This window comes from Sciurus carolinensis, chromosome 12 (genome assembly GCF_902686445.1).
Source record: "Sciurus carolinensis chromosome 12, mSciCar1.2, whole genome shotgun sequence".
Taxonomy (NCBI): Eukaryota; Metazoa; Chordata; class Mammalia; order Rodentia; family Sciuridae; genus Sciurus; species Sciurus carolinensis.
In genome coordinates, this window is record NC_062224.1 from 530779 (window position 1) to 775202 (window position 244424).

Sequence of the window (244424 nt, forward strand, 5' to 3'; positions counted from 1 at the left end):
CCCAAAGGGCCTGTTCTTCGCCTGCTTCTTCTCCTGCCCTGGGGTCCCAGTGTGTGCCACAGCTTCTCCCCTCCACGCCTCTCTTTGCTGCGACAGTCCTCAGGAACTTCGAGCACTGGGAGGCTCAGCCCTCTACTCCCTGGGATGTGTAGGGTGGCATTTGCCAAGTGCGCCCACACCCAGGTCTTGGGAAGCCAAGGCCAGGGTCCTGCTGATTGCAAGGACCCTGCAGGAAAGAGGGACCAGACAGACCGGAACCAGAAATGCTGGCTGGCATTTCGGAGCCTCTACTGAGTGGTGGCCTTTCCAAGGCCTGGTGCAGCCGGTCCTCACGGGGAAGGTGCTCCATTTCCCAGCCGCTCTCTAGCTCTGTGCTTTGGGCTCCTGCCCAGGCCCCTGCCCCAGGCACATGGACCCCACAGCAGGGACCCCGGGGAGATGGGCTGGGCACAGTGCTGCCCTCCCAGTGTGCGGTTGTGCCCGCCTCCCCTTCATCTGCCCAGGGAAGGGTGAGAGGCTGGGAAAGCACCGCGGCGGATCCACAGGGATTCTAAACAGCCCGCAAACGTTCGTCATCCAGGTCGAGACCCTTGGTGACCAGCCACTGGGCTCTAAAAGCCACACGGAAGGCTGGCTTCCTCAGCAGGCAGGTGCTGGGGCTCCGCCTGCGGATGTTTCTCAGGAGAGTGGGGGTCAGCAGGGTGGAAGAACCGGAAGTACACAGAGCTGGGCAGAGGGGCAACAGAGCTAGGTACTTAGGACAAAGAGATAGAGACTGAATCTTAAAGGAAACGGTAGCCATTGAGATACAGAAAGCACAGTTGTGAACCTTGGCCCATGACCTTGTGAAATGAGCCACACAGGCGCAGGGAAAACCAGGGACACTGTGCCACCCCTGCCTGGCTCCACCTCCAGTCTGCTCCCTGACACAGCCCTTCTCCCATACTGGACCCCAGCCCCCAAGTCAGGGCTGCTGCTCACTCCTGATGTGGCGGAGATACCAGACTGGATTATAAAATGAAATTATAAGGACACTATGATAAAGAATCAGTGCCTGGGGAAAGGTTAATTTCTCCCCCTCCCTGCTTCCAGCCTCCCTTCCGGGAACTTAATTAACCGAGGTCCCTATCTATTGGGCTGTAAATAGCCTGAGGAAGCCTGAGGACTCTCTCTTGACACAGAAACGTCTCTGTGACAGGCTTCAGGACCAGAGAGGCCACCCATGCCTGCAGTTTCTTCTTACTTTGTAAACCTGTTAGGAATGTAGCTACATCACTTAATTGCTAGTATAAATTTTAGGTCACCATGCCAATTAACTCCTGTCTAAACAATAACCTCGTAGGCTCAGTTCTTAGAGCTGTAGCCCTTGGGGAGATATGCTCTCGTCACCTTGAGTCCCTGCTGCCTGTGGAAAGGGCTTGACTGCCTTGTTCTGCGCCCGTGAGCCACTTATCATAAATTCTGTACGTGGTCCTTGAAGGTCAAGAATTCTAACCCACCAATGTTGTGATGGTTAAGAAATAGTGTCAAACGTCCTATAAAGCCCCCATGACTTCAGTCCAGGGCCCAGAACCTCAGAGCACTAGCACATCTGGGTCTGAGGATAAATAAACCTGAGTCCTCCAACCCTCCCAGGGGTGAGCATGATCTCCACCACGTTGACAGCCTGGTTCTCCCTTGAATGTGGATCTACTTCCTAAATAAACCTCTTCCTGTGCTGTGGCGGAATTCTTTCCCCTCAAGAATCCCGCTGTGCCGAGTGCTTCTCTGGAGACATCTCTTCTCCCACGACACACCAGGCTCCATTCCGGACTCAACCAACCCCAGGGCGTGTGCAGCTAGTGACCCTGCAGGCCGGCCACACCCCTCACGGTCCCCGCTGCCTGAGAAGGGGCGGAAGGCTTCCTGGGGCCTGCGCGACCCTGCAGGGGTCACCTACTGGTCACCCCGTGCCTGGGCAACACGGTTCCTGGAGCAGGGCCTGAGTCCTGCCCACCACGCCGGCGCTGGGAAGGCAGGTGCAGCCGTCAGGGGCACCGACGATGCCCTGAGTGCTATTTAACCAGACCTCCTCCCCTCCCAAGAGCAGGCCGCCTGTGCCACCACTCTGATCTGCTGGCCACGGCCTACCTGCCTCCAGGACTGCCCTTCCCTGTCCTACCAGGCCTACCTGCCTCCAGGACCCCCTTCCCATCCCTGCCAGGCCTACCTGCCTCCAGGACCCCCTCCCCATCCCTGCCAGTCCTACCTGCCTCCAGGACCCCCTTCCCATCCCTGCCCTGCCAGGCCTACCTACCTCCAGGACCCCCTCCCCATCCCTGCCAGGCATACCTGCCTCAGGAACCCCATCCCTGCCAGGCCTACCTGCCTCCAGGAACCCCTTCCCATCCCTGCCAGGCCGACCTGCCTCCAGGACCCCCTCCCCATCCCTGCCAGGCCTACCTGCCTCCAGGACCCCTTCCCATCCCTGCCAGGCCTACCTGCCTCCAGGACCCCTCCCCTGCCCTGCCAGGCCTACCTGCCTCCAGGACCCCCTCCCCATCCCTGCCAGGCATACCTGCCTCAGGAACCCCATCCCTGCCAGGCCTACCTGCCTCCAGGAACCCCTTCCCATCCCTGCCAGGCCGACCTGCCTCCAGGACCCCCTCCCCATCCCTGCCAGGCCTACCTGCCTCCAGGACCCCCTTCCCTGCCCTGCCAGGCCTACCTGCCTCCAGGACCCCCTTCCCTGCCCTGCCAGGCCTACCCGCCTCCAGGACCCCCTTCCCTTCCCTGCCAGGCCTACCCGCCTCCAGGACCCCCTTCCCATCCCTGCCAGTCCTACCTGCCTCCAGGACCCCCTCCCCTGCCCTGCCAGGCCTACCCGCCTCCAGGACCCCCTTCCCTGCCCTGCCAGGCCTACCCGCCTCCAGGACCCCCTTCCCTTCCCTGCCAGGCCTACCCGCCTCCAGGACCCCCTTCCCATCCCTGCCAGTCCTACCTGCCTCCAGGACCCCCTCCCCTGCCCTGCCAGGCCTACCTGCCTCCAGGACCCCCTTCCCTGCCCTGCCAGGCCTACCCGCCTCCAGGACCCCCTTCCCATCCCTGCCAGGCCTACCTGCCTCCAGGACCCCCTCCCCAGCCCTGCCAGGCCTACCTGCCTCCAGGACCCCCTCCCCATCCCTGCCAGTCCTACCTGCCTCCAGGACCCCCTCCCCATCCCTGCCAGTCCTACCTGCCTCCAGGACCCCCTCCCCAGCCCTGCCAGGCCTACCTGCCTCCAGGACCCCTTCCCAGCCCTGCCAGGCCTACCTGCCTCCAGGACCCCCTTCCCATCCCTGCCAGGCCTACCTGCCTCCAGGACCCCCTCCCCAGCCCTGCCAGGCCTACCTGCCTCCAGGACCCCTTCCCAGCCCTGCCAGGCCTACCTGCCTCCAGGACCCCCTCCCCATCCCTGCCAGTCCTACCTGCCTCCAGGACCCCCTCCCCATCCCTGCCAGGCCTACCTGCCTCCAGGACCCCTTCCCAGCCCTGCCAGGCCTACCTGCCTCCAGGACCCCCTCCCCATCCCTGCCAGTCCTATCTGCCTCCAGGACCCCCTCCCCAGCCCTGCCAGGCCTACCTGCCTCCAGGACCCCCTCCCCATCCCTGCCAGTCCTACCTGCCTCCAGGACCCCCTCCCCAGCCCTGCCAGGCCTACCTGCCTCCAGGACCCCTTCCCAGCCCTGCCAGGCCTACCTGCCTCCAGGACCCCCTTCCCATCCCTGCCAGGCCTACCTGCCTCCAGGACCCCCTCCCCAGCCCTGCCAGGCCTACCTGCCTCCAGGACCCCTTCCCAGCCCTGCCAGGCCTACCTGCCTCCAGGACCCCCTCCCCTGCCCTGCCAGGCCTACCTGCCTCCAGGACCCCCTTCCCATCCCTGCCAGTCCTACCTGCCTCCAGGACCCCCTCCCCTGCCCTGCCAGGCCTACCCGCCTCCAGGACCCCCTTCCCTGCCCTGCCAGGCCTACCCGCCTCCAGGACCCCCTTCCCAGCCCTGCCAGGCCTACCTGCCTCCAGGACCCCCTTCCCTGCCCTGCCAGGCCTACCCGCCTCCAGGACCCCCTTCCCAGCCCTGCCAGGCCTACCTGCCTCCAGGACCCCCTTCCCTGCCCTGCCAGGCCTACCTGCCTCCAGGACCCCTTCCCATCCCTGCCAGGCCTACCCGCCTCCTGGACCCCCTCCCCTGCCCTGCCAGGCCTACCCGCCTCCAGGACCCCCTTCCCTGCCCTGCCAGGCCTACCTGCCTCCAGGACCCCCTTCCCTGCCCTGCCAGGCCTACCTGCCTCCAGGACCCCTTCCCATCCCTGCCAGGCCTACCCGCCTCCAGGACCCCTCCCCTGCCCTGCCAGGCCTACCTGCCTCCAGGACCCCCTTCCCATCCCTGCCAGGCCTACCCGCCTCCAGGACCCCCTCCCCTGCCCTGCCAGGCCTACCTGCCTCCAGGACCCCCTTCCCATCCCTGCCAGGCCTACCTGCCTCCAGGACCCCTTCCCATCCCTGCCAGGCCTACCCGCCTCCAGGACCCCTCCCCTGCCCTGCCAGGCCTACCTGCCTCCAGGACCCCCTTCCCATCCCTGCCAGGCCTACCTGCCTCCAGGACCCCTTCCCATCCCTGCCAGGCCTACCCGCCTCCAGGACCCCCTCCCCTGCCCTGCCAGGCCTACCCGCCTCCAGGACCCCCTTCCCTGCCCTGCCAGTCCTACCTGCCTCCAGGACCCCCTTCCCATCCCTGCCAGGCCTACCCGCCTCCAGGACCCCCTTCCCTGCCCTGCCAGTCCTACCTGCCTCCAGGACCCCCTTCCCATCCCTGCCAGTCCTACCTGCCTCCAGGACCCCCTTCCCATCCCTGCCAGGCCTACCTGCCTCCAGGACCCCCTCCCCTGCCCTGCCAGGCCTACCCGCCTCCAGGACCCCCTTCCCTGCCCTGCCAGTCCTACCTGCCTCCAGGACCCCCTTCCCATCCCTGCCAGGCCTACCTGCCTCCAGGACCCCCTTCCCTGCCCTGCCAGGCCTACCTGCCTCCAGGACCCCCTTCCCATCCCTGCCAGTCCTACCTGCCTCCAGGACCCCCTTCCCCTCCCTGCCAGGCCTACCTGCCTCCAGGACCCCCTTCCCTGCCCTGCCAGGCCTACCTGCCTCCAGGACCCCCTTCCCATCCCTGCCAGTCCTACCTGCCTCCAGGACCCCCTTCCCATCCCTGCCAGGCCTACCTGCCTCCAGGACCCCCTTCCCTTCCCTGCCAGGCCTACCTGCCTCCAGGACCCCCTTCCCATCCCTGCCAGTCCTACCCGCCTCCAGGACCCCCTCCCCTGCCCTGCCAGGCCTACCTGCCTCCAGGACCCCCTTCCCTGCCCTGCCAGGCCTACCTGCCTCCAGGACCCCTTCCCATCCCTGCCAGGCCTACCTGCCTCCAGGACCCCCTTCCCATCCCTGCCCTGCCAGGCCTACCCGCCTCCAGGACCCCCTTCCCATCCCTGCCAGTCCTACCTGCCTCCAGGACCCCCTTCCCATCCCTGCCAGGCCTACCTGCCTCCAGGACCCCCTTCCCATCCCTGCCAGGCCTACTTGCCTCCAGGGCCCCCTTCCCATCCCTGCCAGGCCTACCCGCCTCCAGGACCCCCTTCCCTGCCCTTGGGCAGACAGGGAGAGGCACCCCTGGAGGGCTTCTTGCCCACCTTTGGCCCACCTTTCGGTCACTAGTCACTAGGCAAGACAAGTGGGGAGGAGGCGGGAGAACAGAGGAACTCTAAGATGTCTGAAAGGGACACCCCACTTCCTCGGACACCCGGCTCTGGGCCCCCTCTCTGCGGAGAATTCTGTCTCTTCTGTCCTTTAAATAAAACTTGCTTCTACGCCTGCCTCTGCCTCTGGGGTGCTCAGTCTTCACCTCCGGGGCCCCGGGAACGGGCCCTGGCTAATGCCCATCACCGGTGTCAGCGGTTCCCAGAGGAGGAGCGGGGGTCACGGGAGGTGCCAGTGCTATGCTGCGACGGCGTTCCACGGAGGCACTAGAGGTCCCGGGCGGAAGAGCGCGAGGGAGGACAGGCCCTGCCCTGTGGGCTCGGGCAACACCTGCTGCCGGCGCCAGGCGAGGGGCCCAAGGGCAGGGAGCTCCCCCTGAGGAAAGGAGGGCGAGGGCGGCGGGGAAAGCAGCAGAGCCTCTCCGCAGGCTGACCAGGAGGAGTGCTGACCGGGCCCAGCCACCACGCCAGTTGCCACTCCGACGGGGCCGCTCCCTCCTGGGCCTGGGAGGACCCCTCTCTGGAGGGCTGTCTGCTCTGTACTGTCCTGTGATGGCGAGCCCACTCCCAACGGCCGAGGCCACAACAGCCCGCCAGAGCCCCGTCCCAAGATCATCCGGCCAGCAGATCAGCGGGTCAGCGGCACTTGGCAGCACTGCCCTGGTGCCCTCCGGGCACTAAGCCAGTGCTGCTGCCCCTGTGGGCCCGTCCTTTGGGAGGCCTGGAAGAGCAAAGTCGCCAGCCCCGACCTCACTGCTGCCTCCTGCCCTTCTGGCTGAGGCTGCAGTCTCCCGTCTTCCTGACCCCATTTCGGCTCCTCCCCAGCCACCCCTCAGGCAGCAGGACGGAAGCGTCTAGTCTGTGCCGCCTGGAGCAGCAATGGTCAGCACGACCTTCAGGCTCAGGGGAGGAGCAGGGCTGCTTCAGCTCAGCCCTGGAGCTGCCTGCGGGGGGGAAGGGTCGACTGCCACCGGAGGCCGATAAAGACCCACCACCACTCACAGCCAAGGACAGAGCCAGGGGTCGGGGTCTAAGGCTAACGCAAGCTGAGGTGCACTCCAAAACTACAAAATACCTCGAGCTCGCAAAGTCTAGGGAACGTCCTGGCGTTGCCGGGGCTCTCCCTCAGCCGGGGAGGCAGCGCACTCCCGTGTCCCTAGCTTCATGGCCAACTCAGCTCCCTTTGCCCCTGCCAGCAGCGCCAGCCCTGCTCAGCAGGCTCAAGTTCAAGTTGCACAGACTGGCATCTGACGCCCTCTGCCTGGATGCCCACACCTGCCTGGCCAGGTTGCTCCCAGTGGGGCCAAGGCCTTCTTTCCTGGAGGTGGCCTCTGGCCGGCCTGCAGGCCCGTGTCCCGGAAGGCCTGGCGTCCCTCCTCCTGGGTGACAGTGCCGGTCAAGCTCCTCTGTCTCTCTTCTCCCCCAGCTCCAGGCAGACATGCTGTGTGCTCTGCATCCTCCCTCACGGCCACCTGGGGGGCCTCCGGGTGTACAGCAGCTGAGGCCGGCCGTGACCGCAGTGGACGCAAGCCTGGTGCTGGGCCCTTGTGGCGCCTGTGGCCTGTGCCTGCCGTGTCTCCCAGGCAGGCACGGCCCCCACGGGCAGTGACACCCGGGACCCGGTGCAGGTTCTTTCTGAGCAGCCTGGGCCCTGCAACAACGGTGGGCAAACGAGTCCCTGTGCCTGCCCGGTGCCGATGACCGAGGTGGGCAGTGTACCACCCAGCGGAGCACGCCGGCCGTCTTCCCACCTCCAAGCTGCTGCGGGAGAGAACTCACTTCCTGTCGCAGACTCCCAGCTCCGAGCTCCTCACACAGACCTTCCTGAAGGAAGCTGTCCCTCGCCCGAAGCCTGACCCTAGTGTGGTTGGGCTGTGAGAGCCCCGGCCTGGGCAGCTTCGCTCCTCCTCAGCCTGCAGGCGCAGGGCCGCAGTCTGTGGCCTGGCCTGGGAGACGCGCCCACAGGGAGGCCCAGCTTTAATGAAGCCCCTGGGGAAAGTGGCGTCAGTGCCCCAGGTGACAGGAACCTCGCCCCTGGCGGAGGCCCCTGTGCATGGAGAACCTGCGCAGGCCCCAGAGAGTGCCGTGGAGCCGCGGGAAGGAGCTCGACTGTAAGAGCGACGCATTCACTGCCCTCTTGATAGCGTAAGGCTGGGGAGAATATCCCTAAGCCAGGGTGTCATCCCCAGGGCCACCGCCTCCCGTCACAGGTCCAAGAACGGGAGCAGCCCCCCTGTCGAGAGGCAGGAAGGCCCATCTTCCTGCTCACAGGGAGGCACGCGTGCCTGAGGCCCTGACCCTGTCTCCTGCAGGCAGACCTGCAGGCTGAGGCTCCGTCCCCAGGACACCCTACCCGACCCCGCCTGATCTGGGGCACACAGTGTGGACTGTCCTCTGCTCAGGGCCTTCTGCAGAGCCCGCTGGAGCCAAAGTCTCCCCTGGATGCTGAGCTCCCCGGAAGGCCATGTGATCCTGACTCCCACTTCCCAAGGCCCTCAGAGAACTGCATCTCCTCCGGTGGCCAGCGGGTGTAGGGGCAAGTGCCACTGGACCTGCCTGGGTGACACATTGAGCCCTCGGCACAGAGCCGACCGAGTGCCCCGGTGCTGGCGGGCCCTCACAGCTGCCACAGCCATCCCCAGGTGCTGGCCCAGGGCCCACTCAGGCAGGCTTGTTCCTGTCCCATGCAGTGAAGCCCGCGTGAAGCCGGCGAGCGTCTGTGTGCACCCTGTGAGCACTCCTGAGCAGGGGTGCTCCTGACGGCACCCAGCACCCAGCTCCTGAGTCTAGTGAGGAGGCGCCCAGTCCCCTGGCAGACTCCCCGTGTGCTGTTTCATGTCCCATTCTAGAAGAGTGGGGTGCAAACATGGCGCAGGGCGCTGGCTCTGGAGCCATGCCTCCTGAGGTCAGCTCTTGGTGACGCAGCTCTTGGCACCTTTGCAAGCACATTCTGTTCCCCAACATGGCTGGAGCTGACCTCCAGGCCAGGAAGGCACTGTGCCTGCCCAAGGCCAGCCAGCCCCAGCCCCCAGAGGGCCTCCTCTGCTGACCTTGTTTTCCACGCAGGAGGGAGACTTGCTTCGAGGGCCTTGCTATGCTCAGCACACAGAACTGGTTCGGTTTTAGCCCTGGAGTCTCCCCAGGAAAAAGTAGCTGACCCTGAGTCAGGAAAGTCCAACTCCAGCAGCTGTGCACCCTTGGGGTGGGCAGTGGCTCGTTCTGTTCTGTTTCCACACAAGAAGGATCAGGCAAGATGAGCTGTTGCTCCCTGGACTTGCCTGCCATCTGCCACCTTCAGGACAGTGGCTTCCTGCACGTGCGGCCACTGAGCCCTGAGCTGTGGTATGTGGTTGGGACTGGGCTCCCAAATTAGCTGAATGTTAACTTCCTTGAATTTGGGGGTGGGCAGCTGCTCGTGGCTGGTGGTTCCCACATTCTCAGCAGGACGTCATCTTTAAGCATAGGAGGGACTGCGGCCCACAGGAAAGGGTCTGTGTGTCCCTGTTTTGAACTTTGAATCAGGAAACCATAAAGAAAGCTAAAGTAAAACATAGTCATTTTATTTGGGTACAACTTGGGAGCACAGGCAGGCACTCCCCAGGGGAGCAGGACCGGAGGCTTTTATTGTTCAAGGAGGATTCTCTGGGGATGAGCAGACCTGAAGCAAGTCCAGCAGTTAAAAACTGGCCCAAGCCAGGGTGGGTGTAAATTTCAACAGCCACTGGCACGTCCAGGTCAGGAGGCAAACTGGCCTGTTGGGCATTTCCCAAACCTTGCAAGGTATCGTTAGATTCCCAAAAACTGTGCCCTCTGGCAGATTCGGTTCCCAGTTCTGTGTGGCCATTTGTGCAGCTGTTTACCCATCAGTATGATCTCTAAGCTCAGAAAAGGGGTGTTGCCCTTTGACCATTCTGCAACCATTTTGATTTTTACAATATCAAAACTTGGTCTTTAGATCTTTGAAATAGAAACATCTGATCACTCTGAGCAGCCTCCGGGTCAGTGAGACTGGAAACCTCTGGACCCCAGGGGTGCAGGGTAGACCTTTAATGTGCTTCCTGCTGTGGCCTCTGCACAGGGGTCTCACCGCGGAGCCCAGGAGGCTCTTTCCAGAGTCTCTCCAGCACAGGGCTCCCCGCTACTTGGACCTCTTTTGCGCACAGTGTGGCTGTCACCAAGAGTCCACCTGAGCCAGCTTCTGTCTTGTTCTGTTAAGCCAGATAAGGAAGCAGGAGACACAGGGGCGATCTGGACAAGGGCACCCCGAAAGGCAGGTCCCAGGTGAAAATGGGTCAGGTGGAGCAACACAAGACGAAGCCTCTCCCACGGGGAAAGGAGCACTCCAGCAATCGGCGCCAGAGCCAGCGTGAGCCAGGGAGGCCCAGAAGCAGCTCCGAGGACCAGTGGCAGAGCCTCCAGCCCAGGCCTGATCCCCAGGAGGGAAACCCCTCCAAGGCAGGTCCAGCTACCGTGGACCGCTGGGGAGCCAGGCAAGGTGTGGCGTGCCCTCTCAGCTGTGCCTGGGAACACTGATCCTGGCTCTCAGTGGGCGGGGCCGGCACTTGGAGCTGTTCCCTACTAGCAGTGCAGACGCATGTGCAGTGGGCAGTGCCACCCCGCTCAGCCACTGAGGGTCACCCGCACGGCACAGCCCCACCCAGACTCGGGGCCTCGAGGCAACAGTCCCCCTCCACCTCCTCTGAGGGTGGGCTCAGGAGCTGCCAGCTGGGCTCCGGCTCAGGGGGTCTCCAGGGGGGCAGGAAGGCACCAGGGCTACCACAGGAAGGTCTGCAGAGGCACCACCGTGACTCCTTCCCACTCCAGTGTCCCCCCGACACGGCAGAGGCTCTGGTGGCTGGAAACCACGAGGCCTTTCTGACCTGGCCCTGGAAAGACTCACCCTGCTTTGCGGTCAGGCACCCAGCCAGTTCTGCCCCACGTGGGAGGGACACAGGGAGGCCAGGACATGGGCCACTCAAGGGAAAACATGCTTTTAGAATTAGAGTGTAACTGACAACAACTTGAAATGATGAGAGGCCCTTTGAAACTTTTCCAGGTGAGTGGACGATGGTCCTGCGGTGGCCTGCGGGGAGGAGGCTGCAGGGGTGGGGAGCAGCGTCCTCCCCAGCGGGCCGCATGCTTGGAGGACACCGTGGTGTAGAGCCGGATGTCCCCCACCCATCAGTTCTGTCCTGTGTGCCTCTGTCCCAGCTGCACCCCCTCGGGAAGACCAGGGGTCTCAGCAGGATCCAGAATGGGGAAGCAGGCTGCAGCTTGGGGGCACCAGGTGAGAGGGAGCCGGGGGCCTCTTCACGGGGCTGCTGAACACTGCGTCGCCGTGGCGGGCAGTCACCAGAGCCACCAGGAAGGCACGGTGGGATCCTGCACTCTGAGACTGCAGCTTCTGTGGCCCGGGCATCATGTCTCAGGCGACTGTGAGGCACACACGCCGCAACACTGGCGCATGACAGGAGGGCGTGTCCACAGCGCAGCCGCAGGGCTGCAGGACGGCAGGCTCTCCAGGGCTTTGTAAGGGAAGCGCAGCAGCTACTAGCAGGCAGCTCGGGGCAGGAGGGTCGGACCCGGTGTGTGCCTGGGTGCTCCTCTGCATGGGCAGGCCTGGAGGGACCCCGAACAGAAGCAGGGACAGGCAGACGGGGTGGGGAGGTGGACAGGCTGGCGTCCTCTGGTGTGTCTCCACTGTATCCTGGTTTTGAACTGTTTATTACCTCGTGAGAAACAGTGGCATGTCCAGACCATAGTGTTTGAACATGTCTGGCTCCGACTCCGTCCCGGCTCCACAGTGAGGACCGTCTTCTCGCTCTCTCGAGTCTGCCTCTCTTCTGTAACGTGCACTCGCTGCTCTGATCTCGTGGCCTTCAAAGTCACACGTGTGGACGTGCCTGTGTGCACACACACGTGCCTGCACATGCGCACACCCAGGTGCACCTCACACAGGAGGGAAGCAAGCCCTTAGGCTGACTGGCAGCCAGGCTGCTTAGCTGTACACACCTGGCCCCCCACATGCCCCAGGTACCTCGGTACAGCCCAGGGGTGGTTGGCACAGACGCCCAGGGAACCTGATCCACCACCACATGGGAGAGGTCAGGACGAGGAAGAAGAGCCATGTCGTCCTGGGGATGAAAAGAGCACAGTGACGGGGACGCGAGTGCCCAGCATGCGTGGGGGACGAGGCACAGAGCCGGTGGCTGGGCTAGGGCAGGAGGGGCAGGCCTGTGCCCCTCAGGCTCAGGAGGTGCGGGGCCCTCCTGCTCCAGACAGCCAGTGTGAGCTGTAGACGTTTTCAGCAGCAGATTCCCTGGGTCCAGCCCTCACCTCCTCCTCCAGGAGACCTGTGGCTCCCTGGGTCCAGCCCTCACCCCTCCTCCAGGAGGCCTGTGGCTCCCTGGGTCCTACCCTCACCCCTCCTCCAGGAGGCCTGTGGCTCCCTGGGTCCAGCCCTCACCCCTCCTCCAGGAGGCCTGTGGCTCCCTGGGTCCTACCCTCACCCCTCCTCCAGGAGGCCTGTGGCTCCCTGGGTCCTACCCTCACCCCTCCTCCAGGAGGCCTGTGGCTCCCTGGGTCCTACCCTCACCCCTCCTCCAGGAGGCCTGTGGCTCCCTGGGTCCAGCCCTCACCCCTCCTCCAGGAGGCCTGTGGCTCCCTGGGTCCTACCCTCACCCCTCCTCCAGGAGGCCTGTGGCTCCCTGGGTCCAGCCCTCACCCCTCCTCCAGGAGGCCTGTGGCTCCCTGGGTCCTACCCTCACCCCTCCTCCAGGAGGCCTGTGGCTCCCTGGGTCCAGCCCTCACCCCTCCTCCAGGAGGCCTGTGGCTCCCTGGGTCCTACCCTCACCCCTCCTCCAGGAGGCCTGTGACGCACACGCAGGTGGCCTGAGAGCAGGTGAGTGTCCTCCGTGTGATGCGAGTGTCCACCTGCAGGTGGCCTGCATTGGAGGAAGTGAGTCCTGGGTGGAAGGAAGCCAGGTTGCTCCCTGTGAGGGGCAGAAGGGAGGCGCTGGTCTCCAGGAGTATGCAGGACCTGCGGACACAGGTGGACAGGCCTCGAATGACAGGTGGTCACTAGCTCCCTCCCCAGGAGTGTGGGGACGGGTGGCCATAGAGGGGATGAGCGACTTGGGGGAAGAAACGGGACCTCCTGACATGTCCCTCCACCTCGTTGAGCAGCATGGACCACTGTCCTCTGCCCAGGATGCCACAGCAGTGTCCACGACCAGATGCAGAACCACCTGGAAATCAGTGACCAGCAGGTTGCCGGGCCCCACCACGGAGACTCTAGTAGGTCCCACGGCCCAGAACTCCAGCTCCTGACCAGCTGGGTCACAGCAGCACGAGGACATACGCCTGGGAGCCCCTGAAGAAGGACCTGACGTTCCTCTCACAGCTTTACTCCAGCTTGCCCTGTGCCAGGCGGGGCCGGCCATGATGACCCTGTCTCCTGAGGGAACAGGCCTCGGTTCCACAGCCCTGGGTGAAATTTCTGCTCAGTCTGTGTCCGTCACCCAGATCCTCAGACCTCAGAGGACGAGGCGACTCCCAATGCTACGGCAGGAGCATCGCCCCCCGGGGTCCTGCTGCTGCCAGTGCCAGAGCGCACAGAGCACCCAGGGGGGACGCCTGTCCTCCAAGGGGCCTGTTGGCACCTGGCTGCTGCAGATGGGATTGGTGGGCAGAGACGCTGTGACTGGTCGGGGCTCCGGTCCTTGGCGGCCTGACCCGGCTGCATCACCAGACTGCCCTGAGTCTCGCTTCCCATCTGCAAACTGTGGGCTGTGCTGGGTGAGTGTTCAGATGCATTAGAATGAGTTCTGAGGCCTTACCACCCGTCACGTGGGCTTCCTCCTCCGAGCCAGGCATGGAGCTTTCTGAACCACGCGTGTGCAGGTGCGAATGATGCACGTGTGAGAACGTGTGCACACACACACCTGTGCACACACTGCACGTGTGAATCTGCAGTAGATCCCACTGTCTCTGCTGTGCCCGCTGGGACGGTCTAGTTCCAGGCCCTCTAGGGTTTGGTGGGACCCTGTTCAGTGCAAGTGTGGTGCTCAGGACCTGTGCCCGTGCTCCCACTGGCCAGGTTCTCTCTGGGGTCCAGAGTCTGCCCACCACAGCCCCAGTACCGTCAGAACTGCAGGGCTGACTGACCTCCTGGTGATTCAGACCACTCTGGCCTCCCCGCATCTCTCCTGCCTCCAGCTGGAGACAGCTCTGGGCTTTTAAATGTCACCGACTGAAGAAAACACGGAGACGTGTGTCCCACACATAGACATGGAGCATGCCGCGGGCTCGCGTGAGTGTGAACGCGTGTGCTGTTTCTGTTGGGGTAACAGAGCACCACAACCTGGGGCAGGGCAGGGGTTTGGCCCCAGACAGCTCCATTCCAAAATCCAGCTGTGCCGAGGGGCCCTGGGCAGCCCTGCTGGTGAACATGGGTGCCACTCAGCTCAGGCTGAGACCAGGCCTGATCAACAGGCATTTGTTTTCTCACGTCTGAGGCTGGAGTGCAGGGTCAGGTCCTCCCAGGGCTGCTCCTGCCAAGGCGGCTCCTGGGCGAACAGACGCCACCTCCTCCCCGTGTCCTCCTGTGGTGTCCCCTGTGCGTTCCTGTGCCCTGCCTCCCCTTCTTCAAGGACCAGCCAGATTCGACTTCATTTGAACTTGACTTTTTCCGCAGAAGCCCTATCTCCACACAGCCACAGCCTGGGGTCGCGGGAGTTAGGGCTTCAGCATGTGAATTTTAGGGGGACTCGATTCGACCCATAGCATCCCATTTCTTAGTTGAGGAAATGGCGTGGAGCAACTCCATCACACATCCAGATGGAGGCAGGCAGTCCCAGCACCCGCGTCCACTGGCACCGTGGGTTCCTGGCTTCTTGTGCTGGGGCAGAGCGCCCGTTACCTCCCGAGGCAGGAGGCTGCGCCAGGAGCTGCTGATTCCTCAGAGAGAAGATACGGCGCCAGGACCTGGGAGGGTTGCGCCTTCCCGGCCCCAGGTATGACCCAGCCAGTGACCCTTCTCCCAGGTCCCTGCGGTGGGTGGCACTAGGCATGAATGTGGGTCATGGCTGAGCCCCAACCTCCCAGGGTCGGGGAGCCTGGAGCTCCATCCCCGCCTGCTCTCAGCCCAGCCCCACGGCCGCAGAACCCAGGACGTGGGGGCTCAAAGTTCCAGATTGATTTCTTCTCCAGTGGTTTGTGAAAGCTGAGTTTGGAAAGAAGGGAACGTAGTCATGGGAGGAAATGTCACGTTGGGCTAGACAGAGGCCACGGGACACCGGATGGCCTCTGCTGGGAGCCAGCTCACTGGGTTTCTGCTCTCTGGTCACCTCTTCAAGCCCGGTTCCAAATAAGGTTCCTCTGGGGAACTGGGGGTCCCGAACCAACATCAGATGGGGAGATGGGGCACACTCAGCCCAGGAACCCCTCCTCTCTCTCTCACTAACCCTGTCAAAGCCCCTCTCCCAGCAGGAAGGAGAGGTGCTCACAGCTGCAGCTTCCCCAGGGTTGCGGTGCAGAGGTGAGTGGAGCCCCGGAGGAAGCCAGGCGGAACCCAGGGCCTGTGTGGAGGAAGCCCTGGACGTGCTGGGCCTCTTGCTCAGCCCGTGGTGAGCCGTCCTGGAGAGGCAGGAGCCCTAGAAAGCTATCCTCACCCGGGGCTTCTTCGAGGAACTGGAGCAGAGCCTGGGCTCAGGGGCTGGCCTTCCCGCCACTTCAGACACCCAGAGGCAAAGCCTGTTCTGGGCTCCTGCTGTCCCTGGAAAGCAGCTCCTCCCTCGCCTCCGTCCAGTCAGCTTCAGAGCAAGCTCCACAGGCTGGGTGGCCTGGCCAGCAGGAGGCTGGAGTCCCGCGTGGAGGCGAGGCAGCACCAGCGTTAGGGAGGTCTGCGTCTGGGGGACGAGATCCTGCCTTCCCCAGTGAGGGTGTCGAGCTGCACCCCCCTTCCTCAAGGAACACACCTGTGCCTGAGGCCGCAGACAGCTTACAGGGCACACCTGCAATCCCAACAACCTGGGAGGCGGGGCAGGAGGACCCCAAGTTCAAGGCCAGCCTCAGCAACCTAGCGAGACCCTGTTCCAGGGATGACCAACCCTGGAAGACACACTGCGCTGGTGAGGACTCCAGCTGACACCCACCAGAGCATCCTCACACAGGGCCCTTCTGCTTCCTCAGACACAAGCAGGGGCGAAGCCCGTCGCGGCTGCGTGCCTGCAGTGGGATTTTGACGGTGACTGCTCCGTCCTGCAGCACGTGTTGCCAGTCCCCGCTGCCCCACGGGCACCCGGGGAAGGTCTCCTCCACCCTCGCACTCAGCTCCGGGCCTGGTTCCCGCGTGGCAGTGTTCCCCTGGCTGCTGGGTTTGCTCAGCATGCGTGGCCTGTATGTGCTCCAGGGTGGCTCATCCCTCCGTAGAGGTGTGGAGGAACCGATCAGGTTCTCAGGGCTGAACCGCCAGAGGGAGACTTTTTTGGCTTCTTTTTGTGTCTCCCTGGCCTGGCTTCCTGCCTGGATCATGGGGGAGGTTTACTAAAGTACATATTCCTGGGCCCCAACCCAGAATTCCTGACCCCCATGTCTGGTGGGGCCAAAATCTGCAGGCTTCTCCAAGCTCCCCAGCGGGCCGGCAGACCAGGCTGCGGAGGGCCGGCTCAGAGCAGCTGGGCCGCTGGCCCACACGGGGCGAGGAGAAGGGTGTGGCGTGCAGTCCCCCGTCTCCCCTTCCGCCCTCCGAGGACAGAGCGGGGAGGCCCACGTCTGGGCCAGGTGGAACCCCAACTCATTCGACCGGCCCTCCAAGGGAGATGCTGCTTAAGGAGCCGGGACCCACGTGGTCAGCTCAGGGTTCTCAGGTCCTGGCAGCCCGCTCCCTCCTAAAGGCAAAGAGCCAGGGCTTGCTCAGGACAGAGTGAGGGTGCTGCTCACCTCTGTTAGGCAGGGAGGACTCCGGGGCACCTGCTGGCCCTGGCCCTCAGTTCCTCCTGCGGCCCCAGGCTGATCCTGGCCTCCAGACACCTGGGCAGTGAGAGTAAAGCCTTCCCTGCAGGCAGCCAAAGCTTGCTTTCTGAGCTACGTCCTTGCCATCTCAGGTCCCTCTTCCTCTGTGGCGCAAGTTCCACAAATGGACGAAGGTGGGCTCCTTGACAGGAGTGTGCCCTCTCCCATGGACACCAGTCAGAGCGGAGGCTACCTGCCAGCATCCCTGTGAAAGTCCCCTTCGACCCAGAGCCCGGGAACAGGGCTGCACACGCTGCCACCCAGTTCAGCCACCACAGGGCAGAGAGGCAGGTAGTGCCCGGCAGGGCCTGAGGACAGGGCGGGCAACTCCCGTTCCAGGAAACTCTCTGTAAGCCCTGTTTACAAATCGGGCACCTGGAAGCCCTCAAGAGGGGCCTGTGGGTTGCACGATCCTTGTGCTCACAGACCAGGGAGGCAGGAGCTCAGCCCAATGCCAGGGAGCAGGAGGAAGACTGGATCAGACTTAAGTGTGCAAACAAACGAGGTATAGAGGGTAGATCCACTTCCTGAAGCCCTGGCGCTGGAGCGCACGTGTGACTGGCGCCGCCACAGAATCTGCGCCCACTTCCCCTGCAGGGACTCCTCAGCCCACTTCTTCCCATGTCCTTCCTCAGCCGGCAGAGGCCTTCCCGGGCCTCCACACTCACTGCCTTAGACCACGTGTTTCCCCAAACCCGTGAGCCGCCCTCCACCCTGTCCCCAGTGGATCCCCTCCCAGGGCCCAGCCCCCCGCATGTCTTCCCAGGTGCACCCCTCTGCAGGTTCGGCCATCACAGAGGTCGCTGGCCGTGCTGGGCCCTGCTGCTCACCACATTATACCCTGCTTCTGAAAAGTCACTTTAGGTCAGGAAAAAGGAAAATAAAAAAACAGCAGCGGCTGAGCCTCTGAGATGGCAAGGGACACAGAGTCGCCCCCTCAGACCCCTCTGGGCAGCCTGGAGCGAGCTCAGGCCTGAGCGGGAGCCTCTTCTCCCAACACCCTTGCCTGGCCTCTGCCCCCACACCCCTCTCTGGTACCAGGGATTGAACCCAGGCTGCTCCACCACGGAGCCTCATCCCAGCCCTGCTTATTTTTTATTTTAAGACGGAGTCTCCCAAAGTGGCTCAGGCTGGCCTCAGACCTCCATCCCCCTGCCTCAGCCCCCAAGCTGCGATTCCAGGCCGTGCGGCCGCCGGCTCCCACTCCTTCTCTGGGCCACGGTAGCCGGCAGCAGCTTGCAGTGCGCGTTCCCTGGCTCCCTGCCGTCTTCGCCAGGACAGGCACCGTGGCTCTTGTCGCCTCCACCTCCCCGCCTGCGAGCCTGCACCCAGGCGTCTGTTGAAGGAGTGCCACCCCCATGCCACACCGGGGAGGCTCCTGTGCTGTCCCTTCTGCACCCCCTTCCTCCTGGTCAATTTCCTGGCTCCTGGGACCACTTCTCCGGTCCTTCTCTGAACACAGCTTGCTTTCCTCTAGTTCTCAAATGGCCCAGGTTCCTGGGTCCTCTGCAGATTCCCGTGGTCAAAGGTGAGCGGGGTCCTCTGCAGACTCCCAAGGTCAGAGGTGAGCGAGGTCCGCAGCAGATGTACCTGGTGCCATGGCGTTTGAGCTTGGTGTGCAGGATCAGCTTCATGCCAGGGACTCCCTGGGCCCAGGGTCTGTGGCTAAGCCCGGCTGCGTGTGCTGCCTTGACGGGCTGCCCGGCAGGGCCAGCAGGTGTAAGCCACGAGCAGATGCTGTTGGAAGTGTCGGCAGGTGTCCTGCAGCCCATCTCCTGGGCCTTTGGAGCTCACCGTGCCTTGGTCACAGCCAGGGCCAGCTGGCCCCTCCTGGCCCTCGGGGCCGGCTCCTGAGGCTGCCAATCCCAGGCCCTGGGACTGCCAGGCTCTCTGCTTGCCTACCAGCAGCCCTGAGCAAGTCTCTTCTTCTGCTTCCAGCCTTTCCTTGAAAGGCCACCACACCAGTCTTTCCATCTTGCTTCCATGTGGTCAGAAAGTAGCCCAGAGTGTGAAGGACAGAGGGACGTGGCCTCTGATTTGGGGGCTGTGCCTGGACAGCTGACTGGGAACGGCCTATCCTGGGCTGCACCAGGGATCAAAAGCAGGGGCCTGCGAGTCTCCTGAGAGCCCAGGGAGGCACAGTGCAGAGCAGCATGTCACCGGTCTGGGGCCCCTCCCTCCCCTCTCAGGCCAACAGTGGCCTGGTCTCCTTGTCCTGCTGTTTCTCTAGGGAACAATACTTTCAAGATGCTAATTACAACTTTCAGTGACTCCTTTGAACAAGATCACAGGAAAGGCCTTTTCTGGGAGGCTTCTCTACCAGGGGCCATGGAGGCTGGGCCTTGGGAGGACAGGGCTCAGCACTGAGGTCAGAGGGCTCCCGTCTCAAAGCGCAGAGTGGACTCCCAGAGCCAGCATGCCGGAGAGGGGCAGATGGGAGGCGCCTGGTGCTGGGTCCTGCCCGGCGTGGGGCCTCCCTGGCCTGTCCCCACATCCACAGAGCCCCGCCCTGTTATGCAACTTCCTGCCTCTGCCACCAACCTCGTGGTCCCACCACCCCTCTCCACCCATCTCCAGGGCAAGTTCACCCAGACCCTCTGCCCTTGGTGCAGGGGGTGCGGAGCGCACACACACTCTGGGCCCTCACCATGGGGACAGATCCATCACGTTCCAGGACACAGAACCACAGTGGGAGAGCCTGGGGAGCCGGTGACCGGTGTGCGTCGAGAGCCGGCCTGCTCCCAGCCCCTGTCCTCGCGGACCCTCCGTGCGCCACGGGTCTCCTGCATTTGGTCCCTTGACCTTGCTTCTACCGCCTGGGCAGGGAGTGAAGAAATGGCCAGGCAGCCGCAGGCCTCCCCACTCTCCTCTGGGCCTGTGCAGGTTTCCCATTGCTGAGTTGGAATGTGCCCTCTCTGAACTGGAGCAGGAGATGTACAGTAGGGAGAGACTGGGCCGCACTGGATGGCTGAGGAGGATGGGCCTGTGGGGCTGGTTAGTGTGGGGAGCTGGGACAGGACAAGGCATTGGGGCCAAGGGAGGCCTAAGGAGCAGAGCGTGGCCGGAACCCACACTGTGTGGTCAGTGACCCGGAGAAGAGGGCATGGGAGGGATGGGGGACAGAGAGGTGCCTGCACACAGTGTGGACATGGAGGGAGAGTAGTCACCTGCCCCCAGGGAGGCCAGCCTCGAGGTGTCCCCTGCGGCCCTCATGTGCATTCGATGCTCCTGCCTCGCAGGTGCAGGAACGGTCAGCTTAGGACCAGGGTAACCAACACTTTTTCAGCTGCAACTTGGTGGAGAATCCCAAAATGTGGGGCCGAGGGGTTGTGTTCCAGCCTCCTCACGAGTAAAGATGCCGCTGGTCCCTGTCAAACCCACTGCTTCCCTAGTCCCTCCTGGAGGCACTGGGGATGACCAGGAGCAGACAGAGCGTCCCGCGGCTCAGCACGCCGGCCGTGGCTCTGAGGGCCTGGATGAGGTGGCCAGGCTCCTGGGCCCAGGCTCCCAGCCCTGGTGCACAGCAGGCATCTCCAGCAATGCCCTGGCCAGGGCAGCGTGCTCCAGGCTCCTGGGCGGGGTCCTCCAGGCCGCTAGAAAAGCACCATAGACTTATTTCTCACAGGTCTGGAGGCTGGAAGGCCCAGATCGGTGGCAGATTTGGTGTCTGGCAAGGGCCACCTCCAGGTTCAGAGATGGCACCCTCTCTCTGTGTCTTCACGTGCTGGAGGGGAGGAGGGAGCCTCTCTGACACCCATTGACGAGGGCTCCACACTCGTCACCTGGGCCCCAAAGGGCCCATCTCCTGGTCGACATGTGTGGAGCAAATCATCTTTAAAACGAAGGATGGACGGCTGAATGGACGGCTGAATGGACGGCTGAAGGGTGGCTGGCTGGGTGGGTGCCTCCTGTGGTTCTGCTGCTGAGAAGCTCCCTCCTTATCTCGCTGGTCAGTGGCTCCACTCTGCAGATTCTACCTCAGTCTTCTCGGGATTGGTCAGCCTCTCTCCACCGTGCAGGGCCACCTCGGAGCCTGCCCCCGTTCCCCGTGCTACGCCAGCATGGGGTTTCCAGCACACACGGTTGATCGGTTTGTCCCACTGTTTTCCATGGCTATTTGCTGCAAAACTGACCTCGTATTATAAAAACAGCAAATTCCGTGCGGTGCTGCGGAGCTCACAGAGGGCACAGCCGTCCCTCACCCCCGGAGGTCCCGACAGCAACCAGGCGCCTCAGGGTCCAGCTCCCACTGGCCAGAGAAGAAAGCCACGCCCCAACAGGAGCTGGTGATGGGACAGACTTCCGAGGGTCTCTCACCACCCCCAGGGCCCAGGCGGCCTGTCAGGAACAGAGGGGTGCGTGGTCAATTGTGTGTCACCTGGCCTGAGCCTGAGGAGGCTGGGTGGCCGGCGAGCCACCGCTCGCGGGAGCGTCTCTCAGGCCTTCAGAGAAGAGACCACCTGAAACGCTGGGCTGGGTGCGGGTCGCCTCGCTGACGTTGGCACGCGGCTCTCCCCGGGAGGCCGGGTTCTGCCCAGAAGCTCGCACCCAGGGTGGTCGTAGGGTCAGCAAGTCCAGGCTGGGCAGTGTCACGCCTGGTGTCTGGTGCCCCTCACCAGCACCCTCGCTGACACTGACACAGCAGGACTCTGGCTGAGCTGTGTGCCGTCACTGACCAGAGCCCGCCGTCCTTTCCCACGTCCCTCTAACCCAGTCTTCTTGCCTTCAGCCAGGGGCCCGCTGCCTTGGCCTCAGTTCCTCTCGAGGGCGTCCCTGCTTTTGAAGACCTCGACCATTTGAGGTGCCCTGGTGAGATGTGCCCACAGAGGTGTGCAGGACATTCCCTCGGGTCATCCTGGCATGATGGGAGTTGAGCGCAACAGAGGGGGAAGGGCCACGAGGGTCCAACGGCCTGGCCTGGGGCCTCGGCGCGCAGCTGGAGGTGGCATTGCTAGGTGTCTCCACAGGGGCTGCTGGCTTCCTGCTGAGGGAGTCCCAAACAGGGACTGCCCTGGGCTGGTGGAGACGGGCCCTCGGTAGCCCTCTCAAGCGAGGCCTTCTCTCCAGGAGGTTGTCTGTCCTGTGCAGCTGCCCTCTGCCCTCCTCCTCCGTGGCCCCTGCCCTCATTCAACCATAGCCCCTGTCCCTGATTTCATGTTCGTCTCCTGTGGCCTGTTGCTCACCTGGCCAGGCCTGGTACACGATGTGGCCTTTGACGGAGGCAGCCCTGGTGTCCTTTCCAGCCTGTGCGTGAGCCCTGCCACGGCCTCAGGGCCGCCTGCCACGGGAGGCGCCCCACGCCGAGGACCCTGGCCAGGGGGCCCTGCTACAGCCTCAGGGCCGCCTGCCACAGGAGGTGCCCCACGCCGAGGACCCTGGCGAGGGGCTTTGCTGTCTTCTCTGCAGGCGTCCCCAGCCCACCTCCTCCCCGAAACCTTCTAGTTTTTGTTGCATTTATTTACGGAGAAACTATTTCACTGCTCATTACTTCCAAGCTCTTCTGATTTCCTTCGTGAGTTCTTCTTTAACCCATGGGTGAATTAGAAGGTTGTCGTTCCATTTCCAAATATCTGGAATATCTGGGGTAGTTTTCCAGGTATCTTTGGTCGTGACTCCAGTCTAGCCCTTTCCAGTCGGAGCAGCTCTGCTGTCTGCCTTAAGTCCGCTTGGGAAGTGATCCACAGACACCTGGGCACAGTGTCTACTCTGCAGGCTGAGGCTTGAACGTGGCCTGCCTCTGAAAGCGGCGGTTCCTGCGGAGCCGTGAGTGCCAAGACGAGGCGAGAAGAGGCCGCCCTGCGGGACCCGGGATGTGCGGTGGGGCCCAGGGGCCAGGCTGGCGTGCCGTCCCCGGCAGGTCCGCTCTGAGTGGGCTTGGCAGGTCCCTGCAGGCTTGCGCTCTCCCTGTGGTGGTCCCTGTCCCACCTGCGCCACCTCAGGACCCTGGCAGCAAGCAGGCGTCACCACAGGCGGCACCGGGACCTTGGGCCGGGATCGTGAACAGGACGGACCTCTTCTCCCTGCCTCTGCAGGCTCTAGACTGCTATCAGCACAGCGCACTCGGCCAAGGGCCACGAGGACCGAGGCGGGTGGCTCAGACCTGGTTTCCCGGGCTGTTTCTTCTGGTCCTGTTGGTCACCAGAGGAAGAGCGCTCGGACCTTTCAGCATAGCTGTGGGCCGCCCCTGTTCCTCCCACCCTGCGGGGCTCGGGGCTCCTTGTCCAGCCTCCTTGGCGCCAGGCGAGACCCCCACGTAATGGCTTAGGTGCCCTCATTTCTGACGTGCCTCTGGAATCTCTGCAAGTTCCAGTCCCGCCTCCCTGCGAGTCTGCGGCCCGGGCCTGGAGCAGGTCCGGAGCAGCTGCCTTGTGTCCCCTGCGCTCATGACCTCACCTCTTTCATTTCTGGTCTCCCCTGGTCCTTTCCTCTCCTGACAGAGGCTCACATTCTCCCACTAGTTCTGGGTGGACGCTGGACATTGTGAAATGCACCAGCAGGTGCTGCATGTTTCGCTGTCCCTTGGTAAAGTACTGGACTCGCTCTGGCTGGCAGTTCGGTCCCTTGGGATCCCATCCCAGGCTTACTGGGCGAGTCGGGAGCAGCCCTGGCCATGGGCTGACGTGCCCGCGCTCAGGTGGCATAGCTCGGGGGTTGAGTCCCGTGCTGTGAGGTCTGGACTCCTCAGTGGGACGGGGCGAGGGCCACCCACAGTGTGGACCGCGGGGGCCATTTCCAGACACGGTGGTCTCCTAGCGCAGGAGGCAGCACACGATGACAAGGCCTGGCGCTCTCGCCTTGTCTCCTCAGTATCCTGCCCGTAAACTCCTGCCCCACCCCGGTTTGGACCCTTCTCCTGAGTGGGGCCCTCTGACTGTGGGGACAAGCGCGATACCTGGAGCACCTCAGGTGCCACACGGGCAGCCGCAGGGCCTGGGCAGAGGGTGGAAGCACTGCTTCCTACACTGTGGTGCAGTGACCCTGTCGTCCCCTAGGGAGGGGGATACCCCGGGGTCTGCTGGGGCAGAGTGGAGTTTAATGAGTTTTTTTTTTTTTTTTTTTTTGGTGATGGTGGATCTGAGGACAGAACACAAGGCCCTGCAATGAGTGATGGACCAGAGAGAGGAGGGAGGGCTCACCGTGGCCCAAGTCAGCGATGTGCAGGGAGGAGGGAGGACTCACCGTGGCCTAAGTCCGTGATACCGTGGAGATGCCGCGATGCCCCTTCTCGAGGTGCGTGAGATGTGTGCCAGGGCTCCTAGTGCAGAGGTGGAATGCAGCTCGGACCCCTGTTCACAGCTTCCTCTGTGCCCTGGACCCCCTTGGCTCTCTCCCAGGTAGCAGGTTAGAGGAGCTTTGCCCCCAGGCAGGGCCTGGCCTCCTAATTCGCATCCTGGTTGTTCATCGGGTAGCCCAGTCCCCAGGATCTGGGACGAGGCTGCCAACGCTGTGCGCCATCTGCAGTCCTGAGCCAGAGCAGGTGTGGCGGCCACTGTCAGGTGAAACTTCCTCTCCACAGAGGCCCGGCTCCTGAGCGAGCTGGGTTCTCTGCCTGCAAGAGCAGATCTGGGGCTCCCTGACCTGCCTCCCGGTGCTGAGTCCAGAGGCCCAGCAGACCTCCTGTCCTCCAGCTCCTGATGGCCTTCGCCTCTGCCAAAGAGCTAGGCCAACCTTGCGGTGCGGGTGGCCTGCAGCCTCGCTCCAGCCCCTCGGTGCCTCCTCCTCCCCGCGGAGCCAGCAGGGCCTTCATGCAGGTGGGGTCTGTGTGCTGCTGGAAGCCCCCTGGCTGTGGCTGCCCAGCGTGGGACCTCGGCTCTGCTCCTGGGGTATGGGCAGCATCACACAGGGAACCAGGAAGGCCCAGTGTGAAACTTTGTGATGGTTCTCCCAGAAAGTCTTGGTAGAAGGGCCTGAAACCCAGGGTCTCCGTGAAGCCTGCAAACAGGTCAGCTATCTCCCCAGTCACGCACCGGGAGTCCTGTTCCACAGGAAGCTTGATGGGCAAACATGTCGGCCAAGCGTGTCTGAGAGTTCTGGAGTTGGAGGAGATGAAGCAGGTTCCTTTCTGCAGGGCTTCTCAGGGCGTCCAATCTGCCAACGTCCAGCAAGGTGCCGGCCAGGGGTTTTGAGTTCGAAGACTTTCCCAGAGGCATCTGATGCCAGAGCGTGTCTCCACAGTGCTCCAGAAGGTGCCCTGGGAGAAGCTGACACGTGCCACGTCTTCCTGGTTCCCTGAGCTGCCCTCCAGTTGCAAGGAGAGCTGTGGGCACCCCTCCCTCCGGGCTCGGCTGTCCCTGCTCAGGTGCGGAGGGTCGCCTGGGCCCTCTGCCCCCTGTCAGCTGCACATGAGAAAGTCCAGGAAAGCACCTGCCGATGGTGGCTCTGGAATGTGCCCTCTGACCTGGGCCTGACCGTCTGCCTATGTGCAGCTCTGGCTTCTCCAGCTCCTGCATCTCAAGGCTGCTTAGCAATACTGTTCTTGAACTGTGCTAATTAATAGTTCCGTTTGAAACAACAGGCCTGTTCACTTCAAAGTGACAGCTTCCTCCTTCAGTCCTTCAGTGCTGGGGATGGAACCCAGGGACTCACCCATGCGAGGCAAATGCTCTACCACAAGCTATACTTCCCACCCTTTTCAGTTTTTACTGGGAGACAGGGTCTCACCAAGTTGCTGAGGCTGGCCTTGAACTTGCAATCCTCCTGCCTCAGCCTCCCGAGCGGCTGGGATCATAAGTGTGCGCCGTAGCACCTGGCAAGCTAAGGTTTTCAGTAGCCTCCGCTTCTGCTTTGAACTGCACGCTCGGCTGATGGGAGGGAGAGCCTCTGTCCCCCAGAGCCAGGCCTCAGGCTCCTGCACGGCCACGAAGCTCAGGCATCTGCTTCCCAGAATCACAGTGCTGGTGGGCACTGAACCCTGGCAGAAGGACCAGGGCCAGAAGCTGACACAGGATGATGATTATTTGGAGAAAGTAGAGGCTTGGGTCCTCGGCACTATGTAACTAAGTTGCGAGTTCCCACCGATCCGCAATCAGCATTCCTGAGTAGGCCAGGCCAGGACACCTGGCGGTAATGAGCTCAGGGACTCTGAGTGGCAAGGCCTTCGTCTGAAGTCTGCTGAAGGACACTGACGTGGACCGGGTGGGGCCGGAGCCTCGCGTGAGCCCAGGAGCCGGAGGGGCAGCCAGGCTGGGGATCAGTGGCCATGTGATGAGACACCACCACGTGGGCACCATGCCCTCCGTGAGCAGGGCAGCCCAGCTGGAGCCTGAGCCCGTGGCTCCGCCAGCAGAGGCGATGGGGACCGGGGGCTGGCTGCCACGCCCCAGTGTCTGCTCACTCCGGCTTCTCTGCCTCATAGCAACTGGCTCCCTCCTGCCAGGGCTTGTGCTGTGGGAAACCTGGACTCTCGGGAGGCCAGTCCCCTGCTGCCCAAGCCCTGGCCACACGACTCCTGTGAGAATACTGTTAGCTCTGTCTTCTCGTTTTCTCTAGGCGTGGTGCTCAGACCCCTGGGCCTCACTGACTGCAGAGAGGTGGCCCCTGCCAGGACCAGCCAACTCAGGAGCCGAGGCTTGCCCAGGGGCTGGCCTTTCCTGAGCAAATGATGAATCCGGCACTCACTGAGCCACCTGCTTGGGCAATATCGCCTGCCCTGGTCACCCAGGCCAGTGCAGACAACCAGGGAAGCCCATCCCCACAGCTCAGAACCACCGGCACTGGCCAGCACGAGGCCTCCTGGCCTGTCAGCCTCCTGGGGGGCACCGAGGCTTTATGCCTCTGCTGGAGACAGCCCGAGCTCCTTGTGCTGCCGTGGTGTGGCGCCTCCTTGCCTGGAGGGCTGTGGGTGAGGGGTGCCTTTCCCCACAGTCATCTTGTGATCTGTGCCCAGCCCCCAATAGCCACCAAACCTGCACTTTACACACTGGACCGACGTCAGGTATCCGACCAGGGAGCTCCTGGGGTCCTGCTTGGAATCGCGGGCGGCGCCCCCTCTCCCCTGCGACCCAGGGAGGAAGGTCTGCGACCCTTACTGCCGACCTGTCCTTGTCAGCAGCACGCCCTCCAGCCAGGCTAAGGAAGTGACAGGCCTGGAACCGTCTCTGGGGCAGCACAGAGTGAACGTGGGCCCAGCCTGCTGCTCACACAGGGGATCTGAACTGAATGGGCATCTCGGCTCAGGTCACTCAGGACCTGGCCAAGTCTCACATGCCAAGACCCACCCAGGCCCACAATCTGGGTTCTTCATCCTACGTGGGCAGCTGGGTGTCAGAACCCGTGGCCCTGGCAGCAGGAGGGACTGGGCCTCTGCACTGACCATGCGGGCTTAGAAGGCAGCAGAGGAGCCGTTGGGAGAGACCGCCAAGGAGCGTCCACATACCAACGCCAGCACCACCCTGGTGGGCGCCCCTGTCCACCAGCAGTGTGAGCCACTGTTACCCAGGCTGCAACCAGCCTCTACGCCAGAGCCAGAGCTGGATGAGGAGCGAGCACCTGCGGTCACTCCCAGGAGTGTCCAGCCCACTCTCTCAGGACCTAGCTGCCACAATCCACTTTGTGGGCCTTGGACACAGGCTCCACTCCGCGACGCACTCGCAGCCACGACTCCAAATCCGCTCCAGGGGCCGACAGCAGGCGGGCGGCTGGAGGGATTCCCCTGCTTCAGGGGCCGCAGGCCTCCCTCCTAACCTGCCGTGAGAATGGCTGCCATTTTTCTGTGAGAACAGAGTTCTGACTCTGGCACCACAGTTAGACAGCAAAGTGGGCAGCAGAGCAGACGGAGTCCACTGAGCTCATTAACCAGCCAGCGGTCAGGGGTGGGGGCTGCGCCAGCCCAGTGCCCATTGGCCCCACGAGGACATCTGGAGCAGTCCACCTGCGTCTCTCGGCTGCTGCTGGCCTCGTGAGGCAGATCAGGACCAGCAGCCAGCTGCCCGTGCTGCCATCTGCCAGGGCTTAGCCCGAAGAACAGTAGGACCTCCCTGCCCCTCGCCCACTCCATGGCTGTCAGTGGCCACAGAACAGCCCTGCTCCTTCCCCCACACAAGTTGGCTCCGGTGAGCTCCCGGACGCAGCCTGTCAAGTGGGCAGGGCGGGCCCGTAAGGTCCACTTCAGAGAAAAGGAACCCAGGTTCCAAGAGGGTGACTCATCCCTGGAGCCCCAAGGCTTATCTGTGGTCCTCTGTGCCATCAAGGTCAGCAAGGCAGAGAGGGTGGCCAACCAGACTCCTTTGCCACGTTTTGTCCATCAAAACAGAAGCTGACACATGAGAAATGTGCGGCTGTCCCCGCCCCACTCCCTGGACGTGGGCAGAACCACCTCACGGCGGAGCTCGGCTCTGAGCTCGGTTGAACTTGGCATGACTACAACTCTGAGGCCGTGCTGCCCTTCTGCCCTGCCTCTGCTGGCACCCACCTGCCTGCCTCGGGTCCTGGGCAGAGCGCTGGGGCTGTTTCCACGGGTTTCGAACCCTCGCACCCCTGCACCTTCCTGAGCCTGGCTTTGCCTCGTCCCCAGTTCCCTGCGGACCCACAGGCTGTTTCTGGCTCTCTTCAAGCTCCAGCCTCCGACTCCTTCCTCCCACCCCAGCTCTCCCCTTCCAGTGATGCACCCAAGAGCTCTCTCTGCAGGGGCCTCGGAGGGGCCTTCAGCGTCCCTGTGGTCTGCAGAGCCCCAGCCTGCTCCAGTCTTAGCCTCGGAGAGGCCAAGGCATTTTACTAATGTGGACAAGCAGCTCCTCAGTCCCAGGAACTCAGGATTGAACTCCAGGGTCCCTGTGGGTGATTAGGTGGTAGGAGCCACAGGCTCAGAACCTGGGGGCAGGGGCAGGGTGATCCACACGTCAGCCCCAGGGTGGAAAAGGATGGTCATTCTGAGAGAGGCCTGAGGCGGGGCCGGAGGGCCGCAGGCTGGGGGGTCTGCACCCGCTCTGGCCTGTGTGGCCTGCTTCCCCCACGCCTGGCTGTCGCTGCCCCCAAGTGCACTTTGATTTGGTGGGAAGTGTTAGCAGCCAGCCTCTGCCCGTCTTTCCCAGGAGGAAAGCTGGTGCCCTCTACCTCTCTGCAGTGTGGGCTGAACATAACCCTCAAGTTCACAGGCCGAAGCCTCAGGACCTCGGGATGTGACTGTGTGTGCAGATAGGGCCTTTGCAGAGGTGACCGAGTTAAAGTGAGGTCACTGGGTAAGCCCTAGTCCAGGACGAATGGAGTCTTTAGGAAAAGGAAGCGATGTGGACACACAAGCGCACACCCAGGCTGGGCAGGCACGGAGTCAGGCCAGTGAGGACAGGTGTCTGTAAGCCAAGGAGAGGGCTCAGGGGACCCTCCTGCTGCAGCTTGATCTTGGACTCCAGCCTCCAGAACTGGGAGAAGACCACTGACGGCAGCCTACCGCCAGCTGCCCAGGGGACACTCCTGGGACCAACCTCAGCTCTTTCTCCCGGGGCCCCACCATCAGGAAATCCCAGTGATTCCACCTCCAGGTGCCCAGAGGCTGGCCCTCTGTCCTGCAGCTCCCTCCCTGGTCCAGCTCTGGTGGCTCCAAGGCTTCCTGAAAGACCCTCTGCTTCTGGAACTCCACCAGCAGCAGCATGGGCGGCCTCCTCCTCATGCCCTCGGGGCGGCTCTCAGGACCCTGCACTCTCCAACTGTCCCAGGCCCTCTGACCCACCTCCGACGGTTTCCCTGCAACACTGGCCACCTGTGTCTCCTCGCAGGCCCCAGGCCTCTTGCAGTCCTGCCCTGGTGACCAGTGCTGCTTCCTCGGGTGTTGAGAAGTGTGACATCGGAGAAGCAGCCGAGACAAGCACACTGAGCAGGTTTTATTTAAAGGTAATAATACAGACTTCTCGGGGGCGGGGGGGCGGGGGGGAGAAGGGGCCATGGCTGATGCTCTAGAGTCCCAAGAAGTGAGCGCACCCTACATTTTTTATAGGTTAAGGTCTCTTTTGTTCTCTTCTCTCCCCCCTTATCTCTCCTTCCTACCTACGTGACTAGGCCTAGGCCGGGTTTTGCAGGTGAGAGGGGCAGGGCGAGGGCCCAAGTGATTCACCAGGCAAGGGCCCAGGGGGCATTAATTAGCAGCTCCTTGCTTGCAGACCTTGATAAGGGCAGGTAAATTTCATAACCAATGGGCTCCGGAGGTCCTTGACATTCCATTCTCCCAGGGGCAGTCTCCAACTTCCAGGAGCAGATGGCTTTCATAGCCTCCATTTCCTCGATGTGACCCGGTCCCCTACTTCCACACTAACTGCCTGTCCCCAGTTCTGGCTTCACTGGTGCCTGTGCAGGGCAGCTCTCTCCTGCTCCGAACCCCTCCTGCCGGGGCCCTGCTCACCTACTGCTCTCACCACCCCCATGCTGAGCTCCGAGGCACCTCTCGCTGTGGGCCTCTGCCTCCACCCTCACTCGCCCACCTCCCTTCCCTGACTGCTGGTCTACCCAGCGCAGTTTAACCACAAACTGCACTTCTCTGTTCTTACTTGTTCTGCTTAAAGCTCCCCTTCCCATCCCTCCCCATCCCTCGTGCTGGGATGAAACCCCACAGGACAGACACCAGGTATGTCTCCTGCCAGCGGAGCCCAAGGCCCAAGAGCACAAAGTGAGTGCCTGGGAGACACTGGCTGGACACAGGGCATGTCTCGTCATGGACGTCACCGTGCCACGTCCCAGCTGCCGGAGTCTGTGACTCTGCAGGCGTCTTAACCGGGAGTCTCCTCACGTCATCTGACTGCAGGTGCGGCTTCCTCGCTCTCCCAGGATCCCACAGAAGTTCAGCCCTGCTGCAACACCATCTGTCGCTGACTGCTCAGGGCTGGGGCGTCCCAGCCTGAGAGCCGGCTCCATCTGCACAAGCCCTGGCCTAGGCTCCCCTACGGGCTGTCTGCACCCACTCCCTCCCAGAGTCCTATGGTTGGGTCTGACCAAGACACATGCTCCAGGACCTGCTCAGTCCCTGCCTTGGCCCTTCCCAGGCACTCCAGCCGCACCACCATGTCCCTTCTCTGCACCCCGAAGGGATCTGACTTAAAAGCCCTGATACTGCAGGGGACTGGGACAGGGGGCTTTTCTTCACTTGGAAATCCAAAAGGTACCTGGATGCCACCTGACCTGCTCTCCATCCTTGAAACCTCATTTTAAATGTCCTGTTGGCTTCACGCTTGCCCGCCCGGCTTCTGCCTCTGTGTGTTGCCTGAACGTACTTCACGTGCATGTGCTCTGGCTATCACAGGCCGTCAGCCCTGGAAAGGTTGCTTATAAGGTGACACCTTGAAGAACGTTCCTCAGGAGCAAGGCTCATCTCCCCAAAGTCAACACAACATCTCAGAAGTCACTCTGCGGCACTGCCCGCTCGCGGCTGCTTCCAGAGTGCTTTAGCAGGCGGCTCCTCTCTGCCCAGCTGAGACTGACGGGCCTCCTAGGTTCCACTGCAGCTCCTGAGCCTCCTCATGCTGTCTCTGGCCCGTCACGGCCCTGTGCGTCCTCTTGAAGGGCACCATCTCCAGCTACCTTCTGCTCCTGCAGATGGGGGGTCTGGGGGACTGTCCTTTCTCTTCCCTGACAAGTCACAATGCTCCCTTGCGCTGTCAGCACCAGGTTGAAGGCAGAGTCTGCCTTCGCTCTTGGCTGAGGCATGGCCCAAAGCTGGCGTGGTGCTTGGCACAGGGGGCACTGGGTAACTGCTTGTGGAGTGGGTGACTCACCTCCACACTGAGATCTTGATCCTGCAGGGCGGGGTGGCTGGCACCTGAAGTCCTGGGTCTGGGGAGGTTGATGGACCCCATCTAAAAGACCGCTTTCCCTCAGTTCCTGGGTGAAACACTCCGCCAACAGGAGACATGCCCTGGCCTTTTAAATCCCTCCCTGTGGTGCTGGGCGGGAACCCCAGCCAGGCAAGGCTCCACCGAGGAGCTACCCCCAATCCTTCCAGGCAGACATGCCCAGAATCCCTGCGAGGCTCTGAAGGCTGACCTCATAGGGCCTCCCAGGCCCAGGTCTCCCCAGGACCTCCTGAGGGCCTTGCTCACTGCCTGTCTCGAAGGGGCACAGCAGAGGCAGCCCACCTCCCAGCTCCAGCTCTCGCTCTCGCTCACCAAGCCCTGCCCGCTCCCAGACGCTCCCGTTACTCTGTGCCCTGACACTGTCCTGCCCAGCCTAGGAGCCTCGCCCACTGTCTCATGCTGGCCCTGCTGGCATCTGATGCAGGACGTTTCTCCATAAAAGCCCTCTCTTCTGGCCTCCTGGGACATCCTGGATTGCTTCTCCTCCTGCCTAAGCAGTTTCTTCTTGGGAATGAAGCCCATTTGGTGATATAGGTACAACTTTGGTGCTTTTCTGGACTCTCCCAGGAAACCACATCCAGAGCACAAAGATCTCAGGGATCCGAGTCAGCAGGCGTGGTTCAGAACAGGCAGCCCACGGCGCACCTCAGCTTCCTTCTGCTGTCGGCAGAAGTTGTGTGCTCAGTGCAGACCTGTAATACCTGTTGAATAATTGACTGATGGGCAAACAGTGGATGCGGATGTTTAGTCCGGCTAGTGTCTGGATTTTTTTGCACTGAATTTTTTTCATCAGAGTTTCTTCATTTGTTCTTTTCGTCCCAAATATTCATTTGGAAATGTTTAGCAATAGACAAACGTCAAAAGAGTAGGACAAAGATAACCCAGTGCGTACTCCCCTGGCCTCAGCAATAGTGTTTTTTACATTTGTTTTATCTCTTTCTGTATCTTGTCTAAAGTATTTATAACATTCTCTATGAATATTGCTGGGTCATTTGAAAGTAAGATGCAGACATTCAACATCTCACCCATAAATACCCCAGCACACAGCTCCTAAGAATGAGGACATTCCCTTGCAACCACAGCAGCTCCAGAATTGATAACTGTTTCAGAATGTAACCAAATAGCTTTCCCTTCATTTCTTCAGCCTTTTGATTGGACAGGAAATTTCCTTCCCTAAATTGGACTCCAGTTCGGGGCCTACAAATCCATTGGGATTTGTGAGTGAAGTCGACTACAGTTCAGGTAAGGCGGTTGCTCTCTGCTCAGGGGTGACGCTGGGTCTTCCAGGCCCCACAGGTGGGTTGCTTCCAGAACAGATCATGCCGGTCCTCGAACAAGCCCAAGGAGATGCTGTTTGGAGGCTGCAGTGGGCGGGTGGCCCCTGGGGGCCCTCCCAGCAATCAGACTCAGCAGGTCTGGGATGGGATCTCAGAAACTTACATTTTTATAAAAGCTCTCCAGGATTTGAAATTGGGCGGGGGTCAGTGTGGGACCTCCTGGTGGGCTACAGGGCCGCAGTGTTGCTTGTGGCCCTTCAGCCTGTGGTCCATGGGACACTATGTGCCGCCTCCAACCACCTATGGAAGTGAGTGGAGCAGTCTGTAGGACGGAGGCTTCCTCAGGGGTCTGTGTGCTGTGGCCACCAGGGGCTCTTGTGCAGAGGGGCTGTGGGCTGGTGGGGCTGTGGGACCCCTGCTCCATGCTGGGATTGCTGACTGCACTGGCTTCTCTGACCCTCAGCTCCTCATCCTCCAAGAGGGCCAGCGATGCCTCCTCCGGGGGACTCTGGGAGGGCCTGGCAATGAAGGCGCCTTGTGCCCCGAGCCAGGCATGTAGGCAAGCCAGGGTCTGTTCACCCGGGGCTGGAGCCACCTGGGGAAGCAGGGCAGGCTAGCTTCAGGTACTCCTGGGAAGAAGCTCTTCCTGCTTGCGGGAGGCACCTGTGTGCAGGAGGAAGGGGTTGGCTGAGGGTGGGGACCCGGGAGAGGAGACTACAGTGTAGGAGTGTCCACAGCCAAAGCACTGGTCAGTATTCATCTCTGTGGAGCGTGGCCCTGGCAAGCGGCCTGCACCCATCGGTACTCCTGAGGCAGGTTCCTCACTGACTCCCAGCCCAGCACCCAGCTGCACTCCAGCCGACCACGGGCAGCCCAGGCCTCAGAGCCCCAGCAGCTGGCAAGTCAAGGCTGAAGATGGACCCGGCAAGGACTCCAGGAGCCTTGGGACAGGGTGGGTGTGGCAGCAGAGGTGAGGGCAGTCACAGCCAGCATTTCTCTGGGGAGGCCAGTAGTCCTCAGTGAGGACCTGGGGGGGCCACTGTCCTCCTCAAAGAAAACGGTACCCCCAAATGTGGTGCTTTGGACTTCGAGCTGAAGGACACGGAAGAACCTGGAAGCAAGGCCTCTGGCCATCTCCTGTCCTGCTCTGCTCTCTCTCCTTTCTCCACAGGGTTGTCAGAGAAACCTGGATTCCTCTCCCTCCCTGGGTCCTAAAGACAATCCCTCCCACAGTCAGCCATGCAATCTGGAAGCAGGAGCCCAGCCCCAGGCCTTCCGTGCGGGCGCTGGAGATGAGCAGCCCTCCGCCCCGCCTGGCCTGGGGGTAGATCATGAGACCCTCCTCCAGGGGGGCCTGACACACTCCGGAAGGAAGGAGTGCTGAGCAGCGGCCAGGCAGAGTCCAAGCACTCCGGCCTTGCCAGGTCCCCCGGGCCTGTGTCCACCGGGTCAGACCTTTTCTGTGCAGCCCCGTCTACAGGACTGCTGCGCGTTATCCAAGCTGAGCGTAAAACCCGCCTTCCCCGGGCCTTTGGGGCTTCATTCTGAAGGCTCCTGTGCCCCGTGGAGCTCTGGTGAGATGGATCTGTGCCCTCCTCCTGCCAACCTGACTTTGTTTAGAAGGTCAGCCGTGCCCTCATGATGGGTGAGGAGGGGTCTCTCCTTCCTCCCCACCTCAGCAAAGAGCACTCCTTCCAATGGCTAGTGTGACGCTGTGCTTGTTCCAGGACTGTGTGGCCTGTGGCTCAGAATTTCAGTGGAAAAACAACTCTGCGGAATGAGAGGATTGAGGTATGGCCTGTCCAGCTCCCACAGAGCTGTCCCTCAGCTCTGGTCACAGCTCCCGAAAGGCCACAGGCAGAGTGATCCGGAAGACGAAAGCCTGTGGTCACCCTCACAGCCCGACAAGCCCCTCGGGTGGGGCGGCAGCTGCTTCCACACACAGAGGATGCAGGGTCCCTGCCAGCGAGGACATTTCTGGCCATCTAGGTCCAGTCATAGGGCAGCTGCCCCAGGGCACATGCAGCCAGGGACAGGAGGTACCACTGCAGTGGCAGTGTCCCACAGGTGGATGCAGTGACTTTCCTGGAAGCCCTGAAGTCAAAGGGCCCTGACGACCTCCAGAATGCTCACTAGCAGGACTTCACGTGGAAAGTGTGCGTGCTGCGGCTGCACAGCATGTGCGCACCCTGCACCCAGGCCCAGAGGCAGAACGTCTGTCCCCAGCAGCCACACGCCCCTGGCACCAAGTTCCCGCTCCTCGTGGCAGCTCCTCCAAGGAGGCCCCGCGGGAGGTTGAGAGCTCACGAGCAGCTCTTGTTCCCTAGCTCCTCCATCCACGGAGCTGCCTTGGCAATGACTCCGCGTCCCACGCCTTTCTGTAAAACCAGAACAGCGCTCGCTCCGTCTGACCGTCGCAAAACTTCCATCGATGACTGCAGAGAAGTCCGGGGACGCATGCCTGGCCCGTGGTATGCTCCTCAGCAACGCTGACACAGGCAGGGTGGCCGCGTCCTTCCACCCGGCTCCCACGGACAAGCCACTTCCCAGGCACAACTCAAGTGAGGATGTTCCTGGGAAGGTCGTGGTGGGGTCAGCACTACCCACTGGCACCAGAGTTTGTGAGCCAAGGCACTCACAGGGCTCGCTGTTGTGTCTCAAAGTGTCCCCTCCCAGGAGAGCAGCCCACAGCGTCCCGGAGAAGGGCAGAACCCAGCAGGACTTTTCCAGATCTCTGTGCAGCCTCTGTACAAAAGTGCTTCAAGTTCTAGGGGAGTTCTCATCATCCAGCTCTGGTGTTTAATATTTTGGCTCTATTTAAAAGCTTTAACTCTGTTATTTGTTATCCTGCCTGGGTACTTTCTCCCACTAAGATATTTTAGGAAAAGGAAACTCAGACAGCCAGCCTGTGGAAAGAGGTTCTGCTGTGGGGACGTGATGTCTCTTTAGACTCTGTGGGGCCTCCGGCCTCTTGGCCTCCTCGGAGGCTGCATTCCTGTGTTGCCACGAGCGGGCTCCTGGCACGGCCACCTGCTGTTGGTGAACACCAGCAGCAGTGCTGAGCGGAACCCTGGGCTGACAAGGCCAAGGGGACGGGGCTGGGAGTGTACTCGGCCCCTCGCCTCGGAAAACCACAGGGACTGTGCCTGAAGCAAACAGAGACAAGAGACTGCAGAGGAGGAGCGGGCACGTGCCAGCTGCCGGGGAGGCAGGCCCAGTCTAGAGGCCTGGGCCGCGCAGCCTTAGCAGGCGATTTCAGCTCCTGCCTCTTTTGTGCTCTACAAGACGAAATCAGAACCTACCACACTGCAAGCAAAATCGCCTTTTCAATGTCAAACTTAGGAAGCTGCACCAGTCAACATGGAGGACTCACCTTTCACCCCATGCACCGATTTTTAATGTCTTGCCACACCCACTTGATCACCTGTCTACATTCTGAGTCAAGAGGCTGGCTATCTGCTGGCTATCCTTGTTCTGTGGACACTCAAGCTCATGTTTCTGGGGAACAAGCACATGGTCCTATGCAGGCTCAGGAGGGTCAGCACATGGGGAGTCTCACTCTGCTGTGCTGTGGGGTGGAATACTTCCTCCTCCAATCCACACTGCCATGGCGGAGTACCGCAGACTGGGAACCTCATGGAGAACCAGCTCTGGAGGCTGGGTGTCCAAGATCCCAACTAAGATGACACCTCAAAGCTGTTTCCCACTCAGGAGGAGGCTATATCCTCCCGTGACAGGAGGATGAGGGGGGAGCTGACCCCGCAAACCCTTGTGGCTGCACCAACCCACCCTGTGGGCAGAGCCTCACAACCCAAGCAGGTCTCTTTGGGCTCACCTCCCAGTGCTGGACCACCACATATTGAGTTCCAGCACAGGTTTGGGTACACACTGAACTGTGGCAACAGCACACTGTCCCCTGATCTTGCAGTGTCCCCAGGCCCTGCTCACACCCTCCATGGCGTTTTTACCCCTGGTATGGGAGCGTGCACTGCATTCATCCAGGTGCCTCTGGAGGGCCCCTTGTTCGAGACAGCTGCTCTTCACTGTCTTCTGCAGTAGCAACACTTCTGAGGAATACACGCCAGTTATTGTACAAAACGTTCTTGGCTTTTTTTCTCCCATACATATTCATGACTAGATTCAGGTTGACACCAAGTCATGATGTCACATCCTTCTTGGGGTTTTTGTAGATGCAGGATTTCCGTCACCCTTCACCAGCAACGTTGGCTTTGGACATCTGGCCAAGCTGTGGCCATTTTCCCACTAGTTCCGAACCTCCCCCTGCAGCTGGTAAGGATCCTGTTGCAAGACCCTTGAAGACTCTGCAAATCCCCTCCTTCTCATCCAGCCCTCCACTAGTGTCACTGTCATGGCCTCTCCAACCTCTGCTGTGGCTTTCGGCAGTTACCCACGCTGCAACCAGCTGGCCTTAATGGGAAGAAAGACAGGTGCCCTCTTCAGCACCTGTACTCTGTCAGAATGGACTCAGGTTCCTATTGTATTTGGGTTTGTTTTGAGCTGCATGTTGTCCGAGATTTTGTGGGTGGGGTGGTGAGCTTCATGCAGGTTGCCTGAGCTGCACGGGCTCACTCTCTTTCTCTTTTTCTGTCTTTCTTTACTTTCTATCATAACATGATGTGGGCTTATCTAGTACCTTCTAGGCCCAGTGATGGAATCACTGATTCCTTCAGGAAACGTTCTTAGGGTGGAATCGGAGTGGTCTTCAGCAAGCAAGCTCTGGGTGCAAGGGTGAGCTCAGGGTTGCAGGGTGTCAGGGTGCTGGCCTCCACTGGCCAGATCTAGGAAATATCCGCACGTGGTCTGGACCCTGGGTTGTGTGTGCACAAGTACATGAGCACAGGTGTGTGTGTGAAATGAGCTCCAGGCCTGGTCTGCAGGGATCTCACCGGCCTTTCTCAGTCCATGTTGAGTCTGCCTCCTTCCACGGCAGAAATCTCAGTTCCCCAACATCCTGAAGGGCACAGGATGCGTTGAGTAGTTTAATGGCTACATCTTTAACACTATTAAAAAATCCCTGAGAATTAAAAATCCCTGGGGATGAATGGGCCACGTACCTTGTTTGAAAGTCACAAGCATTACTTTCTTGTACCCCTGTCCCTTATGTTATTCATTGGCAACATAGTTGGGTTCAGGTATTTTGGTTTGGCTTTTTTTTTTTTTTTTTTTTAATTCTCCTCCCTCATCTGTTGTTTTAATTTTGCTTTTTGAACATGTAGAACATTATCATGTTTGCAAAACCTAAACCTAGAAAAAAAGGTTACTTTTCCTCATATCCCTACTCCCAACTCCACTGGTCACCAATTGTATTGTTTTCTGGTCTACCAGTACTCTGTGTGGCTCTGTGTGCATTTTGCCAAAAGAAGCAAACATGCCCAGTGTGCAGACCACATGTGCACACTGTTTCTCTAACATAAGAAGTCGCTTAGGCTCTCTGCCATGGCACTTTGCTCCTTTAACTTATTTTTCTTTCAACTCAGGGCACATCCTGGAACACTCCTGCCCGCCCACAGAAGCCGGCCTGGTCTTCGGTCTTGTATGTAGTGCTTGTCAAGCATTTTGACTTTGGGTCCATTTGGGTGGGATGATCATTCTTTGTAGTTTTGGTTTGAAATGGAGTGAAGTCTGACATAGTTCCATGTCTGTGGACTCTGTTGAGGTCTTCATTGTCCACTTACAGTCTCACCCATTTCACAGGTTCATGCTTTTACCCTCAGGGTCCGACCTCCTTGCACGTCAGGATATCCCTCCTCTCTCCAGGGGTGTGGACACCACCTCTTCCACTTTGCCGCTTGTGCTTCATTGTGGTGAAACACACAGGAACCCACCATCACCATCATCCCACGTGTGCAGCTCGGGGGCACCAGGAGCACTGTTAGAAATACCCAGGAGCCACAGGAAGTCAAACGCTGCTTCTGGGAAGTGGGTGGGCGAGGCAGACCTTCACTCCTAACAGCGGGGTGCGCGGCCCTTGCCCTGACCAGAGGAGCGTGGTTGCGCAATCCGTGTGACTAGCTAATTTTAAAATTGGGGCAGGCAGGGGCTGGGGCTGTGGCTCAGTGGTGGAGGGCGTGCCTAGCACGTGTGAGGCACTGGGTTCCATCCTCAGCACCACATATAAATTAAAAAATAAGATAAAGGTATTGTGTCCATCCACAACTAAAAAAATTTTTTTAAAAATTGGGTCAGACAAATGGAAAGATCGAATTAAAATGGCTACAATGCATCCAATTAAGATGGAATAGTAAATCCTGAAGATGGACCATGCCACCTCCTCTTTCTCACCACGCTCACCATCCACCTCCAGAGCCTTGGCTCCTTCCACCCAAAACTCTGTCCCCACACACAGACGCCCCCTCCAGACCTTGGCGCCCACTCTGCTTTCTGCCTGCAAGGGGCCGCTCAGTGCACCTCACGACATCGTGAAGGGACACTGTGGCGTGCGTTCCTGCACGTGGGCCTCCTTTTGCTGGACATGGGAGCGTGGGGTGCAGCCAAGCTGCAGTGCATGTGCACTTCCCTTCCTTTCCAGGGCAGGGGGACTCCACTTGGCCAACGCCTTTGTTGTTTGCCCATCTTCAGGGATTGCAAATGCCACCATGTATCTGTTCAGGTTCCTGTTTCCAATTCTTTCAGCTCAAGCTCAGTAGTGGGGTTGCTGCGTCTTATGGTAATTCTGCCTTTGTGAGGAGCTGCTGCTGGGCCTTGGTCCACGAGCACAGGAGCTCTCCCCAACCTGCTTGGCTGGTTCCCCCCAGTGGCTCCCTGAGAGTCCTTGAAAAGCCCCTGGGCGTGGTCACGCTGGATCCTGCACCAGGCTCGCGCGGCTTGGCCTGGCCTCGGGGCTTGGAGGATGGGATGGCCACCTGGGCCAGAGCTCTGGCCCTGCTGTCTCCTTTCCAGACTGCTCTTGGGAACTCCGATGCCAGCCTCATTTATTATCTTCAAGAGTAGTTTGATCTTTCTTGCCTTTAGAGTTTAAAAGTTTCATTAAGATATGTTTTGGAGTTGATTATTCCTGACCAGTTTTCCACCAGCCAGGAAGGCACTTTGGGTTTGAATATTTGAATGTTCCCTGTTCCTGCAGTTTCCCCAGATGGTGGCTCCAGTACCGACTCCAAGACTCGTGCCTATGTTAGGGACTCCAGTGATGGTATCTTGGTCCTTCTTTCCCAACTTTCATTTCAGCAACTTCCCCCTGAATCTTTTCACTTTTAAATCTTATTTCCGATTTCTTGATTTTCTTGCCATTCTTCAAGGTCCCTTTACCTATTTTCATATAAATAAGTTTTCTCCTAGCTGCCTTGTAGCTATCCTTTCTTCCTGGTATAGATTCTGCCTTTACTTCCAATTTCTTTTCTGAATTGGGTCAACCTTCGCTGTTTCTTCCTGGTTTGTGTCTAGTCTGTTCCTGGTGTTTGAACTCCTGTTCCGAGCTGTGTGTGCATACAGACACCTGGCCCTTTATTCAGTTTGGTGGGTAGAAGAACCACTGCTTCCACTTTGTGGTTCTTCTGGGGGAATTTTTGCCAGGCCACTCTCATGGTTCCTTTTGTCGTCATTAGGAATGGAACAAATTTTTTTTTTTTTTTTTTTTTTTTTTTTTTTTTTTTTTTTGCAGTAGCTTTTGCCCTTGATTTGAGTTTTCTTACTCCTAGGCATCTGGGCAGGTTTCCAGGCTGGGAGTTTTCTCTCCCACCTGTGTACTGAAGCGCAGAATTTCATACATGATGCCCGAGGCTGAGGAGGGACCAGCTGTCTTATTTCTGCAGGATCTTCTGACTTCCTTCTTTTCCTTCACCCCCAGGCCTCCAAAGGGCATTACCTTTTCCCTATTTATATGACTTGTCCTAAGAAGCAAGGTTTTTCTCATGGCTGCCACTTCTTTTCCCATTTTTTTCCTACAAAGTCTCTTTTCCTGATCAATTTTTAGTTCTTGGTGTTGAACTTTCTCTTTACATAAGGAGGAGGCATTGTTTCCCCTAAGTCCTTGGCTATAGTGGAGGAGCTCTGTTGGAACTTATGTCTTTTCTTCCTTCTTCCGTAATCTGAAGCTTTCTGCTTTTGTAGAGGCCATGGGTAGATACCATCAGCAACTGCCATTATCCTGGGACTCTGAGGCTCTTGAAAAACTGATAATGTGTCAAGTGCTGGTAACATTTCTTCCTTTTTCAGGAGCACTGGCAACTTTGACGCTACGAGGGCATGCCAAGGTCACATCGACGTTGTGACAAGACAGCTGTTTCTTCCACGTTTGGAGATGCTCCCTGTGCAGACTGAGCTCTTCTTTCAAGAAAATATCCCATGAAAAGGAAACGATTTAAGGATAAAATTTGCCTTCCTCCCCATTTCATATTTGTTTAACATGATCACTTCCTTGATATTAGACTGTTCAATCCAGAAAGGCGTGCCTTTGAAAGTCACCTTCCCAGGTTCTATCTTAACGCCCCACCTCTGCGTAAATAAAACGGTGAACCCGACACTGGAGATCGGGGGCGTTTTGCTGCAAGCTGAGAACGGAAGCTGCAGCGAGCGGCCGCGCAGTCGGGCCCAGGGCCGGGCCTCGCGCTCCGCCTCCGCCACAGCCACCTGCCAGTCACGCCGCGCGGCGCTCGGGGCGGGGCATCTTAGCCCAGCAGACGCGGCCCCGCCCCGGCCCCGCCCCCGCGCGCCGATTGGTCGCCCTTTGCTCCCTGACCCCGCCGCCGGGCCGCGCTTCCTGCCGGGCGCCGAGCGCCGCCCGCCCGCGTCCCCGCGTCCCCGCGTCCCTCGCGCCGGGTCCCGCCCCGCGCCCGGTCCCGCCCCGGCCCGCCCGCGCCCTCCGCCGCCGCCGGCCAGGCTGCAGTCGGCGCCGCGCCGAGTGGGAGGATGCGGCGGCGCTCGCGGATGCTGCTGTGCTTCGCCCTGCTGTGGGTGCTGGGCATCGCCTACTACATGTACTCGGGGGGCGGCTCCGCGCTGGCCGCGGGCGGCGCGGGCAGGAAGGTGAGTGGCCCGGGGCCCGCGGGTGCCAGGCCCCTGTGCACCTGGCCTCCACCCCGGCCCCTATGCACCCGGCCCCCACCCCGACCCCTGTCCACCTGGCTTTCCCACTGGCCCCCGCCCACCTTGTCCCCCGACTGGCTTCTGCCTACCTGGTCTCTCCGGACCCCTGTCCTTCTGCACCATCCCCGACCTCTGTCCGTTTGGTTCCCCCACTGGCCCCTGTCCACTTCATCTCCCTCCGCACCCCCTGTCCACATGACTGGAGTCCTGTCCCCGCGCAGCTTGCCCTGCGCGGAGTGTAGGGGAGGGTGCGGGGAGCACAAAGGGGTGGGCAGCGAGCAGAAGGAGCGACTGCTCTTCCTGCTCGGTGTGCACACTAGGAGTCAGGAGTCCAAGTTTCTTCTCGACCCCTCGGTACAGGCGGCAGCAAACCCTCGCGCCTACCTCCGGCCACCCTGCAGGCTGTGATCGCTTGTCTGGCCCCATCTGCCCTTTGCCGCGCAGGGCGCGGACACCCGGAGCCACACACGCACACCCAGCCCCGCCCCGGATGGCCGCCGCGCCCGACCCCGAGCGGGCGCCAGAGCCCCGCGGCCTGGCCCCGGGTCCTTTCTGCCCAGCGCGGTCCCTGGCCTCCCGCGAGGACGCGGCCTCCTGCGCTTGCGTTTCCCAGCCCCACTTCCCGGTCCCCAGTCCCCCTGGATGGGTGTTTCCCACGGGCGCCAAGGGCCGAGCCATGAAGCTGTGGGGGAACATGGGACTGCTGTGTGGTCCTGCTGCGTGGCTGGCGGGTTTGGGAACCGGGAGGACTCGGAGCACCGGGCCATCGTGTGCCAGCCCCTGTGCTGTCGAGCTACCCTGCTAGTCGGAGGGGTTTCTGGGGTTTTATTGTCTTATAGGCTTTGAAAGCAGCCTTCTCTTTTCCAAAGTCCTTAAGCCTCATTAGTGACACCAGGAACCCAGAAAGTCAGTTAATGGAGTTGGAACTTGTCTGGGCAAGGAGTGAGGAGATGAACTTGCAGCCGTCCCAGACATCTGGGAGAAGCCTGACCTTCCATGTCACACTGGGCTTGGCTGCCTCTAAGACAGCTGCTGGCTTGCCCCTGTCCATCCATTCCCAGCCCTGGCTCTAGACTGAGGTAGGTAGAGGTGTCTGGGTTAGCTCTTGGTGAGTCCATGGTGGCTCTTTTCAGAGTGGCATTGTGGGGAGAATGTCTCCATGTGCAGATGGTCTGGCTTGGTGGAACTGACCTGGGCTCTCAGCTCTGCTTTTAGGCTGAATCCTTGAATTCTTGAATCAAGAGCAGGCGACTTAGGAAGCAGTTTGGTTCTAAACTGGAATGATATTTACAAGCTTGTCTTCCCAGTAAACTGCCCTGGCCCCTGGCCTAGCCTGGCCTGCTGGTGAGACCCCTTATCCTTACCACTGCAGTAGCACAGGGGACTAGGGCAGGTGTGTGGGGTCAGCTTCCCAGGGCTTGGTCCTCAGCTGGGAGCTGCAGCTGGTGGACAGTTGGCAGGGGCTTCTTGTTCAAGCCTCGAGACACACCCTCACCTGCACCCCCACCTGTGACCTTTAGCTTAGAGGGAAAGTTCGAGGAATCCTCATGGCCAGGTGAAGACCAGGTGGAAGAACTGGGAGGTGACTGTGTGTGGGTTGGGGTGCTTTGGGGTGCTGGTCTACCAGCCACAAGACTCACTCCCAGCCCCCAGAGGAGGAGGGAGTGTATAAAGGCCAGAGCTTTTGACATTGCCGAAGACTCAGCCCAATGGGGTGGACCCTGACATAAGGAAGGGAGGACCTGAGATGCTTTCTGGAGGGCCACCAGTACCTGCTCTCTTGAATTCCTGACCTATAGGAGAACTGCCTCCCGCAGACTGTTTCCCAGGGTTTAGACATCTTCATGATAAAAGAAAACATGTGATTTGTTCAGCTTGTTAAGTATGGACATAAAAAAGATAGTGGTATATGCATGAAATAGCAGAATTTAAATACTATACTTTTTTATTTTAAAGAGATAAATGGGCTTATATTTTTTCTTTGTTTTCTACTATTCATGTCAGGGCTTTGATTCCACATTCAGCCAATTTCTCCACGTTCTGAGGTTTTTCATGGGGCATCAGTCTTCAGGATTAGACTTCGGGGCTTGTCTGAGGGAGCGTACTAGGTTTTCTGCTATTTCAGCAGCACGGCCTGGGCTCTTCATTGTGTGCCCTGCCTGTTAAATAACTCATTGCAGAACTGTTATTCTCCATTTGGAAACGCAGAAAGTCAGCTCACTTCAGATTGCAGATTTAATAAACCAAACAGGAGTAAGAGCTGAAAACTGACCCCCCACCCGCACTTGCTGCAAAACTCAGGACTCCGTGCTGATGCTCAGGATGTGTGTTAAAGCAATCTGTGCACAGTTTCATTTGGCATTTCTTGTACATTTGTAGTGGCCTCCCCCTCCCCATATTTAGCTCTTCCTCCTGAATTGATGAGTTGCTCTCAAGGAGGCCCCTACCTTGAGCATCTCAAATGCTTTAAAATTATAATCGTGTTAAATCTCCCCAGGGTCCTGGGCTGTTTGGCACAGTGGAGGTGCAGAAGAGAGGAAGGCATTGCTGTTTAAATGAAGTGGCCTCTGGGTGAAGTGTGGCTACCTTGGTGGAAAGGACAGGGCTTCCAGTGGGGGAACCATGTGCTCTGCTGGGAGAGGGCAAGACATGTGCCCCTCATCTCTGCATCCCCCATCCTTGGGGAGCCCAGGGCCTGCAGCACTGCCCCTCCTGGGAGCTGGTGTGGGTGCTCTGCCTTTGCTCTGGGAGGAGCAAAGCAGCCCCTAGGTGAGGACTGAGCAACAGGTGGTGTTGGGGGAGGGGCTCCTGGCATGGGACCAGGGGCTTCCAGGGACTGGAGTGTCATACTAATTAGGGGAACCTTAGGTGTGCAATTGGAGAAGGACTTTGGGACTAAGTTGTGGAGGGCTTCAGATGCCAGGTTGGCATTTTGGCTCTTGACTTAGCTGGTTTAGGGAACCAGCAACGTTTTTGAGAGGGGAGTAGACACCCCTGAGAAGGGAAAGGGCACAGTTCACTTGTTGGCACTAGTGAGACTTACTTTCTGCCTCTTTCTACTTAGTGACCTTCACTAATTTACTGAAGCTCTCTGATCCTCATCTTTACAGTAGGGATAAGCATTCATATCCTGTGACCTTTTTGAGGATTACATGCTATTCATAGTTTCTGGCAAATAGTGGGTGCTGAATAACTGATATGTAAAAAAGGAGAAGAGAAAAAGGAAACCCTTCAAAACACCTGGAAATGGAGTGAGCCAGGTTTGTAAGTGTTGTCTTGGATTCTGTGTAACTGGGTCTTTTTATCCCTTGTCTGTGTCTCTGAGACTAATTGGGTTGGTTCCTTTGGGGCTGTGCTGTGAACCTTGACTGCCATTAATGATGGACTCCTGGAAAGTTGTCTGCCCCTGCCAGCTCCCCACCCATCTGTGGTGTCACAGTGGGTTCCCATTGGTGGGCAGCCAGCAAGACAGTGGACCCAGGTGCAGCTTGCCTTGGGGCTTGCTACTATTGCAGGCGACTGGTGGGTGTGCTCCAGTGGGGAGCGCTGGGTCGCAGGCTGGCGGGCTCCCCAGGCTCCCTGCCCTGTCCCTCCTGTTGGGAGGTGACTGTGGGCTCAGAAGCATGCTTGGTTTGCATGTGAGGCTTGCCATTTCACGCGTGTTCGCTCTCTCTGGTCAGTGTGCAGTTCAGATGCCATTCGACAGTATTGCAGTTGGGATAGCAGCAGGGAAGCACTGGGGACAGTCTGCAGATGGCCCTGGACGATGAACTGCTCAAGGAGAGCAAAGGTCCCAGCTGGGAAGTTCCGTTGTGGCCGCCTCTGGGCGTTCAAGCACAATGGAAACAGACTGACTGATAAAGAGCGCAGGTGCCGAGCCCTGCCCTGGGCCCTGCAGCAAGAGGGGCGCACAGTGGGGTCAGCTTGCTCAGGCTGCAGGTTGCTGTCAGGCTCTGCAGTCTGACTCCTGCTGGGTGGGCTCTTCTGCATTCTGCACCTGGAAGAGGGGACGAGAGGTGGTCAGAACAGTGGGCAGTCTGTGCCTCCTTGCTGCTGCTGGTCTTGGGCCTTCTGGCACAGGGAGTCACTTGGGGAAGGTGCAGATCCAGTGACTGAGTGGTGAGCTGCTGCTGTGCCTGCCCAGAGGTGAGGTGGCAGGGACTGAGGCCTGGACAGCATTGGGAGCCACTGGTGGATATCTGGACAGGTGGCAGGATGTTCTGAGAAGAGCCCTGGAGGCTCCTGATGGACCAGCAGTCTGCACATGGAACCCATGGACTTGGCCAAGCCCACTCCCCTGTGGATCTTGGTCCTTGTTCCTGGTGAAGCCTGTTTGGGAAGCTGCATGTGCAGAGGTGACCTGAGCCATGCAGGTCAGGTGGAGACTCACGTTCAGCCACGCCACACAGATTGTGAGAACAAGGTCCTTCTGTGGGGCATAAATGTGCCACTCAGTGGGCTGCCTTCCCTATTCAACAGGAGTGACCCCCACCACCGTGAGGGCTGCAGTGCCCAGGTGCCTGTGGTGATGGCGCACTGAGTGCCTTCCTGCACAGGCCTGCTGGTGGCCTCGGGGTCACCTCCTTCCCGTGGGGCTTTGCTTCTGTGTTGCTGCTGTTGCTCTTGGGCTCCTGAGTGGTCCTGGGACGGGCTGGGCCCAGGCAGTCGCTCTGCATGTGTGAGTGTGAGCTCACCAGGACAGTCTGTCTTCAGAGTGTGGCTTTTCCTCTTATGGTACCAAGACTCCCTGACCTCTGACCCCCATGTGACTTCGGGGTTAACTCAGTGTGCAGGTGCCAGTGATGTGTAACTCAGCCAAGACAGCCTCGCCCGCTTTCTCCCTGTAGACCATGTGCCCTCTCCCAGGGGTGCAGACCAGGCCCTGGCACTGAGAAGTCCTTCCCGTGGGCATGCCCCTCAGCCACCGTGCTCCTCCCTGGCCCCCTCCTCCTGTGGCACAGGAGGATGGAGACACTGGCTTTGCGCTTTCCCACGTCCAGTGTGGGCCTGGGGAGTGTGTCATTCGTACAGATGGGTTTCTTAGTATGCCACAGCGCAGACAGCAGTGATTCATCAGGGCTGGATCCAGAAAACCAACCCTGCTGCAGGGAACCTCGCTCGCAGGCCTATGCTGAAAGAGCCCAGACCTGCAGCGCTGGGAGCCCCTGTGTCCAGCAGGCTGGCCCTGCCTGGGGCTGGGCAGTGGCTGATCACTCCTGGCCCTGCAGGCTGCCTGCCCTGGTGAACTGCCCATCCCACTTCTGCTCCCAGGAGTGCCCCACAGGGCAGGCCGTCCCATCCAGGTCCTCCTCCCGGCCACCTGGTCCTGTCCGAGGCAGCAGTTTCCTGTCCTTAACCCTCAAGGAGGCAGAGTGGCCAGGAAAGATGGGGGGAGTCCTTGGGCTTCTTGAGTCCAAACTGGGCTACATGTTTTGGTCAGGACCAGGGGGCAGTGGCCACCTTGGTTCAGGGTTTCTCACCAGGTACAGTTGGTGTTTGGGCTGGATGACGCTTTGTAGTGGGGGCTGCCCTCTGTGTTACAGAACACTGGCAGCGTCCCAACCCCTGCCCATGTTGTGCCAGAGCCCCCTCCCCACTGGCTGTGGGTGCTGGTGCCAAGCACGTGTGTGTCCAGGGGCAGAAGTGACCTCTGTGAAGGCTACAGTGGTAGATGTTGGCCTCCTCTCCACCTGTTCCTGTGCTTGGCCCTCCGGGGAGTCTCTAGTGTGGTCTGGGCGGCACCCCTGCCCGCCAGGAAGAAGCACATGAGTCTTAATTTTAAACTCAGTGCCCACATCGACGCGCCCCTGTGCACAGCGCGGTCCAGGAGTCCTGCAGCTGGAGCTGTCCTCAGAACAGCCCTTTGGTTTCTCCCTTTGTGCTGATGGAGGAACTGAGTGGGGAGAGGGCGGGGGCTTTCCTAGGTCTCAGCTGGTGGGAGCTCCTGGCTCCCACCCCTCCCTGGCTGTGGCAGTGCCAGTCCTGGTGCACCCAGTGCGTCTGCCCGCTGAGGGCCTCCTGGGCGGTGCACCCTGGCACCCTGCACGCAGGCAGCGTCGGCTCCTTGGCCTTTTCTTTGTTTCTCTCGTTTGCTCCACTAACTCTGCATTCCCGCCCTTGGTGCCTGCCCTCACCGCCTGTACCTTTGCAGTCCCCGTACCTTTCATTCTCTTACCCAGAGTCTTTGGAGACCTATTGTGTGCAGGCATGGCTTGATGCTGGGGATCTGTGAGGAGCACAGTGGGTGCAGGGTCCCTGTGCTTGGAGCCTCCACTCCAGGAGGCCTGAGGGACGAGTACCACCGGGTCACCTACCTTGTGGACACGCTGGGTGCAGTGGGCTCAGAGCAGCACAAGGGGCCTGGGTGTCGTGCTCATGGGTTCACGGACAGGTGGCCCTGGTCTCGGCTGTACCCAGCCGCTTTCTGGGGTCTCTCTGTTCTTTGGCTTCTTGTGCTCAGTGACAGAGCCAGTTCCCCAGGATGTGTCTCCCCCTCGTGTGACATGTGGGGCTTTTTGCTCTTGTTGCGCTGGGTCTGGAGATGGTGTGTGCCTGGCTGCCACACTGCCCTTGTGGCCTGTGCTTTGTGCTTCTTGACCCCTAAGCTGACCTCCGCGCAGTGCCAGGTGAGATGGGGTGGTGACCCAGGGTCATGCAGGCCCGTTTGCAGACTCTGCACATCAGCCTTTCGTGAGCAATCTTGCTGCAGCCCAGGATCTCCACTGCCACGTGGTTGCCGGGTGTGGGTAGGTCGTCCATACACGTTAGCAGGAAGCAGAGGCCAGTCCTGCCCAGCGTGCCCAGCTTTGGGGAGGCTGTGGCAGTGTGAGTAACGTCTAGGTCCTGGGATCTGTGGTATTTTGAGGAGAATAAAGTGGAACTGTGACTTGTTGCCCATAGCCACTCAGGGAGCGGCCCCCGTGGGAGCTTGCAGCTGCAGTTCCCAGAGGCTGTCGGCCTGCTCAAGGAGCCGTCATAGGCTCTGTGGGGCAGAACATGCCACCAGTGTGCTTCTGGAGGTGGTGGCCAGGAGGGTCCCCGCCTCCGCCTCCTCGAAGGTGCTGCTCTGTGAAATCGACACGCTTCGGAGGAAGGGGCTCTCAGCTGAATGTCCTGAGGAGCTGTGCAAATTGAAGGCCTGGTTCTGGGGCTGCCCACTGTTATCAGGACTCAGTCAGTGTGGGTGAGTGGTGGGCCTCGAGCCCCCCCGGGGTGCCTCCTGCCTCCTGCGATCCCTTCGCTCTGGGCTCCCCCAGGGCCGTCCCCCGCTCTGGTCTGGCCTACCCTCCAGGAGCTCCCCAGCTGCTCGCTCGCCCTGGCTGCCTTTTCTCCCCGCTGGTTTCTGGAATGCTCCCTTTTGCTTTTCCCTGTTGGCGGACTCCGAGATGCCATTATGTGTAAGCCCGCTGTTCCTCCACATGCCCCTGGAAGGGGAAACCGCCCACTGAGCCGTGTCTTGGAGTTTCCTCGGCAGCTACGTTTATCTCCTACTTGTTGGGAGAGCCCTGTCTGACGTCATTAGACATCGATTTCCCAGGTCTCGCTCTCACGCCTGGACTCAGGGAAATGTGAGTGGAAGAAGTTGGGAATGGTGTTCCTGATCTTGGATCCAGCCTGTCCCAGCCCCCCTTTTTGCCACTTCTCTTGGTCACCTGCTGTGCCACCAAGAGTGTGGGTCTCATAGCTCTTCCCAGAGGGGCCTGTGAAGCACTGAGTGCCCCCAGCTCCAGCCTGAAGGTCTCATGGCAGTTGTGCAAGGCTGGCCAGCCTTCGGCTCTCTGGGAGCTTTGCTGGACTCCAGCTTGCTGTCCACACTGACCCACACTGACTTGGCTTCTAGGAATATTGTTCCTGGGTTTCCTTCTAAGCCATTGACATGTTCATCTGTTTTGAGGTTTGAGCTCGTAATGATGAGACTTGACCCCTTCTTGGTCTACAGTGTCTCCAGATGTCACCCATGGGGACAGGCATCCCAGCTTCAGGTGCTGAACTGGGGAGGGCCTCTGGCATTGCCCAGGTATGACCTTTCTGCTCACCCTCAGGAGAACTTGGCTGCCTGGTGGCCTGTCTGAATGTGTACCTCTGCCTCCATCCACTCCCATTCCCAGCTCACATAGACAGAAGCACTCCTGCGTTTTATTTCTGAGAGCAGTTGGTGAGCATGTGCCCACTGAGAAAGAGTTCTGGGCATAGCCTGGTACCTGCAGGTCTACGTCTGGAGTTCTGGATCAGCAGGGGCCTGTCTTCCTTCAGGGGTTTCACAATCACTGAAGACGACAACACTGTTTGAGAAACAAAAGATAGAGGGTAGGTTGAATAATGACTGGAAAACAGATCCAGGCCAGGCCTGCCTGGGTGTGTCCAGGGGTAATGGTTCTGGGACCCAGGTCTGGCTATGATGTGTCCAGTGGCAGCAGCACTGGAATTATGGTTTTAAAATATCCATATCTTCTGGAAATATAAATTCAGATGTTTGTGGACACAGTGATGTCCTACCTGGGAGAAATTTTGGGGACAATTAGATTAGCCAGACATGTTGTGGAAGTTGACCACTGGATGTGGTGTTCATTATATTATTTCAGTTTTGTGTACTTTTGAATTTACTCAAAAAATTAGAAGAGATGTTCATGGATGTGTGTAGCCTTGGTTGGCACAGGCAGAGGGTGCAGCTGCCGGGGCTCGTGTTCAGGCCTCCCTTCGACCTCCTGGACCTCTGGTGTGGTGGTCAGGGTCCTTGAAGGACTCTGGAGGACCCCACAGGGAAACCTTCCTTCATGGTTTCCATTGTTCTGTGGGGAGGACTCTGCTTTGGAAATCGTCCCCAGGTGAGCGATCGGAGGCTGTGGCGAGCCGAGGTGGCCCTGTGGTCGCTGACTCCTCATCAGACTGCTGGCTACCTGGAGACCCTCGCCCTCCTGGGCTGGTGGCTGTCTGGCACCCTGATGGCACCCTTCCCGCGGGTCAGGTGCGTGTCCTTGGTCACACCAGGTTTTTGGTGTCCTAGGCAGCTCTGCTTGCTATTACCCACTGCCCAGTGGGAGCTGCAGGTGGTTGGGAGGTGCAGGTGGAAGGTGTTCAGTAAGCGTGTGTTGGTCTCTCTGTTCCCCAGCAGATATGCAGGATGCAGGGAAGCCCTGACTCTACACTGCATTCTGAACCGGAGGCTTTGGCAATAGTGAGGGTGCGTGTTTTCTGTAAGGTGAGGCTCCTGGTACCTCGCGTTTATCTGAGCCTTGTGGCTGCGAGTCTCCAACTGTTGTGCTCCCTGCTAGACTGGGCGTGAGCCCAGACAGGAGCTCTGTGTTCACAGTGCAGTTTTGGGCTCCCCTCAGGTGGTGTGTGGCAAAGCTGGGTGGAGTTGAGTGTTCATCCAGACTGCCTAATGGGCTTTGGCCAGCACCAGTGCCAGCCGTCCTGGTCTTGGGGCCATGTCCCTGAAACATCCAGGAGCAGAGAGCAGGTTCCCCTCCTGTGTTGCAGAGCGCAACCCCAGGTGGAAGGTGCTGATCAGAGGCAGGTGATCACCTGCCCAGCCTCCTGGAAACTGCTGATGAGAAGCCAGAAGCCCGGAGCTGGAAGAGGCAGTCTGCATCCTTGGGTGGTCTGAGCTCCAGGCCTGAGTGTCACTGTGGCCACCCAGGCAAGTTGGGCTCTGGGGGCGTGTCCCTGCACAGAGGGGACACGTGTTTGTGCTTGGTGGCTTAGGAGCTTACATGTCAGTGTGCTTCAAACAGAAATGCTGGCTACCAGGCGTTTGCCAAGGGAAACATGAATTAGGGGCTGTCCTGAGGTTGAATCTGACTTAGGTTTTTATTTTTTTTTTGTCGCTGGGGATTGAACCCATGGGCATTTATCACTGAGCTGCAACCCTAGGCCCCACCCCCTTTTTTTTTTTTTAAGTTTTGTTTTGAGACAGGGCCTCACTAAGTTGCTTAGGGCCCTGCTAAATTGCCCAAGCTGACCTTGAACTTGTGGTCCTCCTGCCTCAACCTCCCCAGTTACCTGGTTAAAGGCTTGTCCCACATGCCCTGCATGACTCACCTGATCTTGAGTGGTGCTGTCCTACTTCAAAGGGTTTTCTTCCTAATTGGTGATGGAGAGCACATGGCATTGTGTGCCTGGCTGGCCCTAAACAGGTGATACGATCAGCCTGTTTTTCTGCCTAGCGTTGGAAAACGCCTGCATCCCCACCAGGTGCACCATAGCTGTTGGAAGTCTGTTCCCTGCAGGGAGGAGCTGGCTGGCCTGGGGCTGCTCTGTGGGCAGAGGCTGAACGGTCAGGCCCTCAGGTCCACAGCTGCAGCTGTCCAACAGCATCACTCTGACCACTTGGACACCAAGTCCTGGTGCCGTGGGGAAGGCCAGGTGTCCGAGGCCAGGCAGCTCCATGAGGCCACTGTGGGGATTTGGAATGACTATGCCTGTCTGATAGCAAGAGCCCCAAGCACATCGGCATGGGAGCTCCTGGTGCCGTGCTGGCTTGGGTGTCTCTCTGGCATGGTGTGACCTGGCAGAGAGGATGTCGTGCACAGGGCCTGTGGCCTGGAGCGGAGTGCTGGGCATGAATTCTGGCTTTCTGGAGCCCTGGGCCTTGGGCAGCGCTGACCCCTTCAAGCTGTGCTTCCCCTTTCTGCCTCCCCAGAGGCTAGGTGAGGAGTAAAGGGCACATTGGTGCACTCAGGATGGGCCCTGCCTGCACCTGAGGAGCTTGGTGTTGACCTCGGTGTGATGCCCTGGGGCTGACGTGCCTGCAGGCCTCCGAGCCCTGTGCAGCCACCGCCACCCCCTCCCATCCCACATAGAAGGTTTGCATTGGAAGGAGCTGGGGACAGGACTCCTGAAGCGCTCACTCCTCCTGCAGCTGAGGAAGCCAGGCCCGAGGGGTGGGTTCCAGAGGACCTCCCTCCAGGCTGGGCTGCAGGAGGTCATTTCCCAGGTGCTTCACTGCTTGTCGCTCTCTTTGAAAAATTATACTGGGATGTGGTTTTTAAATATGTGGCTGTATAATTTTTAAACTGATTGGAAATTGTTTTTTTTTTTTTTTTTCATCATTTGAGCTGTTATCTGAACAATGAGCTATCTGAAAACTTTCCTCCAAGTTTTTTTTGGTAAATATTCTTTTATGTCATTAGTTCTCTTTCTGGCTTGCTTTTGAAACTTGGTGAGAAGTTGAAGACGAGTCCACATGACATGTACACAGAGCCCCCTGTGCAGGCCGAGGGTGGGGCCTGTCCGCCAGTCCGTGTGCGAGTGGTTTCTGATTCCTCCAGTTAAGACAGCTGACACCTGGCTGCGGACTCTCAGACTGCCACCTGGCTGTGATGGGACTCTCCTGAGGAGGGGTGGTGTGGTGGACAGGGCCTGGGCTGTCCCGGGCCTTCTGTCACTCCTGGCAGCTTGAGCTGGTGAGGAGGGCCTGGGTGGGGCTGAGTAGGGAGAGGGCTCCTTTTATCTGTGTGCTCGCACTTCCTTCCTGGAGACCTTGGGCCAGCTGCAGCCAGGCTCCTTTGGTCTGGAGGAGGCACACAGGCAGGTGTGAGTTTCTGGGCTGAGGATGTAGGGCGGGTGCAGAGGCCCCAGGAAGGCTACCTCCTCCTGTCCCCTGCCCACTCTCCGGCTCCCTGGCATCACCGTGCACCTGGGAAGGCCCCATCCTTGTTGGAGCAGAACCCAAGAAACACTGAGGCCAGAGGGTCATGTGGTTTCCTTCTGAGGTCCTCTAATGGTCAGAGCAGTGGACATTCCCGGCACTGCAGGGCGGAGTGGCCTATGGACGAACTGCAGCTTGGCTGGAGCGAGTTGGGGAATGGGTGCTGCGTGGGTGCCAGCCTTGCCGTTCTGGTCCCCCACAGGTCAGGGGTTCATGCCCTTGGGTGGGTTCTGCCCCCCGGGGACCTCCCTGTGGGTGCTGAGTGCCTCTGTTATTTGACGTTGGCTTCTGCATGCTGAGTCTGTGAGGTGGCCCCCCACCTACTGCCCATCAGGGTAGAGTCGGCTTCATTTCTGGGGTGAATCCGGCTTTTTCTGAATGTGGATGTGGAATGTGGGGAGACTGGAGTGCTGCCTTTTGTCCAGAAGCACGTAGTACCTGTTGAGCTTAGACCCCTGGCCTGCCCCGTTGGGGCTGCCATTCTGCTCCTGAGCAGCAGGGATTGCGCAGCTGCTGGCGAGGACTAGGAGTAGACTCCTGGGCTGTTGGGCGGTCAGTCCTTGCAGCTCTCGGAAGAGTTTTCCTGCTGACCCTCCTGCCAGCTTCTCTCCATGGAGCGGCAGTCCAGCACCAGCCCCGCTGCCTTCAGGGGGGCACTGGTTGTAGGTTGGGCCTGACGGTCATTCCTTCGCCACTCGTGGGGACTGCTGGAGTCCTCTGGTTATTTGAGTGCTGTGTCTCAGCTCGTGGCTTAGAGAGCTCTGTTGAAACACTGTTGACTCCTGGCTTAGATCTGCAGGGCCTTCAGACACGGTGGAGATCGGCTATGTGGACTGCTGGGGACACCGAGGCACACTTGGACCCCACAGGGGTCGCCCTGCATCAGTGCCTTGCTGTGGGAGCTGTGCCAGCAGTCTGCAAACGTGTCGCAGCTGACCCGCCACGTTGAGGTACGGGAGTGTGCCAAAGCTTCTGAGGACTTGAATTGGGGCCCTAGTGCTCTTAGGATGCTGGAGGAAGAACCGAGAAAATCCTGTCCTTAGTGACCCAGTGGGTTTGCAGGCATACAGCAGCATGTGCCCTAGGGAGGGTGGACGAGGTGCTGCGTCCTGGCTGTGAGGGGCTGGCTCATATGGGACAGGGCAGGGAGGGAGGGCGCGGGGTGGAGATGCTGGAGTTTGGGCAGAGGCAGGCCCACGCAAGGACTTGCTGCGGCAAGGTCAGCCTGGCATTGGGGCCGTCGCCATCACTGGGGCTCTTTTTGGCGCAGGGTGCCAAGCTGGAAAGGAGCACCTTCCCTTCTCGCTCTTTGTCGCTCCTTGGATACGCCCTTCAGGATGTCCCTTTTGCATAAGTGAGGATTCTGTGCAGATTGACTCCTGGGCAGGGTCTCCTGGAGCAGTCCATGGCTTATGACAAGAGTCAGGCCCTGCACTGCTGCTGAGCAGTGTGACCACTGTCTGCTGTTGGGAGTGCCTGGGGAGGTGGGTGGACTGTCTGGAGCTGTGGAGCTGCCTGGCTCTGGTCTCAACCCTGCCACCCCCTGTGTGTCCTGGAGAGGTACCTGTCTGGGTCTCAGCTGGCTGGTAAAATGCGGGTCGTCTGGGGTTACTACCTGGAGCTGTTGAAGGATTCGCAAGATCAGCTGGTGAGCACCTGCCCTGTGCCCAGACTCCTAGGGAGAAATGCCCAGTAAGCACGTGTGGTCCCCGCCCTCCGGGGGTGAGGTGTTTCACCTGGAAGGTGCCTGCAGGGGAGACGAAGGTCCTGGCTGGAGCTGACTCCTGCCCCTTCTCCCATGCAGCTGGCAGCAACATAGCGTCCACCCTACTTGCCCAGACGAGTGTACTTCCCCAGAGGGAGTGGGTGGCCCGCTGGGGCATGCCTAGTTTGTGTGTTTGAAGAGCTGCCTCATCTGATGCCCAGTACTAATTCAGGTTTCACAAGTGAAATCCATGCAGGGTAAGGCTGCTGCATTGAATCTAACCCTCAGGCCCGCGGGAGCCTGGGACCCTCTGGGACCCACCTGGTCTGAGCTGGTTTCCTTGCATTTGTGTCTCTGCTCTTCACCCTCTGCTGCCAGCCCCGCGTGGTCATCAGCCTGACTGGGAACACTGGGCAGATTTACACTATAGAAGCCAGGACCCACCCATCCAGTTCAGGGCAGGCCACAGGACCCACGTGTGGGCTTCTCATGCAGCCGGGTAGGGGGATGGCCGGTGGGAGGCACTGTCGAGGTTCCATCTTCTGGTGTCAGGATCATGGACCTGGGGTGTAGTCACTTGCCATCTCTTTGGCCTGCAGCTCGGGCTTGTCTCTGCTTTGGAAGACTCGGGCGTTGGCTTTTACAGTCGGGAATGTGGACGGGCCCTTGGCGCAGTCCCTGCTGGCTTACTGCTGAGGACGCAGTGGCTCTGGAGCCCTCAGGCCTGCTGTCAGAGCTCAGGCTAGTGCGTGCGAGCGGGTGGTTCCGGCATCGGCGACCCTCGTTCTGTGATTCTGCCTCGCTGTGTCTGCTGCTTGCAGATGGGCTTTCACTGTACTTGGCTCTGGCGAGAACACAGTAGTGTCTCCTAACCCACTGGTGGCTGTGCGGCCCTGGGGCCGAGCGTGTCTACCTGCTCTGACGTCTGACGCTCCTCAACTCCGTGCACCCGTCTGTGGCGCAGAGCTGCAACCCTCGAGCAGCCTGCCCGCCGTGATCCTGCTCTCGACTCTGAGCTCGCCACCCCAGGCCCTTGTGGACGTGGGCTCGCGGTCTCCCCTCTGACCCATGTGTCTCCCAGCAGTGTCCTCCTGGTCCATGCATGTGGTTGGCGGGACCCTCCTCTTGAGGCTGAAGGCCATACCATGCTCTGCTGGCTCCTGTGCCTCTAGAGGGGTGCCGTGGTGTGGCAGGGTGGCACGTGGAACCCGCGGCACCTGTCTCTTGGGATGCTACGCTCTGTTCTTAGCTCTGTCCCCAGTGGGTGCCGACTCTGATGCCTGTGTCTGCCCCCCCGAGGAACCACCCACTGTCCCCACAGAGGCTGCTGTGGCCGAGCAGGCCTGGCTCCTCCACCTCCTGGCCAGCACTGGCTGCTACCCGAGTTTCCTAGCAGCCGTCCTTCCTGTGCGGAGCCGTGGCTCACTGTGGTGTCCACAGCTTTCCTTTGGATGTTTGCTGGCAGGGCTTGGTCCCACGTGCTGGGGTCTGTCGTCAGGGTGTGTGGCTGTAGTTGCCTCCCGAGCCTCCAGCTGAGTGGAGGAGCAGGAGCCTTCTTCTGATCCGGACACACGCTGGGGTCGCCTGCTGAGTGGCCTGTCTTCAGTGCCACATGCGGAGCGTGGGCCTGCAAGGAGACCCTGGCAGAGCTGGTGCCTGAGGCCCCTGATGTTCCCAGGCCTGTGGTGCCCACTGACTGGGACCTGGCCGGAGCTTAGGAGGTGGTGCGGAGCCGCTCTGAAGGAGCTTAGGCTTGTGTCTGTTTTCCTCTCCACTGTGGGCATGTGGCGGTTTGCAGAGCTAGTGGAGGCACACAGGATCTTTGGCTTCAGGGATCTGGTGTTCCTTCAGTGCATTTGCCACGTGTGCCCAGGTGTGCAGTCTGACTGGGTGACCATTGCTGCCTCAGCCTGAGACTGGAGAATTGCCGAGTCTCGGGTCTTGGACGCACAGGCTTGGAGACTAGCCTGTCCCTTCTCCTTGCAGTTGCAGGCCAGGGACCGGGTTTGTGTGTCGGTATCTGAGGTGGGTGAGAGTGCACCTGGGGGCTGCTGGTGCGTGTCCTCAGCTGGCCGAGCAGCTGCCTTTCCTGAAGGCTTATTTCCTGCTGTCTCTGGAGGTCCCCTGAACCAGCACCACAGCCTGGGAGCTCTGTGTGTGTGGAACCAGCACCTGCTCCCTGGGGCAGTGACGGAGACCACGTTCACAGCTCAGCGTGCAGTGCCCACCAGCACCTTGGCCCTCGCCTGTCCTCCCCTGCGGGGCGTGGAATGGGGACTGCAGTTTCCTGTGGCGTCCTTCCAGGCTCCGTAGGCAGGATGCAGGCTTGTCCTCCGCCAGCCCCCGTGGAGCAGGGCATCCAGGCTGCACTTGCCCCGTCTCCTGGCCTTGGAGGTGCCAGCACCAGCCCAGCAGTGCCCACCTCAGGGCCCGCCCTGGGCTGCAGAGGCACCATGAGTCCAGCCACCTCCTTTCATTCCCCAGATCCAGGGGCGGCTCCTCCTGCAGCTGCTGCTCCCCAAATCCTTACCCGGCTACCAAGGCTGCCCAGCTAACCAGCTGAGCCACAGCCCTCTGCTGGACGGCAGCAAGACTGTGTGGTCCCAGGGTTCTCGCTGGATCCCTCGTGTTCACCTGCTGCTGTCGGCCGTGTGCTCGGGCTCCTGCTGGGTCTCCGCTGCTTTCCCTCTGGGGCAGCCTCCACAGCCATATCCCCAAGGGTGAGCAAGGCTCAGCACTTCCCATGAGGCCCTGCATGTGGCTGCTGCCTTTGGTTCTGTTGGTTCTTTGACTTTGTTTTTAGGGGTGAGATTTCTAGCCTCCCTGAGTCCCTGAGTGGAACTCTGAAACCACCCTCTGTGGACGGTGCTGTGTTGAAGTTGCATTTCTGAGGCTGCTCACCGCTCACTAGAAAATGTGCGTAGCTTAGTGTGAACCAGGTTCCACAGATGGGAGCCTGAAGACCTGGGGCCACCTCAGTGTGGGGGTCAGGCAGGGAGAATAGGGTGGGGAAGCAGAGTGGAGGAGCGGGGCGCCTCCTGGCCGACCCCGCTTAGGGCCTTGACCTGCGAGTCAGTCCCCACGTGTCTGTCAGGAGCCTGGGGTCTGGGCCCCTGCTTTTGCATGTCAGCTGATGCCTGCCGAGGAAGCTCCTTCAGAGAGCACGGTGGGTCCTGGGAGCTGTGGCAGGTAAGCGATCGTGTTGGTTGCTGTGGTTCTCATTTTCAGAGAAGAGATTGTCAGCCTCCAGGCTGATGAGAGGCTGGTGGCTGCCAAATTGAAGGTCACGGAGCACAGTGACAACCAGCACTGGGGTAACCTCGCTGAGCAGGGGCCACGGGGCGTCTGTTGGAGCTTTTGGGTGGAATGCACCCTGCAGGCCTGGCTGACTGGGGTGGAGCGCGGGAGCTGAGGGCTATCTCCTGGGCTCCGTGCTCTGCGCTCGCGGCCACAGAGAGGGCTGGGTTGCAGGCGTTGCCGATGGGCGTGAGCCTGTCCCAGACTCTGCCAACCTGTCATCTCGGGCAAGCTGCCGCATGTCTCCAAGCCTCAAAGTTGTGGGTTATGAATGAGGTAATGACGTTTGGTGGTTCTGCATTTAGATGCGTATGCTCACCTGACCCACCGGGGCGACTGATGTTGGAAGGCCTGTTGCAGCAGAGTATTGAAGGAGAACAGATGGGTGATGGACGGGCAGCCTTGGGAAGGGGAGGGAGTTTAGGTGGGCGGGGCCGGTGGTGGGTTGCCCAGACTCCGCTGGTTCTTTGCTCTAATCTCCCGGCAGGTCTGCGGGGCCAGTGTCTCCCCTCCACAGACGGGTGCACCGCTAGTCTGCACCCGCACCTGCTGTGTTAGGAGTGCTTGCTGTTCTTCGTCAGGTGGCGGGATCAGGAGGGCATCACAGGTAGATCCACATGGCCACAACGTGCGGAGCTCGTGGCCTTGATGCCCGTGGCTCTGCAGGTGGCTCTTCTGCCCAGAGCACCCAGCCTCGCACTGTTCCCACCATCTCCTGCCACGCAGGCTGAGCCGCAGGAGCTGTCAGAGGTCAGGGAGCCCAGAGACTAGCATCCTTCATGCACTGCGTCCTCCTGGAACCCAGCTGCCCTACCGTGGAGTGTCCAGGCTGCCCTGCTGGAGAAGGAAGTCCTGTGGAGGTCCCTCGAGGCAGCACGGAGGGAGGGAGAGGCCACATGCTGAAGGCCATGGCCTCAGGGCCAGACACCTGTGCTCTCCTGAGGGTCCTGCCTGATGAAACCTAGAGTTTAGACTCGTGTTTACTCTGGCCAGTGCTGTGGGCCAGGTTGCGGGGCGAGCAGCTTGCCTGGCCACCTGTCTGCAGGGATGGACCATGAGTCCTTCCCACCCAGCTGGCCAGCCAGCCTTGCCTGGGGCTTTTGGCTTTAAGGACGGCTGTAAACCCAGGGTCTGTGTCTTGTCTTTCTAGCACCTAGTAGGTTGAGTTGAGCCTCGAGAGAAACTTTTCCCTTTTAAGAAGACCCGAAGTACTGAGCTGAAACACAGATGTGAGTCTGTCATTCGCTTGGGTGACTAGACGTGGCATGGATCCTGAGGCAGAGCAGAGGCTGCCTCTGCCTGCGTCTGAAGGCTGGAGGGGTCTGCGGCCCCCCGCCAGCACCTCTTGGGTGCATTAGCAGCACCAGTGTCTGGTGCAGGGGCTTCTCCTGGGTCCATCAGGCTGGCTCCTCGGTTCGTGATCAGTTCGGGTTTTCAGCCCTCCCATCCTTGGCAGCTGGGCCCCAGTGGGGACTGCTGACCTCGTGGAATGGCCTTGATGTCTTTCCATCTGTCTCTCTCAAAGGCAGAACAAGTCCAGTGTTTGAAGTGGTCGACTTTCATACCACCCAGGATCCCAGACCTGCAACCCAGAGGTCACACTTTCTTTTCGGGCTTAATTTGTGCTGAGGCCCCAGCCCAGCTCACACCCCCACAGATGGGAATGCGTCTCTGGAGCTCGCGGGAAGCGGGGGTGGCAGGAGGGGAAGGAGCGTGTTTGCTGTGCAGAATTCCAGGCCTGGACCCTCCCCTGTCCCCAACTGTCTGTCCCCATAGCAGGGACCCTTCCCTGTCCCCAGCTGGCTGTCCCACAGCAGGGACCCCCCCCTGTCCCCAGCTGGCTGTCCCCGCAGCAGTGACTCCCTGGTGGCCTCTGCTCTGCTGTTGTGCTCAGCTTGCGGTGTGGGAGCCTCTGTAGGTGGAGCTGTGCAGCGCAGGCCCTGGAGACCGTCCTCGGGACTGGTGTGTGGCAGGGGCCCCAGTGCTCTTCCTCCTCCGGCTGGGCGGGCTCTGTCGTTGACAATGGCGTCGTTTGGTCCCAGCCCAGGTGGGCGCCTGGGTCTGGCTGCACCTCGTGTGTGTGCTTCTTTACATCGAACAACCAAGGGAAGCTTGCAGTCCATCCTGGACGACGGGGAAGCAAGTGCCCTCTCGTGGTGGAGAGTCGTGGGACCTGCCCGGGCTGTGCTCTGGGTCCTCGCACCTGCTGGTTTTTGGAAGCACGCCATGTCTTCAGGGTGCCCTCTGTCAGCTCCACAGCTGGTTCTGCTTCCATTTCAGGGACCGAAAGAGTCAGTGTGTAAGAGCACACTCTGTATAAAGGGGTGTGTAAGTGTTTCTAGCTGAAACCAGTTAATTCTGAGAGTTGATACCAGATGATGAACCTACAGTAGTGACTTGGCATGACTCGATTCTAGAAGCTTCAGAGACATCCTCGCCCTTGTCAGCCAGGCTTGAACTAGATGGGGCTGTGTGTGGCCTTTTGGCAGTCCCAGGCTGGTCTTTGACCTGGTTGGCTGGCCCAGGTGGAGGAGCTGAGCCGTGGCTCTGCTCTCTTGGGCACTGCCACCACCTCCCTGTGAAGTATGAGGTCCACCTTGAGGGACAGCATTGCTCTTAGGCCACATGCCCCTGAATCACAGCTTGTGGACCTGGATGTCCGTTTCCAGGGTGCTCTTGCTGAGGCCGGATGGTATGTCTGGGGTTCACCAAGAGGTATGCCAGGCTCACCCAAGGTGGACCTGGGATGTCGGCTGGAAATTGCTCTGATGGGCGTACAGACTCCGTCCAGCCTGAGTGGACCAGACCATGTCTGGTGGAGATGCCTGAGCTCAAGTCCCTGCAGAGGAGAACAAGGCCAGCGCGACAGCAGCCTCCTGCAGCCTGGCCTTCACCCTCTGTCTGAGCAGAGGCCTTCAGCCTCCAGTAGCGCCTGCTTGCCTCTGGACCCGAGCCCTGTGCTTGCACGTCTGCTCGCTGACCAAGGCCGTGGTCCGCCTGTCCAGGCCTCCTCGCGGGCCCATCCCAGCACAGGCCACTCTGCCTCTTCCTCCACAGTGTGTGGGACTCCAGAGCCCGGCAGGAGGGTGAGGGCCGCAGGAGCACCTGGGCTGAGAGCTGGTGGGGCCTGGAGCCGCCAGAGCGGGACATGCTGTGCTGCAGGCGTCTGAGGCCTGCCGCGTGCTGGCGAAGCGCTTTCCCAGACCCCACCGGCCACAGCCCCACCCTGCCAGCAGGTCGCTGCCCACGGAGCCCCTCACACATCCCAAGCTGGTTCCTGAGAAACGCCCTCGGGATCTGGCTTCTCAGTTCTGCCTGAGAGGGTCCACTGTGCAGGTCAGCCATGACCACGTCAGTGCCTGGAAGGGGACTCCAGGCACGTGGTCAGTCCCATTGTGGGCTGATGTGGACGGTGTCTCTCTTGCAACAGCCTGTTGAACCCAGAGGTTCAGTCCTCTTTGGGGCTGGAGCCCTCAGAAGGGTCAGCCTCTTCCCGTGACAGCTTGTGGGTGTCCTGGGGCCTGGCGTTGGGTCTGCCCAGGCACCCTGCACACGTGCTCGCAGATCGTCCAGGAGTGAGTGAGCACGAAGCGTCGGCCCCACCCCAGTGTTCATTTGCTAGTCTCCAGGGAACATGCCCAGCACTGTTTTCTGAATTCGAAGGCATAGTAAGGTATTTCCCAAATGGCCCTAAAGGCCGTGGGTGGCTGCACTGGCTGTGGGCCTGGCTCTGAGGGTGTGGGGACACCGGTGTGGCACTCCCTCCTCTCAGCAGTCCTGAGTGTGGTCTCTTTCAGCTGACCCTGTGGACAAGCGGGTCGAGAGCAGAGTCCATGCAGTCACAGCGACTTCCGGTCAGAGCAGCCTCCTGGGGTGCAGGCGTGGCCCAGAGCCTGCGTGTGTGCATGTGTGTGCCAGCGTGCAGGCATACGGGCATGTGTAGGCATACATGGCATCCCGTGTCATTCCCACTCCTGAGGTGGGTTGTGCCGGGTGTGCTGATGCAGGCAGCCCCTGAGAGGCGCTGGTCTTGGTGCCAGTTGACTTTAAAGATTGAGAAGATTCAAAACTTCCTTCTCTACAAGAAGCATTATCTCCCTGAACAACAGGCGGACTCCTCCTCCTAAAGTTGGGGGAAGGGGACCCTGGATGAAGCCCCTGAGGGCAGTAGGCCTGCTTGCTGTGGGGTCTCCAGCGCCACCTGGCTGCCCAGGATGCCCAGGCTGGGGTGCTGGAGAGGAGCAGCCCAGTGAGCGCCTGCCTGACCGGAGCTGCTTCCAACCAGTCAGTGATTTGGCCTCTGGAGTGAAGCGGTGTCTTGGAGACGACTTGCCTCCCAAGCCTAGCACGGGGCTCTGCTCCTGGGAGAGTGCTCAGTGGGACCATTGCTCCTCAGGGTTGAAGGGTCATTGCTTGCCAAGGTAGGTGAAGTGGTGCCTGCGCCTCCCAGGCTGCTTGCAGGCTGGCGACCACCCCTCCTGCAGCTCCAGGGAGTGTGCGACATGGTACGTCGGGACCCCCGGGGCTTTGTGCTGAGAGGGAGCCAGCAGGCACATCCCCCGGGGCGTTCATAGCTGTCAGTAGATGCAGACTGGGGAGTGCCGGTGTTGATGGTGCATGGAGCGGCTGCCCAGGGCCAGTGAGAGGGTGGGCCGGGGAAGGAGTGGGCATCCTCAGAAGGTAACCTGGGAAGGCATGGCGACCTCCTGGAGGAGGAGTGATGTCCCGCCTGCGTGGAGGTGACACAGCGGGTGGTGGTTCTCCTGAGACTGTTTAGGGCAGGGCTTCCCCATCTGTGGGGCTTGCACCTGGAGGCCCGCGCCTCTCCTTCCCCGGCAAGGCTGTCCAGGGGAACCGCAGCCGAGAGGGGCTGTTTGCAGAGGGAGCCAGCTGTGGAGGACTTTGTGCCTTCCCGTCCCAGAGTGCCCCTGTGCTGTGGGGACAGTGACTGGCTGCCCGTCCAGGAGAATCAGCTGTGGGCTGCAGCTTCCTGCCTTCCCTTCCTGCAACACCCCTTCCCTTCCTGGGAAGGGTGGCCCCAAGCTGGTGTCCCTCTTCAGGCTCAGACTGGGAACAAAAGCCAGTCACCTGCCTGGTTGGCTCTGGGCAGGTGTGGGTGGCTGCAGAGCAGCTGCAGAGGCGCTGTGGGTGGGGGTCTCCCGGAACCAGCTCCTGCGGGGTTGTGTGTGTGGCTCCAGGGATGCTGCTGGTGTCCTGCAGAAGGTCAGGCAGGAGCAGCCCTGGTGTGAAGGTGGAGAAGGCCGTCTGACCCTGCTGAATTGTCCGGAATCGAGGCTACCTGCACCTGTGCCTGATGATGATTGTGGGCTGTTTTTTTAACGCCATCTACTGGTCTTCACCCAAAGTCCTGCAGGAGCTGCTTCCCTCCCGGCTGCCATGGCGGGTGAGCTGCTCTTGGAGGTCACGTCACAGGGTGGACCTGGCCTCCCTCTGCTCAGGCCTGCCTGCACCTGTGTGGCTGTGGGAGGTCTGGGTCCCCTTGTGTGTGCCGGTGCAGACAAAGACCGACCGGCGTGACTCCATGCTGCCTGAACGGTGTGCTGGCCTGGGAAGCACAGGAGGAGCTGGGGCTGCCACCAGGAGCACCTGCCCCGTGGAGCCGGCTGGTGCGCCAGGAGTCGGCCGGGCCTGCACAGCCAGCCTGAGAGGAAGATGTGGGAGGAAGGTGGTGAGCGTCTGAGTCCCGGCCCTGTGTCTTGGTGGTGGGGCGTGAGAGGACAGGGCCCAGTCTGCACATCCTGGCTGCAGAACCGAGACGTGGGGCGAGCCCCTGGCTCTGCCGCTCCAGGCCCCATGTCCTCGGGTGTTCACTGCTTGTTCTCCATCCTGGCCATCCGTGAGGTGAGGACAGCTCCTCTTTCTTCAGTGAATCAGTGGTAGTGGGCGTTTGAAGGAGCAGCCTCTGCTGGACGGGCTGCAGGCCCACACACTCTGCCCAGGCCCATGCCCTCTCTGGCTCCTCCCCATCTGAGTTCTGGGCAGGGAGAATGCCCCCTGGATTCTCCCTGGTGGGTGCACGTAAACCTCTTGTTTCATATTCTTGTCCACAGCTGGGGCCCATCTGGACAATCTGACGGGCCCCACAACTCGGTAAGCGGGACCACTTTCTTGCCATGTGGACTGGCAGCGCGCTTCCCTCAGCCTTCCTCTGCGGGCAGTGGGTGGACTTGGAGTCTGACCTGCCTGGCATCAAGGCACCCTGTCTGAACCTCAGTCTCCTTTGGAAGAGGTGACAGGTGTGCCACATGGCTGCCCCTGAGGCTTCGCCAAGTGCCCTTGCTCATCACGCAAAGGTCTTCTTTGTCGCCCACATTGACCTCCAGCCCCTGTAGGGAGACTGGGGGAGGAGTTCCAAGGTGGGGCCAGGCAGTGGTGTGAGCCTGTGCCCCTCAGCTCGCTCAGCCCCTCAGCCCGTGGCTGTCTTGCTGTCTGTGGACCTCAGAAATCCTATTTTATCTGTAAATATTTTTGTGTGTATCTCTGATAACAGCTTGACCCATAGTACCATAAATCACGGTTTAAAAGCAATCAACAAGGACTTTAATATTATGAAATGTTCAAATTTCTATTTAATTTCATTTTTTAATACTGGCCTCAAACTTGGGATCCTCCTGCCTTAGCTCCCAAGTTGTTGGGGGGCAGATGTGGCCACTGTGCTCCCTGGTCCTCTCGAAGGTGGTTGATCGTTCCTCTGCATGCATCCGTCTGTTCCCCTGTCCCTTGGAGCAGGTCAGGCTATCATCCCAGGCACCGTACCGACCTTCCACGTCAGTGCTCGGTCCTCAGAGCAGCCCTGAGAGGCAAGCTCCTTCTGCGTGGATCTTGAGGTAGAGGTGTGCGGAGGAGCAGTGAGCCGCTGCGGCCCTCCAGCAGGCGCGAGGACTGGGGGCGGCGTGAGCGCGGAGGTCCTGATCCCAGGGTGGCCTCAGCTCCTGGGGGCTGGAGTTGGAGAGCAGCACAGTGCACAGACCGGGAGGTGGTTCCCTGGGGGGCTCTTCCTCCTTGGAGTGAGGTTAAGGACTGACCCCAAGGCTGGTCCTGGCTGGTCTCTCTGGGACACGCAGGCAGGGACGAGTTGTGGGCAGTGTGGTGCTTTTCCTGGTTCTTAGCTGTGCCTTTTCAACAGCCCTCCTGCCCAGGTAGGGACACCCCAGGCACCTGTCAGCATGCGGGAGTCTGAGGATGCCCGGGTGTCCCTGCAGAGCGTTCTGAAGGCCTCAGTGATATGGAATCTGTCCTGGACTAGGGGCTTGGGGAGCAGCTGTAAATTTGGTTCATGTGTTTGCACACACACGCACACACGCACGCACGCACGCACACACGCAAGCAAGCACGCACACTCATGCACGCACGTGCACGCGCGCGCGCTCACACACACGTGTGGTCCTGCGGGTGTCTGCATGTACCCCAGGCATTGGCAGGTACGTGGCCGGCAGATGTCTTGGTGAGGGTTGTAGCTCATTGTCCTCTCAGCTGGCTGTGGAGACACCTGTGTCCCTTCATGGGTGGTTCCCTGGGCTCACATCGAGGTGGCTGTGTAGAGATGGCATGTCTGCAGAGGTGCGCTCTCCATGGCCTTTGTTCTTGGCCGAAGCTCAGGGCATGCAGGGTCGCCACAGCCCTGCTTCTGGCCCTGCCCTCAGCTGCTGCTTAGGTTCACAGCAAACCTGTCCCTGCTGCTTGGAGCCTCTGAGTTTCTGACCAAGAGCGAAGTTACCAAGCTCAGCCGCCCGCTCTGTCCGTGCTCCTGGCTGAGGTTGATTGCTAGCCGTTTCCAGAAACAAGTGCACCTTGTGATGTGCCCAAGGGCGTGGGGCTGCCGTGGGGGCTCCCTCAGCGTTTGGCAGATGGCTTCACCGAGGACTGCTCCCAGGACCGTGTGGCAGTGGCACCAGCTGATCACTTGTGTCTTTGTGAGAGTCTGGGTTTCCGAGGCACTGACCTGTACCACTGTGCTGCGTGTGCATGTGTGTCCACACAGCGCAGTCATCCACCAACCCCAGGCCCCAAGAGCGGCCTTGTGGTCACCCCCTAGTTCTGCCTTTGCTGTCTTGCCGAGCCCACGTTGAGGCAGCCTCGGGCGCTCCTAGAGGCCTGTTTTACCTGTTGACTTCCTGCTTGTTAACCAAGGCCCCACTGGACCTGGCTGGGGTTGGTGTCTAGGCTCGCTTGTGGTAAAGAAGAAGTGGTCCCGAGCTAGAGAAAGGCCTTGCCCAAGGACCTGGGGGATGTCCCTTCTCCCCAGTGTGTGCCGTGAGCTGTCAGAGGAGCCCGAGCCGTGATGGGTGGAAGCCCTTTCCTCCTGGTCCTTTGTCCCCAGTCTCCCTACTCTGGAAGTCCCTCTTTCCTTGGGATGACCTTCCTGAGCCGTGGTCCTGCACACCTGGACCAGCACCCCGAGCCTCAGTAGGGAGCACACAGGCCTTGGTGTTGGTCAGAGCTGCCGGGCCTGCTCTGGACATGGGGCAGCAGAGGGCCTGGCATGAGCAGTGCTCCTCAGCTCCTCCCATGGGTGCTGCTCTCAGCTGGGTTTCCTGTCACCTGTGCTGGCTGCATGTGACAAGTTGTGACACTTCTGCTATGTTTCCACCAGACTTATTTTAAGAGGGGAATGTGAGCTCAGGTGGTCAGATCTCACTGGGTTCCTGAGCTTTCCATCACCTCCCGACTAGGAGAGCCAGCCCCACGTGGAGGTCAGTGGCAGTACGTGCTCGCGTGTCCTGTGGACTTGATGGCTTGCCCTTCATCCTTCTGAATTTGGCATTTGGAGTGGAGATCTTGATTGTCCCCGCTCCGTGCAGGTCAGTTGTCCAGGCGTGATGGCCTTTGCAGACTGCGTCTGTCTTGGAAGTGGTGTCTGGCCCTCCTCCTGGCCCTCCCTGTTGGGGAGTGGGGACGGGGATGAGCTACTTCTGAGCTGGGATGGCTCTTTCTGACCCCTTCTGTGTGGCACTCAGGATCTCACCGCCCATCCCTGTCCTCTCTGCCCTGTGACAGAGGCAGCTGGGCGCCCTGCTGGTCTCCCGCACTTCAGTACTGGGCCCTTCCCACGGGCACTGCCAGAGGGTCCAGGCCTGGCCCAGACTCCTGGACGCGTGCTGGCCCTGCTTGCGTTGGAGTGGGAGTTGGAGCTGCCTGCCTGTGCTGGATGTCTCGTGGGTGCCGTGGGTCCTCCTGAGGCTGCCCCCATGCACCCAGGTCCTTAGAGCTGGAAGGCGAGCCGCTGTTACCTCCGGGAGGGAGCAGTGCCAACCTGTCCCGCGCTGAGGGTGGGGTGCCCCTCTCCGAGGAGTCGGGCCAGGCTGGCGTCCTGGCTCACTGGCGTTGGTGTCTGGATGTGCGGTAGGGTCCCTGACACCCACGTTCTGTTGTCTGAGGTTCCACGCCTTCGGAACGCGGGTGCTGCAGCCCCTCGAGGTGTGTGTGGGCAGATCGTGGCCCGTGTCCTCCACAGCAAGGTGAGCGGCACGCTCTGGACCAGGGCTGTTGGCGTCATTTTGCGTGGATTGCTGAGCTTCGGTTTGTCTTTGTGACTGCTTTGTTGCAGGTGCTCCACCCCCACCCGTCCCCACTGTGCTGGTGCAGGACCTGTAGACTCTGCTGAGTGGGTTCTTGGGTCAGAGCCATAGAAGTTGCCAGACCTGGTTTCCCAGTAGAGGTTGTACCAGGAGCCTGGAGGCTCAAACCCCATGGTCAATGCCTCTGCCCCCTGTGGCAGGCTTGGCTTTATCGCTTGGGACTTGAGCCTCGGGCTGTCCTGAGCCTCCGTAATCTTTTGTGTCAGATGAGGGTGTGAGGGTGAGAAGATGCCCTGTGGCTGTGTGTTCGCCTCCTCCCTGCCCTCGGCAAGCCCAGCTGGCATCTGACTGGACGGCTGATCCAGGCAGGGAGCCAAGGCGTGTGGCTGAGCCTGGACGGGAGGTGGACTCGTGCTCCTCAGCACGGATCCTGGCATTTCAGAATTCCCGGGTCCAAAGTCGTGTCTGCAACTGACTCCCGACGGGAGCTCCACCAGGCATGTGACCTCTGCCTCCCGAGCCTGCAGCCTCGGCCTGAGGGGTCGTGCTGCTCCTCCTCACGAGGTGTGTTTTGGTGCTTCAGAGCTCGGGTGCCGCAGCCCCTCGAGGCAAGCATGGGCACGATTGCTGCCCGTGTCCTCCATGGCAAAGTGCGTGGCACTCGCTGGACCAAGGCTGTTGGCAAGAGCAGCGAGCTACTTCTCACACCAACAGAAGGCAGACCGCCCGCCACCCCCCTCACACCCATCTCCGTGGGGAGCCAGATGGCGCTCACTGAGCACGAGAGCACCAGCAGGCCTTGGCCCTGGACTCCATCGTGGGGCCTCAGGAAGGCCGGTCTGTTCTGCATGGCCAGAAGCTGCCAGAGGGCAGATGCACTTGCTGTGGGCAGGCCCAGAGAAGGGTGCGGCTGGGGGTTGTTGGCTGGGCAGTCATGAGAGAAGAGCACCTCTCTCAGTGGCGCAGGAGCCGTGCTTTTCACTTGGATCCTCCTGACTCCCTCCCCACAGGGCAGCAAGACCCACCTGGACAGACCCCGGGTGTCTCTTCTGAGCTTGGGCATGGGCATGGGCTGGATCTGCATCGCAGCGGATCAGCTGCATGTGCTGAGAGGAAGGAAAAAGAGGAGAGGAGGGAATTGGGCTTGGGAGTGATGTCTGTGTGGCCTTGTCCTGATCCCTCCGAGTCCTTTCCCTTCCTCTGCTGGCTGGTTTGTGACGTGCAGTAGGGCCACACCCCACCTGAGTGGGCCGTGCTCTGCTCGCAGGCCTCGCCCTGCTGGGGATGCCGGCACAGAGCTCAGTGGCTTGTCTGCTCTGAGACCCTGGCAGCACTCCCCTGGCCGAGCCTGTCTCCCTGTGGGCGTGGCGGGGTCAGAGCCGCAGGTCTGCGTCGGGAAGGCCACGCCGAGGCGGTGCCGTGTGGCTTGGACGTGTGGGTCCTGACCTCCCTGTTGACAGCCGTGAGCCATGCTGCCCTCGGCCTGGATGCGGAGACAGGTCTGGAGAGCTTCCTTTCCAAGTGGGGGAAGCCGGAGCTCATCAGAATCGCACAACCCAGATCCCAGTGCCCAGGGTCCCCTCTCGTCGAGCCCAGGGCCTGAGTGACGGCAGCTGCAGGTGGAAAGAGGGTGGATGTGGAGTGGCCGCCCTGAGTGCCCATGGACGAGACCCAGGTGCACAGGCAGCTCTTCCTCCTGAGGTTCCTTGGAACGGTGCAGTGCCAGCACCTCGCCAGGTGGTCCTGAGACGGGCTACACGCTCTCTGGGCTGCTGTCCGAGCCTTTCTTCCTACTCCCGTGCTGCCCGTGTCTCCAGGCTGGTGCCCCTTCCACCAAGAGTGAAGTGGTGGGAACGTGGCCCTGCTGCAGAGGGCAGTGAAGAGTAGGCTTTTCCCGTTTGTTCTGTTTTGTTGTTTTATTTTTTGTGGAATTCCAGGGGACGTGCCTGCAAAGTGTGAATCTCATGGCTTCAGAGTGGGGCCTGCCTTCTAAGGGAAGCGTGGTCTTCATCTTCTCTGCCTGTGACCTGGGGACCTCAGTCTTCTAAGGGAAGCATGGTCTTCATCTTCTCTGCCTGTGACCTGGGGACCTTAGTCTTCTAAGGGGAGCGTGGTCTTCGTCTTCTCTGCCTGTGACCTGAGGCCTCAGCCTTCTAAGGGGAGCGTGGTCTTCATCTTCTCTGCCTGTGACCTGAGGCCTCAGCCTTCTAAGGGAAGCGTGGTCTTCATCTTCTCTGCCTGTGACCTGAGGCCTCAGTCTTCTAAGGGAAGCATGGTCTTCGTCTTCTCTGCCTGTGACCTGAGGCCTCAGTCTTCTAAGGGAAGCATGGTCTTCGTCTTCTCTGCCTGTGACCTGAGACCTCAGCCTTCTAAGGGAAGCGTGGTCTTCATCTTCTCTGCCTGTGACCTGGGGACCTTAGTCTTCTAAGGGGAGCGTGGTCTTCGTCTTCTCTGCCTGTGACCTGAGACCTCAGCCTTCTAAGGGGAGCGTGGTCTTCGTCTTCTCTGCCTGTGACCTGGGGACCTTAGTCTTCTAAGGGGAGCGTGGTCTTCGTCTTCTCTGCCTGTGACCTGGGGACCTTAGTCTTCTAAGGGAAGCGTGGTCTTCGTCTTCTCTGCCTGTGACCTGGGGACCTTAGTCTTCTAAGGGGAGCGTGGTCTTCGTCTTCTCTGCCTGTGACCTGAGACCTCAGCCTTCTAAGGGAATCTTGGTCTTCGTCTTCTCTGCCTGTGACCTGAGACCTCAGCCTTCTAAGGGGAGCGTGGTCTTCATCTTCTCTGCCTGTGACCTGAGGCCTCAGCCTTCTAAGGGAATCTTGGTCTTCGTCTTCTCTGCCTGTGACCTGAGACCTCAGCCTTCTAAGGGAAGCATGGTCTTCGTCTTCTCTGCCTGTGACCTGAGACCTCAGTCTTCTAAGGGAAGCATGGTCTTCATCTTCTCTGCCTGTGACCTGAGGCCTCAGTCTTCTAAGGGAAGCATGGTCTTCGTCTTCTCTGCCTGTGACCTGAGACCTCAGCCTTCTAAGGGAAGCGTGGTCTTCATCTTCTCTGCCTGTGACCTGGGGACCTTAGTCTTCTAAGGGGAGCGTGGTCTTCGTCTTCTCTGCCTGTGACCTGGGGACCTTAGTCTTCTAAGGGGAGCGTGGTCTTCGTCTTCTCTGCCTGTGACCTGGGGACCTTAGTCTTCTAAGGGGAGCGTGGTCTTCGTCTTCTCTGCCTGTGACCTGGGGACCTTAGTCTTCTAAGGGGAGCGTGGTCTTCGTCTTCTCTGCCTGTGACCTGAGGCCTCAGCCTTCTAAGGGAAGCTTGGTCGTCTTCTTCTCTGCCTGTGACCTGGGGACCTCAGCATTCTAAGGGAAGCTTGGTCGTCTTCTTCTCTGCCTGTGACCTGAGGCCTCAGCCTTCTGGACATGTGGTTGTTTTGTGTTGTGGAAGTAACCTGCTGTCAGAGGTTCAGTGAGTTTCAGTCGCGGCTCACAGACTTGCAGAGTGGTGCAGTGCCCAGAAGGATGAATTGGTCCAGCTGAAGTTAGGCACTGGACAGCCACCCAGGCCAGAGTGGCTGGCTGCTATGCCTCCACATAGCCAGACAAGAATCTTCTGCTGGCCACGCTGCCCCAGCCCCGCCGCAGCGTCTCTGCTCCCCAGCCTCCCTTTCCTCACCCTGGGGTCAGCTTCCTAACTGCCAGCTCATCTCTGCCCCCAAGCAGCGGGGCTGGCCTCTGGTCTGCAGGAGGCAGGGGCAGCATGAAGGGACGGGCTTGGGCTTAGGGGACAGGTCACCCTGCTGTCTGTGCTCTGTAGCTGGATGGGCTCTGCCTGAGTGTGTGTGTACGTGAACAGCAGTGTGCCGGGAGAGCTGCTGGGGACTTGCGTTTGCTCTCGACTCTGCCCACCGTACACCGCCTCTTGGCCTCTGGGCAGGGTGCCCATCTGGCCGTGACTGCCCCCTGAGGGGATGGACCCGAGTGGCTGTGACCTCCCGCGTGAAGCTGAAGTTCGGCAAGGGAGTGTGTGGGCATGCTTGGAGAGCACCTGCCCCTGGGCCGGGGTTCCTGGCTGGCCCGCTTCTGTGGCTGTGCCAGGCGCTCCTCCCCCTGCTTCCCGCTGCCCCCTGCCTGACCTGCGCTGCTCAGTGGCAGCGAGCGCTGCAAGCGCAGCAGGAAAGCGATTCCAGCGTGGCGCCTCTCCACGCCAGTCACCGGGCCAGTGTGTGTGCAGGTCCCATCCTCATCTCCCAGGAATGCAGTTGGAAGCAGACGCGGCTTTCCCGGCCCTTCGTGGTGGCTCTGAAGAGCTCGTCCTTTCTCCTCTGGCTCAGGGCCGTCACTGGGATCGTCCCGCACTGTGGTGAACGCACGTGCTGGAGCAGAGCACGCCGACCAGAGCGTGCCGAGTGTGCGGGCCTCCCGAGGACTCCCAGGGCCTGCGCAGCCTGCCTGTCCCTTCTTTGTTGACTTTTGAAAGTTGTGCTGTGAGGTGCACGGATGGTGACGTTTGCCACCTCGCGCGTGTTTTGGTGTGCCGCTGTTGGCTCTGAGCACGTGCGCTGTGTCCACCCACAGCACTCTGCAGGCTCTCTGAGCACTGCTGCAGCTTGCGTAGCCCGGGTCAGCGTCCACATGCGGGGCGGGCCCTGTGCCTTCAGCTCCTTCCTGAGATGCTCTTCATGATTCTGCTGCTCGCTTGTGTCCTTGCTGGCCAGCTGCTGCTTGTCCTCCTGCCTGACCTGGGGGCGTACTGGGGAGGGCCGTTTCCCTGACCACCCGTGAGTCGTGCAGTTTGTGTTCATCTTAACACCGCGTCCTCTTCAAGTGACTGCACCAGGAAGTGCCACTCCCGTGGAGCTGCGGCGGCCGGCTAGGAGGCCCCGTGCCTTGCCAGTGACTGCTCAGAGCGGCAGCCTGCAGCTGGGTAGGCCCCTGTTGAAGTGCCGTGGAGTGGCTGGTGGGGAGCACACTTCCGGCTGGGCTGGGCTTGGCCTCCGGGGCCTCAGGAGCCTGCTTGTCCCTTCCTGACAGAGCCCTCCGAGTGCGGGGACCAGGTGCTGTGTCCCCATCACTGATGAGCAGAGCAGGGGCCTGCCTTTCTCTGGCTTGGACCTTGTGTCTGAACAGTGAGAGTAGAGAGACCGCGGGTTCCCTGGACAGGCGTCCTCACCTGGAGGTGCTGGTGTCTGAACAATGAGAGTAGAGAGACCGCGGGTTCCCTGGACAGGCGTCCTCACCTGGAGGTGCTGGTGTCTGAACAATGAGAGTAGAGAGACTGCGGGTTCCCTGGACAGGCGTCCTCACCTGGAGGTGCTGGCTGTGGGGCTGCAGGCAGCAGGCAGGGCAGGATGGCCATCGGCCTCGGCGGCAGCAGCGCACATGCTGCCTGCAGGTGCCCCATTCCGCACAGCCCGTGCCTGGTGTCCCTGGAGCCACGGTTGCTCTGTGGGGCTGCGTTGGGCACCGAGGGATGTGGAGAAGGGCGTTGGTCCCCAGCGCTCGGTCCTGTGGCTTAGCATGTTGTTCTCACCACCTGGTGAGCGTCAGGCCCACACACTGTCGATGTGGCCCCCAGGCCCCAGGTGCTCTGCTCACCCCCAGGATCTGTGCTGCACACAGGGTGGTGTCCTGGGATGTCCTGCTGAGCCCAGGGCCTCTGCCGTCTCCGGGGGCGTCTCGGAGCTCGCCTGTGGTGGCTCATCTTTGACCCCACGAGTCGAACCTGGCTCTGCAAGACCTCAGCTGCCAGCCAGATCCTACTCCTCAGAACAGCCCCTTCCAGGAGGCTGTGCTGCGCCTCAGCGCCTGGAGCTGCTTGTCCGCTGGTGCAGGGGTGTGGCTGGGGCGTGGACGGCGCTCTTCCGCCTTGATGCTGCTGGAATGAGTTGGGAGGCGCTGCCTTCTTGCCGGTTCCAGAGACCTGACCTGACGGCTGCTTCCTGGTACCTAGAGTGACTGCGACGAACGGTCCAGGCCAGGCTGCTTTTGAGAGCAAGCAGGGTAAACCGACGGTCCACGGGGATCCTCCTAGTTGACTAGGAGGACAAGCTGTGTCCTCCTTGTCCCTGTGAACAGAGCTGGCCGGCTCAGCTCCTCACCAGACCTCCACAGACGCAGGGTCACCCAGTGTGCTTGTGGCCGAAGCTCAGGACGGTCGGCCTCTGAGTGGGGGGCTCAGGTCCTCACCACAGCGGGGTTGTTGTGCCGCAGAGGCTGCCTCTGCCACCAGCTGCTGCGTGTCCGTTCCCCAGCGTGCTTCTCTGGGAGGAGGCAGGCGTGTTTTCAAGCAAACCCCGGGTGTTGTTTTCTTCTCGCTTTGCCTCAGAGAGAGCGCCACTAGCCTGTGTGGGTGTCCCCTCGCATGGCAGTGGGACGGCAGTGGTGAGAGACTGGGGTTTGAGACACTGTCCCCAGGATGGGGCGAGCTCCTGAGGAGGCAGCTGACATGGGGTGTGGCATGGGGGCAAGGGGTTGCTGAAGGAGGAGGGTCCTGGGGCCGTTCCCCAGGGTGGCCTCTGAGCCTGCTGTTGGTACTGGCCTAGGAGCCTGTCCTCGGCAACCCTCACATCTCCCCAGGCCTCCGGGAGAGGGCCTCCTGCGTCGCGCCCCTGCGTGTGTGGCCACGCCCAGGCTGGAGGCCCTGCAGGCAGAGGCCGAGGGGGCGCCTGTGCTGCTGCTGCAGGCCCTCCTGTTGGCTCGGGCACTCCCCACCTCCCCCCGGGCCCCGGGATGTTTTGAGGACAGCACCGTGGCCCTGTCTTAGGTCCCTGGGGCAGAGGCCCACGTCCCGCCTGGTCTAGGCTGCGAGCGGCCTTTGCTGGCCTGGGGTCCGGTGGCTCTCGCTCTCTGCAGTGGCTCTGTCTCTCTGTATGAGCTTTCATGTTCTGTCTGGGCTGGAAATGGTATTTTCCCGTCTTCCTGACCAGGAATCAAAAGGGTCTTTGTGTGAGTGCCCTTTGGAGCTGGACTGAAGGCTGCGGGTTGCTTCCCCATCACAAGTGCCGGGAGCGGGCGTCCAGGGACCTGCTGCCCTGTGGGTGGAGCATGTGTCTCCCCTCTCCAGGCCTTCCTGTCGCTACCCTCACATCCCCTTAGTGCACCCACAGGTCCTTTTTGGGGGGTGGGCTCCCTGCTGTCAGGGGCTGCCAGGTTTCAGAAGAGAGAGCTTGGAATATGCATTGTGTGATGAGTGATCAGGATCAGACCCCAGGGGTCCGTGTTCCCTGGTGGTGACATGTGGCCCATGTTGGAGGTGACCCCCGACTTGTCCATGTGAAGCAGCACTGTCTCCTTAAGCAGCAGGAAGTCCCTGTACCCTCTGCTCCCCAGGTGGCTTCTCCCAGAACTGCCTTCCCTGTGCTCCCGAGTGGTCTCTGGAAGAGATGGGGAGCCCTTCCTGTGGGGGTCTCTGAGACCTTCAGCGCTCAGGCTTTGCTTCTCTAACAAGCACAGACACCAGAGCCAGGCTGGGTGAAGTTCTTCCAGCTCTGAGCATGTGGGAGGTTGGGTCAGTATTCCAAACACCGTGCTCCAGCGCGCAGCACACGTGTCTAGGCCTTGTGAACTTGCTGTGTGCATGGGGGTCACGTGCACGTGTCTGCATCAGACTCCCTTTCACTGTGGGTTTGGCAAAACATCTGGAAGCTGTTGGGTCTCGCACATGGCTGGGAGGAGGCCAGGGAGACAGGCCGCTGGAGGCCAGTGCTCGTGTTAATGAGCAGTGAGGGTGGTGTGAGCCCGCTGCCCCTTGTGGGCAGCTCCCTCTCCGCGGCCGTCTGCCTGGGCAGGCCGCCCGTGCTTGTCCCTGGCTCTGGCTCCAAGCACACGCGTGTGGTGGTGATGGCAGTGTGTAGGCACCCTGCTCCTCCCTCGTGGGGTGTGCTGGAGAGTGAACCTGGCTGCGACACTGCATGCGAGAGGCAGGCCCTGGGGACTCGGGCATGTGGCCAGGGACCTTTTGGGCCACCATTTCGTCTGAGGACATAGTCTGAAGCTCCCGGCCTCTCAGCCCCACTTGCTCTCAGACTCCAGCCCGAGGCCTCTACTGTGGGTTTCCTTTGTCAGTCGCAGTGAGCCGAGTCCCTGGGGCCCACCCCATGGCAGCAAGAGGCAGAGGGCTCGTAATCCCGGCCTTGGGCACACTGACTGCGGTGAGGCCGGCTCCAGGAGCCTCACATTCATCCCTGGCCTGGAGTCTGGAACTGACACATTGATAAGAGCTGCTGGTGCCCAGCCCCTCCGAAACACTGCGATGTGCAGATGTGTCACGTGGCACTGTCCGCCTGGGTGGCTCTAAAATGGTTTCTCTTCCAACCATTGTTTGGGGAGAATAACAGGCCTCTGTGAGAGAGCTCCTGGGAGCTCTGAGGCCAGAATTCCACCCCTTCCTGCCACTGTGGGTGCTCTGTGGGGTTCAGTCCTTGGCTTGGTTTTGTTTGGTGTTAGGGATTGAACCCAGGGGCATTTTGTCCCTGAGCTATGTCCCCAGTTACGCAGTCTTGTCAGAACAAGCCGGGTATGCCCAAGGTGTGGAATGGAGACTTCACTCACCACAGTCCTCCACGTGGGGCCTTCTGACCTCCACACCGACTTCCTGAGGCTGCCTCAGAGCTCGGCTGCCAGCCTCTAGGACAAACAAACAGCAGTGGGAGGGACATGGAGTCTGCGGGGAGGCCCTGCACCCTTCTCCTGGTGGACACTGGCCCTTATGAGACAGCTGTGGGGAGGCACGAGCAAAGCGTCCCCGCAGGTGAGCAGATGCGACCAGCGGCAGCCCCAGCCCAGCGCCTGTTTGGGGGTGGAGTCTGCAGAGGCAGCCTAGCTAAGAGGAGGTCACTAGGGTGGGCTGTAGTCCACTGTCATTGGAGCCCTTGTAGAAAGGGGCTCAGACACACGGGAGTCAAGAAGAGACTGGGAGCTATGGCCACCTGCAGAAGAGCCTGTAGCAGGTTCTCTCATGACCTCTGAGGGGACGGCCCTGGACCTCACACCTCCAGAACCCAGACAGCAGGCCTCTGTTGTGTGGGCCCCAGTGGGTGGTCCTTTCACAGCAGCCCTGGCGGACATATGCCTCTGTCGGGCTGGACGTCACCATGTGGTAAGACTGGCCGAGGGCCTTCAGGGTTGGTGTTCGTGCTTGTGTCTGTGAACAGACCCTTTGGACACTGCAGGGCCTCTCCTGGTGGGCTTGGTCTGGGGCTGCTCCGCATGCACCAGGACCCACCCAGGTGGTGGGGTCCCTCACCAGTGTGGGCTGCAGCCTCACGGGCTACGCTCCTGGGTGCTTTGGCCCCTCCTGTGAGAGCATTGCCCCCATCCTCTGTTGAGCAGAAGTCCCAGGTTGGTTGTCACGAGCTCAGCCAGGCCTGTGGGTCCACTCCTCAGTGCTGGCTCTCCTGGGGCTCTGTCCAGCTTTCTGCAGTGGGCTTGGTCCTTGTCCTCTGCTGCTGACTCCCAGGAGTTGAGCTCTCCCGAGTCTTGTCTCTTACTCAGTCATGGCTTCGACTGGACTGTCCATGAATTGAAAACTGGAGTCCCCACTGCCAGAGCCCAGGACAGCAGAGGCAGGGCTGCCGTACTCAGTGATCAGGCTGAACGAGACCCGTGAGGCCTGAGGCTTTTGCTATTTGAAGACTGTTTCTAAGAGAGTGATTATAAGCCCTTCCCTGGGTTCCCCGTGAGCAGGGCAGACGCAGGAGCCTGTCGGTGATCAGGATGGACATCCTGATGTTGAGGGGGTGGTCACATGACTGAGCACCACCCACAGAGGGAGGGCAGCAGGGCCCGTGCACACCTGGACAGCTTCTAAGGCTCACGAGGCCAGGAGCAGGGCCAGGAGGACACATGCCTTGTGGTTCTGCTTGTGTGACATTCTGGGAAAGGCAGAACCATGGGAAAGGTGATCAGGTGCCACCAGGCCCGGGGCAGGGATATTGGGGGCTCTTGGTGCCTGTGGACTTGGTCCTCTTCTCACTTGGAGTGACAGGACAGTGTGCCGTTGTCCAAGCTCACAGCTGTGTGCCGAGGAGGGTGCACGTCCCTGGAAGTGATCAGACCTTGAACGTGGGGAAGAGAAGCAGAGCCCAGTCCAGGGGTGCGGACAGTGTGGTGCAACGAGCTGGCCACGGCAGCAGGTGGTGTGGAAGTCCAGTTCTGACTCTGGGAGGACTTCCAGGCAGCAACTGTGCAGGACTCCACAGCACCAGGCCTGCAGAGCCCAGACGGGAGGGGCAGCCTGGACAGTTCTGCTGAAGGATTCGAGGTGGACTCCAGCCCGGGCCAACATGCGTGGTCTTTTCTTAGAGATGGAGAGACTAAGGCATGGAGTAGGGTGAGACTGGGCCTTCTGCGGCCTCTGCCAAGCTGGGTGGGGAGGGCCTGTGCTCTGCAAAACACTCTCACTTGGGGAACCCTCTTTTCACCCGAGGTTCCACTTGGAGCCCGTCTTCATCAGGCACCCAGTGGCTGACTGGTGCCGTGGAGCTAGGACCCTGTGGGACCCAAGGCTTGGGCCTGTTCCTGTGTCCCAGTCATTTCTCCCTGTGGACCATCGAGGGGTATGCAGGGCGGCAGCCTCCTGGCCCTGTGTCCTCTCCCTCGGGAGCACTTGGGTTTGCCCTGCGGGGTAGCCTGGGAGCCAGCGGAGGAGGCTGAGAGAGAGGGCAGAGTGGATGAGCCAAGCAGCACCCAAGACCTGGGCCTCACCATGGCCCGTGTAGCCTGCAGATGTTCGCATAGGGCAGGGGCAGCTCTAGGGTCAGGCGAGGTTTCCACCCTGTGTTTGGATGAGGTGGAGCATGGTGGCTGACGGTGTCCAGGAGGGCACCTGCTGCACCTGGCTGCCAGCGCTCCTCTGCCCCTGCCTGGGGGCTGCCTGGGGGTGGCTGTGGCCCCTGCTCTTCACGTGGGGTGTCCTCTGCCTCTGGCCGAGCCTTTCTCTGGGATGCTTAAGGCCACAGGCTTGCTGTATAAGCACAGGCTGGCCCTGCCCCTCCACGTCCACCATTGCCTCGAATTTCTTCGAGGATGGAAGGAGATGCCCCTCGTGGGACCAGGGGTGGAGGGGAACTTTGCCTAGGTTTCCTGGTCCTCGTTTGGATTCTGCTTTGCATTTCCATGGTCTGAAGATGCCCAAGACTGAGGTCTGACCGAGGTCCAGGAAGCCTGGCTCTTTCCAGGGGATCAGGTTGCTGTGCTCCATGAGTGGCCACTGAAGACTGCACCCAGCATCTGGGACTCGGGGCAGTCCGTGCCCTCAGGGTGCCACGCTGCTCAGTGCCTTTGTGGTTCCTGCACAAGATGGGACCAGGAAGTACCGGTGTCTCTAGGCAGCCCGGTCCTCAGCCCTCAGGGCTGCACAGCCTCGACCTGGCCTTGGGTGGAGGGGGCCCAGCCTGGCACATGTCCCCTCACCTGGTGCCCTTCTCCCTGGGGCCCATCCCTGGGCAGCGTGGGGAAGGCGGCTCTTCCCCCCTGACTTCTGTGCTCACCCCATTGCCCAGTGTCCGCCTCTTCTCCTCTGAAGAGAGGGTGATGTGCTGTTGGGACCTCGAGGTTGGGGAAGGTCCTGTCCCTGTGCGGGGGACCACGAGGAGTGAAAGGTCCTGTGGCTGAGGCCAAGTCCCTCCCACTCACTGGCTGGTGGCCCCAGCCTGGTCCTGGGGAGCAGGGCGGAGTGTTAATCGGGAGTTTTCACCTAGTTCCAGGTTCTGGCCCTTGAGAGTGCCTCCTGGGTTCCTTGGGGCCTATCCTTCCTCTCGCAGGTGGTCTGCAGGTCAGGGTCAGTTTCTGCAGCCAGTTCTGACCTGGTGCAGAGGTGGTGAGTGAGAAACCTCCTATGGTATGGATGTGGCTGGACACGTGGCCCCCTGCCCTGAGCTCTGCATGTCTTCCTTGGCTCCACCCTCAGGTGCCCCCTGGGTCATCCTGTGTGTCCTCCTTGGCTGCACCCTCAGGTGCCCCTGGGTCATCCTGTGTGTCCTCCTTGGCTGCACCCTCAGGTGCCCCTGGGTCATCCTGTGTGTCCTCCTTGGCTGCACCCTCAGGTGCCCCCTGGGTCATCCTGTGTGTCCTCCTTGGTTCTGCCCTCAGGTGCCCTGGGTCATCCTGTGTGTCCTTCTTGGCTGCACCCTCAGGTGCCCTGGGTCATCCTGTGTGTCCTCCTTGATTCCGCCCTCAGGTGCCCTGGGTCATCCTGTGTGTCCTCCTTGGCTGCACCCTCAGGTGCCCTGGGTCATCCTGTGTGTCCTCCTTGGCTCCACCCTCAGGTGCCCTGGGTCATCCTGTGTGTCCTTCTTGGCTGCACCCTCAGGTGCCCTGGGTCATCCTGTGTGTCCTCCTTGGTTCCGCCCTCAGGTGCCCCTGGGCCATCCTGTGTGTCCTCCTTGGCTCCACCCTCAGGTGCCCTGGGTCATCCTGTGTGTCCTCCTTGGTTCCGCCCTCAGGTGCCCTGGGTCATCCTGTGTGTCCTCCTTGGCTGCACCCTCAGGTGCCCTGGGTCATCCTGTGTGTCCTCCTTGGCTGCACCCTCAGGTGCCCTGGGTCATCCTGTGTGTCCTTCTTGGCTCCGCCCTCAGGTGCCCTGGGTCATCCTGTGTGTCCTCCTTGGCTGCACCCTCAGGTGCCCTGGGTCATCCTGTGTGTCCTCCTTGGCTCCACCCTCAGGTGCCCTGGGTCATCCTGTGTGTCCTTCTTGGCTGCACCCTCAGGTGCCCTGGGTCATCCTGTGTGTCCTCCTTGGTTCCGCCCTCAGGTGCCCCTGGGCCATCCTGTGTGTCCTCCTTGGCTGCACCCTCAGGTGCCCTGGGTCATCCTGTGTGTCCTCCTTGGTTCCGCCCTCAGGTGCCCTGGGTCATCCTGTGTGTCCTCCTTGGCTGCACCCTCAGGTGCCCTGGGTCATCCTGTGTGTCCTCCTTGGCTGCACCCTCAGGTGCCCTGGGTCATCCTGTGTGTCCTTCTTGGCTCCGCCCTCAGGTGCCCTGGGTCATCCTGTGTGTCCTTCTTGGCTCCGCCCTCAGGTGCCCTGGGTCATCCTGTGTGTCCTCCTTGGCTGCACCCTCAGGTGCCCTGGGTCATCCTGTGTGTCCTTCTTGGCTGCACCCTCAGGTGCCCTGGGTCATCCTGTGTGTCCTCCTTGGTTCCGCCCTCAGGTGCCCTGGGTCATCCTGTGTGTCCTTCTTGGCTGCACCCTCAGGTGCCCTGTGTCATCCTGTGTGTCCTTCTTGGCTGCACCCTCAGGTGCCCCTGGGCCATCCTGTGTGTCCTTCTTGGCTCCCCCCTCAGGTGCCCTGGGTCATCCTGTGTGTCCTCCTTGGCTGCACCCTCAGGTGCCCTGTGTCATCCTGTGTGTCCTTCTTGGCTGCACCCTCAGGTGCCCTGGGTCATCCTGTGTGTCCTTCTTGGCTGCACCCTCAGGTGCCCTGGGTCATCCTGTGTGTCCTCCTTGACTGCATCTCAGGTGCCCTGGGTCATCCTGTGTGTCCTTCTTGGCTGCACCCTCAGGTGCCCTGGGTCATCCTGTGTGTCCTTCTTGGCTGCACCCTCAGGTGCCCTGGGTCATCCTGTGTGTCCTTCTTGGCTGCACCCTCAGGTGCCCTGGGTCATCCTGTGTGTCCTCCTTGATTCCGCCCTCAGGTGCCCTGGGTCATCCTGTGTGTCCTCCTTGGCTCCACCCTCAGGTGCCCTGGGTCATCCTGTGTGTCCTTCTTGGCTGCACCCTCAGGTGCCCTGGGTCATCCTGTGTGTCCTCCTTGGTTCCGCCCTCAGGTGCCCCTGGGCCATCCTGTGTGTCCTCCTTGGCTGCACCCTCAGGTGCCCTGGGTCATCCTGTGTGTCCTCCTTGGTTCCGCCCTCAGGTGCCCTGGGTCATCCTGTGTGTCCTCCTTGGCTGCACCCTCAGGTGCCCTGGGTCATCCTGTGTGTCCTCCTTGGCTGCACCCTCAGGTGCCCTGGGTCATCCTGTGTGTCCTTCTTGGCTCCGCCCTCAGGTGCCCTGGGTCATCCTGTGTGTCCTTCTTGGCTCCGCCCTCAGGTGCCCTGGGTCATCCTGTGTGTCCTTCTTGGCTGCACCCTCAGGTGCCCTGGGTCATCCTGTGTGTCCTCCTTGGTTCCGCCCTCAGGTGCCCTGGGTCATCCTGTGTGTCCTTCTTGGCTGCACCCTCAGGTGCCCTGTGTCATCCTGTGTGTCCTTCTTGGCTGCACCCTCAGGTGCCCCTGGGCCATCCTGTGTGTCCTCCTTGGCTGCACCCTCAGGTGCCCTGGGTCATCCTGTGTGTCCTCCTTGGCTGCACCCTCAGGTGCCCTGTGTCATCCTGTGTGTCCTTCTTGGCTGCACCCTCAGGTGCCCTGGGTCATCCTGTGTGTCCTTCTTGGCTCCGCCCTCAGATGCCCTGGGTCATCCTGTGTGTCCTCCTTGACTGCATCTCAGGTGCCCTGGGTCATCCTGTGTGTCCTTCTTGGCTGCACCCTCAGGTGCCCTGGGTCATCCTGTGTGTCCTTCTTGGCTGCACCCTCAGGTGCCCTGGGCCATCCTGTGTGTCCTTCTTGGCTCCGCCCTCAGGTGCCCTGGGTCATCCTGTGTGTCCTCCTTGGCTGCACCCTCAGGTGCCCTGGGTCATCCTGTGTGTCCTTCTTGGCTGCACCCTCAGGTGCCCTGGGTCATCCTGTGTGTCCTCCTTGGTTCCGCCCTCAGGTGCCCCTGGGCCATCCTGTGTGTCCTCCTTGGCTGCACCCTCAGGTGCCCTGGGTCATCCTGTGTGTCCTTCTTGGCTGCACCCTCAGGTGCCCTGGGTCATCCTGTGTGTCCTCCTTGGTTCCGCCCTCAGGTGCCCTGGGTCATCCTGTGTGTCCTCCTTGGTTCCGCCCTCAGGTGCCCTGGGTCATCCTGTGTGTCCTCCTTGGTTCCGCCCTCAGGTGCCCTGGGTCATCCTGTGTGTCCTCCTTGGCTCCACCCTCAGGTGCCCTTGTCATCCTGTGTGTCCTCCTTGGCTGCCCCCTCAGGTGCCCCTGGGCCATCCTGTGTGTCCTTCTTGGCTCCGCCCTCAGGTGCCCCTGGGTCATCCTGTATGTCCTCCTTGGCTCCACCCTCAGGTGCCCCTGGGTCATCCTGTGTTTCCTCCTTGGCTCCACCCTCAGGTGCCCCCTGGGTCATCCTGTGTGTCCTCCTTGGTTCTGCCCTCAGGTGCCCCCTGGGTCATCCTGTGTGTCCTTCTTGGCTGCACCCTCAGGTGCCCTGGGTCATCCTGTGTGTCCTCCTTGATTCCGCCCTCAGGTGCCCTGGGTCATCCTGTGTGTCCTTCTTGGCTGCACCCTCAGGTGCCCTGGGTCATCCTGTGTGTCCTCCTTGGCTCCACCCTCAGGTGCCCTGGGTCATCCTGTGTGTCCTTCTTGGCTCCGCCCTCAGGTGCCCTGGGTCATCCTGTGTGTCCTCCTTGGCTGCACCCTCAGGTGCCCTGGGTCATCCTGTGTGTCCTCCTTGACTGCACCTCAGTGCCCTGGGTCATCCTGTGTGTCCTCCTTGGTTCCGCCCTCTGGTGCCCCTGGGTCATCCTGTGTGTCCTCCTTGGCTGCACCCTCAGGTGCCCTGGGTCATCCTGTGTGTCCTTCTTGGCTGCACCCTCAGGTGCCCCTGGGTCATCCTGTGTGTCCTTCTTGGCTCCGCCCTCAGGTGCCCTGGGTCATCCTGTGTGTCCTTCTTGGCTGCACCCTCAGGTGCCCTGGGTCATCCTGTGTGTCCTCCTTGGTTCCACCCTCAGGTGCCCTGGGTCATCCTGTGTGTCCTCCTTGGTTCCACCCTCAGGTGCCCTGGGTCATCCTGTGTGTCCTTCTTGGTTCCACCCTCAGGTGCCCTGGGTCATCCTGTGTGTCCTCCTTGGCTCCACCCTCAGGTGCCCTGGGTCATCCTGTGTGTCCTTCTTGGCTCCGCCCTCAGGTGCCCTGGGTCATCCTGTGTGTCCTCCTTGGCTGCACCCTCAGGTGCCCTGGGTCATCCTGTGTGTCCTTCTTGGCTGCACCCTCAGGTGCCCTGGGTCATCCTGTGTGTCCTCCTTGGTTCCACCCTCAGGTGCCCTGGGTCATCCTGTGTGTCCTTCTTGGTTCCACCCTCAGGTGCCCTGGGTCATCCTGTGTGTCCTCCTTGGCTCCACCCTCAGGTGCCCTGGGTCATCCTGTGTGTCCTCCTTGGCTGCCCCCTCAGGTGCCCCTGGGTCATCCTGTGTGTCCTCCTTGGCTCCGCCCTCAGGTGCCCCTGGGTCATCCTGTGTGTCCTCCTTGGCTCCACCCTCAGGTGCCCTGGGTCATCCTGTGTGTCCTTCTTGGCTGCCCCCTCAGGTGCCCTGGGTCATCCTGTGTGTCCTTCTTGGCTCTGCCCTCAGGTGCCCCTGGGTCATCCTGTGTGTCCTCCTTGGTTCTGCCCTCAGGTGCCCCTGGGTCATCCTGTGTGTCCTCCTTGGTTCTGCCCTCAGGTGCCCCTGGGTCATCCTGTGTGTCCTTCTTGGCTTCGCCCTCAGGTGCCCTGGGTCATCCTGTGTGTCCTCCTTGGTTCCGCCCTCAGGTGCCCTGGGTCATCCTGTGTGTCCTCCTTGGCTGCACCCTCAGGTGCCCTGGGTCATCCTGTGTGTCCCCCTTTGCTGCACCCTCAGGTGCCCTGGGTCATCTATGTGTCCTTCTTGGCTCCGCCCTCAGGTGCCCCTGGGTCATCCTGTGTGTCCTTCTTGGCTGCACCCTCAGGTGCCCTGAGTCATCCTGTGTGTCCTTCTTGGCTCCGCCCTCAGGTGCCCTGGGTCATCCTGTGTGTCCTCCTTGGCTGCACCCTCAGGTTCCCTGAGTCATCCTGTGTGTCCTTCTTGGCTCCGCCCTCAGGTGCCCCTGGGTCATCCTGTGTGTCCTCCTTGGCTCCGCCCTCAGGTGCCCCTGGGTCATCCTGCTGTCCTGCTTGGCTCCGCCCTCAGGTGCCCCCTGCTGGTTCAGCCTCTCCCACCACTTTCATCTGCTTGGGGTCGTTATTTATTTATTAATTTTTTACTTTTTAAACATATTTTTTAGTTCATGGATCTGTATTCTGTTTATTTACATGTGGTGCTGAGACTCAAACCCAGTGCCTCACACATGCTACGCAAGCGCTCTACCACGGAGCCACACCCAGCCCCATGGTCTTCATTTTTAAGTATGAGCTTTTTGCGTGAACCTCGGGGAGCTCTTTTGCTGAGATACCTTAATTTTATGAAAACGCCCTGCTTTGTCAAGCTTGGTGATATGCACCCTTCCTGAAGGGACAGGATGTGCTGCAGCTGAAAGGAGGGTCGTGGTGGGAGGGGAAGACCCCCAGCCCCCAAGTCCCTCCTGAGGCTGACCAGCTGCCCCCGCGGTGGGGGCTCGGGAGTGGGCTGTCAGGAGCCGTCTTACTTGGACGCCTGGAGGGGACAGGTTGGGAGGCTGAGCTGCCACTGGAGGGGCACAGGCTCCCCAAAGCCCGCGGACAGTGGCGGCCCAAGAGTCAAGGGGTGCCGCCTTTTATGGGGGCAGCCTTTGCACCCTGTGCTTGTTCTTAGAGCTCCAGGTGACAGACCAGCTCTGTGCCTGGGCTGGGGGAGCAGAGGTGGCATGAGAGCCCACAGAAGAGTGGGACGACCCCGCCAGCCACACCAGCCACGCCACACCCTGCACCTTCATGCAGCCCTCCCACCATGTCGCAGTGCTGGGTTTGGCCCAGGTGGGCCACAGATGGGAACCCGTCCATCTCGAGGGACCCTTTTTCAGAGTTAGTCACACGTGTTGGTTGTTTGGTTGCTGGCTGCATACCCTGTTAAAAAGAGAAGGGGAAGATGGTGACCATGTGCCAGTGTGCACCCGGTCCCCCTGAGGTACCCCAGAGCCCCTCTGAAGGCCCTGGGCGAGCACCTGCCCAAAGAGCTGGAGGCGCCCGCATCCTTGGCCCTCTGGTCACTGGATCTTAGGAGCATCTTAGGAGGAGGCCGATTCACTCCTGCGACCTGCCCTTGAGTGAGCAGCACTCAGGAGGGTAGGGTCTTTGCTGCAGCTGGCGTCCACCTCTGGAGATGGGCTGGACACGTTACCTCTTTTTACAAGTCTATCAACCTGACCTTTTAAACACCTCGAGTGTCGTTGCACAGATTGGCTGTGCGTGTGCGTTGGCGTCCCCCGCAGTGGCGGAACCCGAGAAGAGCAGCGTGGAGGAGGAAGGTGCCGTGGCCACCGTGTCAGAGCTGCAGTCGGGGTCAGTGGGCTCCACGGCTTTGGCCCGCGTGGGCAGAGCCTTGTGGCAGAGAGTGGGGCCGGAGCAGAGCTCCTCGCCTCAGGGCAGCTGGAGGCAGGGAGGGCCTAGGGCTGGACAGAGCTGCCTGGCCGCCCACAGCCTCTCAGGAGGCCCCACCTCCCAGGAACTCCACCTCCTGGGACTGAGCCTTCTGCACAGGAGCCTTGGGGTGTCCCCGGTCCCCCAGGATTGTCATAGGAGCAGTCGGGGGTGGCAGTGGATGGACGGCCTGCCCGGGGTGTTTGTGGGCTCTGGCCTGTGAGCACACGGGCTGGTTGCTGAAGTGGTTCAACAGTGACACGCATTCAGCGGAGGGTCCAGGGCGGCCTGCTCCCTTGTCTCTAGCAGAGCTGGGGTGGCCCTCGAGCTGCACGCAGGGGCCCTGCAGCGGCTCGGTGCCCAGTGCTGATCTTGGTCACCGTCTGGCTCGTGTGCAGCAAGTCTCGCTGATGAGGGTCTGGGGCTGAGAACTCACCGTGGTGCTGGCGGTCTTCACACTGGTGGGCTCAGTCCAGTGGGTGTGCCCTGGACTTGCCCCGTGCCACTCAGCCCTGCCTGGCCCCGGCAGTGTGCTGCCTGCCTTGGGAGGCCTGGCCTCGCCTCTGCCTCAAGTGAGCTGCGTGGCGAGGACGTGCAGAGTGGCTCAGGAACATTCTAACATCCACCAGTGCCTGGACTCCCTGCCCCTGTGTGGGCTGCACCGGGCTGTGCGCTGGCTCCCCCGGACTTGCTATTTCTGAAAATAATGCCACTCAGCTGCCACTGCCATTTTATCTGCTCAGGAGGGTGCATCGGCTCCTGTGCCATGTGGTCATGGTGGTAGAGAAGCAGCTTGGGGGTGCCCCGTCTCTGTGGGACTTGGCTCTGCTGCGCTGACTTCCACTGGGTGCGCTGTAAGAGGGACGTGGGCAGGATGTGCACTTGAGCTGTGCAGAGGAGCCAGACGTGTGTCAGAGCTGCGCTAGCCCCCGCACGCGCGGGAAGGGGGAGGCCCCGTGCTTCTCTGCAGTGCCGCTTGCTCGGCAGCCCAGGGTCTTGGTCTTTCCACGGGTAGTGAGTGGATGTGTCCAGTGCTCCAGTCCTTGTGGCATGGTCATGCAGCCAACTGGAGCACCCCTGGCACCTTGTGCTCCTTGCCTGCCCCTCCCACAGCTCCTACTTGCAGGAGCTTATGTGACCATGCCTGGGCCCCTGGACAGGTGGTCATCAGTCACTTCCTCTTGGCCTGGCTCCTCAACTGGGGAGAGGGAGCTCCTAGGCACGAAGAGGTGGCTGAATTCCAACTCACACGGCATGTGGTACCCAGGGCCTCGGCGGCCTCCTCTGTGAAGTGGGGTGGCAGATGATGGTGGAGCGATGCGGGAAGAGGAGAGTTTGAGCCGTGCTTGGATGGAGCTTCCATGTGGGTGTGCGGCAGCCCCGCGTGGTCCTCCTGCTCCAGAGGGGTTGACTGACAGGCACAGTTCTGACCACGAGGCAGGACCAGATAGTCCTTTGGGAATGCTCCCTTAGAAATGTATGCTTAGGTTTTTGTTTTTGTATTTTGGTACCAGGGGATTGAACCCAGGGATGCTTAACCACTGAGCCATATCCCTAATACCTTTTATTTTTTATTTTGAGACAAAGTCTTCCTAAGTTGCTTAGGGCCTTGCTAAGTTGCTGAGGCTGGCTTTGAACTTGCAGGCCTCCTGCCTCAGCCTCCCAGGTTGCTGGGATTACAGTTGTGCACCGCTGTGCCCAGCTATTCTTGGGTTTTTGTGACATGCCCAGAATCTATGTCCTGTGACTTGGCTTCACTCGAGCACTGGCCTCCATCCCATCCTGACTTAGAAGGGGCCAGCTTCAGCTTATCACCAACTGTGCAACCTGGACAGATCGCCTGACCTCTCTGGTTCAGGAATCCTCCTGCAGGACAGGAACTGTGTGACACGGGTCTGTCATGGTGAGGATAGGCTGGCACACAGTGGGTATTTGCAAGTGGCCTTGTTGCTCCTGCTGGGTACTGTGTGCACCCTGTGTGCGTTAGGGTTCCGATGGGCATGGGGCAGGAGAAGGGAGGCTCCCATCCAGGGAGGAAGAAAATGTTTACTTTTTAAGAAAACAGGGATGGTTGAAGTAAAAATGTTGGTTTTGGGACTGCCACAGATGGTGACTTGATTCTAGAGTCACCAGCCCCAGGGGCAACCTTGACTTTCGATTTTTTAAATTTTATTTATTTTTATTTTTATAGACTGCATTTTGACTCATCGTACACAAATGGGGCACATCTTTTCCTTTCTATGGTTGTGCACGATGTAGTCACACCATTCATGGAATCGTACGTGTACACAGGGTGATGATGTTCGTCTTATTCCACTGCCTTCCTGTCCTCCGCCTTTAGATTTTATTCCATAGAAGGTTACATGGTTTGATCCGGTAGCCAATGTTATAGGAGGCTAGATGCCTGTGGGGGGAAATCACAAGATGCTACGAGCAAGCAGGAAATAAAAAGTGGTGCCTGCTCAAAGTCTGGGCCGGCCCTCTGGCAGGCCACACCCGGCAGGCGGGTTAGTGTTTGCTGCTCCCATTCACCTACATTGTTGCAAAATCATCATTGCCAGCATTCAGTTTCAAGTGTAAACAAATAATTTCACCAGTATCTTTTCGGAATCTTTGCAGCAAGAAAAATATTTTAAGTTGGAATGCAGACACCTTTTAATGCGTTTGTTACCATGTGGCCTAACTTAGGCAGGGCACTTGGAGCCTGAGAGGCCCTGTGCGTGCAGGGAGGGGTCGGGACCCCCGTGGGGAATGGTTCCTGTCCTGTGTCCTTTGCCCGCCCGACTTTGTGCAGAGGTGATGGGCCCGCTGTAGCACTCAGCTGCAGAAACCAGGGGAGGAAGGGCTGCCTGAGGAGGGTCCTGGGCGGCTTCCCTCTAGTGCCCCTGGAGCAGGAAGCAGGTCGTCCGCAGAGCAAGCTGCGTGTGGAGACAGTCTGCTGCCCATCTCACCGCACACTGAGACGCCAGCAGAGCTGTGCTGGCCTGGGAGTGTGGCGTACGTGCAGCAGGAAAGGACCGGCTGGGCTGTGGGACAGGTCCTGCCACGTTGCTTCCCGTGTGTGGACAGCAAGGGCCCAGGGGCTTCTGCCTGGGTGGTGGAGGCCCTCCTTGATGCACAGAAATCGGGTTGAAGAGGGTGGGTGCTGCGCTCGGTCTGTGGCTGTGGAACCCCCTTGGCTCCACTTAGCGCTGACAAATGAGAGCACGTTGTAGGCCCAGGTGGGTGAAGGAATGTGCAGAGCCGAGTCCACTCCGGCTGCACACTTGGGTTGAAGCCGCAGCACTGATCCTGGCCGTCTCCGCCAGCCCCAGGCCCCCTCCACGCCACCCCCAGCCAGCCCTGGGGCCCTGCCCACGCATCAGTCAGTGGGGTCAGCATGCTTCATGTAACTCCTGGCAGGGCTCCTGGCCCCTCAAGGAGGTGTCCACAAGTCACTGGGACGTTGAGCCACCATCTTCTCGTGACTCTGACCAACGTGGAGCTGATTATCCAATGCGCTTTGCCGGTCTCCCACGCCCTCGGAGCTCTGGGGTTCCAGCGCATCCTCCCACGGGTGTGTGGCCCAAGTGCAGGCACTCCCTGGGAGGGCTTCTCCTCCCCTTGGCCTCTCGGCAACCTGCGGGCTCTGAGGAGGGGGCCTCAGAGTGGGAGCCCTCCCTTGCTCACTGTCGGGACCCGGGGCATCACCAGGCATGCAGTGTGGAACTGATGGTTGAAGGCGTGCTCACTTGGTGTCTTTGTTCCCCCAGGAGGACTGGAACGAAATTGACCCCGTTAGAAAGAAAGACCTTCACCACAGCAACGGAGACGAGAAAGCACAGAGCGCGGAGACCCTCCCTCCAGGTATTGCACCAGGCCAGGCTGCTTCCTGCTTGGCCCCTGGGGGGGGAAAGGCAGCTCACGAGCCTGCTGGACCCTGTCCAGAGCACCAGCTTGCTGCTCCGGCCAGGCCACCAGCAGGGGGTATGATTAAAAGTTTATGAGGGGAAACTGAAATTTCTGAAAGAGAAACTAGAATAAAATAGAAAATACAGAATGATATGTCTTCATGAAACTTTAAAAAGTAGACTTTTCAGAGTATATTTAGGTTCATAGCAAAACTGGGGGGACAGTGCAGAGCTCCCACGTGCCCCACCCCCAGCTCCTCCATGTGCCGCCCTGCCCCAGAGTGGGCTTTTGCACCCCCTGGGACCCACGGGGACCTCTCTTGGCCAGTCCATGCTCTTGCTGGCTCCACCTGTGTTGTGCGTCGGTGGGTTTTGGCAAATGCATAGTGTTAAGCTGCCATCACTGTGGTGTCGCAGACCAGGTTCACTGCGTGTTCACCCCTCCTGCCCTGCCCTGGCACTTCGGATCCTGCTGCCCTCTCCCAGCCCTGCCTGTCCGGAGGTGACACAGCTGGGGGCCACAGGCTGCAGCCTCCTTGGGGGCTTCCTGCCCGGGGTGCTGTGCCTGTGAGGTGTCCCCGTGCCTTTCCCTGCTCCGCGCCTCTTTTAGCAGTAGATGCTGTCCCCTTGTCAGGGTGGACCGCAGCTGTCCACTCACCTGCTGAAGGACATCTTGGTGGCCTGCACAATTTGTCTGCTGTAGACATCCTGGTGCAGGTTTGGTGCAGGTATCGGCTTTTAGCTCATTTTAGCACCCCTGTGCAGACATGTGGTAGGAGTATGTTCCGATTTGTAGCAAGGGCCAGACTGTCCCATGGTAGCTGAGGAAGGACGGCTGTTGCCGCATGCCAGGCCCTCCCAGCATGCCCATCGCTGTTCAGGACTCTGGCCTCCGACAGGTGTGCAGTGGTGACCCCGTCCTGAGCTGTACTTCCCAATGACACTTTTGTCCTCTGTGTGCCTTCTGTGGGAAGGTGTTCCCATCTTGTGCTCAGGAGCAATTGGGCTTTTCATTTTCTTCTTAAGTTTTAAGAGTGCTTTGTGTGTTCTTTATCATGTTTTCCATAACTGTTATTCTCCCTGCCTGTGGCTTGCCTTCTCATCCTCTTGACGGTCTTTCCCAGAGCACACGTTGAGGAAGTCTCTCCTCTCCACTGGGTTCCCTTTGCTCCTTGGTCAAAGATCTGTTGACTCTTTGCCTGTGCGTTTCCTGGCTTCCTGTGCAGTGGAGCTGATGTGCTCTCCATTCTCTTGCCAGTACCACCCTGTCTTGGTTACGTGACTTTAGATTGAGTCTCCAGTTTGAGTCTGTCTTCTGACTTTTTCTTCTTGGATTTTTTGTTGTTTCATGTGGACTTTAGAATCTGTTTATTGGTATTCACAAAACAACTTGCTGAAATCTTGATTGAGACTGTGTTGAATCTGCAGATGAAGTTGGGAAAACTGAAATTTGATAATATCACATCTTGAATCCATGAGCATGGGAGCATTTCCGCATTTATTTATTCTATCTTTCCTCATAGTTTTATAGTTTTCTTCTTGTAGATCTCCTACATATTTCATTAGACTTAAGCCTAAGTATTTAATTTCCTGAGGTGCGAATATGAATGGTATTGTTTTTAATTTCAAAGTCTACTTGTTCATTGCTGATATAAAGGAAAGTGAGTGGCTTTGATTTTTAACTTTGTATCTTATACAATTTTGGTATAATTACTTACAGAAGGTTTTTGTTTTGTTTTGTTTTGTTTTTGTGGTGCTGGGGATTGAACCCAGGGCCTTGTGCTTGCAAGACAAGCACTCTACCAACTGAGCTACATCCCCAACCCCGGAAGTTTTTTTGATTCTTTAAGGTTTTCTAGATGGACAACCATGTCATCTGTGGGCAAAGGTAGTTTTACTTCTTCCTTCTCAGTCTCCATGCCTTTTATCTCTCTTGCTTCCGTATAGCTAGGACTTCAGTGCTGTGTTGAAAAAGAGCAGTCGAGGCAGACACGCCCTCGCTGGCCCTGCTCGCCCTCGCATGCTGTCGCTTGTGGGTTGTTGTGGGTGCTCTTTGTCAACTTGAGGAAGTGCTCCATTCTCAGTTTGCTGAGAGTCTATCATGAAGGCATGTTGAGTTTTGTCAAATGTTTTTTTGTATCTACTGATGTGATCATGCGATTGTGTTTTTAGCCATTTGATATGGATTACATTAATCCATTTCATTTGTCCAATGAAACTTGCTAGGTAACCAGGTAAATGCCACCTGATAGTGGTACACAATTCTTTCCATACCTTGTTGAATTTGATTCAGTAGGATTTTGTGGAGGATTTTTGAGTTTGTTTGTGAAAGCTATTATTCTGTAGTTTTCTTGTTATGTCTTCATCTGTTTTTTGCATTAGGCAAATTTTAGTCTCACAGGATGAGTTAGGACATATTGTCTCTGCTTCCATCTTCTGGAGACAATCATAGAGAACTACTAGAATTTCTTCATTGAGTGTTTGGTGGAACACATCAGTGAAAATGTCTGGAGCTGTTCTGGAAAGTCATTAATGATTGATCCAATTTCTGTTACAGATGCAGGCCTCTTCAGATTGTCTGTTTCTTGTCTGAATTTTGACAGCTTGTCTTTCAGAAAATTGGTCCATTTCATGTGGGTTATGAGATTTGTAGGGCACGAAATTATTTGGACTCTTCCTTTCATCATCTGTGGGGTCTGTGATGATGTCCCACTTCCATTTCTGTTGTTGACCATGTGTCTTCTATCTTTTTCACTTAGCCTGGCTAGATCTTGTTAATTCATTGATTTTTCTCTGTTGATTTCTTCTTCTCACTTGACTGATTTCTGTACTAGTTCTGTGTTTTGGTTTTTTGCTTTGTTTTGTTTCTCTTTTGGCACTCAGGGGCATTTGACCACTGAGCCACATCCCCAGCACTATTTTGTATTTTATTTAGAGACAGGGTCTGAGTTGCTTAGTGCCTCGCTTTTGCCGAGGCTGGCTTTGAACTTGTGATCCTCTTGCCTCAACCTCCCAAGCTGCTGGGATTACAGGTGTACTAATTCTTATTATTTCTTTTTTCCTCTTATTTTGGGCTCACACATCATCTCTTTGCAGTTTTTCAGGGCAAAAGCCTGAACCTTGGCTGTTTCTTCTCTGATATGATCCACGCTGCAGCTTTTGCAAGCTTTGTTTCATTGCACCCTACAAATTCAGATGAGTGGAAGTTTCATTTTCATTTGATTAAAAACTCTTTAATTTTTTCTTGATCTTCTTTGATATTTGTGTTACTTAGCTTTGTTGTTTAGTCCTGTGTTTGGGAATTTCCCATCTGTCTTTTTGCTATTGATTTCTCAGTTAGCTCCTGTTAGGGTTCTCTAGAGGAACAGAATCAACAGGAAGTATGATTATAAAAAGGGGATTTATTAGATTGAATTACATGATCAGAAGCTGGTTAGTCCACAGTGGCCGTCTGTAACTGCAGAGCTGGAAGAACCAGCAGCTGCACCGTCCAAGAGGCGGATGCCCCAGAACAAGAGGGATCAACTGTGCTACCCTAGTCCGATTCTCCCTGGAGAATCACTGGCAGGGTCTGCTCTGGAAGAGTGAAGAAGTGAGAGTCCAATATCCTCAGACGATGGAAGCAGCGATCAAGAACCTGTTCTGGAAGAGCCGAGCTGCGTCTGCACCTTCTTCCTTGTTCTTCCAGCTTTTGTTCCATCCTACTGGGTGGTGCTGCCCACGCTTAGGGAGGGGCTCCACCTCAGTTCCTATACCACATTCCAAGATTCCTGGACAGGCCCCGATGGACACACCCAGAGCCTCTTAATCATCGACATCTCTTGATCCAATCATGTTGACAGTTCACATTGACTGTTTCGGCTGCTCTGCCATCTGACTGATGTTTATGGTTTCTGTTCTCAATCTGTCAAGGTGTGTTCTATGTCCCAGAACGTCCCGTTTTGAGAACTTTGCACGTGAACCTAAGAAGTGTGCTGTGTGGTGCTGCATGAAGTAGGCTCAGCGTCAGCTCTACCCTGTGGTGTCACTGCTGTTCTCAGCTGCTGGGCCTGCTCCTGCTGGAGGTCATTCAGGTCCCCAGCTGTCACGTGGACTCCTCCTCCTCTGCTTCCGGGTTGGAGGTCTTGCCTCACTTCTGATGCTTAGTTACTGGGACTGCTGTGTCCTGGCGCATTGGCCCCTTTATTGTGTGAGTCCTCCTTTGTCCCTGACCTCTCCTGGCTCTGAGATCTGCGTGTCAGATCAGTGCAGCAGATCACACCCTCTTCAGTGGCGACGTGGCAGATTTTGCTCCATCCTGTTATTCTCCATCTCGGATGTCTTCATACTTAAAGTGGCTTTCTCTTCGCTTCAGATAGGTTTGACTGAAACCCCAGCAGCCTGCCTCTGGTCACTTTCTCCTGAGCAGCGTGTTAAGGACAATGCTCTAGCACGTCACAGTGGCTCCTTCTCCTTCCCCTGCCTCCTCACTGTCAGGACCTGTGAGGGGTTCCCAGGGCTCCCTGGCTGGGTCCCCTGAGATTCCCAAGTCTCCAGATGATTCACACTGAGCTTCCAAGAACTAGTCAAGTGTGGTTGAGTTTTTGTGCCCTGGGGCAGGTTCCTGCTAATGGGTGTCTGCTCCTGTAAGTTGCTGGTCTCTGTATTCACCCCTCTCGTCACTCCAGCTTTGGGATCTCGCTTCCCTAGTTCTGTGCTTGTTACAATGGAACCTGACCTTCCAGTTGCTTCTGTGCCATCCCAGAAACCCAGCATCTTCAGGGGGAGTTTGTGTGGTGAATTCTATTCCGTCCTGTGGTGGGAGAAGCACCACCCCAAGAGCACAGGCCCTTCCTTTGTCTGCCCTCCCCATTCATTGTCCTGGCCATGCCAAACATAGGGCTGTCACCATCTCCTTCCAGGCCCAGGTGCACCTGCACACCTGACACAGGTGTGTCCCCATCTCCTTCCAGGCCCGGGTGCACCTGCACACCTGACACAGGTGTGTCCCCATCTCCTTCCAGGCCCGGGTGCACCTGCACACCTGACATAGGTGTGTCCCCATCTCCTTCCAGGCCTGGGTGCACCTGCACACCTGACATAGGTGTGTCCCCATCTCCTTCCAGGCCTGGGAGCACCTGCACACCTGACATAGGTGTGTCCCCATCTCCTTCCAGGCCCGGGAGCACCTGCACACCTGACATAGGTGTGTCCCCATCTCCTTCCAGGCCCGGGTGCACCTGCACACCTGACATAGGTGTGTCCCCATCTCCTTCCAGGCCTGGGTGCACCTGCACACCTGACATAGCTGTGTCCCCATCTCCTTCCAGGCCCGGGTGCACCTGCACACCTGACATAGGTGTGTCCCCATCCCCTTCCAGGCCCGGGAGCACCTGCACACCTGACACAGGTGTGTCACCATCTCCTTCCAGGTCTGAGTGCACCTGCGCACCACACAGATGCACCTCCTCCTTCGGTGTGTGAGTACTGGTGCTCACGTCAGGTCTCCCTGCCCTCTTGCACCTACAGTGTCAGGAGGCCTGTGCCAGAGCTCCTGCACAGGTAACTCAGGTGTCGCCCACGCAGGAAGCACTGGGTGCAATAGTGAGCCGTGAGAACTTTGGTTTCAGTGCGAGGCTGTGCTGTGCTTCTGTGGGCGTGGCGAGAGGTTCGGGGTTACCCTCCACTGAGAAAACCCTGCTCCCACGGGCCCTGGGGTAGATGGGGAGGAGAGAAGCCCGCAGGCACATGCCAGCTATGGCACCGCATCCTGCTCTGTGACCTGCGCTTTGACCTGGTTCAGTTCCAACGGCTGTTCCTGTTGGTGTCCTGAGAGACAAGAAGGTACTGGTCTGCGTCTTTTGAGCCCCTGTTGTTAGTAATTGTTGATGAATGCACTCTGTCCTGTTTTGCCAAAGGGTTTTCTTTTCCCTTGTTTGTTGAAACATTTTTCTTACTGAATCACAATTTTTTCCTTAAAAGGTATGTTATGATTAAGAAATACATTTTCCCCAGTATGGTGGATGTGGTTGGGATCCTGTGATCTGCAGGAATCACTGTCCGTGTGGTTTAGGTATGGAGGCGGCTGCTCAGGAAGCTCAGGGGCCTCCTGCATCCTGTGTGTTTGGGACATAGCACTGAATGTGTGTGTGGCCACAGAACCCACCAACAGTCTGGGAGCCAGGTCGAAGAGAGCATGGTGTCGCAGGATGGGGCCTTCAGCTTCCTGTGCACCCGGCGGGCAGATGGGCTCCGGACCCCACCCCATGCGTTCGCACTCCTCTGGGAATGTCTCGTGCACTGCCGACATGTTCTAAGGCAGTTGGACGTAAACTGTTGAAAGGACGAGGAAGGCCCTCGAGCACGTGCCCTCCTCTCTGTGTGCCCCGTGAGACGGATGTGGCCCCAGTTTGGAAACTGTACCCCCAGGGCTTCCATGGCTGCATCCTGGGTTATTATTCTCTATTTCTTGTCCCTGCTTACCCAGTTTCGGGGTAGAATCTGGAATCGGGAACCAGTATGCCACCGATTGGCAGTCTCTGCGGGGAGTTGGGAGTTCCCAGGGCCGAGGGTGATGGTCTGGAAGCCAGGAGCTGGGGCCTGGGGCCAGGCATAGTCCTGCTTCGGGCCCACTGCCCACAGGTCCTGGTCCTCCCCCTCATTCGGAGTTCAGGCTTGCCATGAATTCCTGCCAGATCTGTCATTTCTGAAGGTCTTGGGGTCAGCAGGGGTGGCCCCTGACCCCCCAGGCAACCTCAGTGCTCTGGCTCCCTGGGGAGGGGCTCCCTCTGCCCTTCCTGGCAGGAGTCAGCAGCCCCCACCAGCTATTGGGCTTCCAGATTCACCTGCAGTGTCCTGCGTCCGCCCAGCTGATAGGCCTCAGGGCCTCTCGGTGGCCACAGATGTCTCCCATGCTGACACACATCTGGTGGTAGCAGGCAGCACCAGCCCGTCCGGCTGCTCCTGTGTTTGGGATATGGGGTTCCGGCCAGGGTCCTTTGGGATGCATCTCTGTGCATACTTACTTACTTGAAGTGGATTCCTCAGAGAAATTGCAGGGTCAGTCACTATGTGCATGTGTGTTTGTTTTAGTGATTTTTTTTCCATTACTGACATTTTTGTCTTCCTGGGGGCCTGCTTCTTTGCACCCTGCCAGCATTTGGAAGAACAGATCTCCATTGTCCTACCCCAGCCAGCAGGTCAGACGGCCTCGACCAAGGGCTCAGACCAGCAGCCAGAGTGGGCTGGAGCAGTTCAAGGGCCAAGCTTGTTTTTAATGGTGGATGCAGGGTGCTCTCTGCAGGGAGGTCCTTTCCTGAGGGGCAGCTGATGCCTGAAGTGTCCGTTCTGACAAGTTTGTGTTGGTCCCAGTGGAGGGCCGGGAGCAGAGTCTAGGCGGGGCTTTTGTGTAATGGGATCATGGCATCCAGATGGCAAAAGGCCATGGTACCCAAGCAATGGGATGCTTCTTCCCAGACCCCAGAACAGGAAGTGGTGGGGAGCAGCCGTGCTGGCCAGGCGGCATCTGGGAAGGGCTCCGGAGACAGAGCCTTGGCTGGGCTGCACCCCAGCAGGTGCAGGAGGTTTCCAGCGGTGGAGATGTGTGCCCAGATCTTCTGCCTCGAACACAAGCGGGGAAGGCATGCTCTCAGAGGCTCAGGGCAGGGGAGGCCAGGCCAGGAAGGGTGCTGGGCACTGCCCCGCCAGGCACGGTGCCCCTGGTGCTTCACTTCAGTTTTGCTCAAGGTGAGGTGGGCAGGGCTGAAGGAGCAGCAGGCCTGGGTGTGAAGTGGGTCCGCCTCCCTCCTGTCCTCTGTCCCCGGCGTCTTACGGACCAGAGTCGCTGGCCAGTTTTCTCACTTTATCACGCTCCCCACGGGCCTTACACGTCTCTGCAAACCTATCCTAACCTGACCCGTTCCTCCTGTGCCGGACCCGGGGCACGCTCACCTCGCCGCGTCTCAGTCCAGGGGCTGTACTCGGCCCCTGCGCAGCTCTCCTCCGCCGTGATGGGGCTGCAGGGGAGCGCGCGTCTGCCGTCCCCTCTGATGTCCAGCTCTGCTCCCTTCTGCTCCCACAAAGGCTTTGGGGTTCAGCGCAGTTTGTGAGCTCTGGCTGTGGGTGTCCACCCACAGCCACCCCTCTGGTGTGTCGGATGAGCTGGGCAGAGCCCCGGCTTGCCCCTTCAGCCACACCCGGGCACCCACGGTGTCCAGCACAGGAGCAGATGGACGTGTGCTCTGGTCCCCACCAGTGGCCTGACGCTGTCTCTGAGCCGCTCACCAGTTCTCCACCCTAGGCTCTGCTTGGTCACACCTGCATCCACCAGTGAATGTTCTCAGGGGCTGTTGCCCCCAGCGCTGCTCCTGCCCCGGGCTCCCGTAAAACCTGTCCAGTGCCGTGTCCACAGAGAACCTGTGCTCGCTCCTGACACACAGCGTGCAGGCCGTTTTGGCGTCCTCTGGAGGAAGGCTGTGTGGGAATGGCGGGTCCCCGCGGTGCTCGTGGGCATCTGAGGCTGCACCCTGCACTGTTTCCACGGGGCCAGGCAGGCGACAGCTGCGTGGGGTCCCTGAGGAGTTCTGGGCTGCTGAGTCCAGCTCTTGGGGTGTGCTACTTCTGTATCACAGGGACAGAGGGAGCGTCTCCCTCCTGGCGTTTGGTCATGGAGTCTTCTGAAGCTAGCCGGAGTAGCCTGTGAGTGGGAGGAAAGCTTAGAGGTGTGCCATGGCCCCTGGAGGGGGCAGGGAATACCCTCAGGACTGGAGCTGGGCACAGGCAGTGTGGAGGAAGCAGCTTCCCAGGAGGCAAAGGGCCCACCCAGGAGAGTGGCCAGGGCCCATCTTCCCGAGACCCGCAGCACCGCCTCTGGTTAGCCTGGGCACAGGACCCACGGTGGTGACTCCTGGAGGACCGCTGCCGTGGTGGGCCTTCTGAGCCCACTCACCCTCCAGAGCACAGGCGTTGGTGCTGTCCCCAGCCTGCCCGCAGCATCAGCGTGCGTGTGTGTGTTGCCTGGTGCCCCGTGGGAGACCCGGAGGTTGACCCGGAGGTTGACCCGGGTTCAGCCTTTCTGGTGGGCCTGGAAAGGTGGACAAGCAGTGAGTCTCCGCCTCTGGACCAGGTGCCACGCTGACACTCTGTCCTGGCCCCGTGGCTTCCCTCTGCCCTCTGAGGGCTCCTGAGCTGCAGGCCTTGCTGTCCCCCTGCAGACGGCAGGCGGGCACTCTCCTGCTGCCCCAGCTCTTGGGTGTCCGGGCATCCTGGCGCTGGCCCCGCTGTGGGCCCATGCAGAGTGCCACCCTGGGGCCGGCGCTGTTCTGGAGCCAGCCGCTGCACGGGGTCTGAGGAGCTTTCCCCACACTCTGCTCTGCTCTTTCCAGGGAAGGTGCGGTGGCCGGACTTCAACCAGGAGGCGTACGTGGGCGGGACGATGGTGCGCTCTGGGCAGGACCCCTATGCCCGCAACAAGTTCAACCAGGTGGAGAGCGACCGGCTGCGCATGGACAGAGCTGTCCCGGACACTCGGCACGACCAGTGAGTCCCCCGCCCTGCCCAGGGCTCACCCCAGCATGCCTTGGGGTCTCCCATCCCACGAGTTCTGCTTGGTGGTGTCCAGCCAGGAGAAGTGGCCAGGAACTTCCCGCAGGAAGCAGGACTGTGCCCTGTGGCAGTGTGCAAGGTAGAGGCAGAGGGAAGTGGTGAGACTGGCCCTGTGGTGCTACGCGCTCCTCATCCTGAAAATCCAGTCGCAAAGTAGATCTTCCACTGTTGACAACCTCGGAAGGAGGAAAATCTAGATCCTCGCTTATTGGAACAGCTTAAGTTGAAAATGTTCGGGAGACTTGAAAGAGGAAATCAGCTTCCCAGCAGGGTCTGTGCTAACTGGAGCAGAACACGGGCATGGGAGGGGCATGTCACCCTGTGGCCCAAAGCTTGGTCCTTGTCCCTGATGCCAATCCAGTAACAAGGACACAGTTTTGAGAAAAAGGCAAAAGGAGGTTCACTACTTTGCTAGCAAAGGAGAAGCATAGGGACTCCCATCCAGAGGCTGTGGTTCTGCCCGTCAGCAGCGACAGGGGAGGTTAAGGAGTGACTCAGGCTGCATTCAGGTGTTCTCCTTGAGTTGTGATTCACCTGCTAATTTGGGAGATGCCATTCCTGAGATCTTCTCTGCCATCCCCGAGTCTGGATGACCTCCTTTCTGTGGTGGGTGTGTACTCAGGGGCAGACAGCTCTGTCTAGGATGGGGAAGAAAGGTGGTCCTGCTTCCCCTGAGATGGGGGGGATTGGAGAGGAGCAGGGAGAGAGGAAGAGGAGGAAACGTCCATTTCAAAACTAAGTTGCAATGGCTGAGCAGCTAGGTCTGCTTCACATATTAAAGTGGACCAGGTCACAGCCCCACTCTGCGCTGAGGCGGAGGCTCCCGCCTGATCCTGGCTCTGCTTCCCCAGGGGCCAGAGCAGAATACAGGCATCCTCTGGCAGGTGGGGCTGTTGCCACCCCCTCAGGAAGCCACTCTGCTAAGCTTTGCTGGAGAACTCCATGGGCAAGTGCCCCCTGGTGTTCCCAGGGCACTGGTCTTGGTTCAGATCACCAAGAAACTGGAACCACACCCCAAGGCCACCTGCTTTCCTGGGTACCGGTGGGCCTCCCTGCCCTTGTTGCATTTAGAGTTCTGGGTTATGTCGGGCAGCCTGGGGAGGGTCACACGTGGACCACGTTGGGCTCTGCGTGGGGACCTAGAGGTGCCTGTCGGAAGTCTGCCCCATCTGCTGGGTATGTCCGCAAGCCCAGCAGCTCGGGCTGCAGCCTGGGGCTGCATGGTCTTCTCGTCAGTGCCCGAGTACCGGGATGTACGAGAGGAAGGAGAGCATAGAAACTGGGCCCGGCTGCAGAGAGCCAGCCAGGCCAGGACTCAGGACCGCAAGGGAGAGCAGCGGCCCTCCCTGCCCCCAGGGCCTTCTGGTGGTGGAGTTGGTCACCTCAGGCTCCCTCTCACTTAGTGTGTAGTTAGGAAACATGAGCGTTATGGCCCTCTGGACCAGAGGGACGCGAGTTGTGACGTGGGACCCGTGTGATCATGTCCAACACGCCGTGCGTCCAGCCAGGACCTTGCACCCACATGCACTCGAGTGCCTGCATTTGGGTCCCTGTCCCCACAGGTCCCTCCCAAGGCCTGCACTCAGCCCCGGTGCTGTGCCTCGCCTGTTCGTAGCAGGGCCTGGCCTGGGGTCAGGTCTCAGGTGCCACATGGGGCTGTGGGACCTGAGTCCAGAGTGTGTGCTGTCACGGGCATGGACGTGTGTCTCTGGGGTTCCTTAGTGCCTTCCAGAGGGCCCCAAGGTCTGTCCCACAGCCCCGGCCGCAGACTTCCTCAGGCCCACTCAGGAGCCTCGTGTGCTGTGACAGATGTGGGGGAGCTCCTGTCACGGGAGGAGGCCACGGCCCAGGTTGCGGGGACCTGCCAGCGATCTAGAGCTCTAAAGAGGCCTCGGCCTGAGCCTAGGACTCCGCAGAACCTCCTGCAAAGCTTTTCCTGGGGCTTCAGGCCAAGGCCTGGGTGCCCTCTGCTCAGGAGGTATGGGCCTCAGGCCACTAGTGACCTCAGAGCTGCTTTTCCCCAAGACTGGCCACCTGCCATTCCCTTGGGCTGAATGGGCAGGTTCTTCCCAGTGCCCCTCAGGAGGTGGGCAGAGCTCCTCCCCGCCACCCCACCGTGGTCCTCCGGGGCCCCGTCTAGGTGCGTCTGAGGCCTCAGTGTTTCTGGGATGGGATGCAGGTTTCACCTTGGTGGGCTGTCTCGGGTCGATTTTAGTTCCAGCGGCTGGGCAGTGGTCATTTGTGGGTTTGAGCAGCAGCCGGGAGGCCTTCCAGTCACTGGACTGGCTAAATTAACTTCTGTTCAGAGTCAACTGGGAGCCTGAAGTGGAGCCAGCTTGACATCCTCAAGTGTGAGCGTCACCTGGGAGGTTGGGCCACTCCTCTGGACATGCAGTGGAGCGTGTGAGAGGAGCTAACCTCCCGTATAAACCCGTGCCTGGCTCTGCGGCTCGTCTTGTGCCTGCACAGCAGTGTGGCCCTGGGCTGTGGCAGATCCGGAGCAGTGCAGGGGAGGACCTGGCCTGAGTCCCAGACCTCCCATTCTTCCGTGGCCTTTGTCCTTCCTCCTTGAGAGCCAGGGCTCCCTGCCCTGGACAAGGCCCTAGCAGGGCCCAGGAAGCGATGCCCAGTGCAGCTGCCTGGCCTGCGCCTGGCGCTCTGCCTTCCTCCAGGCTCCCTGCACAAGAGCCACATTCCGGTGGCCCCTGGCGTGAGTCTGGGCGCAGCGCTGGAGAGCCTCTGTGGCTGGAGCTGGCGCCTCTGTCCGTGGCACTTCTACGCCTGGGCCGAGTGCTGCGGGGGTCAGCTCTCACTGTCTGGAAGTCCGCTTCTGTTCTTGTTTGTTTTTGTTTTTAAACTCGGTGCTCTTTCAGGGTTTGAGTTGTGCAGCGCTGACTCCGTGTCCATTAGCCGTGCGCTGCTGGAGTCTCCCGCTGTCTCTGCGTGGGAGCTTTCCTCTTGGCATCTGCGGGTGTCTTACTTGTGGCTGATGCTGTGACGCTGGCATCCTTGCTGCTGCGGAGCACGTCACGTGTTTCTCCCTTGCGGGGGTGTGCGGCGCATGGCACTGAGCCTGGTCACCCGAGGCCTGCCTTCCATTCCCTGCACGGGAGCCCTGGTTTCCCGTGTGCGTGCCGACTGGCTTCTCTCTGTTACCGAGCCTGAAGCCATCCTGTGCTGTTTGCCCCTTGCGTCCATTAGGACCGCTCCATGGCTGCACAGAGGGCCTGGGGCGGCCGCCTCCCTGCCTCCCTGGCTGGGCGCTCTGTCTGACTTCCCTCGGACTCGAGCACTTTGGTCTCCAGCCTCATCCAGGCTGCCTGGTGTGATAACAAGAAGGCTGCCATAGCTCCATCACTACGGCCACTCTCAAGGCTGGAAGCAGAAGGGCAGAAGTGGCCCTTTCTTCAGTGGCTCCTGCCTTCGCCCACATAGGATCTCTCTCTGGGAGTCCCCACAGCCCCAGCTGCTCTGTGTGGGAGATGCAGGGGCTGGGTTCATCCTGACGGGTCAGTCGGGGCTCACCCTGGGGCCATCCACCACAGCAGTGCCTGTGAAGAAACCGTGTGGACGTGACCACTGCTGAAGGAGGTGTGCCTTCCCTGGGGCGCAGGCACCCTCCTGGTGTCCAGGGCTGGAGGGCTGGCCGTAGGTGGGAAGCCCGTAAGCCCTGGAGTCGAGGCTGAATGTGGGTGTCCATGACACGCCGCCCTGTCGTCCATGAGGAGCTGACTTCCTCCCCGAGGTGCCAGGAGGATGCTGTGACATGCAGTAGGGCAGAGGCAGCTGGAGGGACTCAGCGGAGTGGCCTGCACTCCCAGGCTGTGCCACCTGCTGGCCTCTGCTCTGGGAGGGTGGCTGCATGTAAGGCGGGTTCAGTGAGCAGCTGACTGCCCTCCCACAGCCCAGCACAGAGTGGCACGGGCACCTGGCGAGATGGCTGAGCCTCCTGCCAGATGGGCCTCAGGCTTTCCTTGCCCAGGCAGAACTGCTGTGGCTCGCGACTCTGTCTCGGGTCCTGCTCCTGGGCCTGTCTCAGAAACTCTGGGTTTTAACTCTGGCTGCACCCAGGGCCCCCTTGGCCGCCTCTCTTGGCCTGCGGGCACAGGCTGAGCTTGCAGGCACAGGGGCTGGTCGCTGGGGCAGCAGAGGTCGGGCCGAGAGGCTCTGGGGCCGGCTGTGGAGTGTTTCGGGCCTCGGGAGGCATCACTGCTTGTGATGGGCAGAGGGAACGGCGCAGACAGGGCAGGGGGCATAGCGGCCCGCGTGAGTGTGTGTGAAGCTGGGTGGGCGGGGTGGCCCCCACGCGGTCCTGGCTGCTCTCCACCTGCTGTTCCCTAAGCGCACTGGGTGCCTTCTCTGTCCATGTCCTGCCGTGACTTCATCTCCCGCAGACCAGTGGTTCCCCGGCTGACCGTTGCGGCTGCTCATCCCTTGGGAGCCAGCTCCACAGCGCGCTCTGCTGCACAGGATGGTCCTTCTCTCCCCTCAGGTGTCAGCGGAAGCAGTGGCGTGTGGACCTGCCAGCCACCAGCGTGGTGATCACGTTCCACAACGAAGCCAGGTCGGCCCTGCTGAGGACCGTGGTCAGGTGAGACGAGGACGCAGCCGGGCCAGTGGGGCCACGGATGAGCCACTTGGCAGCTCAGCCCCTGGCAGCTGATGGCCCCTCCAGCCCGGGTGGGGCCAAAAGGACGCCCCACCCGGTGGCCGGCGCCTGGCTCAGCCCTGTCCATTTCTCCCCAGCGTGCTCAAGAGAAGCCCCCCGCACCTCATAAAGGAGATCATCCTGGTGGACGACTACAGCAGCGACCGTGAGTGCCAGGCCCCAGCCGGGCCGCGGGTGAGACCGCCGGGCAGGCCCGCCAAAGGAAAGGGGCATCTCCCCCGCCCAGGGGCAGCGCCCACCGAGCCCTGTGGGGACTCACCTCCCTCTCCTCTGTCCCCAGCTGAGGACGGGGCCTTCTTGGGGAAAATCGAAAAAGTGCGCGTCCTCAGGAACGATCGGCGAGAAGGTAAGGCTCCATCCCGAGTCCCACGGGCCGGCTTGGTGCACGCGCCCTGAGCCTGGTGGTGGCTAGGAGGCGCCTGGGCTGGGAGACCCCTCAGGCTGGGCCTCTCTCCGCGCCCTGTCCTGTCCCAGCACACACGGGAGGACGCCAAATGCCTAGCCCGCCAAAGCCGTGTGCCTTGGGTCTGTTCACGCACTGAGAAGACGGGCTTTGATCGTGGCCTAGGAACCCTGACCAGTCCCCGAGAGCTTCCGCCCGAGCTGTCGAGTGGCTCCAGGCCCCAGGTCAGAGAGCAGGTCCGCACTTGGCAGTTGCACTGGTGCTCACGCCCTCTGCTGGTCTCACGGTTTTGGTCACGGTGGTTCGCTTCACGGGACTCTGGGATGTTGTAAGGTGGTGTTTTCCACCCAACTAGGAAATCATTGTCCGTTTCCGTCTCCAGCATTGTCCTACCTTGTTGGTAGATTCTGGTTGCATGTTGTGCCATGGGCCTTGCCCCAGAGGCCACTTGGGTCTTTCCCTCGATGTCTTTCCTCTCCATTTGCTGGGAAGACCTGTGTCCCTGGCCTGTCTTCAAGTGCACTGATCCCTCTGCCACCTCCGTCTTGCGGTTGAGACCAGTTGGGGAACTGTTCTTCCGTACAGCTTCTCTTGTTAGTTCTGGACTACGCAGCTGTGTCTGTCTTAGGCTCTCTGCTGGGTCCCTACCTGTTCACTCCCTGCCTATAACTGCTGTCTCCTGTAAGTTCCTGAACATAGTCATAAAAGCCATTTCTAGATCCTCACCTGTTGATCCCAACCTCTGAGTCTCCTGGGGTGCTCCCGTTGATCCCAGCATCTGAGTCACCTGGGGTGCTCCCGTTGATCCCAACCTCTGAGTCACCTGGGGTGGTCCCGTTGATCCCAACCTCTGAGTCACCTGGGGTGCTCCCATTGATCCCAGCCTCTGAGTCACCTGGGGTGCTCCCGTTGATCCCAGCATCTGAGTCACCTGGGCTGCTCCCGTTGATCCCAGCGTCTGAGTCACCTGGGGTGCTCCTGTTGGGTTTTTCTCTAGATATGGACCATACTGTCCAGTGTCTTCTCGCGTCTTATTCTTTGTTTTACGATGGATGTTGTAGATAGTGTGTTGGAGAGACTGGGTCACATTCTCCCTCTGAGGGGTCTTGATCTCTGTTAAGTGGGACAGTTAAGTTACTGGTGGTGACCCTGCTCTTGCGTGTTGACAGGTCCCCGTCTTTGTACTTGGTGAAGATGAGTGTGCCCTGGTGAATCTTTCGTTTCTGAGATGTTAGTCTGCATTTCTAAATGTGACCCTTCTGGATTTCTACAGAACTGAAGTACTTTCCAGACTTCTCTCACTTGGCAAGACTCAAACTCAAAACTCTATGTCCACTGGGATCAATAGCAGCTGAAATGTCAGCTGCGTCCACTACGATAGGGGCAGCTGAGCTCGGTTCTCTGCCGTTTTCTTTGTGGACCTCTTGGGGTCCAGGCCAGGTAGTTCAGGAATCCACGTAGGGTCCTCTGACGTTTGGGCCTTCCTCCTTTCTAGGGTCTCTTCCTCTAGTGCTGGCTGCTGTACAAATCCTGGGCTGTGTCCCCTGACACCTCAAGCCAGAAGGGTGGCATTGTGGGGGTGGGGTGTGCCCTTGGGAAGGAAGTGCCCCCGGATGTGGCCTCAGGCCAGGCAGGTCAGCTTTCCGGAGTTGAATCCACTCTGGTTCCTGTCTTCTGGTGTCCCTCCAGCTCTGCAACATGATTCGCTTTGTGTCTTGCTCTGGGTCCAGGCCAGGCTTTGCCCGGTCTGAGCCACTCTGCAGTCACACAACTGTACCCTCCGTCCTTGCCCCAGGCACATGTAGCCGCATGGGGTCACTGTGGCTCCCCTTGGACTGCGTTGAAAAGAACTTGGAACCCTCGTCCTCCCTGGGTGTGTATGTCATGTCCACTCCAGACACAAGCCACCTGTGACCGCAGCAACCGGACAATCAGACTTTGTGTCATGAAGAACAAGTGTGTGTTACTGACAGGTCCCTATGTGTGACACTGGCCCCAGACTACCGCTGATTCTCTGTTCGCCCCAGACTTTGGCGTTGCTGGCTGTGAGGTCTTCTCTCAGAAGACGGAGGTCTCTGCAGCCTGGTCGCGTGGCGGCGCCCCAGCTGGGACGTGCTGTGGCTCTGCTGGAGGTGCTGCTCCGAGTCCACACGTCCGGCTCAGGAGGCTTGGTTACACGGAGGTCTTCCTAGGAGGTGGCCTTCCCAGGCCCCAGGCAGCTGCTGAGAGGTCCCGGCAGGACCTGCCCTGGCGTGGGCGGTTCTCACGGGGTTCCCTCCCGACGTGTTTGGACTTGCCTTGCAGGCCTGATGCGCTCCCGGGTCCGGGGTGCGGATGCCGCCCAAGCCAAGGTGCTCACCTTCCTGGACAGCCACTGCGAGTGTAACGAGCACTGGCTGGAGCCGCTGCTGGAGCGGGTGGCCGAGGTGAGCCGGGGCCGGAGGGCCGAGGCAGGGGACGCGGGCCGTGTGCTCTGAGGTGAGCCGGGGCTGGAGGGCCGAGGCAGGGGACGCGGGCGGTGTGCTCTCAGGCTGGCTGGGCTCCGCGATGCTGGAGGTAGACGGTCCTCTGCAGCGTTGCTCCCCAGGGTTTGGGCCTTGCGGATCCTGGGCGTGGGGAGCAGCTGCTGAACGGGAGGCAGCGGGCCCGGCAGATGTACACCCGGCAGCTGAAGGCAGCCCGGGCTCGCTCAGCTGCTTCCTTGCCTCGGCTGCCCCTCTGGGAGCTCAAGGGACCTGGGACTGCACTGGGGCTGCGGCCTCGGCTCTCACTGGGTGCCCACCCAGCCCATCGTGCCAGGCTCTCCGGAGAAGCAGGTGCTGGTCGTCACTCAGTGCCTGGTGGGGCCGCGCAGGGCGGCCTGTGGCCCCCTCGGGCGCCTCCTCCCGCCTGGAGCAGCGTCTCAGAGCGGGTTGGGCCTCGTCCGTCCTTGTCTGCCTTTCTCGCTGACGCGCCTTCCTGCCATGACACTCTTCCTTGGGCGGATGGCAGAGGTGACCAGAGGGGTGGGGAAATGCGCTGGACTGCGGCGCAGCAGGCAGCTGGGCCCGAGGAAGGGCAGACTCTGGCTGTGGTGCCCGCCCAGGCCTCTTCCGAGAGCGTGTCGGGGGCATGAGGAAGGACGCAGCAGGAGCCTTGCTGTGGGGCAGAGGCGGGCAGCACGGCCCATCGCCTTCTGCTGGAGGGACCTGGACAGGCCCCCTCACCCCCACCGCCCACGCCATCCAGAGAAGCCTGCCCTGGCCTGAGGTCTCCTGCCCCTCAGGACGCAGGGCCACCTTGCTGCACACCCAGGCTGGGACTGACCAGATCTCCTGTGGTGGGACTGTGAGACTGACCAGCCACTGACCTGGTCCTCACCTTAGCCGGGTGAACAGATGGTCAGAGTGTCCCAGGCCCCCCGACCCCTCTCACCCAGGGGCCCCTCTGCCCACTCTGCTGCCATTGGGTTCTGAGTGGGGAGGAGGTCTTGGGGACGCAGGTGGGGCTGCGGGCAGTTGGGGCTGCCTGGTGGCCCGACGTGGGGTCCTGGGAGCTGTGTGCTAGGTTCTTCTTCGTTGCAGGACAGGACGCGGGTTGTCTCACCCATCATCGATGTCATCAACATGGACAATTTCCAGTACGTGGGGGCCTCTGCGGACCTGAAGGGCGGTAGGTGTCCATCCTTGCCCGCCTGCCCTGCTCATCCTGTGCCCCAGGTGTCTGAGCGTCCTCTGCTGCCATCAGGAGTGACAGTGACAGTTCACCCTGCCATGTGTGCCTCAGGAAGCCCTCTTGTGCTAGCAGGGTGTCGGGAAGCGGCCGTGGCCTGGCTTCTCGCCCCTCCTCCCCTCCTCTCCCAAACACCCAGCCACATGGCTCAGTGCCGCTGTTTTCCTTTCTGATCAGAGGCGACAGGCCTCCCCACTGACCTGCAGGGCTAGAGCTCCTCAGACCTGAGGTTCTGTGGAGCCAGGGCTGTGGCCTTCTGCATCGCCCATGCCCAAGGGTCACCACGTCCTGCTGATCCTGCCCCTTGCACATGTCTCAGTCACTGAGCCCTCTGTCCCAGCCCAGCCACCTTTGTCCTGCCTGGCAGCATTTGTCTGGGGGACCATACTGGTTCCTGTAGGCCTGACAGCATGAGTGACCCTCAAGTCCCCTCCCCAGGCACCAGCCACAGCGTGTGTAGGACCCCTTTCCTCTTAAGCATGATGAAGGTGCAGAGCTTCCATGGCCGTGGCCGTGTCGGACCTTGGAGCCAGGGTGTCGCTACACGTGGTGAAATAGGAACATAGACCCCGTCATCCACCAGCCTGTGGCTGTTGAACTCCACCTTCACTTCTGAGGCCCGAGATCAAAGGAGCACAGTCCCCACACTTGCAGGACCCTGGGCCCCACAGAGGAGCCCTCCTGCTGCCTCAGGCCGTGTCCGTGGATGCCACCCCTCACCACCGATGAGGGGTCGTCAGCTCTGACGCACGCCCGCCCGCAGGACTCGCAGGGACCCAGAGGCTGGAAGGAGTCAGGCCACCTGCGCTCTTCCAATGTGCCTGTCAGGAAGCCTCCAGTGCAGCCCTGTCCTGGGGTCAGCTCAGACCCCGCATTCTCATGAGGAACAGGACGTCTGTCCACCTCCTAAGGTTTTTAGCCAGTTGGAAAGTGGCCTGTTCCAGGCGACCCACGGGTCACAAGTCTACTGCCGCCTGATGCAGAGTGCGGACGGGGAGCAGACCCGGGCACAGCCTCAGACGGCCACGCCGGGAGCCCCAGTGCAGCGGCCCTCCTTCAGGGCCTTTCCTGGGCCCCTACCCCGTGGGCCCTGCTGCCGTCCTCATCAAAGACACCCTGGTCACTGTAGGTAGAGGTCTTATGTCCCACCCTGTCCCCACTGCTGGGTGGACTCAGATGTGATTAGAGACATGAGGAAGCCCAGTTTGCAGGCCCAGGAGCTGGTGGAACACATTCCTGCCCCAGGGTGTGGGCAGTGGCCAGTCTACTTGGCCTCCTTCCTCGCTTCTTATGGCCCAAGGACCTGCAGACTCAGTGCCCTTCACCTCCATGTTGATCCTCACCAGCTCCCCTCTCTGTGCTGGAGACGGAAGCTGGGGCCTCACAGCAAGGCCAGGGCTCCCCACTGGGCCACACTGCCCTCCTGCACCACACAGCATTGAAGGACTGGCTGCAGCGGCTTCCTGGGTCAGGGCGCCCACAGCTGGTGTGCTCTCTCCTCTGCCCAGTTGCACTCCTCCACATCAGTTTAGTTTCTCGTGGGTCCGGTGCCCTGTGCCGTCTCGGTGCCATGAGGGCTGGGAGTCTGGAGCCAAGGGCCCGTCTCCTCAGCACTGTCTGCTTTGCTGCTGGCAGGTTTCGACTGGAACTTGGTGTTCAAGTGGGATTACATGACACCTGAGCAGAGAAGGTCCCGGCAGGGGAACCCAGTCGCCCCCATAAAGTAAGTGCCAGCACGCCCCAGCAGGCCGCAGCCCAGCCCAGCCCCGCCCTGCCTCATGAGCCGTAAGGCAGACCCGCCAGCCCTGGGCTGCCCGTCTGCAGCCTGGGACCACAGGCATGTCTCTGTCACCTTGTGAACCTCGCAACTCTGTGAGGAGAGCAGGCCCAGAAAGGCCGAGGGCCTCACCAGGACAGCTTGCCAGCGAGCGTCCACCTGCAGTCGGTCCTCACAGGGAGGCTCAGTGCAGCCCAGGCAGGGGCTGGGGAGGCGTCTGGAGACAGTGGTGGGGTGCAAGATCAGCAGGACCATGCTACTTGAAGGCCAGTGTGTGGTCAGGGAGCCTAGGCCAGGTGTGACAGGCAGTGCTGGCAGCTCGCCGTGACCTGGGCCTCTCTTCCTCTCCAGAACCCCCATGATTGCTGGTGGGCTGTTCGTGATGGACAAGCTGTACTTCGAGGAGCTGGGGAAGTACGATATGATGATGGATGTGTGGGGCGGAGAGAACCTGGGTACGTATGAGGCTCTCCTTCCTGGACAGGTGCCCACATTGCACGACCCCTGCCAGGGGTCGCAGGAAGGACATCCCATCACAGAGGAGAAGGGCAGAATCCGGGGGGTTCTTGAGGGGAAGCACAAACTCCACCTGATCTTTGGCCTGGGGGTTTGGAAGGCACTGACCAACATGGGGAAGCAACCCCTTCCCAACCACGCGGTGGGTTCCCCGCACTGAGCGGAAGCCATAGGGCGGGCCCTCCAGTCCCTCTGACTGCCAGGCGTGGGTCTGCTCTGACCTGATGATGTCGAGTGGCCTGTGACCTGTGTGCTCAGACGGGTGGCCAGGCTCCGGGTGCTTGCCGGGCTTTGGTGCTCTCCCTCACTTGCCTCGCCACACCTGTCCTGGCACTTGGGTCCTGAACTGCAGGGCTGCTGCATGTGGAGTCCCGCCAGTGCGTGGGTAGGTGTGCCCAGGAAGATGGCCAGGCCGTGGTGCTGCTCTGCCGAGGGTCTTACCCTGGACAGACTCGGGTTGTTCCCGCCAGTGCAAATGCCCATCATCTCACGGTGACGTGTAGCTGGTGGGAACCTTTCAACTCTGAGGCCCCTGCGGGTTTGATGTTGAAAGCTGCTCTGTCTCAGCCTGTGCTGTGGGGACAGAGGGACAGAGGGGCCTCAGGCTGGTCTCCATTCCTAAAATCTTCAGGGTACCCTGACCTGAGGCAGGGCTTGGGTGGAGGTGCAGGGTCAGCCAACCTGGGGAGGATCCAGAGCCCACTGGCTCCCCAGGTTCCCGTGGCTGAGCGGAGCAGTGCAGGTGCAGGGGGTGCTTGGGGCGTGTGTGGGCGAGTGCACAGGCGGCCCGTGAACAAGATGGGTGGCAGCTGTGCTCCCACCTGAGGAGGCCACTGTGCAGGAGCTGGTGCTCCATCTAGGAAGCAGGGCTCCATGTAGGAGCTGAGCTCCATCTGGAGGTGCTCCATCTGGGAAGGGGTGCTCTGCCTGGGAGGAGGGGCTCCATCTGGAGGAGGCGGTCTGTCTGGAGGAGGTGCTCCATCTGGGAAGCGGTGCACCATCTGGGGGGAGATGCTCTGTCTGGGAGGAGGAGCTCTGTCTGAGTGGGAGGAGCTCCGCCTGGGAGGAGGAGCTCCGCCTGGGAGGAGGAGCTCTGTCTGGGGGAAGGTGCTCCATTTGGGGGGAGGTGCTCCGTCTGGGGAGAGGAGCTCCCTCTGGGAGGGGGAGCTCCATCTAGGAGCCAGTGCTGTGGCTCTCAGGCTTCTACCTAACGTCTGGGGAGGGCCCTGGGGCTCCGCTGGGCTCGAGGCCTGGGCATCTTCTCCTCCCTGGCTGACTCTGCGAGGACCTTGGCGGCAGTGTGTGGGGGAGCTGCCCTGAGCGCGGCTCTGACCCCTGGTTCTGGGCGCCCAGACCCTGCAGCAGTCCTCAGGTGGGGGTCAGGAGGCAGGGTGCGGCGCTCCCAAGGAAACCCAGTCGGCCTCCGACACGCTGCCCAGGAGCTGGAGTGGTGCCCCCTGTTCCTGGTCAGTGGTGAGTCCTGTGCGGTCAGGCGCCTGCTGGGGAGGACAGGGATCCTGGAGGCCAGATGAGATGAGGACCCATCCTGAAGGAAAGAGGAGGAGAGAGCACTGTGAGGCTGTGCTGGCCCAGGGCAGACCCCAGGGCAGACCCCAGGGCCTACTGAAAAGCCAGGTGCCACCCAGCATCCCCACCTGCAGTCAGTGAGAGGCCACTGTTGGGCTCAGCCTGAACCGGCCCCGGGCCTCCCAGCGGGCCTCCCTGGCTCAGCACGCCCTAGTTAAAGGCGTGAGTTTAGATCTTACTCCTTGAGATGCTGGGACCTTCCTCCTGGGGGTCTCATGGGAAAGCGTTCACTGCGGTGCTGACACGGGCGAGCCCAGGGCCTGGCACCTGCCGGCCAGCGCTTTCCCCAGCCCTGTGTCTTCACTGCTGCAGGGAGTCGCCCTGGCTCACCAGGCCCCATTGGGCTTGGGCTGTCCAGTGCTGTGGCACTCCTGCCCGCTGTGCTGCCCAGCTGGTCACTGACCAGAGGACCTATCTCCTGTGCACAAAGCAGTGCTGGCTCTAGGTTCCCTCACCACCTATGTTCTCGGGTGCTGGCTCCAGGTTCCCTCGCCACCTGTGTTCTCGGGTGCTGGCTCCAGGTTCCCTCGCCACCTGTGTTCTCGGGTGCTGGCTCCAGGTTCCCTCGCCACCTGTGTTCTCGGGTGCTGGCTCCAGGTTCCCTCGCCACCTGTGTTCTCGGGTGCTGGCTCCAGGTTCCCTCGCCCCCAGTGTTCTTGGGTGCTGGCTCCAGGTTCCCTCGCCACCTGTGTTCTCGGGTGCTGGCTCTAGGTTCCCTCACCCCGGTGTTCTGGGGTGCTGGCTGTAGGTTCCCTCGCCCCCGGTGTTCTTGGGTGCTGGCTCCAGGTTCCCTCGCCACCTGTGTTCTCAGGTGCTGGCTCCAGGTTCCCTCACCCCGGTGTTCTCGGGTGCTGGCGCTAGGTTCCCTCGCCACCTGTGTTCTCAGGTGCTGGCTCTAGGTTCTCTCACCACCTGTGTTCTCGGGTGCTGGCACTAGGTTCCCTTACCCCCTCGTTCTCGGTCGGGTGCTGGCTGAATCCCCTTGTCAGGAAAGCCACACCCCTGCCAGCATGGGTGCCCAGGCCCCAGGTCACGTCTGCCTCTGCCGTGTTACTCACGGGTGACCGTCAGTGTGGCCTTCGTGGGGGCCATCCTGCCTGGGCAGTGGGTGCTGAGGGTCTCTCCGCTGTCCCAGCCACTGTCGTGGTCTGAGGCGCCGTGAGCTCTGCAGGCCTGCAGCCTGAGCAGCGTGGTGTCTGTTGTAGGGAGGGCCTCTTCCTGGGGCCCAGTGGCCTTCAGAGCCTCTGATGTCCGGCAGTGAAGCCCGACGTGCACCTGAGCTGGCCCCGGTGCTGGCGGCCCTGGCGAGTACAGGCGAGGCCTGAGAGGCCACCTGCCCGGCAGGCCTCCGTCCATCAGCAGCTGCGGTGTCCGGGCACGCTCGGTCAGAGCCCCATCTCACGATGGCTGGGCCAGATCCGGAGCCCCCATGTGCTTTCTGGATGGTGCTGTGGAGTCTGCCCTCCAGCCTGTCACACTTGTGCACTTAGAAAGTTCCGGACGGCCCTGGAGGAAGGGCTGCTCCTCGGGCTCCTCCAGCAGGGAGAGCAGGCGAGGTGGGTGCAGGCGAGCCTCCCACCCTGGCATGGCTCTGTTGGTCACCCTGTCTCCTCCTCATCTCAGAGATCTCCTTCCGCGTGTGGCAGTGTGGTGGCAGCCTGGAGATCATCCCCTGCAGCCGCGTGGGACACGTGTTCCGGAAGCAGCACCCCTACACGTTCCCGGGCGGCAGTGGCACCGTCTTTGCCCGGTAAGTACTGGGAGACCAAGGCTGAGGGGCCGGACCCTGCTGACCACTCTGCAGATGGGCGTGGCCCCGGGGCCCTGGGTCAGTGGTCTTCAGGTGGCACGATTCCGGGGACCTCTCGGGGGCCCGCCTGAGAGACCCACGCGGAGCCTCGTCATCGCAGCGCCAGGTCCTGGGCTTCCTGTGGTGGCACTAAACTGGCACTTCCATCCGAGTGTGCAGCAGGGCAGGGCGGGCGAGAGCACCTCCCTGCTGCCCGGATCACGGGTGTGGCAGGTCCCAGAGGGGCGTCCAAGCAGACGGGCGACGGCAGGGCTGGCCCCGTGGCAGCAAGGCTCCTGCTGTGCTCCTGGGCGTCCGCCAGGTGGGCCGAGAGGGCAGCTTTGCTTTTAGGAACTGAGGGACTTAGTCTCCTAGGAACGCGAGGGACTTGAACAGCCTTGGAGCGCCGGGGCTGGCAGGGCCGGGGCACCCCAAACCTGATCCCGTCATCCTCCTGGTGGGGAAGCTCAGCTGCCAGAGGGCCGCCACTCAGGACCACCAGCAAGGCCGTGGGCAGGGCCCCGTCCTACCCGGAGAGCCACTGCTTGTGACCCGGTGGCCCAGCACTGGAGCACGTGCTGCATCGATGGTGCCCTTGCGGGGAAGCGGGGCCTCCTGCTCTTCCCGCCCACCAGCCCCGCTGCGCTCTCCCTGCTGGGGCCTTCACGGGCCTGCCCCTGCCGCACCCTCCTCCCTTCACACAGCCCTGTGCCCGCCCGCAGCCCCTGCCCGCTGGAGGTGTGCCGTCTCGGGGGCCTCAGTCCTGCTGGGTGGAAGGACCAGGCCCAGGACCTTCTCGGCTGGGTCCCGGGTGGGGGCCCCTTGTCCCTGCACTCAGGACAGATGACGCAAGTGCACTCTGCAGGAGGATGGAGGCCTCGCACGGGGACCGTGACTGTGGTCACAGGCTCACCACAGGGGCCTTTCTGAAGAGCAGGGGAATTACCCTAAAGGGCCACTGTGGCCTCCCTGCCGAGCTTGTTCTGGAAGAGCAGGAACCTGTGCACGGTGGCTAAGGAAGGTTGCCTGTCCCTGAGGCCTCTGTGGGAGAGTCCAGGGTGTGGGGGCCAGTGGGGCTAGGCCGCCCCTGGGAGTGGACGTGCTGCCGGGCTGCACTCAGGTGGCCTTGGCAGAGCACACCTCCCAGAGCAACTTTCCACGGGCTGTCTCCGCGGTGGGTCCAGCGTGCAGCTTCTCCTCCCAGGGAACCTGGGAGCCTGAGCAGGCCAGCAGGGACCCTGGCCTGCCTCTCCCGTGTCAGCCCTCCCAGTCCACGTGACGGTTCCTCCACCTGGCCTTGGCTTTCCTCAGAGCCCATGTGACAGGGTCCCTTCCCTGCCCTCGTTGCAGGGTCTGTAGGGTGCTCGGGAGTCATGCTGCTGTGTCCTTGGTGCAGCAAGGCCCTTCTTTAAGACAGCGCCTGCTCTGGTTCCAGCGCTGCCTTAGCTCTTTGCTCCACATGCTGCAAGGCCAGAAGGCAGCTCCATGGGCCTGGCCAGTCGCGGTTGCCACACACCAGGGGCGCTCTCAGCCACTCGCCTGACGGACAGGCGAGTGGTGGGATGCCGGTAGACCACCCTCAGGAGGCTCTGTTTTGTTTCTAGTAACACCCGCCGGGCCGCGGAGGTCTGGATGGATGAGTACAAGAACTTCTACTACGCAGCAGTGCCTTCTGCCAGGAACGTTCCTTATGGCAAGTGAGTGTCCTTCCACCTCCTCCTGTCCACAGGAGCCTCTGCTTAAGGCCCGCAGGCCTGGTGGAGGCAGGTGGGGTCGCAGTCCAGAGCCCAGGCAGCCACTCTCTCCTGCGGTGTTTGTGTTGTGTGCAAACCCCTCTCCGTTCTTACAGTGTGTGAAGGAGTCTTGTTTCTCTCTTCTCCAGCATTCAGAGCAGACTGGAGCTCAGGAGGAAACTGAGCTGCAGACCCTTCAAGTGGTACCTTGAAAACGTCTACCCAGAGCTGAGGTGAGTGCCCAGGGACCTGCAGTTGAGGTCTTAGCAGCAAAGGTGCTCAGAGAGGCTGTGTGGAGGTGGCAGACACTGCAGGCCAGAGATCAGGGGTGGGGACTCCTTGCCCCGGCCACCCCCCCCCCTACAAATGAGCTGCCGTGGCCTCTCACTCTCTCCTGCATGGTGTCTCCCCTCTGCATAGCCCTGGAGCAGCCCATCACCTCATTCTGGGAGGTTGCCCGAGGGTAACAGACGGGTTAGTGATGCAGAGGGACCTGCATCTTCAGGGGCCACTGGCCTGCACCGTGCCTGCTGGCCCCTTCCTCTTGTGGCTTCTCTCGCCCTCGACCCTGCTGACTGGAGGGGTGAAGGGAAGCCAGCTAGCAAGTGACGGCCTCGCAGTGATGCAGAGCAGGGCCCTGCCTCCCGCATCCTGCCAGAGGGCCAGTGATGGCAGAGTACTCTTCCGAGCTGTTTCCACATCTGGCCTCTGTGCTGTGATGAGCTCCAGAAATGAGTGGCTCTTCCAGGTTTCAGGAGCCACTGGACTTGAGGGTGAAGGGCTCAGACAGGTCGTGGCACTGTGGACTCGCCTGTCTTCCTGGTCCCAGGCCACAGCCCACAGGTCGCTGGCGCCACCCTGTGTGACTGGGACAGCCTCTCCAGAGCCTCCTGCTGTAGGAGAGGGAGCCGCTCTGCATTAGGTGGCACTGGCCCTGGCAGGTGCAGGAGGGCGAGGCCTGGGCCCCACCAAGGACCACGCTCGCTGAGCTCACAGGCCATGCCCGCGGGGCCCCAGACCCATCTCTCACGTCACCAAGGGCCTTCACAGCAGGGAGTTTTGCCCACAGTGGCACCTGCTGCCTTTACTCTCCTGTGGCCTGTGATGTGTGGGTCACGTGAGATGCTGTATATCGCTAGGGTCACCGTGGCTCGGGGCACACGGGCCCTGTGTGCTCTGCAGACCACGTCTCAGGCGTCAGACGCCTTATCAGCTGGTGAGCCTGCTTCCCCTCCCTGCAGGCCAGGGAGGCAGCAGCGCCCTGTTGGGGTGCTCTCTGACATTGCCACCACTTACTGCTTCTGTGGGCAGGCACTGGGCTGAGGCCTTGAGTGAGCTCTCCGTGCCACGCTGGTTCTAGACAGGGTGGTGAGCTGAGGCTTGGAGAGCATGCTCTTCATCCAACAGTCCCACAGCCAGTGCATGCAGTGAGTCTGGGGTCCAGTTGCATTCCAGAGCTGCCCTGCCATGCTGTGGGGGCTGGTCTCTGGCAGATCCCAGCACAGGTCCCAGCCTCTGGAAGGTCCAAGCAGCTGACTGGTTGTGTGGCATTCAGCAGGCCAACCTGTGTGTCAGGAGGACTTCCCAGTACAGAAGGAAAAAGAAAGCTTCTCCTGCTCACCAGCTGATGGCGTCAGGAGCCCAGCCGGCCTGGCCGTGTGGGCAGGAGGACCTGGCCTGCGGCCTCACTCCTCTTCCCGCTGCTGTGCCGAGGCCACTGGTGGTCTGCGGGGCTGAGCAGGTTCTCATGTTGCAATTGCAGGGTTCCAGACCACCAGGACATAGCTTTTGGGGCCTTGCAGCAGGGAACCAACTGCCTTGACACCTTGGGACATTTTGCTGATGGTGTTGTTGGGATCTATGAATGTCACAATGCTGGAGGAAACCAGGTAGGTGGGGGAGCTTGGCTGGTCACAGGCCTAGCTGCCACCTCCCCGTGTGGGTGCCCCTGTTCTGCAGGGCACAGCCTCTGTGGCTGCGGATCAGGGTTAGGTGGCTGCCGCAGCCTTGGAGGACCTCTAGGTGCCTCCACATGTGCAGCCGTGGCTACTCCCACCGCTGTCCACTAGGAGTTGTAGTGTAAGATGCAGAACACGAATCACCACCTGCTTGGGTTTGAGGCCCTCATACCTTCCCTTGGCAGCATGGAACCCTCCGCCTCTCCCCGCCATTGCAAAGCAGAGATGGCTGGGCCCAGCGCCTCCCAGGGCCCCGGCTCTGGCCCTGCGGCTGGAGCGGTGTGTGTACTCTTACCTCCTGGACTGCCCACCCGGCTCCACTCTGCCTGAGCACCAAAGAGGGCAGTCAGCTCGTTGCACGGGTGTGACGTGTCCATCTTAGGCCCTCAGGCTCTCCTCAGATGCAGCGCTCAGAGGGTGGGTGGGGCTTTGTGTGCCTCCCGCTTTCTGTCCTCACTTGGGCTGCAGTCTCGGAGGCCACTTGACATGGACTGGACATCCTAAAAAGGGTGGGTGCGGCACAGGGGACTCTGCTGGGTCAGGGCAGTCCCCGTCAACCTGGGCTGGCCAGCCTTGCCCTGGCACACGCAGGCCATTCCCAGGCCTCTGGGCCCTGAGGGTGCTCCGGGGCCAGCTTCAGGCTTCGGGCCTGGCTGTGTCCCTCAGTTTCAGGTTCTGGTCCTGTGCAGGAGTCTTCGGTTCTTCTAGTATCTGGAGGGCCTGGAAGGAGGCCCTCCTGGAGGGAGGATGGGTGGGGGAGGGGAGGAGCAGTCCTGTTCTTGGGCAGGGCGGAGGAAGGCGCCCCACTCACGCAGGCGGTGTCCTGGTGGCTCTGCAGCCCTGGTGCTGATGTGTGACTCCAGGCTGGTGCCGCCTGCAGAGTCTCTTGTGGCTGGCAAAGCTGGGCCCAGCATGGCTTTGTTGCCATGACAGCCCTGCTCCCTCCCTGCTAATCATGAGCGTTTCTTCCCCCATTTGGGCCTCAGTGTTGACGGGGAGGCAGCAACGCAGGTGTTGGTGTTTCCGCAAGGCACAGTGAGCATGTGGAACACCCTCGGGAAAGCTAGCACTCACGGCGGGAGCCGGCCGTCGAGTCGGAGAGGCCTGGCCTCCAGGTCTGGTAGCACAGCAGTCGCTCAGATCTTTCCAGCCTGCAGTGGGGCTGGTGAGTCTCCCCTGTGGCCTGTGGCTTCCCGAGGCTGAGCTGCCCCCAGCTGATGAAGGGCCGGTCCTTGGCATCTCGGAGGCCCTCTGGGAGGCGGTACGTGACGGGGCTGCCCAGTCGGCGTCCCCCCAGGCAGCAGGCTTAAGGCCTTTCTTGTTCTATGTTGCCTGCAACTACCCTCACGTGCCCCGGGGAGCAAGGCCAGGTCCTCGGCTCCCAGGCCCACAGGGTGTGGCTCCCTGGGCAGCAGCATCCCTCCTTCCCAGTTCCTCATCAGCACAGAGCCGTCACCAGGCATTTCTGATTTTAAATGCTCCCCCTCGGTCCCAAAGCCTCTGACTTGGGCAGTACACTGCCGTCACCGTGCCAGCGCATGGAACCCACTGGTGACTGGCTGGGCGGCACCTATCCATGGTCAGAGCACTTGGAGCCTCAGGCTCCTGGTTGGTGGTACATTGGTGGCATGGCAGGAGGACCTGCCGCAGACGCACACTGGGGCGGCACCACTAGGACTGCATGGGCACATGCAGGGGCAGCACCAGGACCCAGCACACGAGCCCCCCTTGGCTGCCTGCTCCATGGGCCATCTGCCTGTCAGTGCCGTCCCGTGGTCCCTGTGCTGGGCCTGGATGTCCTAGGTCTGTTTTGACACCGTGGCCACTGCCAGCTGCCTGTGGACGCAGACTTCACGCACGGTTCAGTATTTATCTTACTAAACTGAAATCCAGGTGCAGTGTTAGGGCCTGGAAGCCCGAGGGGCGCTGCCACCGCCCAGGTGCCCCCCTTGTAGAGCCACTGCCACGAGCTGTCTCTGAACCGACGGGCAGAGTGCCACACGCAGGAGGAAGGAGAGGCAGAGGGGCTTCCCCGGGGAGGTACGGCAGGCGTCGAGCCTCAGCAGCACACAGGAAATGGGGGCTTGTGTGTGCTTTTCAAGAGTGGCCGCTCAGAAGGCACTTCCTAAACGTTCTGACCGTCCAGGGGCAGCCGCACGGAGGTGCCAGCGCTGTGCACACCAGGTTGGCTTGCTGGAGCCATTGGGACCTTATGGAGGACGAGGGCTCCCCACTGGCTGGCTATAAACCTGAGCCCCCAGGCGCCTGCTGGCAGGACAGTCTGGGCCTGGCAGGCCCTGATCACTCCCGGAGGTTGAGGCACAGGAACCGCCATGAGTGCCTCCAGGGCTGTCAGCAGACTCCAGGGCTTTTTGGAGCCCACAGGGCCGTTTGGGAAGTTTCTACAGAAAAATGTGGCATAGGCTCCATTTCCAAATCTATTTGACCTAGAGTTGGGTTTTCATAGAATTCCCGACAGCAAAATTGAAGAAACACTAATCAGAAGCAGACAGGATGGAGGCCCAGGGATGCAGGCCACTGGCCCGGTCTCACACCCTGCAGAGGCCCAGGTGTCCATGTTCCCTGGCTGCCCCCCACCAACCCTCCCCAGAGGACAGGGGAGAGGGCACCGGTGTGAGCCTCCTGTGGTCCTGGCCGTGCCTCCGGTCCTCCTGACAGCATGCTTGCGCCTTGTCCATCTTCCCCCCGCAGGGAGCCCTCCTGGCACTGCCAGAGCTCTGTGTCCTGTTGGTGCAGGGGACGTGGGACCATCCTGTGGGTGTGGGGACTGAGTGCAGGGAGGAGGTTGCGGCAGCAGCCTCTGGGCTCACATAGGAGCTGCCAGAGGCCTCGCCACTCTGATCCCAGAGGATCCCCTCCACTGGATCAAGCCCCAGTGACTTGCGAAGGTCCACCTCCCACCCAGCGTGGCCCTGCCTGGGTGACGTACCGCTCCTAGTGGCGGGTCCCTCGGCCATCCCAGCCTTGACTTGTGGGGAGCGTTCTGAAGCACAGGCAAGGCCGTTCAGATGCCCCAGGCTCCGTTCCTGGTCTGTAAATGAGAGGAGTGACAGCCCCACGGGACTCTGGTGCAGAGGGCGCACCGCTGGGGCACCAGCTGCGCCTGGGGGCGGAGCAGGGCGGCCCTGCGCACACGCGGCGCACAGACCATCCGTCGGTGTCCGAGGACTCCGCGAGCTGCGGTGGGTCTGGGTGGCCTTCGTCGTGAGGTCTGAATCTGCCATTTCCTCCTTCGGGTGGTCTCCCAGCTGTTTCCAGACCAACCTGCGTGGGCAGCGTGTGGGCGGGACCCTGGGCGAGCACTCGCCAGACCCAGGCCCGAGGTGCTGCAGCAGCGTCCACAGGCACCCTGGCTAATGCTGTCAGCTGTGGCCACCGGGTGCCCGAGCAGTGTTCACCCAGCCGCAGGCCGAACGCAGCACTGCCCAGCCGCGGGCTGGCCTGGGCCTCCCAGCATGCGCTGGGCCCGCCGGTCTCACCAGGACACCCGCCTCTGACTTGGCCTTGTGTTCCAGGAGTGGGCCTTGACCAAGGAGAAGTCGGTGAAGCACATGGACCTCTGCCTCACCGTGGTGGACCGGGCGCCGGGCTCGCTCATCAAGCTGCAGGGCTGCCGGGAGAACGACAGCAGACAGGTGGGCTCTGGGCACCGCGCACCCCCCAGCTCTGCGGTTGGGTGGCACGTGTGCTCGCAGGTGACTGCCACCACATGATGTCACCTGGCTGCTGGAGCTCGGAGCCGTGACCTGGCAGGGCGCTTTAAGACTCGTCGTCCTTCCTGTTGAAACGCGCACCGTGCCAGGTGGCTCACGTGCGCAGGGGGACCGGACGTGGGTCCACACTGGGCCGTGGACGAGAGCCGTGAGGGCATCTGCTCACAGTGGCCACGGCCGACCACACTTACGGTGCGACTGGCTCTCCCTGGGCTGGCTGGCGGGGACTGGCGGGACCAGCATTCTTGGGACCTGTGACGGGGGCAGCGAGCGACACTCTGGGTGCTACTGCCGGGCTCAGGGCTTGTGGTGGGCGAGGCAGCTGTGCCCCTCACTGTGGCTCCTCGGGGCGTGGCCACCGGCTCCCTGTGCAGTGCACCTTGGGACCTGGGCTTGTCTGATGTGCTCCCTGGCGGAAGCCTGGGAAGCCTGGGTGAGGGTCGGTGACCAACAGATATGCAGCCTGGAGGACCGTCCAGCGTGTGCCTGTGGGGTGCTGCCCCTCCTCCCGAGCCCCTCTGCAGAGGGAGGTGAGGTGCAGAGAAAGGGGCACGGCCAGCTGGGCCGAGGCACCACCTGGGAGGAATGGGCCAGGACAGGTCCCTGCTGCACCCCCGGTGTCAGCAGGTGCTCGCAGGTCTCCTCTCGGCCCCGGACCCCCGTCCTGGCAGCGGGCCGTCCTCGGGGCTCAGCCTTGTGCCCGGGCTGCCTGTCGATGCTGTTCAGGACCGCACGGCACCCGGAGAGGGGAGTGGCTGTGGAGCGAGGGCAGGCCACCGTGGCCACCCAGCCACAGCACTTGGTCCCCGAGCAGGCCACAGTGCGTTTCCCCTGGAGCTGGGGGACAGGGACGTCTGATGTAAAGTGTGTTGCGCGAGGCCTAGGGCAGCCCTCAGTAGAAGGTGCTGGGCGCCCCTCTCCAGCCCTGGCCAGCCGTACCTGACGCCCTGGAAGGCTCTGGGCCCTCCGCCTGCCCCTGAGGCGAGTGGGGTCTGAGGTGCAGCCGAGTCCTGCTGTGGGGAGGAGGTGGCCCCGGCCACCATGGCCATCAGATGGGCGTAGACCGCTGGTGGACCGGCCACCTCCTGGGGCAGAACCAGTGTCTGCCACTTGCTTAAGGAGCGGCTCCCCCAGGACCCCACGCCAGTGCCGGGGTCCACAACCTCCTGTGTTCCCATGTGTGTGCACCACAGAGGGGAGAAGGCCGAGTCAGGGCTACAGACACGCACACAGGAGCAGCTCGGGGGCAGAGCCTGAGGGGCAGAGGTGCCCGGAGGGCTGTGGTGCCCAGCGTGAGGGGTGGTGAGGCCTGGCCTCTGCTGAGGGAAGAGCCCTGGGAGGGAGACGCCATGGCCCGTGTGGTACTAATGGGCTGTTCTGGCTGTGGCTCAGCTGCGGGGCCAGGCCAGTCCTCAGGTCCTGCAGACTCTCAGGGGCCCTGCTCTCTGCTGTGGGGTCTGGGTGAGCGTGAGCTCAGTTGCTCCCTGTGCCCCAGGCCCACCCAGAGCTTCCCCGAGGGTGGAGCAGGCACAGGGAGGGAGCAGCCCCGGCACCAGCCCCTCCTTGCCGCATCTGCCTCTGCCTAACCCAGCCTCAAGCAGGGGCTCCACAGCCAGGTGCTGTGGCCTCCTGGACCCTGGCTGTCCCCGTGTGCAGTGCTGGCTGGGTGCCGGGGCCTCAGGCAGGTGGGGGAGGCCGAGGGGAGGACAGGGCCACGCCCAGGCTGCGGGTTGCGGAGGCGGGTTCCCCGCATCCCTCCGGGTGCTGGCCCGTGGCCCGTGGGTGCTACGGCGGGCTTACTGGCGCCTTCTCCTCTCTTGCAGCGGTGGGAGCAGATCGAGGGCAACTCCAAGCTGAGGCACGTGGGCAGCAACCTGTGCCTGGACAGTCGCACGGCCAAGAGCGGGGGTCTGAGCGTGGAGGTGTGCGGGCCAGCCCTGTCGCAGCAGTGGAAGTTCTCGCTCAACCTGCAGCCGTAGCTGCGCCCACGCCCCGCTGCGCACCGTCGGGCTGGCCGTCACCTTATCGATCATGTTTCCTAAACTTTCTGCGAAACTATATACCTCAGTATTCCATCACGGTCTGAAAGCCAGAGGACCCGGAGACGCGGGCCGTGCCCACGTGGCAAGCAGGGAGGAGAGCCGGGCCCACCAGGCGCCCCCGCCCCTCCGCCTTCGCTTCTCATGTGCTGGGCAGCTGAGGACGGGCCGTGGCGAGGCCAGGAGGAGTACTGGAGCGTGTAGAGGAGGAGGGGCAGGGCCCGGCTTGGGAGGACTCTGCGCCTGCCCCTGGTCCCACCGGCCCTGCTGTCCCCATGGTGACCGGGTGGCAGGCTCACCCTCCTCACTGATGGCTTGCTGTGTCTGAACTCACTTCCCCGTGGGACGCTAAATACAACATGTGCGCGAAAGCTGCGGCCAGTTCCCTGTGGTCTCCTAGGTCGCCATCTTGTCACCTGTGGGAGGGCCACTCTGCTGGAAGGCCAGGTGGCCACCTTTGTCCCCTGGAACTTCATTGGCCTGTAGGTGCTCTGGTGGCCAGCGGGGCCCCCAGGGCCCCTCTGGTGGCCTCCAGCTTGGGACTCGCTGCGTGTTGGGAATCTGCTCTTCATCTGTCAGTGTCTGTGAACCTGGACAGGTTGCTTATTTTGGCAAGTATGTTTTGGGTTTTTTTCATTAATGTTTTTTTTTCTCTGAGGGGAGAAACAGTCCAGCTGCACATCCCCCAGTGTGAGCCAGCAGGACCCCGCCACCCGTGGCAGGCGGGTCAGACACGCTGCACTGGGACACACACCAGCACTGGGTGCATGCTGGCCCCAGACCTGGACACCAGGCCTTCGGGGCTCCCTGAGCTGCGCCCTCAGCCTGCAGGTGGACCTGGAGCCCTGGCGTGCCAGCCGCACCCAGCGTCCCCTTGTTCCATGCAGCATGGCTGCCTCAGGCCCTTGGGTAGAGCTGGGTGGACACGAAACCAAGCAATGCCGCATACCTTGGAGACTCGGGTGGGAGGCAGGGGCCTGTGGTCCTGTGCAGTCTCCAAGGCCGGCACTGGAGCAGGACGGGAAAAACCTCTCACTCAGAACGCTGCCCGGAGCCCACTGTCTCTCGAGCCCCCATCCTGAGAGCCCAGCCCCTGCTGGCGTGGCCACTGCCTGTCCCCCTGCCCTCCCACACAAGCACCCGGGCACCTGGCGCCTCTGACGTGCACATCAGGCCCCTTCAGGCCTCAGAGGCCAGGAGTCGAGGTGCTGGAGTCTGCCGGTGCTCCCATGCTGCTTGGAGAGGGAGTCCTGCTGGCCTCCACCTCAGGAGCCCACAGTGCGCACACTGTGACCAGGCCCTCGTGAGGCCTGGCCAGGGGGCTGCCTGCGTCTCTTTCCCCGCCAGGCAGACAGTGTCCACGTGCCAGGTGACGTCCACACCTCTCCATCCTTCAGTGCAGGGCTGAGGAAAGCCACTCCCAGTGCAGGTGTGAGGCTGCCAGCAGACCCAGAGTGAGGGCCAGGACCAGCCTGTGCGGGCACTGCCCGCAGCACTGGGTTCTGCTCTTGCCCCTGCTGCCTGAGGACAGGCCTCGGACGTGGGGCAGATCGGGCCTGCCGGGCACGCCTGTACCCACTGGGCTGGTCGCCCGTGCACTGCGTGTGCTGTCTGAACCCCGGGCGCCTCTGGCCGAGTCCTGGACAGCTGGTAGCAGAGGCGGCTAAGCGGGCCCTCCAGAGCAGCCCTGTTTACGCGACAGTGTGCCAAAGCGACTTCCTGTGTGTGCGGTCCTTCTCGGTCATCAGGCTGTCCACCCTCCCCGAGCCTGGGGAGCGGCAAGGTGGCATCTCCTCTGTGGTGTCCTGTGCCGGTGCAAGCGGAAGCAATGGTGTCTGTGAGTACGTTTTGCAAATTCAGAATATAGTTTGGTAATTTTTTTCCAGTTGATTTTTAAAAAGAACTGCTGTACAGAGCTTGTACTTTGTCCATTTTATAGATGGAAACCATCCTTGAGATTGTTTAACTTAAATAAAGAGAAGATACTTTATAGATACTCTGTCTGGTGGCGACGCCGTCTGGTCTTGCCAGGTGTGTGTGGTGTGAGGGCCAGGCTGTGGCCATTGCTGTTGCTCTGTGGCGCACACCAGCACTGGCTGCTGCTGCTGTCCAGGCCACCTGCTGGTGTGCTCGGGCCTGTGCTATGTGCCCACGGCGTGGACAGCCAGCTGGGGCCCTGCCCAGGGTCTTCAGGTGCCTTTACACTGCCCCTGCGTGAGCGCACCCCACAGGCTTGTTGGGGAGACCTGATGCTGGCCAGTCATCTAGTGACTGGCCCGAAGTGTGTGGGTGACTTGGAGGAATGCCAGAGCGTGCCACACCCCGCTCGTCGCTGAGACCTAAAGATTGGCCCTGCTGCCGTCCAAGGGACAGAAGCCCCCCTGTTGCTGGTGGTGTGTGCTGGGTCCCCCAGGGCTGTGTGTGCACTTCCTGCGTGGGCAGCCAGAGAGCTTGATCCACTCTTGTGATCAGAGACCAGGAGGCCGTGGGGCCCAGAGCCAAGCAGAGTGGACGGCAGTGCTGTGCTCAGTGGGCATCTGCTGCGGGGTGAGTTTGCCAGGCTGTGAAGACTCTGTGGAACTTGGTCACGTGGGGAGGTCATCCCAGGTGGGGTCCACCCTTGGGACACAGAGAAAGCCACCTGATGGGACAGGTGAGGCACTGCAGGGGGCATTGGATGTGGCACTGCGGAGCCGGGAAGGGGCGGGTCTGGGTCTGTGCAGGGAGCAGGAGAAGGCAGTGGCTGGACCAAGGGCCAGAGCCACAAGCCTTTTGTGAAACTTCTAACCAAACTCAGCTGTTTGATTTTGTAATGACTTCACATTTCAGAAAATATTCAACCAGAAAAACAAATCTCAGTGTCTCCTGTCCATGGACTTGCCTTAAAAAAAAAAAGGTTTTCCTGAGAGTTATGTATGTCACAGCAAGGACACAGAGGTCCCCAAGGCACTGTCGAAGGTTGATCCCCAGCAGGTGGCACTGTTGGGAGGTGACGGGGTCTCCAGGTGCTTTGTCACAGCGACACAAAGGTGTCACCCGGCTGCCTGCAGTCAACTGCCCACTCAGCGTCTGTCCAACTTTATTGTACGTGTCCTGCAAATCATCTGTGCCATGTTTCCCAAAGACCTTGTGTCCCTCGGGTCCAGAAGGAGAGAGGAATCTGCCACCTGAGCATCCAGGCCAGGGTGCTGGGGTTGGGGGCTACACCTGGTCCTTGCCCACCCAGGAGGGCCCCGCAGGGGGTGGGTGTGGAGCCGACTTGACTGCAGTTATGGTCAGCTGTGTGCAGCGTGGTCACTGCAAGTCCCACTCAGAGTAAAGACGTTCCAGAAAGACACTGGCTTCCGGGAGGTCGTGTCAAGACCCTGGGGGTCTCTGTTGGCCACGCAGGGCACAGGCCAGGAATGGCGGACGTGGACTCCCATGAGTTGGCCCTCAGAGCTGGAGCCTGTTGGAGCCTCTTGGTTCTGCAAGCCAAGAAGTTCCCAGTGGAGCTCAAGTGAAACGTCCGAACGACAGGACGCAGGGGCAGGACGCCTGAACAGGCCCCACCGACCTGCGCCCCTCCACCTTGGCACAGGCAGGCGCTCCCAGACACGCGCAGTCCGCGAGCTCTCCCAGTGCCGATCACACGCCTCGCGAGCACCTCAGGCCCAGCTCAGGTGCTCGGGAAGCCTCACCTCCCTGTGGACCCTGCCAGGGGCTGGGCTCTGCTGGCCAGGAGGACAGGGCAGGGTGGCCGCTCATCAAGCATGTGGACGGACTCTGGCGGTGCCGATGAGCAGCCAGCAGTGCTCCCAGAGGCGCCAGCTGCGGAGCCCCCGCCTGCTGTGGCCGTCCCCGTGGCCTGCCCTCAGGGAGGCCACTCACAAACAGGGAGCTGCCGGCGTCAGGACGGATACCGACCCGCAGGTGTGCTGCCGGCCTGCCTCCTCCTATAGTAATTCACATGGCAAAAGTGCCGGTGCTGGTGTCATCAAAGTTCCCAATTCGTTGGCCACGTTCGTGCTAGTGGGGACGCCAGGCGTCAGGGCCACTGTGGAGGGTCACCACTGCCCAGAAGGGTCTGGACCTGAGTGTGCTCCCCGTGGGTGAGCGTGGCTCCTTGGAGATTCAGTGATGTGCCTGTTAGTTTTGGGTGTCACTGGGGGACCCAGGGTCGCCTAGAACAGTGTCTGAGGTGCATCCAGAGGAGGCTGGCCTGTTGGGTGTGGGCCAAGTGGGGTGGGTGGCCCTCAATGTGGGCAGCACCCTCCAGGCCACAGGGACCCCGGGAGGACCAAAAGACCGTTCCCCTCCTGGAGCGGAGGGCCATCTCCCTCCTGCCGTGAACCCCAGAGCTCCAGGGCCCTCGGATGCCAGGACTGCACACGCAGCCCAGCTCTTGGGCCTCTGGACAGAGCCGCAGCCAGCACCCCAGGGCTCGGGGCAGCTGGGTCCCGCCCCGCCGTGTGTGCCGTCGGTCGGTCTCTGCCGAACCCCGCTTGACATGGAGGGTTTGTCCCCCGCTGTGATGTCAAACCGGGAGGGCCAGGACAGTGCTGGAGACAGGTGTCCTTTGGGCATGCCCAGGAGACTGCCCAGGGTCCAGCGATGCTGTGCTGGGCTCTGACCCTGACTCTGAGGTAGAAGAGGATCAGATCGCCCTTGAGACGGGAGCAGGCACTTGATTGGCGTCCCTGAGAAGGAGCAGCTGGCGGGGCCCTGGGCAGGCTGGGCTGGGCCAAGGGGCTTCCGGGAGGCCCCTGCATCGAGCACCAGTGAGCCGTGAGGTCTGGGCTCTGGGCCCTAGGATGTGGCTGGCCACCTCCCCTCCATGCTGAGCAGCCTGGGAGGTGAAGTGGGCAGATAGCTGGGCCCCAGAATAAAGGCCAGGGCCTCCAGACGCACCTTCCACCCAGAGGGATGGGAGCATGCCTGCTGGGAGCAGGCCTTGTCCACAGAGCCAGCATCTTGGAGTCTCGGCCTGGACTCCAGCTCTGGACATGCAGGGCACACGTTGCCCGCTGCCTCTAAGCTCCCCCTGGGCCTGCCTGGTCTGTGCAAAGCCTCTGAGGGGCTGCAGACAGGGAAGGCCCTGGTCTCGGGCAGAACCAGCAAACTAGGGCCCACCTCTAGGAGTGCCCCACGGGAGCAGGGAGGAACCCTGAAGGGAAGGGGCAGTGGAGGGACTCCTAGGGGAGGGTGGCATGGGAGGCTGCCGCTGCCACCTGTGGACAGAGGGAGCTTGGGGGCAGGTGCTGGTTTTGGAGATTTGGGACTTCAGCAGATGCTGTGGGACTGAGACTGTGATTGTGGGACAGACGTGAATCTGGGGGCACTCTGGCAGGCCAGGGGCAGCTGCCCAGAGGTGCTTGTGCCAGGCCTGGAGTGCCCAAGTGTTGTGGTCAGCACAGGGTCCCGGGACGGGCATCTGGAATGGCCTGAAGAAGCCTCGGGAGCCCCCTCTGCCCCACGCTCGGCCTGGAGAACACCGCTACAGGTCGGCAACCTCTGAAGAAGCGGGCCTTCCTCTCGGAGACCAGGGTGCCCTGGTGGCTGGAGGTCCTAGCAGACATCAGGACTCGGCTAGGGTTCAAGAGCTGACCCAGCCAGAGCCTTGGGCACGGCACTTCCTGGGTTTGCCCTCCTCCACGTGCAGGAGAGTGTACTGCCATCCTCCGAGGGCTTCCTTGAACCCCTGACACAAAAATAGGTTACTTAAATGCTGTATTTTGGGAAGATCAATTGTGGGGTTGCCTGCACGCCCATTCTAGAGCTCAGCCAAGACCCATCCTGGACTCCCTGGCATCTCTGGTTGGAAGCAGAGGCTCCATGTGGGGAAGGCTCATGTGGCAGACTGTTCCGCTGCCCTTGGAGGTCCAGTACCAGCAGGCGGATGTGGGGAGCTCTCTGGGGTCAGACCCAGCCCCTTGCCCTCCAGGCCACCTTCTGCCACGTGACCACGGATGCGGGGTGGTGGCAGCAGGAGCATCGTGTGGCGGGGTGGTTTTCCAGGGTAGGGAAGGGCTGCCAGCCTGGCCGGCTCCCGTCTGAGCAGCTCTGGCGGCTCACCAGTCACTTGTCCAACACCACCCCCTTGAGCGGAGGGTGGGGTGGGCGCCCACAAGCCTGGCTGCAGACCCTGGGTCCCGGCCTGGGCCCGGGAGCACTGTGTTGCCCATGACTGGCAGCAGGCCTGACCAGCCTTGCTGTGTCCGGGCTGCTGCCCGGGGCTGACCCCGCCACTCCACCACCCGCTTCCCAGTGGCCAAGCCTGCCCTGCTTGCTGGGCATGTTCCTTCACTGCCAGATGTGTGCTTCTGGGGCAGCAACCCCTGGGGAATGTCCCCAGAAGCCCCAGGAGGTAGTGGCTGGAGGACGAACCGGGGCCCTGCAGCCCTCTCCACAGTCCTGCCACTGGACCCCAGCCCAGATGGCTTGCCTGCGGACACCTCATCCTGGCTCTGCCTGCCTCCCGGGCCTCCTCCTGAGGGCAGCTGGGCATGCATGGCCGCCCTCTGCTGCCCAGACTGCAAAAGGCTGCATCTCAGAGGAGGCGCCGGCATTGGCTGGGAGGTGATTGACAGCGGAGGCGAACTCTGCCGTGGCTGGATGCTGCCCGTCCCGCCTCCACCCCTGCAGCCCCTCGCACTTGGGAAGCATGCCCTCCTGTTTCTCCAGGAGCATGCTGACCTGTGTGGCTCCTGGTGTGGGGGTCACACCACCTCCTGGTCTCCCCGAGGCAACCAGGGAGGAGTCCTGGAGACAGAACGCCCTCCTCACCAGTTTCTCTGGTGGCTGGGATGGGCAGGTGGAGAGACATGGCCCGGCAGCCTGTTGGTTACCTCTGTGGGCCAGAACCTCAGCCCAGACTCGCCTTTAGGCAGAAGTTCTAACCGGGGTGGACCCTGCCCCCTCCCTGTGGCCTCTGGACAGGGTCGGGCTCCTGGCCACGAGGTGTCCTGCTGGCAGATCTCCATCCGGCGGGTTCCTCGGCACCTGGCCTTTCCCAGGAGACCCCAGACCCACCCTCCGGGTCACACGGGTCCCTTGTGCCCTGAAATGCCCGGCCCAGCCCTCCCCTCGAGCAGCTCTGCCGAGGGTGCTCTGACCACGTGAGGCTCTGGGTCGTGTCTCCCCTGCTTGGCCGTCCTTGATGGCAAAGCAGCGCTGGCCGCTCTTAGTGACCAAGAGCCCCTTGCCCTGGAGTCCGCCCCAGACCGTGTGGCTGTTTGACTTCCTGAGTGTTCCTGGACCCTGCAGGGCTCGGACTTGGGGCCCCAAGCTTCAGAGGCTGACCTCTGACCCCGTGTGAGGCGCTGGGGTGGTGCTGCCACGCGAGCAGGATGGGCAGGGACAGCCTCCAGCCCGTGGTGGGGTCCGCCATGCGCTCCGCTCTGCCCCGAGCCTGGACTGGAGCTGCGAGCCCAACAGCGTGTTCTTCGTAGTCACCCAGCCTCGAGGATGGCACTGCAGCCACACAGCAAGGGCTGGCAGCCCAGAGGCCTGGGCCACGGGAGATGTGGCCAGCTCAGCAGGCGAGGCCTGGAAGGGGCCCGCCTCCTGCTCCCCTGCTGGTGGTCGTCCCCTCCTGTGGAAGCGGCTCTTTCCTGGTGCCTCGGTCCTCAGCAAGGCTTCCACGCAGGCCACATCCCACCCTGCTGCGTGGAGGGGAGGGTCCCGGCCCCGAGGACCTGCCCATGGTGTACGGGAGGGAGGGTGCCCAGGCCAGGGCTCTGCACCCAGAGGGAAGGTCTGGGTCCCGGGAGGTGGAGGACGGTACAGGGCTGCAAGCGCTGCAGAGTGGAGAGCTGAACGCTGGTCCAGGCTCAGGAAATCCAGGCGCCTGTGCCCTGTCGTCAAACGCCTCCCTTCCTGTTCGGGCCGAGCAGCACGCGTCTGTCTCTGTCCCCCCGGAGGAGGTGCCAGCCCTGGAAGGGGTCAGCCTCCTCATTTTACAGGGATCCTTGGTCGTGACGGCTCCCACGCCGTCTCCTCTGAGGACTTGTCCCGGCCCAAGGATGCCGGCTGTGCCATGGGGGCCCCAGCGAGGCCTCCGCTCCCATCTGGCCCTCGCCCCTCGCCTGCCCTGCCCCTTCCTTCGCCAAGAGCCCCAAGGATCCCCAGGCGTGGCTGCCCCAGACCCCACCCTTCCCCACGTCACCCCTGCGAGGGACCACGAAAGCCCCAAGCAGCGTCCCAACTGCACTGGGAAGTGTGGCCAGCCAGCCTGGCTGGAGAGACGGCACGCAGCCAGCCGCCCGCTGGCCAGGGCTGGAGGAGCGCTCGGCTCAGGACCGACGCTCAGCTCAGGCGCTCCACCTGGGTAGAGGCCTGCTGCAGGTTGTGGCCCCGCCTCAGGGCCCAGGTCCTGGCAGCACCCTGGGCTTCGAGTCCCCAAGGGCCACGTACAGAGCTTGCTGCCCCGAGGTCTCAACTGGGTGCTGGAGGGCAGCCAGGGGCAAGGAGGCCCCAGAGCCAGGTGCTGCCCGATCCCTTGCCTCAGGCCCCCAGGTGAGTGGGGTCCTGCACTGAGGAGGGCAGAGGGGACTCGGGTGGGGCCCCTGGGGGTCTTTGTGGCCCTGGCGTGGGCATCTGCCCAGCAGCTGGACAAGGGCTCCACTTCCTGGCTCTGCTGCTTCTTAGGTAGGACTAGTGCTTCCCTCGGGGCTGTCCTGCCAAAGCCCACAGATGGGCTGGGCCACCTCCCGCCTCCGAGGACACGTCCCAGGCTGGATAGTGCCAAGCCCTATATGCCCAGCTTCCCCCGGGGTGCGTACCTGTCGCTCCCCACATGGCCCAGGTCCGACTACAGCCAGAGGGACCAGGACAGCCAGAGGCGAGTGGCCAGTACCCTCCTGGGCCAGTGCCCCCCATGCACATCACCCTGGTCTTTTCAGCTGCCCCTCCCTTTGTTTTCTATGTGGACACCTAACTGGTCATTGCCTCTTGTAGGGTAGAGTCAGGCCTGGACACTGCTTGAGCACAGCGATCAGGCTTGTCTGTGTGATGCGGACGAGCCACTCTGGCTGGGAACCAGGCTCTGGCCCATGGCCTGCGCTGAACCCCAGGCTTCTCTCCCACTAGAGGTGCACGCGCTCCCTCTGCGGCCCCGGGGAGATGCTGGAGAGTGGGAGAGCAGGTCTGGAGAACTGAAAGGAGAAACCCACCTCTGAGTCTGGAGGAACAGACTCGGGGACCTGCCCAGGGCCTGCCCCGCCAGACCTGCACAGCAGGACGTGGCCACTGGCCCCTCATCTGGGGCCACACTCTAAGACCCAGTGGGGGCCTGGAAGCACCTGGCCCTCCGTGTGGTAAGTGCGGCTCCTGCTGGGCACCGTGACCGACTGGCAAGGGGAGCAGGACCTGCTGTCAGGCTGGCAGCTTAAAACTCTGAGACTTCCCTTCCTGGAGTCTTCCGGTTAGTACTTCCAGGTCGCAGTTTATCTCAGGTAACGGGAACGCCAGGTGAGGGGCCCTGCACTCAGACTGCCATCACAGGGGAGACCATACAGGAGGACAGCGGTGCGGTCCCTCGAAACAAATCCACATGTTTACAATTGATCAACATCTAAATAGACTTTTATTTTTTTTTTTTACTTGTTTGGACAGAAAAGAAATTCATCGGCTTTCATTCGTCTCCCTAAGTGTTGGAAACACGTTAACTCGAAAGAGTGGACCTGGTAGAAAAGCATCACAAATTAAAAATATATTTCTCCACGTGGTAAAAGTGCTTTCGGTCCAACCCAAGGGCGGCAGAGGTGCTGGAGATGGTCTAGGATTTGGCCTATGGCCCGTGGCATCGAATCTGAACCACAGGGTGAGGGTGGCCACCGTGGCAGGGTGCTAGGTGACGTGGGCTGGGAGCATGCGGCACGTCGGCCCACCGGGGTGCACGCGGTGGCGCCTCCCCTCGCCTGCTCCTGCTGCCTCCTGCCCTGGGCGGAGGCCTCCGTGGAGAAGCCCCCGGCCTTGGGCATGGCCAGGAAGGCAGCCCGTGTCCATCACGCCCCACCGGGTTGTCCCCGTCAGGGCTCAGGCAGAGCAGTGACGGTCACACCACCAGGAAAGGACAACAGGCACGGGCCCTCAGCAGCCACGTGTTTCCAGAACAAGTGATTCTGCAGTGAGGGGTTGTGACAGCCAGAGCAGAGGCTCCGGCCCTCGGTGGCCTGCGCGGGGTCCTGGAGCCAGCAGCCCTCCCGCCACAGGCACGGACACACTGATCATGCAAGGGGTGTGGCGGGAAGAGTGGCCCCTCCCTCTACAGTAGACCTTAAGCAACAGTAAGAAAATAACCTGAAGAGATCTAAAAACAAAACAGCCACCTCGGCTGCCACGGGGTCCCTGGCCCAGCCCACAGCACAGGCAGCAGCGCCTGCCCCACTGTGTCTCGTGGCACCAAGCCGCCCACGGAAGGCCGAGGCTGGGACACCCGCCTCCCCAGGCCTCCCCAGGCCTCCGTCGTCCTCCTGCTCGGCCGTCTCCCTGCTCGCCATGATGAAGGGCCCAGCGTCAGCTCTTCTCCGCCTGCCAGGCTCCCGATCGGCCTTGGTCGGCAGGCACAGTGCCGCAGCCTCGCGGGCTCCAGGGCCTCGGGCGGACGGACAGCTGGGCTCATCGGGGCTGCCCGTGGGAGGACGCCCGCCTCTGAACGCAAACCTCACCACAGGCCCCTGACGGGCGGCTCCCCTCCGCCCGCCGCCTGGGCGGGCCTCAGGGGGCGGGCGACGGGTGCTCCAGGCCCAGCAGCTCCCTCACCAGTCTCTCTCCGAACTGCGCCCGGCTGTACCTCTTCACGTGGTAAGCGTCCGACATCTTGTAGAGGATGTAGGCGTTGTTGATGGCGATGCTGACTGCGAACCAGAACACCTGCTGCCAGGTCTTGCTCGGCTTGTGGGAGATGAAGTACCTGGGGGCAGGGCAGGGCGGCTGAGCAGGCCCGGGGCCGCCCTCCTGCAGGGCCAGCTCCAGCCTGGGGCCTCATCCCCGGGCTCTGCGCACAGACAGATCGCCCACTGTGCGGTGCCGAGGACGGAGCCCGCCGCGCCTCCTGCTGCCCAGGACCCTCTCTGGGCTCCTCCGCAGCCCCTCGGCTCCGAGGCAGTGGGGTTACTGCCTCTCAGGCAATCCGCTGGCCCTGGGGCTCACCCTGGGGACGCCCGCCGCGCCTCCGCACCCGCCTGCGGGCGCCACCTGCTGTCTGCAAGGTTGCCTCTGCGCCCTGGTTCTGAGGCATCTGAGCCTGGCACAGGCAGGCAGCCAAGCTGGACGGACGCCAACCTCTCCCCACTGCTGGAGCGCGGCCCGGTGCCAGGCCCCGAGCGGGTCCCACGGACTTGTCTGAGGCCGGCAGGGAACAGGTGGACGTTCCCGACACCCCGGGCCATGCCTCATCTTCCCGCCAAGCAAAGGCCAGAAGACGTTACCCTGACAGGGCCCAGCAGATGTCCACCAGCCTGGCCACCAGGTGCTGAAGGTCACACACGTGCCCAGGACATTCAGGGAGTCACATGCTCCAGTGTCCTGGCTGCAGCACTTATGCCCAGGCTAGCCCTCCCCGGGACTAGCCTCCTGCGCCTGGAGGAGGCCCTGGCCTTGACCGCCCCCCGCTGCCACACGCACCTGCTGTACTTGTCATCGTATCTGCAGATGTAGCTGAGGTGGGCGGCGAAGGCCTCCACGGCCAGCGGGCAGGGCACCTCTCCGCTCCTCCTCTTGATGATGACCCCTGCGGGAACACACTCTCAGTGCCGTCCACACGCCTCCTGGGCTGGTGCTCGGCTCGCTCCAGCCCAGGCCCAACCACTGCACCGCCCAGGACGCCGGGCCCTGGGGAAGGACGGAGCCCACTGCAGCTGCTGGTCAGCCGTGGCCACCCCTTCCTGTGGACAGCAGAACACACCCAGGGCACCCACAGGAACAGAGGGGCTCATGGCAGCGGAACACACCGGGGCACCCCCGGGCATGGCGGGGCTTAGACGCCATTGGTGAGGCTGAGACCCACCGAGGCCCGTGTGTCCTTCCGCATCTGCTGCACAGATGCTGCCAGACTCCCCGTGTGCCCGCTCTGCTGGCAGTGAGCCACCCCTGCAGCCTCCGGGCGTCGCTCGCCGTGAGGTGAGGTCCTAGCTCGGGCCTCTGTGGCGTGTCTTCGAGGAATGAGTTCAGAGGATTGTGAAGCCCCAGCGGGTCAGGCAGACGAAGGTCACCTGAAGGCGGCACATCCCGTGGCTGGCAGGACTGTGGGGCGTGGCTCCTTCCAGGCAAGGAGAAGAGGCGGCCCAGGCTGGGCTGGCGCCTACCCCAGCAAGGCCGCTGTGTCCTGGACGGAGGCCTTGAGAAGGGTCCATGGCCTGCCGCCCCTCCGCACGCCTGTCTCCGCAGGTCCACGGCCCTGCAGGAGCCCCTGTCCTCACCCCAGGGATGACAGACTGGCCTTGAGAAAGCTTGGTCTCAAGTGGACACAGATGCCCGCTTGGGTGGGGAGACGGGAAACTCAGAAAGCCAGAGGCTGGGACGGTCCCTGGCTCCTAGAAAGACTGACCCTGGGCCGCGCAGACCTGGCCGTGTCTTCTGTGGCCAGAAACCCACTCACGAGGGGCCAGAGTAAGACAGCTGAGCAGCGGCCTCCACGCCCGTGAGGCTCCAGACCCCATCCGGGCGGCAGAGGGACAGGAGAGGCGCCTTCTGCCGTGCTCGAGGGGCACAGAGCGGGCGCCTGGCCACGTGACCCCACAGAGGCCGCCCAGAATGCCCAGGTGAAGAGTGCAGCCGCCTCGGTGGCAGGACGGGGCAGCAGGTCTGCCCTTGTGGAACAACGAGACCTTCAAAGTGCGGGTCACAAACCAAAGGGAAACGCACGGAGAGAATCTGCTCTCGGGTTTCATGAGAAAAAGACACGTCCTCAGAAAAGCTGCGCGGGAGTGAAGGGGCTTTAAGACGGCCCCAGCGCCCTGGCACCGGCCCGGGTCACAGGCTTTACAAAGAAGAAGGGGTGTCAGTGCAGCTGGAGGAATGTGGGTCCCCGTGGCCGTGCCCCGAGCAGGTCCCACCTGTGGCCACACGTCACCAGGGCCTGGTGGCACTGCAGTCCCCGCAGCGAAGGCCCCGCACAAGCATTAAGAGTCACCAGGGACGTGACCCCAGAGAATCTCATGTCCTGCCCGAAGTCACGATGACCACAATGGGCAGCCTGAGCAGCTCAGGAAGCGGGCAGAGGCGGGTGCGGGGCACACAGGCCGGGTGTCTTTGACCCCAGTATTGGGGACACCAGGAAGAAAACTTCCCGTTCCGTAGGAGGAACGGCCCTCAGTGTGGACGGGAAAGCCCTTCCAGGGCAGGACTGTCAGGGACCAAGAAGAAGTTCTCATTCTGAGGACGTTCTGACCTTTATGATAAGCAGCAGCCCAGGGAGCATTTTGCGGTTGCCTCCCCTGCACAAACACCCTGCAGCTGACTCAGGCACCCTGATTCCCGGAGTGCACCCCCTCCCCACTCCCGGCTGATAGTTTTGCCTATGGCCCGCCCCCGCTTCTCTTCCGGGATTTCACCTTCCCGCCGGCGTGAACTTGCACCTTATCAGGAGCCCAAAAGAAAAACACAGCCAACCAGCCTGTGTCTCATCATGTCCCTCATTCCCTCAGCATAAATACCCGTGAGAACAATAAAAATTTGCAGCTTGATCAGAATTCCTGTCTTGCTGTCACTCCCTGTGTCTCTTGTCCCTTCATTCCTTCTCTCTTAGGTTTGCCGTCCTGCGTTGATGTCCCGCGGGTCGGGACACAGGACCGGCCCCAGCCCACCAGCCCCGCATCGGGGCCCTCCAGGGCCCAGAGCCCCGACCGAGTGGCTGTGGCCTGCTCCTTGGGATGCTTGAGGGAGTCGAGGCTTCGGACTTCGGGCCATCTGAACTGGACGCTGCGGCCAGGCTGAGCAAGCACTGTGCCTGGGCTGCGCAGGGTCCCCACCAGCTTCCTCGTCTTCACATCCGGGTGCTCCTTGCCTGAGCCAGGTCTGACGGGAGGCCACCCTCGGCTCCTCATCCTACGTCCCACCCAGGCTGCTCAGGCCCTCGGGGACAGTGGACACAGCTGCCACTCCCCACACCGGGCAGTGTGGCCTCAGGGTCAGGCCCAGCGCCTCTCTCCCTCCAAGATGGACGCAGCCCTGGGGCAGCTTTGGATGCCCTGACACCAGCTGGCACAAAGCCCCAGCCCCTGCGCTGAGTCCCCAGACCACAGTCCCTCCCCGGGGCACAGCAGAGGGCAGGGACACTAACAGCACCCGTGAACACACAGTGCCCCAGTGCAGGGCAGGCACACGCAGACACAGCCGTGCCCCAGCGCAGGGCGGGCACACGCAGACACACCCGTGCCCCAGCGCGGGGCGGGCACACGCAGACACACCCGTGCCCCAGCGCGGGGCGGGCACACGCAGACACACCCGTGCCCCAGCGCGGGGCGGGCACACGCAGACACACCCGTGCCCCAGCGCAGGGCGGGCACACGCAGACACACGCCCATGCCCCAGTGCAGGGCGGGCACATGCAGACACACGCCCATGCCCCAGCGCAGGGCGGGCACATGCAGACACACGCCCATGCCCCAGCGCAGGGCGGGCACACGCAGACACACCCATGCCCCAGCGCAGGGCGCGCACATGCCAACACACGCCCGTGCCCCAGCACGGGGCGGGCTCACGCCACCTCACACAGACCACGTGAGGAATGCCACATGGGTGCCCAGTCCCGGGCTCCCGTATGGCCCCTCTTCCCAGGAGTTTAGCAGAGCTTTTCCTGGGCAGCGTCCAGGACAGCCTCCTGGCTAGTGGAGGCCCTTGCTAGAGGTAGACCGATTAGCAAGCAGGCACCTGGAAAGGCTGAGCTCTCCAGGGTTTGTCACAGACGCCAATGACACAGTGATCCTGTCGATGCCACTCGGATGTGGCCAGCCACCACGCCGTGTGCACAGCTGGGTGATGGACTGCTCAAGTCACCTGCGACCCCATGTCCCAGCTGGCCAGACTGAGCTGCTCAGGAAGCTCCCTCCCATGCTGCCTCCTGACAGCTGCAGCGCAGCTGAGGGCGACCTGGATGCACCCCATGCACCACCAATGCAACCCAGGTACCCCGTCACAGGGACCAACCATGATCAAGCTTCTCCAAGGATCCCCACCACGGTCAAGCCTGTCCAGGACCCTCCACAACCAAGCCTGTCCAGGGACCCTCCACGACCAAGCCTGTCCAGGGACCCTCCACGACCAAGCCTGTCCAGGGACCCTCCACGACCAAGCCTGTCCAGGGACCCTCCACGACCAAGCCTGTCCAGGACCCTCCACACCAAGCCTCTCCAGGGGCCCATCACAGTCAAGCTTGACCAGGGACCCACCATAATCAAGCTTCTTGTCAGCGAGATTTTACAAAGAGCGTCACAAGATCTCGCAGGAGCTCTGCAGAGCGGTCAGTGTGGGCTGAAGCTTCCTCTTTCTTGCAGATACCCTGTGGTGGACTCTGTCTGGGGAGAGCTTGCTGTGAAAAGCTACTGCTTGTTTTCTTGGTGAAAACCTGTGAACCTCTGCCTGACCTGGGAACATGGGACACAGCCTAAGTGCTGTGGCACTGGCTGGCTGCAGCCCCACGGAGTATGGATGTGAACAAACTTCCAGACCCGGCGTTCAGAGGTTCTCAGGCATGAGCCCCTGGGGACCGCTGCAGCTTAAAAAACCTGCTTCCTGAGAGTCCTCAGGTGTCCAGCCTCATCTGTCCTACTTCCCCGTGACCCGGGGCCAGCTGAGCCCTCGCCCCACCCCGCTGTGCCCTCCCAGCGGCTCACCTTGCTGCATGGGGGAGTAGGCGTTGGTCAGGAAGCGGAAGTGCCCTTTGTTGTACCAGCAGATCAGGGACATGTTCCCCTTCATCTTGATCTGGTGCTGGCCACGGGCCGGCGGTGTGGCTGGGTTGGTCAGCATGGACGGCGGAAGTCCCGTGCAGTCGCTCTTCCGGGAGCTGAGCAGGCCGCAGCAGTAGATCTCTGGTGGGAGAGAGGCACACTCGCGCAGGTGCCCCCTGCAGGACCAGCTGGGGCCTGGCCTCTGCCGCCTGCCTCCCGGGGCCTTTGTGAGGACATCTGCTGAGACCGCAGGGCAGGCCGCAACACGCAACCCGTTGGCCCACAGCAGCGCCCTGTCCGTGGAGTCCCCGCGGGCCTGGTGCAGTGCTGAGCCTGCGCCCCATCTGCCTCCAGCAGCCTCTGCACTTGGGTTACCCCAGCACGTCAGAAGGAAAGGAGGCTCGCCAGGCCTCCAGGTCAAGGCCGTCACCCTGGGAGGACGAGCACGGCCAGGCCAGGCGGAGGGGCGTCTGCCCCGACCACCGCAGTCAGCTCTGGGGCTGGCACAGCCACCAGCGACCCCAGTGTGCCCCCTGCTGCAGAGGAAGTGCACGCAGCCCTGTGAGGAGCTTCCAAAGGTGGTGTGAGGTCTGGAGGTCCCGGAGGTTCTAAGCCCACCCTGGCGTCCCTACTGGGGAGCGCCCCCTCCAGCTCCCGGAAGCAGCCCGGCGGCCAGGCCCACGCTCTGCGCCCCTGCCACCCGCAGGAGCCTGTTTCTGCCCAGCACGGGTCCCACCCAGACCTTCACCCGAGCGCCCTGAGCCGCCCCACTCCGCGCAGCAGGCGGAGGCAAGCCAGGCAGCGGCCCTCTGTGCCGGGCGCTCGGAGCTCAGGCCGGGCAGCCCAGCTGCCACCCTCCGGGATCAGCAGCAGCACGCTCCTCCACAGTGGCTGCCCCGCAGGGCCGGGTCTCCTGCCCCTCTCCCTCCGCCCTACCAGAGCCCAGCAGGGCCCAGGCAGCTGCTGCACCTCCCTGGCAGCAGAAGCACAGGGTGCAAGTCGTCTGCCCACCCGACTCAAGAGGGCCCAGTTTTAAGGCCAGACATCTGTGCTGCGGCTGAACAACATGATTCTAGGGGCGCTGTGCCCCAGTGGGCCCCCTGTGTGCCTCCCCTGAGCTGCCTGAACCTGAAGCCTAAACACAGGCCAGGCCAAGGCCAGTGCAGCCGTCCACGGGGCTCCCTGGCCTGGCGCAGACCTCCTCCCGCAGCCCCACCTCTGCCTGAGCCAGGGAGGCTGGCCCAGTCTGCGCCCGAACAAACCAAGCGTCCTGCACCCGGGGTCTAAGTCGCGGAGGCCCGAGATCGTCCCTGTCCACGGTGCTCATCCGCCAGCTGGGAGGGCAGGTGGGAGGTGGTGGGTGTGCTCAGAGCCTTCCAGGCTCTGCACCTGGCACTCACGCCTGCACCTGGAGGTCATCAGTGCCCCATAGGGGCCAGGCCCAGGGAGGTTCAGAGAGGAGCCTGTTCCCCTCGCCTGGCAGCCTGTGGCGACCCCTGGAGGGGAGGTGGGGCTGGCTGGGACCACCGCTGGACGAACCTTGCTTCTCAAACTCTTCAAAGAGGGTCAGGCTGGTGATGCTGGGCCCCGTGAAGATGATGTAGTTCTTGCCGGCCGCACTGCGGCACAGGCTCCTGGCCACCATGCTGTGCAGCTGAGGCTTGTTCTTCAGTGCATCCAGGCCGTCTGGGCCCCCGCCTTCCTTCAGGTGGACGTAAATCTGTAACGACACCAGAGGTCCATGCATGCAGGGCGACAGCAGGCCAGAGCCCAAAGCTGCAGGGACTCCAGGTCTCTGGGCTGGGGCTGAGGCAACCCCCACCCCAAGTGTCCCTGTGGCCCTGGGTCACCGAAGGCCACCTGCAGCCCCAGGAGCTGGTGACTCAGCCTAACACTTTGGTGTAGGGGTCAGGGTGGGGAAGCCCAGCAGCTAAGCTCTGAACCCGAGGCTGATGTGGACACAGGCACTGTTCCCGTTCTGAGGGGACGGGAGGGGTCAGAGGGCCAGCAGAGGCTCAGGAGCAGCGGGAGGGATGGGCAGGCTGGGGACCACCGACCGTCTCCACGCTCCTTCCAGGCTCAGCCCAAGGGTCCCCAACAGCAGCTCTGGGAACGGCCCGTCCTGCCGGTGGCGCGGCCAGAAGAGCTCCCTGGTGTGGGACTGATGGCAGCCTCCGCCAGGGGCACAGCCTCCTCTGGAGCATCTCCAGGGCCTCTGGACCGCCACTCACGGTCCCCACTGCTGCCCTTTGCCTGCCCACCTCAGGGGCATGCTGACCGCCAAGGGCAGCAGTGACCTCGACTGGGACACAGAATCACTGAGTGGCTGAGCCAGGCAGAATGCCACCATGCCCACCCAGAAACAGGGCCCAGGCAGAGAACCCAGCGCCATCAGGACCCACCCTCCCAGAGGCTCTGGGGCGTCTCTTGCAAACGCACGGGCCTGAGGTCCTAACAGAGGGGGTCAAGGACCCTCCTGGGACGGGACGCAGGGACGCGGCTTAGCGAGGCTGTTCCAGAGATGCCAACACCGGGACGAGGAACGTGGGCTGGATGGCCTGGCCCCCAGGATGGCCACGCGGCTCGGGGTCTTCCCCGGCAGGTGACCCCTGCCTTAACCCCAGCTCGGGCGCTGTTCATCTGCACTCGGCTTTGAAGGTGCTCGGGCCTGGGGTCGCTCCCTGACTGCCGGCTCAGTGGCTGAAGGTGCTGTTCCGTTGCGGCGGCTCCCCAGACAAAGTCTGCGCACAGCCCGGCTGCCTTTCCTGCTCCGGGTCACCCGAGGCCGAAGTCAGAGTGCCTCTGGCGTGTCCCATCTGGGGCTGACGGCGTCTTTCGGGGCATTTCTGTTTCTGGCGGCAGCAGGATGGAGGGACCTGGCTGTTCCCTACCACACGGTCCCTCTGCCCTCACGGCCAGCGGCAGAGCTACTTCCTCAGGCCAAGGCCTCTCGCGCTAACCAGCCTCTGCCAGGAAGAACGGCCGCTGGCTCTGGCCCCGCGTACCCGGGCTTCCTGGACTTCTGCCTTGAACTAGGTTAAAACCTGAACGCGTTTAACCTCAAACCCTCCACAGCGCTCCTGGAGGGCACCCCCGCAGCCAGCGGAGCTCCGGAGACCACGGCAGGAGGCCGAGGGGCCCCTGAAGCAGAGTGGGGTGGCGTCCACGCTGCTCACTGGAGACACGGGCACAAAGCACTTCCATGAAACATGGGCCAACCCTCCTGACCCGGCACCCCACGTGGCGAGGCCTGGCCTCGGGGGGGCCTCAGGGCAGCCACCAGGGAGAGCGGCACGGAGGCGCCTCAGGTCAGCACAGGCGTGAGCAGGTGACCAGGCCGCGTGCAGGTGGACAGGGCTCAGTCACTGTGGAGGGTGCCACACCCACAGCACCGTGTCCCCGGAGAGCGGTGGCGAGCCCGGAGATGGCGCCAGCAGGGTGCTCAGCTGCGCTGGCCTGGCCTCGGCCGCTCCGTGTGGCCATGTGTCTGTTGTGATCACAGACGTGCCGGGACTTCTGCTTTTGGTCTCAACCGCCAATCCACTTAACCAGGAAAGGACACACTGAATACGACGGCAGAAGCAGCTGCCTGTCGCGTTAGCCACGGTGTGCTTGGCACCAGCAGGATCTGCAGGGCCGAGCCCGTGACCATGGCGACTGCACACCCACAGGGCTGGGGTCAACGAGCGGCAGAGTCAGGCCGGCCTCCTGCTCCATGCACCCAGGGCCTCGAGCCGGGGGCAGGCGGGGCGGGTGTCCAGCAGCAGCAGGCAGATGGAGCCCCAGCCGCAGCCCTTCTCTGCCCACGGGTGTGGCTGCAGGGGCGGCGGCACAGCAGGGGCCGCCTGTCTCACCAGGAAGCAGCCTTTGGCCAGAGGCGACACGGCAAGAGCCCGGGACACCTGCCAGTGCTGTGGTGCGCTCCGGGGTGAACGGAGCAGGGTCTGCGCGTAAGCAGTGGGCAGGATTCCGCAAGTCGCCTGGGTGGTGCTGGGAAGTCTGGCTGCTCTGAGCCCCTGGTGACCTCTGGGCCCACCTCCCCACGGTTTCAACTGAGGACCTCATAGTCCCCTGGGCGGGGAGCCGCTCCAGGTGTCATCCCCAGGACCCGGTGCGCGGTCCTGTCCATACTGAAGTCTCCTGAAGAACTGGTCAGGCGGAGACCACAGCCTCCCGGAGGCACGCAGCTCCTTCCTGGTGTGCCCTCTACGACCGCATCTGACCCAGCAACAAAGCACGCCCATCTGCTTCTAAAGAAGTGGGATCTTGCTGCGCACACCTGTGATCCCAGAACTGGGGAGGCTGAGGTAGGAGGATGGCAAGTTGAAGGCTGGTCAAGTAATCGCCAATCAGTCTGCAAGGACGTTTGACTGCCCGTGCAGAGTGGCCAGCAAGCCTCTTCAGGGCAGGACACGTCCCTTTTGGATGTCAAGCTGTTCGCTTTTCCTGGACGAGTTTCTCTTGCTCCTGTGTCTTCCCACGTGTGTGCACGCGGTACTGGGGATGAACCCAGGGCGCTCTCACAGTGAGCCTCGTCCTGGTCCTTTTTGTTTTTTTGAGGCGGGGCTTTGCTAAGTTGCTGAGGCTGGCCTCGAACTTGTCATCCTGCGGCCTCCGCCTCCAGAGCTGCTAGGATCACAGCATGGCCGCCGCGTGTTTGCTTTTGAAAACGTGGATTTCAAGGTGGGAAGGCTGTTATTGCTACGCCGTGCCGGGTGCTGCCGCCAGTGCTGCCCATTCTACACTGACCCTGCGACCGAAGAACTCCAAGGGCGAAGGCCGCGTGGCAGCGCTTCAGGAACCGCTTACTGCATGGCATTCGGCGGGCCCTACTTCCAGCGCGCCCCAGACCTGGGAGGCAGGGCTGAGTCCTCTCCCCGGTGGCTGCCGAGAGCACTGGGTCTGACTGCAGCAGCCGCCGGACCCAGGTCCAGGCGTCTTGGCCAACACTCTGCTCTGCTGTTGCTGGGCAGAGCCCGGGCACCACTGGGAGGGCCAGGGAACCCCGCCTGCTCTCCTCTTCAGAACGGCACAGGGTCAGGTCCCCCCGCTGCCAGCACACGGCACGTCTGGGGACGTGAACCTGGTGCCTTTCACACCCACAGTGCCAGGAGCTGGCGGAGGGCCAGGGAACGCAGCCAGCGCACGCACCTGTGCCCCTGAAGGGCGAGGCAGAGGGGCCAGGCCACCAGGGTCGCCCTCGGGAAAACCACGTGAGTCAGACCTATCTGCTCCGGAGGGGAGTGGAGACGGAGGCGGGACGGTGGCAGGCGGGCGGGCTGTCACTGGCTCTTGTGATTGACGCGCTAGACCCTTGGCTGCTTGGGCCCTGCTCTCCTGGTGTGTGGGGACAAAGCCCTGCACGCACCTCAGCCGGCATGCGGAAGGGATGCTGCGCACAGGCGCCCCTCACGCACAGGTTGCTCCAAGGCCCCAGCACGTGCCTGGAGCCATGGGTGGTACTGGACCTGTATCTGGCCACACGCGGTGGCCATGATTTTTGCAGTTTGAGGCACAACAGCAAAAGGGGAGAGCATCTGTTTCCTTCCTCGCAACCCCACAGGTATGCTTGTTCCTACCGAAGATCTCGAGTTTCATTTCTTACCACGTCGAGAACTTTCCTCCTTTGTTTAGGAGAAGCAGCCTGCAGCTTCTCTGGGCGACCCTGAGCCGCCAGCATGGCCAGCTCACCACAATGAGGTGATCAAGGGTCACTCTGGACACAAGTGCTCCAACAGGCCACCTGGAGGCGGAGACGGCTCCCAGGTCGCACACACAGGGTGGAAACGCTGGGAAAGGTGCCAGCCTTGGGCACGGAGACCGGGCTTCCTCCACCAGGCGCAGAGCAACGCACCTTCAGAAACGCACCTTGTCCATTTCTGGGACTTCCTGACTGGTAAGACTGACCCCTCGGAGAGCGAGACAGCGCATGGGGGCCGCTGGGCGGGGCTCCACGGGGATGCTGCTCGGCCCCGGGCTCTGGACACACACTGACAGCTGGACCGTCCCAAGCCCGTGTCTGTACGCGCCGGCACCGCACCACGTGCCGTGGATCAGTAGCGTCCCTGGCTAGGCCCAGGGCACAGCTCATATCCGGGCTCAGGGAGAGCACAGTGCCAACCAGAGGTGGGTGTGGGCAGGACCCACAGGCTGCAGACTCCCTGAGGGAGTGAGCCCTGTCCACGCGGAACGCACCCAGTGCCCCACACAGAACAGGGTGTCACTGCAGGGGCCCCTCGGGGGGCCGAGGGCACAAGGCCCAGCTGCCTGCTGCAGGTGAGTGAAGCCTGCCCTGGGACAGGTCCACTCTGGTCACTGCCGGACACCTGTGCATACGTAGAGCCCATTGAGACCCAGGCCTGGCCACCTGTGGGCCCCAGACCTACAGAAGAAAGACAGCACCCACCCTGTGCTGGAGGACGTCCCCAGGAGCTGTGCCCTTCCTGGGCGTGGCTCTGGAGTGGGGGTGGTGTGGACACGCCCAGCTAACTCTTCCTACCAGTCCTTGCTCGGGACAGAGGGACAGGCGGACACTGCAGCTGGGCCCTGGGTCTGCAGCCATGCGGGGCAGCAAATGTGGGGTCAGCTACCAGGGGCCAGCAGCCTGACGGGAGCTCACAGGAGGAACCAGCCCTGTCACTAGGGCTCAACCTCAGAGCTGCCCTGGTCTCCAGCCTGCGGCCCCCTGCATGCCCCTGGCTCCCCGCCGCTGGCCTCTGACGCCACCTCCTCTGGAACACATGCCACATCGCCATCAGGCCCAAAGGGCCAGTGACACGTGCACGCGCCCAGAAAGGCCAGTTTCGCCAGCGGGTTGTTGGCGGCCTGTGCAGAAGGCCTCCTCGGGACCGGCAGGGGCCTTTGGAGGAGCCAGCCCTGGGCAGCAGGGGCGCACCCAGCACGGCCCACCTGGACGATGAAGCCGGTGGACGAGCACTGCCGGACCCAGAGGCTGAATTTCCGCTTTTTCCTCTTTCGCAGCTCGCGCTCCGTGCACGTGGCGATGAACACAGGGTCCTCGTCGATCAGGGGTTCGTGTAGCACCTGCCAGGGAGAACAGAAGTTCCCAGGGCAGCAGCGTGAGCTCGGCTCCCGCCTACCCCGGCGGGCTGCGCAGCTCAGCCAAGTCGCCTGACTTCTCTGATGCAGTCTCCATATCCCAAACTGCGTCAAGGGGAGACGCAGCAGCAAGCTGGGCCCCAAGCACAAACCCGAGAGGCAGACGCCTGTCCGCAGGGTAGTTACTGCAGGTCCTCCGGCCCCTGGCTGGACACGTCCAGTGCAGGGTGCCTGCCTCCTTGCCAGGATGCCCTGTCACAACAGGCAGCTCCGTGGCTGAGGACTTCTCTCTCGCAGTCAAATGCACAAACATTATCTTATGCCCATGGATCCAACTTCCACCCCGGGAGGAACAAAGAAAAATCACAGGATTTCTTTGGCTTCTTTGGGTGCTGAGGCTGGACGTGGGGTCTCGTGCCACCACCCTCAGTAGGGTCTCAGGACAGCTCTCCCGTCACCCACGGCCTCCCCCGCCCAGGCCGACCCACCCCTTTCAAGGTGTGCCTCAGAGGGCCTGGTTCCCTGCCACCCTGATACAAGGCATGGCCCCTGGTCACATGCCAGGGCTGTGTCCTGCAGAGCATCCCTGGGCAGTTAGGCTGAATTCACGTGAGCTATGTCAGCTGCTTCATGACACGGTTAAGGGCTTTTTCAATAAGAGGTACAATGAAGTCGCCCCAAGTGGTGTGGAGTGTTGCTTCTTCGAGCTACAGCGTCTTGCAGGCTGTCGGGCAGATTCTGGGGTGAGCTGTACTTTTCTCCCTGGTGCTATTTCAGAACTGATTGTGAATCAGAACTCGTGTCTGTGCTGAACTAAAATAAAGGGTGCAGGCACCGACGGGGCTGCAGGAGCACTCTGAGGAGCACTCTGCAATACCGTGGGTCCAGGTCAGCAAGCTACAGCCCACTCTGGCCCACCTTCTGCTTTTGTAAATAAAGTTTTATTGGAACCCAGCCATGTTTGTTCTTTTGCCTGTCATCTATGGCTGTGTCTGGGCCACAACAGCAGAATTGACAAGATCTACAGAGAACACAGCAGTCTAAAATACGACTTGGTCATTACAGCAACACTTTCAACACAACAGTCACCCAGGGACTTGCCGAAGTGTGGGTTCTGACCCAGGAGGTCTGAGGCAGCACCGGACACCATGCGTTTCCCGAGTCTCCGGTGCCATCAGAGCACCACCTGACCAGGAATGGAGGTGCTCACCACTGGGAACCGCACGGTGCCCTTCCTCTCTCCCGTGACCTGGAATTCCACTTAAAACGGGGCAACCCTGTCTGCGGGTCTGAGCAGGCACGCAGCCCCCGCTGGCTGTGCTGTGGGAAGCACAGGGATGGACATCCAGCCTGGTCCCGGCCCCTGCTCATGGTCCCATGCCTGGCTGCAGCCTCCCTGGCCCTCACATGACTGGCTCTTCACGACTCATGAAAGGTCCAAAGCCGTTTGGAAGGAAACACATGGGCAACGTGGTGGGAGGCAGGCGGGAGGGAGGCACAGAGGCCTGCAGCCTGCGCTCCTGTCCCGGTGCTCAGCGCTCTGGCCTGGACACAGAACCGCCCTCCTGCTCAGCAAGCAGGCAGGCACCCGCGGCACAATGTGTGCGACACCCTGCGCCCGAGCCTCGTGACCCTGTTTCTGTCCACGAGGGAACCCAGGTGTGGCGCAGTATGAAGTCCAGCGCGGGCACAGTGCCCGAAGTGGGAAGTACGCATGCCACGAGTCCCCTCTCCCCCAGGGGAGGCTGCGGCCTTCGTGTGGGTGCGACCTCCAGGACCTCCACGTGCAAAGGCACACTCGGTGTGCTGGATGGCGTGCATGGTGCGGAAGGACAGTCCATTTACCTATGTGCACAACCCTGGGGATCTCTGACTACTGGCTCTGGTTTTGAGAAAACGTAGCATGTTTTCGTATTTGCGTCTGGATGCCACAGGCAGGGCACACACTGCTCCGGTCACGATGGTTCCCCCGGGGCTCTGCAAACCTTTCAAAGGCCGTGCTTGGGCTGGGCCTGTGGTGCTTAGGGTGGGGTCAGGGAGGCGGCAGGAGGGAGCAGTCAGGACCACCTGGGAACCTGCAGCAAATCAGTCCTCACTGCTGACCAGAGGTCAGAAGTGTTCCCTTCCAGCTGGTCACAACACGGGCCCCGAGGCAGGCAGGAAGCCGCCAGGACGCGCTCGCGTCAGTGCTTCTCCATGGGCCTTCCAGAGCCCAGGGGCACAGGCTGGGACTGCACGCTGAAGCCTCTGGCCTCCCCAGCCACGGTGGGGGGTCTCAGGCCTCCCCAGCCACAGTGGGGGGTCTCAGGCCTCCCCAGCCACGGTGGGGGGTCTCAGGCCTCCCCAGCCACGGTGGGGGGTCTCAGGACCACAAATGCAGGAGCCAAGCAGGACCCGGCCTGGGCTGGTGGTTGAGGCAGAAGCACCCTAGGGCACCCTGTGTGCTCCGCTGGGGGACAGGAGGGGCCTGGTGACTCTAGGAAGCCCCCCAGGACACCAAGGGCCAGCCACGCTCCTCGTCCAACACGTCATTGCTGGACTGCGCCTCCTGGGACGGGGCCGGCCCCTGCCTACGACCGGGGCCCACTCAGCAGGCCTCCCTGACGCGGGCAGAGCCCTGACCAGCCTCGCCTCGTGCCCAGCATCAGGAAGTGCCCAGTACCCTTGTCTGGCCCATGTCTTCTGCTGCGCTGGGGCCTGGGGCCAAGCTCTTACGAAAACGCGGCTCCTCCAGGCCCCCCCCTGCTGCCAGTGCCCAGCCCCCGGGGGTGGCCCAGGCTCCCGACCACGAGCAGGCAGGCTTCCCGACGCGACTCCAGGTCTGTCACCACGGTCCCTCTGACTCCAACCCTATCACCCATGGTCCCTCTGACTCCCGGGGCCTGTCACCCACGGTCCCTCTGACTCCAGGTCTGTCACCCACGTGGTCTCTCTGACTCCAGGTCTGTCACCTACGTGGTCTCTCTGACTCCAGGTCTGTCACCCACGGTCCCTCTGACTCCAGGTCTGTCACCCACGGTCCCTCTGACTCCAGGTCTGTCACCCACGGTCCCTCCGACTCCCAGGGCCTGTCACCCACGTGGTCCCTCTGACTCCAGGTCTGTCACCCACGGTCCCTCCGACTCCCAGGGCCTGTCACCCACGTGGTCCCTCTGACTCCAGGTCTGTCACCCACGGTCCCTCCGACTCCCAGGGCCTGTCACCCACGTGGTCCCTCTGACTCCAGGTCTGTCACCCACGGTCCCTCCGACTCCCAGGGCCTGTCACCCACGTGGTCCCTCTGACTCCAGGTCTGTCACCCACGGTCCCTCCGACTCCCAGGGCCTGTCACCCACGTGGTCCCTCCGACTCCAGGTCTGTCACCCACGGTCCCTCCAACTCCCAGGGCCTGTCACCCACGTGGTCCCTCCGACTCCAGGGCCTGTCACCCACGTGGTCCCTCTGACTCCCAGGGCCTGTCACCCACGTGGTCTCTCTGACTCCAGGGCCTGTCACCCACGTGGTCCCTCCGACTCCAGGGCCTGTCACCCACGTGGTCCCTCCGACTCCCAGGGCCTGTCACCCACGTGGTCTCTCCGACTCCAGGGCCTGTCACCCACGTGGTCCCTCCGACTCCCAGGGCCTGTCACCCACGTGGTCCCTCCGACTCCCAGGGCCTGTCACCCACGTGGTCCCTCCGACTCCCAGGGCCTGTCACCCACGTGGTCCCTCTGACTCCAGGTCTGTCACCCACGGTCCCTCTGACTCCAGGTCTGTCACCCACGTGGTCCCTCTGACTCCAGGTCTGTCACCCACGTGGTCCCTCTGACTCCAGGTCTGTCACCCACGGTCCCTCTGACTCCAGGTCTGTCACCCACGGTCCCTCTGACTCCAACCCTATCACCCATGGTCCCTCTGGCTCCGGGACCTGTCACCCACGGTCCCTCTGACTCCAGGTCTGTCACCCACGTGGTCCCTCTGACTCCCAGGGCCTGTCACCCACGTGGTCCCTCTGACTCCCAGGGCCTGTCACCCACGTGGTCCCTCTGACTCCAGGTCTGTCACCCACGGTCCCTCTGACTCCAGGTCTGTCACCCACGGTCCCTCTGACTCCAGGTCTGTCACCCACGGTCCCTCTGACTCCAGGTCTGTCACCCACGGTCCCTCTGACTCCAGGTCTGTCACCCACGGTCCCTCTGACTCCAGGTCTGTCACCCACGGTCCCTCTGACTCCAGGTCTGTCACCCACGGTCCCTCTGACTCCACGGTCCCTGGGCTCTGGGCTCTTCAACTCTTCCACACATGCCCCGTCCCCTGCTGGGATTCTGACCAACAAACAGGGATACTGAGCTCGACAGTGGAAAGGAAGCCTGACTCCACAGAAATAGAGGCCAAAAAGTCACACAAAGGAAAAAAGAAAAAAAGAAAAACAAAGTAACGTGACTGACAGGCTTCCACCCAGAAGCAGCAGAGACGTGAGCGCAGAACGGGGCAGCCTCTCGGTGCCCGGCCCTGGTGCCCAGGCCTGTCCGCAGCTGTAGGCTACGGGGCGAGCTGCTTCCGGGGACACCCGTTTGGTGGCTGCAGTCCCGCCGCTGCCTGCTCGGGGCTCCCAAAGCCTACGGGGCCTCCCTCGGGCTGCCAGGCCCAGGGCTGCCCCTCCATGATCCCAGGTTCCCTCAGGGCCCTGCCGCGTCCGGGGGCGTGGTGATCACCATGCAGGTGAGCCTGCAGTTCCGGGACGCGTGGGGTCGCAGGATTGGCACGCAGTAGGCAGGCAACAGACGTGAGCACCACCATGCATGAGGCTCCCTGGACTGGAGCCAGAGGGTCCCTGGCAACTCTGCCCTCAGGCTGCCACGCGTCAGCCACCCAAGGGGCTGGATGCTGGATTCCTGAGCGCTGTGGGGACCTGGTAGGTCCACAGCCGTCCCCAGGAGTTCCTGAGACACATCCAGCCCAGGACGGTCAGAACGGGGCTTCTGTTCCCTTGTGTGCAGCTAACACGTCTCTCGCCTGGTTCAGCCAAGCAAGTGTTCAGTGGCATAAGAAACCGTGTGCCGGGCCCTGCAGGCTGAGGACAAGACCGTGCTCTGTCCCGAAAGGCCTGCACTTACTGTCAGGCAGGTGGGTGATTTGGGTGCCTGGCCAGTTGTGGGAGGGGCTTAGCAACAGGATCTGGGGAGTGCTGGCCTGGTGGGAACGGAGGAATCTATGAAGCAGAGGACCAAAAACCATGCCCAAACACCTGGCCATCTCCAGGTATCCAGCAGCTCCAGAAGAGCAGGGGAGCTATTCAGGTCCTTTTCAGGTCCCCACAGACCTGAAAGATGGCAACGTCACTCCCACAAAGCCCCACGGCCTCCACCAGGGGCAGCATGGGTCACAGAGCTGGGGAGGGGCTTCAGAAGAGACCTTCAGGAGTAGGGTTGTTGGAGGCCCTTCAAGGAAGGCACAGAATACAGTCAGTGAGCCTCTGGACCAGAAGGGAAGAGGCACCGCTTTCCACACAAAACAGCCCAGGCAAGGGGCTCAGGTGGGCAAGCCACTTTCAACGTCCAGCCACACTCTAAGCTAGACTGCACCTCTGTGATGGACGCTGACCCCGCATACCTGACCACCTCAATCTCATGGACCAGGAAAGCAATTCCAAGAAAGATCCCGAGCTGTCTCACTCTAGGTGTGATGGGCACAGGCACAGGTGCACACCAGGAGGGAGGACCTGGGGTCACAGGCACAGGTGCACACCAGGAGGGAGGACCTGGGGTCACAGGCACAGGTGCACACCAGGAGGGAGGGCCTGGGGTCACAGGCACACGTGCACACCAGGAGGGAGGCCCTGGGGTCACAGGCACACGTGCACACCAGGAGGGAGGCCCTTGGGTCACAGGCACAGGCGCACACCAGGAGGGAGGCCCTGGGGTCACAGGCACAGGCACACACCAGGAGGGAGGCCCTGGGGTCTCAGGCACAGGTGCACACCAGGAGGGAGGACCTGGGGTCTCAGGCACACGTGCACACCAGGAGGGAGGCCCTGGGGTCTCAGGCACACGTGCACACCAGGAGGGGAGGCTCAGGAGCTAAGGGTAGCCACATGTACCCCCTCCTGGGAATGTGGAATGGTGACAGGGAGCCACACCAGAGGGGTCCTGGGTTCTAAAAAAACTGTCCAGAACCTTTGGCCTTGGAATGGCCCTGAGGCCCTGGGCACCTCTGTGCCCTGGGATCTGAGAACTGCTGCGGGCCCGCTCACCCTGTGCCCTGGGATCTGAGAACTGCTGCGGGCCCGCTCACTCTGTGCCCTGGGATCTGAGAACTGCTGCGGGCCCGCTCACTCTGTGCTACCCTGTGCGCAGCGCTCTGCAGCACCAGCAGGCGGTGTTCAGAGCGGGAGGAGAGGACGCTGGCCCTGCAGAGCGCACTGCTAGAGGAAGGGCGAGAGGGACAACTGACCCTGGAGCAAGGAGCGAGCTCCAACTGGCCCCTGTCCTCCCACCAATGGATGCTGGTGGCAGGGTCAACGGATCAGAGGAAAGCAGAGAGGACCAGAGGACCTTGGGGGGGCAGGAAAGAACCCAAGTGCCGCCACCAGCCAGGCACAGACGGGTGCTAGGGCGGCCGGCTGAGGCCCGCCAGCCTCACCTGGGTTTGGGACGGCCTGAAGGCTGCGTCGAAGCCACTCTGCAGGGAGTCGAGGAAGGGCTGGACCTTGTAGAGCCCGTGCGTGGTCTGGCTGGAGCGGAAGGCCACCACGTGGAAGTACTTGAGGATCTTCTCGAAGCGGGCCTGGCTCATGGCCAGGGCCAGGCTGCGGTTGCTGTAGAAGCCGCCGCTCCAGATGCTGAGGACGGACTCGCAGTGGGAGACGCTGGTGGAGATCACGTAGCCCAGGAAGGCCTTCATCTCGGCCAGCGTCACCTCGGCCCAGGCGCCATCGCTGCCGAAGCGCTCCTGGAACTTCTTGGCGTACATGTTGGTCTGCACCACCATGTTCTTGAGCACGTTGTCGGGGACGAAGAGCTGGAAGAAGTCCATGGCACTGGCGCTCGGGGGCATCTTCCGGGTGGGACCTGAAATCCAAAGACAGGCCACGTGTTCGCTCCTGTGACCCCATGGCCCCGGAGCAGGAAGGACAGCTGTGGGCCAGCCCTGGCCCTCTCCCTCCAGGAGGAGCCGGACGCTGTGCCCCAGGAGGCCACGGCCCTGCTGCCCCTCCTCCCGGCCTCCAACCTCATGGCAGGATGTCCACGCAGCTCCTTCCTCGAACGTGGCAGCACCCCAGTACCCACGGGCCCACAACCCGCAGAGGACGCACACGAGGGGCGTGGGAGGGAGCCGTGACGGCCCAGGTGTGGTCAAGTGGCTTTCCGGCTTCAAGCCTGGTGAGTCAGGTAGCTCTGTGGATGAGCCATTTCCACCAAGGACAAGCGCCCTCCAGGAAAGGGCACCTCACCAGGCATGCCCAGCACAGCCCACGAGCTCACCAGTGAGCCACCTGAAGAGGCCAGTCGGCCAGATTTCGCCAGTGTGATGTTGAAAAGCCTCCAACCTGGTCAGCGTCACACACACCGACTCCCTAGCTCACCGTCCTGAGAGGCCCTCAGGAAACACAGACCGACCTGCGCCCTGAAGACAGCCACACTGTGGGTGTGGCTGCCACGTCACCTGGGTCACGGAGCCACAGTCTGTGGGCTGCCACGACACCCAGGCCACGGAGCGCAGTCTGTGGGCCGCCTCCACACCCAGGCCCATGGGATTGTGGCCTGTGGGCTGCCATGTCACCCAGGCCACGGAGCACGGTCTGTGGGCTGCCTCCACACCAGGCCCACGGGATTGTGGTCTGTGGGCTGCCATGTCACCCAGGCCACGGAGCACAGTCTGTGGGCCACCTCCACACCGAGGCCACGGAGCCATAGTCTGTGGGCCACCTCCACACCCAGGCCACGGAGCACAGTCTCTGGGCCGCCTCCACACCCAGGCCACGGAGCGCAGTCTGTGGGCCACCTCCACACCCAGGCCACGGAGCACAGTCTGTGGGTCACCTCCACACCCAGGCCACGGAGCCATAGTCTGTGGGCCACCTCCACACCCAGGCCACGGAGCGCAGTCTGTGGGCCACCTCCACACCCAGGCCACGGAGCACAGTCTGTGGGACACCTCCACACCCAGGCCACGGAGCACAGTCTGTGGGACACCTCCACACCCAGGCCACGGAGCGCAGTCTGTGGGCCACCTCCACACCCAGGCCCATGGAGTTGCAGTCTGTGGGCCACCTCCACACCGAGGCCACGGAGCACAGTCTGTGGGCCACCTCCACACCGAGGCCACGGAGCACAGTCTGTGGGCCGCCTCCACACCCAGGCCACGGAGCACAGTCTGTGGGCCACCTCCACACCCAGGCCACGGAGCGCAGTCTGTGGGCCACCTCCACACCCAGGCCACGGAGCGCAGTCTGTGGGCCGCCTCCACACCCAGGCCACGGAGCGCAGTCTGTGGGCCACCTCCACACCCAGGCCACGGAGCGCAGTCTGTGGGCCGCCTCCACACCCAGGCCACGGAGCCATAGTCTGTGGGACACCTCCACACCCAGGCCACGGAGCGCAGTCTGTGGGCCACCTCCACACCCAGGTCACGGAGCCATAGTCTGTGGGCCACCTCCACAACCAGGTCACGGAGCCATAGTCTGTGGGCCACCTCCACACCCAGGCCACGGAGCACAGTCTGTGGGCCACCTCCACACCCAGGCCACGGAGCACAGTCTGTGGGCCGCCTCCACACCCAGGCCACGGAGCACAGTCTGTGGGCCACCTCCACACCCAGGCCACGGAGCAGAGTCTGTGGGTCACCTCCACACCCAGGCCACGGAGCACAGTCTGTGGGCCACCTCCACACCCAGGTCACGGAGCCATAGTCTGTGGGTCACCTCCACACCCAGGCCACGGAGCACAGTCTGTGGGCCACCTCCACACCCAGGCCACGGAGCCATAGTCTGTGGGCCACCTCCACACCCAGGCCACGGAGCACAGTCTGTGGGCCACCTCCACACCCAGGCCACGGAGCACAGTCTGTGGGCCGCCTCCACACCCAGGCCACGGAGCACAATCTGTGGGCCACCTCCACACCCAGGCCACGGAGCACAGTCTGTGGGCCACCTCCACACCCAGGTCACGGAGCCATAGTCTGTGGGTCACCTCCACACCCAGGCCACGGAGCGCAGTCTGTGGGCCACCTCCACACCCAGGCCACGGAGCACAGTCTGTGGGCCACCTCCACACCCAGGCCACGGAGCAGAGTCTGTGGGTCACCTCCACACCCAGGCCACGGAGCACAGTCTGTGGGCCATCTCCACACCCAGGCCACGGAGCACAGTCTGTGGGCCACCTCCACACCCAGGCCACGGAGCACAGTCTGTGGGCCACCTCCACACCCAGGCCACGGAGCACAGTCTGTGGGCCGCCTCCACACCCAGGTCACGCAGCCATAGTCTGTGGGCCGCCTCCACACCGAGGCCACGGAGCACAGTCTGAGGGCCGCCTCCACACCCAGGCCACGGAGCACAGTCTGTGGGCCGCCTCCACACCCAGGTCACGCAGCCATAGTCTGTGGGCCACCTCCACACCGAGGCCACGGAGCACAGTCTGTGGGCCACCTCCACACCGAGGCCACGGAGCACAGTCTGTGGGCCGCCTCCACACCCAGGCCACGGAGCACAGTCTGTGGGCCACCTCCACACCCAGGCCACGGAGCGCAGTCTGTGGGCCACCTCCACACCCAGGCCACGGAGCGCAGTCTGTGGGCCGCCTCCACACCCAGGCCACGGAGCGCAGTCTGTGGGCCACCTCCACACCCAGGCCACGGAGCGCAGTCTGTGGGCCGCCTCCACACCCAGGCCACGGAGCCATAGTCTGTGGGACACCTCCACACCCAGGCCACGGAGCGCAGTCTGTGGGCCACCTCCACACCCAGGTCACGGAGCCATAGTCTGTGGGCCACCTCCACAACCAGGTCACGGAGCCATAGTCTGTGGGCCACCTCCACACCCAGGCCACGGAGCACAGTCTGTGGGCCACCTCCACACCCAGGCCACGGAGCACAGTCTGTGGGCCGCCTCCACACCCAGGCCACGGAGCACAGTCTGTGGGCCACCTCCACACCCAGGCCACGGAGCAGAGTCTGTGGGTCACCTCCACACCCAGGCCACGGAGCACAGTCTGTGGGCCACCTCCACACCCAGGTCACGGAGCCATAGTCTGTGGGTCACCTCCACACCCAGGCCACGGAGCACAGTCTGTGGGCCACCTCCACACCCAGGCCACGGAGCCATAGTCTGTGGGCCACCTCCACACCCAGGCCACGGAGCACAGTCTGTGGGCCACCTCCACACCCAGGCCACGGAGCACAGTCTGTGGGCCGCCTCCACACCCAGGCCACGGAGCACAATCTGTGGGCCACCTCCACACCCAGGCCACGGAGCACAGTCTGTGGGCCACCTCCACACCCAGGTCACGGAGCCATAGTCTGTGGGTCACCTCCACACCCAGGCCACGGAGCGCAGTCTGTGGGCCACCTCCACACCCAGGCCACGGAGCACAGTCTGTGGGCCACCTCCACACCCAGGCCACGGAGCAGAGTCTGTGGGTCACCTCCACACCCAGGCCACGGAGCACAGTCTGTGGGCCATCTCCACACCCAGGCCACGGAGCACAGTCTGTGGGCCACCTCCACACCCAGGCCACGGAGCACAGTCTGTGGGCCACCTCCACACCCAGGCCACGGAGCACAGTCTGTGGGCCGCCTCCACACCCAGGTCACGCAGCCATAGTCTGTGGGCCGCCTCCACACCGAGGCCACGGAGCACAGTCTGAGGGCCGCCTCCACACCCAGGCCACGGAGCACAGTCTGTGGGCCGCCTCCACACCGAGGCCACGGAGCACAGTCTGTGGGCCACCTCCACACCCAGGCCACGGAGCACAGTCTGTGGGCCACCTCCACACCCAGGCCATGGAGCACAGTCTGTGGGCCGCCTCCACACCCAGGTCACGCAGCCATAGTCTGTGGGCCGCCTCCACACCGAGGCCACGGAGCACAGTCTGTGGGCCGCCTCCACACCCAGGTCACGCAGCCATAGTCTGTGGGCCGCCTCCACACCGAGGCCACGGAGCACAGTCTGAGGGCCGCCTCCACACCCAGGCCACGGAGCACAGTCTGTGGGCCGCCTCCACACCGAGGCCACGGAGCACAGTCTGTGGGCCACCTCCACACCCAGGCCACGGAGCACAGTCTGTGGGCCACCTCCACACCCAGGCCATGGAGCACAGTCTGTGGGCCGCCTCCACACCCAGGCCACGCAGCCATAGTCTGTGGGCCGCCTCCACACCGAGGCCACGGAGCACAGTCTGAGGGCCGCCTCCACACCCAGGCCACGGAGCACAGTCTGTGGGCCGCCTCCACACCGAGGCCACGGAGCACAGTCTGTGGGCCACCTCCACACCCAGGCCACGGAGCACAGTCTGTGGGACACCTCCACACCGAGGCCACGGAGCGCAGTCTGTGGGCCACCTCCACACCCAGGCCCATGGAGTTGCAGTCTCTGGGCCACCTCCACACCCAGGCCCATGGAGTTGCAGTCTCTGGGCCACCTCCACACCCAGGCCCATGGAGTTGCAGTCTGTGGGCCTCAAGAGGACAGAACCACAACTCGCCGGTCCTGGACGGGAGCAGAGTTTAAAGTCTGGCTTCCACTGAAAGACATGAGCAGTGTTGCTCCACTGTACGTGGAAGACCCACACGTGGAAGTGTCTTTAGTGGGGCCACACGTGTGCACGTGGCATGCATGTGCGAGGAGCGGGCGTGCAGTTCTCCTCACAGAGGGCCAGCGGTGAGCAGAGACTGGGGGCAGCCCAAGCGGCGCCTGCCTGCTCCTGCGCGGGCGGTTTCTAGTGGCAGCCCGATCTCCATGCGCCCGCCCTCTTCACCTCCAGTTTATACAGCCTCCGAGAAACAAGTTCCCTGCAGCCAAACTAGGAGTGCAGGCGTCAGTCCAGGCCTGCGGTGGGTGGGCAGGGAGCCCACAGCGTGTCCTCCCGAACACCCACATGGTGGTGGGACCTCCACCTCTCCCTGCCCCAGCTTTGCCTGCAGAACCTGCTGCAAAGGCTGTCATGCGAGACCACGAAGGGCCGCCCGTGACGCCCAGCACAGCACCACGCTGCCTGAGGGCAGGTGCTGCCGGGGACTCTGGGTGGCCCCTGTGCAGGCCCAGCGACGGCCAGGCCCGGTGCCCTCATGCAGACTGCTGTCCTTGCTACAGAGGAGCCGACAGCCACAGAGCCACACCACCCCCACGCTGGCTCCACCCACCACGGCGTGGACAGGTGGCCACAGACCCTGTGCCCAGTAGCACACGGCCAGCGGTGGCCAGGGCAGAGGCGGGCCGCGGGAGCCTCAGGAGCCAGCGCCCTCCCGCGGGAGCCACGGGGCACTCAGCAGCAGTGGAGGAGGAGGAAGGCCGGCGCCGGGAGAGCCGCGTCAGGCTGAGGCGCAGCGAGTCCTCTCCCTACGCCCCTTCCAAGGGCTCGTGCCTCTCAGCCGCGTCCTGAGGTCACAACACAGTCCCGGCCCCACGGCGCACGGAGACCAGAGGCGGCTCTCCATCCGGTCCTGGTTCACGAGCAGCCCCCACGGCCCGAGACGCTGGGCTCCTGGCATCTGAAACACATTGGCACAGCCAACCTGAGGCGTGGACACTGCCCGCGCCACCTCGGGACTTGCCCTGGGCCGTCCACAGGGCTCCCCAGGTCCCTGAGGGCCATCACCCACCTGGCAGGAAACGGCTCAGGCAAGCCCAAGGCCGAGGCCTAAGAGACCTCAGCCCCCGGGGCCAGGCCAGCGCCGGCCACCCCACCTCTGCACTGCAGGGTCGCGAGGAACAAGGCAGGATGGGAACCGCGGCCAGGGACTCTAGGGAAAGGGCAGCGTCTGTCAGGAGCCACAGGGGGACCTGGAGGCGGCAGGACCAGGAGCCCGGGCCCTGGCTGAGGGTGAGCGCCCGGCAGAAACGCTCGCGCTGGGCGCCACCCGCTCCCGCGGCCAGGATGCTTCCCACCAGGGCTGCTTCCTCACGCTCCTGGCAGAGGACAGGCCCCTCTCTTCACAGGGCGGGGTGGCTCTGCTCAGAGGGGGCTTAACGCAGGGCAGTGGGGGAGCCACCACCCCGTGGTCTCTGAGTGGGACTGATGTGGGACCAATGCTGAGAACAGGAAGGAGGAAGACCAGGTCCTCTCCCTGGGGCGGACTGCATGGTAGGAGGAGGAGGCAGCAAATGAGGACTTGGACTCTGAGGAGGACTGTGCCCACAAGAGGGACCAGAACCCACACCTCGGGGGAAGCAGGATCTGGGAGGCTCCAGGGAAGGCTGTCTGAGATGGGCTCTGGAGGGGAGCTGAGAAAGGTGTCTGTCCTGGGGAGCTGAGGTATTTCAGAAAGAACATCACGTGCAAAGGCCCTGGGGCAGAGACCACACAGTCTTTACTGCATCTGCGAAAGGGAGAGGGGCTTTGGGGAGGATGGGAGTCTGGACACTGCCATGGGACGTGGACCTACCCAAGCATGTGAGAACACAGAGGAGGATGTGGATGAGTCATCTGCACACAGGTGCAGGGAGGACCTGGCTGATGCTGAAGTCAGGTGAGACCGGAAGGGACTTGGCCAGCTCCTCGGCTGGTCCCCCAGGTGTATGGCTCAGAGTGCCTAAGGGTGAGCCTGGCGGGCCAGCAGCTGCACCCCGCCTCACATCTCCATCTGAGCAGGACAGGAGAAAGGCCGATGTCTCACTCCAGAGACGTCCAGCACGGCACTCCAGACCCCCATGTCCCTGGCCTCTGCTCCCACAGCCGCCCGTCAGCTCCCCTGCCACCTCTCCCAGCGAACCACACCCCCCCCAAAGCCTCAGCCTCTGGCTGCGCAGTGCCAGCTGCCCCGAGGGCGTCCCACTGACCACCCGCGGCTCACGGCAAGAACGACGGTCACAGCTCGCCAGGCACGCTGGACCCCAGCACCCGTGCTTCCCACGGCCCACAGCACACGTCACACGCCTCAGAGGCCATCAGGGCCAGCGTGGCCTGGGCCTGCCCCCCGGCCACTCCCTGCAGACCCGCAGGAAGCACTGTTGGGCTGGCCTGAGCCACGGGGAGGAAGGAAGCCCCCTGGGCTCTGGTCCCTTTGGCCCTGCCCTTTGGCTCTCCTGACCCTCAGCCATGACTGGACTCCCATGCTGGTCTCCTGCCTCACCGCCCCTGGTGTCCTCCTGGTCCTGGTCCCAGTCCGTACCCAGTTTGGGGTTTTCTGTGCTTGGGACGGAACCAGGGCCTCACCCACACGAGGCAGGTGCTCCATCACCAAGACGCACTCCAGCCCTTTTATTTACGTATGTTTTGAGACAGGGTCTCGCCAAGTTGCCCAGACTGGCCTTCAAACTGTGATCCTCCTGCCTCAGCCTCCTGAGTCACTGGGATTACAGATTACAGGTGGACACCCTGCACCTGGCTTTGGTGCACACTGTGTAGTAGACACAGTTTGCTTTTGGTGGGTCTCTGTTGCCGCACTCTGACCCCAGCCGGCGTGACGGCAGAGGCAAGGATGTGGGGCCATGTCTGTCCTCAGAGCCCGCAGAAGCCATGCTCCACACTCATGCCTGTTAACAGGATGGACAAAGGTCACTGAAGGGAGGGCAGCGCCATACCCAGGGCGCAGGTCCTTCCTCTGAGTTCAGCAGGAAGGGTTAGGTCTCTGCCTGCTGATGGGTCAGGGCGGCCATGAGCCTGTGCAGAGGATGGGAGAGGGCGGACAGCTCAGGACCTGTCCTGCTATCCTGACAGGTGCAGGGAGGCCTCCTGTGACTCTGGGCCACTTCTGGTGGCTGGACCGACGTGCAGCCAGCCTAGGAGCAGGGCTGGGTCCTGCTGCTCTCTCCGCCCGCCCCTCCCCTCCCAGCTGGGGAACCACCCTGGCCCTTCTCCCCTCCCCACTCCATCCCCGCGCTCCAAGCTGCCGGCCCTGTGAACTTGGGTGGGCTGCCCAGCATCTCTGTGCCTGTCTCCTTATCTACCAACGGGAACAGGCAGCACCAGGGCACAGGGCACGAGCCCTCACACAGGGACACTGCTGGGCCTGGCCAGGGAGGCTGCAGGACACTGGGCCTCCCTCAGAGTGCTCGCCCAACCTCAGCCCTGGAGGCCAGTGGGCATCCGAGGGGCCCACCTTCACTGTGGGAGGTGGGGCTGTTGGCACACCTCTAAGCAGAAGCCTCCGGAAGCTCTAGTACTCATTTGGGCCAAGAATGGCTTCTGGTGCTCTTGCTAGAAGCTTCTGCAGGTTTGGGATACAGGAAAGCATCAATATTTAAAATCGAGGGATTAGGAGAACAGAATCATCATCTCCAGGCTAAGTCAGGCCAGTCCAAAGCAGCCGCACCTGCGTCATGGCCTCTGCTCTGCAGCCCTGACCAACACGCGCCAGAAAGGCAGCAGCAGGACCAGCGGACACCCGTGCCCTCCCTGCTGGCAGCAGGTCCCCATCTGCAGCTAAGGTGACCCATTCCTCCTGCACGCTTGTGCCCGCCCCTGTGTGGCAGGTCTGCAGGACAAGCCTGGTCTGTTTGGAAGCACCTGGGTACCAGGCTGACCACTGGCCACCAAGTGCCAGACTTCCCTCCTAGTTTGACCTCTGCATATCCAACTCAGCGACCAGTACAAACCTGACCTTGAGCTGGCCCAGGTTCTGCAGGGCCGGGGGCAGCTGAGGAGTGTGGAGGCGTCCTCTTCCTGCGTGGTCTGACCGGGGTGTGTACCCGGCACCAAAGTCAGTTCAGATTAGTGTTGGTCCCCCAAGCGGTGTCCTCCATGGGAGGCCACAGGACTCCGCTGGCCCTAGAAGACACACAGGAGTCTCCCAGAAAGCCGCATGTGAAGCAGCGGCAGGGCCGTCCTGTTGGGAACACACGGTCACTGTGCACAGCACCTGGAGGAGGGAGGTAGGCAATCGTCCGCCGACACGCTGACCCCTAGCAGAACCAGGCTTCCTGCAATGGGTGCTGGTGCAGAGGAGGGGACGTGCCCAGAGCCCAGGTCGAGCGTTTCCAGTCTCGCTGGGAACCTTCCGACACGAAGCCAGCGTGTGCACATAGGGGTCTGATTTGGGGCGATGGCCAACTCGGGCCCCTGCCCCCCCCAGGTGACCTGCTGGAAAGCATTTCCCAAGAGCGCTCTGCAGGGCAGGGGCCCTGACCACCTCAAGGGCACCAGGCTGAGGGGGAACAGCTGGAAGCAAAGGCCATGTGGTCCACTCCAGGCTGGGCACCGTGAGGCACACCTGGGCCTCCCCTGCCGCAGGCCCGCCGTCTGCACCACTGCATCCCGTGCTCCGGGGCACGTGCACAAACAGTTCTCTGGACTTGATCAGGGGACAGGACCGGGCCCTGTGTGACTGCGGCCTTCTGAGCGGAGCTGGGCCTCTGTGTAACCGCGGGATAACAACACAGAGGGTCACCAGCCTTGGCAAGCCCTCCAATGCCACTCAGGTGGGTGGAGGAGCCGGCGGGCACCAGGCCTTGCTGGGACCAGCTCCGCCAGCAGGTGCCCACAGGCAGGCAGGGCTGCTGCGCAGCAGGCTGAGTTCCCGTGCCAGGCGGGCTGCCCAGGGAGAGCGCCCCTCCCCTGCCCTGCCCTGGACCAGGCCCCAGAGGCAGAGGCTCAGCCATGAAGCCGCAGGTGACAGTGGGCACAGCGTCCAGGAGAAACCAGCAGGGCCAGCTGCTGGGGGCAGAGCCACCTGGGAGCCAGGGAAGGCAGGAGTCCACGGCCCTTGGCGTGGCCAGGTGCCCCTTACTAGGTCACCAGTCAGCCCATGGGGCACCTGGCTCATCACACCTGACCCCTGTCCCCACTCTGCAGTTGATGCCACTGGTCTTCCCTTTACCAGGCAGGGGACTAAGACTCAGAGGGCAAAGGGCAGCAGAGTATTGGCCACTTCCCTGGAACCCAGTGGGGAGGACACACCTGGCCCTCACAGAGGCCCCTCCCACACAGTGCCCAGGGGGACAGGCCACCAGACACTGGCCATGTCCTCCTAGACATCATGGCTTCCCTCTTGCTCCTGTGGCACCCGAGCAGGGCCCACCCTGCTACCCACTCACCAGGAGCTGCCTCTGCCTCAGGCTCCTTCCCGCTCTCCACCTCCTGTGATGGGTCGCCGCTGTCCCCAGCTCACCTAATCACGTACCCCAGCCGGCAACCCAGACCACCCTGGTCTCCCCACCAAGGGACGCAGCAACAGAGGGAGCTGCGGACACCATCGCTGGGCATCAGGCAGGGCGCTCTGCTGGGCCCGACTGGGCCACCGGCCTCACGGTGCAGGTCCCTGGGGCCGGGCTCAGGGCCACACAGGCTGGAGAGAGCCTGGGGTCCCACTGCCCACTCCTCCCAGCCCACGGCTCTGGGGTCACCTCTGAGTTTCCATACACGCATCCAAGTTCCGGCCACAAGGACGGACATGAGGTGGCAGCCGCGGAGACGCACAGGAGACGGGCCTGGGAGAGGCGAGGGAAGCTGCAGCTGACCACGGCCTGTGCCAACGTGGGGCCGTTCTCATGACCACTATGAATTCCTAGGAAGAAACGAGCTCCTCCCTAGAAGTGGCCAGCACAGAGCAGGGCCAGCCGAGCGCCTGGGGGTCTGGCAGAAGCACGCACAGAAAATCACGGGCACTTTCAGAGGAGGCCACTAACGGTGGCTCTCCCGGGCATGCCCCGGGTGCCCGGGCCCCAGGCAGGGCTGCCCCGGCATGCTCCTGGCAAATCTGCAGGCCTGGGCCAGCGGCCCTCGGATGCCAGGGTGAGCACGTGAACTAACGGACCTGAAGGGACAACGGCAACACCCGCGGATCTGGAGGAGGTCAGTACATCCCTGTTGACCACAGAGGTCGGAAGTGCCACGGGGCTTACTGGGAAATGAGGGAGGCAAGGGGACAGGCCACCACACCTGGTGAGGCCAGGGCTGGGGGCAGCTCTGGGCAGTCGCGGCTCAGGCAGGACCCTCGGGGCGGGGAGCGTGCCACACGCGGTGCAAGACAGCCTGTGCACGTGGCCCCGCTCACAGTCCCCAGGGCTGGCTTCGACCCTCACGCTCACCGCGTGCAGCCGCGGGCCGGGCCCAGGGAGCGAGCTGCTGCGACCCAGCTCAGCTTCCGGAACCGACTCCGGGAGCCCCAGCAGCCAACAGGCAGGTCCGTGGCAGCGCGGAGCCCACTGGAAGGGCAGAGCTGAAGAGCTGCATGCAGGGCCACAGCCGCCAGCGGCCGCCCCTCCACAGCAAGGTCTAGGCTGGGTGCTGACGTGGCGGCCCTGAGGACAAAGGCCAGGGGAGGTGGACAAGAAGCAGGTCCTCTGTGCACCCTGCACAATCGGGGACGACCAGGATCCCTCCCCAGCACAGGGGCTGGCTCTGCCCGGCCGCGCTCATGGAGGGGCCAGTACCTGACCTCTCCCCAGAGGGGCAGCCGCCGCCACTCGCAGCCTGCTCTGCTGGCCCCAGGCCCGCCCTTCCCTCCCCTCAGTGCCTCCTGACCACTCCACATGTCAGCGTGCGCTGGGGACAGAAGAGGTGGCAGTACAGCGGTGTTGAGGCAGATGGGAGGACACAGCCCCTCCACACCTGTGCCGCCCAGACAGGCCACAGCACAGCTGGCCCAGGACAACAGGGCAGGCGGCAGCGGCTCCCTCCCAAGGCCAACTGCGTCCCCACAGTCCCCTGGTGGTGCCCACAGCCTGCTGGGCAGAGAGGAAGGAAAGGAAGAGGGGAGAGGAGTGGAGCTTCCTCCTAGGAGGGAGACCTCCACACAGCACCTGTGTCCAACAAAGGCCCGGCCACAGCACAGTGACCTGTCCCCTGTGTGCCAAGTGTAAGTGACGGGGTCCTCTCAGTCCAGGACCCACAGGCAGATGCAACCCAGTGCTGTGAGCCACAGAGAGAAAGCCGAGCTTGGTGGTGCAGGGCAAACGGAGGACCCTGCTTCTGCCCAACATCTGGGCCTGCTGGAATGACCAGCCCAGTCCTGCACCTGCAGAGGTAGGAAAGGTACGGGTCTCCTGAGAAAGAGCCACACTAAATGTCCAGGAGCTGTGGCGTACCCAGGATGCAACCAGAGGCGCACACGCACTCCACAACAGAACAGAGCTGGCAGGCGAAGTCCTCAAGCAGGACTCCGTGGGATGCAGCCCGCGGCAGCCAAGGCGTGATCCTGGGGAGCCGCACCTACAGGCTGGGGCTGCGGCTCAGTGCAGCACCCCCCGCGGGGCTGGCCTTCCAACCATCCTTCAGAGCCAGGGTGGGACTGGGGATCTCGAGGTTCTGGGCCTCCCGGCTCCCTGAACAGGAGCCCCCAGCAACTCACTGTCTTGCTGGGCTGCTGTCTCCTCAAGGCTCCCAAAGGCTTCCAGAGCCTTCCTCCTCGCACCCTCCCCCTCCCCGGCTGAAGGAATCCGAGCAGACACACAAAACTCCCGGAGACTGAAAGCAGCAGAGACTCGGGAGAGGCATTTCTAATGAACCTGGAAAAACATAAGAATCCTAAAAATGTTGATGTGGTGGTTATAAATAGTCCCATTGTCTGTCAAGACTCTGGGAAGGACCCGCAGCCGATAGATGCTGTGAAAGGCAAGCAGGGCCCACAGGGCATGTGGTGACCGGCAGATGTCGGGAGGGGCAGCAAATGCCGGAGCCACCCGCAGGCCCGTGTGCCAGCTAGCTTGCTTGCTCCAGGGCCCAGAACGGGCTCCCTCACGATGCGTCCAACAAACAGAAGAACAAGTTACTACGTCCTCCCAGTCCCCGCTGCAGGCAGAGGGTCGGGAGGCCCCGGGTTTTCCAAGGGAGGCCCCCAGCAGGGCTTCTCTCCTCCCGAGTCCACCCAAGGTCAGCAGCTATACGGACACTTCCACAGGCCATTTCCTTTCAATCGGCCATCCTCCCCACAGCAGAGCAGCTGGAAATCAGATCTGGCACCAGTGGCCCAGTGTGACTCCCCACTGGTCAGCTGCATGAGGCTGGGCGTTGGCCCCCGTCCACCTCCCTGCAGAGCGGAGGTGGAGCGGGAGAGGACCTGTCGGGCACCCTCAGGACCTGCTGGCTGCTCCTGCTGCTGTCAGGATGTTCCTGTCCTCCCAGGGCCAACAGAGTGCGGAGCGTGGGCGCCACACAGGGATGCACTGGTGCCAGCTCTGAGAAGGTCATCTCCAAGGGCAGCTTGAGAGGACAGACACCACCCTGCGAGAGGATTCAGGCTGGCGGGAGGCCAGAGCGGATCTAAAGGGCTTCAGGGGGCACCTGTCTTTCAGGCCAGTCCACCTCCCTGGTCTGTTCATGGCCCAGGATCCCACACAGAGGTCCACGTGGCCACCACAGGTAGAATCGTCCACTCAGCAGCCTCGTCTCATGTGGGCTCTGGACTCTTGTGGGATGGTCTGCCCTCACGGTGCTGGCCCAGGGGCTGCCATGGTCACCACTAAGTGGTCTGCTCAGATCATGTAGAAGCCTCGCTCTGATCCAAGGGTCCCTGTGCACACCCTGTGCCAGGGCGGATCTGAGCACTGTGCCCAAGCCTGGGGGCTGGGCGGGAGCAGATGGCAGGCCTCGGAGACAGGACAGATGGGCTCCAGCCACGTCACTGCTGAAGAGCCACAAGACACCAGGCAAATGACTGTTTCCACCTCTACAGAATAAAAGGGTTGAGCTAAGAACGTGGAAGCCTCTTCCTGGGTTTCAGACAGACCTAACTGCTTTCTGCAGTCCAGCATCAGACCCCTCGCTGCCAGGACAGGATCTGCAGAGTGCTCAGCACTGAGGACACAGACCAAGCAAACTGCAGCTGCGTTAGGGACAGGACCAGGGTCACCTGTGCCAGGAGCTCTCATGATGGCACAGCTGCAGTTAGGGAAGGACCAGGGCCACCTGAGCCAGGAGCTCTCACCAAGGACACAGCTGCAGTTAGGGAAGGACCAGGGCCACCTGAGCCAGGAGCTCTCACCATGACACAGCTGCAGTTAGGGAAGGACCAGGGCCACCTGAGCCAGGAGCTCTCACCAAGGACACAGCTGCAGTTGGGGAAGGACCAGGGCCACCTGTCCCAGGAGCTCTCACCATGACACAGCTGCAGTTAGGGAAGGACCAGGGCCACCTGTGCCAGGAACTCTCACCAAGGACACAGCTGCAGTTAGGGAAGGACCAGGGCCACCTGAGCCAGGAGCTCTCACCATGACACAGCTGCAGTTAGGAAAGGACCAGGGCCACCTGTCCCAGGAGCTCTCACCATGACACAGCAGCAGTTAGGGAAGGACCAGGGCCACCTGTCCCAGGAGCTCTCACCATGACACAGCTGCAGTTAGGGAAGGACCAGGGCCACCTGTCCCAGGAACTCTCACCAAGGACACAGCTGCAGTTAGGGAAGGACCAGGGCCACCTGAGCCAGGAGCTCTCACCATGACACAGCTGCAGTTAGGAAAGGACCAGGGCCACCTGTCCCAGGAGCTCTCACCATGACACAGCTGCAGTTAGGGAAGGACCAGGGCCACCTGTCCCAGGAGCTCTCACCATGACACAGCTGCAGTTAGGGAAGGACCAGGGCCACCTGTCCCAGGAGCTCTCACCAAGGACACAGCTGCAGTTAGGGAAGGACCAGGGCCACCTGAGCCAGGAGCTCTCACCAAGGACACAGCTACAGTTAGGGAAGGACCAGGGCCACCTGTGCCAGGAGCTCTCACCACGGCACAGCTGCAGTTAGGGAAGGACCAGGGCCACCTGAGCCAGGAGCTCTCACCAAGGACACAGCTACAGTTAGGGAAGGACCAGGGCCACCTGTCCCAGGAGCTCTCACCATGACACAGCTGCAGTAAGGGAAGGACCAGGGCCACCTGAGCCAGGAGCTCTCACCAAGGACACAGCTGCAGTTAGGGAAGGACCAGGGCCACCTGTCCCAGGAACTCTCACCATGACACAGCTGCAGTTAGGAAAGGACCAGGGCCACCTGAGCCAGGAGCTCTCACCAAGGACACAGCTGCAGTTAGGGAAGGACCAGGGCCACCTGTCCCAGGAACTCTCACTATGGCACAGCTGCAGTTAGGAAAGGACCAGGGCCACCTGTCCCAGGAACTCTCACCATGACACAGCTGCAATTAGGGAAGGACCAGGGCCACCTGTGCCAGGAACTCTCACCATGACACAGCTGCAGTTAGGGAAGAACCAGGGCCACCTGTGCCAGGAGCTCTCACCATGGCACAGCTGCAGTTAGGGAAGGACCAGGGCCACCTGTCCCAGGAGCTCTCACCAAGGACATAGCTACAGTTAGGGAAGGACCAGGGCCACCTGTCCCAGGAGCTCTCACCATGACACAGCTGCAGTAAGGGAAGGACCAGGGCCACCTGAGCCAGGAGCTCTCACCAAGGACACAGCTGCAGTTAGGGAAGGACCAGGGCCACCTGTCCCAGGAACTCTCACCATGACACAGCTGCAGTTAGGAAAGGACCAGGGCCACCTGTCCCAGGAGCTCTCACCATGACACAGCTGCAGTTAGGGAAGGACCAGGGCCACCTGTCCCAGGAGCTCTCACCAAGGACACAGCTGCAGTTAGGGAAGGACCAGGGCCACCTGAGCCAGGAGCTCTCACCAAGGACATAGCTACAGTTAGGGAAGGACCAGGGCCACCTGTGCCAGGAGCTCTCACCATGGCACAGCTGCAGTTAGGGAAGGACCAGGGCCACCTGTCCCAGGAACTCTCACCATGACACAGCTGCAGTTAGGGAAGGACCAGGGCCACCTGAGCCAGGAGCTCTCACCAAGGACACAGCTGCAGTTAGGGAAGGACCAGGGCCACCTGTGCCAGGAGCTCTCACCATGACACAGCTGCAGTTAGGAAAGGACCAGGGCCACCTGAGCCAGGAGCTCTCACCAAGGACACAGCTGCAGTTAGGGAAGGACCAGGGCCACCTGTCCCAGGAACTCTCACCATGACACAGCTGCAGTTAGGAAAGGACCAGGGCCACCTGAGCCAGGAGCTCTCACCAAGGACACAGCTGCAGTTGGGGAAGGACCAGGGCCACCTGTCCCAGGAGCTCTCACCATGACACAGCTGCAGTTAGGGAAGGACCAGGGCCACCTGTCCCAGGAACTCTCACCAAGGACACAGCTGCAGTTAGGGAAGGACCAGGGCCACCTGAGCCAGGAGCTCTCACCATGACACAGCTGCAGTTAGGGAAGGACCAGGGCCACCTGTCCCAGGAGCTCTCACCATGACACAGCTGCAGTTAGGGAAGGACCAGGGCCACCTGTGCCAGGAACTCTCACCATGACACAGCTGCAGTTAGGGAAGAACCAGGGCCACCTGTGCCAGGAGCTCTCACCATGGCACAGCTGCAGTTAGGGAAGGACCAGGGCCACCTGTCCCAGGAGCTCTCACCAAGGACATAGCTACAGTTAGGGAAGGACCAGGGCCACCTGAGCCAGGAGCTCTCACCATGACACAGCTGCAGTTAGGGAAGGACCAGGGCCACCTGAGCCAGGAGCTCTCACCATGGACACAGCTGCAGTTAGGGAAGGACCAGGGCCACCTGTCCCAGGAACTCTCACCATGACACAGCTGCAGTTAGGAAAGGACCAGGGCCACCTGAGCCAGGAGCTCTCACCAAGGACACAGCTGCAGTTAGGGAAGGACCAGGGCCACCTGTGCCAGGAGCTCTCACCATGGCACAGCTGCAGTTAGGGAAGGACCAGGGCCACCTGTCCCAGGAGCTCTCACCATGACACAGCTGCAATTAGGGAAGGACCAGGGCCACCTGTGCCAGGAACTCTCACCATGACACAGCTGCAGTTAGGGAAGGACCAGGGCCACCTGAGCCAGGAACTCTCACCTTGGCACAGCTGCAGTTAGGGAAGGACCAGGGCCACCTGTCCCAGGAGCTCTCACCATGACACAGCTGCAATTAGGGAAGGACCAGGGCCACCTGTCCCAGGAGCCCTCACCATGACACAGCTGCAATTAGGGAAGGACCAGGGCCACCTGTGCCAGGAACTCTCACCATGACACAGCTGCAATTAGGGAAGGACCAGGGCCACCTGTGCCAGGAACTCTCACCATGACACAGCTGCAGTTAGGGAAGGACCAGGGCCACCTGAGCCAGGAACTCTCACCTTGGCACAGCTGCAGTTAGCTACAGGAGCAGGGCCCACCTGTGGGTGGACAGAGCCTGGGGCCTCTGTGCAGTGCACACAGCCATCCCTGCTGGGTGCTGAGAGGCCCTTCCTGACTCCCGTTCCCCCAGTTCTTGAGAAGGCTGGGGTCCTGCACACATAGGGCAAGGGGCTGGGTTTGGCTCCCTGGAAGCAAATCCTCAAAACAGAGGGATGGTACCTTGGGCCCAGTCAAGACCCCACCCCAATTCCAACGCCCTGTGGGTTTGCAGAGCTCAAGAGTCATGAAGAATAAATAAGGTGAGAGGGCACTTCCCGGGGTGCCAGAACCTGAGGACCTGACAGGCAGGGCCATCTTGAGGCCTGGACCCCAGAGCCACAGGGACTCACCCGGAGCCCTGCCTGGGAGGACCTGGCTGAGCACAGGCTGAGCAACAGGCTCGGCCCTGCAGAGCCTCCACGGAGAGGGCAGGGTTCTGAGGCTGACAGACTCCCACGCGGGGCTTCAGGCTAGGCCCTGCTTCCCACCTGTAAAGCAAGAGTGCCGCCTCAGAGAGCAGTCACCAGACAAAAGCAGACACCTCACGGCAGAGCCCAGCCCTGATTCACACTCACCCGGAACAAGCCCCATCTGACAAACGCTGGCACCAAGGGCCCTGCCTCCCTGGAGACCAGAGAGGCTGGTCAAGAACACACTCAGACCTAATGGAGGCTGAGAAGTGACAGAACGTGTACAGACCAGCACTAAGACCTCTGCTCCCTGAGGCCTCTTCCTGCTACCCGGAGTCCCCGTGCGGGGCCCAGCCTGACGGCACCAGCACTCTCACTGAAATGCAGAGCAGCAGGGGGCTCGGGGGACATCGTTCAGGGGGCTCCGGCCTCTGATTATGAGTCTCAGTCTGTTGAGAGATAGCAGTTGGCCACCTACGCCCCACCTCCCTCTACCTCTGCTGCAGGGTCCAGCACAGCTCGGAGGAACCGCAGCGTGGCCTTTGTGGGGTCATGATGAAAGGTCACCAGCTGGCCCCTGCATCAACAGGGTCTGCTGTCTCAAGTTGATGACCATCTTGTTCATTCACGTCTCCGGGTACCTGAGCCAGGTGGCTACCGCCCTAAGTCACCTACATGGCCCTGGCACCCATGCCCTGGGGCCCTGTGGAGGGGCCAGCGTGCTCCAGGACGGGGAGCTGGGCAGCCCCACACGGGTGGTCCCCTAGGACCCACGCTCCCTTGTGCCCCACGTGACCCTATAAGGGCAGGGCCCTACAGAGCTCTCAGCCTGAGCCACACACAGCCTAGCAGGGGCACCCCAAACTCCGCACACAAGACGGGAGCCGCCCCCCAAGCCTTCTGTCTGCCCACTTCCCACGTCATTATCCTCCTTCATGAGAGCCAACCCAACAGCCGCACCCACGGTCCCAGGTGGCGCGCACAAGGTTGGGATGCACCAGGCCAGGGGACTTTTCTCCAGCCACAAAGCCTGCCCAAGGACCAGCAGCCTGGAAGGACCCATCGCCCAGCCTGCCTGCCCTCCTGGGACTCTGACGTCCACACCGGTCCAGTGCTATACTGAGCCTAAATGCCCAGAGGAGCGGGAGGGACCTCACTCCTCACCCAGCCCACCCTCCCGCCTGCCCGTGACTCGCTCCTGGCTCTCAAGCCTCCCCTCTACAACACCTGCCATCCGTCATCCCCACGGGGACACAGCATGGGGAGATCTACCTCCTGTCCCAAATACCGACCCTGTTCCGCTACCCCGCCGGCCCTCGCCACCCAGGCACGGTGGCAAAGGCGTGTCGCTTGGGCACTGCAGGGCTGTTCTGCCGCTCGGACAGCCTCAGCCCCGGTCCACACCCGCCATTCCACGGTCCTCCAAGAGCCTCCCCCCGGGCTGGCCCTTCTTGGCAGAAACAGCCGCCCACCGTCTCCACCTGGGGCAGAAGTCCACGCAGCAGAGCTCCCGTCACCGTGACGGGAAGGAGCTGCCACGTTCTCCTGCCAAGCGGCCAAGGCTTCCAGCTTCAAAAAAAATCCTTGCAAAAAAATCCACACCCGGCCAAGAGGGGGGCCGGCCACCCAGACCACTCCCACACCCGGCACCCAGGGGAGCAGCCTCTGCTTCTGAAGACCCACGTCCGAGCACGATCGCAGGCACACAGGGCTCCACCAGGGCCTGAGCATGAAGGGGAGGGTCCTGGCAGGGCCGGCGGGTGCCGGGGAGGGAAGGCCCCCTCGCACACGGAGCTCGGCCCTCTGCAAACAGCCATCACGGCCCGCACCATTCTGACCTCCCGCTCTGACACACCGGTCACCCTGGCCACACTGCTAATGTCACGGAGGCCGAGGGGGCAGAGGGGTCGTCGGCACCAGCTCATTTTCTGCCTCCAAGCTCAGGACCCCTGTTTCCTCCACCTCCCGAGGCCACAGGCTTACCCCACACGGTGGGATCCTGCCAGCAGATGCCACAAGGTTGGCAGGGTCTGGGCAGGGCATGCACTGCTGCTACCTGGATCCTGGGTCCCTCTGCGGCGTGCTGGACAGCCCACCAGGGGGTGGCCCTTCTCACACAGCCTCTGCATCTGGGTGGGGGTGGTACTGCGGCACCCCCACCCCGAGCAGTGGCCTGACCGGACTCCCTCTTGCCCACGGCCTGAGCAGCTCCCTCGCCAGCATGGACAGTCTGCAGAGGAGGAGACCACCACCCAGTCTGCACCCTGGGGTCTCTGCTACAGGGCAGGGGTGTCTGGGCACCCAGCCCAGCCCCGCACCCCTGGCACCTCCTGGGCACCCAGGGTGCAGCAGGGCATTCCACCCTTCCTTTGACCCTGCGGCTGCACTGAGCCTCAGGCGGAGCGCCCCGTCCCCAGGCCACACGCCCAACCCCTGCAGACGCGTGCCTGTGGGGCTTCCTCACCACCCTCTCCTCGTCGCCTGCTTCCCACCGCTCCCTCCTTGGCTCTCGGCAGCCGCCTCGGTCTCAGTCTGCTTCCGACAGTGACCTGGCCTGCGCACGCCGACAGCGAGCCACCGGCCGCCCATGCGCACGCTGGCCTGCCCACTGCAGCAGGGCCCACACGCCACGAGACAGCCGTTCTGCGGGGGATCGCCTGGCTTCAGAGGTGCCGGCCAGTGACATTCTACCTGGAGCATCCTGAAGCACTTCACTTTGACCAGGACACAGGAGCCCTGAAGCCAGGGAAAGAGGCCCTAATGGAGGATTCAGGACCGTCCAGCGACGGGCACTTGCATGGCCAGTAAGAGGAGTCCAGTGAGTGTGAGTGCCAGGCCTTGTCCTGACAGGCACGGAGGCTGCACTGGTGGCCGGCAGGGGCTGCAGCGTCCCCACTGTGCTCAGCCTGGTCACAGAACAGCTTTAGTGGACTGCCAAGAGTCAGAGTGACCGACGTCCAGCTTTGCACAGGACTGAGGGAGTTCCTGGGCACTAGGGCCCCTCAGCTCTGAGACCAGGGCGGTCCAGGGTAACTGGGGTGCTGGTCACAGCACGAGGGGAGTCGGCCTGAACCGTGTGCCAGGGCTCGGTCCCATTCAGCTCCAGATGTCACGCTTCCCGGTGTGGACACCACCTCCCACGCGAGCCAATGGCAGTGCTGTCCCTCCAGACTTGCTCTGCCTGCACCTGAGCACGTGGGCACCGGGGAGCCCCGCTTCTGCAGTGCCCAGCCTGGCCTCCAGCCCGCATCGGCTGGCTTCGTGTGGTAATGTGCTCCACTTCCAGCTTCCCAGGAGGGACCTGTGGACACAAGGCCACACGAACAAGCCAGCAGAGCCGGCACAGGAGGGGACAGAGGCCCGGCAGGAAACCAAGGCGAGCACGGACAGAGGAGGCTCAGCTGCCTGTGACTTCAAGGTGACCCCGGGTTGTGAGGACCTCAGACAGAGAGCAGGGCAGTCAGCTGCTCTGGGGACCCAGCCGGAAGCTTCGGACGTGACGCCGCCTGGTGAACAGAATGACAGGCTTGATTTCTTTGGGATACTCTTTGGAAAGAGGGGTCAAGGAAACTGGAGAATTACTGGGTCGCAAACATCAACCATTAGGATTCAACTAAAAATCATTACCAAGGATGCTGGGTTGGGCCACTCACACCTGTGATTCCAGCCACTCAGGAGACCAAGGCAGGAGGATCCCAAGTTCAAGGCCAGCCTCAGCAACTTAGCTAGGCCTATCTCAAACTGTTTAGGTTTGGACGAGTGTCCCCCAAAAGCTCATGTGTGGGACAGTGCAGGAAGGTGCAGAGGAGAAACAACTGGGTTGTAAGAGTTCTAACCCAGTCAGTGAGTTAATCCCTGATGGAATTAATCCAAGTGGTGGGTGTGGCTGGAGGAGGTGGGAGTTGGGTATGGCTTTGGGGTATATATATTTTGTATCTGGAGGGTGGAGTTTCTCTCTCTCTGCTTGCTGATCCCCATGATGCGAGCTGCTTCCCTCCACCGCCCTCTCCCACCATGATGTTCAGCCTCACCTTGAGCCCTGAGGAATGGAGCCAGCCTTCTGTGGACTAAGACCTCTGAAACCATGAGCCCTCAGATAAACCTTTTCTCTTCTACGATTGTGCTGGTCAGATCATTTGGTCATAGAAGTGAAATAGCTGACTAAAGCAAACAAGTAAAAAGGGCTGGGGGTGTAGCTCAGTGACCGAGCACCTGCCCAGCACATGTGAGGCTGGGGTTTGACCCCCAGTAACACACACACAATTACAAGTTGAGAAACACCAGCTTCCAGCAGAGGAAAGAGGGAACTCACTTGTACTTCTGGGGCCTGGATTCTGATCCCGGAGAGGGAGGGCTTCCGAGGCACCTGCTTGGAAACTCAGCCAGGGACACAGTGTGGGGACTGAGGGACCAGCCAGGTTCAAGTCCTGCCCTGGCATGCAGGCCCGGCGTCCCCGGCAGACGCCCTCCCCACGGCTTCCATCTGCTGACGCCCGCTCTGCCGCGCCCGCCCCCAGCTGCCTAAGTATGCATGGTGGCTTTCCAGCCTGTGTCTCAGTGAGCGGGGGCTCATCCAGGGCCACTCGGAAGCCAGGCTGTTCGGGTGTCCAGGACCCACACTGCCCCTTGTCCAGCGTCTGCACCCGTGGGGCAGCCAGCCGGCCCTGCTCCCTGGCTCCCTCCGCTCCTGCCCCCTCGGGCTTGCCCACGCTCCTCAGGTGGCCCAGAGATACGGGTGTCGGCCCCAGGCTGCAGCAAGGCCCCTGGCTAGAGGACTGTCACCAAGCTGATGTTTGCAGGCACTGAGGTCAACTCTGCCTTGCAGAGGTGACAGGTGACAGTTCACAGTGCTGCTTTGAATTCTGCCCGCCACCTGGCGTGCCGGCCGCAGCCCTTTCCTCTCACGCCAGGCGTTGGTGCCCAGCCCGGGGCTGGTGTCTCAGCCCCACACCCACCCACGGTTCTCCAGGACCTGGAGGAGAAGCTCGGACCTCTGTCGACCCTGTGCTGAGTCACGGTCTCGGGGCTGTAGGGCCTTGACCGGAGCTGAAAGGCAGGCGCTGGGGATCGGAGCCTCCCTCCCTGCAGCAGGGCGCTGGCCAGTAAATGGAAGCAGCGTTTCAAAGAGCCGGGTGCACAGCCTCCAGGAGACAGGACAGGGAAACCTCCAATGCAGAGGCACCAGAGGAAGGAATGGGGACTGCGGCCCCTCGGGAGCTCTGTGGGATAGACGGCCTGGCAGGCACTGAACAGGCCGCAGGGAGCCTCCCACTGAGAGCCGCGTCCGACTCGCCTGGCCCCGCACAGGCCCAAGCCCACGCTCACTGGCCTGGCCCTCGGTCTCCCCTGCTGGCTCTGCCCGGGAGGTGACCGCCATTGTGCTTCTTGATTTGGGTAAGGAATCCTTACACATGCGGGCTTCGTGTCTTTGAGATGTGATCCACACGGTCCCAACCTCAAACCTGGGGCTTTACCCAGCAACTGGACAATCCCGAGGTAGGAAGGGACTTGGAAAGGCAGGCTGGGTGTGAGGACAGGTTCGCCTGCGCTCCACAGCCTCACCTGAGACCCAGGCTCGGTGGGAGCCCAAGGCGCAGACCCCATGGCCCCACCCCCTTGGCCCGGGAGGCCACACTACTGAAGGAGCCCGTCCCCGAGTCCCGTCCCCTTCCACCTGCGGCGCTGTTGTCAGGGCATGCAGCTGAGAGCACTTCTTTTTTTGTGTGGTGCCGGGGACTGAGCCCAAGGCCTTGTGCGTGCAGGCAAGCGCTCTACCCACTGAGCTACCCCCCCAGGCCTGAGCACTTACTTCCCTTGCAGCCTGGCAGACAGACAGCAGTAACGTGGCGTCATTCAGACACCATTTCAAGCTCTCTAAACGGCAAGCAGAAACAGACAGAGGCCCTGCCAAGCCGCGGTGTCCACACAGCCTGACTCACACCGTTGCCTCCAAGGCATCTCTAAGCCCACAGTCAGCGAGGTTTCCCGAGAGTGCCTTTCCCTGTGGACCCTGACTCAATTCCTTAGAAAGGGGTAGCGGTGGTTTGGATTTACAGTTAGAATAAAGGACAGGGTGGCTGGAATAAGACAGCCCTCCACCCAAACTCCTCCCTGTGTGCTCACCTGGCTGCGCTGGGCCTTCAAGGAGGCCTTAGGTCAGGAGGCTGGACCAGGGCTGGAGGGAGGAGGCCCCCTGCTTCCCGCAGGCACCTGGCCAGAGTCTGCCCTTAGCAGCGTTCTCTGCTGGCTGGGGAACTGTCGGGAAGCTGAAGCCTACAGGCCAGGTAGGTCCACAGCCTGGACCAGGGAGGGCCAAGGCCCTGAGAGAGGTGGACATTACGGGGTGCTCGCTGTGGCACCTGTGGGTCGGGCTGTCTGGCAACCTCACTCTGAAAGTGCAGTTAAGGTCCCAGGCGGGCGCCAGCCTGCAACTGCAGGGGCAAAGAGGTGAGGCCACGCAGATCAGAGGGCAGAGCGCTTTCAGGACGCAGCAGCACGCTGGAACCCTGGGAGAGAGGCTGTGCCCAGGGGCCCAGCACCAGGAGGCGACCAGGTCCCCTGACTTTATCCCACAGGCCAGAGAGAAGTGACCACCGAGGCCACGGCTCCCTGTGCCCACCAGCAGGATGCGATGTGGCGTGGCACTCCTGCAGAGCCCGCAGCCCTGCCCACCAGTGTGCACCAGCAACGGGCCCTGCATCCCGCCTGACCTCAGGGGACAGCCTCCAGAGGGCCGTGAGGAGGGTTGCGCAGGAGGACACATCTGGGTATGGAGGTCATGGAGGCTGGAGGCCACAGCACAGAAGCTACCTTGGCCTGGACGCCCACAGCACAGCTCTGCCACACTGCACATGGGACAAAGTGCTATTCCAGAGAAGTTGGTCTCTGTCACGTCTGACAGCCCACAAACATCAGAGGCTTTGCAACCGTCTCGCCTTTGGGCCCACAGGCCTCTCTTCCATGCTCAGCAGCACCCAGGAGGCTGTGCAAAGCTGCCCGGCCAGAAGTGCCTTCCCTTTGGTCTCCTGTACCCACACACCCCGTTCTGAAGCAGGGGTGCAGGGAGCCAGGATCACCTGGCTGCCACAGGCTGGACCCCAGGCCGCCCTCGAGCCTGCTCCACAGAGGCACTGAATGCCACTGAGTTCCAGCAGCTCCATTCCCTCCACAGGTCAGATAAAAGCCTCCAGAGCGCGGTCCTCTACTTCCGGCCATGAACCCGAGGGCAGCAGCCTCTGCAACCTGGGGCCTGCTCCAGCCTTCACGCCTCGCCCTGCCTCCAGGGGCAGCTCCCTGGAACCCTGTCCTCTGGCAGAGTGCCCTCCACATCTCCTGCGTCTGCAGTCCAAAGCCATTACTCCCCCGGTCTGCAGGTCCACACTTCCACCCGTGGATCCTGTGCCCAGCTTCTGCCCCTCCCTGGGCTCCTGCTGAGTCCAGAAGCTGAACCATGGAAATGTCCCAGCCTGAGGCCCAGTCCCCAGGCCCAGCTCTGCAGCACCATCTGGGAAGCAGGGCAGAGCTGCAGAGAAGTGGGGCTCAGCCCCTGCGCCTGGCGAGGGAGGGCTGTGTGCACCAGGAGACCCGGAATAGGAAGGGGGCCGTGGGAGGAGCCCATCTGGGTGGCCTGCCTCCGACCTCTCCAAAGGCTGCCACCCTGGAACATGGTTGCTGCTCCCAGAAGCTACAACCCACCAGGCATCTGCCACCAGGCCTTCCGTGCCAGCTCAGGGAAGAGGAGCTGGTCCTGAGGCCACCCAAGCGCTTCCAGGCTCTCCGCCGACTCTGCCCTGCATGCAGGGGCTTCTGCCTCCCTCCACTCTCTGTTGGGAAGCTGGCTTCTCCTGTCCTCGCCTCAGGAAGGCCATCCTGCACTGCTCACCCCGGGCCTCAACAGGACGGGGTTGCAACCTGTCCACCTCCGCTGCCCCAAGCCTTGATCAGGTTATCTCCACAGATGGGAGGGAGGGCTCTGCCCGGCTGCCTCCAGGGCCCTACCAGCCCCCGCGTAACTGATGTGATGCTCCAGGCTGGTGTGAGGCCCGGAGTGGGCCCTGCCGGCAGAGTCCACTTTTCTGGGTTAACACCAGGGGCGCCGTGGGGAGACACCTACCCAGGAGGGTAACAGACCTGTTCGCAATCACGCCGAAGACCAGAAGGGCTGCGATCCTGAGGCGCCTGAGGACCCTGTCCAGGGGTCAGAAGCCACATGCTGGGGTCTCTAAGGACAGCTGGGGACAGATTTCCACTCTGGTTTATGCCAAATCCTCAGCTGTCTGCTCTGTCCTGGGGATCACACTCCACTGAGGCCACCAGCCTGCCTGCACACACACTCGCCTGCACACACGTGTGCACGTGAGCACACACAAACATGCTCACCCTGCCTCCAGCTGGCCACTGTGGTCAAAGCCCCTTCCTGCTGTCCAGCCCAGGAATTGGGGGCACCCGCCTGGCCAGCTGCAGCATCGGCAGACCACCACTCGGCTCTGCCAGACTCCCTGTCTGCACCCCACCTGAAGCCCGCCTGGTGATGGGGAGCAGGACTTCTCAGCATCCGGCCTCGGCGAGGAAAGCAACCGCGTGGCCTCGAGTCCCTGGGCCGGCACACTGGCAGTCCAGAATCCAGCCTCGCTCGGTCCTCCCAACCAGCCTGTCCTCCAGGGGCTCGTGTTTGAGGGTGATGGACGCTTTTACGAAGGACACAGTTTTAAACAGCAAGCTAAATCCTAGCAACGGGGGGAGGGGTGAGAAGAGTTGTCAAGTTCATTCCTCAAAACAATGATATAAAAATAATTTTAATTACTCCAAGATGTCGCTGCCACAAAAATAGCTCTAGGATAATATCGTCTCCCAAACGCGAGGGTCACGTGGCGCTCACGTGGGCCGATGGGGGCTGGGCCAGGCGCACAGCCCCCGGAGCAGCAGCCTCAGCCTCCGCGCAGGGCGGCACATCCTCGGAGCTCGAGTGCAGGTGCTGCAGGAGGACCCGGCCTCCTCCAGGGCCGGGAACAAGCAGGGGCACAGCAGCGTCGTGGCCCTCAGACCACACGGCTAGCAGCGCCCGCAGGCCAGCTGCAGTGCACTCCCTGCGAGGCCCAGGGGCAGGCACATCTGGTCCCAGCACTTCCACAGGCCCTGGAAACTGCCCAGCGGGCAGAAGGCCGAGACCTGCCATCTGAACCCCAAGTGCACAGCAAAGAGCCGGTGCCCGGCTCACCCGTGGGGCGTCCACAAAGCACCACAGGCTCAGAGGCCTCAACAACTGAAGGTTACATCTGCCTATTCAGGCTGAGTCCAGGGTGGAGGTGTCACGGGGCCAGTTCCTCCTGAGCCCTCTTCTTGGTCTGCAGATACCGTCTTCTCCCTGCGTCCTCACGTGGTGGCCCCTGAGGGTGTCTGTGTCCTGATGGCCTCTTCCTAGAAGGACCCCAGCCAGACTGCACCAGAGCCCACTGTAAGGACCTCAGCTGACCTGAATCACCTCTCCAAGGACCTGTCTCCGAATCGGGCAAGCTCTGAGGAAGGTTAGGACTCCACCTGTACTCTGGGACACTCAGGTCAGCCCGTGGCAGGCAGGAGGCGGCATTTGGCACAGAGCATGCTGGGTTCAGAACCAGGAACACAGCCTCAGGCAAGCCCTCTCCTCTGCAGAACCCACCCAGGTCTCTGCGCTCCCAGCATGGCCCACCCCACCCACCAGGACTGTGTGTCCAGGGCTGAGGACCTCGGGCCTCAGTGTACGTCCCCTGTCCTCAGCAACAGCTCCTCAGGCCACATCGAGTAGGACGAGAACCCAGCCCAGGACCAGCGCACCAGCCCCAAAGCAGCCCTTCCGAGCCAGGCAGGGGCAGGGAGCGCCCTGTGGACACCGCGGCAGGCTCTGCCTCACACGCAGCTCAGGCAGGCCCAGGGGCCCGCGGCACCAACAAAACCAGACAGCTCTTTCAAAGTCGAGTTGTTACTTAGCAACCCTGACAGGCTACCGTGGTGGCTGGTGGGCTAAGCCTCAGGTGCAGCCAGCAAGAACACACCAAGGCAGGGTGGCCAGACCAGCCAGCGACAACGGGGGTGCCAGTCCATCTGAAGCCAGATGCAAGACCAGTAACGTGTCCTTAGATACGTGTGTCCCGGGTGACGCGGGCTCCTTTCCCTAGGAGACCCTTAGTCTGAAAACTGACTTAATTTGTGCACTACATTCTGCTGCCGACCTCACCTGACAGGCCTTGCTGCTCGCTGGCACAGTGGGCTCCGTCTTGGGGGCGAGCCCTACAGCAGGTGAGTCTCCCACAGAGGGTCCAGTGGAGTGGGCACTCTGCTAGGAGGGGCCATGGGAGAAAACCTGCTCCTGGGCCCCGGCCCTCAGGAGCCCTGCCCAGTCCAGGGGCCTGCACTCTGGCTCTGAGGGGGAACGCAGTGATGCCCACCCCCAAGGCCCACCCGGAGGCCTCGCTGGGTAACGCTCACCAGACCTTCTGGCCCTTCCAGACATGTCACCTGCCGCACCACCTCTAACAGGGATGTGAGCAGTGACGTGTGGTGGGCAGCAGCAGGTGACCCAGGCTCCAGGCGGTACTGCTGTGAATGCAGACTTTGCTGAGACGGAGCCTGCCCCACCCCTGCATATACAGTCGGGGCCTCTTCAATGCAGGCCCAGGTCAGGCCACACTGTCCCTCGGGGCACCACCTGGCCTGGCCCTGCAGTGCTGGAATCTAAATACTTGGGACCACCTCCACCCACTACTGGGCCCAGGTCCACACCAGCTCCCGTGAGGACCCTCGGCCCAGGGCCACAGCACCTGGAGGCATTACAAGGGGCACGTGACCCCTTTGCTACAACGCGCCACATCACGCTCAAAGAACACGCCAGCTCCTTCTGACAGCCTCCAGGGCCCTCGGCCCACCCTGCCCTGATCTCCTGACCGTCCTCTGGCTCCAGGGGGGCTCCCGCCTCCTGCAGGCACACATGGCAGGCAGTGCCTCGCCCACGTACAGGTACCTGCCTCCTAGGGGAGCAAGTGGCCAGCTGCTCACCCCTGGAAGCCTAGCTTCTCAGGGAGGCCTGTCCATGCTGATTCTGCAAGTGACCTCCCTGCTCCACCACTCCCAAGCCCCTGGCCTGCTGTGCCTCCCATGCCTGCCCTGCTCAATGCCTGCTGGGGTCCCCTCTGCAGCAAGTGCCCATGCAGGCACCCCAAGGCCCTGGGACAGCACTGGAGACGCAGGGCACTCGACGAAGACTGGAACCCCATGCTGTGCCACGCAGCACGTGGCAGAACAGCCTCAGGAAAGAGCCGGCGCTCTCTGGGCACCTCCCACAGGCCGGGCTTGAGCCCTCATGCTCTGCCGCACACAGCCTGTGAGTCAGGCCTGAGAGGACGGACCAGAGAGGTCGCCCAGCCACACAGAATCAGGCCTGGACTGCAACCCATCAGGGCCCAGGCAATGCTATCCCCACCCTGAGCAGCACGGAGGCTGCCTGTGGTCACCGAGAAGCAACCTGTCCCCACGGCTCGCACTGTCCCTGCCCCAGCAGCTCTATGCAGACCACCAGGACAGGACGGGTGGAGCCCCACTTCAGGGCGGCTGCTGGCTGGTTCCTGGGGAGACTGCACACTGGCACCAGCAGTGCTCGTGGCGGGTCAGGCCACGTGCAGTGTGACAGGCCGGCACGCAGGAAGCACGGGGCCTGCTCACCCCGAGCCGAGGTCTCCCACGGGCAGCCCTCACCAGGTCCCGACTGCAGAAGCAGCCTCCTGGCGGGTAGAGATGCGCACTGCTAAGGGCAGAAGCCGAGCTCAAGGCCACAGCAGACGCGGGCCCGAGCCAGTCCAAGGGAGCGAAGCATAGTGAAGCTACACTGTGTGGCCAAGGACACAGGAGCTGCCGTCCCAGCAGGATTCCTGCTCCCGGCCTCACCCGGGCTGGGCTGGCACGGGCACACAGCAGCCCATTGGGGTCCCTGGCAACGCCTCCCTCCCAGCCTCCTGGCAGAGCTGCGGCAGCCCCCGCACTAACACCCCCATCCTCAGCAAGACAGGGAGGGCAAGCCCACGGCCTTCGAGGGGTGCGCAGGCCCCAGGCAGAAGGAGAACAGGGCCCGACTGCCCGCAGTGAATCAGCAGGACCCCAATGCCAAAGCCACCACCGGGAGCAGCAGCCGAGGGGCTGTGGGTGCTCCCTTCTCCCCAGGAGCCTATCGCAGGGGTGACCCCTCCAGCAGCAGAGGCGGGAAGGCACAACAGGAGGGCACAGAGGCACCTGGACTCAGGGTGACGGCGGCACTACGGGAGCCGTGGCAGTGCACAGGACAGGGAACTCCCGTGGCTGAGAGCGTGACTCCAGCTACCCGCCTCCCCGCGCGGCAGCCGAGGGGCAGTGACTTGAAGCACCAACCCAGGCGGTGAGGCCACACGCTATGGAGCACAGCAGACCACCGAGACAGAGGACACAGACAAGCTCTGAGGCCCCAGAAGCAAAGGGACAGGAGGGGCGACAGGCACACGTCCCGGGCATGAGCGATGGAGGAGGCCGCGGCGGAGGCCGGCACGATCCGTCTCCCCTGCTGACAGTGCAGGAGGGAAGCCGCTCGGGCAGAGTGAACTTCCCCAGGGGAAGGGCCAGGGAGCAGGGGCTTCCAAGACAGGTGTCACCTGACCTTGGGAGGAGACCCATCTGAGGAAGAGTCCAGGCGTGACCACCAGCCCACAGCCCAGGGTGCCAAGGACGGTCTCAACAGAGCCAGGGCTCCCTGGGCACCTGCAGGCACCTGTAAGGGAGGCCCCGACCTCCGCAGCACCCGACGCCTGGCCTGAAGGACAATGATGCCACTGAGTCACGCGGAGGCCAGCATGCCTGAGAGTGAACCCACCACAGCCAACGAGGGACTCCGATGTCACCAGCGTCTCACTCTCGCCCACGGCTACGTGTTCCAGGTCACCCACCTGCAAGCCTCACGCGCCCTCCTCACGGGCTGAACACGCAGGCTGTGAGCAGAGGAGTGTGGTGATGAGGACTGTCTGGTCCACTGGAAGTGGACCAGTACCCAGGACAGGCAGACCGCAGCTCCCTACGAGCGTGCTGCAAAAAGCCCGTCCATGAAGACCCGGGAGCAGGCCAAGCCCCGGGGCACCCAATGCTAAGACAGGGGCCACGGGGGCGCCCGGAGATACCCTTGCTCCGGTCACCAGTCCACATGCGAGGGCAGAGGCGTCACCACGGACAGTGGCTGGCCTCAGAAGTAGAGAGGCCACGACCTCCAGGCTGTCCAGCTGTGCACCCTGGTAAGTTCTTCCTGGAAAGCGTGTTTCCTGCGGCTTGGGCAGCACCTGGAGGCGAGCCTGCCGTCTCCCGGCTGGCCCAGGGCATGAAGCCCAGGTCTGCTCCTGTACCAAAATCCAGACCCAGACCCTCAGAGGGGACCCGGTCATCCTGAAAGGAACACAGGATCCTGCTGCCACGCCCAGCTTCTCAAGTGACCGAGGGAGGCAGCGACCGGACCGTGCAAGAACTGTGAGTGAGGGCCGTGCCCTGGCTGTCCACCCCTGGCTGCACCAGAGACACCATTACCCAGCACACCCGGCCCTCAGGTCTGGGTGAAAGAAGCGCCACCCTCAGGGAGCCCGGGCAGGCATGGGCTAGGGAGGACCTGGCTGAGTGGGAGCACCTCCTCGGAGCAGCTGTGGGCACTCCCACGCCACGCCGCTGGGGGCACTGCCCACCCTGCAGGTGCCACCAGCCCTCCATCTCCAGCCTGAACGCTTCCAGGCTGCTAAGAGATGCTGCAGTGAGTGAGGTTCTTACGCCCTGGAAGTTCACTCTACGACTCACCAGGCTTGACTTACGCAGACTTGGAGCCACCGGGACAAAAGGCGTGTTGGGGACCTCAGGTGCGGGGCTGATGGGGGCATCAGAGGACCGTGCAAAACCCTGGCACTGTGAAGGGTCAAAGGCTCCTGGCAGAAGGCCTTGCTCTGGGGAGTCTTAGCTGGGCTTGTTTTCAAACGCTGGTAAGAAATGTGCATTCATTAGGAGGGAAGGAGGGTGGGGACAGAACGTTAGCAGGGGAAACCGACCCGTCTATGGACTTTCAACGGCGGTTGAAAGTAAACTTCAGGGGGAAGAATTCAAGTTTTCCAAAAACGTGCTCTAACGACTCAGCATCCATTCACAAAGGGAGGCTGGTGGACCCCACACGGCGGGAGCGCTGAGGCCTGGCATGAAAGCTCAAAGGCAGGCTCCAGAAGGAAGCAGGCAGCCCTCCGCAGCCCTGAAGCCAACCTGCTGCGGACACACCTGCAGGGCATTGCAAGAGCCAGGAGACCACCACCACCTGCAGAGCAAGGAAGGGCTCTGTACTGTAAGAACAGGACTCCATCCATACGCCGGCCAGCCAGAGGCAGCATGCGCCCCGGCTGGCCTGATCCAGCCGGCTGCTGGGACAACTTAGCAAGACCCTGTCGCAAAATGAAATAAAGTGGGTTGGGTTCTTACTACGTTTTTACGAGTATGAAGGTATTTCCAAATAAAATGTTTTTAAAGTATTTAAAAATAAGAATGAATGGAAAATAAAAGGACTGGGAATGTAGCCACATGTCTAGGGTGTGTGAGACCCTGGGTTCCATCCCCAGCACTGCCAAGAAAGAAGGAAGGATGGAAAGGGAACCTAAAGAAAAAGCAGGGTGAAAAATAATGCACAGCACCAGGTCAAGGCAGAGGAGGAGGAAATGGAAGTGGCCAGACCAACTGCCGCCAAGCTGGGCAGAGGCCGAGGACCGCGGGAGGGGGGACCGTCCACGGCCCCGCGCCACAGAGAAAACAAAACATAACTGCTCGTGTGCCCAGTGACACTGCCCCTCAGTCCTTCAGAAGGCAAGAACTCCATAGCACCCGAGCTCGGCAGATTTGAGACCACCTCCCTCCTGGAGAGGAAAGGGAAGAGCAGGCAGACACCCACCCTAAGCACAGTGTGTTGCCCTTACACTGTGCCACCGGTGCCACAGCGAGGAGCCACTGTACAGTTGGCCACAAGGGGACCCTACACGTCCCCTGCATGAAAGAGTTACAGGCCACCGCTGTGGTTGCAACCCAGAGAGAATGCAGGCAACCAAGAGGGCTTGGGAACGAAGCAGCACACACAGATGAAGACAGCAGAGGCCAGGGCTGACGGACGGGTGGAGGCCACGGAGGTGGCGCTGCACTTGGGAACTGGCAGCGCCTCAGCGTGGAAGCCTCAGGGGGCCTTGTAACACGCTGGCTCTTCTTGCGCCTCCACATGTGCTTCTCCACAGTCCCACCTTGTCCAAATCCTTCCAAACCCCCCTGGGGCCGGCATCACCAGGAACCCTGTATCCCTGCTGAGCTGGAGATCGGGCTCCCCCACTGTCCCTGCAACGGGACAAACAATCGCAGACTCAGGCAGCTTCGCAGAAGGCCTCCCAGGGAAGAGGGGTCGGGAAGCGGGGTCGGGAAGCGGGGCTGCGGTGGGTCCAGGACTGCGCCTCTCTGCCCACCAGCACAGACGCGGCAGCTCTCTGGATGCCAGTTTTCTTGCAGACATGGCTGAGAGGCCCCTCCTCCCAGCTGAGAGGGATGAGGAAGCACCCTGGGGTCCAGAGGCACGCCCTTCCCCCACCCCTCTCCCCAGTCCCAGGGCACGTGTCTCCCCTATTACTTCACCCCAGCAGGGCGCAAGGCCTTTGCTGAATTGATACCTGGCACCTCCCACACTCTGCTGGTGCGAAATCAAATGGTGACCCAGGTGGCAGCAGCTCAGGGGTCCTCCACCGGGAGGTCCTGCCCCAGGAGACACGTGGCAACATCTGCAGACATCCACTGACATCCACTTACAACAGAGGAGGACACCTGGCGGGGAGAGCCCGCACTGCTGCAAAGGCCCTGTGGCACCCTCCACGAACAAAGGGTTACTGGTTCCAAATGCCAACACGCCCAAGTCGAAAGGCCTTGCACTAAAGGTGAACGCACGCCTGACCTACACCCAGCAGTCCCAGTCCCAGGTACACAGGTCCAGGAGAAAGGATGTGCACGTCCATTTAAATAAAATAAAAAATAAAAAACGACTTTTTCAGAAGCTCTATTTATAAACATCCCCAAACTGGGCCATGGGTGTGGTGCACACCTCTAATCCCAGTGACTCGGGAGGCCGAGGTGGGAGGATCAGAGGTTCAAGGTCAGTCTCAGCAATTTGGTGAGGCCAGGTCTCAAAAATAAAAACAAAAAGGGTTGGGGTGGTAAAGTAGCTGGGTTCAATTCACACGACCGGAAAAAAAGCCCCCAAACTGGAAACAGCCCAAAAGTCTACAGCTAGGATAAGGGAAAAACTACAGTACCCTGCGCGGGGATCACCGTGGGCAACACGGGAGCAAGACTGCTCGGGCAGCACTGTGGATGGACCTCGCAGACGAGCCGGGCAGCGTGCAGTGACGGGGCTCCGAACCCGGCTGCCGCTACCGGGAGGGCAGGAGGGCCTCCAGGTGCCGGACGCGGGCGGCAGCCACGCGGTGCACCTGTGCAGAAGGCACTGCCAGGCACACGTCTCGCACCCCGGCCTGCCTGGCAAGTGGGCTCGCCGCAAGCTCCATCCCACCCAAGCAGCACAGGCCGGCCCGCTGGCCCTCAGGGGCCTTTCTCGTGGGCACGCTGGCTCGCGGCTGGCAGGAGCACAGCAGGCACGGTTCTGAAGGCGCCCTCACAACAGACACCCAAAGCCTCGCCCGTGCGAAGCCTAGAAACCCTGCTGGGCGCTGGCAGAGGGGTGAGGGCAGCAGTGCCCGGTGAGGCTTGGGCACAGGAGGGCACAGGAGGGCACGGTCCCCCCGCCCCACGTGCCGCAGGGAGGACTCCGCCCAGCACGCCTGTGAAGTGGAAAAGGAGACATCTGTGACCCCTCACCATGACCCCGGCACCACGGAACCTCAGACACAGAAGGCCTGGGCTCAATAATGCCGCCATGGCTATCCTGGGTAATGGGAGATCGCAAGATTTTAGTTTCTTCATCTTTTTTAAAAATTTTCTAAAAGAAACAGATCAGTTGTTAATCAGAAAAAATACACAATCATAGTTCTTAAAAATGAAAGTGGATCTGAGCCTACAGAACTGGGCCAGGACATCCCTGAGGTCCCAGCCGGGCACAGCCAGGGTCCAACTCCAGACCCTTTGGCCCCGACCAGGTGCTGGCTGCAAAACTCCCCTCCCGGGCCGGGTCTCCAGAGCGGCATGCCGACCACAGGGCCAAGGCAATTCCACGGGTGAATGTGAAAACGAGTATCTGAGAAAAGTTCCAGCTTAAGATAAATAAGTAAAAGGTGCTGCCCGTCCTGCATCGCCAAGCCCGCCCGGGGCCAGCTCTTCCCACCGCCCCCACGCTGCTGGAATGGCACTTCGTCTCTGCCACAGAGACAGCACGTCTCTGCCACAGAGACCCTGTGAAGATCAGGTGTGGTAACACACCAAAGAGCAATTACAAAGGAAAACTGGCAGTCAGCAATGTCACCAGGAGCCCGGGGCACCGGCCTGACGAGCAGGCTCCTGGGGCAAGCACCCTCTGGAGGGCCAGGGTCAGCCCTCTCCCAGGCCTGTGTGGGCCCGCTTGGGTGTCTCCAGCTTTGCGCAGGGTTCCTCTCACAGCTCCCCAAGACCCTGGCTCCTCTGCACCACAGCGCCTGCAGAGCTAAGGCCAGACGCAGGGACACCTGACCCCACAGGGGCTCCAGGTGTGTGAGCGTGCAATGCCCATGGGGCAGAGGGTCCCGGTTTAACTCTGGCCTTCAGGGAGATTTCCTCTTCTTGTTTGTCAGGAAGACGTCAAACCAACAGCAAGCTTAAAACAGAACACTCGGCAGCATTGATTCTCAATGCCCTGCGTCCCTCTCCAGCTTCCAAGGTCACACCCTCACCAGAGGGTCAGAGGGCTGCTGGCGGGGCACAGGGGCCGAAAAGAAAACCTCCCATGAAGCTCACCCTCTGACCGAGAGGGCAAGTCCCGCAGACCCCAGCCCAGCCTGACAAGGACCAGACACACCAGAGACGGGGGCCCTGGAGCCATGGGCCCTCTGTCTCCTCACAAGACAGGAGGGAGGAAGAAACAGAGGCAGAGGCCCAGAACACAGATGGGCTGGTTCCACGCTGTCTCAGGAGGGAGCTGCAGGCCACACTGGTTATCTGCACAGCAGGCCGGGAAGCTGACAGCTTGAGAGGCTATTTTGGGGGATTTGCCGCAAGCCTCGTTAGGAGTAGGTCCTGTGCCCCTGCTCCAGAGGCTTCAGTCCCCGGGATGACCCTCCATACGCGCAGGGGTTAAGAGCCTGGCAGGCAGCCTGCTGGCAGTGTTTATATTTAAATCGCCCCAAGGGGACCCACACCTCAGAGCACAGTCAAAACCTGGGGGAGGTGAGAGGGAGGAGGCAGGAGGTAACCCCCACCCCAACTGCTCCAGGAAGCAGAAGATGCTGAACAACATAGGAGAGGGCCAGGACTCACCCCGAACTCACCCGAGCTGCAGAAACGCAGCCCCAGGGTGGCTCTGGATCCAGCTCTGCGCTCCCCTCCCCTCCCCTCTCTGCTGTGCTCCCCCCACTCCGGGCCATCTGGCAGCTCCCACTGCAGCTCCAAACAGGATGGTCCTTAGTGATCACATCCCTCCTGCACAGGGACCCTCTGCAAAGGTCTGCAGGTGCTCAGAGGACTTCAGGACAACAGTTGGGATCTCTCTCTGACAGAACAAACCCGACTCAACTCAAACGAGCACAGCAATGCGCACGTACATGTAACAGTTGCTTACATGTCTGCACATTTACATACAAGCCTGTACAGCTGTTTTCACAACGGGGTCAAGGCAGAGAATCTCAGATAGGTCTAGAATCTGGGCTTTCATCCTTGGACAGCAGAGCGTTTCAGTCACAAATGTTCTATTATGAAAGCAGATTACAGATCAAACTGTCACGCTCTCGGTCTCCTCATCCCACTCAGGGAGACTTATCAGGAAAAACTGGGCAACGATGGGGGAGCAACACAGTCTGCACTCCTTGCAGTGAGGAGCAGCTGACTGCTGGGGTGTCTCGGATGCCGGGTGTGGATATGACTGGCAGACTGAGTCTCTCCGCTCTGAGAACACTGGGGTGCAGCTTCTGGCCTCTTCGTAAACGCATCCTTCTCTCTCCAAGCTACCAGACACAAGGACTTTCTCTTACCATCTCTTTGAAGCCTCCATAAATTACCTTCCATTGTTTCAGGGAAATCTGACTTCAACCTTAACTAGGCATCAGCCTTTACCCTCCACCCCTTAACCCAAATTTCCTTCAGGGAGAGAGTGTTGCAGAGAGGAAATTCTAAATGAGATCTGGATTTAGAAGACAAGCTCCCACACAGAGCAGGAAAACAACATCGGATATAAATACCAACAGAGCACGTGCCTGCCTGGGAAAGGGCTCCACTGTGAGTGACTCTCAGGTCCAGGCACAATCCGGTGGGCATCTGCAGGAAGCAGAATGTGAACCCAAAGCCCAATGACACAGGATACTGCACTCCATGACCGTAAGCACTGCCACGGATAGATCACAGGGCTCTGCTTCAGAACATCCCCCGTCACAGGCTACCGAGAAACATGAGATTGCTTTAGAATGTATTTCAGCGACCGGCCTTCTTGCTCCAGCAGAATCACGGCTTACATTCACAACCAGGCCCAACCCTGCACAACTTCCCTATTTGACCTGAGACCTAAGACACCTGCATGGTTCTCCCAGGTTGGTTTACCTCTCCAGCTCTCCAAGATCAACTGAACCACAGATGCTCACAGCATAGTCTGTCCAACCAGGGCCCCGGTCTGGCACCACTCCTAAAGCCAACATGGAAAGCGGCTGTCCAGGATAGGAAGCCCTAATGGCACTCTGAAAGCTGGAGAGTGGTACGAAAGGACCACTCAGAGTGAGTGAAAATCTCCAAACTGTTACCTACATCCCAAACCAGCAGGCTTTAAGATTTACCCACCCCAAGCACTGCACAGGTAACTTGAACCCTCCAAGCCCAGTTGCTGCTCATCACATCCAGTGACTGCAGCCTGACAGAGGCTCACAGACCACTCCCTTCAGAGTCCAGCCAGTCCTCCCAGCCACCCAGCAAGCTGCAGCACCATGTCCAGAGCCAAGCCTGGGCTCCAGCCAGAGGCCCTTGGGCCTGCCCTCCCATATGCCTGTTCCTGACAGGTTGAAACACAAAGAGCCACAGGAGGAGAGGCTGTGTTTAGCATGCACAATGACCTAGGTTGAATCCCTACCATCCTCCCCCACAAAAAAAGAGGCAGCCACACGAAAAGCTGCATCAGGCCCAGGGCGGCCACTCCCTGGCCCTCATTACCACTGTTTCTGTACCCAGAGATGAACACGGTGAGAGAGAACAGGGGCCTACCAGGGAGGACAGCTAGGAAGGAGGGTTTCCACCTCTCCAAAGGGCAGAGGCACTGAGCCACCGCAAAGTAGTGACATTGTAAAGCCCAACTCGGCAAGCAGGCAGCAGGAGGAATCCGAGCAGCCTCAGCGGCCAGCACTCGAGTCACCTCTCCAGATACGGGGCATATCCCCACACCTGAAAGCACCTCTGCCGCAGCCCACACCCCCTACCACTTTCATGTGAAAGTCGTGCTTCACGCTCCACATTCTTAGCAAGAAACCCCATGGCGTGGACAGGGAAGTTTCCCAGATTAGCAGAAAACTAGCTCAGCCTGTAAAGACGCAGTGGGTGGCCTCTGGGCTCCTCTCTGTCAGGCTCCAACTGGAACCTGCCTCACCTCTGGCAGTTGGGCCCCTCTTGCCATCAACAAAATGACACCTGGGCCCAGCCCCAGTCATGCCAAGCTTTCAGCCTCCCCCAAGAGGGCAGCTCAACTTCACCAAGCCCACAGGTGTGCCGCTGCAGATGAGGGAAGAACCTCTGGGATCAGTCACTGGTAAAGTGCAGGTGTGGCATCCACCGACCAGGAGAGCGCAGCAGAACCCTTTCCCACTTTACCTCCCAGCCCCCACAACCTCCTGAAACGCACAGGTGCCCCACAAGGCCCACGCGCCTCTAGGACCCGCCCGCCCTGCCCTGCGCGCTTGTCGCCCAGGCCGCGCCCCTGCACCCCGCAGCCACTCCTCACCACCGGTGTCCTCGAAGCGCGGGGGCGGGCGGTCCCGCAGCACGGCGCTCCAGCCCGCGCTGGCCTCGTCCTCCTCTGGCTCCTGCGAGTCGGGGTTGCCGGGCGGTGCGGCGGCCCCCGGGGGCGCGGGGCGCTCGTGCTCGTCGTCGGAGGAGGCGGCCGAGGAGGAGCGCGAAGCGGCCGAGGTGCTGTAGAAGGGGTTCCCGCCGCTGTCCGGGCCCGACTCGCCGAACACGTCGTCCGAGATGTGCAGGCTCTCATAGCGCGCGCGGGCCGCCTCGAGCAGCGCGGGTGCCTTCCTCCGCGCGCCCCCGCCGCCCTCGGCCATGGCCCCGGCCACCCGCGCGCCCGCCCCCCACAGCGCCTCCCAGCCGCACGCGCCAGGCCCGGGGCCCGCGCCGCGGCCCGCCGCCCCCCACCAGCGCAGCCCGCAGCAGAGCGCCCGCCGCCCCGTGCCCGGCCGGCCCGCCGTCTTGGCCGCTCGGGCCGCGCCCGGGGTGCGCCTGGGAGCTCGGGCACCGCGGGCTGCGGCCGCGGCGAGAAGGGGCTCAGTCGGTTCCAGCGCCGCCGCCGCCGCCCCCGCCCGCTGTGTCTCCGCCCGCTGTGCCTCCGCCGCGCCCGGCCGCCGCGTCCCCGCGCGCCAGCCCCGGGGCACCCGCGCTGCGCCGCCGACCTTCCCGGGCGCGAGCCGCCGGGCGGGCCCGCCTCCCGCACCTCCGGCCGCCGGCCAATGGGGAGCCCGGCCCGCGCGGGGGCGGGGAGAGCCGGGCGGGCCTCGCCGCGACGCTCCACCTCTCCGGCGGCGGGCGGGGCGCGCGGCCCGGGCCCGGGCGGTCGCCTGCTGCGGGGGCCGCCGCCCGCAGGCCCCGCGGCCCGGCGCGGGTGGGCAGGGTGGAGCCAGGGAGGGGGACAGCGGCGCGTCCTGCCTGCGCCCGGCTCAAGCGCCCGCCCCGCTGGCTGCCGCGTGCGCAGCCGCGTCCGGCGCCAGGGAGCTGTCCGCCCGCGGGTTCTGAACCCACCGCAGAATCACTCGGTAGCGGCGGCCCGGCCGCGCCGCGCGCTCCTGTAAGCGCCTGGCTGCCTCGCTTCCGGGAACCTCGCCCGGATCGGGAGCGCCTCGCCGGTGTTTCTGCGGTCAGAGGCTAGCGCAGCCTCCCCTAGGCCCCAGTGACTGTGGCTGGCAGCGCTGGGGTTAGACAGTCGCCCTCATCATTTGAGTTGGATACCTCTGAACTCAAAATACTCGTTACTTCCAAAATATCGATGCCTCTTCCACTGCGTTCTAACATCTCTCCTTGCCCACGCACGGGACACACTCATCTGTTAGAATAAGGCACAACTGCCCGACTGCGGCACTCTGGTGACAATATATTGACAGACTGTGACCCCGCTTCCTGGGTGGAATGCGTGGTGGTCTTCCCCCTTGATGGCCATACTTAATATCAGACCATCTTACCTTTTCTATCCCCTCCCCCTCCCGCAGAGTGCATTAAGTCACATTAATAGTCATTGGGCCATGAAGTCACTTTCACTCAAATAGATCCACAAAGATATGAAGGGCTTACAAATCCTACTGAATACAGTCTCAAATTATGATTACACAAAACCAAAGACATGTTGCTATTGCTTCCCCCCCACTTTGGTACCAGAGCTTGAACCCAGAGGCACTTAACCACTGAGTCACAGCCACAGTCACCACCTCCAAGATCTCGCTAAGATGCTTAGAGCCTTGCTAAGTTGCTGAAGCTGGTTTTGAACTTTTGATCCTCCTGCCTCAGCCTCCCCAGTCACTGGAATTACTGGCCTGTGCCACTGCACCTGACCATGTTACTATTTCTAAGTGCATAGAGAATGAAGATTTTGGACTAGTCTGCCAATAAGTGAGGTGGGTTCAGCTGGCAACAGCTCATGTTGTCCCCTCCCCAGCCCCTGCATTTCCTCCTCCAAATCAGGGGCTCTGTGCAGGCACGAATTCATGATAAACACTTTGACACTGTATATAAAAAGGAAGGGATTCATATAGCATTCTTGCTGTACAGATAGGCTGACAAATGAGAAAGTGTCTGCAAAGAATTGTGCCACAGAGAAGGGCTGGTTTCCAGCTGACCTGTACACTGCACTGGACAAACCAAAGATTGTGAAGCAAGAACAGGCCATCAGATTGGCCAGAGCAGTCATGGTGAATCACAGGTTGAAGAAGCCAAAGCAGAGTGAGGTCCCACAGCACAAGCGCAGATCCCGCAACTAAGCATCATAAGATGCCAAGATTTCCTGTTATCTATGAAAAATAATGAAATGGGAAAAACAACTGGATGGGATTGGAGGGGTAGAATCTACAGGAAAGAGTCCCTCCTTCCCCAGGTAGCTCTTGAGAAAGTCAGCCACTGAGTGAGGAGCACTTTGCTCTCCAGGGGAAACCAGAATGGAGCCATACCACTCTGAAGACAGACACTCTTCACTGTCTCCAATTTGCATCTGTGTGGTGCTAATCCCAAAGAAGTGGGGGGCCTGGGCTCAGTCACTCTCTTGAGGTAGCCACATTAGGAAGAGGATCCTGTGGTCACAAAGGAAGCAGACTGAGAAGTCAAATCATTCCCCCAGTGCTTGCCAAATGAAAGCCAGGTGACCATTACAGCTCAGATGAAGAGTTTAGCATGTTATTTTGTTTAAGCACAAGTTTCTCAACAAGAAAAGCAAAAATATTCCAGCCTTTGGTAACCGCTCTTCACTGTTCCCATCTGCTTGGTGTCCTCCTCTATCAGAAGTACTCACTAGTACACTGAGATCATTTAGCTCAGAATCATTTGAAAGCATCTTCCAAATGACTTAACATTGAAACATAATTCAATAATCTTAGATTAATAATGTGTTTTTAGTTTACAGTTTTCCTGAAAAGCTCCAGGTGGTAAAAAGCAAGCCACTGTGTAACAGACTCCTCAGATTTTGTTAGAACCAGATTCAAGCTTTCATGTGACTGGGGCTGATCGCCATTTTTTCCTTACGTCTAAGCCTCCTTGTTACCCAAGTCCTTGGGCAAAGGTCCCTGGCCAGACTGAGGACGGGCTAGATAAACGAGATGACATGTCGCTGTGTTCATGCCCTGCTTAATCATTTCCTGTGACTTTCTGTTGCTGTCCAGAGTCAGCATGGCATCACATACCCTCTGCATTGGAAATATTACCAGAACCCATGGTCGAAGACCCCAGACCCAGTGGTCCCAACAGACAGACTCAGCCACCTGTCCCTACATGTCAATCAAAGAGGGCAGAGGTGGTGAGGGCAGGAAAGGTGCTGCCATCAGTGTGGCCAAGCCTGGGAGGACAACGTAGGGGTGCAGTGACCAACGCTCTGTCTCCAAGGGACTGACAGAGCTTTGAGGTTTTGTAGAGAAGGACAAAGAGAAGGGCTGGGAGCTTGCTGGGCTGTGGGTGCATGGCTGGCAGGTGGCCGTCCTGGTCAGGCCATGGCTGGTTGCTCCCCATCCCAGCACATTCTGTGAAGCTCTGGCAAGGTCATCAGCACCTAGGGGGCCATCGGTCCCCTCTTGGGCGGCTGCTCCTGCTCTGTGGGGAGCTCACCAGGAGCCATCTGGTCTGCGAGGCTCACTGCTACCTGCGGGTATAATGCCCACCAGCCAGGCCTGAAGTTCCTGAATCCAAGGTAACTGCAGCAAGAAGCAGCTCAGAAAAAAGAGGCAAATGGCGTCAGGAGGGACACAGTGGAGAGGGTCTGGTCAGTGGCCGGACCCTCCTTCATCCTCTTGACGGTACTGGGAGCTCTGGTTTTACGTGTCACTAAGAAAGAAGTGCTGCTCTAAAGAGTTGAACGAGGATTTCTTTCCTACTGGAGAAGCTCTTGGGTAACCATCTGGCTTTTCCTCATGTGCCGCTCCAGTGCGTACGCGAAGATGAAGTTAAAGAGATGGGCCGATGCCAGAGCCTCAGGATCCCTCCTGTGCACTTCACCTGCAGCTGAGATGCCGGGCCTCTCCCACACAGTGCTTCCTGGAGCTGCCGCATCGCTCAGGAAGGGCCACCCTGCATCCAAGCTGCTGCGGCTCCACGAGGCTGGATTCTTGTGTTGGTTTGGTTTTACCTGATCCATTTTCCTTCTTCAAACAGTCCTTAGAAATCCTCAGGGCCACAAGGTCAGGTAGGACCTAGGAATGGTGACTGAGTGGCAAGGACTAAGGCTGTGGCAACTGCCTGGTGACTTTCATCACCCAGCACAGACTAGTTAGCTAGAGATGGGCAGGAAAGGAAGACAGGGCATAGGAGAGGGGAGCAACTGACCCGGATACCAGTCTCCGAGGGCCCAGCACTGGCTCTGTGCACCTTCGGGCACACATCATGTCCCCAAGGTCAGGCACCTGCAAGCTGCTCTGAAGGTCGGTTGATCATTATTTGACCTCTGTCAGTGAACAAAGTGACCCAGATGAGCAGGCATGTACCCTCAATTTCATAAGAGCAGGCATGTGACTTCCCCCAAACGGGCATCAGCTACACAGAGGGCCAGGTCCAAACAGGTGAAGCTGCTGCCACTCTCAGGTCTCCCGCTACTGCGAGCCCCCAGCCCTCTGGAGCCTAAGCATCCTGGAGAATGGGAAGTGCTGTGCTTTGCCTGCTTTCTGGAAAGTAGACTGGAGAGGAGGAGACCGGATGGGTACCACTGCAATGACCCGGGCCATGGACGGCCATGTTTGGGACCAGCTGGTCGGGAGGGCTGGTGCAAGCTGGCTGGGTCGGACGTATTTTGAAGGTAGAACCGAGAGCTTTTATGAAAGGAAGAAGTGAAGATGGCCACGAGGAAGACGAGCCAAGCACAACTCCACAGCCTCTGGCCTGAGCGACTGCAGGAGCCAAGGATTGGAGTGGGGACCAGGACACTGGTTTGGGACCTGTTGGGTGTGACTTGTCTGAGGGGGGCTGGAGAGCAGGCCTTGGAGACAGGAATCTGGAGTGCAAGGACCAGCCAAAGTCATCAGCAGGTGTGTGGGAGGGATGTGACAGATGAGGTCACCCAAGGCTGGCATGAGAACAGGGAGCTGAGGACCGGGAGGGCCTGAGAACCAACCCAGTGCCAGTCCTGAGCCTGAGGAAGCTTTTCAGTAGGAGGCAGGCCTCTGTCAGAGGCTGAGAGCGGGCAGCAGGTCGCCACAGTGGGGACCAGCCATGATCTCAATGGGTTCAGGGTCCTTGCTGCACTGGGGCTCAGAAAATAGCACCCCCAGATTCAGCATGGACAGGCTGAGGACCTGGAGCTGGAGGACACAGAAGAGCCCGGAAGCAAGGCCTCTGGCCATCTCCTGTCCTGCTCTGCCCTTTCTCCTTTCTCCACAGGGCCGTCAGAGAAACCAGATTCCTCTCCCTCCCTGGGTCCTAGAAACCAGACTCCCTCCCACAGCCAGCCATGCAATCTGGAAGCCGGAGCCCAGCCCCAGGCCTTCCGTGCGGGCACTGGAGATGAGCAGCCCTCCGGCCCGCCTGGCCTGGGGGTAGATCATGAGACCCTCCTCCAGGGGGGCCTGACACACTCCGGAAGGAAGGAGTGCTGAGCAGCGGCCAGGCAGAGTCCAAGCGCTCCGGCCTTGCCAGGTCCCCCAGGCCTGTGTCCACCGGGTCAGACCTTTTCTGTGCAGCCCCGTCTACAGGTCTGCCACGCGTTATCCAAGCTGAGCGTAAAACCCGTCCTCCCCGGGGCTCCTGTGCCCCGTGGAGCTCTGGTGAGACAGATCGGTGCCCTCCTCCTGCCAACCTGGCTTTGTTTAGGAGGTCGGCCGTGCCCTCGTGATGGGTGAGGAGGGGTCTCTCCTTTCTGCTTAAATGGCTGGGGCTGGGCGCATAAGCAAAGCGCTTACCCTCTCCTTGCAGGGCAGTGGCCGGAGGAGCTGGGCAGGCACATCCTGGGCTCCGTGGGCAGCTGCTGCCTTCCTTCCCAACTCCCTGCCCTCCCAGTGGCAGGGTATCGGGGCTGTCAGCTGCACTGGCGAGGGCCAGTGCCCTCGGCATCAGCATCCCCCAGGGAGTAGGAAGAGCACCCCATGTCTACACCAGCTACAGCAGACTCGAGGGGTGGGATGGGGCACTGGTGGCTTCAGGGGTGTCCAGGAGATTCAAAGTGCAGACTCAGGCTCCCTGGGCCAGGGGTTCCAGGAGAGTGGGAGACTTGGTTTGCTGGAAAGATGTCACAACTGAGGCTGTCATGTGAAATGTGCCAGGGCAGGCACGTCCACAGAGGGCTGCCATGGCCAAGGTGGGCTTTTTCCGTGTGAGTCTGATGGGAAGAAAGAGAGCAGGGGAGCGGTGATAAGCCTGGGCCTGGGATCCGTGCACAGATGGGGGACGTTTCTGAGATGTCCTGAGTGGAATCTCAAGGCTGGAGGCTAACATGTCAGCGAAGCCCCAGGGTGACACTGAGCCTGTGGAAACCCCAGCTCGGATCCCACCAGCAATTGGAGGCACCAGCAAGGCCTGCTCACAGCCGCCTGCCAGAGGCCACGGGCCCTGCACTGCCTCTCACGCCACCCTGCCCCTTCACTGGTCCTGCCGCCCCACTCAGCTGCGGGGTCCGGTGTGAACGTCAGCCATGCTTCTCTCCCAAGACGCTATGGGAGAAAGCCTCGCCCTGGGTCTAGCAGGCATTCCTGACCCCTGCCAGCCCTGCCATGGGCGTGGAGGGACCTGTCCCAGACCTGGGCCTCCTCTGCTCCATCCCCAGCTGCCCGATACGCCCTCTTGCCTAAGAGTCTTGGCTCAACACCAGCAAAGGAGGCCAGCGAGGACCAGGAAGGACAGTTAAAGGGAAGGGGTAAGAGCTCGTCATCGCCTCCAGACCTGTCTAGACATGAGTTTCCACAAGGTAGTTCAAGGCAGCTGGACCCCCGTGAAGAGCAGGAGCAACTCCAATGGGCACCCACCCACCTTTCTTTAGGGCTTGGAATCATGTTTTTATAAACAAGTGAATATTATGAGCTGTTTAGAGCAAAAAGAAAAAAACCGAGAGCACCCATGCTGCACCAAGGGTTTCCTTCTGTTTTGAGACGAAGGTCCTCTAGGCTGCCCAGGCTGCCCTGAGCTCGAGATCCTCCTACCTCACCGGTCTCCCACCGCCCGGTACCTGGGGTCCCCATGAGGACTGCCGCGCCCGCCCCCTGGTTTCATCAACTCTGTGCCCCCAGTGACCACCTTCCCTTCCAAATGCTCGCCAAATGCTTGCCGCCCACTCCACGTGTCCTCCAGCAGGAGGAGGCCTGAGGCCGTCCCCACGGGTGTTCCTCTGTAAAGGAAGAGGCTGGGGTGGACGCCCAGCCCTGGGGCTCCTAGGACACTCAGGGGCAGGCAGCTCTTCTCCTGCTTCTCTGCCATGTTGTGACACCGCCGGGGGACCTGACTGGACACCAGGACCGTGCTATTTCCAGTCTCCAGAATCACAGGCCCACGGCGCCTCTTTATGAGGTGTGTTCTGTTGCAGCAACACAAACAGATGGAGGCGTGACGTTCTCAGGCCCCCCGCCCTGTGCTGTGTGAGCCTACCACTCAGACTCAGCCTCAGCAAAGGGGCTCACGCTGTTTCCAGGGGAGCTCCTGCCGGCTGCTACCTAGGGCCTCCTGTCCCAGCCCCCTGCCCCCACCGCCTGGGATTCCAGGCTGTGACCCCTCCCTTCTCTGAACAGCCAAGTTTGGGAAACGGAGAGTCGAGAACAGACCCACGTCTCTGCTTTCTGCCACCTCTCTGTCCCTCAGTCCTTGCTGGCAACGAGTCTTGTCTTGTGCTATTAAGTGAAGCAGAACCCAGGGGTTGGGAGGGGGCTGGGAAACACTGAGAAAACCAGCCCATGGGCACTGGAACGTGGCATCCAGCAGAGCCCAAGGCAGTGGCTGGCCCCTTAGTTGGGCACTCCAGGCCTGCCGGTGGTGGGGAGAGGTGGGGGCAGGCTGCTTCGTGGGGGCAGCTGCTGGCGCTGCGAGTGGCCTGCCCCAGAAGCAGCTGGTTTGGGATGCTGGTGCTCTGGCCTTGAGGGTCCCAGCGGTCTCCTCTCTGAGCCTGTGTTTGTGCGTGAGCTGAAGGGCAGGGAGTGCGCCCGGTGCTGAGCAGGCTGGGAGCGCCCCTCACACCCGCTTGCGTGATCCAAGTTTGACAGCCTGGGGCGTAAGCGGCAGCAATTCATCCTCAGGGTCCTGGAGGCTGGAAGCCCAAGGTCCAGGTGTGGCAGAGTCAGTTCCTCCCGTGGCCTGTCTCCTCGGCTCCCTGTGTCTGCTGCTGCTGGACACCAGGATCTTCATGAGACAGGGCAGAGTGGGTGGGCATGCAGGCAAGGTCTTCCTCGCGGCTCCCAAGATGTCGGGCTGGCTCCCAGAGCGAAAGCAGGGTTTGGTCTTGTCGGCCACTTGCAGGGATGGGCTGTCCATTGGGAGCATGGGGTCAAGGCTCTGCCCTGCGCCATAGAGCATTACTGCAGCTGCACAGGAGAGCAGAGCACCCTGACCTCGCCACACAGAGCCCACACAGCCAGTGGTGGTCCCCCCTGGCCCCCATGGTGCCATCAGCCATGAGCCCAGGCACATAAGCACGTTTGCCCTCTGTCCCCAGGGTAGTCACTGCCTCGTGTCCTCTGCTGGTGGTCCCTGTGTCTGTGTCCAGATCTCCTCTTCCTGCTAGGACTGGATCAGGGCCACTGTGAGGACTACCTCTCCAAACTCTGTCACTCTGCAGAGGCCCCATCTGCAGGCAGCCACAGTCCGAGGCCCTGGGGTCAGGAATGGACAGCTGGATCCGGGGCCATAGCAGGCAGACTGCTGGGAAGTGAGGCACGTCGAAAAGCCAGGAGTGTCCGTGACAGCAACTGAGATGTGCACACAGCCCCACAGCAAGGCGCCCTTCGTCACGGACGAGGGGCCTGGGGACTTCCACACACTCACCACGGAAACTGACCAGTGGCTTCCCGAGTTGGGATTTGGCCACCTTAGTTCAGTAACAGTGAAACCTGCCTGGGTTTTACTTTTGCTCTCGTGGAAAAAGAGCCAGGAGTGGACTGAGTTCTCAGCGTCTTGCTGGTGTTTGTTTTCCATCGCGCACAGAGTGGTCCAGACCTGATTCAGCTCCTGGCTTCACCGAGCAGGAAGCGGCTAATTACATGTCACTGGCCACAATGTGCCTTTTTTATTGTTGCTACTATCTGTGTTATTTTTAGACATAAGAGACAGGCTTCATTCAGAATCTAAAGTTGGTCAACTGGAGGACGTTCATCAGGCGACCCCGCCATTCACTGACACTTTCACTAGGCCCCCACTCCTGTGAGGACTGTCTCCCTCTTGTCTTCATTGGGAACTTTTCCCTAGGAGGACCCCAGGGGTTCAGAAAGGGCTTTGAAGGAGCCCCTGGCTGGGTCCCTTCCAGAAGGTAACGCTGGCTCTGCGGAGAACACTGCTCTGAGGCCACCCTGGTGCCTGGTCGTGCCACCACAGGCTACTGGGTCGCTTCCCAAGCCTCACCCACAGGACGCGCTGTCCTCACCAGCAGACAGAGGAGCCCCAGCCTGTCCCCAGGGCGTCAGGTGAGGGCCAGTGCAGCTCCAGCCATGGATTCCCGCAGGCGGGGCTGACTTTCAGCACACAGAGCTGCTGACGGGCGGACAGCAAGAGCAGGCTGGAGAGCCCGGTCACCTGGTAGTGGTCTCCATGGGTTTACGGTGCCTCTCTTCTGAAGCCTTGCCCGGGACACACCTGTAATGCATACCTGTCCACTCATGTGTGAAGTACAGACATCTGCCGCCCTGAATTTGGATGTCCGTTGTAAAGATCCACAAAAGAAGAGCATTTGAAAGGATGACTTCAGATTAAACAGAGGCTTCTAGTACTTCCTTCCTACACCTCATGGACCGTACGTCAAACCTCACTCAGGAGGGCACTTGTAAAAAGAGAGCTACGGCAGGTTGATTTTTACTATTAAGCCCTAGGATTTTTTTCCAAAGTGGAAAAATAGAGGGTTTTTTGGTTTGGTTTGGTTTGGTTTTGATACTGAGGATTGAACCTAGGGCATGCCACCTCTGAGCTACATTCCCCAGCCCTTTTTCTTTTTTTATTTTGAGACAGGTCCTCACTAAGTGAGTGAGGCTGGCCTCAAAGTTGTGATCCTCCTGCCTCAGCCTCCCATGTGGCTGGGGTTACAGGCGTGGCCACCACGCCCAGCTCAGCAACCCACCACCTAGAAAACACGTTTCACTTAGAGTCACTGGTTTCACAAACTTCTCTTAGCCAGTAGTGTTTCAAAAAGCAAAGTCAATGTCTGAAGTCTCCTTCCAGGTTCACAAAACAGCTCCCACGCTGACTGTCCCAGACCCGGACCCCCACCTGCTCACGACTGCCTGGCAGGTTCATGATTCTGAGCAACAGGCCGTCGGTGACGCAGAGGCACGGGCTGGAGCGTGGCAGCCTTGTGTGGGGGCTGGTGCAGGCTTGGGGGCAAGCTCGTGGAGCCTGGAGGAGCAGCGAGAGTGGGTCCGCGGGGCCTCAGGACACTCTCCGGACAACTTCCACTTTGCCATACAGTTTCTTTTTTAAAGTACGACGATGAGGACAGTCCTGGGATGGAGCCCAGGCCTCGGGCATGCCGAGCCAGTGCTCCCCGCTGAGCTGCGCCCCAGCCCCGTTTACTTTGAGGGTCTGGCTGCGTTGCCCACCAGGGTCTCGGATGGGATCCCCTGGAGCCTCTGGGATCACAGGTGTGCGCCATCAGGCCCAGCACCAACACTGCCTCTTGAAGACCCTGAGGCCGGTACCATCAAGGACAGGCAGTCCAATCCAGCAGCGACTTCTGCAGAATCGCCAGCACCGCACGGGCATCAGGAAGCGAGCGCCAAGGTCACCCTGGCCCTGGAGCCACGGGAGCAGCACGTGTGATTACTCTGTGGTCTGGTGACCTTGGGATTCCAATTATCGTGTTTCTAATTGAGTTTCTAATGATCGGGATTAAAATGGGCGCTTTCTATGATTTTATGCTTACTGAGGCAATCTGCAAACTCTGCGCAGATCGGCTTCACCCCGAAGTTCCTGTCACTGAGATGGTACAGGTTTGCCCTCAGGAAGAGGCACCACTCAGTTCCCTGCGGGCACCATGGGGGCTCTGGACAGCTTGGGAACTACCTACCTGTGCAGCTCTGACCATGTGGCCTCCTGGGAAGGAAGGGAGGCCTGGCCAGGAGCTCCTGCAGGTGACTTCACAGTCTCAGGTAACCGAGACCCTTACCCTCAGTCTAGAAAATTCTACCCAACACAGGTACTCAATTCACATGCCTCCCCTGGGGTCTGATGCTCAGGACTCAGCAGATAAGTCCCCAGGCACCATCTCTGTCCAAGGGTGGCCAGCGTGGGCCTCAAACCTCACACCCTGAGAGAACCAGACAGAGAGCCCCTACATGGCTTCAGAGAACGGGCAGAGCCGCCTGCGGGCAGGATCCACAGGTGTGGGCAGGGCCAAGGCCTGTGGGGCTGTGGCCCTGGGTCACCAGGGCTCTTCATCTGGGTGAGGGTGGCCGCCACAGACACACAGCAAGCTGGAACCTGCCAAGCACGCCATCCCAGACCTGCCCTGGGCGTTCAGAGACCTGTCCCAAGCTTCAAAGACCAGTTTTGGAACATCAGCCAAGGTGGGCAGAGAATCCTTTCTTTTCTCTTGGGGAGCCGTGTGGGTTGACGAAATGGAACCCTGTTGTTAGCTAAAGGCCTTGTCACTTCTGTTCTCTCCCCAGTACGCTGAGGAACATAATGCTCACCTGGCAGAATTCTCACCAGGATTTGGTAGAGAGGGTGTTTTGCACTCAGCACCTGATGACCCAGCATGGAGAGAGTGTTCCGTGAGGTTGCGTCTCTGTCTTGCTATTAAAAATAAAGACAATTCTCCACTCATTGCTTTCTCCAGCTAATCGAAGGATGGGGCTGTCTTTCATGCCTGCTGGCAGTCTGAGCATGCTTCTGTTCCCTAGATAGTGAAGAATTCGGTCTGTAAGACCACAAGTGCTTTTGACCTTGAAGCAAAGCTAAACTGGGTCAAACTGCATCAATTTAGATAATGGCAAAGTTACAAGTCAGCTCCGAAATGGGCTCCCTGAACCTCGGATCTGTCTCTTCTCTTAAGCAGTGACTTATGGGAGCTGCTCATTGACAGAACCTCCTGAACACCGTCCCGCTGAGGCTCAAAGTAACTGCCTGCTAAGGCTCTGAATCTGGTCGTTGCTGTCATTTTATTTTCTCAGAAAACGAAAGCTGTCAGTGCCGTGGTGCGTTACTGACCTGCCCGAGGGTCTCTGCCACTGCAGTGGCAGCCAGACTGGCTCGGGGACCCTAGAAGCTTGCCAGGCCTCTGCCACGGCTCCCTCCACCCGTTTCCCCAGGGATGCCACACGCGGCCAGGTCAGGCGCCAGCTCTGGCCAGGCTGTGACGGCAGCCCAGGCTCTGAGAACTGAGGTCAGCCCCCAGGCCTGAGAGCCCGAGGATGCCACGGGGGATGAGGACACCGTCGCCACCTGCCCACAGGGTCCAGAGCCTGGCTCTGGGGCGCAAGGCACGGCGGCCCCTCAGGACCCCGGCCCTGCAGGCTCTGTGCTCCGGTGCTCTGCCCTCCCTGAGAGGCCATGCTGGACAGGGCAGCCTCCCTCACACTCCCCCTCTGTGCACAGGGTCCAGGGGCAGCTGGGCTGGGGACAGGCAGCAGGACTCCGGAACCAGGGAGAAGCAGTGAACACTGAGCGCCCCTCCCCAGGAGCTGGCGTGCCCACCTCGCCCAGCCCAGGACTCAGCAGATGAGTCCCCAGGCACCACCTCTGTCCCCAGCTTCTCTGTGGCCTGGTGCCGTGGGGGCTCCTGGAAGGAAGGTGCTGTGGGTCCCTGCTGTCCTCCACAAAGTCCCTCTTGGAGCCTCTGTGGCCTCGCGCAAGCGTCTTCCTGGGGCCTGGTTTCTTCTTTATGAAGTGGGGTGATAACATGAGCCTCAGAGGGTGGCCTGGGGCCTCGTGTGGGGAGACAGGCGGCCCCTGGTAGGCTGTCCTCCGGGTGTGCCTGGGAGGGACAGCGGCAGCCCTGCTGAGGGGGACACACCTAACAGGACCTGGATCCCTACGGATCAGCAAACACCCTGTGACATCTTCCACAGCGTCACCACCCATGGGACGGCCTGCCAGGTGGGTCCTCCCAGGAGACCTGCAGAAGGCAGGGCAGGGTCCAGGCACAGTGGCACCTGCGGCACTCCCCTGAAGTCCTGGTCGGATCCTCCATGAACAGCCATCAACGGGGTGCGGGGAAGGATGCTCACCCCAGGACAAAGTCCCCAGAAGACACCTTCCCGTGTCTCTGCACAAGGGCTTCTCACTTCCCAAGCAGGCAAGGGTAGGAACAAGTCCCGGGCGACACCCACCTGGAGCTGGAAGGTCTGTGGGGAGCCTCTCTCCCAACCCAAAGTCCTCTCCGCAGAGGAGCAGGGACGGAAGACAGACCCACCCTGAATGCTCCTTGGGTCAGAGTCAGACGCACAGCACAAGCCACCCACTGGCGGCTCAGAACACCAGCCCACACGCAGCCACCAGGGATACCACCCACCTGCCCACAGGTAAGCACCAGTCCCAGGCAGAGAGCCGGCAGCAACTGTGCAGCAGGTGGCTCCCGCCAACCCAGCCACGGCCCTGGAGCCACAGTGGGGCCGGGTCCAGGGGACCAGCCCTCCTGCTGCACAGGAGCTGGCTCTGCAGATTGGAGCCGAGACCCCAGCAAAGTCAGGCTCTGGTCCTCCCCTGGGAACCGGCCGGCGCCTCCCCTGGGTCCCAGATGCATGAGGTTCCCAGGCCTCAAGGGAGCCTGAGCAGGAGGCCGACAGCAGCCCGCTCAGCACAGAGCACAGAGACAGTTTCATGGAGGGAGTGGGGAGGTCCTCCCTGCTCTCTCAGGAAGTGCTCCTGGGTGTGAGTGCACCCACCTCGCCAGGCCACTGCCCAGTCCTCAGGCCTGCGGTTCTGCACAGGGAGCAGGGATGCGGCGGCCGACTGGGACGTAAGGTGTGAAGAACGTCCAGCCCCAGGCACTAGCGCGGCACTGCCGCCTCCTCTGTGTGTTCACAGGAGCGCCGGGCAGCAGGCGCCCAGAATCCAGATGGCTTGCCAAGAATGCCAAGCCCTGCTGCCACCAGACACCAGGGTGCCGTGCCGAAGGGCTGCGGAGCTCAGCAAGGTCAACAGGCCAACAGCAGGAAACGGGGAGGGCACAGGCTCCGATCTGCACTCCACGTACGAGCAGAGCTGCCTGGGAATTCCGTGTAAGCACATCTCCTACCTGAAGGTCACAACGGACAGGGCCGCGCTGTGCACACAGCGGAGCCAAGCTGGACGAGGCCTGGCCTTAGCACGCTCCGGCAGAAGTCTCCAGGGTGGGAGGCACGCACCCCACGCCACCCCGTGGTCTGAGAGACACGTGTGCCACAGCTGGGAGGCCCAAGGACTCACGGTGCTCAGCACCTCCTGGGCCTGCACTTCTGGGGTGGGCAAAGCAGCGTGGGCACTTGCTCGCAGTACCGTACTGTGGGCAGCACATGCGGCGTGGACAGCTGTGCTCTGGCCAATGATGTAGACGAGGATGACGTAGATATAGTTGATGTAGACGTAGATGACCTGTAGAGGTTGGCGACGTACAGACGTAGATGACGTAGATATAGTTGATGTAGGCGGCGTACAGACGTAGAGGACATCGACGTAGATGATATAGTTGATGTAAACGTAGACGACCTATAGACATTGGCGACGTACAGACGTAGACGACATAGACGTAGATGACGTAGATATAGTTGATGTGGACGACGTACAGACGTAGACGACATCGACGTAGATGACGTAGGTATAGATGATGTAGACGACGTATGTAGACGTAGATGACGTAGATATAGTTGATGTAGACGTAGACGACCTATAGACATTGGCGACATACAGACGTAGACGACATCGACGTAGATGACGTAGGTATAGATGATGTAGACGACGTACAGACGTAGACGACGTAGACGTAGATGACGTAGACATGGACGACGTAGATGCAGACATAGGTGATGTAGAAGGTGTAGATACAGATGATGTAGATGTAGATGACACAGATGCAGATGACGTAGACGTAGATTATATAGATAATGACATAAGCACAGCCACGGACACGGGTGACTCCAGGCCGCTTGGCACCCCAGCCGTGACTTCACATGAGCAGGTTAGGCAGCAATGGCACAGGAGGAAGGCGACGGGCCAGGGTGCGTGTTAGCGCCCCAAAGACCTCATAATCCCGAGCACCAGGGCACGGGTGTCCCGCACCAGGGCCCGCCCAGTGCCACTGCCCGACACACCCTCTGTTCACCCCCACTCCTTCGCCCGCTCTCGGCATCCACCCACCAGGTTCCTGCTGGCTTCCCCTGGTGGCAGTCTGTCCCACTCGCGTCCCGGGTTCTGAGACTCGCCCTCCAGGTGGGACCCCCGAGCAGCCTCTCCACAGTTTCCTCTCCAAGGCGCCGACTGAGCCTGCGCGTGGTCGGAGCAGGTTCATCTCGGCCCGGGTCCTCCAGGAGGCTCTTGACCCGGCAAGAAGTGCGGCCTCTGGTGCCTCCCTCTCCTCCAGCCCTCCATGGCACCATCCTGGCGTGGTGTGGGCAGGGCCTCAGCAGCTGGGCGCACTCTGCTTGGAGGGGCATCACCGTGTCCCTGTGCCAGGGCTCTTGGCAGCCTGGTGACACAGTGCGTTTCCCTAGAGCCCTGAGGTTCTTCACGCCTTTAGCAGACGACTGGCGGTGTTTGAATTTGAACTAGGCCTGACATGCACAGCTCGATGCTCTTCCTTCACTTCACTTTGAAATTGCTACGCTTCCTGATTTTATTTTCTTTTAAAAACCCCTTTTCCTTGGCACAGGAAAATAAATACTTGGGCATAAATCTAACGGAATACGTACAGGACCTACATTAGGAAGATTATAAATATCTGATGAAGGGAAGCAAAAAACTAAGGCAAGATTCCTTGTTTGTGGACAGTCGGCCTCACAGCTGTCCAGATGTGGGCTCTTCCCCAGACCTGTCAGATGCATGTGCTGCACGTCCAAGTCACTGCAGGCCCTTTGGTGGACATGGACAAGTAGGTTCCAAAGCCCAGATGGAGAGACAAAGGACCCCAGGGTGGAGGAAGGAAAGGAGTCTGAGGCAGCTCCTGCAGCACAGGAGCCAAGGTGGCATGGTACTGGCAGGGAGTGGGCGATGAGACCAGCGGGCAGAGAGCACCGGCAGGGACAGACCCACACAGACAGGACCGTGTGCAGAAGCCGAGCTGCAGCAACTGGAGGCCCAGGGCCTCCAACACAGGCTCCAAGCTCACATAGACCCCAGCTCAGGCACCACAGCCCTGAGGATCCAGCTTCCCCAGGTATGGCCAGGGCTTGGCTAGGGCTTTGTAAATCAGAAACAGCACTGAAAGGAAGAAGTGGCCGGCTGTGTTCACTGCGCTGGACACCACTAAGCGAGGGGAGGGCTGCAGATGAGAGGATACTTCCAAAGCGCCTCTCAGAAGCATGGTTCTGAAATCACGGCCTAACAGGAAGGAGGCTGATGACCCAGCCCCTGGCCTAGGGAGACTGACCAATGGCAAACTCTGCACGAACAGACTCGTCTCAGGGTCTGTGTGAGCTTGGTGCCTTCCTCTTGCTGCTGCAAGAGATCTTCTGTGTCTGTCCCCATGTCCCGGCATGGGGCTCCCAGTGCTCTTGAGGGTCCCAAGTGGGCATGTTCTTCGGGATTCCCCCTTTGATCTCAGGGAGCTCATGATGCTGCAGGCGTGTGCCCACCTGGGAGGCCCCCGTGGTCATCACGTGCTACCTCTCTATGACCAAACGGTGGACAGTGGCCGAGCTGATCCAGGTTCTGCCAGTCGTTCCAGCAGAAGGAACGGGGAGGGCCTGGGAGCCCCTGCCTTGCAGCTGGTCAGGAGGTGCTGGGGTCCAGGGACCTGCAGGGCAGTCCTGCGGGCCAGAGCCTTGGTGTGGCCAGGGTGATGGTGTCAGGGAGGTGGTCCAGAGGTCGCTCCCTCTGCCCTTCTCCTCTCTCCATGCCTGTCATCTGTGCCTTCTCCTGGATCCATGGGGCCCCACCCCACTCCGCGGCCACTTGAGTTTCTCCGGGTTCTTTGTTTGGAAAGTGGTGCGGATGTTCCCAGCTGATGGGCCCTGCTGCCCACTGCGTGAGCACCTGGCTGGCTCTTACACACGCTGCTGCAGTAAAAGCCTTTGCTCTTTCTATTCTTTTTAGAGCAGTTTCTGGCCTCACAAAAGCTGCCCTAGATCTTCCAGTGTACTTAGCTCATACGGACTAAAATTAGACGTCTTGAAGCTCCTTTGGAACAGTAGAAAACAGGTGGCATCCACGTCCTGAATCTGACCGCGACGCTGCCCTGACCCAGGAGCCGGCGTCACTCACGCTGTCCGCCCTGCCTTGTGGTCTGGATCTCTACCTGGCTGAGTCCGTGCTGCCTTTCCTTCTCCTTTGACAGGTCTCTTATCTGCTCTCATTTCGGAATTCACTGATTCCTGGGATCTGAGAGTCAGTGCTGGTCATGATTCTGTGAACACTTCCTGCTTTGTCTTTTGGATAAGGGTCTTCTCTCCTGACTCCCACAGGCTCCTCGGACAAACACCACACCCCAGCACTTTAGCCTCTGCTTCCTGTCTCCTCTTTCATGTTTTCTCTCTGTTGTTTCTCCCACCTGCATTCCGAAAATACTCTTGACCTGTCCTGGAGTTGATGGGATTCCTCCTCAGCCAAATTCAATCTGCGGTCGGTGCACCCGCCGAGCTTTCATTTATCGCTCTTAACTCGGCAGTCCTGCTGGTTCACAGTGCTGTGGTCAGTCTGTGCTGCTGGCTTCAGCTCATGCCTTCAGGTCCTCTCTGAGGCTCTGATGCTCACAGGTAGTACTTTGGTCTGTTTGTGATCTGTGCTGTGAGCAGCCTGTTTCCCTGCATCAGTACCTGCAGAAATTCCTCAAGGCCCAGCTAGAAGCCCATTGAAAAGGATTTGCACTTGCTTCTCAGGGTCTGCAGAAGGTGCCGTGGGCCTGGGACCGGCTCGAGGACACTCGCTTGCTGGACTGGAAACTCGCATGGTACCTGGCCCGCAGCTCCGTGCTTGCGGGGGAAAGTTCTTCTCTCCTCAGCACCAGATCCAGGCGGGTAGGTTTCTGGACTACACCTGCTGCCACCAGCTCTATTTCCAGCTCAGTGGACACCAGACTCCAGTGATAGCCCTCCGGGCTTCCCCCGGGCACCCCAGCCCCTGGATTCTGGAGCTGCAGAGCCCACCCAGCTCCACGGTCTTGGCTTCACCTCTGTGCTCGTGTGCCATCCAACGGGGAAAACAGAAAGGAAGGGTTTGGTGTCCGTGCGACCACGGGGTCATTCTGATCCTAGCTGCCTTTCTGACAGAAACAGGAGTTTAGCTTCTGATGTTGACAGAGCACTCTGGGGGCTTGGCGGTGACACCCCCAGTGGCCACGAAAGCTCCTCGAGCTGAGTTCTCCTAACAGGCCCCTCTGACAGCCAAGGCAGGCGGTGGCGGAGGAGGCCGCTTCCACCAGGTGCCTGCCCTGGTGCCTGGAGAGGTGGCTTTGGGGATGGGAGGTCTCCAAGCAGGACGGCTGCCGTGACCAGGGGATGATACGGAAGGCCACGGGCGGACCCCGTGGCCACTGTGGCACATGCAACACTATTTTTCACCTCCCCCGGGAGGGCTGGCTTTTCCGGGTTGCTAGGTAACTCATCCTCTGAGTGGTTACGTATTGGGTCCTCATTTTAAGTGTGGAAGAAACCAGAAAACTTTATCAGCCAGCTCTGGAGTGTGGCCTTGGCACTGTCCACCTTCTACAGTGTGGCTATTTCTCTCTTAACCTGCGGGTGGGTGGAGTCAGCGTGGCCACAACAGGGCTGGACCATTTTGGTCCTTCAGTGCAGACCCTCGACTGGCTTGTGGGGAAGGCCAGTCCGGCCAGCTGCTCAGGACTGCAGAAGGTGTTGGAGAGTGGTTCGGGGTGCTACAGGAGTGCCTGGGCGGGGAAGGTACAGCAGGCTGATCTGACAGCGTGGAGGGCTTCCCAAAGTCCCCCAGGCTCATGGTTACTGCTGGGCAAGTCCTCCTTTCCCCGAGGCACTGGGCTAGGCTCAGTGTGAAATCTCACAGTGGCACCAACTGTCTGGGTTTGGAGATTATCTCAATCGTGTTGGGGAGCCCAGGGCGCCACTTGGGGCTCCAGCTTCCAGTCTGCGGTACCCCCTGTCCGTGGGACTGACCAAGCCTTATGTAAAGTGCTGGCAGTCACCGTGGAGTCCCTCCCCATGGAGACACATGGGACCATCTCTGACGCAAGGCAGGGTGCATCCAGGCAGCCCAACCCTTCGACCTCACAGTCCACGTTCCTACCACCTTGGGGTTGGAAAGCCACCTCCGGGAGCTTGCCGTGCTTTCCCAGAGCACAGTGAGATGCCAGAGTCCTCCCCGTGTCTTGGCTTAAACTCAAGGCAGCAACTCCCCTGCTGCAGGTCAGAAGGGGCCTTCAGAATCTAGAGCAGTGAATCCCACCACTTTCCTGCCACATCACGGGTGCCGGCCGGAGTCCACATGCTCCACAAGACTCAGTGGCTGCTCTGGATCTTGGAGTTGTGAGAGGAAATAGCTGACCTAAGCCTGGGAGGGCTGTCTCAGCATGGGGTGGGGTCCTGGGCATCTCCGCCCAACCCTGGCCCTGCAGGCAGGGTATGCTATCCTGGCCCCCCAGGCAAGGTACGTTGGGAAGGCAGGTAAGTTGGTGTGCACTGATCTTGCAGTGATCACTGCTTCCGATCACCCACAGATCTGGCTGATGACTGAGATGCCAGGAGTCCTTGGAGCTCCTGACCCCACCCAGCAGACCCTGCTTCCCACCCTGCATTCCCTGGGAGCCCCTCCGTGTACTGCTCAGGTTGCAGCTTGCGCACCTCTGCTCCTTGCTGTGGAGATTCCGGGAGGAGAGGCACCCAACGTCACTGAGGACGCTGATGCATGCACCTAGCCCTTGCCTCGAATCTCTACATCCACGTCAGAAGCATCATGGAGGAAGAACATTCGGTCCCACCTTGCCCAGCACACCCTAGCGAGCAGGGGGAGCAAGTGGAGATGAGCCCACTCACACACCCACTCACAATGCCCACAGCTCCCAGCACACCTGGAAGGCAGGAGTGGCTCTCCCTGGACAGTGACCCTGCAGCACCCACTTTCTAAGGCGATCAGAGGGGAGCAAAAGGTCCCAGGGGTGGGGAAAGAAGAGGAAGGCCAGAATGTTCTAGCAGGAAGGCAGGGGCTAAACTTCATGTTCAATGGAAACAGCAACCTCCATATTATACCTCATTATTATGGGAGTCAACACTCTAGGGGTCAGAAGGAAAGCTGCAGAGTGACACTCCCCACCCCATGTTCCTTCTGGAAACTGAAGTCCAGGATTATGTAGGGCACATCAGCCTCAAAAATAGCCAGTGCAGGACTATCTTCCATGCAAGTCCAAGACTGGGAGAAATTTAGTGGGAGAAGGAAAATGTGGCACTCTGGCCGAGGTGACCAGGTGTTAACTGTGACCTTGGCAAGATCATCTCATCAGTGTGAATAGGACTGATGTATGACCCTCAACCCATCACCACCACCATCACTACAATCACTAGTACCAACGCCACCACCACCACCACCACCATCATCACCATTACCATCACTATCGCCATCATCACCACCACTATCATCACCACCATCACCACCACCACCACCACCACCACCACCATCACTGTCATTGTCACCACTGTCACGGCTCCTGGGGAGCTTGTACCAATCAGCACAGGAGCCTGGCAGTGCAGGTCTCCAGCATTGGCCTGGCCCAGGGCAGAACTAACTGCATCTGCTGGTTGGTGGACCTGCTCAAGGTCCTGCAGCACTGTGTCTGCCTCCACTCAGGGTCCATGTGGTTTCCTCTTCTTCCCACCACACCCTCTTCCTCAGGGGAGAGAGTCTGGGTGCCCCCAGACTCCATGCTCCTTTAGACTCTGGGTCTGCTGGGTCGAGGCCAAGCCCAGCACCACAGAGGTCTCAAGAGGGGCCGCCAGCAGAGCTGCCAAGGGGCAGTATCTGCGGGGACACCTGCCGCCCACCTCCCTGCTCTCTCTTACAAAAGAGCTCCGTGGAAGCTTTCTAAAGAGCTCTAGTCCAATGACTTTTAGCATGTTCGCAGAGGTCGCAACCGTCACCAAAACCAGCCTGATGACATTTTCACCCTCTGCCAAAGAAACCGCACAGCTGTGGCGAAGACTCCGCCTCTCCCCAGCACGGCCTCCCCCACCACCCTGCCCCCAACCACTCCTCTGTGCCTGTCTCTCCAGACCTGCCCCTTCTGGTACAATGCACACGTGCCTGTGGCCCTCCCGACCGCTTCCTCCACTGAGCGCCATTTGTTCAAGTTCCAATGGTTCTAGAAGCTTCCATGAGGGCCAGGGCAGACTGAGAACAGAGGGTCTTTCCATGGAGCTGAGGGGAGGGCTTGGATAGAGAGAGGGCAAGGTGTGCTGGGCGTAAGGGGGAGAGACACTGGGAACCGGTGTTGAAGGGACTCCAGACTGCGGGCGGCGGGCAGGGCCAAGCAGCTCCAGCTCAGAGCAATCCAGAGCCCTCTGGGCAGTGCAGGGTGGGGCCTCCATGGAACCTCAGAGTTTAAGGTCGATGGATCTTGAAGAGCATGCGCTTCAGCCCCAGAATGACAAGGGTCTTGCCTGCATTTGGAAGGAGTAAAATCATCACCCTGTTGCCAGCGTGGCAGGGAAAACTCATCCACATGGGGCACTCGCCCCCAGCTTCCCCCAAACAGAGGCCAGCGGCTCTGCCCCGCGGGGCCCTGCTCTGTCTCCCAGGCCTGGCACTGGCTGTTTAAGAGTGGCTCCGAGTGCTCTGGCTCCCCACGGAGAGGCGGGTCTGTGTGCCCACCTGGCTTTTGGATGGGCCCATGCCTGTGTCCAGCTGTGGAGTGGTGGAGTCTCCCATCAGGACGGGCGATGTTTTCTGGGAGCCCTGAGGCCACATGTGGGGAAGCCCAGGGTCCCTGTCAGCAGCCCCAGGAGCAGAGCCGCCAGCCCAGGCACAGAGTGGAGGCAAGGAGGCCTGCAGCAGAGAGACGCTGAGCACGTCCAGCCCCACCCGAGCCTCGCCAGCCGGCAGCCCTGCGAGCAGAGAGAAGCCAGAGCCCAGCTACATTGGAGAGCTTAGGGCCTGGTGTGACCAGCTGGGCAGCCAGCCTCTGGGAGGCCCCCAGGTGCTGCTGGGCAGGAGTGGTAGAGGCCGACTCTGCCATTTGGGAGGCGGGTGTGGGAGATGGCAGGAGGAATCCCAGGTGAAGCAGCTGAGCCCTGCACTAGCACCCTCCTTGGGATCGGCCCAGCGACCTCGTGGGGTGGGGTGACCACCAGGGAAGGAAACCCACCCAGAAGATCAGATGCAGCTGCCCAAGGCCCAGCCCAGACTTGGGCACAGGCGGCCTGCCCGGTGGCAGGTTCTGCTTTCTTGCTGTCCTGGGTTGTTCAGAAGCCACCTGAGGCTGGGAGCTGCGCAGAGGCAGAGGGGTGGGGACACAGGGGCTGAGCTCCCCAGGCCTGTGCGTGCAGAGAGAAGCAGCGTCCTCACGCAGGGCTGTTTGAGGCACCCCAGAGTTCACCCCACCCCAGAGTGTGGCTGTATTTGAAGACGGTCCTAAGGAGGGGGTCAAGTTAAAATGAAGTGGTAAGTTAGAAATGCCCCCAGCCAACTGATCAGGGTCCTTGGAGAAGAGAAGGCAAGGGCACAGACACTCACGGGGTCGGGCCTTGTGAGGACACAGGGAGGCAGCACCTGCAGGAGAGGCCTCGGCAGGAGCCACCCGCTGCACCTTGACCCTGGATTCCAGCTCCCAGGACGTGGGAAGCAAATCTCTGTTGTTTAAGTCACTTAGTCTATGGGGCTTTGTTTTGGTGCCAGCAATCTGTAAGGTGGGTATTGTGGAATGGTGAAGCCCTGGACTTCAGTGGCCAGTATTTCCCTGACCTCACTGCACAGGGGGACAGTCCCTCAACACCAGAAAGAGTGGTGTTCTGGGACTCTTAGGAACCACAGGGTTAAACCCAGGAGGCTTTGGAAAATAAGGTGAGGAAGGCTACTTGCTGTAACGAGCACCTTATTATTTCTCGTTCTGAAAATCTGCAGAGCATATGTGTGAATTTTGTCTCTATTTAGGGTGGTGCTGCTGCAGTGGCGCAGCTGCTCTCCCTGAGCTGGTGGGAGCTGTGTTCTGCCTCTTCCAGCCGCCTCCCTGTGGCCGCCTCCTCGGCTCAGGGCTGTGAGCAGCCTGTGGAGCCCTTCTGGACTGATCTTTACCCAACCCCTGTCCAATCTGGGAGTCATCGCTATGAGTGTCCAGTTTCCACATGGTCAGAGGGGCGTGGCGGGGGCCCCAGGGAGCAGAGAGAACTCAGGAGTGCTACGCATCCTAAGGTCACTCCTACACTGAGGGCTCCCACTGGCAACGACACGTTATGACAGAACGTCAATCCCAGCCATGAAGGCAGGGGAACCCTGGGAAGGAAAGGCCCAGGGACCCCGGGAGGGACTCACCCTGACTTGTGTGTGGTCCTCATTCTGGCTCAGAAGCCGGGTTTTCCTTCCTGGGGTCCCTGGGGTCTGTGAGACATTACTCATCCTCCTGTCCTCAGCACGATGCTGGCCAAGGGTAGGACATGAGTTAGTGGGCACCCGGGCCCACAGCACGGGCACCTAAGACTCCTTTCCCAGCAGCCTCCTTGCCAAGCTTGGATTTGCTCTGTGTGTGTCCTAATGACTCTCCCCAAGGTCTGTCTCCCCAAGACATCGCCCTGGACGCCGCATGCCGGCCTCTAGAGCCTCCCAGCCCCGTAGGTATTTCTGTGCTCCATCCTTCCCTGCTCCTGCCGTCTGGAGTCCCAAGACTGTGCGTGGTCACTCTGTTAGGGACAGAACTGACCAGGGTCAGAGGAGTAAAGAGAAAGCACGACGGGAGCCAGCACTCTGTGTGAAGCCGTGAGACTTGTTTTCACCCCGGCTCTGCAGGCTGCTTGGGTGGGTCTGGTAGGCAATTGAGCCCAAGAGCCTCCTCATCTCCTCAGCTGTCCTGGCTCCATGTCCTCGTCACAAACAGGGATGGAGCTTCCGTCCTGCACTAGCTGAGCGAGGACTTCCTGAGCTGGAGCTTGCTACGCACATACAGTGGTCTCACTGTCAGCTCTGGTCTGAGGAAAACCGGGGCACGCAAGACAAAAAACACACTCGTGCTGAGAATCGCCTCAGGGCCAAAGCCTCAGCCGCCGCTTCCCTGTGTCCCAGCAGCTCACCTGAACCAAAGCTCGCTGGCATGGGGTCCTGCTTTCCTGTGTGCCCGACTGTCTTCTCGTGGATAAGGGAGAAAGCTTGTAGGAACAGCCTGCAGACTGTCCAGGGCCACGGGTAGCGAGTGGACTTGCAGGACAGGAACTGACCCCTGCAGCAGGCATCAGCCACGTGCAAGTGAGGAGCCACAGGGGTGCCTTAGGCCACCGTGAGCACGGCCAGTCCTCTGGTGGCTGGGGGTCGGGTGGTCAGGGCCTGTGCTGGCGCTCTGAGCTTCCAGGAAGCCTATTGGGTCACCAGTGGCCCACCAGCTCAGGGCCTCGATCCTCTGTCCACCACAGCACTGGGTGCTGGGTGTGCCAGCCAGGCTGTGAAAGCCAGGATGTGGCCCGATAGCATGCAGGAGGGGTGGGCAGCTCGGATGGGAGGTCCAGTGCTGCACACGAGAGGCAGAGCCAGAGGTGGGCAGGGGACAAAGCGGCCATGGTGTCCAAGCATAACCAGAACAGCGTGGATGCCAGACTCCCCCCAGGCCCTGCAGGTCCCTGGCCTCGTGGCCCAGGAGACCTGGGGGCGACTGCTGCTGGCTTGAGCTCACTGCCTGGCAGACACTGCGGGTGCGACCAGTGCAGTGGGAAGGACTGAGAGGAGCATGTGGAAGGTCAACTGGGCACCAGAAAGCAGGGCCTCAGCACGCCGGACGCAGCGGGAGGCCCAGAGGCTGCGGCAGAGCTGGGGCGGCGCTGGGGTGTTTCAGTGGGTCGCGGGGTCATCCACACCCAGCAAGGCCCACAGAGAGAAACTGCTGCTAACAAGGCGCAGAAGGGGAGGCACAGCCGCCAGGCCATCCCAGCAGCCATCCGGGGCCACAGGGAGGGCCAGCAGCCGGAGGCAGGAGGAGAGCCGCCGCCCAGCCTGCGCTGTGGAAGCAGAGGTGGGGCCGGCAGGCGGGGACCCCCTTGACCCAGGTCAGGGCTCTCCCGGGAGGTGGGCTCTGCGTGGACTGTTTGCATCTGAAAGGTGTTTGTAGGTGAGTCCTTCTCTGCCCCTGGGGCCTGGCTGGCCTGGGGCGGGGGCACCCTCAGGGCCAGCAAGGTGTCCAATGCCAAAGCACCTGATCCCAGGACTCGGAAGTGGGAACGCGGGACGGTAGGGAGGGGACTGGAGGAGGCAGCAGAGAAGGAAGGACGGGCACATCCAGTGTGGCCTGCCTCCCTTGCCTGGCGGGCAGCCCTGTCACAGGCTGAGCACAGCCCACGTGCCCTCTTGGTGGTGTCCAGCCTGGCTTCTGGCATGTGTTCGTGGCTGCGGTAGAGGCAGAACGGTGGACAGGACGTTTCGGGAGGACATCACAGAAGCCCAACGTGTGCTCTGGGAAGCTTTCGGACCCGCTAGGGCATGGGTGGCGAGGTCCCCCACTCGTCTGAGGGAAGCCACGGGGGCTGCGCAGTTCTAGTTCCTCTGAGCTGGAATCTGAGCCAAGCGTGGGGCTTGGTGGCAGGAAGGACCCTCGGCTGGCCCTCGCCTGTCTATTCGCACAGAGGGACCTGGCGACACAGACACAGCCAGCCCCCTCCGCCAGCCCCAGCTGGAGCCACAGGCTGGGGGCCAAGGACAGGCTTCGCCTGTCACCCACCCAAAGTATCCCTGGGATACTCCATTGTGGCTCTCTTCAAAACAATGGAGCAGATCTGGTGAGTATTTCAACGCTGAGGTCAGAAGTAGCTTTTTAACTATGCCACCAACGGTGAGAGGGAAAGGCCACGCTCACCAGGACCGGAGGGGCGGCCCCGACCCAGGGAGCTGTCACACAGCTCCACAGCCGCCACAGGCTCTTTGGGTCCCTTGCTGCGGGGCCTCACAGGCCACGGGAGCCGCTCTGCACCAATTCCCCTGATGGCCACTGGGTGTCCAGCAAGGCTGTCCAGTTCTGCAGTTGTGCCCACCCGGGCTCAGGCACAACGCATGGCTAAGGGCCCCCACTTGCAAAGAGGCACAGGTCCTGGGTCCCACCTGCCTCTCTCACCACCAGCTATAAATTCAAGACCCCATGACCTCCGCAGGGTCACCGGCTAGCTCACTAGAATGACCTACCCTGCCCTTCGGATCACTGAAGCAGTCAGCTGAGGAGACACCAGGGCCGAGTCCAGGCTTCTGCCCTCAAGTCAGGATCCCCCCCGGGGGAAGCCGGCGAGTTCACCAGCCGGGTGGGTTGAGTGCATGCTGGCGACATGCCTGAATTCCCTCGCCAGCCCTGCCCTGAGACCGTGAAGCCTCCAGCCACACTCGGGCCTCTGCGTGGTCAGAGCCCACTTGGGCTAGTTAAGGGCCCTGGAGAGTCATGTCCTCAGCAGAGGTGTGGGTGGGGTCGAGGGGCCGAGGGGTTCCAGCAGTTTTAACAGCTACCTCCAAGAACCAGGGACAGAGAGCAGACAAACTCCTCATAACACCACAGAGGACAGAGGGGCCCTGTTCCCTGCACCCCCTTGAGAACTGGGTGGGGACATGTCCCCAGGCTGCCTGCTCTGGCTCTTCCGGGAGGAGAGTGCGCTGTGTGTATTGATACAAGGGAAATTACGTCCTAAGTCACGCAGTCGTGTAAGGCTGGGAGGAGGACAGCCTGCCTTGGGATCTGCAGTGCAACCCCGGCCACCACGACCGTGCACCTGTGAAAGTCCGGCCTTCCAGGAGCAATGGTGGCTACTCCTCATGGGCGGCCCTTCCTTTGCCTCAGCCTGCCCCTCGCACCTGCAGGCAGGGCAGGTGGCACGGCTTTCTTCCCCAAGCTGCAGGAGCCGCTCTTAGCTCCGGTCCAGGGCACTTCCCAGAACTGCCCGCTCTGCTGCTGGGGTGGCGGGAACCCAGCCAGCCCCTGCCCCTTCTTCCGGCTCACACTGGTCGTGGCTGGTGGACTTTGACTTCAGGGATCTGAGTTACTGGAGGACATGTGGCCACGTGGGGGCTGTCTGCGCACCGGGACACGTGCACAGCACGCACACACACACACACACACACACACACACACTCAGGTTAGACAGCCAGCCCCGCCCCGGGGAGCGTCGGGTGGGGACACTGCACAGCACGCACACACACTCAGGGAGACAGTCAGCCCCAGAGTGTCGGGCGGGGACACTGCACAGCACACACACACACTAAGGGAGACAGCCAGCCCCGCCCCGGGAGCGTGGGGTAGGGACGTGTGCACAGCACGCACACACACTCAGGGAAACAGTCAGCCCCAGAGTGTCGGGCAGGGACACTGCACAGCACACACACACACACACACACACACACACTCAGGGAGACAGCCAGCCCCAGAGTGTCGGGCGGGGACACTGCACAGCACACACACACACACACACACACACACACACACACTCAGGGAGACAGCCAGCCCCAGAGTGTCGGGCGGGGACACTGCACAGCACACACACACACACACACACACACACACACTCAGGGAGACAGCCAGCCCCAGAGTGTCGGGCGGGGACACTGCACAGCACACACACACACTCAGGTTGACAGTCAGCCCCGCCCCGGGAGCGTTGGGCGGGGACACTGCACAGCACACACACACACTCAGGGAGACAGTCAGCCCCAGAGTGTTGGGCGGGGACACTGTACAGCACACACACACACACTCACACACACACACACACTCAGGTTGACAGTCAGCCCCGCCCCGGGAGCGTTGGGCGGGGACACTGCACAGCACACACACACACTCAGGGAGACAGTCAGCCCCAGAGTGTTGGGCGGGGACACGTGCACAGCACACACACACACTCAGGGAGACAGCCAGCCCCGCCCCGGGAGCGTCAGGCAGGGACACTGCACAGCACACACACACACACACACACACACACACACTCAGGGAGACAGCCAGTCCCGCCCCGGGGACGGGGAGTGTCGGGCGGGGTCGTGGTGGCTGATGCTCCAGGGCTTCCTGCTGGTTTTCCTTGGGGGCACGATCTGCAGGCATCCCTCTGACCGTCTGAAGACACTGCAGCGCTGTTTCCACCCAGGTATGATGCGCCAGACTGTCAGGCGTCCGTGCCACCCGCAGTGTGGGCACAGGGGCTGCAGTCGGGCTCTTTCCTCTCCGTAGGAAGAAGTGTCACAGCGTCCCTGAGCCACGGAGGGGTTCTGCCGCGCACCCCTGCGGATGCGAAGGCAAGATTCGGAAGCGACACTGAGAGGCTGCCCGCTCTGGGACGACAGGAGGCCGGGGCACGCCTCAGGGCTCCACCGTGCTGCCACCCCACCGCGGAGACCTTCTCAGAACGGAGTCGGGCGTGGAGGGAGGAGGCCTGGGTGGCGGGCAGTGAGCAGGTGCCCCGGCGTGCCGGGGATGCGCCAGGCAGCACGGGCGGTCCGGGCTCTGGTTGGTGGACGTCCTGCCGAGTCTCTGCCTCTTTCCTCAGGGCCCTCCCACTTGCCTGCACCCATGGAAGCCTCCGGGTGCTTCCGTCCTGGCCCACCACGCTGCTCTGAGCAGCTCCCAACCCGCCTTCTTCAGACACTGGCGCAGGAGCCCAGGAGCACCGAGAAAGCCTCTGCGCTCGCCGTTTCTGGCTTGGGCTGATGGGCATCCCCTTGTTCTCGGGCCCAGGTCTCAGTGCCCACTCTTTCCTGGGGGGAGCCTAACGCGTGCCCTGGGAAGCGGGCAACCTTGAGTAGAAGGCCGGACACCATGCAGCACCAGCACCAGGAGGAGGGCGCGGCTTGGCCACGGCCAGCAGGGGCCGCACACTGGCCACACGTGGTAGGGATTGGAGGAGCCCCCGGACATCCGGGAGGAGGAGGGGTGGCAGTGAACCAGCCGGTGTGTGTGAGCACCGGGTGCTCCCTGAGCTGTCTCTGGCAACACGGAAGCCCCTGAGCGGGTGGACCCCGAGCTGCTCATCTGTGCTGGGAAGCGGCAGTGTCCACGGTGCTTCCACGGCCCAGAGGTCCCCTTTACAGCAGCAGACCAGCCAAGTATACGCAAAGTGCAGCAGAGGCGTCCCTGCAGGGAGGGGTGACTCACTGAGGAGGAGCCACATCCACAGACGGGGACACGCAGCAGCACAGGGACGTCCCTGCAGGGAGGTGACACCTAGGGAGAAGCCATGTCCATGACAGCGTGGGCCACCTCACAGGCTCACTGTGAAGCCATAGGCAAAGTGTAGGTGGCCCCTGAAAGAGGAGGTGCATGAGACGCCCGGCGGCGGACAGTAGGGCTGCTGGGGAGGTGCCATGGCGGGGCCTCGGGTTTTGGGCAGCTGCTGGGCGGCAGCACGGTGGCTCCGCTGAGGACTGTTTCCCTGCGCGTGGCTCTCAGGCCAGCGGGCAGGCCTGTTGACCAAATGAAGCACCTGAGAGGGTCGAGAGTCCGTTTAGCTGTGTCTGCCCCCAAGGCATCTCCCGCCGGGTGGGCGCAGGCCTGGTCCTGCGGAGGGCCCTCCACAGACTGTCAGCTCCACTCCACGGGCTTCTGTGCTTTCTCAAGGTGATGGGGGCAGGCTGCTGGGGGACAGGAAGCCATCACATTTGACCCCGTCCCTGCAGCCACCAGATCCAGAGCGGCCATGAGTCTTGGCTCTCCACGGCAGGACATGGAGAGGAGGCCAGGCCACCCGTTAGTGTGCCCTCACAAGCCCCCAGGGTTCCCGAGGAGGCGCACGTCCCTGAAGACCAGGCAAGCTCATGGCAGTCGACCTTAGGGGTCTGAAATCACAGACCAGGAGCCTGATGCTTACGTCCCTCTTGTGGAGAGGAAGGGGTGGCCAGGAGGAGAAGGGGAGGGGCAGCGAGGAGGAGGAGGAGGAGGAGGAGGAGGGGGAGGAGGAGGAGGAGGAGGGGGAGGAGAAGGGGAAGGGGGAGGAGGGGGAGGAGGAGGAGGAGGAGGAGAGGGAGGGGCTTCGAGGAGGAAGAGGAGGAGGAGAGGGAGGGGTTTCAAGGAGGAAGAGGAGGAGGAGGAGGAGAGGGAGGGGCTTCGAGGAGGAAGAGGAGGAGGAGGAGGAGGGGGAGGAGAGGGAGGGGCAGCGAGGAGGAGGAGGAGGAGGAGGAGGGGGAGGAGAGGGAGGGGCTTCGAGGAGGAAGAGGAGGAGGAGGAGGAGAGGGAGGGGCTTCGAGGAGGAAGAGGAGGAGGAGAGGGAGGGGCTTCGAGGAGGAAGAGGAGGAGGAGGAGGAGGAGAGGGAGGGGCTTCGAGGAGGAAGAGGAGGAGGAGAGGGAGGGGCTTCGAGGAGGAGGAGGAGGAGGAGGGGAGAAGGAGGGGGTAAAGGAGGAGGAGGGGAGAGGGAGGGGGTAAAGGAGGAGGAGGGAGGGGAGGGAGGGGCCGAGGGTGCAGGGCACCCGGTGCCCCTGCCAGGAAGCCTGGAGGAGGTGCTGGTGCCAGCACAAAGGCAGGGGCCCCTGGGGAGCTGCTCCAGCCAGCCGAGCTACTTCACGTCCTGAGAGTAGCAACAGGCTCTACCGTGTAGAAACTGCAAGCAAAATAACCAGAACGGAGCAGACCTCGAGGCTGGATCCCGAGCTGTCTTCATTAAGCAGGGGCAGGACAGCAGTTGTCAGGGGAGAAGTGGCAACTGGTTACAAGAGGCGTGTGTCTCTTACCTGCTTTAAGGAGAGTTGGTCAGACAGAATGTTTACTGTGACTTGATCATTAGAGACTCGGGCAGTCAGGAAACCAGCGTGCAGGTTCAAGTCCAAGTCAGGAAAACAGCTGTAGAAGCTGGCAACCCACCGATACCGGGGTGGAAGCCCAGGGCCCAGGGCCCAGGGCTCGCCTTCTTTCTCCTTGGGGTGGTCATTCCACATCCTTCAGAAGTTAGTTCTCACTGTCACTCTGAAGAAGCAGCGGCCACCAGTGCATGTCACATCGTCAAGCTCAAGACGCCTCTAGCTGAGAGGGCACCTCACTCTCGGTGTCGCGGAGAAAGTAACGAGCACTTGACTTCCCAGTGTTGTGCTAACCCACAGCTGCCCAGCAAATGCACGCAGGCCCAGAGGCTGAGCAGCCCTGACAGGCGCACCGGGGGCTCTCCCAGGCTCCCCACGTCATGTCGGATGTCGGGGCCCTGGGCTCCTGACGGACAGCTGGTGGGCATCCCACCTCACAGCCCCTCTCACACCGGGACGTGGGTGCAGACGTCCGCACAGCTCAGCTGGGGCTGTCGAGGGGAGCCAGGCACGTGGCACTCTGGGTGGCTTGGGCTTCCTCAAAGCACAGAGGCTGAGCCGGAGGGAGCGACCCCGGGAAGCCACCGATTCCCGTAACATGGTCTGGGAGTTCCAGGACAAGAGGCGCACCATCCTCTGTGGTCAAGCCCAGGTTGGAGGGAAGGGAAGCCAGATGCCATGTCTCAGAGGAGCAGCACCACATGCAGGAGGTAAGCTCGGCCGTCTCCACCACGTCACCCTCGAGGACCGACACCCACCACGTCCCCTGTGGTTGTTCTGCGGTCCAGGGGGCCCCGGCGTCTTCTGCCTTCCCCGCGTGGCTGGGAGCGGGAAGGGCCGCGGTTCACTGAGGATGCACCAGGGCTTCCTCTACCCGTGAGCATCCTCGCTTCTCACTCTCTGCAACGCCTTAGTCACGGCTTTGCAAGAGAACGTGGACACACGGACGCTCCCCGTTGCTGTGTTTGCCACCCAGTATCAGTCAGTGCGGCAGCTGGTTTCCACGACACCCCAGGATGTGAGGGAACTTCCCAGCTTCTCTCATTCCATGATGGAAAGTTGGGCCTACATTTTCTTCTAGTAGGTGCAGGGTCTCTGTTCCAGTGCCTGTTCTAGATCCACTTTGAGCTGAGTTTTGTGCAGGGTGAGAGGGGTTAAATTTCATTCTGCTACATAAGGATTTCCAGTTTTCCCAGCACCATTTGTTGAAAAGGCTGACTTTTCTCCAATGTATGTTTATAGTGCCTTTGGCTAGTATGAGGTTCCTGTGTTTATGCGGGTTAGTCTCTGTGTCTTCTATTCTGTACCATTGGTCTACGTGTCTCTTTTGGTGTCAATACCATGCTGTTTTGTTACGATAGCTCTGTAGTATAATTTAAAGTCTGGTGTTACGTTTCCTCCTATGTTCCTTTTCTTGCTAAGGATTATTTTGCCTATTCTGAGCCTCTTATTTTTCCAAATGAATTTCATGGTTGTTTTTCTATTTCTATGAAGAACATCACTGGAATTTTAATAGGAATTGCATTGAAGCTATATAACACTTTTGGTAGTATGGCCATTTTGACAATATTAATTCTGCCTATCCAAGAACATCGGTCTTCCATTTTCTGAGGTCTTCTTCAATTTCTTTCTTTAGTGTTCTGTGGTTTTCATTGTAAAGGTCTTTCCTCTCTCTTGTTAGATTGATTCCCAAGGTTTTTTTTTGTTTTGTTTTTTTTTGTTTTGTTTTGTTTTTTTGAGGCTATTGTGAATGGGATAGTTTTCCTGATTCCTCTTTCGGCTGATTTGTCATTGGTGTATAGGAATGCAACAGATTCATGGGTGTTAATTTTATATTCTGCTACTTTGCTGAATTCAATTATAAGTTCAAGAAGTTTTTTGGGCCTTCAAAATATAGAATCATGTTGTTGGGAAATAGTGATAGTTTGAGCTCTTCTTTTCCCATTTGTATCCCTTTAATTTCTTTCTTTTGTCTAACTGCTCTGGCTAGAGTTTCAAGGACTATGTTGAATAGGACTGGTGAGAGAGGGCATCCCTGTCTTGTTCCAGTTTTTAGAGGGGATACTTTCAAATTTTCTCCATTTATATATAGCTTTTACAGTGTTGAGGTATGTTCCTATTATCCCTAGTTTTTCTAGTGTTTCGAATGTGAATGGATGCTGAATTTTGTCAAATGCTTTTCCTGCATCTATTGAGATAATCGTGACGATTTGACATATCTGAAATGTTACAGGTCAGGCTATTTGGGCAATGACTGAACAGACTCCTTTTAACCTTGAGACTCCGTGTTAAGTAAGAAATGCTTCTCCCATGGGAACACCCTGCCTCTATACCCGTCAACAGTTGCTTAGTGTGACATGTTTGGCAACACAAAATGTCAATTCTTATATAATGAAAAATTGTTCTCTTTTTGATTCCTATTTTCCTAAACAATGCACAATGTCAAGAGTGATGTTAACAGTGATTGTCTAGATGTTAGTAACCATTCTTTAATCTGTACCTAAGTAAGGTCATTTTGACCCACTTCCCCCTCTGATAATGACTTTAGATCTCATGATGTTAGTTTGTAGTTTTGAATCATAACAACAGACACTTATGATTGATGTACTGACTTATGGTATAAACCCTATAACCCTATGGTCGGGGCTGTTCTCCCAATAGCCATTTTTGGGGCATTGTGTGAGACAGTCAGCCAGCTGGCTTAATAAAGACTCTCAAATTTGAACTTCTCAGTGGTGATTGGTCTGTTCTTAAGTTGCACCCCATAACAACCATATGGTTCTTCTCTTTAAGTCTGTTGATGTGATGAACTACATTTGTGGATTTCTGTGTGTTGAACCAACCTTGCATCCCTGGGAAAAACCCCACTTGATCAGTGAACTATCTTTTTAATATGTTTAATAGAAGAAAAAGTAGGTACAACTCTCCATCACATCAGCTCAGGACCAAACTTCCTCAATAAGAGTCCTAAAGCACAAGAAGTAAAATCAAGAATCAATAAATGGGATGATATCAAACTAAAATTCTTCTTCACAGCAAAGGAAACAATCTAGAACAGGAACAGAGAGTCTACAGAATGGGAGAAAATCTTTACCACCTACGCCTCAGATAGAGCACTAATCTCCAAGATATAAAAAGAACTCAAAAAATTTAACACCAAAAAAACTCAAATACCCCAATCCATAAACGGGCAAAGGAACTGAACAGGCACTTCACAGAAGAAACATGAACAGTCAAAAAATATATGAAAAAATGTTCAACATCTCTAGCAATTAGAGAAATGCAAATTAAAACTACACTTAGTTTCTATCTTACTCCAGTCAGAATGGCAATTAATTAAGAATACAAGTAACAATAAATGTTGGCAAGGATATGGGGAAAAGGTTCACTCATACATTTCTAGTGGGACTGCAAATTGGTACAACCACTCTGGAAAGCAATATAGATATTACTTAGAAAACTTGGAATGGAACCACCATTTGACCCAGTTATCACACTCCTTGGTTTATACCCAAAGGACTTAAAATCAGCATACTACAGTGACACAGTCCCATCAATGTTTATAGCAGCTCAATTTGCAATAGCCAAACTATGGAACCAATCTAAGAGCCCTTCAACAGATGAATGGATAAAGAAAATGTGGTATATATACACAATAGAATATTACTCAGCCTTAAAGAAGAATAAAATCATGACATTTGCTGGTAAATGGATAGAACTGGAGAAAATCATGCTAAGCGAAATAAGCGAATCCTCCAAAACCAAAGGCCGAATGTTCTCTCTGATATGTGGATGCTAATTCATAACAAGGGAGGATAGGAAGGGGAAGTATAGAAGTTCATTGGATTAGACAAAGGAGAATGAAGGGAAGGGGAGGGGGTGGGAACGGGAAAGACAGTGGAATGGATTGGACATTGCTTTCCTTTGCTCATGTATGCATAAGTGACCAGTGCAACACCACATCATATTCAACCACAAGAACGGAGTCTGTGTAATATGCCAAATACACTCCACTGTCATATATATCCAAAAACAACAAAGAAAAACGGGGAAAAAAAAAACCAGTGGTGAGCTGTAAGGAAAACCAAGACAACGACCAAGACCAAGTTCAGAGGGCAGGGAGAGGACCTGCCAGGGGCCACAGGTCCTCCTCATCTTGGCCTGGGGACGGGAACATGGCTGGTCACTCAATCACAGTTCTCGCAGTATCACAGGAAGGTCTGAAACAGCCTTTAATGATGCTCTACTTTAAATTTTGTCATTTTTAAAACTAATAAAAAAAACTATTATTAGAATTATATGATCATAGTATTATCAGACATATTTACCATATTTTCAACTTCCCTTGCAACAGATATTCTTTTTTTCATTCTGTACAAAGATAACCACGTAGCTTTTGAAAACGGTCCAGTAATGGATGAGAGAAAAGAGCAGAGACCTCTCCACACTCCCGTACTGAGAAATCATACTGAATTCAGTATCAGAAATAAACTGCAGCATCCCCAACAATGACACCTCGCAGAGGCTACAGGCGAACGTGAGGAATGACAAACGGTGCGATATCACCCACACTGTATGGTATGTGTAACAAGCAGTCAGCACCCAAGAGGTGGCCCTGGAGAGTGGGCCTGGAGAGTGGTCCTGGAGGGTGGCCCTGGAGAGTGGTCGTGGAGAGTGGTCCTGGAGGGTGGCCCTGGAGAGTGGTCCTGGAGAGTGGTCCTGGAGGGTGGCCTTGGAGAGTGGTCCTGGAGAGTGGTCCTGGAGAGTGGCCCTGGAGAGTGACCTGGAGAGTGGCCCTGGAGAGTGGTCCTGGAGAGTGGTCCTGGAGAGTGGCCCTGGAGAGTGACCTGGAGAGTGGCCCTGGAGGGTGGTCCTGGAGAGTGGTCCTGGAGGGTGGTCCTGGAGAGTGGCCCTGGAGAAGTGGCCCTGGAGAGTGGTCCTGGAGAGTGGCCCTGGAGAGTGGCCCTGGAGGGTGGCCCTGGAGAGTGGTCCTGGAGAGTGGTCCTGGAGGGTGGTCCTGGAGAGTGGCCCTGGAGAAGTGGTCCTGGAGAGTGGCCCTGGAGAGTGGTCCTGGAGAAGTGGTCCTGGAGAGTGGCCCTGGAAAGTGGCCCTGGAGAAGTGGCCCTGGAGAGTGGCCCTGGAAAGTGGCCCTGGAGAGTGGGCCTGGAGAGTGGCCCTGGAGAGTGGCCCTGGAGAGTGCCCTGGAGAGTGGCCCTGGAGAAGTGGCCCTGGAGAAGTGGCCCTGGAGAAGTGGCCCTGGAGAAGTGGCCCTGGAGAGTGGCCCTGGAGAGCTGTCCTGGAGATTGGTCCTGGAGAGTGACCTGGAGAGTGACCTGGAGAGTGGTCCTGGAGAAGTGGCCCTGGAGAGTGGCCCTGGAGAGCTGTCCTGGAGATTGGTCCTCAAGAGTGACCTGGAGAGTGGCCCTGGAGAGTGACCTGGAGAGTGATCCTGGAGAGTGGCCCTGGAGAAGTGGCCCTGGAGAGTGGCCCTGGAGAAGTGGCCCTGGAGAGTGGCCCTGGAGAGTGGTCCTGGAGAGTGACCTGGAGAGTGGTCCTGGAGAGTGGTCCTGGAGAAGTGGCCCTGGAGAGTGACCTGGAGAGTGGTCCTGGAGAGTGACCCTGGAGAAGTGGCCCTGGAGAGTGATCCTGGAGAGTGGCCTTGGAGAGTGGCCCTGGAGAGTGGTCCTGCAGAGTGGTCCTGGAGAAGTGGCCCTGGAGAGTGACCCTGGAGAGTGGCCTTGGAGAGTGGCCCTGGAGAAGTGGCCCTGGAGAGTGGCCCTGGAGAAGTGGCCCTGGAGAGTGGCCCTGGAGAAGTGGTCCTGGAGAGTGGCCCTGGAGAGTGACCCTGGAGAAGTGGCCCTGGAGAGTGGCCCTGGAGAAGTGGCCCTGGAGAGTGGCCCTGGAGAGTGGTCCTGGAAGCTGGCCCTGGCGAGTGGCCCTGAGATTGGCCTTGGTGCTCCCTGTGGAGCCAGGCTGCCAGCTGCCCCCCTGGGGCACCACCGCCTGGTCTTCTCCCGTGGCTCCCTCATTCCCATCAGCTGGAGTTCCCTGGGAGGATCCCCGGGTTTTCTGGGCCTGGAGAACTGCAAGCGTGGCCTGTCGCTCTCGTGCTGGGTCCACAGGCGGCAGACGTGTGGAGGGAGACCTGGATGATGGGAGGGGCTGGAGGACTGTCTCGGGAAGACCCTGGGGAGAGCACCTGGAGTCTGAGAGGACCTGTCCCTCCTGGAAATCATGTTCACGTCTCGATGTTCCACGTGCCCGGGAACCGAGTGGTTGCCTCCTTTCAGAGCAGCCGTTCACAGACCCAGCCGGTTGGATGCCTCGGGCAGCAGAAGAGGTCAGGCCTGGGGATTCCCTCAGGTTCCACTGCTGGACTGAAATACGCAGAGTGAACATGGTGCGGGGAAGAAGGCCGCCCGGCCCGGCTCCAAAGCAAGGGCCACAGGAGAGGGCACGCCACTGACCCTGGGGAACTCGCCGGGCCTCAGGGGCTTCCTGCCTGAGCCAAGGGGACCCTGGGGGTCGCCCACCTGGCGGGAGACGGCGTGGCTGGCAGGCGCAGCCCTGTCCCATGGGGTCTTTTCACGGGCCCGTTCAGCAGGGGCCCGAGTCCTCTGAGGAGCTCCTGGGCTGAGTTTCTGAGTGTGCAGGACATGGCCAAGGAGCCCCAGCCTCCTCAGGCTTCGCCCCACTCCCCCAGTGCCCTGCGTGAGGGTGTCCGGTGCTGGGGTCACTCCTCCTGCGCATGTCGGCCTCTGGCCTGCCATTCCTCTATCTCTCCTGGTCTCCAGCCAGGGATAGGGCCTGGGCTGGGCAGCCTTCATCTGTGCCCACAGGCTGCCCAGAGACATCCCCAAACCTGTGGCCACCATCGCTCACCCACCGGCCCCTCCTGCTTTCACAGAGGACAAAGCCCTCAGGCTGGAGCCCCCAGATGCCCACCGTCCCCTAATCCCCACGGGGGCTCTCAGTGACAGCAGACCGCACGCTGGAGCAGAGGTCTCTCCAGGGAAGGGGCACACTCGTCTCCCCTGGAGCACAGCAAAGCATCTGCTGTGTGAGAGGAGTCATCTGGAGACCACCCAGAGGACAGGGCGGGCGTGGATGAGCAAACACCAAACCATTCCACACTGGACTCCAGCACCCTGGATCTCGGCATCCACTGGGGTCCCAGGTCTGACCCCTCCTGGATGCTGCAGTCAGCCAGCCCCACCCACAGGCTGAGCTGAAGTGACCTGATTGAACCGGAAGTGACCCAGGGACGCCTACCCCTGAAGCTGTTCCCGCTCTGACACTGCAGCTAGGAAGGCGTTGCCTAACGCAGGAGATATAGCCAGTGGCCTTTGTGGGCAATCTGTGGGTGACTGAAAATCGTCTCACTGCAAAGCGGCCCCCGTGACGCGGGGATGCTCCGTGGGACAGATGGCGGGGGGTTGGTGGAAATTGCCTTTTATTCCGTTTACAATCCCACTTTCGTCAGAGATACTTGGGCCTTCGCAGGGAAGCACCTGGCCTCTGCTTAGTCACCTCTTCCCAGCTGGCAGCAGAAGCAGGTTGGCGTGGCCCCTCGTCTGACAAAGAAGCCGCTCTCACTGCTAAAACAAGCACGGTTGGCGGTGGGCAGGGAGTGAGGGAGAGGAAGGGGATGCGTGGGACGGGCAGCCTGGCTCCAGCCCCGCGGGGACCAGCTCCTCGCACATTCCTGCCCACGAGCAGGGAGCGGCCCAGCCCGCCTGGAAGCGGCCCAGGGTTTCCCCACGCCCGCTGCAGAGCCAGCTGGCGACTGCAAGGGGGGACAGAGTACCCATCACAGCCGGCTTGCTGCCCGCTCCCAGCGAGGCCCACGTCCAGCAGGGCAACGGGCATGGGGTGAGGGGACCTGGCACCGGGGTCATGGCCATGTGACCCGCCTGTGAGAGTCGCGACGACCACGATTCGAGTGTGGGACAGCGTTTTGGAATGGGCGGTTGTTAAGGAGGGCCTGTCTCCTCCTGTCCGACGGTTGTTCCTCTCAAACGTCTTGACACGGCCGCGACCCAGCAGCCCCACGACAGCACAGAAAAGGGCTGGTGCCCCAGCTCTGGGCATCCACACCCTGCACGCTCCCGAAACCCTGCTCCGGGGTCAGCTCTGACCTTATGACGGCCTGGCTGGCACAGTGTCTTGTGCTCCTGGGGCTCGGGCCATGCCACATCAGGGTGCCTCTGAGCGAGGAGGCTGCTGCTGCAGCCGGTCACAGGCACCCTGCCCTGTGTGACGTCAACAGCAGAGCCCAGCGGGCGTGGTCCAGGCCAGCCGTGCTCGCATGGCTAGGGGAGCTGGGCACCCTGATGCGCAGCCCTGGGCCTCCTCCTGCACCTCTCCCGTGTGAACCCAAGCTGCACCTTCTCTGCAAAAAGCCAGCTCAGGAGCTTTTGCTGCCTGGCCAGGAAGAGCAGCAGGGCCGAGGATGCGCGGTGACGTTGGGGTCACCTCTCCCACACCCAGTCAGCAGGAGCCTCTGTCTGCACTTGTATGAGCATGTGGCCTCCTCATTACACGCAGGTCAGCTGGTGTGCGCCTGGCCTGTCTGCTCAGCAGCACAGGGAGTTCAAGGCACCGGCCAGCTGTGTGAGGCCCTGGGTTCAAATCCCCGCACCACAAAAAACCAAAAACCTGAACGTCTTTCTTGAATGGAGCAACAAGTGTGTGGACCATGTCGGGATCACTGTATGGTTTTAAACATGGCTGCAATGCTCGCTTCTATATGTCCACTCCATCTTCACGATCCCCGGCTTTCTGATTAGGTCATCTACTCAAAGCTTAACCGGGAATTAGAGGAGCCATCAACGGCCAGGCGACTGCCTCATGATGGGGAAAAGGAGCCCCATAGGACACATGGGAGACCGCGTGGGGCAGTCATGCTCCCCCAGGCCTCCTGACGGCCAAGGGACGGAGCAGAGAAGACCGCAGCAGAGGACCAGCCACCCACTGCTGCACACCTGGCTGCAGACCATTCTGCTGCGAGGACCTGTGAGGATTTGAACCGAATGGAACGAGCCGTCATAGGACAAGCACCGTGTGACCCCATGTAGAGGTCCCTGGGCTGGGCACGGAGGGCGCCAACAGCAGGGACATAGGTTGCAGAAAGCACTCTGCTCTGGACTCACACTGACGATGGATGGCGGGAACAGGTTCACGGTTAGTCTAGGCCAGGAGTTCAGAGGAAGCAGGTCGTGGACCTCCGCTGGGGAAGGACGAAAGGGCACAGGCTCCGCGGCCGCGTCTCCCTGCAGCGAGGCGACGTCTACAGCGGCTGAAGACTGACCGCCGCTTCCACTCAGCCCTGTCCCGCCTTCCTGTGTGGGTTCTGCCCAGCCTCCAGGTCCCGTCAGGGGACACCAACGCCAGGTGCACTGCCCCCAGACGAGGCCCGCAACCGTCCAGGGGCGTGGCGCAGCTGGAGCCCCGGGGCCTCCTGCTCAGAGGTGGGGTGCCCTGCGTCCCTCCGAGCTGTGCGGGCAGCTCTGCTCCCTTAGGGCCGAGGTCGGGGGTCCGCCCGGGCTTCGGGACCAAGGCAGCCCTGCCCCTGGCTCTGAGAGCAGGAGCACGCCAGGGCACTGTGGCGGGAAGAGGGGAGGGAGACCCAGCCCAGTGGGGGCACTGTGGCGGGAAGAGGGGAGGGAGACCCCGCCCAGTGGCTGCATTCCAGACACGTTCCTGTGCCTGCAGGGAAGCTCAGCACGGGCCTACCTCGGACGCAGGGGCACTGACCTTACCCAGGAGAGCACCATCTCGCACTGCAGCCTCCTCTGGACTGGACGGCACAGGCGTGCTGTCCCTGCTTGCTGTGGGGATCCGGCTAACTGGACGTCTGTGGCCAGAGGGACTCGGATATCCACGTGTCCAGCTGAGCACTCTAGAAAGCCAGAGTTCTCGGAAGAGCGAGGACTCTCCCTGCGTGGGAGGAAGGGGCCTGTCTCTCCCTGTCCCCTTGCAGGGCTTGGCCAGGCCCTGCAGGCCCGGCAGTGTTCGCGGTATGCTGACAGAGGGACCACGGTGTGGCCCGCAGCGGCGGAGGAACTCCGTCACAGAGAGCCTCAGCCAACACTGCGACGGCCACCCCGGCACGCTCTCCCGGTCCACCACCCTGGACTCCGCTGCTCATTCTTCCCACATGATTTAGTCTGCAGTTTCCCATGATGGCTCTCCAGTGGTGCGGAAGCTGGCGGTGTTTTCTCCTGAGCAAGGAGGGGAGTGTCCCACCAGGGCAGGCACCTCCACAGGCAGAGGCACAGGGGTCCAGGTGGTGGCGGCTGGGGAAAGGGGCCAGGTCAGTGGGTCGCCAGGGGCAGATGGAGGTGAATCAGGCCTCGGAGAAGATCTGAGTCCCAGGTGCCCAAGCCAGGGGCGGGGGTCTGAAGAACCTGGCACGGAGGACACGGTCAAGCAGGAAGTCCCTCCATAGCAGCAAGAAAGGCAGGCACACGGGAGGAGCGTGCCGAGGGCCACACCTCTGCCTTACCTCCAGGTCAGCTCTCCCCCGGGGCCTGCCCACCGCCCTGCCAAGTCTGGGGACGCCTCTTGCTCTGCTCGCTTCTTGCTACCATGAGGCAGTCTCTCTTTTCCACTCTAGTGTGAAGATTCAGGGTCTTCGGCTTTTGTGAGATGCAGGAAGGGCCACTGACTTCTAGCAGCTTCTGTTTTCTGTCCTGCAAAAATCACTGAAGCAAGAAATTAAAGGACCTGAGTCCTGAGGTGCAGAAGACACGGCAGCTTCAGGACTACCCAAGGGGACACAGGCGTCACACCGCCCAGCCTCCTGCTGAAGGGCAGTCAGGCGCACCTCCTGGTCAGAGCGTGCAGACCTACATCATCCCTGAGCCACGGAGCAGTCCTGGAGCACCACTTACTATTTCTCTCTTACTGAAATGCTGTTTGCTTCCATTTAGAAGAGACCGACGCTGCCTGTCTCTGCGCACAAGGCGAGCCTCCGTGCCTCCATGCCTCCGTAGAAGAGCGGCTTCCTGACGGTGAGGCCCTCCAGCTTCCTACCTCCGTAGCTCCAGGGTGCATGATCTCCCCGCATCTCCGCCCTGGCCATATTTAGCCACGTCCTTCCTTTCTCTCTCTCTCTCTCTCTCTCTCTGCCTTTCAACTCAGCTGGTAAGTGAAAGACAGCGTTCCTGTATTATTTTGTTCTACATTTTCCCTAACTCTGGAGAAGCTGGGCATCTTTTGGAGCTTTTTGATCTTATCTGCTTCTACTTCCTGGATTAGCTTCTCTTGGTTTCTCTATTTGCTTAAGAAAATCTGATTCTCACTGATCCCAAAAAGAACACACTTTGGTGACCACTAGGCAGTGAGCCCTGACCTTCTGCAGGCCACCATGCTGCTTGGTGGGTTGTTTGCGTCAACTCCTGGCAGGCTGTGACCCTGACTCAATGGGTCTAGGTGGAGCTAGGTGTCAGTAGCTCCATGGCCCCCAGGGCAGTGCTGACCTGCAGGCGCTGAGCACAGTGGAGAGAGACCAAGCACTGAGAGAGCTTGGAGGCACAGGAAACCCAGGGAGCAGACGTGGCGCTGAGACCACATGTGAGGTCCCTGCTGTGGCACAGACCTGGCCTGAGCGTCCCCAGGGCTTCACTATGGGGCCCTGAGAGGTGGAAGCTTTGTCCATGGTGGTGTTCAGAGGCAGGGTCCTTGGGAGGTGGCTGGTGACTGGTCATCTGGGTGGGCCCGGGTTGGGTCCCAGAGTCCATATGAGAAGAGGGTGGGCAGCAGGAACCCCAGCACACACCGCCCACCCACCAGGTGAGCCTGCGCACAGGTACAGCACACAGACCCGGGCCCTCCAGACCTGCTTCTCCAGTGAGCGTCCAGGTGCTGCTGCGTGACTGGCCACCAAAGACCTAATGCCTGCTGGACCAGCCCCAGGTCTCCCTGGTTTCCTTCTTGTTTCACAGAGGACAAAGGGTGCGACGTCTCCTCCTGCCTGGCACCTTCAGTGGGGTCCCCTGCCCTGTGATGACACCCCACCTCCTGACCACGTCTCCAGGGCCCATGCCACCTACCCACCTATCCACCTTCGTCCCAGGCTGCTTCCGGCTGCGCCCCACACCCAGCACCACGTCCTGCTCCAGCTTGGGGCAGGGCCACGCTGCTCCTGCTTGGCCACTCCCTGCTGGGCTGCTGGTCCTGCTCCCCCACATCCTGCGGGAACAGTGAGAGGACCCCTTGCCCAGAGCTGGCTCCCCACCTCAGCCCCTTCGCTCCCCAGTGGCACCTGCTGGGGCTCAGAGTCATTGACAGCATCTCCGCATGCAGGGCTTGGAGGCACATTCCTGTCCCCGTGTGCCACCGTGTGCCGCTGTCTCTACCTTGCTGCCAAGCTGCCACTTCTTGCCACTTCCTTGGCACATGGAGATTTTCTGTCCCCATTTAGGACTCAGCATGACCTCTCCCTCTCTGTGCTCAGCAGCCGGCACACGGCTAAGGGGAGGACAGGGGTGGTGCTGTCCCCAGGGCAGTGCGAGCTGCGTGGCTCCCGTGCCCAAGTGCTCCGGGCCTCCCAGTCACCCTGGGACGCTGTCCAGGCTGCAAGTGGGCGCCCAGGACCTCGGCCATGCTCGGTGTGCCGAGGTCTTCCTGTGAGGCAGCTCTTCATGCCCTGGTGCCACGAGGAGACTGTCCCTGTGAGGAGACCAGCAGAGATTGTTAGGTCAACCATCAGAAGCAAGAAGCTTCCACCATTGCATCCTGGCCACCATCAGGTCCCCACCACTGGCTGCCCGAGTCTGGTGAGGCTGACACGTTCTCGCACAGGACATGTGAGGTAGGCCTGTTGCTTACAGGGGGACAGCAGGGGACAGAAGCAGCCTCAGATCCCCTGTGAGCAGGTCCTGCTCAGGACAGCTGCGTGAAGTGGATGCCCCATGTGCACCGAGGACCCTGAAAGACAGCCCACGGGGTTAGACTTCAGGGGCGACGTGACTCCCTGGGCAAATCTGAAGGACATCTGCCTCTAGGGAGGGAGAAGCCAGGCCCAGGCTGAACCTGGCACAGCAGGCAGCACTCCTAGCCTTTCCTGCAGCTGTTCCTGAGAACAAGCAAGGAAGCAGGAGAGCTGAGCTGGCCCAAGGCCACCACCGCCCCAGCTGGGCCACTGCTCCCGACCGTGGCCCTTGACCCCCGCTCCGTCTTGGGTGCACGGCCCTTTCCTGGCTCAAGGAGGCATCTGCTTCTTGGCAGCTGGAGTAGGCAGGGTGTGACAAAGTCCCTCAGTGCAGTGCCTCCCTTTTCTGAAACGGGCTTGGAGCTCCTCAAACATGCACGAGCCTTCAGACTTTCCACTTCCACCCGCTTCCGCTCCTGGAGACCCAGGCCCACAGCAAGGGTCCCGAGGCCAGGCCTTCACTCAGGTCTTCTGGGGAGGCCCTGGCATCCAGCAAGAGGCAGCCCTACAGGACCACTTTTAGGGGCACCCTGCTGGAGACAAAAAACCCCCTCTGCACCCGGATACAGTCACCAGGTCCCTGGGGGGCTGGGCACGCCAGTTTGGGCGGTGACAAGCTGCCGCGTGGCTTCACCATGACGCAGGGACCCATGAAGCTGGGAAGCCGGGCCTTACCTCTGGGGCGTGCGAGAGAAGAGCCTGGACACTGCTGGCCGCACCAGGTCTGCAGGGTCCTGGTCGGGGAGCCCACAAGCCTCTTTGTGAGGCCTCAGATGAGTGTGACGCAGGGAGTTTGCCCCCAGCCCTGGGGCCCTTTTCTGGAAAATCTTGGGCCCTCTGAGAAAGGCTCCACATGAGAAGGGTTATCCTTTGGGAGGTGACCTTGGGACACTCAGGCTTCTCCTTCTCCTGAGCAGATTCACCTCCTGGCAGGAACTGTGGCCTCCAACAGTCCCAGGGACAAAGCTTCAACCACCTGGAGATGCACTTGGGGCGGCAGGTGCCCCCCATTGGTAGAGTTCACCAGTGGGTCAGGTGGTGAACCTTTCTGATCACCGTCACAGTCTTAGAGGACCAGAGTGTCACCAATGCGACCTGTCCCTCCTTTGCCCTTAAACACTAACTCTACAGAGGACAGGTATGTCCCCACCCGAGGGGCCTCTCCCCAGACCCTGACCATCTGGATAGCTGTATTCACCTCCTTCTGCTTAGACTCAACACTCTGGCCAAAATATGCCTCTTTTTTTCCATCCAAAATTAAAATAACCTCACCAAGCCTCATAGAAATGCACTTTTTTTTCAACTGGGCCCCACCCTATTGAACAGAAGGGCTCAGTGAGAAGTCTGGGAGTCTCCCGAGGCACGCAGTGTCAAAGCTCCCTCAGCTGCTTCCCAGGGTTCCTGTGACGTGAGATCTGGACTCTCCGGCCCTGGCGAGCGGGCACGGCCCAGCCTCCTGACAATCCACGTGGCGCCCGCCCATGGTATCCCCGCAGTTGGTCTCCAGCCCCCCAGTGGCGCCTCGTGCCATGCCCGCCCTGGGTTGCTGCGCTCTTTCCTTCTGTGACTTCTGCCTTGGCTGAGAGCCTGCAGCCTGGGGAGGCTTCTTTCTCCGCTACCCCCCGGCCTCTTCCACCCCTTCTCAGGACCTGCCCGGGGGCCTGGAGACCTGCCGCCAGGACCTCCCTCTCCAGACAACCCTGCTGCTCAGGAGCTGCGGATCGTCTGTCCTGCGTGGGACACGGGGCAAGCAGAGGGTGTGCCTGGCAGGTTCGACCAGCTGCCGTGCGAGTCTGTGTGGTGCAGATGCAGAGCTGAGAACACTTGGGGACACATACACCTCCCTTTGGGCCACAGAAAGTCTTCGACGCGTCCCCTCGTCCCTGGGAATGGGCTGCAGTCTTCCCCGCTGACGGGCATCTTTGAGTAAAGCTGTTTGGGGCATGAATAGCTATTTTTGGATCCCTGTCACTTAAAAATAGGTGTAGCTCAGTGAGAGCGTTCGTGTTCATAAGGCTCTGGGGTCCACTCCCAGGACCAACAAGAGAGCCCACAAACTCCAAAATGCAAAATGCTGAAAGAAGGCTTTCTTACTTACTTAGTTTTACTGGCTTTACCTTGCAAGTTCAAAATTTTGTCCAACACCTGGAAATAAGCCTAATTAGTTTCAGACAAGTAGGTTGCTGGTTCCACCCACGTGAGGCTGCAGGCCGGTCAGGGCTGGACAGCTCCTGCCACTTGCCAGTAGCCCTGCTGTTAGGCAAACAGAGTCTGATCGCTCTTTGTGTCTGTCAGTTCGATCCTTTGGATAAATTTCAAAAACATCACAGACTGGAGAAAACCAGCTGAGAAGCTGTTCTGTCCCTTGCAGGAGGACCTGAGGGAGGGAATTCCCCTCGCTGGCGAAGCCCAGTTGTGGCTCTCTGGAGGTGGGAGGGTCTGCAGTCAGGGACGGCGCCTGCCCACAGTCAGGTGGCGGGAGCTTGCTGCTATTGCAGATCCAACCCCAAGACCCAGCTGCTAAGGCATCCTCAGCCCGTGGTGCTACTGGGAGGTGGAACATTTAGGAGACGGCATCTGGTGGAAGGAAGAGAGATCATCGGGGACATGACCCTGGATGTGCTGTGGGACTCTGGTCCCTTTCTGTCTCTCCTCTGGCTTCCCAACCACCACGAGGTGAGCAGCTCACTCCAAAATGTGCTCCTCCCACAATGGCTGTGCCACCACAGGCTCAAAGCCACAGGTCAGGCCACCATGGACTGAAATCTCTGAAGCATGAGCCAAAATAAACCTGTAGTCCTTATAAATTGGTCACCTAATGTCATCGGCAGAGTGACACAAAGCTGAATGAACCCGGGCTCCAAGGGAGAGAAGGGCCATGCTCCTGGGAGACCAAAAGATGCCCCGTGTCACCTCTTTACCCTTCCCTCCCACTCCAGGCTGTCCCAACATGAGAGCCTGCCCGTCAGGTAAATTCCATCGAGAAATTCATGTCCTGGGCCCAGCTGGAAATCAGGGGCCAGAGGGTGCTGCTCAGTAGATGTGGGGCCAGTGGAACCCCATCCCCAGCACGAGGCTCTCAGGCAGGAGGAGGTGACAGGCCAGGGACCTGCAGGAAGAGAGGAAGTTCAGAATGGGTGCAGGAGGGGTACCGGGAGGCGATGTTCGCTTCCCAGTGTCTTAACATCTATTGTGAAGCGATGCTCCAGAGGAGCGGTACCACAGGTGCTGGCCCAAGAGCTGTGTGCGGAGCCCACACAGGGCAGGCCCAGGGGCCTCTGCTCCCGTGTTCACTCCAGGTAATGTCAGGGGCGTGCATCGGGTTCAGAGAAAGCAGCCCACGTCTGTTCCCCCTGGTGGCCACTCCAGGGGCATTGCTTCTGACTGGACGGGGAACGGTGCCTCTTGCAAATCCACCGGGCGAGGATTCAGACAGGTGTGAAAGTCCAGGTGGTGCCGACTGGGCTGAGCCAGCGCTCCTCCAGGCTGCTCGGGGATGCAAGCGCACACAGGGCCCACTTCTCAGCAGCCTCGCTCTCCAAAGACATGGAGAAAACGTACACGCACTGGCCCAGCAATTCAGCCTCTGGCATAGATGAGGAAAATAACCAGAGATGCTGACGAAGACGCCTGTACCAGGTGTTCATGACAGCATTACTGACAACGGCCCCAGATGGAAAGCAACTTCAATGTCCTGTCCATGGGAAAGAGGAAAGAAAGCAGAGGTACTCTGCCACGCACCTCCTGTCCCACCAAGTCACCTGCTAAAAGGACTCTGAATGCCGGTGAAAAGATGGAGCCTTCTGCTGAGGCCTCGCAGCCCGGGTGGCCCCGGATGCTCTGCAGCTCTTTCCCCTTCCAGCTGCCTCCTTCCGGCCTCTTCTGCTCAGTGCCACCAGGGCTGTCCCCAGTCCTTCAAGTCAAAACTCCACCAGGGATGAGAGTCCTCAACCCTTTCCATCCGCTCCTGGAACGGCCACCCTCTCTGCCGGTCCTGCAGGGCTTCCTTCCAGACACTCTGTCGCTCCCACCTGCCCACACGGCTCCCCTCCTGGACACAAGCCGCCCCTCCTCCTCCATGCACCCCTCCTGCTCCCCACCCCCTGTCCCTGCCTGGCTCCTCCTCGTCCCTGTCCTCCCCAGCTCGCCCTCCCTCCCCGGCTGGCCTCTGCACCCTGCTCCTCGCTCTCCTCCTTCCCCCTCCCTCCTCCCTGCTCCCCAGGTCCTCCCTCTTTCCTCCCCTGTGTCTGCACAACCTCCTCCCTTCCCCTCCCCTGCGCCTTCCTTCCTTCCTTCCTTCCTTCCTGCTCTTTCCTGCCCTCTCCTGATCATGACCCCATGCCTCCCCTGGCCTCCTGGTCTGCTCTGCAGTAGGTCTCCTCTCTCAGGGACAACTCTGGGTTTCCTTCCCCGGGGTGGCTCCACTCCACAGCCCAGAGGCAACTGTGTACATCTAGATATCCCGGAAATAATCTGGATCCCCTTCCCCTGACGGATGGGAGCCTCAGTCTCTGCTGCCCCTCCAGCAGATCCAGCACAGAGAACAAAGCACAAAGACCTTTCAGTGCCCCTGAGTGTGAGGGGGACCCAGGCAGCAGAGCCACCCAGTCACCAATGCCAGACATTCACTGGGCACCTTGGACCAAGTGGAAAGCTCACTCAGGAGTTTCTCAAAGCACAAATCACTGCCAAAATGGAAATCAGGCACATGGAACCAAGAACTTTCCCTGGGATGTAACTTTTTATAGACATTCATTCATACGCTGAAGCCGGTCAATCAATCGTGTGAGAAAGAAATTTATTAAGAACCCTCTGGGTGGGGCCAGCAAGGAGGGGCCGGGAAGAGCTGGGCAGGCAGGAAGGAGTGCCCCCGCCAAGTGTCTGCAGTTTTCCTTGCTGTGGGGGATACCAGGGTCCACCAGTCTCCAGGGCTCCGGGGACGCTGGGCTGACCAGAGTGCAGGAAGGCAGCCAGGGCGGGTGGCACACCTCCCTCTGCTGCTGTGTCACCTCGAGCCAGGTCCCAGCACGCGCCCGAAGGGAGAGAGAGGGGTTGGCAGGAGTGCCACCCCGCCCCTGGGCACCCCACCAACGCGGGACCAGTGGGGTGAGGACATCCATAAAGGCCGGGGGGCCTCAGGGGCTGCGCGGCCCCACCTGCTGGGCCGCCTGCGTCTCGGGAGGCCTGGTCTCAGGGCGGGTAGGCTGGCTCCTCTGCGTGCTCTCTGCCTCTGCCCCTTCTGCTTGGGCTCCTCCTCGGAAGGAGGACAGGGCGGGCTGGCTGGAACTCCTGCACGGGAGGGAGGCCGACGGAGCCCAGGAGCCTGAGGAGCCCGAGGAGCCCGAGGAGGAGGGCACAGGCCTCCTCAGCACTGCCCAGCCTGCCCCTGGGTCTGCAGGTGCCGGAGCATCAGATAGGTGGCCATGGCTGCATGGAATTTCCGAGTCACCAAGGGTGCCAGTTGTCCGTGAGGCGGAAACCCAGACCCAGCATGAGCCGCGGCGTGGAGGGATCCCGGTAGGCGGGGGTGACTCCAGGACAGCACTCCCACAACGCTGCTGGCCCGGGCTCAGCCACAGGTGGCCCAGGACTTCGTCCAGCGTGGGCCTCGCTGTGGGGTCCATGGTTAGCATCTCAGCGATGAGGCCATGCGCCTGGGCGGACCCTTGGGCGGGAGGGTGGTGGCTGCCGCTCAGCCCGTGCTCCATCAGCGGAACAGCGGCACCCCGTGAGCATCGCGTAGAGGAGCTCGCAGGGCTACAGACGTCTGCCATGGGGCCATGGAACTCCTGCCTCGGGGGCTCCAGCCCGTAGAGGGAAGCTGTGAGCATCTCTCCCGGGGAGGCAGCGAGACGGCAGCCCCGCCTGAGGGCGCACAGCCCGACGTGGCCACGTCCGTCCAGCAGGATGCTCTCCACCTTCACGTTCCTGTGCGCAATGCCCTTACCAGGGCGGTGGCGCGGGGCACTGGCCGTCTGCAGGAACAGCCCGGGCCTCCTCCGCCGGCAGGCCCACCCCCACAGGGATGTGCCACAGCAGAGGGCCCCCACCCGCCGGCTTCCCTGGGGACACACGGCCAGGTGTTTCGATGACCTGAAACAGCTGGACCATATTCAGGCGCTCCATGGCCTTCATGAGGTCCACCTCGGTTGTGATGGCCGATGGGCCCTGCTCGCCCTTGCACAGGGCTTTCACGGCCAGCCCTGTCCCCATCAGGATGTCTCGGGCCAGCCTCACGGCACCAAAGGAGCTGTGCCGATGTCCCTCAGCACGCAGCGCTGGCCCATTAGGTCAGGGCATCTCCCGAGGGGGAGCCAGCTGAGCCGCCCCAGCGCAGGCTGGCCGCCTCGCTGCTCTGACTGCTCTCCCCCACATCCCGAGTGCCGGCCCAAGGGAGCAACACAACTAACAAAACCAACAACCAAAGCAAAGCCAAAACAGCAAAGCAACACAACACCCCAAAGCAAAGAACCAACCCGCACACTGAGAACCAGCAAACCACCAAACGCGCTGACTACCTGGGAGTCCGACAGGTCACCACCAGGAGCTCCCTGCTCAATGGACGAAGCCCAGCTGCTGCTGCCACTGCCTTATACAATAGGCCTGCAGACCCCCCGACAGTGGCCGCCTGTGAGGTGACAGCCAGCAGCGGCCCCTGTCCCCGCCGACCTCGGCACCCCCTGGCCAGCCCACTGGAGGCTCTGGCCTCCGCCAGCTGGGTCCCTCGCCCCACACTGAGACAGGACCCCAGCAACCTGCAGCTCGGGGGGCCATGCACACCCGCGGGTCCCTGTGCACAGGTAAACCTGTGGGACGCTGCAAAGGCCCTGGCCAGAGGGGTCCCCAGACCCCGAACCACTCGCACCTTCCACAGACCCCACCTCCACACCCCTCCACCCAGGGAGGACTGGTGCCCTGGCATGGCGGCCCCTCGCACACAGCACGCCGAGTCCCGCCTCGCTCCATCCCGGAGGCAGCGCGGTCTGTGTGAGTCACATCCACCGGGCCGAGAGCCACAGTGCCCTCGTAGCCCCTGCCCATATCTACCTCCTTACCCGCCTCCCTCGGGGGCCCAGGAACCTGGAAGGTGGCAGGTTCCAATATTCAAAGTGGAAGGACACACCCTTCAGCCCCCATCCTGGTCAGCATGAGAGTCCTGCCCGGGGCAGAGAGGAACAGAGGTGTCTCCAGAGGCCTCGGTCCTCACACAGCCCACGCATCCAAACAGCCCCAGTCGGAGATCTGCAAGGACACACTCATTCCCCAACTTCTGGGTCCTGAGGACTCGCTCTCACGAGTCCAGGTCAAGGGGCCAGGAGAAGAGGTGGACAAGGGGGCTCGCTCTGTGTAACGGGGGCTTCTGTGCTCTGTCCCTGAGTGGGGACGAGGCGGAAAGACTCCACCCTCTCCTCAGCCCCGCCCCTCCCCCCGCCCCTCCCCCTTCCTTGACATTCCTTAGGCCTGTGGACACCAGGGCCGGACGCAGGCTGGACCAGCGCTCTACTGCAGACCTCCATCCCCAGCCGTTCTGTTTATTGTGAGACAGGGTCTCACCAAGGAACTCAGATTGACGTCTAGCTTGGGCTCCCAAACTGCCTCGGCCTCCAGAGTCGCTGGCATGACAGGTGCCCACCACCTAAACCCGGCTTCACGTGTACCTGCGTGTTGCCTGACTCTCTGTGTGCCTGTGCGTGTGCATGTGCGGCAAGCTCCTGTGTGTGTGTGTGTGTGTGTGTGTGTGTGTCTGTGTCTATGGGGCGGGGAAACTGTCCACGTCCAGTGAGTGCCCAGGAGTGCAGCTGTCTAAAGGCCCACCCCCGCCCGATGTCAGTACCTCATGGCCTGACCACCTGCTGCGGTCCCGC

At 60.9% G+C, this 244424-nt stretch overlaps 2 protein-coding genes across 2 annotated transcripts; one reads left to right on the forward strand and one right to left on the reverse strand.

Moving 5' to 3' along the window:
• Window positions 1-41574: 41574 nt before the first annotated feature.
• Galnt2 (polypeptide N-acetylgalactosaminyltransferase 2) lies at window positions 41575-125760 on the forward strand. Its single transcript, XM_047520926.1, has 16 exons — window positions 41575-41829; window positions 90133-90226; window positions 99633-99786; window positions 104345-104443; window positions 104599-104666; window positions 104802-104867; window positions 107229-107350; window positions 108488-108575; window positions 110271-110358; window positions 110764-110867; window positions 114139-114265; window positions 115909-116001; window positions 116187-116270; window positions 117800-117926; window positions 121532-121651; window positions 123553-125760. Exons 1-16 carry the CDS (start codon window positions 41713-41715, stop codon window positions 123706-123708), a joined length of 1707 nt encoding a protein of 568 aa, XP_047376882.1. The 5' UTR covers window positions 41575-41712; the 3' UTR covers window positions 123709-125760.
• A 7556-nt stretch (window positions 125761-133316) lies between these two features.
• On the reverse strand, window positions 133317-193220 carry Pgbd5 (piggyBac transposable element derived 5). The gene is made up of 7 exons (XM_047521532.1): window positions 192510-193220; window positions 153321-153748; window positions 146550-146684; window positions 141180-141360; window positions 139584-139781; window positions 135376-135481; window positions 133317-134662 (listed from the first exon to the last, which is right to left on the reverse strand). Exons 1-7 carry the CDS (start codon window positions 192835-192837, stop codon window positions 134467-134469), a joined length of 1572 nt encoding a protein of 523 aa, XP_047377488.1. The 5' UTR covers window positions 192838-193220; the 3' UTR covers window positions 133317-134466.
• Window positions 193221-244424: the final 51204 nt, after the last annotated feature.

What these genes read in the sequence shown, in the direction of transcription:
- Galnt2 (XM_047520926.1), top strand. Translation starts at nt 41,713, where the DNA reads ATGCGGCGGCGCTCGCGGATGCTGCTGTGCTTCGCCCTGCTGTGGGTG. An exon ending in CGGGCGGCGCGGGCAGGAAG is followed by an intron (nt 41,830 to 90,132) that starts GTGAGTGGCCCG and finishes TTGTTCCCCCAG; the next exon opens with GAGGACTGGAACGAAATTGA. An exon ending in AACCCAGTCGCCCCCATAAA is followed by an intron (nt 110,359 to 110,763) that starts GTAAGTGCCAGC and finishes CTTCCTCTCCAG; the next exon opens with AACCCCCATGATTGCTGGTG.
- Pgbd5 (XM_047521532.1), bottom strand. Translation starts at nt 192,837, where the DNA reads ATGGCCGAGGGCGGCGGGGGCGCGCGGAGGAAGGCACCCGCGCTGCTC. An exon ending in GCGCTTCGAGGACACCGGTG is followed by an intron (nt 153,749 to 192,509) that starts GTGAGGAGTGGC and finishes TTTGGATTTCAG; the next exon opens with GTCCCACCCGGAAGATGCCC. An exon ending in CCACCGGCTTCATCGTCCAG is followed by an intron (nt 141,361 to 146,549) that starts GTGGGCCGTGCT and finishes GTGTCGTTACAG; the next exon opens with ATTTACGTCCACCTGAAGGA.